Source organism: Rhinolophus hipposideros (assembly GCF_964194185.1).
Source record: "Rhinolophus hipposideros genome assembly, chromosome: 7".
Lineage (NCBI taxonomy): Eukaryota > Metazoa > Chordata > Mammalia > Chiroptera > Rhinolophidae > Rhinolophus > Rhinolophus hipposideros.
The window spans coordinates 1,370,562-1,658,919 of NC_138053.1; the positions used below are offsets into that span (position 1 = coordinate 1,370,562).

Genomic DNA, 288,358 nt, shown 5'->3' on the forward strand with positions numbered 1-288,358 from the left:
GTTTTTGGCTATGCTGTCAACTGAGGCCAGCTGCCACTTGTGCTAGGCTTGGGACCCTTTGCTGGACACCATGATTTGAGTTGAGGCCAACTGCCACTTGTGCTGGACTTGTGGCTGCTTAGTTGAAGCTACATTCCAGGTCAAGACTAGCCTCCACCTATTTCAGGCTTGGGGCCACCTGATGGGAGTTACAGTGCAAGTTGAAACCGATTAGCAGTTATGCTGGGCTTCAGCGCTGCTTAGCAAGAGCTACAAAGCATGCTGAGTTCAGACACTGCTTGTTTGGGGGTTGTGCATCTTTGAGAGATTTTGGGAAAATCCACAGCATGAGCTAAGGCAGACCACTTGGTGGAGGAGTAGCTGGAGTGGGCTCAGGCTGAAGGGGCGAGCTGGGTGGGGTGGGGTCTCAAGGACTTACCAAGGCAGGGCTAATGGTGTTAGCCAGGTTAACGGAGAACTCAGATTTGGCACTTGCCTGCGCCTTCCAGCTGGGTAAAAGAAGCACCCAACAAAGGAGCAATGACAGCTGACAATGCTTCCATCCCTAGAGGTAGAATTTCCTCTACCCCTACGCCTCCAGCTGTCACCCTGAAGTTAGTCAATTTAGGTCCTCCCTGTTTATCTCTGGTGATTTTCAAGTTGCTGCCCCTGAACTAAAGCTCAGTGAGTGAATTTATGAGTGAGTGAGTATGTGCATAGTCCCCTCAAGAATGCCTGGGAATTGGAGCAGCCCTCCAACTCACTCCAATGCAATCTTGGCTGTTTTCACAGCCAGGTATTATGGGGACTCTTCTTCCTAGCACTTATTTTTAAAAAGTCCAGAGATACTTTTAAAAAAAGAAATTTGAAGAGTTTATTCAGACAATAATTTGCAAACCTGGAAACGTCGCCCTCATCATGAACCAACACTACGTTGTAAAGCGGAGGGGATTGGGCATGGTTTATAAAGGCAAAAGTTGCAAGGAGCTGTTGATCAAAGAGATGGGTTGCTAGGGGAAATAAGACCATAAAAGTACATCATTTGTTTTCTGATTGGTGGGTCAAATGGACTTTCAATGGTTGGCTGACTCAGTGATCAAGTAAGGGGTTGTGAGGTGAGTACAATGGGTAATGTATGATTACTCATTTATCAAGTCCTACTTTCAGCACAGGCCTATAAAACAAAAAGGCTGTCTTTGATCACAAAATCAAAATACAACAATGCAAGGAGTACAATTTATCAAACAGTATGATCAACACAGGGGTATTGTTGTCTCTGCAGGCAGTTCCTTGCCAAAGGGCAAGGTCATGCTCTGCAAGCAGCTTCGGAGCTCAAGCTATAAAAATCCAACTATTGGGCCATAAATTATGAAATTAAAATTCTTATAAGTCCTCACACTGATGCTCCTAGAGTTGGAGAGCCTGATTGGGGCTGGGACCACTTGCTCCTCAGGAGAGACCTCTGCAGCTGCAATATACACCCCCCCCCCCACTGATTCTTAATCACCACACCATGGGTGTAGGACTCGCTCATTTCATATCTCTGTTCCTCCTACCAGTCTCCATGTGGCTTCTTCTTTATATCCTTAGTTTTAGGACTTTGGTTCAGCTAGACATCAGGCTATTCTCAGTGATGATTGTTTTGTTGTTTAGTTGTAATTTTGATGTGGTCATGGGAGGAATCAAGCATATAGTTTACTCCACCATCTTGACTGGAAGTCCGGATAAGTATTTATTGATTCTAATATTTCATTGAGTGTAAGACATTCATTGATTCAATAACAGATTTTCTGAAAAAATTAGTGTTTATGAAAATACTGGAGTCAAAAATTATTTTTGTTTGGACTCTAAAGCACAGAATTGACAAAACTTATTTTTAACTTATGACATCATATATTTATCCTGACAGAATGACTCACATGTTGCTCTTAATCATCACAAACCATCATAAACTTAATCCATATTCACCAAACTGTAAATGTGCATTTAAATTTCCATTAGGTACTGGCAGTTGTTCACTATTTGCATTGGCATGCTTGTCAAAGCCTCCACGTATAATTTGAATTTTTTTTTAACAACTTTAACGTTTTGAGTATGATCTTGATGACAGTTTTATTTTCAGTTTAATTACTTTCTACTGGAAATTAAGCAGCTTCTTTTGAAAATTAGCTGAACGCTATTGTTATCTTTGTCAAAAGGTTTATCTTTGGGGTCTACCATCGTTCTCCTTCATGACTCATGAATGACTCACATCAACATCTCCTAGATTTGACCTATTTTAGATACTTAGCAACTTTCACTGCCTTTTCCATATGATAGGCCATCTCTGCACACTCAACAACTTCCTAGTTCAATGGTGAACCATAGTGTATTTTTATTAACTATTTAGTAGACTAAACATTATTTGTAAGTTGTGTATAAAATATAAGCAATAATAATTTAGTAACTGTGTACCCATCACCCTTTTTAAGATAAAGAACATTTAAATGACATTTGAAGTACCCTGTGGTTCCTCCCCAATTCCATCCTTTTAACACTTAACGTGAAGTTTGTGTATTTTTTCTCGTGCTTTTTGTTAAGAGTTCTTTATCAGTTTTTTGCGTATCTCTAAAAAATGTGTTAGCATGTTTTGGAATTTTATGTATGAGATTATGCTGCAATGTATCATTTTGCGATTTGCATCCCCAGCACATTGTCTTGAGGTTGATCCCCATTGTTGTGTCAGTGGTTTCAGTAATTTTCACTGCTCTTTTCTATTTGATTACATGTGAATATACTAAAGTCTATTTTTACATTTGACTACGGTATATATGGGCGTTTTTTCCCACTCAGTTCTTAGTGTTCACAAATAGTGTTGCTATAAACAGTAGCTCTACCTGTGCAGATGTGCAAGTGGTTCTCCAGGGTGACATATCCCCCAGAGAGAATGTGTATCTTCAAGTTTACTGGATAATGCCATGTTATTTCACAAAGCGTTGTAACCTGCAGTGATTAAGACACGGCGCAGAAACACAGACAGGCATGCACACACCTCGACTCCCACCCGTCACGCACCACACACAAGCACCTGCACAGACCCGCACCCACACCCACAGCCGTGCCCCACGCACGCACACTCATCCAGGCCTCGTCTCACAATCCCCCCCCCGCGCACACGTCACACGTATGCGCACAGCCCACGTACGCACACCCCGCCCCACGTGACACAATCAGCCGGCAGCGTTCCCGCGGCCCTCAGCCGAGGAAGCTTGTCCCGGCTGCGCCGCCGTCGGACGCCGGTGTCGGAGGTCACGGCAGAGCTGGCGGTGGCGTTTTCATCCTACCCGGAAAGCCCGGCTGCGGGAGCCGGACTGTCCCGCGTCTCGGCGGCGTGAACCGTTCTGGCCTCTGGTCCTCGCGCGGGCCCCGCGGAGCCGGACGCTGCTCCCGGCGCGGCGGGGAGGATGGTGCCGAGCGGCCCCGGGCCCGCTGCTCGCCGCCGCCAGTGAGCTCGCAGCGGCCCCGGGCGTCCGCCGAGCAGCTGGCCGCGCTGGGCCCGGGCTGCGCCGCTGCCCGCCGGGCGGGTGAGCCGGGCGTGGGCCATGCCGGGCTGACGGCGGGGCGGGAGGGCTGCGCGCTGGGCCCGGCCGCTTCTTCTCCCCTCGGGGCTGCAGCGCCCGCCGCGGCCTCCGTGGGGCCGCCCCACGTTAGCCCGGGTGGCCTGCCCTGGTGGCCTTGGCCTCAGCACCCGGCACCGGGCTTTGTCCACCCCCGTCCCGGAGCAAGGGCCCCCGCTTGCCCCCGAAATGGCTGGACTTGCACGTGTGGAGTTGAGGCTTGGCTTTTGTGCATTTGGCCCGCGGAACGTTCCGGTAGTTTGTCGTTTTTGAGTTTGGGTAGTGTTTGCGTTACTTCGATGTTTCCAAGTTATATGCATCTCAGAAAGAAGATGGGAGGGAAGGACCACGTATGTGCAGAAACTTAAAATGAAATCGTGGTATTTTATGTATCAAGCTTGGTGAATATCCGGAAATGAGCGGATTGGAATCTTCTCTCTCACGTTTATAAATTGAGTGGTTCCAAGGTAATGTCGAGGCGTTTAGTTCTGGTTCCCTGGCCGGGCACCGTCAGGAATAAAATTAGGCCCGTTGTGTGTTTTACGTTGTGTGAGCCCCAGAAGCGGTGGACGGCCGGCGAGGGGCCTTTGCTGCAGAATCCGGTGTCTGTGGTTCGGTGGTCACGAGCGGGTGCAGCGTCACCGAGGGCCGAGTGGTGAGCTGTGCAGCCTGCTCTGGCCGGAAGGACTCGGCTCCCGGCGTAGGGGGCCTCTGTGGGGCGGCGGGCTCCACGCCTGGCGATGAATGCTTGAGAAAACGGTTGGTCCTTCTAGTAATCTCTCTGGTCAGCGTAGGCTCTGAGCATTTGGAGCCTCTCTGTGGACGAAAGGCCCAGGAGTGCTGGAACTGTGAGAGCGCCTCCTTGCTTCCTCATTTCATCCAAGGATTCTGAAAGGAAATAGACCTGTTGTGAAGCTAAGATATGCTTCTTGACCCCAGTGTGTTTACTGTCCAGGCGCAAGGACTTCCTAGTCAAGTTGCGGGAAGAATGTCGAGGCCTGATTGAGAAGGGCTGGAAGCCTCTGCCCCGGCCTCCGAGCTCTGAGATCACCAAATGGGACCGAGCACACCTTTTCTATTTGGGCCCTGGCTGCAGCTGCTGCGGGGAAGAGAGACAGGCCTAAGTACAAAAGTAGTTTCTGTGGGCAAAGAACTTACCTAGAGAAAGAAATAGGCTATAGAATGTGGCAGGACCCGATTGTACGTGGCGTTACCAGCTATTAGGGACGTTGTTATGGCTTGGATCAGAAAAGGCCTCATAAAGGAAGTGACATTTGAGGTGGACCTTGAAGGGTCAGGAGGTTTTGGATCATTCAGAATAGCTGGGAAATGAAAAAGCCAGGGCCAGTTGGTGGAACAGCACAGCACCCAGATTAGGGAGCTGGGCAGGAAGTGTCTAGAAATTTTGACACAGGCAGCCAGCTAAGGGATAAATGCTTTTCTGAGACAGAAAAACTTGTGCGACCCAGTCGGGCTTTTGGTAGATTTTAGGTTCTAAAGAACTGTTTTCATTTGATGAGTTTGTCTCGTTCTTTTAGGCAGCCAGTGACATAAATTAGTGCCGAACTTATTTTAAGGACAATGAAAAAGGTGCTGATTTTAATTCCTGTTTGGTATTAACAATCAGGAAATTAAATTTGGTGTCTAGGAGTTGTTTCAGTGCCTGTGTTTAGTTTTAAGGAGCACAGCTCTGTCACTGCAGCTACAGCCAGCCAAGTGATAAATGGCAAGCTCTTTAGCCATTTTCTGAGTGTTTTTAATGACATCGACGTAGTTCACTTCACAGAAATGATATTTGTTTCTCTTAACCTAATATTGTTGAAGAAACCTTTAAAGGAAAGAGGAAATGGAGGAAAGAAGGTTTTTAGCAAACTGAAGCTCCACTTAGGATTTATTTTGATAAACATAGAAATCCTTAACTGATTTGTCCCAGGTACATACGGAATAAATTAGCAAGAGTAGTCTATAGCTCTCTTTCTGTGTATAATTACTTTGTATACCTAAGTATAGTCCTGGGGACTACATCACAAGTTTTGGTGATGATAGTCTGGTAAGTGCTATCATTTGCCCATTGGACTTTGGTGCTATTCAGTTAGAGGTACTATTAAAAAAAAAGTCTCCCCAATCTTAGTATACTGAGTTTGGATGTTATATGATTTCATAATGTCGTCCCACTCATTTATTTTTTTGCTTTTACTTTCCTTGCCTTTGGGCTCAAATTCATAAAATCCTCTCTTCTATGTATTTTATTGTTTTGGGTCTTGATCTTTGATCTATTTTGGGTTAATTTTTGTGTATGGTGTCAAATAGCAGTCTAGTTTCATTCTTTTGCATGTGGATTTCCAGTTTTTCCAGCACTATGTATTGAAGAGGTTTTCTTTTCTTCATTGTATGTTTTTGGCTCCTTTGTTGAAAATCAGTTGCCCATATACATGTGGGTCTATTTCTGAGCTCACAGTTCTGTTCCATTGGACTGTATGTCTGTTTTTCTGACAATACCAGGCTGTTTTGATTATTGTAGCTTTGTAGTATAATTTGAAGTCAGGGAGTGTGATAGGAGAGTTTTCTATAGCCATTTTATATTTTGTTTTCTGGTAGCTCTGTGTCTCCATTGTTTCTTTTCGCAGTGTTTCTGTCTGTTATTTTAGTTTGGTGGTATTTTAGGAGTTTTTTCCCTCTTTATTTCTTTCTTTCAAATGTTATGTGTCTTAGTTCTGGAATTTTTTTCGTGTATACAGTTGTACCTTATTTCCTGATTGCATCTTATCTCCATTCTCCTGTGCAGGTTCAGTCCCTTGCCGCCTCCCCTTTTATGTTTTTGTCGTCACAGATTATCCCTTTTAATTCTGTGAGTTCATTCCTAAATTGCAGTAGCTATTTTTTTAAAAAACATTTTTACCTCCTTTAGCCTTTATGTTATATTTAAGTATTTAATACCCTATTCTGAACAAGTGTTGCAATTTCCTGCCTGTCTGTCTGTTAGTCATTTTAATCACAGTTTTGTATCCTTTTGTCTTTTTGTTTCAGGTAGAAGAGCACCCTTTAGTCTTTCTTGTAATGCAAGTCTTGTAAATTCCCTTAGCTTTTGTATGTGTGGAAAAGCCTTTATTTTATCCTTCATATCTAAAGGGTAACTTTGTTTTTTATTATTCTTCACAGGTGATTTCTCTCTTTCGATAATTTGAAAATTTGATTCCATTCTCTCTTAGCTTATAGGGTTTCTGTTGAAAAATCCAGTGATAATCTAATGGGGTTTCTTTCTTTTCCCTGCTGGCTTGAGAATTCTTTGTCGTTAATTTTTGACAGTTTTGATGTAATGTGGCTTGGAGAAAGCCTTTTGGATTGAGGTAATTAAGTATTCTGTTAGCTTCTTGGATCGGAGGATCCAGTTCTTTCCATAGGTTTGGGAAATTCTTGTTGATTATTTGTTTAAATAGGCTCTCTGTTCCCTTCTCCCTCTCTTCTTTTTCTGGTATACCCATTATTCTTATGTTGCTCTTTCTGATGGAGTCAGAAAGTTCTTGTAGAGTTCTTCCATTTCTTTTAATTCTCAAGTCTCTCTCTTACATCTGTGTCATTTTCAGATTTCTATCTTTGGTATCACTTCTTTCCTCCTCCATCTGGTCAGCTGTATTTCCTAATCTTTCAACTTCATTCTTCGTCTCTTTCATTGAGTGCCTCAGTTCCAGAATTTCTTTTTGGTTCTTTTTCATAGTTTCAATCTCTTTGGTAAAGTACTGCTTTTGTTCATTGATTTTATTTCTGAGTTCGTTGAATTGCTTTTCTGAGTCTTTTGTCTCACTGAGTTTTTTCAGAACTGCTGTCTTGAATTCTGTCATTTAAATCACAGTCTTTCATGTCTTTTAAGTTTATTTTCTGGAGATTTTTCCATTTCTTTCTAAATTCCCTTGTTACCTTGGTTATTCATTTAGCAGGTTGATAAGTAGGGGTCTTTTCTAGTACGTGGCACAGAAACACAAGTTTTTATTTTCTCTTACCTGCGCTGCTGGGGTTTCTGGGATCTCTGTGGGGTGGTGTCACCTCCACTGTGGAAAATACCTCATATTTCCTGATGAGGTGGGCCTCCTCTTCATGACCAGACTGCCTCGGTCTCGGGGTACCACTCCTGTGGATTGGAAGTGGGGGATTATCAGTCTGCTGTCCAGTGCATTCCTGGCGCCAGCTTCCTATAGCCAGAAGCTGCTGGCAGAGTTGCTGTGTCTGATGAGTTGACCCAGCTGCCTCTCGCAGGCTGTGGCTGCAATGAGTAGGGAATGGGTGGGCGGTAGGGGCTGGGGGGAGTGGGTTTGCTCATCCATGGTTCGAATCTTCCTTGTGAGTTTAGCTAGTGAGTACAGACCACTTAGGCTGGAATGATTTTTCAGCCCTCTGCCATCTGCTGAGTGAGGATTTTACTGACAGGCGAGCCACAGAGGGATCGGGTAGGTGGGTTCCATGTCTGTGGAATCCTTTATTGGTGCTGGCAGGCTGTGGAGTGCTGTGACTTTTTGAACTGCTATTCTTCCCCTGACCTTGGGCCCAGACTCAATGTGTGCCAGCCACCTAGGCCCTCTGGTTTGCCCAGGGTGGGTTGTACCCCTCCCCTTCACTGCTATCACGTCTACCTGTCACGTCACGGCCACCTTCTGCGCGGCACTACACACGGCTGCTGTCTCTGTCCTTCCCCCTCCTCATGCCGTCTGTGCTATTTGCTCTGATAATGCCCACCTTCAGATGTCTCAGTGTGGGTCTCAGACGTGTTTGTGTGTTGAGCTGGGAATCCTTTGTTGAATTGTAGCTGTCCAACTTGTTGTAACTTCAAGGGGAGGGAGCTGGGCGTCCTCTCATTCTGCCATGCTGCTTATGTGCCCAGTTTTTTTTTCTTGTGGTGATAACTTTTAAGATCTACTCTCATTAAAGATCTGTTAATTAAATCCCAAAGTATTAAATTTTGATATGGACTTTAAGATGGTCAGCAATTAAAAAGAAAACGAGAGAACAAAGATAAATTATTTTCAATATCAGGACTGTGGTAAACTTATTTTTTAAAAAAGAGAGTGGGCACATTGGAAGTTACCATGGTTTTATATCATGACTTTGAAAAGAGCAGTGCATTCATTAATCATAAGTGAGTACAAATACAGCTAAAATCTGAATTTTGGAAATAAGTCTGGTTGCAGACATGAATAATATCAGCTCATGTTTCTTTCCATTTTATCTTCATTTGAGTACGATGCTGCTTAAAGGTCATGTTTAGCAACTAAAACTGTGCTTTCTGTTGAAATTTCTTTTGAGCATTAACTTGTTATTGAGTTATTGTGAACGTCTCTCTTCACTAAGAATTGCATTAGATTAAGAAACAGCATTGGCAGATGATTCTACTCTGCTTTATACTGTAATTGATGCGATGTTGAGGTAGGAATTGTCTTGGTAAAGAGATGGAAAAGAAGTTAACCATTTTAAATTTCAAAGAGGTCAATATTGTGCCTTTATTGGAGTCAGTGGCTGAAATACACTTTATGTATCTGTGACATGTGACTTTGTGTATTTGTTTTCAACTTGACTGACTTCAAACCTACTTATCAATCCTCACATTGTGATTGATGGCACAGCTTTTGCGGTCACATGAGTTAAGTCAGTCTGTCTCTGTTTACTTAGCCTCTTTTGACTCAATTTCTTCTTCTGTAAAACGAGGACAGTAATATCTAACTAGCAGTTTTGTGAAGATTGAAACATATTTTGTACATAAAGCACTTGGCATGGTGCCAGGCACTTGGCGCATTTTAAGTGGTAGCTGTTAAAAATGATACTCTCTGCTTAGCTCTTTGTAATCTGGTTTCTGCCTTCATCACAGCACCCTAGTGAAAGGGGTTTCTCTTATATCACTATTGATGTCTGAATTGCAAAAAAACTGTAAGGATGCTTTTCAGTTTTTATCTCATTCGACGGGACTGAGTCCTTTACTGGGAGGCAGTAGAGCACTTAATGGTTAATGCGTGGGCTCTGGAGGCTACCAGGGTTTGAATCCAGTTAGCTGGCATCCTTATGCCTTAATTTCCTTAGCTGTAAAATACAGATGCTGTGAGGATCATGTAAAACGTGTAAAACTCTTAGAACAGTGTGCCTGTCTCACGAAAAGTGGGAAATAATGCTAGGTGTTATTATTGAGTACCGTCTCAGCTCCCGGCGCTGCCTGAGATAGGGAGTGCACAGACAACAGTGCGGCAGAGAGATACAACTGGAGCTGGCTGCACTGGGAGTTCATTCTGGCTGGAGGACGCAGTGGCAGTGGGCATGGAGCAGAGGGAGACATTGAAGAGATGGAAACCACAGGACTGGTAACTTAGGTCGTAGGAGAGTGAGAGTCAAGAATGGCTGGCAGGGGTCACATCACATGGCTGTCTTTCGTTATAAAGACGAGCTCATTTGGCAGCTTGGATAAGTTTTGGCCTTGTTGGCTTAAGGTACAGTGGGTCATCTAAGCAGAGAGTTCCAGTGGGTGGTGGTTAGCATGTTGAGTTAGAGGAAAATTGCCAGGAAGCTGTGAATGAGTGTGTCTGCCTTGAGCAGAGGCTCAGACACCACCAACTTCTGAAGAAGAGTGAGGAGGATGAGGTGGCTGGATAAATGACGTGAGAGGAGAGCCAAGAGAGTGAGTCCTAGAAGCCGAGAGAAGTGGGCCCTCGGATGCTGAATGAGAGGTGTTAAAGGTAGGGTAAGGACGGAAATGCAGACTCCAGCTCTAGACTCCAAGCCCTCACTGGAGACTGAAGTTTTCCTTGCTACTTATTTGCCCCTCTGAGGGTCTGTTGTGTGTACACTCGCTGCTTGGTGGTGGGGTGGGAAGGTGGTTTCTGTCAGTGCTCTCGGTAGCTGGGTGCTTGTGCAGGTTCCTTGATACCAGCACGCGTGCTCATCTCGCTAAGTCTTGGGTAATCTGGCATCTCATTCATGAGTGTTCTTTATTCGGCTCAGGGTTTGCAACCCTTGGCCTTATAGCTCTTCAAATATTTCAAACATTGCAGAATATTTAAGAAATGCTACTTTAGGCCTCTGTTCCACAGCAAGGTGAGTCCCTGCCATTCTCGAAGCACAAGACAGGTGTGTTTCCTGAGGTGGGATACAGAGCAGGTTTGGCTCTCTCCTCCTTTCTCTCTCATCCTCTCTGTGCCACCCCCACCTTCAAATCCCAGCCTCTCCAAAACTTTGAAAAAGACATGACTTTATAGGATAGCTTTTGAGGGATTTCCCATTTAGTCTATGGTAGAAAATCTAGTTTAAGGTGAATGGTGATTTTGTTGTTCGTGTGAAGTGAACTTTTTGGTCTGGGTCACAGGCAGTGGTGTCGTGTATCATAAATGAAAGTAAGTTAGGGACTGTTCAGGAAATAGCATCTGGGAATATCGAATCCCTATCCAGTCCAAAGGTGGTTCATTTTAAACTTGGACAAATAGCCATATGATATACTTTGAAGTATGTGGGATTTGGAGAGAGGGAGAGAGAGACCAAAAGGACTCGTATATCTGGCATAATGAATGTGAATTTCCTTTCTAAGAAAATATTATAATCAAATTTCTGCCCTCACTGGTCCCTTGTGAAGCTTTTCTCCTTACTATGTAGCTCCTTTCTCTGTTTACAGATGTGTTTGTTTCCTCACTTCGCTTAATTCCACTGTCCCTTGTCCCTTTCATTTGAACTAGTTGTGACCACCTGTTGCCTCAGTTTACCTTCTTACCATTTGATCTCTCTCCTACCAGAGTATGGTTTCCGAGGTCACCAGTGATCTTGCCCGTTGGAGAATTATGCAGAGCTATTTCACCTGAGTAATTTTTGAAGAACAGAAAGCCTTGGATTTTCTTACTCTTAGTGTTTGTTCACTTCTCAGCAATGCTTGGCTGACCTCTTCCTTCATGAAACTCCTTTCCCCTGCCCAGCAGGACAGCTCACCCTCCTGGACACCCTTTTGGCACATGGTCACCCTCCCCTGGGTGCTCTCCCCTGGCCTCTCAGCCTGTGCGCACGCTTGTCTGCAGAACTCCTGTGGTCACCTGCCCCGGAGCACACAGCACTGCGGACGGTCCCCAGTCTAAGTGTTCGTTGTCATTTTGCCCTTGCTTTCTCCCAGACTCCCCAGTAAAAATCACTGCAAGCTTCCCTTCCTTTAGTGCAGGATGTATGAGAGGATTGTCTTGGTTTTTTGTCTGTTTTGTTTTTAGAAATTGCTTTTAAGTTCTGTTTTTTCCTGTTTATCACCTTTGCTAATGAAGAACGTGAATGGAATGAAAATTTAATGAAGTTTTATTTTGGCCACAACCCCAGTAAAAATTGAAGAATATTTACATTTATAAGTTTTATTGTTAGAAATTATTACAAAGGTAATACATATTCATGATAGAAGGTTAAAAACAACAACAAAGAAATTGGTTGTGTTTTTATACACCACTAACAAATTACCAGAAAGAGAAATTAAAAATACAATCCCATTTACAATTGCATTAAAAAGAATAAAATGCCTAGGAATAAATTTAACCAAGGAGGTAAAAGGCCTGTACTCAGAAGGTTATAAGACACTGAAGAAAGATGCTGAAGAAGATACAAATAAAGAAAAGGATATACTGTGCTGATGGATAGGCACAATTAACATCGTTAAAATATCCATTCTACCCAAAGCAATATACAGATTCAATGCAATCCTTTCAAAATATCAATGGTATTCTTCACAGAACTAAGACAGATAATCCTAAAAATTTTATGGAGCCACAAAAGACTTCAAATAGCCAAAACAATCGTGACAAAGAACAAAGTTGGAGGTATCATGCTATGTGATACCAGACTGTACTACACGGCTACAGTAATAAAAACGGCGTGGTACTGGCATGAAAACAGACATGCAGATCAATGGAACAGAATGGAGAACTCAGAAATGGGCATAAACCCATGCCTATATGGTCAATTAATCTATGACAAAGGAGGCAAGAATATACAATGGGGTAAGGATAGGCTCTTCGATAAATAGTGTTGGGAAAACTGGACAGGTACATGCAAAAGAATAAAACTGCTTCACTTTCTTGCATCATATACAAGAGCAAACTCAAAATGGATGAAAGACTTTAAGACCCCAAACTGTAAAACTCCTAGAAGAAAACATAGGCAGTAAAGTCATACTTATTTTAGTAATGTTTTTCCTGATCTATCTCCTTGGGTAAAGGAAACAAAAGAAAATTAAACTAATGGGACTATATCAAACAAAGGAGTTTTTGCACAGCAAAGGAAACCATAAAAAAAACGAAAAGACAACCTACTGAATGGGAGAAAATATTCGCTAATGGTACATCTGATAAGGAAGGGGCTAACTTCCAAAATATATAAAGAACTCATATAACACACACACACACACACACACACAAATCCGATTAAAAAATGGATAGGGGACCTGAATAGACATTTCTCCAAAGAGTACATACAGATGGCCAATATACATATGAAAAGATGTTTAATGTCACTAATCATCAGGCAAATGCAAATAAAAAACAATGAGATATCACCTCACACCTGTTAGGATGGCTATTATCGATAAATCAACAAACAATTGTTGGCAAGCATGTGGAGAAATGGGACCCTCTTGCCCTGTTGTTGGGATTGTAAATTGGTGCAGCCACTATGGAAAACAGTATTGAGGTCCCTCAAAAAATTAAAAATAGAACTACCGTATGACTGAGTATTTATCTGAAAAAATCCAGAACACTAATTCAAACAGACATGTGCGCTGCTATGTTCACTGCAGTCTTATTACAATGGCCATGATATGAAAGCAACCCAAGTATCCATGATTATATGACTGGATAAAGAAGATGTGGTACATTTATACCATGGAATATTACTTGGCCATAATAAGAATGAAATCTTGCCATTTATGACAACATGGATGGACCTAGAGGGTATTATGCTAAGTGAAATAAGTCAGAGAAAGACAAATACATATGATCTCACTCATGTGGAATCTAAAAAACAAAATAACGAAGTAGACAAAACAGAAACTAACTTATAGCTACAGAGAACATGTTGATGTTTGCCAGATGGGAGGGGGGTTGGAGATTGATTCCTTTATCATCATGAAATGCCCTTCTTTGTCTCCTGTTGCAGCCCTTGCTTTAAAGTCTATTTATCTGATATAAGTATTGCTACCCCACCTTGTTTTCATTTCCATTTACAAGAAATATCTTTCTATTCCTTTAGTTCCTATCTGTGTGTGTCTTTCTATCTGATGTGGATCTCTTACAGACAGCATATCTGTACAGGTCTTGGTTTTTTATCCATTCAGCTACCCTATGTCTTTTGATTGGAGCTTTTATTCCATTTGCTTTTAAAGTTATTATTAATAGGTGTGTAGTTATTGCCATTTTATTAATGATTTTCTGGTTGTTTCTTTGTTCCTTGTTGCTTTCTTATTCTCTAGCTCTCTTCTCTTGTATGTATGCGTGATTTTCTATAGTGTTGAATGTTAATTTTGTATCCTGGTACTTTACTGAATTCATTTATCAGTTCTAATAGTTTTTTGGTGGAATCTTTGGGATTCTCTATAGTATCGTCATTTGCAAATAATAACAGTTTTGTGCCATTTTGGATATGCCATTTTGGAAATTTATTGCCAATTTGGTTGCCTTTCCTCCCCTCCTCCCCTCCTCCCCTCCTCCCCTCCTCCCCTCCTCCCTTCCTCCCCTTCTCCCCGCCTCCCCGTCTCTCTCTCTCTCTCTCTCTCTCTCTCTCTCTCTCTCTCTCTCTCTCCCTCTCTCTCTCTCTCTCTCTCTTTCTTTTTTTCTCTGATTGCTGTGGCTAGGATTTCCAATATTATGTTGAATAAAAGTGGTGAAAGTGGAATCCTTGTCTTGTCCCTGATCTTAAAGAAACACTTTCAACTTTTTACCCTTGAGTATGATGTTAGCTATTGTGTTTGGATTAATTAATTTCTTATATATCTCTGGTAGATTTTTGGTTTGTGGTGACCATGTGCTTTCTATATACCAAACTATTTATAACGGTCTATTTTAAGTTGATGTTCATTTAAGTTTGAACACATACTAAAATCACTACAGTTTTTATTCAACCCCTCCACGTTTATGTTTTTGTCATTATTATTTACTTCTTGTGTGTATGTGTTTGTGTCCTTTAATTTGTTGTAATTACCATGATCTTCTTACTTTTGCCTTTTAACCTTTGTACTAGGTTTATAGTTGGTTTATCCACTGCTTTTACTGTTTTCCTTTATCAATGAGCATTTTTAAAAATTTTTGTTTTTGATCTTTTTTTCTTAAAGAAGTCCCTTCAACATTTCTTGTAATACTGGTTTATGGTGATGAATTCCTTTAGCTTTTTCTTGTTTAGGAAACTTTATCTCTCCTTCTATTCTAAATGATAGCTTTGCTGGGTAGAATAATCTTGGTTGTATGTCCTTACTTTTCATCACTTTGAATATTTCATGTCAGTTCATTCTGGCCTGCAGCTTGCATTTAGAAATCAGCTTATAGTCTTATAGGAACTCCCGTGTACGTAACTAACTGCTTTTTCTCTTGTTTCTTTTAGTTTCTCACTGTGTCTTCCAACTTTAGCATTTTAATTATGATGTGTCTTGCTGTGGGCCTCTTTGAGTTCATTTTGTTTGAACTTCAGCACTTCCTGGACTTCTATGTCAGATTCGGAAAGTTTTCCATTCTATTTCTTCAAATAGAGTTTCAAATCCCTTGCTCTCTCTCTTCTCATTCTGGCACCCCCATGATGCTAATGCTGGTATGTTCGATTTGTCCCTAAAACCCCTTAAACTATCCTCATTTTAAAAATTCTTTTCTCTTTTTGCTGTTTTGGTTGGGTGTTTTCCACTACCTTATCTTCCAGATTTCTGGCTCTAACTTCTGTTTCATCTAATCTACTGTTGATTCCTTATATTGTATTCTTCGTTTCAGTTATTGTAGTCTTCATTTCTGACTAGTTCTTTTTCATGTTTTCTGTCTTCAGTTTTAAGTTTCCTGTCTCTTTATTGAAATTCTCTCTGAGATCATTGAGCATCCTTAAAACCAGTGTTTTCAACTATGCATCTGGTAGATAGATGGCTTGTCTCCATTTTGTTTAGTTCTTTTCTGGAGACTTGTTTTGTACTTTTATTTGAGACATGTTTATTTGTCTCCCCATTATGGCTTTCTCCCTGTGTTTGTTTCTGTGTATTAGGTAGAGCTGTTATGTCTCCAGCCTTCATACAGTGACCTTATGTAACAGATGTCCTGTGGGGCCCAGTGGCACAGTCTTCCTGTTTATCTGAGCCAGGTGCTCCAGGTGTGTTGCTTGTGGCTTTTGTGTGTACACTCTTGTTGTAGTTGAGCCTTGGTTGCTATATGCATATCAATGGGAGGGATTGACCCTCAGGCTATTTGTTGTGAGGATTGGCCGTGACTACAGTGGAGGAGCTGTTGTGCAGGGTATGACCCTATAGAGCAGGATTCTCTTTAGCAGGGCTCTGGTGCCTGCCCAGTCTGCCTTTTGGGAGTGTCGTCTGTGGAGGTAACCTGGTGGTGCTCTGTCATGGTCTGAAGCCAGCCACCAGGTGTGCCAGCCCTGGGGTCTCCTGGAAGGGGCCCTGCTGCAGACCAAGTTCAGCCTCTGCCTGTGCCCTACCTGAGGTCACCTTACATGAGCCACAAAACAATCTGCAGATGTCTTTTACCCACACTAGGCATGTCTGAGAGACGCTAAGCTGTGAACCAAGGTTGTCTGCCACTAGTGCTGGTCTTGGGGCCAATTAGCCAGAGGTATGGGACACGCTGAGGGCAGATGCTGTTTGGGGTTTGTGAACCTCTAAGAGATTTTAGGGAAGTCCACAATGTGAGCCAAGGCAAGCCGTTTATGTTGAAAAGACACTGGAAGCTGCATAGGTGTGCCCGCAATTGGGTGAGGTGGGGGTCTCAGGGAATCACTAGAGAGGCAGAGTAAAGGACTAAGAATAGCCAAGACGTTTTCGAATAATAACAGTAAACTGTAATAACAGTGGAACACTTCTTGTAGTAGATAGCAAGATTTAAAACAGCATGATACTGAGGTAGGGGGAGACACACATAGCGATGAAACACAAGAAAAAGCCGAGATACGAACCTACATATATATGGGAATTTAGTATATGTGACAGGTGGCATTATAAATCCATGATCAATAAAAAAACCAAGTTCAACAAATGGCATTAAACAATCAGACACCTATATAAAAATAGATTAAACTGGAAACCTACCTGATTCTGGACTTACAAATCAATTTCCAAGTAGGTAAGAAACTAAAAGTAAAAAAGTAAAACTATAAAACTTGTAGAGAGGAAAATAATGAAGAAAAACTTTATGACATACAAAGATGGGAAGGAATTCTTAAATAGTATGTATATACATAATCAAAGGAAAAGATTGATACATTTAAATATATTAAGGTCAAGGAATTTTCAAGGAAATACAAATCAAATTACCATGAGATACGATGTCATGCCCACTAGGGTGGCTATAATAAAAAAGATCACAAGTGTTGGTAAGGTTATGAAGAAATTGGAATACTCGTTACACTGCTGGTGAGAATGCAAAATTGGGCAGTCACTTTGGGAAATAGTCTGGCAGATCCTGAAAAGGTTAAACATAGTTACCATATGGCCCATCAGTGACACTCCTTGGTGTATAACTAAGACAAATGAAAGCACACGTCTGCACCAAAACTCACATGCACATGGTCACAGTAGCTAAAATGTGGAAACCAAAATGTTCTTCGACTGATGAATATATAAACAAAATGTTTATGAATAAATGAAATACTGTATACAATGGAATATTTTTGGCAATGTAAAGGAATGATGTACTGGTACGTGCTACGACATGGATGAACCTTGAAGACAATGCTCAGTGAAAGAAGTCAGTCACAAAAGATTACATTATATGATTTCATTTAAATGTCAAGAATAGGCAAATCTGTAGAGACAGAAAGTACAGTAGTGGTTGTTGAAAGCTGGGGGAAACAAGCGCTTACTTGCCACATAGTGTGGGTTTTTTTTTTAATGAAATGATAAAAAATGTGTGAAAATTGATTATAGTGATGTTGGCTCAATTCTGTACATTGAATTGTATACTTTAAATGGATGAGTTGTGTGGTAAGTGAATTAGATCTTGGTAGAATTGTTTAAAAAAACATGAAGACCCTTTCATACGGCAAAAGATACCATAAATGTTATTAGAGAAAATCCACACATGTGAAGTAGTTATACATGTATATAACGTGAAATTGGTAAAGGCTCAGTATCCTGAATATAAAAAGAACTCCTAAATAGTAATAAGAAGTACAAAAATATCCTGCTAGTATTGGTCAAAGATTCAGGCAGTTCACCCAGGAAGAAATCTGAATGGCTCGTAAAGAAATTTGGTTTCAGGGAGATGGCAATTTAAAAGAGTGGTGAGATACCATTTCATGTCTATCTTGGTCCAAGTCTACATGCCTTAGAATATCAAGTGTTGGCACAAATTGTAGGCAATGAACGAATGAATGGTAGGCATCTCTGCCATCACAGCGAGCCCCTTCATGGCTGGGGAAGTGCAAACTGGTGCAGCTTCTTGGGAGAGCGGTTTGACAGCATGAAGTCAGATGAGCCTGCCCTGTGGACTCGTGGGGCTGGAGCCACTCTTGAGCTTGCTTCGGTGCCCATGGTCAGTGGAATGGTGGGAAGAACCTAGCTGGGCTCCTTAGTCCAAGAAACTCAATGGTAATACAATTGCACAAAGTACAGTGGGTAAATTCAATGGACTAGATCTACACAGATCAGAGTTAAATCGTAGGAACGGAACGTTGAGTGAAAACAGCACAAGGATATATGCAATACCATTTTTTTCCCCAAGTTTTCAAATGCAACATCAGTAATTGTATCTGTTTATATGTACACGTGCTAAAAGCATGCAAGGCATACCTGGATTGCCAGCTTAAGACCTGGGGTTGCGTCTGGGTAGAGCAGAAAGGCCATTTTCCCTTCTTCAAGGACTCTCGTGACGACAGATGAGTAAAAGCCTGGCTTATTGTAAGTGGTTGCTGCTAGTTCTTAAGGGCTGTTGATGCATCTTTTTCTTCACATTTAAAAGCTGGCACAGATTTTTGAGTTGCTTTTTCAGTTGGTGTAGTCTGCTCACTGTTTTGGGGGCTGGGGCCAGCACTGGGCAACATCTCTGCTGTCACAGAGCTCGCAAATGAAGGGTGACAGACAACAAACAAGTGGAAAACCAATTATGCTCTTTCTTGTCTGGCACTAAACTGTGAAGCATCCAAAGCGGGGTATTGGGAGGCCAGAGGCTGAGGGTGGTCAGGGAAAGCCTCTGACGAGCTGGGAGTGGAGACCTGTGTTTTAAGAAGGAACAAGAGTGTGAAAGTTCTGGGGGAAAGTACTCCAGGCAGAGGTAAACACCTTCCGATAGGACATGTTCAGTTATTCCAAGAAGAAAAAAATAGATTTAACAAAAAAAAAGTGCGAACTTAGACTTTGAAAACTACAAAACACTGTTAAAATGAATTCAAGAAAGCCTAAATAAATGGAAAGATACTCCAAGTTCATGAACTGGAAGACAGTCTTGTTAAAATGGCAGTGCTGCCCAAGTTATTCCACACATTCACTGTCACCCCTCACAAAGGCTCAGCTGACCTGGCGGAAATTGAAAAGCTGATCCTGAAAAGTAGCGAGACCAGTGTGTCAGCCCAGGAGGGACAGGGGAGTTGTTTGTTGGAGATTCATCGTTGACGTGGCGGCGCGTCCAGATCGTGAAGCCCTGTGGGCCATGACGGGTACTATCACTGACCTCCCAGCCCAGTGAGAAGCCTTTGTGGGGAGTGAGAAAAACCAGTTTTGGCTGCGTGCCTCTGTGCCTGGTGCTGGGATGGGTATGAGTAGGGCAGTGAACAACATGTTGAGTGGATAGAAGTCAGCTTTTCAGTGGTAGGAAGTGAGCATCCTCAGTTTATTTTTGTCCCTGTTGGCGTGTATTTGTGTCATATTACTGACTTATATAAACATTTCCTTAAGTAACGTGGAAGTAGAATGTGTAATAGAATAATTAGAAGATTAAACCGAAAGGGAATGCATATCTTTCAAGATCTTACCAGTTGGAAATAATGACAGTTGTTTTTCTTGTTAGTCTTTTGAAGATTTATGATCATGTATTTCTCAAGTTCATTAATAAGTGACCAACTCACCCTGCAACTCCGTGAAAGGAAACAAAAGAGCGAAGCATAGGTTTCTTTGGCTGGTCAGTCCCTGAGTCTTCTGGTTCTTTCCTTTCAGGTGGAGCGGATGAGAATAATGCTCACCATTAACCCCCTGGATAACCTGAAGCTGTACGTCAGCAGCCGGCCCCCCCTGGTGGTGTTTATGATCAGTGTCAGCGCCATGGCCATAGCTTTCCTGACCTTGGGCTATTTCTTCAAAATCAAGGAGATTAAGTCACCGGAAATGGCAGAGGTATAGTATATTCTAAGTTTTCCCCTCAGGCTGGCTGCACTTTATACAGTGGGGGGAAAAAGACCTCTGGGCCCTCACATGCTTTTCTTTGGTTGTGACTTTTTTGTCCCTGTGAGAAAGCTCATGCTTAATCAGAATTTTGTTTTTCATCTCCCTGTGACTCACTTTCTTAGGAAATATCTAGTCAGATAGTTACTGATTTAAGTGATGCTACCAGTTTCAGTTAGACTATTTCAGCAATGAAGCAGGTATTTTGGACAGTATATTTGTAAAATTCTTGCGTCAAAAACGGTCAGGCAAGTTAACGTTTTTACTGTAAAAGAGAAAAAAGTATCGGGCTGAGCAAAAGATGGCTACAGCCCGGGCTGTATGTCTAAAGGAGACTTGCAGCCCGGAGGGAGGATGTGAGGAAGGTTTTATAGGGGCTGTGCTGACAGGGTAGCATTGTTTGAACAGAAAATGCTGACTGCCTGTAAGGCAGTAGCTGTTTTGTGGCGTTTTCTGTTATCACTAGTTTGGCCCTGTCTGCAGGCGCAGGCCAACAGACATTTTGTTGTTTCCTTGCAGACATGGCTCTGTCTGTAAGTCAAGGTCTCTGAGACCTGACATTCAGAGACCTAACATTGAGTCAAGGTCTCTAACATTCAGAGACCTAACACATATGAAATCAGCTCATTGCTATTTTTAAAAACTAAACATTTGTTAAAGTCACATATCATCATGGGGTTTTACCAGCTATACGGACAGCTTTTTCATTGGGTAAGAGGGATCCTAAAGAAATTAGAAAGCAGGGTCTTATTTCCAAATATACACAGGGTGCCAAAAAAATGTATACACATTTTAAAAAAGGAAAACTATTAAAATTGTAATAATTTATACTGGTAACAAAAATGAATACAAGTCACGTTTGATGGTTACAAGTGGTTACCATCAATGTCCAGACACTTCTGATTACAGCAAACTACTGCTTGAGCAACGTTGACCAAAGTGTCTACTTGTATACATTTTTTTTGGCACCCCCCAGTATTTGTCTTTTTTATTAAGGAAAACTGCAGTTATCTACAAACTTGCTTTCCAGATTTTATGTTTTGGTCACTTTAAATTATTAGGGCATTGCTCTTTAATCCTTAATCTAGACATATAATGGTTGAACACTCATAATGCAGATTTAAAATCGTGTAATTTTTGCATCTCAAAACAATAAAAAGTTAGTAATTCTTGTTTAATAGAGGTGAGTGACAATATTACCTATTATAAATTTGTTGTACCCGTTGGAAGTTATGCTGAAATAAAGATAATGATGAATGTACTGATGGATGAGGTTTCTTTTAGGACAGAGGAGTTCCTGTCTCTGTAGATTAGTGGGGAGCCCTCTGTTCACTTATCCTTTTCCGTGTGGGAATGGGGGAGTGGAGACTGCAGTCGTGGTGTTGCTGCGCAGTGTGCCTTGTGAAGGAGAGGAGAGTTGTGAGTGAACGGGGTTTGTGGCTTTGTGTTAGGCTCAGTGGCATTGCAGATCATAGGTTGGCGAGAGGGACCGCCATCCCACGTGAGCTCCCTGAAACAGTTAAAGCTACTTCTTCCATGAGACCCTTTCAGAGAGTTTCTTACCAGGAGGCATTCTGACTGGCTTAATTTTCCCTCTTTTCTGACCCTGCCTGAATCTTTAAAGGTTGTGCAAACAGGCTGCACCCACATTAGGGCTGAAACGAACATTCTAGTCACAACCAAAGCTCTGCAGCAGCCTGGCATTGCCTTCCCTCAGCGCTTGAGTCCATGCTGAACGCTCATCCAAGACCAATGGTTAAGATGTAGCCAGTCCTTATATCAGGGTGGGGCCTGCCGTTGACTTTGGCAGACTGGAAGTGGCCAGGGGCCTACAGGAAGCAGTGCCCTGGTGCCTGGAGCTGCAGGAGTTTGCTGTGGACTGCTGAGTGATTAAACAAGGAACCTCGACTTGCGGGGAGCTGGGGGCTGTGAATCAGAAAATGTATTCCTGGTTCTGCTTTCAACTACAGAACTGGGGAGTCTGTAATTTGGTCTGGGCCCCAGTTTCCTTGTGTCTGGAATATGAAGGGATGAGACTATTTTCCTGACCCTTATTTTCAGCCTTAATGTTCTTGAATGGTCTGCTGAGGTTATAGGTGTTGGAAAATGTAATGTGATAATGTCTAGCTGCAGTCTTACTGTGCCGTATCTGATGGACTGACTCTGGAGAAGCAGGCCTGCTTGGCTGAGAGGGGGTTGCTCAGATGGTATTAAAAGAATGCCAGTGGAAGTGTAACTAGAAGTGTGACTTACACTGTTTTCACATTTGTCACCTTTTTGTAGAGGAATGTTGCTTGGGAGAAAGAAGGTGTATGTAACAGCCTAGGTTAGGTTTTGTTGTTGCTCTTTCAGCATGAATTCATCTTTGGGTTTCTGCTAAAATTAAAGTAAACGCTGGTGGGTACTTTACTATATTTTATCAGCTTAACCCATGACATAATAAGCTGTGTGTGTCTTTTTAAAACTGCTTATGATTTAAACTATCCCTTCAGGGTGTAGATATTAAGAGAAGTCTGAAAACATCCTTTCTCCCTTTTGAAATTGTTCCTGTTCTGGGTGGCATCCAAGTCCACAAGAGGGGAGGCAGTCCCATGAGTATTGGTACTTACTCTAGTGAGAAAGCAGGGTGCATGGAATTGACCTTTTGAGGAATTATTTCGAGGTAGCCTTATTTTAAGAAAATAATCGCAACTGCTAAATGAATTTGGATTAATGCTTTTAATGTTTTACTACTTTTGTTCAAGCTTTCTTTTCAAGTTTGAGTCTGAGCCTAAGTCATTTTCTATAAGTAAAATAATGCTGTTTTGTATTTTTTCGTATTTTCTTGAATAGGTTGGTTTAATCCCACAGCTTATTTAATATCTCACACCAGTGAAGAGTTTGTATTTTATGAGTATGAGAGTGCTTGGAAAACTACACTATTATGCTACTGCAAGAGACTGATGGCTGCATTGTCATTGTTGTTCTAAATGACTGACTCTCAGTGTGGTGTCTCCTCGATGGCGAGATGCCACCTGGAGGGTCATGGCCGTGGACCGCCAGTAGCATGCTTTCATACTGCTCACACTTGTTTCTCTCTGTTTCATGTTCCTGAAGGATTGGAATACTTTCCTGCTGCGGTTTAATGACTTGGACTTGTGTGTGTCAGAGAATGAAACGCTAAAGCACCTCACAAATGACACCACGTCTCCAGAAAGCACAATGACCAGTGGGCAGACCAGAGTGTCCACCCAGTCCCCACAGGTCCTGGAGGAGTCAGGCCCCGTTAATATCTCAGTCGCAATCACCCTGACCCTGGACCCACTCAGACCCTTTGGAGGCTACTCTCGCAACGTCACGCATCTGTACTCGACCATCTTAGGGCATCAGATTGGACTTTCAGGTATGTGAGTGTTAGCCATTTTCCTTTCAGACTTTCTCAGGCAACAACTGTTACAAGAGAGAATATTATCAGTGTGCGGTTTTATTCATCAGACTTTTTATTTTTGCATGTGTCTCCTCTTTTGTTGAGTTAGAACTAGAGGAAATCAAGAAGGAACTATTTATACTACACATTTAAGAAAGTGCTTGGTACACAGTCGTCTTTCAATAAAAAGCCTGTGAGAATGAGAAGTGGAAGAAACTATAAGGCCTATTTCTGGTCTTAATATTTATGAGCACATAGACAAATCTATTCCGGTTTATCATGTTGGAGATTGAAAGACATACCACAAATACTGCTATTAGTCCACAAATGTTTGAATGTCTGCCATTAGCCCAGCTCTGTGCTAGCTGCTGGAATGAAGTAGAAAAAGCCTAAGATTTGATCTCTTCCCTTTGGCATTTTGGGATTATAGAAGGCACAGGATAACACGAGTGAGCACTTACAGTAGTTGGCATAAGGCAAATGCTATATAAGTGCTTGTTAAATAGTAATAAAAACGAATACTGTAAAACGCTGAGCACAGTCCTCTGAGCAGTGCTCCACCCATGACAGACCTGTGATTCAGGACAAAGCAGAGGAAGTGGATGCTAGGCTAATCAGGGAAGGCTTCACTCTGGAGGCCCGGCCTTGGAAGAGTAGTCTTTGGTTCTTTGGTTACCAAGAGTCTTTAACGTTCTTAAAGAACATGGGAGCGCCTGCCAACATCCTCCCTGCTGTTACAGGTGAGTGCTGTTCCCATGGAACTAAGATAGGGCGATGTCTGGATTTTCCGTGTTGTGAGTGGACCTTCTCTTCTGCTGTGGTGTTGGAATACCATGGTTTTCATTTAAGCTTCCTCGCTTACTGGTCCCATGACCTTTCTTAAGTCTATTATATGTCAGAGGGAGCAGAAACACCTCTTTGGTCATGTCCGTGGGGCCCTGGTACATTTATTTAAGCGAAGGGATAAATATACAAGCAGTTTGGAAACGGGAAGAGTGCTGTGCAGATGCTGAACAGTGGTGAGAATAACTTGCCTGGCCCCCCACTTCCCGACTGGGGCACTGCCTCGCTTGCTTGGCGTCCCCAGCCCTGGCTGGAAGTGGTCTGTCTCCATTTGCCGTCGGGAGGCTCTGCCAGCTGAGCAGGCCTCACAGTCCAGCTCCAAACACTGTTGTTCCTGAAATCCCACCTTGGCAGGAGTCCTGCTTATGTGGGCTAATATGGGACTTCAGGATTCATTCAAATCCCAAAGAATAATAAACACGTGGATTCTTGTCTTTCTTTACCACAAAAACCGTTTCTGTTCCACAGGCAGGGAAGCCCACGAGGAGGTAAACATCACCTTCACCCTGCCCACAGCTTGGAGCGCGGACGACTGTGCCCTTCATGGTCACTGTGAGCAGGTGGTGTTCACAGCCTGCATGACCCTCACAGCCAACCCTGGCGTGTTCCCCGTCACCGTGTAAGTGCTGTCCCGAGCGTGGGGGCATGTGCAAAGCCCTGCTGCCCATGACTATGCCTGGGCTGCTTCAGGCAATTCTTGGGGTGGCCTGCATGGCATTCCCTGCCCCGACACTAAGGGATGCTGTAGGTTTAATTTGGAAGTCTGAGGTAGAGCTCCTGCGTGTAATAACAGAGAGGAGTTCCTCAGAGGCTGGTTGTGTTGCCTGTGTAGGCTGCCTCCCCTGCTGTAGAAGAAGCGCGTCACAGAGAAGGTAAGGAGCAGCAGCGCCTGTGACCATGAGCTGGAATTAAGGCTCCCGAAAGAGAAAGGTTTTGGTTCATCTCCATTATTCAGAGTTGGTTTTTAAATTGAGAGCATAAATCAAATCTCATTTTCCGTGAAACGGTCGCTATTTCTGAAACTTTTGCTTCGTATTTTCTGAGCAACCGTCAATGCTACTGCTTTGCCTTCAAGGGTTTTTTTTTGCCTCTCCTTTTTCTGTAAAGGAGATAATGATCTATAAACACAAAATACACACGATGTAGCCTATTTTAAAAATCCCATGGTGAATCCTTTTTTAGTAAGAACAATGATGCTGGTATTATCTATTTTAGACATTAAGAGGTTTGTAGGACAAGGTCAGATAAGTTAAACATTATTTGCTGCTGGTTGTAATATCCGATGGGGAAGTTTGTATGTCAAACTTCTGTGTGACTAAGAATTTAGACAATTTGAGGAAATGGGCTGAAAGGAGCAGGTTCCTCTCTCTCGGGCCCTATCATATGCTAGAGGGACCATGGTTTGAATTCTGAAGCCAAAAGTCTTAACGCCCAATCTCCTAAATGTTGAATGCTTACTTCTTATTCTGTTATATGTTTGTTAAATTTAAAAAAAGATGCCTGAACTAAAAACATAATGGTATTTATCTCAAAGTAACATGTATGTTTTTCCTTTCTACACGTGTGGCTGTGGTCAGTGTTGGGCCAGGGGCTGTGGGGAAGACCGTAAGTGTCTCAGGCCATCGTGCATGTCTTTTCCCTTCCCCTGCAGACAGCCACCACACTGTGTTCCTGACACGTACAGCAATGCCACGCTCTGGTACAAGATCTTCACGACTGCCCGAGATGCCAACACAAAATACGCTCAAGATTACAACCCTTTCTGGTGTTACAAAGGGGCCATTGGAAAAGTCTATCATGCTTTAAATCCCAAGCTCACAGTTATTGTTCCAGATGTAAGTGAGAAAAATTGTCTCTGTGTGTGTCTGTGTCTGTGTGTCTGTCTGTCTATGTGTCCAGGAGCTGCTGGACTAGGTCCTGCCGACACGCTTGGCTTAGCTTGCCCTGCCATCCTAGATTTCCAGCTGAGTTGGGAGATTGGGTGGACTGGTGCCAATTTGGGAAACTCTGCTTGTCCTTTGTTTCCTGCTTTGAGCCAGTGTTGTGTGCCTGACCCACAGGGGTTACGGGAGACGCTATACAGGCTCATCCCTGCACACAGCCACTCAGAAGGATAGCTGGGTAGTGTTGGTGTGAGCGGTAAGCGGTTTGGAATTTGGGAAGGTAGAAGGAATCAGGAAGAGCTGGATCTCTGGATGGATACTGAGCCCTGAATAGGATTTTACTTCAGGAAGAAAGGGGAGGAAGCCATCATCTAGACTTCTGGGGACCTGCTTACACGTTTATAGACCACACTGAGTTTTTATAAATGCCCTTTTCCTCCTGTCAGTATATGTTAGGTGGATTTCTTTTCTTTGTGCCTGGTCCTTTTCTCTTTCCTTATGTCTCAGTTTTACCAGTTTGTAGAAGTTGGTAGGCCAGGAGCCTGCAGTGGCGATCAGGTTGGATGGTGGGCAGGGGCTAGATTCTAGGAAGTCCTGTGTCCTTCGCTGAGGCACCTAGACCTTGTCCTCAGAGGAGGCAGCTACTGCCTGCATGGGCCTGTGGGGGATTTGTAAGGCACTGTTAGTAAGACTGGCGTGCCCATCAGAGGCATCTAAGTGGGAGGGCCTGGAAGTATGGAAAGGAGAAGGAGGGGGAGCAGGGTCAGGATCTAGCAGGTCGCAGGGCCTGGCAGTGGATCGCAGGTGCGAGGTCAAGGACGTGGTGAGCCAGGGGCTTGCGTACGGGGAAGGGCAGAGGGAGGAAGCCTCTCGGGAGAGAGGTGACAGACACAGGCCCTCCTGGAGCAGCAAGGGCTTAGGAACGCAGGCCGTCAGCCATGCACCCTGAGGACAGTCAGAGCAGGAGGGCAGAGGAAAGGGGGGGTCAAAGGCTCTGGGTCTCTGGGGCTTTCTCAGGAGGAGACTGGGGTGGTTGGTGGGGTATTCCGGCATGTGGGGTGCAGGAGCCAGGGCGAGGACTGCTCTCGGAAGGCTCTGGTCTCAGGAACACAACCTCCTCACTTAATGACATCCAGCGTTAGTAGTTTGGAAGACAGTAGGAGAAACCTGTTCCAGTGTAGTAATTAAAGTTGAGGTAAGTTGGGGGTTGTGAGCCCTGTTTCCAGAAACCCAGCATAAAATCTTTCAGTAACTCAGTACAGATGTTTCTGGTTTATTCTCTTTATTTAGGATGATCGTTCATTAATAAATTTGCATCTCATGCACACCAGTTACTTCCTCTTCGTGATGGTGATAACAATGTTTTGCTACGCGGTTATCAAGGGCAGACCCAGCAAACTGCGTCAGAACAGTCCTGAATTTTGTCCGGAGAAGGTGAGCAGTGGTGGCGTCTGGCCCCGCGTTTGGCTGTGGTCCGTGTGTGACCATCTCCATTATTCCTCATTGCCTCGCCCGTGGGTGGCAGCTTTCCTCCAGAGAAACTGGTTCTTGTCTTTTTGCTACAAGTAGTCTACCCTCAGCCTAAATTATGGTGTTGGGTTTTCAACCATATATCCAAGCCTTAGCTGTGAGCGGTACTGACTGGGAATTGCTCCCAACCCGCAAACCCCCAACCTCCAGAAAGCAGAGCAGCTGCCCTGGATGGCTGCGTCCCCTCCTCTTCCATCCGCTTGAGAAGTTAGAACACTGATCCGTTAGGATATCCAAACAGTTAACTCTTTGAGCTCAGCATAGAGACTCTACTAGATCTTCTACTAGATTGGCTGCTTCCGGCAGGAGACGTACTAGATTTCTCTTCATTCCCTCCTCGGTGGGATTTTGTTCTCGGGGTTTTCATTCCCCTGCTGGACAGATGCATGTGTGGCTCCTGGTCTTGGGTGGGGCCGGCGGGGCTGAGCTCCCGAGCTGTGCTGTGTGACTAGATGCTTGTCCTGCTCTCTTCTAGGTGGCTTTGGCTGATACCTAATCCCACAACTGCCCGTTTTCTGAGAGACTGAGCAAGCCGTAATCATCGCCTGCTGACGCCAGCCTGGGCCTGGACACTCTGTGAATACATTATCTTGCAATGTTGGGTTATTCCAGCCAAAGACATTTCAAGTGCCTGTAACTGATTTGTATATATTTATAAAAACCTGTTCAGAAATCGATCCAGTGATGCATGTGCTTCGCCCTGGGTGCAGCCCGAGCCTGCAGCCTCCTGTGGACCTGGCGACATGACTCCAATGACCCCTCGTCTCCCTGCGTTGCAGTGGGCCATGCTGTTTACCACGGTCACGGGCGTCTCGTTGCTGCTAGGGTGAGGTTTGCTTTGGTTCGAGACAGTCTGCATCTTTGACATGACAGTGCATTCGTTTCCCAAGCCACCAGTTCCTCTTGTGGATTTTGTGTGTCTGGCTTAATAATCATAGTAACAACAATAATACCTTTTCTCTGTTTTGCTTGCAAGGAAACATACCTATCTAAGTTTTCTTTATTTTCCTTTGGAAAAAAATAGTCACATTTTAATACTACTCTGGTTAGGACAGGCTTGTGCTTTCACCTTGTGTAAAAAGTGAAATATTTAAGATTCACCTACATGGTCAAAGATCTAAGTTCCATTTTCCATGTGGATGGAGAGGAGCATGATCTTGTGGAGCTGAGTTGGCACAGAAAGTTCCATCTTTTTCTCCTCTGTTGTCACTTCCCTCTATACTAAAAGTTAAAGCACCTTCCTCACTCACAAGGGCTTAAAAAGTAAGTAAATGTCTCTAGAGTAAAAATTAGCTGTTTCATTTTCTGGAATGCAAATGACAATGTGGAAAGAGAATGATGATTTTTGATCTAAGAGTTACGAAAGGATTTCATGTTTCCCTTGAAGAGGGAGTAGTTTTTCTTCCTTTTTTCTTGCCTTTATTTCTATGCAGTTAACATGTCTTCAGAAGGAAAATGGCAACTCGTAGATCAGTAATGTTATAAAAACGATGCCTGTGAAATCTGAATGAAAGCAATTCTGATTTGCCATGTATAAGGGAAACCCAGAGCATCTCTTTCCTGTGACATTTTGGTGATCTAGTTCTATTACCCCATTTTCCTCCTAATCCATCGTCATTAAAAAAAAGACAATTGTGCGTTATCTTTTATAGTCCTTTCTTGTTACTTGTATTCCTGCTGATTTTCTTACTAGCTCTTTGCCTTAAAGCTCATATCATTAATGACTTCTGTGGTCTTACAAGCAGTGGTATAGCTGAAGGGCAAGTGAAGCCTTAGACACGACTGTCGGCGCTCCTTTCCTTAGCTCCAGGTCTGGGCAGTCTGTTCTAAGCGAGAGGCAGTCCTGCAGTCTGAAATACAGACCGGCCTAGAACATTTCATCCCAGGCATTCTTGAATGGAAAACAATTGTAGGCTTTTACTGAAGATTGTTAAAGTAACTGCCGTAGTAACTTGATATGTTAATGTATATCTTTTCCTTTCAGTACGTTTCAGGCGCAGTAATCATAATGTCTGTCCAGTTATGTGTATGCCATGAGTTGCTTACATGATGCATGGCTAGCTTGGTAATTTAGTTTTTTCTTTGGAGACTGCGAGACTCTTATGAGATGAGATTGAAAAAGCTGCTTGGCTTGGCCTTTAGAAACATCAGTATCATTAAGACCAACAGACTGTAGGTTAAGCTGCTACTCAATAATGAATTAAAAAATCCTGATGAGTGGAGTGTAGGGAGAGATTTGTAACTGGCAGAGTAAGGAGAAAGACAGGTTGAAAAAGTCACGTTCACTGGTTTGTTTAATCCAGCTTGTTGCTAATAGTAATTACCCTTGTTTTAATTATAGGGAATGGCTAGAACTATAGCCAGGGGAGGAAGGATACCATTAGGCATGAGGAAAGGAAGTGCCAAAAATGCCTGGCCAGTAGGACTTGTCCTAAGGCCAGGACACACACTTTAAAACCCAGCATTTACCCTAGCAGGTCATTCTCAGAGGTGGAAACGTGGGTCACTCAGGTGTGTGAAGGAAGGCCGGGCAGAGGGGATGCCATGGACTGGGCAAAGATGTCTAGTGACGGCAGACACTCCCCTGGCTTTCAGGAAGTCCAAGGACCTGCTGCTGCGGGGGCGCTACAGACAAAGGCTGGTCCTCTGCAGTGTCACAGATGGGGTCCGTGTGCCATGGAGGGGCGGCCCCTCGTAGGAGCACTGCTCGCCTTCAGGCATCGTGGCCTGGGGGTCCAACAAAGGCCAGCACCTTGCTGTTGAAGTGTTGTTTCAGATCATATTGATCTCTTTCCCTTTTCCTTTTGTGCTGTCACTGTGTCACTTGAATCAGTTGTGATTCTCTTCGTAAGTTTTTCTCACCATTAGGAATCTGCTGTTTCTGTTGCGTCATCTTTGGCAGTCTGTCGGGAATCAGGTCCCGGTTTGCAGCCCTGCTGCAGGCACCGTGGGTTACGAGGCCAGTGGGTCCCTTTCACCTACCTTGCTGCATGATGGTCAGTAGCTGATCTGTTACGGCATTCACTCCCAGGTTAATTTTCCGTGTTTGAAGTATGTGTATATGTGCTTTACAGAATAAAACATCTGAATTTATTTGCTGTGTCTCTTTGCTCCCGTCCGATGGGCGTTTTCTAAGGGAAGACCAAGTGTGATAAGTAATTGGGGTTATTTTGCAAGCTGCCCTTTCACAGTGTTACCTGTTATCAGGGTGAGGGCTGGCCTCACCAAGCACGTGGGTCTTCTCCCTGAGAGCACGAAACCTCTTTCAGTATATTAGACCAACAAGGGCTCAAGGACCTGACCCACATACTGCCCAGAAGAGGTAAGTGATACAGGCCAGCAGACACATCTGAGTAGGTATGGAAGTGTGAGAATGCCCTTCTCCATTACGCACACCCTCCGTGTGCACCCGGCCTGACTTAGCAGGAGCAGACTCCGCGCTGGCTCTGCCATGAGCCCCTGCATGTGTTGGGCTTGCTTTGCCTGACACTGCATCCTCTACAGTTACTGGTAAAGGAAAGTTACGTGCACTAACGTGAATTCTTCCCTTTTCCAATGGGCAGAGACTCTGTAGACCTCCCCTCACTTCCCAGCAGGTGACAGGGTCGTAGAGGTCCGTCTTGGTATTCTGAGGGACAGGCCAGTGTTGAACGGGACACTTCCACAGGCCCCCGTTTTCTATCTGTGTCTCCTTTTGCTGCCTTCTCTCTAAGGGGCCGAACACTGTACCGCAGCACTTGCTGCCATCACCGCTGTCTCCTGGTGCTCAGACGGGTGGCGTCTCATCTCCTGCACAGTGTAGGAGTCCTGCAGAGCAAGAGCTCACATCTCTGCACAGTAACCCCGACACGCACCAAGTCCTTAGGTAAGGCAGACGTGGTGCTTTTAAATGGTGGAATTCTCCTAGTGGGCGCACTGTGCGTGGAGTTCCTCAGACGCAGACCAGCGAGCACAGAAAAGGCGGGAGGAATGCACAGACCCGGCACACGGGTCCAGCCAGGGGCATCATGGACTTACTTGCCATCTCGAATCCACTTTTCTCTGCCCACTTGTGAGAGCCCTTTCTTTTCACCTCTGAAGACCCCAGACTCCTTATACCACGCTGGTTGATGATGGGAGAACTACAGTGGTTTGACATTGCAAGACTATGTGGCAGGTCAGTGGTGCTATGTCCAAGGCAACGAAGGGGGTTGAATTTTGCCTTTGATAGTATTCAGCCCCTTTCCTGTCAACCCTGGCTCACTCAGTAATAGATATTTCTGGGGCTCCTCCGGTGCCATCCGTTTTGAGCTAGGAGCACAGCAGTGCTCAAAAATGCTTGCCCTCGTGGCACTTCTATTCAGGGAGACAGGCCATGAACACATAAATTATTTATGATCTGTTGACAGATAGTGACGAGATGAGGAGGGTTTACCAGGAGAGAGAACGATGGTGGTGATGGCTCAGTCGGGTACCTGCAGAAGGCATCTTAGAAGAGCTGCGACGTGAAGGCGCACACAGCAGGCGGTGTCCGGGACCGGTCATGGCACACAGGGAGGGCTGTGGCCCTGACTGCACTCGGCCCTGCGTAGTGCTGGCTGGAGGTGGCCATCCTGCAGGGACTTGTCTCCCCAGCTGAGGACAAGACTTCTCCAGACTGCGGTTACAGTGGCCCCATGGGTGGCCTGTGGAGGCTGTGTGGGGGACGCACCACTACCCGATCCAGGAAGGGGGTTCTCAGCACTGAGGCAGCTCAGCCCCTGCGAGCCCCACATCAACTCCTACAGGTCAGAACCCTGGGGGGCTCACCCTCTATGTCTCAGTCCTCATCTGTAAAACAGTGGGTGAGAATGCAGCTAGTTAATTAATACCAAGTGCTTAGAACAGTGGCACTCTAATGTTGAATTACAATGCAGTGGTGAGGGGAGGTGTCCGAGAGGCTAAAAGATCGTGCTGGTTCCCTTCTGTTGAATGAGAAGTAAGGCAGTCCCCTTCAACTTTAGTCTGTTAGCGGTGGTGTTTCCTCTGCCAAGGGGTCATGCTGTTCGCTGAGTGTATGAGAGCTGGTGCTTGAAAGAATGTGTACGGAACAAATTTCAGGAGATGGTAATTGCCCTCACTGCACATGATGTACACTGAGAGTTTAAAATTCTAGTCTCCTGTTAAACTGTTCTGTTGACCTCTAAATTGATTGCATGGTCAACTAATGGCAGGCAGCCTGCAATTTAAAAAAAAACTCAATAGATCATTCATCAGAACCCTTACAGCTGAGAGATTTCTAAGTCTAAGCTCCAGGATTCTTGCTATCAAGAGTTAGTTTTGTCATTTTGAGGAAGTTACAATATCTCCAGTTCTAGACATCTAGAGGCTAGACATCTTGAAATCACCTTCATTTTAAAGATGAAGGACCCTTTAATCTAAAAAAACCAAAAAACAAAAACCAGATACTCCTGGTTAAAACCTTTGTCTTTGAATGCATCCTCGGTTCGACAGTCCGTCATGCTCCTGCCCCTTCAGCGGCTTGGCTCTCAGATCACATCTTGGATCTGGAAATCCCTCTCAAAGGTGCCTGACTCTTGATCCTTCTGTCCCTCTTCTTCAACCGAACCTGGCATCTACCTTGCCCCACGTCCATGACCTCGTGACTGGTTCACATACCTCATCTATGTGATGAGAAGCTGGATAATCCATCTGCCTCTCCTTGGCCCAGGGTTTTCTGCTTGGGCACACGTGATGGACACTGTGGTGGTCTGCTACCTGGATGGGACCCTCCGTTTCTCTCTGATCCAGGGCACCCCTTCCAGGCTCCAGCTGTTTTCCTGCTCCAGCACTGCCCAGGGGCTGCTGCTGTGGGGCAGCACCAGTGGGCACACTGAAGAGCAGAATCAAGGTCACACTCATTGTCAGGGTCCCTTTGGCCTTCTCTAGCTTGGACTCAATCTTGTCAGTCCCACCATCCTCTTTTTATCAATTTTACTATTCTGAAAAGAGAGGTAACATCATCTACCAAGGCATAATTTTAAAAAATACAGGACTGACTAAAATACAAAGAACGAAGGGAAAGCAACATAATAAACCCGTGTATTTCAATAAGTAAAGGCCTGGGCATGGCTGCCTGGAAGTGGTGACGATGGGATTTGAGGCTTGGAGCAGCGGGAGGATTGCGGTGAGTGGGACAGCTCTACAAGCAGTGTGACAGGTGAGGTGTTGAATGGGCCACTTAGACTCCTGCCACAGCGCTACTGGAGGTGATGTTTTTGTTAAGTTTCCCAACTCTTCTTGCCTCAGTTTAGTTGTGTTCCTAGAAAATAGTGTTTGTGTAATAAATATTTGTGAAAAGGAACGTTAGGTTCTAGGCTCAAATGATAAAGATTTGCCACCTCTGTGAATGTTGGATAACACACTGGGAACCATATGAAATGTGACAAGTCTGTGGCTGTTTGGCATCTGCATCCACGGAGTGTCTCTCATTATTGTGATGACAAAAAACATCTACATTTCCAGTGTCCCCTAGGGGGGTGGCATCACCTTGTTGAAAACTGGGGCTTCAGCATAATCACCTCATGCATTCTGTCCCAGGTTGAAAGGTTCCAGATGCCTCAGTTTTGGCTTCCAAGCAACCCTGAGCACTTAGAGCAGCTGTCACAGATCCCAGCAGGCAGGTCCACGAGCCTGGGATCTGTGCCCTTCCTCTCCGGGTGGCCTGACTGGGCCACAGGTCAAAGTGTTGCTGGTGCTGGAGAGGTAGGGCTGTGCCCCTAGCACTGCAGGAGGAAGGGGACTGGTCCAGGAAGACCATCCTTGATTTGCTTCCTGCCCTAAAGATGTGCAGCATTTGGCATTTGTGGAAGCCCAGGTTCCACCCAGGCAGGTACTGGGGCTGGAGACAAGTGGTGCATTTCCCGTCCCCATCCCTTTTGCCACACACAGCCCCTCCACCCAGCCACCCTGATGCGCAGAATGCCATGGGAGCCAGAAAAGGGAGTAACTGATCTTCCCCAGTCATGTGTGTCTTTGCTATACCCAGTACAAAAATGAGAGCCTGCACCTCTGGGGTGTCAGCAATTCACCCACAAAGTTGCTGGCACAACAGAAACATGCTGTGTATTGGACGGGGTGGGTGGCCTGTGTTGGGTGCCTCATGAGGTAGGAGTGGTATGAGCTGGGAACAGGCCAAAAACACACGGTGGAAAACCAAGTTTGGCCACATGAGCACAGCAACTGAAGAATGGGCTGTGCAACTTTTCGGAAGAGTGATGGTAGAGATGTCGGCCTGGGTTGGACTCTGAAAAAGTGAGAGATGTCAACAACTTAAGCCAGGCTAGCAAAGCAAAGCAAATACTTAAGGTGGTCTGCCCAGAATCTGCAAGTATTGGCAACCAATGGATGAAGCAACAAGCTTGTGTGGGGGTGGTTTTTAGATGACCACCCTTCAGAACACATCTGTGTGTATCTTTCGCCTCAGCTCTGTAAGCTGGCAGCACGCATACTTTATTTAAAACAAATCATGGTGCTTTCCCCTTTGGCAACTAGTTCTAGTGACTAGTGACCAGGTTGGGGACAGATAGCAGCATATGGGGAAGCAGAGAGTGTAAGAGGTTAGGACGTTGGTTTAGGATTAAGAGCCAAAGTGTATGGGTTTAAAGCTCTGGCACTGCCACTTCTCTTTTGGGTAACCTTGGGCAAATTCCATTGATATTCTCTGCCTCCATCTGGGTGTGGGACAGCTCTTGGGGGTCACTTGGTGGACATAGAACCAGAGATGAACCCACAAGGCTTGTCTATTGTCCTATGCGTGCCCTCCCTACTTTGGTTCCTAAAAAATTAAAGGTTAATGGTACAGTTTTAGCAGTGGTCTGCTCCACTGTACAGATCAAACTGCATGAAAGATGCGATTTCTCGTATCTTCTCTAATGGGACACATAGAAGGCCTCCCTCATCTGCAGTCCATGAATCACCAATGATAAAGTGGGTGCCTTGGGTTGGGGGAGAGGAGTGATGTCAGAAGCTGCAGGGAGCAGCCTTCTGGTCCTGCAAATTGAGCCGTGAAGCTGCACACTTGACGGGAGCCCGAAGTGGAGAGTTTGGGACTTGCCAGCCCTGTGGCAGAGTCCTGGCTAGCACAGCAGCCTGGGTACTGACATGGAATCCCAACAAAAGAGTACCGCAGAGACCAGCAAAATTTCATCACACCTTTAGTGGTAATGAATTGTAGTGGATGTAAATTTGCTTAGAATATGATGTACATGCCCTATTATATTACTCTATTATGTACCGAATACATTTACATAAAAATAGAAACATGAAAGTTTCTACAAGTTTAAAATATCTTGGTAATCGTGATGGCATCATAGTATCATTAGCCAATTTCTCAAGCCACGTAAAGGGATATGGCGAGGTTCATCAACAGAATTTGTCCATTTACATTTCAAACCATGGTCTTGTTAATTTGGCATTACTTTATAGATGACTTATTGTCAGATCTGATTGAAGCATCATTGTATTTACCTCCTAATGGGACTGAAGAAGAACTAGTAGGGAAGGGACTGACTCTGCCATTATCTTGTCCTTTGCTTGTACTTTATTATTTCCAGTTAGTGATTTATTTGAAGGAATCTTTTTTTTTTTAACCCATTTGTCCATGTTGTGGGGGTTAGTTTAAAACTAGTTAAGTCCTGACTTCCCTTAATAGTGTCCACCCAGTGCAGTACCTCTTGATTGGCTGAAAGTGGATGACAGCATGAGGGTGCTCCCTCAAGGTGACTTGTATGTTGTCCATTTAAGTGTTAACACTACAATAATTAAATCCAATTGCATCTCAAATAATAGCAGCTAAGATGTATCAGGTGTCTATCAGAACAGGCCCTGTTCTAAGCACTGCTCAGACTGACTTATTTAATCCTGCTAACAGCTCTGCAACCCTACCAGGTAGGAGGCAGAGGAGGGAAAAAGGGAGTAGGAAAACAGTCTAGAAACACAAGCCATAGTTTAAAAAAAATAGAGTGGTTTTATTGGTTACATATAATTTCAGCTATATTAGTATATGTCAAACTTTAAGAATTAGAAATAAATGACTTTTTGTTTATCCGGAATAATGTAGTTTAGGCAGCATGTTCAGTGAAAATTATTTAAGTCCTGCACGGTCATCATATCTATTTTTCAGATAATCAGGAAGTCATCATCCAAACTGTATATTAGGCCATGATAGTTACACATTACATGCATTTAATTAAATGGAAATAAGACATTATGTTTTCTTTTTCAGCATATACTCCCTCTTTGTCATACAGACATATCCTCCCCAAATTAACATTATAATGTACAAAATTTAACTTTTTATCCACAAGAGCTGCCTCAAATAACTTTCACCTTAGAAAACTACAAAGGCATGAGACAGGAGCAAAATGCAACTCTGGACTTGTATATTGAATTTTTCATTTTTACCTGAAACACCAATTTGTAAGTAAAACTAAATTAACTCCACATTATAATACTCTTTAGGAAAATCTTTTGTGTACACGTTTAACACAAACATGGAAAACATCAAACAGTCTGAGCAAGTATTTGGCAGACCGCAGAAAGAACACAGGACTGCAAGAAATGAAAATGTTTTAGTGTTTTAAAGCTGAAGAGACTGATGAATGTCATTCCAATTTCTCATCTCCTTCTTCCACATCTTTCAAATTGAGTACTTCCAAAGAACCTTTGCCTTTTGTCTCCTTTTTTATTAGCTCATCAATTTCTCTGAAGCAGCCTGGGTCAATCAGACACACCTGAAACATGTAACACAGCTGTTTACCATACGAAGATGAGCAGTATAATAGAATGAACACAGCTTTAACCTTCCTCTAAGACAAACACAATACTTCCCAGCTATCACTACTATGTACTACAGTTCTCAGCACAATAGAGCAGACGATCGATGTACAGGGCAGCAGACAGGGTTCTAGTCTGGCCTCTGCCCTGAAGGATGCATTAGGTTCCTGTGAGAAAACATTAACTTCCTTGTGTACAGACTTATCCAGATTCCTCAGCTGTAAGACCAAGTGGTTGGATTAGAAGACTGTGATCCTTTTCATACAAAAACTTAGCATTAGATTTTATAGTTCAACGAAATCACCTCTTTTTATACACATCTGAGGGAAAGAAAGAGGCTTGAAGGCCTATATAGAAACCATGCATAAGTTGTAAAAAGATTTTAGACCTTCAAAGAGTGTTAGATGTGTTGTTTCATATCTAGAGTGGATGCTCAACAATCCTCTAGACCTCATTTATTTCTAAAGAAGATGCACAGCGTAGAGATAAATTTGCAGAAAGCTGAGTTTACACTATGTCTCCAGCTATGGGGTGAGGACTCAAAGTCACGATGTTTTTGCTGCTGCTTTAAAATGTCCTGTGGTACATGAGGCTGACCAACTTTTAGTCTAGTATTTCCAATTTCCTGATAATATAAGACTCCTGCAAAATATATTCTTTCATTTAAAATCTGGATAAGTCTTTAAACAAGGAGGTTAATGATCTGTCATATGACCAACATGATATTATCATGAATAATTTAACTAGAAAAAAAAATCCTAAGTGTGCTTAACTATAATTTAATTCTACTTGGATCTTAACATTTTTACCGAATTCTAGGTGAGATGTTTCTTACTGTTTATGCCTTCTAAATGTTTGTTACACATTTATGATTAGAGAATAAACTATTTTGGTAATATGTAGGTAAAGAAATAAGAATATTTTAATCTTACAATTTCTAATTGTTGACTGTAGTCCTCACTTTCTATAACCTTGATCAGTGGCTTGAGCTTTTCTTTCAGCTTTTTTCCTTCATTCACTGGAAGGATGAACCGAAGTCTCATGTGGGCACGCTCTATCTTCATTTTCTCTTTTAGCTGCTTTATCACTTCCAAAGCCTATCAAGACAAAATTGAAAATGTTTGCCATTTCTTTGCTGCTTTTCCTGCTTTATTTCATAAAGTATTCACAATGAATCAGTTTCCATCTAGCTAGATTAGGCAATGGTTTCTTAGATATGACACGAACATAAGCAACCCCATAAAAAAGTGAGTAACTTGGACTTCAAGATTAAAAACTTTTGTGCTTCAAAAAAAAAAACTACCAAGAAACTGAAAATGGGAAAAGCTAGCAAATTAGTAAAAGGGAAAATATTAGCAAATAGTACATTTGATAAGTTACTAGTATCCAGAATATATAAAGAACTCTTACAACTTAATAATGAAGAGACAAATATTGAATTAAAAAGTGGTGAAAGGATCTGAATAGTGATTTTCTCCAGAGACAAAGAGTCAGTAAGCACATGAAAATATGCTCAAATCATTAGTCATTAGGGAAATGCAAATTAAACCCAGAATGATAAACATACGATGGCTATAATAAAAAAGGCAGGCAATAACAAATATTGTGAGGATGTGGAGAAAATGGAACCCTTGAACACTGATTGTGGGAATGTAAAATGGTGCAGCTCTTTTGGAAAATGATTTGGCAGTTCCTCCAAAGGTTAAATATGGAGTTATGCTATGACCTAGCAATTCCGTTCTTGGGTATAGAGAAATGAAAATTTGTCCACACAAAAACTTGGAATGAATTTCATAGTAGCAGTCATTATTCACAATAGTTAAAAAGTGGAAACAACCCCAAATGTCCATCAACTGATGAATGAATAAAATGTGGTATTTCCATACAATGGGCTATTATTCAGTGATAAAAACATTAATATTTGCAAAAACAATACAAATAGCAAGAATGAAGTACTGATACATGTTATAACATGAATAAACCTTGAAAAGGCCACGTTATATGATTCCATTTATATGAAATGTCCAGAATAGACAAGTCCACAGAGACAGAAATTTATTGTTGCCAAGGGCTTGTGTAGGGGGTAAGGAGGAGAGACTGGTAATGGGTACAGGGTTTCTTTTTGGGGTAATGAAAATGTTCTCAAATTAGGTAGTAGGAAAGGATGCAAAACTTTATTAACATGCCAATGAAATGTATACTTTACATGGGTGACTTATGGTATGTGAATTATACGTAAAAATTTAAAAATCTAAAAAGCAGAATTACAATGACTTTAAAACTCCAAGTTTTATATTTAAAGGTTTGATCTGGATAAGAAGAGAGTCCTACGTATATGTTTTTTTAGTTAAGAAAACTTCCATTACTCCTCTCTATAATACATGTCCTTTCCCTCCCTTCTCCCCAAAATCTACCTATTTGCTTCCAAGTAGTATCATTTTATTATTATAGACCAATTATTTTAGTGATTTCTTCAGAGAAAACTTTCATACGTTTTTACATTAAAAACCACTACTAACCTGTTGTTTTGTGCTCTTGTTGGTTTTGACTGAATAGTGGATGTCCTTCATTGCTCTCTCGATAAGGATAACAGTGTATGGTCTCTTTGTTTCAGGGTTCACACATTTGTCGGCCACAATAGTTGCAATGTCCCTAAACATCTGCTCCAGCTGCGTGTGCCGTTCTTTATCTGATACTTGAACCTCTCCTTTAGTCAAAATCTAAAAATTCCCAACAAATTTAAGAAAGCAATGTCTTTATTACACACTATTTGTGAACTAACCACAAGAATAACTGAGGAGAAAATTGAATTTCATCCTTTGTAGCAACTGAAATGCAGGTAATGATTTGAACTTTGTCTGAAGAATGCACTGGATTATCTTGTGTTCTAAAATCTCACTTGTTTAGGATTAGAATGGGCGGGGGCAGAAGGGTCTAAATGATGAAATACTTGAAAAGAGATGAACTTTTCAGGTAATATTACATGAAAAATACACAAATGGACAAAATAAGGCAATTTAGTAGAAAACTTAATTTCTGGAGGCTTTGGCAAAAAATATCTACGTCCTAACTATGTATGGTGACAGATGGTTACTAGATTTATTGTGGTGATCATTTTGTAAGGTATATAAATGTTGAATCACTATGTTGCACAGCTGAAACTAACATAATATTGTATGTCAACTATACTTCAATTAAAAAAATTCTTGTCCTAAATTATGAAAAGTGATGTTGTGCAGATCAAGTTATGGTGTGGTAACCATTCACTCCAAAATAGGAGGACTTAAAAGTTTAACACATCTCTAAACACTTACACTACAAATGGATATTGGGGTCAGTTGTGCTGCAGCTGTTAAAACGCACCTGCTTACAGATTTCAGTCTGGTCATCTGTTCCAAATGCACTGATGAGATCTTCCTTCTTTGCAACCTGCCCTTTAGAAACATTTACGAACACCGAGTGGGTCTGTAGAACTTCATCAAGGTCTTTTTCCCTTGTGAGAACAGGAGAGAGTCCTAAGTGAATACACTTGAAACTTGGAAATCCATTCACGTTTAATACAAGATGGCAGCGATATGAACAGCGAGAAACAACAGCTACTGCTAAATGACCTCAGTGCCGCGGAAACATTTTCAAAAACGCAGAAGCACGTTTGTATTGGTCTCCACTCCCGGGAGAAGACGGTGGAGGGCGGACGGACGCAGCCCGGCGACGGGAGGCCGGTCTGGCGGCCGCCGCACAGCAGCGACCCCTGGAGGGCAGCAGCGAGCCCTGCGCACTCGGGGACACTACGCCGCCGACCCTGCGACGTCACAGGCGCTGTAACCACGGGGGCGTTTCTGGACAACTCGGCTTTTTGCCTTCATCACTATTCTGGGGAAAGGACCATACTCATGGCGGTTTCGTGGCTGTCGCCTTTGTGACAGCGTCAGAGCAAAGCAAAAGCAACCCCCAAACCAAAGGAAAAGGAACCCTGGTTTAGGTGCTAGGCTCGGGAAGGACAGCGGTTTGTCACGCGCACAGCACTAACAAGCTTTCAATGTGCTTCCTCGACAAGACCGCGGCTCGGTCCATTCACTCGACCGCGAGAGGCGGGCCGCCTCAGGGGCCGCCAACTCCGGCCAGGGCCCGGGGAAAGGGGGTCACTCACACGCCGCTCCGCCAGCCGACGACTTTGTTTTTGTAGCAGGCGATTTCGAAGCGCTTCCCGGCGCGCTTCATGCGCACGACAGCCACGTTGGTTAGGCGGATCTGGTTGGTCGGTGTGAAGATCGACATGTCTGCCGCTCACAGGTCCTGGATCCGGCGAGCCCACACAGACGCGCGTCGCCGGCCCGAGGGCCACCTGCGCCTTGCTGTAACGAAGCGGAGGCGCGCGGCACAGAAACGCCTGCAGACTGCGCGGCGCCGCGACTAACTCTGCTCGACCGGCCGCCACAACACACCCGGCTGACTTATTGCGCAGGCGTCAGGTGACACGAAGGGCGGACCAGGAAAAGCGAGGAACAACGCCTGCGCGTTGTGGCCTTTACGACAGCGTTCCGTGCCCGAGAGAGGCGGTCTACCTGACGTAATTTAATTTCGTTAATGAGCTAAAGAGCTCTGATTGGCTGGTGGAGCTGATGTTTGCAGACCGGGTGGAAACAGAGTCGGCGTTTCATAGTTCCGCAGGGTTGAGGTCCCCACCTATCTTAACCTTTCTGATGGAAAAATTTTAACATAGAGAACAGACAAAAAGGTGTAATGAACGCCCGTGTACCAATCAACCTGCTCCAAAAATTACTAACATTTTGCCATTCTTGTTTCATTCTCCTTCCCTCATTTTTTGTGGGGGAGTATTGTAAAGCAAATCATCCTAAGGTTTTGGCTTTAAATTCTTCAGTCTGTCCTAAAACACAGCCAGCGTGCTTAACATCATGTAACCGTCAGCCTATGATCAAATCTCCTCTACAGAGGGCCCTTTTACGTCGGCTGTTTCAGCGGATCCCACGGGCCGCAGACTGCATTCGGCCGGCGAGGGCCTCACCTGCTTTCAGGCCGCCTCTGCCCCTGTGCCCATCCTCCCCTCCGCCATTGCCGTTTCGCCCCGGCTTCTGTGCGGACCCGCCCTTCCTCCGAGGCGCCGGCGGAGGACGGCCGGGCGCGCTCCCGCTGCCCCGCCCCGAGCCCCGGGGGCTCCGCTCTGGGCCCGCCCCGGCCCCTGGGAGGCGACCCCCTGGAGCCTGCGTCTCGGGGTCCACAGCCGCGGCCGCGAGGCCCTCCTGACGCTCTCCGGGACCGAGGCCGGGCCGGGCTCTGAGGAGAATGGGTGAGGGCCCGGCGGGGAGATCCGCGGCGCGGCGCGGGGGGCGGGGGGCGGGGGGCGTGCGGGGGCGGGGGGCGGCTTCCTGAGACCCTCTCCGGGCGGGGGCCGCCCGTCCCTTCCGAGCCTCGAGGCTCTACCCTCCAGGGAGAGGCCGGGAAAACGGGTCCCCGGGGCCACCCACGTGCCCTGAGGCCCTGGCCGGGGCGGCAGCACCTGTGAGCCCCGTTGTAGGCTTCGCCTTTTGAAACTGGGCCCTGGGGTCAGTCTAAGGACCCTTTACAAGTCACCATTGGTCTTTAAAAATGAAATTAGGAAAAAGGGAATGCTTTAAGTAGGATTTTAAGCTTTCTTATGGAGCAAGCCTACCAAAGCAAAATTAACTCGTAATTACACATAAAGTGTTTTGACTGTGTTCCCTACTCTTCCAAATGCTATATCCAAATAAAGGTATATGTTTGTATGTAAATTGTATATATATGTATATATGTATACATACTATATATACTATACATACACATAATTTATCACATTACTACCCAGTGTATTCTTTTTATTAGAGTCGATTTTCTGTAGTTTTCTTAGCCTTAATGAATACAGAGGTTGGTTTTATTTTTTTATTCGTAAAATAAGAATGGACATCTTTGTATATGTAGCTTTAAATAAAATTCCATATCTGTGTGATTTACATTTAGCTCCTTCTTTGGATACGTGGGACTTCTCACCTTTACTATCATTATGGATAAACAGATTTTACATATATTTGGCCTTTGCCTTTGGCATTACCCTTTGGATTTGTCTCCAGATTGTCATCAGGAAGCAGGTAAGTGGAGTTATTTTTTATAGGAGAGTGTTAAGCTGTCAATTTAATATAGAATTTAGACTGCAGATTTTCTAAGGCTTTCAGAAAAAATCCAGGAAAGTTAAAAGGAACTTTAAACCACTTTTATGTTTGGTCTCTAGACATTTTTTTTTAATGCCTAAAAATTTTATTCTCAGTTTTTATAGGCTAAGTTACTATGGACTAAGTTGTTTACCGTTTCTTTGATGGGCTGTGGATGTCTCATTCTGAAGATACAGAAAGATTTTGTAATGAAAAATTAAACTTTGTAAAAAACTAATCTGTTAGGCACCTTCAAGGGGTAGTAGTTTTCTCTTTTCTTTCCACTAATTAAGGATCAGAAAATACGTTTCTGCTCTTATTCCACTCAAACACATTATGGATGAAAGTATGTATAATTTTTATCTTTGAGTACACACATTTTCATCATTTAATGGGAATCATTATGGTCTTAAGAAACGTGGGTTCTGCCTTTAAAGAACCTAATTATACCAAGGGGTTTGTATTTGAAGAGTACAACCAGGACGATTAAGGGAATAATAAAATGGGTTACTAGCTGTGCTAATTTTCATCCCTACTGAAGTTGAGGAAAGATTCAAACTTGATGGATTTGTGCAGTCGTTTATCTTCAAGGACCAGAACTCACAGGATAAATCTGTTCCAAAAGCAACTCTGGATTTGATGACAAATGGTTCCATCTCTCTTGAAAAGAAGGAAGTCTTTGTGTCTGGAGTGAAGATTTTCTATGGTTCCCAGACTGGTACAGCAAAGGTAAGAACGTTTTATAATACTTTTCTTTGGGTTTCCTGATCTTTTAAGAAAATCCCTGAAAAGTCGCCTTTAGCAGTGAACTGAATTGGTCTTGCAGTCTTCTTTTGTCTTCTTTTTTCTCTTTTTCATCCATTTTTCCTTTCTGGGATGGTGCGTGGGTTTTAACTCTTGTGCCCAATTCCAGCTGGTTGGTGGTGTCTGGTAGACCCTGTCATGAGAGTTTTTGTTGTGAACCTTGCTTCTATCTCCGCAGAATGGGGAGTGTTCCAAGTCCATTATTTATGCCCGTGGCTATAGAGGTAGGGGATAGTGAGAAGAGAATGGCAGCAGTAGTGTCCAGTATGGGCCCCGACTTTCAGAACTTCACACATCTATTAATGAAATGTTTTTTGATTTCTAATAGTGTTAAAAGTGTTAAGGATAGACATTGAATACTATTTAAAGTACAAGGTGTGATCAAACAATACGGTGATGTTTAAATAAAATATTATTACAGTAAAAGACACATTGCCATTACTCCCCCTCAAAATACTCCCCCTCGCTTTGAACACACTTATCCCATCGTTCTTGCCATTTTCTGAAGCAGTTCTGGAAGTCCTCTTTCGTGAGTGTCTTCAGTTGCCCTGTCATGGCTGTCTCGATGTCGTGAATCATTCTGACTGGAGAAGAGCCAGAAGTCACACAGTGCCAGATCTGGTGAATAAGGTGGATGAGGATGATAATGTTTTTATTTGACAGAAATTGCCATATACCAGAAGTGATGTGTGACATGGAGCACTGTCATGATGGAGGATGATTTACGGCACACTTTAAAACACACCTTCTCACAACCATAGCTCACACCCCACTGACTGCACTGAACAAGTTGAAATTTGTCACACACTGTTACTAAGGTTTGATGTGCGGCTTCCTGTATTGAAGATCCCTGTCTTTCCGTTGGATGGCACTTGGGAGCAGCATTCACCATATTTGTTGATCACAACGGAAAGGCACACATTGATTCTGGTACAGCAATTTCTGTCAAATAAAAACATTACGGTGTGTCCTCATCCACCTATTCACCGGATCTGGCCTCGTGTGACTTCTGGCTCTTCCCCAAATCAAAATCACCATGAAAGGTAAACATTTTGAATTGATTCAGGACATTGAGGCAGTACAACTAAAGACACTCATGAGAGAGGACTTCCAGAACTGCTTAGGAAAGTAGCAAGAATGATGGGATAAGTGTGTTCAAAGCGAGGGGGAGTACTTTGAGCGAGTTTAATGGCATTGTGTCTTTTTACTGTAATAATTTTTTTTTAAACATTCACTGTATTGTTTGATCACACCTCGTAGCTGAAAGATGCCTTCCATTCTTTAACTGTCTAGATGCTGCTGCTTCTTTGTTATGAAGGTCACAACTCTAGTGCTTCCTAGGAAAAGATTGTCAGGCTGTCATGAAAATGAATTTTAAAAATTCAACGTGTTATATTTTTGTATAGTACTGTACAAAAGAGGGTTCTGCTGCCCTCTTGTGAGTACTTTGTTGAATAATACTGTTTAGTTTTTCAGTACTACAGTGCAGGTATAGTACTTTTGCTCCACTTCATGGTTAAAGGTCACTTATTAAGTTCAACTTTAAGCAGCAGAGGCGGGAAACTGGAAGAAACATAAAAAAAGCATCTGAGCAGCTAAAACAAAGTCTTTTTATGTTACTTGTAAAGTATCTTCATAGCCTCTTTTATGAATGTTTTAAAATTTTTTTAAAGATCAAATTAATCCCTACAGGTGGTAACAAATCCAGTGGTTCAGAGGATTCATAATGAAAAGTCTCCAGAGAGCCTTTTGTACTTATTTCTGTTTTAGTTCCTCTGATGCTTATTTTGTTAACCTAGCGCTGTTTTTAGATTTATTAATGTTAGATAAAAGTTATTAATTCCTTATAGTATTCAGTTACCACAGACATGCCTCAGATCTCAGTGGGTTAATGTTGCCCACATCCTAGCTGGGAGGGATCCATGGCCCCTCTTCAAGCTGTGCACCTGGATTTCTTTGTTCTGCTTTCACATTTCATTGGTTCATATTTGGCTAGGTATTGACGACTAGGCCAAAAAAATTTTCCTTCCAACTTGGAAGGCTTCATGGTCTTTTAGGAGACAGTTTTGCTGACGAGAAGGCTGGTTTCCTCATTCCTTTGTCGATGACTTGATTGTCTTTCTTGTTTCTGGAATCTTTTAGAATCAGTTCTTCATCCTTATTATTCTTTTGTGAGATGTTGTCTTTTTTTAAGCCATTGTGCTAGACATTTGGGCTCTTTTGTTTTGAAGATTTGTGTGCATTAATTCTGCTAATATTTCATGGGTAAATTTTCCCCCCACCATTCTCTCAGTTCTTTCTTTCTGGGACTCCTGTTAGCTGGATATTGCAGCTTTTGGATGGTCTTCTTTGGCGCAAACCTTTCCTCTCATACTTTTTTGTAACTTTTTTCTTTCCATTCTGAGTTCTTGGATTTTAATTCCAAACTTTTTTCTGAATGTTTTCTGTCATCTATTATGTTTTTAATTACAAAAATGCCATTTTGATCCATTTTTATATAACACCTTGTTCATAATTTAAGAATGTATCTTAATGAGTTTCCTTTCTGTTTCCTTAGTTATCTCCTTTCTCAGTTTTTCTGCTGCCAATATTTCTGTTTTCTTGCTGCTTATTCTCATCATGTTCTTGGTGATCCATGGTTTTTGTTCATACTTAGGACAGGATGATGGGGTAGCTGGTGTGGCTTTTCCCTGTTACTGTGTGAACAGGTTTGTTTTCTCTGATTATAAATTCTCACCGATTCTCTTCGCAGGGTGGTCAAGGCATGCCGGGTGACCTATTGGCCCCACAGCTCCCTCTAACTACCACCTCATTGTTTTTATAATAAAACTCCTTGACAGTGTTGTCTGGGTTTGCTGTCTTCAATTTGTCTTCTCCTGTTTTTCTTCAACCAGTTCAGTTAGAGTTGCATGCACCCACATGCTCCCAGCGACTTCCATTTTGTCAATTCTGTCTTCGTTTTACGTGGCATCTTAGCTGCATGACCACTCCTTCTTGAAATACTGTCTTCAATCAGCTTTCAGGACATTGTTCTCTAGGTTCTCCTCCTACTTTGCTGAGTCTGATCTTCCTCAGTATCATTTGCTGATTTCTTCCCCATCTTCTCGATCTTTAAAGAGAAGTGTGTCCCGGTCCTTGAGACTGTCTTTCTCTGTCTGCACTCACTTACTCTCTAAGGGATCTTGTTATCTGGAGGTTTAAATTCTATCTCTTAGATAGAATTTGGCAAACTTTTTCTGTAAAGGGTTAAATTTTTTATTTTACATGTGTTTATTAGGTGTGTGGGTTTCGCGAGCCGTATGGTCTTTGTTGCAGCTACGCCACTCTGCTGATGCAGTGTGGAAGCAGCCGTAGACAGCATGTAACTAAATGTGCACGACTGTGTTCTAGGAACCTTTACTTTAGAAAGCAAAGAGGGGACCAGGTTTGGCCTGGAGCCCTAGTTTGCCGACCCCTATGTTGGATGATGGCCTCTAAATTTATGTTTCTAATCTGAACCATTGCTCAACTCCAGACTCTCATCTCCAGTTGCCTGCTAGACCTTCGTGTGGAGGTCTGGTAAGGGTCTCAAAATTAATGTGCTCAAAACTGAACTCCTGATTTTCTGCCCAAACTTGTTCCGCTTATAATCTTAATCATTTCAGTAATGGCACCTTCATTCTCCCAAATGCCTAGGTTAAAAAAAAAACCCGTTGAATTCTTTTTCTTACTACCCATATCCAGTTCAGCAAATACTGTTTGTTCTACTTTCACAAGAGATCCAAAGTGCAGTCACTTGCCGGCATCCTGGTCCAAGCATCTGTCGTATTTTGTCTGGGGTACTGCTGCTGTCTTTTTCCTCCTGGTCTCCTTTAATCGGTACTGCTTGGCCCCTTCCCTGACTTCAGTGTACTCTGCACTCAGCAGCTACAGGGACTCTGAAAACTTCAGTAAAATCATACTCTCCTCAGCGGAAAAGCCAGCAGTGAGTCCCTCACTCACGTACAGTGAATGCTAAGTCCTCACTGTGGCCGAGAGGCCCTCACTCCTGCTTCTCCATTAACTCTGACCTCATGTGCTTGGTCCTCACTTCTCCGGGCTTATTAACCTCCTTGGGCCTTATACTCACCACTTATTTTTTATTATATGCACCTGTCCCCCTGCTTGGGCTAGCCTCATGGTCTGCTCTCATTTCCTTCAGGTTTGGCTCAAATGTTTACCTTTGAGGCCTACCGCAGTGTTTTCTGACACCAAATATTTGTCATTTCCCACACTAGCTCACTAGATCTGATACTGACTATCCAGCGTTATCGTCAGACTTCACAGGGTTACAGGCTCAGGTCTCAGTTCCGGTGCTAGCCACCAGTCCCAGGCGCCACCTGCACTTCTGACAGATCAGCTATAAATTGGAGCCTTCCCACAAACCTCTCCTTAGGTTTGTTCATTTTTAAAGGGACTCATAGAGCTCAGGAAATTGCTTTACTTACATTTACTGGTTCATTATAAAGGATGCAGCTCAGAAACAGACAAATGGAAGTTACGCATGGGGCAAGGTCTGGGGCGGGAGGGTGTGGGTACCTGGGTGTGCCACCTCCTCAGCATATCACTGTGGTCACCTACCCCTCTCTTAGGGATTTTTATAGTGGCTCATTATGTAGGCATGATTAATTGAATCATTGGCCGTTGATGATTGAACCCACAGGGAGAAACGGTGCCGAACTTTAGAACTTTAAACTAAAGTTCTAAACCTGTGATTACCTGGTTGGTTTTCTGGCAACCAGTCCCCATTCTAAAGCTACCTAGGGCCTACACCCACCGTGAGTCATTTCATTAACACAGCAAAGACAGTGAGTTCCAAGGGTCTTAGGTCTAAGTACTGGAAACAAAGACCAAATGTTTATTTTTTATTATATGTACCTGTCCTGACCTTCTCTATGTAAAATGACAACTCTCCTCCATACCTCCAGTACTGTGTTCTTGCTGTTACCCTGATTTCCTGGGTAGCACTACTCACCATCTGATGTACTGTATGTTTTCTCATTTCTGTGTTTATTTTCTCTTTGTCCATTCGAACGTAAACTCCTTGCGGGCAGGGACTGTGTGTGTCTTGTTCACTGGAGTGTAAAATTGCCCAGAACTGAGACTGGCATAGTAGCTGCCCAGTAAGTAAATACATGGCTTGGCAGGCTTAGCTAAGCAAAAAAGTGGAGGGTGTTTTCCTGGGGTGCCAACGCTTGGCTAGAAGTTGTAGCTTTCCCCAGACAGTTGGTCCTTTTGTGTGGCGATGTGGAGGTGTACTGCCTGGGGTTAGAGGTACATGTTTTCTAAGCTGTGTGTACACTTGTCCCGTGTACACTTTGCCTGCCTGTTGGCTCTTCTCTGCCCCATGTGCCCTCCCATCTCTGCTGTCATGGTTAACTGAGCTCAGGGCCTCTGGGGTTTTGTCAGGCCTAGCATGTCTCTCTGGGACTTTCTTCTGCCTGGCACCTGCTCCTGTTTGCTCTCTCTTTTCCAGAATGTTAACAAGTCTCCTATTTCCCATTCTCTTCACTCTTCAGTATGTTTTGGTGTGCCTGTGTTTTATTCTTAGTGGGGGCAAAGCAGCTGGAATTAGCAAAAAACTAATTTAGATTTAGTCCCATAGATACTTAGAGAAAAACATGGTGGAATGAATTATCTCTAAAGATACTTGAGAAAATGGTAAAAGTGAGAACAGTATTTGTGTTTATGATGACAGATGTCAGTCCCTGGGAAAGTTTTTCATGATAAATGCCCCATGCCCTTGCCAACAAAGGTGCATGAAGACAGCACTTTGCTTATTTAGACCGTGACTTTTCCCCCATTAGGGATTCGCAGAAGCTCTTGCTGAAGCCATCTCCTCCCTAGACCTGCCAGTGGCAGTTATTGATCTGAAAGAATATGATCCAGACGATCATCTCCTAGAAGAGGTTGGTAATTGTCTTCTTTTTGCTTCAGTCAGACCTCAGATATGGACCCGCTGTGTTCTGGGATAAGTAGAATCTTCAGTGATGTGAATCGTCGTGCTGAGGGGTTCAGTTGGCTGAGTTCCCATCGTCAGTCAGCGGCATTGGAAGGCGGTTTGGTGCACTGACTCTGAAGTGCTGTGCAGCCTGTCTCTCGTGTCAGGCACTCCTGGGCTGGGGGTCACGTGGAAAAACTTGGGTGGTTTGAGGGTCCCTTTGCCCTTCAGCTTCGGATTGCATAATCCAGGAGGGTTGTTACTGATGGCAGTTACTGTACTTGTGAAGCCTGTATACCTACTGGAAGGTTAGGAGCCAAGTGGGGAGCAGAAGGAATATGGATTTTCGAGTTAGACAAATCCCTTGCTAGTTGTGTGGCGACCTTCCTGATTACTTAATATCTCTGTGGGTTTATTGTTCACCTGAGAAATGCCCTTCCCTCTCCTCTAGCCCTACCCCATTTAGGGAAGCTTGCCTTATAATAGTGCTTCTTGGAGTGTGGCTCTTGCATAGCCACATCAGTGTCACCTGGGGACTTTTTAGAAATGCAGGCTCTTAGGTCCTAGCCCAGCCCTGTTGAACCAAAGTCTGGACATGGGACTGTGTTTTAACAAATTCCCAGACGATTTGGAAGCAGCCAGAGTGGGAGAGGCACTTAACGCATGGGCAGACCAACTTCTGTAAAGAGACAGATAGTATCTGCAGCTTTGTGGGCCATGCAGCTACCGTTCTGCCTTTGAGGCACCAAACAGCTATAGACAGTATGTAAATGAATGAGTGTGGGTGTGTTCCAGTAAAACTTTATTGACGGAAACAGGTGGTGAGCCGGATTGGGCCTGTAAGTGGTAGTTTGCCAGCCCCTTCTTGGTGGATAAACTTCTAGCTGGCCGTTTCTCTCTCTCAGGAAAACATTGGAGTGCAAGTGAGTGAGCTTGAATCTGCTCTCAATTATTTGTGAAAAATTGTTAGCAAACTTTGACACTTAATAATTAGTAAGGGATTACTTAAAACTTACTTCATGACTTGGAACTGTTAAGATACATTCAAGCAGATGAAATACTGTGACTAGCAGTACTGAAGATGTATTTTGTTTCCCCATGTAGATGATGGTGCCAAGTTGTTACTTTACTTTTAAAAAGTTTTATTGCTTTAATATTTTAGGTAATTTTTAAAAAGATCTTTCTGTATTTTTTCCTGACTAATTTGAATGTTGTTTCCAATATGACAAACTGCAGATGATAGGAATTTATAGTCTGAGAAATGGTATGCAATGTATGGTGCAGGGCATCAGGAGGTATATTGGCAAGGGACCGGTTCTCTCCCCTGGGTGAGGTGTGCTTTCTGAAAGCACCTTTAGTCTTTTTTTTTCTTTTTTCTTTTTTTTTGAAAGCACCTTTTGTCCTTAGAGATTAGTATGATAGGAATGTCAGCATTTACAAAACAATTGTATTCTTGAATATTCTTCTGAAATAATTATTTTCTTGCTTAGGTTACTAGTAAAAATGTTTGTGTCTTCCTGGTTACCACATATACTGATGGTCGACCAACTGAGAACGCAGAGTGGTTCTGTAAGTGGTTAGAGGAAGCATCCAATGATTTTCGATTTGGCAAAACTTACCTGAAGGGTATGAGATATGCGGTATTTGGTCTGGGAAATTCTGCCTATGCAAGCCACTTCAACAAGGTAGGTACAAGGTATATGTTTGAATTGTAGGGATAAGTTCTCTTAATTAAAAATAAAAATTAACACACGTATAGATGTGTATATGAAGTAATCCACACACTTTGGTACTTAATAAACTTATTGTTTAATTTTTATAGCTGGGAATTGCTGCACATATTCAGCTTGATGTATAGTAGGCTCTCAGTAAAGTTTTATTGAATAAAATGAATGAATATGCTTCCTATTGTCTAGTGTCTTAGGCGCCTGGATTCATGGGCTTGGAGTCCAGCCAGCCATCTGTCCCCAGGCAGGACGTGGTGGATGGAAGATCACTGATTCTTTGAACTTTCTCAACTGCTTGTCCTGTTGTTGAATAACCTTTACTATACAAGCTAACTCTTTTTTTTTTAATCATGTTTATTACTCTCATCAAAAATTACTCATATAATACAGCATGGTTTTACAGTATGAATGATATTTTATTTCACATGGTTATGAAGTCTGAGTGACTAGCTCATAATTTGAGGCAGTTTTGTAAGTTTTGTTCTTAACACTGGTGTTAGTGTTGTTGGACAAAACACCTCGCTGACAAAGAAACAATGTGCTGGTACCACAGGTTACAGAGTAGCTGCAAGCAGCAAGCAAGCCATTCCCCACCTGTCACAGCAAAGGGGATCAAGAGCTAAAAATACCTTATAAAAATCAAATGGCACCTATAACACTCTTATGTAAAGGTCATGCTTGTAGATTACTAATCCATGGTGCTCAAAAGTGAGGGAATTAAATACAAGGCTAAAACCTTGTGAATCATCGCACTTCCTCTTCTCTGTGGAGTGTAGTTTATCTTCAACTGGGTCGGGGACAGTCCCTTCACACTCCTTTACTTTCTGGATCAGAGGGAGTTCCATAGTGTTGGGTCTAATCACATAAATGTCTCAAGATCAGTGCTCCAATATGCTTTCAACAGTGGGTGTTGGTGCATAAATATCCACCAAGAAACACTCTCCTCTGTCTCCGCTGACTGTGGGACACCTTAGAAGGAGGAGCTTGTTCACCCCAGTTTTACAGGTTCTTCACGGTCTGCCTGCTGCCCTTCAGGACTTCTGTCCTACCTTCCATTGCTGCAGCAGTCTCTGGCCACTGCATGGCTTTCAGGATTAAAGCCAGCCCATAGTGGGGCATGCCCAGATGCTAGGCGTTAGGCTCCAGAGCAGCCAGCTCCCGGGACGCTGGAGATGCGGGGACAGCGGGCAGCTAACCAGCAGCTGGGCTTGAGGCTCCCGGGTGGCGAAAGCCCCAAGCTAACTCTTAATGCAGTTGAACTCATATTGCCTCTAAGGTATGACTTTTTTTTATTAGTTCAGATGTACAAAACAACATAATGATTAGACATTTACACCCCTCACAAAGTGATAAACCCCTCCCCCAATCTACTACCCCTCTGACATCATATATAGCTGTTATAGTACCATTGACTATATTCCTTATGCTGTGCCTTACATCCCGTGACCACATATATATATATATTTAATCATAGTTGATATTCAGTATTATTCTATATTATTTTCAGGTGTACAGTTAGGCATTTATATAATCTAGGTAATGATCCCCCCAATAAGTCTGGTACTTACCTGACCCCCTACATAGTCTTTACATTATTGATTATATTCCCCATACTATATTTCACATCCCTGTGACTACTTTGTAACTACCAATTTGTACTTCCTAATCCCTTTGCCTTCTCTCACCCATCCCCCAACCCCCCTCCTATCAGTTTGTTCTCTGTATCTATGAGTCTGTTTCTGTTTTGTTTGCTTATTCTGATCATTGGATTCCACATACAAGTGAGATCAGACAGTATTTGTCTTTTTCAGTCTGCCTTATTTCACTTAACATCATGTTCTCTAGTCCATTCATGTTGTTGCAAATGGTAGGATTTCATTCTTTTATATGGCAGAGTAATACTCCATTGTAAAATGTACCACAATTTCTTTATCCAATCATTTATTGATAGGAATTTCAATTGTTTCGTACCTTTGGCTCTGCAATAAACATAGGGGTGCGTATATTTCGAAATAGTGTTTTGGATTTCTTTGGATAAATACCCAGGAATGGAATTGCTGGGTTGTAAGGTAGTTCCATTTTTAATTTTTTGAGGACCCTCCATACTGTTTTCCATAGTGGATGCACCAATTTGCAATTCCACCAACAGTGCATGGTTCTCTTTTCTCAAAAACATCTTCACCAATAGTTGTCTTTTATTTCATTGATGATAGCCATTCTGACCAGAGTGAGGTGATACCTCATTGTGGTTTTTATTTGCATTTCTCTGATGATTAATGACATTGAACATTTTTTCATTTGTCTGTTCACCGTCTGTATGTCCTCTTTGGAGAAATGTCTCTTCATATCCTCTGCCTATTTTTTAATTGGATTGTTTTTTTGGTATTCAATTGTATGAGTTTTTTAAATAAATTTTGGATATTAACCCCTTATCACATATATCATTGGCAAATATATTTTGCCATTCAGTAGGGTGCCTTTTTGTTTTATTGATGGTTTCCTTTGCTGTGAAAAATCTTTTTAGTTTGATGTAATCCCACATGTTTATATTTTCTTTTGCTTACCTTGCCCGAGGGGATATATCAGTAAAAATATTACTAAGGATAATGTCTGCAAATTTAGTTCCTTTATGTTCTTCTAGGAGTTTTGTGGTTTTGGGTCTTACATTAAATGTTCAATCCATTTTGAATTTATTCTTGTATGTGGTGTAAGAGGGTGGTACAGCTTCATTTTTTCACATGGTCCAGTTTTCCTAGCACTATTTATTAAATAGACTGTCTTTACCCCAATGTAAATTCTTGCTTCCATTGTCGCAGATTAAATGACCATACAGGCATGGATTTATTTCTGGGCTCTCTATTCTGCTCCATTGATCGATGTGTCTGTTTTTATGCCAGTACCATTCTGTTTTGATTACTATAGCCTTGTAGTATGATTTGATGTCAGGTTGTGTGATATCTCCCACTTTGTTCTTATTTCTCAAGATTACCATGGCTATTCGGGGTATTTTATGGTTCCATATAAATTTTAGGATTATGTCTCCTATTTCTGTGAAAAATGTCATTGGTAATTTGATAGGGATTGCGTTGAATCTATATATTGTCTTGGATAGCATAGACATTTTAACAATATTAATTCTTCCCATTCATGAGTATGGTATATGTTTTCATTTATTTGTATCTTCTTTGATTTCTCTGTTCAGTGTTTTACAGTTTTCTGAGTACAGGTCTTTTACTCCCTTGGTTAAATTTGTTTCTAAGTTTTGTATTATATTTGATGCAATTGTAATGGGTTGTTTTCTTAATTTCTTTTTTTGATAGTTTGTTATTAGTATATAAAAATACAACTGATTTCTGAATATTAGTTTTGTATCCTGCCACTTTACTCAATTTATTTATGAGTTCTAATAGGTTGGACTCTTTGGGGTTCTCTATGTATACTACCATGTCATCTGCAAATAATGACAGTTGTACTTCTTCCTTTCCTACCTGGATGCCTTTTACGAGGTCTGACAATCAAGTTTGCAAATTTGTTGCAACGATACTGCTAATCTTTTTGATATCAGAGGCATTATTCATTATTAATTTGTACCAACTGCACAAGTTTACTATTTGGAAGTGCTGAAAAGGCTGTGTGAAAAAATTTAGACAACCTGAGCTTTTTGCCAACAATTCATGGCTCTTGCATCACGACAATGCAGCAGCTCACACGGCACTGTCTTTGAGGGAGTTTTTAGTCAGTAAACAAATAACTGTATTGGAACACCCTCCCTACTCACCTGATCTGGCCCCCAATGACTTCTTTCTTTCTTTACCCGAAGATAAAGGAAATATTGAAAGGAAGACATTTTGATGACATTCAGGCTGTCAAGGGTAATACGATGACAGCTCTGATGGCCATTCCAGAAAAAGAGTTCTAAAATTGCTTTGAAGGGTGGACCAGGCACTGGCGTTGGTGCATAGCTTCCCAAGGGGAGTACTTCGAAGGTGACCATAGTGATAATTCAGCGTGAGGTATATTCACTTTTTCTAGGATGAGTTCATGAACTTAATTGTCTGACCTCGTATTTCTTTTTCTTGTCTGATTGCTTTGGCTAGGACTTCCAGTACTATATTGAGTGGAAGTGGTGATAATGAATTCCTTTAGCTTTTTTTTTGAAAGTGGACATCCTTGTCTTGTTCCTGATTTTAAGGGGAATGCTTTTAGCTTTCCCCATTGAATAGAATATTAGCTGTAGGTTTTTCACATATGATCTTTACTATTCAGATATTTTCCCTCTGTTCCCACTTTGCTGAGTGTTTTTATCATAAATGGATGCTGGATTTTATGAAATGCTTTTTCTGCATTTATTGGTAAGACCATATAATTTTTATTTTTTATTTTGTTTATGTGGTGTATCACATCAATTGATTTGCAGATGTTGAACCAACCTTGTATACCAGGAATGAATCCCACTTGATAGTGGTGTATAATCTTTTTAATGTATTGCTGAATTTGGTGTACTAATATTTTGTTGAGGAGTTTTGCATGTATGTTGATTAGGGATGTTGGCCTACAGAGTTCTTTTTTTGTAATGTCTTTGTCTGGTTTTGGAATCAGGGGAGTGTTGGCCTCGTAAAATGAGCTTGGGAGCCTTTCCTTCTCTTGAATTTTTTGGAATAATTTGAGGAAATAGGTTTTAATTCTTTTTTGAATGTTAGGTAAAATTCACCTGTGAAGCTATCTGGTCCATATCTTTTGTTTGTTGGGAGCTTGTTGATTACTGAGTTGATTTTGTTCGTAGTAATTGGTCTGTTCAGATTTTGTGTTTCTCTTTCATTCAGCTTTGGAACATTGTATGCTTTTAGGAATTTATGCATTTCTTCCGGATTGTCTCATTTGTTGGTGTATAGTTGCTCGTAATATTTTCTTAAGTTTTTTTGTATTTCTGTGTTGTCAGTTGTTACTTCTCCTTTTTCATTCCTGTTTTATTTATTTGTGTCCTCCTCTTTTTTTCTTGATGATTTTGGTTAAAGGTTTGTCAATTTTGTTTATATTTTCAAAAAACCAGCTCTTGGTTTCATTGATCTTTTGTATTGTTTTTTAGTCTCTATTTTGTTTATTTCCACTGTGATCTTTATTATTTCCTTCCTTGTACTCATTTTGCACTTTGTTTGCTGTTTGTTTTTTTTCAGTTCCCCTAGGTTAGACTGTTTATTTGAGATTTTTGTTGTTTCTTAAGGTAGGCCTGCATTACGGTGGTACCTCAGTTTTTTGAATGTAATGTGTTCCGGAAGATCGTTCAAGTTCTTAAACATTCGAAAACAGCCGACAGCTAGGCCTCAGAATCTTGCACTCAGCGGAAGCTGTGGGACGTGTTTGAAAACCGAAGCCTTTACTTCCGGTTTACGGCGTTCGTAAACTGAAGTGTTCCTTACCGGACACGTTCGAAAACCGAGGTACCTCCATACTATGAACTTCCCTCTTAGGACTACTTTTGCTGTTGCACAGGTTTTTGCACATCATTGTGTTAACCATTTTTGTTTGTCTCAAGGTATGTTTTGGTTTTTTCCTTGATCTCATCTTTGACCTATTCATTGTTTAGTAGCATGTTATGTAGCCTCCATGTATTTGTGTGGTTTTCAGTTCTTGTAATTGATTTCTAATTTCCTAGCACTGTGGTCAGGGAAGATGCTTGATATATGATTTTAGTTTTCTTAAATTTATTGAGATTTGTTTTGTGGCCTTACATGTGGTCCATCTTGGAAAATGTTCCATGTGCACTTGAAAAGAATGTATATCCTACTGCTTTGGGATGAAATGCTCTAAAAATATAAATTACGTCTATCTCATCTAGTGTGTCATTTAAAGCCACTGTTTCCAGGATGATTTTTCTGTCTGAAGGATTTGTCCGTTGGTGTCAGTGGGGTGTTAGAAGTCCCCTACTATGACTGTGTTATTGTCTGCCTTACATCAATATTTGTTATATTTATTTAGATGCTCCTATATTGGGTGCATAGTTGTTTACTAGCATTATGTCCTCTTGTTGGACTGATCGTTTTATTGTAGTCTGTTTTGACGTTCGTTTTGTCAGATACAAATTCTGCTACCCCAGCTGTTCTCTCGTTTCTATCTGCATGAAATGTCTTTTTCTATCCATTTACTTTCAGCCTGTGTGTGTCTTTTGATCTGAGGTGGGTCTTTTGTAGAGAGCATGTGCATGGGTTTTGTTTTCTTATCTATTCATCTACCCTGTGTATTTGATTAGAGCATTTAAACATTTACATTTAAAGTGATTATTTATAGGTACATAGTTATTCCCTATTATTCAGATTTTGGTCTTCATTTGTTTTCTCCTTTCTTCTGCTTAAAAATGTCTTTTTAACATTTCTTGTAATTCTGGCTTGATGATAATGAATTCTTTTAGCTTTTTTTGTCTGGAAAGTTCTTTATCTCTCCTTCAGTTTTAAATGATAGACTTGCTGGGTAGAGTAGTCTTGGTTGTAAGCCCTTGTTTTTCGTTACTTTGAAAATTTCGTATCTCTTCCTTCTGTACTGCAACGTTGCTGTTGAGAAATCTGCTGATAGGAGAAATCAGTCTTATAGGAGCTCCCTTGTGAATAACTAGTTGTCTTTCTCTTTTTTCTGTCTAACCTTTGGCATTTTAATCATGATGTATCTGGTGTGGGCCTGTTTGGGTTCATCCTGTTTGGGACTCTGCACTTCCTGGGCTTGTGTGTCTATTTACTTCACCAGGATAGGGAAGTTGTCAGTCATCATTTCTTCAAATAGGTTCTCAATTCCTTGCTTCCTCTCCTCTCCCTCTGGTACTCCTATAATGCAAATGATGTTGTCCCAAAAGTCCCTTAAACTATCTTTTTTTTTTTCTTTTCTTGCTGTTCTGATTGGGTATTTTCTGCTACCTTGTCTTCAAAATTACTGATTCGATCCTGTGCTTCCTCTACTCTTCTATTGATTCCTTCTAGTGTGTTCTTTATTTTAGTTATTGAATTCTTTATTTCTGAGTGGTTCTTTTTTATGGTTTCTATGTCATTCTTTATGCTTGCTATCTCTTTGTTGAAGTTCTCACTAAATTCCTTTATCATTCTTATAACCAGTGTTTTTTTTTCTTCTTTATTTAAATCTATTTATTGGGGTGACAATTGTTAATGAAATTACATAATTTCAGGTGTACAATTCTGTATTACATCAACTATAAATCCCATTGTGTATAACCAGTGTTTTAAACTCTGTCTCTGGTTGCCTCCATTTCATTTAGTTCTATTTCTGGAGGTTTCTCCTGTTCTTGTATTCGGGACATGTTTCTTTGTTTCCTCATTCTGGCTGCCTCCCTGTGCTTCCTTCTGTGTATTGGGTGGATCTCCTATGTCTGTCAGTCTTTCGCTTTATGTAGTATATGCCTGTGTGTTCCAATGGCACAGTCTTCCTAGTCTCCTGTCGTGTGTTCTAGAAGTTTCCCTTGAGTGTGTTGTGTATGTTCTGTTGTAGTTGAGCCTTGATTGCTTTTGGTGTGTCAGTGGGTAGGATTGACTCTCAGGCTAATTGACTGTGAGGACTGGCTATCCCCACTGGGTGAGCTGCTATGTTTGGGCTGACTGCACAGAGGTGGCTTCGCCCATGCCGCCTCTCATGCCTTTGCGACCTCCCCTCCCCTTTGGGTATGCTGCTTGTGCAGCTAACCAGGTAGCGCTCTGGTGTCATCTGAAGCTAGCCTCTGGGTGTGTTGCTTCTGGTTGTCTCTTGGGAGGGGATCCTGTGCAGGGTAATTTCAGCCTTGCCTGTTATAGGCCCGGGACTACATGATAGGAGCTACAAAGCTATTATGTAGTTGGCTGCTGCCTGTGCTGGACCTGGAGGCATGTGGGGGTGGCCTCACTGTGAACTGAGGCCAGCTGTTACCAGTACTGGGCCTGAGGCAGCTTAGCAAAAGGCCCAGGGCACCCTAGGCTGTAGCTGGCACCTGTTGGCACCTGCTGGCACCTGTTGCTACTTGCCAGCTTCCCGTAAGGCCCAGCCGTTGACAGAAGCTCCTTAGGTGCATGAGCCGGGCTGGTTGACCCGGTGATGAGAGTGCCCTCGGGGATGCAGCACTAGGTGGGCGAGGCTCTAGGGCATCATGAAACATGGCCGGCAGTTTTTACAAAGTTAATGTAGATTCAGTTCTTGTGCCAACACCTGGCCTGTGACCACTTTGCAAGGCACCCTTAGTACACCGCAGCCAGCCGTCACTCGCCTGGGGCTTTCAAATATCTGAAAGCTTCCCAAAAGAAGCTGTGGTGCAGGTTTTGGGTCACTGCCCCCTACCGAAAGCCCCCCGGGCAGCCATGTGCTGTCTGCTGCTGTTAAAGGCTTCCACAGCTTGTGAGGCAGGTCCGGCCACCCAGGCGCTGAGAGTGTCCCTGGAAATGCAGCTCTACGTGGGCCGGCTGGGTTCCAGGGAGCTACAGGGTGTGAGTGGTGGCTTTTGCAGTTAATGCAGTTTTCGTTCTTGCACTGGTGCTGGCTCCATGACCACTTTGCAAAATTGTCCTGAATACTGAGGCCAGCCACCGCTCACCTCAGGCCTGCATGTCCCCAAGGTCTGCCCCAGACGGGCTGTGGTGCATGTTTTATTTAGGTCACTGCCTACCACCAAAACTTCTTCAGACTGCCGCTGGCCATTCACTGCTATAAAAGGCTCTGCAGCTTGTGGGGCAGGCGAGAGCACACTGGGTGATGCAGTGGTAGCTGTGTGGAGCAAGGACCACGGCGTCACCACGGTGGTGCACGTGCGCACATTTCACCAGGCCAGTGCCGTCTCAGATTTGGCCCTTTGGGGGAGGGTTCAGCATAGACAATATGGTGCCCCCTGTAGGCTACATGGAGTCAGACTCCTCACAAGGATAATGGCTCCTATCCCTGTGTTTCTTTGCTCCAAAGAAACACAACTCAGTCTTGCCCCTTATGTCTGTGGTGCCTCTTGAGTTGCCACCTCTCCACCAGAGGCCAGATGAGTGTTTGCAAGTGCGTGTCCGTGTGTAGGCCCTTTAAGAGGACGTCTGGGTTTCCAGCCACCTTCCATCTCACCAGGATGGGCAGAGTCCTTGCTGATTTTCACTGCCAGATGTTGTGGGGACTCCTCTTCCTGGCACAGGACCCCTGAGCTGGGGAGCCTCGTGTGGGGCTGGGACCTCTCCCTTTTCAGAGGCGACCTGCACCACCAAGCTGTCGCTCCCATTGTTCAACCTCTACCTGTGGGTTTGGGGCCAGCCTGTTTCGCATCTCTGCCCTCCCACCAGTCTCAATGTGGCCTCTTCTTTATATCCTTAGTTATTGGGGTTTTGTTCAGCTATTCTTCAGATGATTCTTGGGGTTGATTGTTCTATAATCTATTTGTAATTTTGTTGTGATCCTAGGTTGCAGTAGGCATAGCGTTTACCTAATCTGCCATCTTGGACTTGCCCTAAACACATTGTCTTTTAATCATTAATTTTTAAAGGGAACTAGAAAGAAAACATTTACTGCCCTTTATGTAATAAAATATTCTTTTGTTTTCCGTGATATTTTTCTAAATGAAATTAAGTTGGCTCTTTTTTTTTGCATTCTATTCTCTGTACTTTAAAAAATGAAAATTTGGAGGCTCTCAGTTTCTTAGTGGTTCTGGAAAGTTAGTAAAATTTTTTTTGTATGTGTACCTTTACTCAGATATGGGCCCAGTCTGGCTCACCTGTCTGGTAGAATATGAGTAAAGGTGAAAGAGATCTTTCTTTAAACTTGTTTACATTCAATTGTTACCTCAACATGTGTATTTCTTACTGTATTTTCAAAAGACTTAGACAAAAAATGGTAAAATTCAGATATATACATATTTTGTTTAATGACTTGCCACTCAGGAAGTCTGTTAAGCTTTTTAACTCCTAGCTGTGCTTCTTGATGCCCCCTATGTCCCGTATGGCAATAAAATACATTCTACGTTTATGAAATTGTGAGTCTTGCCAAATGGACTCCATGTGCATTTTGTTATTAAATGGGCTTTGGCCCCATAGGCTTTGTTACATTTTGGAACAAATTTATTTTTCTAATGAGTTATTTTATTCTGACATTGTTTTGATTGTGGTTTTCAAATTCTTTCTTTAGGCATTAACCCTTGGTTAAATAAAAGGTTTGTTTGTCCCTTCATTAAAGGGTATCTTTTGCAGAATCTTACCAGAATGTCTGGACTGCAGTCCTGGGGGTTGTGGCTGGGGCTGGAGGGTCTGCTTCCATTTGGATAAGCAGTTCCCTGTTCCTGGAAGCAGCAGGGCGCACAGGCACTCCAGGCTTTTGCAGAGTAGTCTACAAACCTCTGATTTAGATTGTGTGGAAACACAAAACGCTCCTCTATCCGTTCTTCTTGTAGGTTGGCAAGAATGTTGACAAGTGGCTGTGGATGCTTGGTGCGCAGCGGGTGATGACCCGAGGGGAGGGTGACTGCCATGTGGTGAGAAGCAAGCATGGCAGCATCGAGGACGACTTCAGAGCTTGGAAGGCCAAGTTCATCTTGCAGCTCCAGGTTCTTCGTAAAGGAGAGAAGAAACCCTGTGATGGCAACTGCAAGAAAGGCAAATGTGAGTCTCGTCAGCCTGGATCAGAGGAAGTGGAGCCAGGGTCTCCTGCTTGGGACAGACTGCAGCAGAGAGACCATGCGGTGTGTAGCCTGTGTGTCCGTCCATGTCCCTGCTTTCCTCCTGCATTCAGACATGCTGAACCTTACCTCTGCCCCGAGAAACTATTTCATTGGCTTCTGCTTAGAAGGAAGATTTGAAGCTCCTATGGGGCTGTTTTAGTGAGAGTGCAGTCTTAGGAATTAAGCCATGTTGTGCTGGATGCTTTTCTGCATTTCTCCTTTAATCGTTGCATTGCTAGAGTCAAGTAGATTTCTGCCACAATTTGCATGTAGAAAACTGGTCCAGAGAAGTTACGTATGTCCCGGGCTGAACTCAGCGCTTTTTGTCCGCAAACCACATGTTCCTCCTTACCTGTCTAAAGTGGCTCTATTAATCACTCAGACTTAAAGGCAGCAAGTCATCCTAGACTCATCTTTCCATCCATCACATTCTAAACATTTCCCTTTCTTCCTTCTTCGGATACCCCAGTTCTTTTGAAGCTCTTGTCATTAGGCTGTATCACAGCTGTTGTCATTTGGCCACCTGCTCACTTGCTTCATTTAAGAACAGCTTTACATTCTGACTCACTGGCTTTCTCTGCACGTCGTTCCTGTCATCACTCCTGTGGCTAAGTCATCCATGTAGATGATTTGTCTCACACCCTGGCCAGCTTTTTGGCCTTCACACCTCCTGTAACCATTTTCATCACTGATGGCCTCTCACCTCCATGGTCACCTGAAATTTCATGTTCCTGTGACCCAAACTCTGGCTTCTTTCCAGTGCACCTACTTTAAAACTCTTGATCCCATATCTTTTTCATTGGATAGTGAGAATTGCTCATTTCACTTCCTGTCTTTACCCAGTCTAGATTTTATGATCGTTTTTTATAAACACCTTCAGTTGCCTGGCCTTCCGCTCCGTTGCACAGCCCAGCTGGCTGAACTCCACACTACGCTGAGACGCGCTGTCTGCCTCCCCCATTGCCTGCTGCTTGCTGTTAGACCAAACTCGAGTATGAGTTCAGAACTGCTCGACAGTCTCTGACATTCTCCTGCTAATGCTCTTCCTCCCTTTCCGAGATGACTGTTTAGTACTCTTTCTCTCCACCCCTTCCTCCAGCTCTCCTGTGAAGCCACCGGAGAAGAATGTTCTTATTGTCCCTGTGCTATTTACAAATCTTCACCATCTTTTCTGTCCCAGAAGACCAAGTGTCTGGTTCTGTTGAAGAACACTTTCTGTGCATGCTCTGCAGTCAAGGACTTTGTTCCTTTGTTCATTGCCTCTTTCTCTCCTGCATTGTTGATCTTTCCATCTCTACTAGCTAGTTCCCATAAGCATATAAACATGCTCTGGAGTCATCTGTGTTTAGACAAGCACAAAAGCAAATAAAAAGCAAATCTTTCCTTTGTTCTGTGTCTTTCTGCTGCTGTTCTCTTTTTCTAGCCAGTCTGTTTGCTTGTATTTGCTTATTTTCTCTCCACTTGGCTTTCAACATTTTTAAAAACTTTTCAAAGTGCTGAGGTAAAATTCACGTAACAAAATTAACATTTTAAAGTGTATAATCCAGTGGTATTTAGTATATTCACAATTTTGTGCACCCACTACCAATACCTGTCCATCATCTCAAAAAAAAACCACCCTTCACCCATTAAGCAGTCACTCTTCATCGCCTTTCCCTCACCTTGATGACCTCCTGTTTGCTTTCTGTCCCTTTGGACTTACTTATTCTGGATATTGTAGACAAATGGAATCATGGAACATGTGACCTTTTTTTATCTGGCTTCTTTTACTTTATGTTTTGGACATTCATCCATATTGTGTCATGTGTCATTTCTTTATTCCTTTTTATGGCTCAATTGTATGAATATATCCGTTTTGTTGATCCATTTATCTGTTGGTGGACATTTTTGTTATTTATACCTTTTGGCTCCCGTGAATAGTGCTACTCTGACATTCATGTACAAGTATTTGAGTAACTTTTCAGTTCTTTTGGGTATAAACCTAGGAGTGGAATTGCTGGGTCATGTGGTAATTCTGTGTTTAGCTTTTTGAGGAACCACCAGTTATCTGCAGTGGCTGCTACATTTTACATTCCCACCATTAATGTACAGGCTTTGAATTTCTCTGCTTCCTTGCCAACAGTTCTTGTTTTCTGTTTTAGATTATAGCCTTCCCAGTGAGTGTGGAGTGGTGTCTCCTTATGGTTTTTATTTGCACTTACCTCTGATGCCTAATGATGTTGAGCATCTTTTTGTATGTTTATTGCCATCTGTATATCTTCTTTGGAGAAATGTCTATTCAGGTTCTTTGCCCAATTTTTAATTGGGTGGTTTGTCTTACCACTTGTTGAGTGCTAAGAGTTCTTTATTATATCCTAGATGGTAAACCCTTATCAGAGACACAATTTGCAAATATTTTCCCTATGTAGGTTTTCTTTTCACTTTCTTGATCATGTCCTTTGATTCACTAAAGTTTTTGATTTCCATGAAATCCAATTATCTGTTTTCTTTTGCTGCTCATGCTGTTGGGATCATACATATGAATTCTTCGCTAAATCCAAGGTAATGAAGATTTAATCCTATGTTTTCTTCTGAGAATTTTATAGTTTTAGTTCTTATAATTAGGTCTTTGATCCATTGTGAGTAAACTTTTGTGTGTGGTATGAGGTAAGGGTCCAGTTTCATTGTTTAGCATGTGTATGTCCAGTGTCTCAGCACCATTTGTTGAAGAGACTGTTCTTTCCCCATTGAGTAGATTTATCACCCATGTCAAAAGTCCATTGTTCGTAGATGTGTGGGTTTTCTTTCTTTCAATGTAATTAATTTCATTGATCTATCAGTCTATCCTTGTGCCAGTACCTCTCTGTAGACTTGTACTTAAGTTTTGAAATCAGGAGTTCTCCAACTTTGTTCTTTTCCAGTGTATGTTTTGGCTATTTGGGGTCCCCTGCAATTCCATGTGAATTTGAGGAGCAGTTTCTCCATTTCTGCAAAACACATTGTTGGGTTTTGAGAGGGACTGCATTGAGTCTGTAGATCACTTTAGATAGTATTGTCATCTTAGTAATATAAATCTTCCAATCCATCAACATGGGATGTCTGTTTAGGTGGTCTTTAATTTCTTTCTTCAATATTACGAGTTTTCAGTGTCCAAGTGTTTCACTTTGGTTAAAATGTTTTCTTAAAATGTTTTATTTCTTTAAATGCTATTGAATTTTACAGTGGTCAGAGAATATATTTTGGATGATTTTAATCTTAAAATTTACTGAGACTTGCGTAGGGCCTAACATGCCTTTCCTGGAGATTATTCCATATGCACTTGAGAAGAATATATAATCTCTTTTTTTGGGTGGAATAGTCTATGTAAGTTAGTTAGATCTAATTAGATTATAGTGTTAGCCCAGTCCTCTGCTTCCTTATTGATTTATCCAATTGTTCTATCCATTATTGAAAGTGGGGTATTGAAGTCTTCAACTATTAATGTGGAACTGTATTTTTCTTTCTTCAGCTCTATCAATTTTTGCTTCATATGTTTTGGGCACTGTTAGGTGCATATATATTTGTAATTAAATCTTCTTGATGTGTTAATGCTTTTATCAATATATACTATTCTTTACTCTTATAACAATTTTGACTTTAAGTTTATTTTGTCTGATATTAGTGAAGCTGTCCCCACTCTTTTTTGATTACTATTTGTATGAAATATCTTTTTCTGTTTTTTGACTCTTAATCTGTTTATATCTTTGGATCTAAATTGGGTCTCTTGTCTACAGCACAGAGCCGGTTCCTGTTTTTCCAATCCATTTACCTGTCTCTGCCTTTGAATTGGAGAGTTTAAACCATTTTTGTTAAAGTAATTACTGATAAGGGCTCACTTTTGTCGTTTCATTATGCTTTCTATGTATCGTATGTATTTTTATTCCTCAATTTCTACATTACTGCCGCCTTCTGTGTTTTATTGATTTTTGTTTTTGGTGGTATGCCCTTTTGATTTCTTTCTCATTTTTGTTTCTGTACATTTTAGTTGTTTTTTGGTACAGTTGTCCCTTGGTATCTGCAGGGAATTGGTTCCACGATCCCCTGCAGCTACCAGAATCTGTGGATGCTCCAGTCCCGTATATAAAATGGTGTAGTATTTGCATATAACCTATGCACATCCTCCTGTGCATCTCTAGGTTACTTATGATACCTAATACAATGTAAATGCTGTGTTAATAGTTGTTACATTTTAGGGAATAATGACCAAAAAAAGTCTGTGCATATTCAGTACAGAGGAAACATTATTGGCCTAAATACATGCCAGCAACAGTGTAACGCTTTTTCAAATATTTTTTGACTGTCCATGCAGAACCTGGGGACATGGAGAATTGACTAGTTATCCTGGGGATTGCAGTCAACCTCTTTGACTTATAAGACTCTATTTGAATTAATAAACTTCAGTATACAAAAACTGTGCTCCTATTCACCCCTCTCCCCTTCCCCTCTATGGTGTTGTTACAAATTACAACTTTATACATTGTGTTCCCATTAGCATGGATTCATAGTGCATTGTTTTATGCATTTGTCTTTTAATTCACATAGATTAAAAAAAAGAGTTACAAACCAAAAATGCAATAATACTGGCTTTTGTATTTACTTATGTAGTTCTCTTTACCACTGTTCTTTCTTCATATAGCTTTGGGTCTTTATCAGATGTCATTTTCATTTCTGCCTGAAGGACTCTTTTTAGCCTGTCTTGCAGGACAACTCTTCTGGTAATGAATTCCTTCAGTTTTTGTTTATTTGAGAATTCTCCATTTCTCTTTCAATTTTGAAGGATGGTTTTGCTGGATATATAATCCTTGGTTGACAGGTGTTTTTTTTTTTCTTTCAAGGGTTTAAATATGTCATCCCACTGCCTTCTGGCCTTTGAGGTGAGGTACCTGATGAAAAATTAGCCGTTAATCTTATCTTTTTGAAGATCCTTTGTATGTCAAGAGTTACTTTTCTCTTGCTGCTTTCAAGATTCTCTCGTTGTCACTGTCTTGACAGTTTGGTCATAATGTTTCTCAGTTTGGTTCTCTGAGTTTATCTTTCTTCAAGTTCATTGAGGTTCTTGGATTTGTAGATTCATGTATTTTATCACATTTGGGAAGTTTTCAGCCATTATTTCTCCCATTACTTTTGCTCTTTTTCTCCTTCTCCTTCTAAAACTTTCCTTTTGTATATGTTGGTATGGTTGATGGAGTCCTATAGGTTCTTTAGGCTCGGTTCATTTTTCAGAATGGTCAGTTTCAACTGATCTGTCTTCATGTTTGCTGACTCTTCTGCTTGCTCAAATCTGCTATTGAAAACCCCTAGTGAAATTTTCAGTTCAGTTATTACGCTTTTCAGCTCACGAATGTCTTGGTGTTTCCTTTTCATAATTTTTATCTGTGTTGATATTCTCTATTTATTGAGTTGTTGTTCTCCTGTTTCTTCAGCTTTTTTTCCATGGGTTTCTTTACGTCTTTGAGCATATTTAGTACAGTTGACTTAAAAGTTTTTATCCAGTAAGTCCAATGTGTGTGTTTCCTCAGGGACAGTTTATCTTTAATTTCTCCTGTGAATAGACCATACTATTTATTTCTCTGTATGCTTCATAATGTTTTGTTGAAAACTGTACATTTTGAATATTAGAATGTGAAAATCAGATTCTTTCCCCTCCTCAGAGTTTATTTTTATAGTTCGCTGTGGGTTGTAATTGTTTATTTAGGGACTTTTTAAAACTATTTTTGTAGACTGTGTCTGTTGTCATGTGTATTTCTGAAGTCTGTTTCTTTAGCTAGTGTTTTGACATTTTCCTAGAATGCTTTTTTGAACTTTCCTTTTTTTTTTTTAAAGTTAAACAGCAATTTTTTTTTTATTGGTGGAAAATAAGCAGGCTATAAGTGTCATGGACTAGGAAGTAAAGGTCTTAAATTTCTCTTCCCCTACATCCACTTAAAAGTATTTCCTTGCAAAGATATCTATTCTGTTTGTTATATATTGTTTCATTTATTTATTTATTTATATTAGTTTCAGGTGCACAAAACAAAGTAATACTTAGACGTTTATCATTTATATCCCTCACACTGTGTGAACCCCCACCCCCATCCACTACCCCTCTGACATCGCACAGAGCCATTACCTTTCCACTGTCTCTATTCCTAATGCTGTACTCTGCTTCTTGTAAGTATATACATGCATGCATACATACATACATATATATATATATTATATACATATAAACTTGTAGTTGGCATTCATTATTGTTCAGCTTCAGCTTCAGGTGTACAGTGCAGTGATCAGGCATCTACATCGTCCCTGAGGTGGTCTCCCTAATGAGACAAGTGTCCATCGGATACCCTACAAAAGCTTTACAACATTATTGATTACATTCTCCAAATTAACTTCCGTAACCCCGTGGCAATCTTGTGGTTACTGTGAAGTTTCCTTTTTCTGAATTCAGTGTTTACTTTGTTATAAACCTTTGACTAATTCCCAGAATTCTGACAAAGTTGGAATCTCTTAGTTTTTTGCTTAATTTTTAGGTCTTTCTGTGGGGGAATAGGCCCTTGGAATTACCTACTCTGCCATTGACACCACTATTCTGAACATTTAAAAAATTTAAATTAAGAATATTTTAAAAATTAAGAGTGACGCTTGTATATTTAAAACCTCAGATAGTATGTGTAGGCTTATAATTAAAAACTGACCTCCTTTGCTTAATTCTATCTAATTCTCAGTCTAGTTGTGTAGCACACAGCTCCCCGGCCCACGCTGGTATTAGGAGCCTTGAGCTCCCCCGGCTGAGGCGGTCAGTCAGTTGTCGATCTGCCGCTCACAGCGGTTCACGGCAGCTCTTACCTGCTGCCAGCCACTTACTCTGGCTGCTTGCTGCTCACGCTGACCATTGGCCACTCCTGGCAGCACACGGTAGCCCATGGCAGCACACAGCAGCCAGTGGCAGCTCACGCTGACCTCTGGCTGCTCACCCAGCTCCAGGGAGAGCTGTTGTTCACAATCTTAGATGTAGAGGGCACAGCTCCCTGGCCCCTGTGGGAATAGAACTGGTATCCTTGGGCGTGAGGAGCACGGCGCTCCAACCACCTGAGCCCCCAGGCTGGCCCTCATTTTCTTGTATAGTTGCATAATACTTTCTGATTAGACCAGTGTTCGTTGTTTCATTATTGTGATTGTGTACATGTTCACATCTGTCATGTATACTATATTGTCACATTTTCATTCTTATACATTTATTTACCTTAAGATAATTGCTACATTTGCTTTGATTTTTCTATAACCATTACTATTCATTCCAAAATGCTAAACAGAACTGAAAATTGTCTTCCAGTATTGTGTAGTTTTTATTGAATTCTTGGAGGCTTTCGTGAGTCATCTTCTGCTTCACATTGGCGTGTCCAAGCCTTTATGCAGTTGAACAAGTCTTGTGTCTTCATCTACTGTGATGCGCAGCTTTACCTTAGCTAGCTTCCTGGGTTGGATTCTCTGATTCTGGTGTCTCATATCTCCTTATTTCTTGGTTGACTCTTGTTTTTCGGAGTACATTCTTCAGTAGCATTATGAGAAAGGGTGTCTTGGATGTAAATGTTCAGATTTGTCATATCTGTATGTCTTTATCCTACTTTCACAGTTGATTAATGCTTTGCTTGAGTATAGAATTCTAGAGGGGAGTAATTTTCTTTCAGAAATTGAATGCATTGATCCACTGTCTTTTAGTTCAGAGTGTTGCTTTTGGGAACCCTACTTTACTTTGGTTTTGAATTTTTATTATATAATTATTCTCAGCCCCTCTCACAAACCTTTGAACCTCTGAATAAATTCCCTCTCACCATCTGTCCTTTGTTCTGTTCTTTCCCCCAATTTTTGTCCTCTTTTGCTCTTTCCTCTCTTGCAGAGAATATTTATTTCTAGTTTATCTTTACACCAGGGATGCAGCCTTGTGGGAGGTCCTCGCTCTGACTCTGGTCTTCTGTGTTAGATTCTCCTAGAACCACCTCCTCAGCTTTACCTGCTCTTCCCTTGTCCTGTACAGCTGCCAAAATAGATTCACTAGAGTTCAGCAGATACTTGTAAGCTCCATTTCTCACTCACCTCCTAAGATTCCCTTTTTAGTTCAAACTTGGATTCCGTACATTTTTGTCAACACAGTGATACATTTAAGATGATGCTTTTAAAATGTTATATTATTCAATTCTGGTTATATTTTACAGGAGAGTTTTTTAATGTAATCTCCCCTGCAGCTGGGAGCAGAAGTTCCAGTTAACTCTCACCTACTCTGTTTGGCTCTCTACCTCACTTTTATAGGTCCAAGAGACTTCATGTTGTCAAGCCTCATGGATATTTCTCTGTCTTCACTTTACTTGACCTCTGAACAGTGTTGGACATTACTGACTCCTTTGAATCATCTTCTTGTGACTTTCATGACATCATTCTTAGGGTTTTCTTCCTTTTTCACTTGGGATCGTCTCCCTTTATCTATCCTCTACATGTTGGAGTCATTTAAAGCTTGGTGCTAGGTTCTGTTGTTTGTTGATACTTTCTTCCTGGATGATCATACATAGTTTCATGGCTTTAATTCTGTCTGTATGCCATTTATTCTTAGGTTTGTATTTCTCTAACATCTATCCTGAATTTTGTTCTCATATATGCAATTGCCTCTTTAAAATTTCTGTGTGGATATCTAAAGCATTTCTTATTTCACAAATGCAGAATGGAGCTCTTCATTTCCACTCTCCCAGTCTGTTTCTCCCAAAGTCTTTCCCATCTTAGTAAACACCACCATCATCTCAGTTATTTAAAAAAGAAACCGAAGAGCCGTGCTTGATTCCTTTCTTTTCATCATTCCTGCATTAATTCCTCACCAAGTCTGGTTCGTCCTTTGTCTAAAACAGTTATCAGAAAACTTTCTGTAAAGGGCCAGCCTGTAAATATTTTCAGCTTTGTGGGCCATATGGTTTCTGTTGCAACTATCAGTTTTGCAACTATATCAAGAAAGTAGCCATAGACAATATGTAAATAATGGGCTTTGATTTGACCTTCAGATTTGACTCGAGGGTGGTTGGATTTCGCTTGTGGGCCATAGTTTGCTGACCTCTAGCTAAAAGTGTTTCATATCCAAATAGTACTTTCACAGTTGGGAGGGAGGGTGGTTTGTGCTTTGAACAATGTGTTTCTGAAGTACTGCTGTTCCAGCAGGAGGGACCCATTGAGAGCGCCAGTGCGGATGAGTCAGGTCCCGAGGACCAGCCGAGTGTCCCTTCTGTTGTCGACGTTGAGGACCTCGGCACAATTGTGAGTCGTGTGAGGAAAGAAAAGGTACTGTGAATATGGGGAATATGAACTTGAATCCTGCAGCTTGCTAATCTCTGTCACTCTGTAGTAGTGTGGAGACCATCTGAGCTCCTATTAGACAGTTTTATTTCCTCCTGCCTCCTGCCTTGATAGTTTTATACCTTCTTCCCATTTTTAACTGAGCTTTGTGAAAAATCTTCCCTTTCTGGTCCTGTGAAAATGGGATTATAGAATACTCAAGGAAGGCTGTATGGTAGGAGGAACTTCATTCATGGCTGTGGCTGAAGATGACAGGATGAAGAGAATGAGGTTGATTAGTGTGGAGATTCCACATGCAGTACTTGTGTAAAGCTGTGTCGCTGTCGCACAGATGGAGTGTGGCTTAGAGATGACGGCAGTTTGGCCTGCTGGTGTTGAGGACAGCGTGGCTGGAGGTCCTCAGTATGTAGGAAATGTTAGTCTGGGACGTCATGTCTCAGTGACTACATGAATGTGAGAATGCGCAGTACAGTAGATTTAACGCAAATTTCAGTGATCTAAAATACAAATAATATATATGGTTATTAAAAATATAAAGTCTTAATTTACGTGTGAGTTTTGAGAAATGAGAATATTCTTTTCTTTTTTTAATTTGGTGACAATTTAAATGGTGACAATTGTTAGTGAAATTACATAGATTTCAGGTGTACAATTCTGTATTACATCATCTATAAATCCCATTGTGTGTTCACCACCCAGGGTCAGTTTTTCTTCCATCACCATATATTTGATCCCCCTTACCCTCATCTCCCTCCCCCCACCCCCCTTACCTTCTGGTAACCACTAAACTATTGTCTGTATCTATGAGTTCTTGTTTCTCATTTGTTTGTTGTTTTTGGTTTATATACCACATATCAGTGAAATCATAGGGTTCTCTGCTTTTTCTGTCTGATTTATTTCGCTTAGAATTATACTCTCAAGATCCATCCGTGTTGTCACAAATGTCCTATATCTTCTAACCGCCGAATAGTATTCCATTGTGTATATATACCACAACTTCTTTATCCATTTATCTATCGAAGGACATTTTGGTTGTTTCCATGTCTTGGCCACCGTAAACAAAGCTTCAATGAACATTGGAGCACACGTGTCTTTATGTATAAATGTTTTCAAATTTTTTGGGTAGATACCCAGGAGAGCGATTGCTGGGTCATATGGTAATTCTATTCGTAATTTTTTGAGGAACATCCACACTGCCTTCCATAATGGCTGCAGCAGTCGCATTCCCACCAACAGTGTATGAGGGTTCCTGTTTCTCCACAGCCTCTCCAACACTTGTTACTATTTGTCTTGTTGATGATAGCCATTCTGACTGGGGTGAGGTGATAACTCATTGTGGTTTTTATTTGCATTTCTCTGATGATTAGTGATGTTGAGCATTTTTTCATATGTGTATTTGCCATTTGTATGTCCTCTTTGGAGAAATGTCTCTTCAGATCCTCTGCCCATTTTTCAATTGGGTTGTTTGTTTTTTGTTGTTGAGTTTCATGAATTCCTTGTACATTTTGGATATTAGCCCCTTATTGGAGGCACTGTTTGCAAAAATCTTTTCCCATTCAGTCAGTTGCCTCTTTATTTTGTCGATGGTTTCTTTTGCTGTGCAGAAGCTTTTAAGTTTCATATAGTCCCATTTGTTTATTTTAGCTTTTACTTCCGTTGCCTTTGGAGTCAAATTCATACAATGCTCTTTGAACACAAGGTTCATAAGTTTAGTACCTATGTTTTCTTCTATGTAGTTTATTGTGTCAGGTCTTATGCTTAAGTCTTTGATCCATTTTGAATTAATTTTGATACATAGTGACAGATAGCAGTCCAATTTCATTCTTTTGCAGGTGGCTATCCAATTCTCCCAGCACCATTTATTGAAGAGGCTGTCTTTCCTCCATTTTATGTTTTTAGATTCTTTGTCAAAAATTATCTGTCCGTATTTATGTGGTTTTATTTCTCGGTTCTCTATTCCATTGGTCTATGTGTCTGTTTTTCTGCCAATACCATGCTGTTTTGATTATTGTAGCCCTGTATTACAAGCTAAAGACAGGGAGTGCCATACCTTCAGTATTGTTCTTTTTTCTTAAGATTGCTTTGGCTGTTCGGGGTCTTTTGTGGTTCCAAACAAATCTGATAATTTTTTGTTCTATTTCTTTAAAAAATGTCATTAGGATTTTGATGGGGATTGCATTAAATCTGTAGATTGCTTTGGGTAGTATGGCCATTTTAACTGTATTGATTCTTCCAATCCATGAGCATGGAATGTCTTTCTATTTCTTTGTGTCTTCTTCAATTTCTTTCAAAAATGTCCTATAGTTTTCAGCATATAGGTCCTTCGCATCCTTGGTTAAGTTTATTCCTAGGTATTTTATTCTTTTTGCTGCAATTGCAAAGGGAGTTGTTTTTTGTATTTCTTTTTTTGAGATTTCATTGTTAGTATATAGGAATGCAACGGACTTTTGTACGTTGATTTTTGTAGCCAGCAACTTTACTGTATTCCTTGTGTCTAACAGCTTTTTGGTGGAGTCTTGAGGGTTTTCTATAGATAGCATCATGTCATCTGCAAAGAGTGATAGTTTAACTTCCTCATTCCCAATTTGGATGCCTTTTATGTCTTTCAATTGCCTGATTGCTCTGGCAAGGACTTTCAACACGTAGAGCAAAGGGCTTCAGTTTTTCACAATTAATTATGAGATTAGCTGAGGGCTTGTCACCTATGGCCTTTATTATGTTAAGGTATTTTCCTTCTATACCTGTTTTATTAAGTGTTTTAATCATAAATGGATGTTGTATCTTGCCAAATGCTTTTTCTGCATCAATTGATATAATCATATGATTTTTGTCCTTTATTTTGTTTATGTGATGAATCACATTGATGGATTTGCGGATGTTGAACCATTCTAGTGTCCCGGGGATGAACACCAATTGGTCGTGATGAATAATCTTTTTAATGCATTGTTGTATTCGATTTGCTAGAATTTTGTTCAGGATTTTTGCATCAGTATTCATCAGAGATATAGGTCTGTAGATTTCTTTTTTTGTGTTGTCCTTACCAGGTTTTGGTATCAGGGTAATGTTGGCCTCATAAAATGAGTTAGGGAGTACTGTCTCTTCTTCAGTTTTTTGGAAGAGTTTGAGCAGGATTGGTATTAGATCCTCTTTGAAGGTTTGGCAGAATTCACTAGTGAAGCCATCTGGTTCCGGACTTTTGCTTTTGGGAAGGTTTTGGATGATGATTCAGTTTCGTTACTGGTGATCGGTCTGTTTAGATTTTCCAGTTCTTCATGGTTCAGCCTTGGAAGGCTATATGTTTCTAAGAACTTTTCCATTTCTTCTAGGTTATTGAATTTGGTGGCATATAGTCCTTCAGAGTATTCTTGGGTGATCTTTTGTATTTCTGTGGTGTCCATGATAACTTCCCCTTTTTCATTTCTGATTTTGTTAATTAGTGTCTTTTCTCTTTTTATCTTAGTGAGTCTAGCCAAGGGTTTGTCAATTTGTTAATCTTTTCAAAGAACCAGCTCTTTGTCACATTAATTTTTTCTATTGTCTTTTTGTTCTCTGTGTCATTTAGTTCTGCTCTGATTTTCATTATTTCCTTTCTTCTGCTGACCTTGGGTTTCACTTGTTCTTCTTTTTCTAGTTCTTTATGGTGTAACATGAGGTTATTTATTTGGGATTTTTCTTGTTTCTTGAGATATAAATTTCTCAATAATGATTATAATGTAATGATATAAATTTCCCTCTTAAAACTGCTTTCATTGCATCCCAAAAATTTTGGTAGGATGTATTTTCATTGTCATTTGTTTCTATGTATTTTTTTTTTTTTCTTTTATTAATTAATTTATTTATTAGTTTCAGGTGTACAAAACAAGGTAATACTTAGACGTTCATCATTTATATCCCTCATACTGTGAACCCCCTTCCCCCCATCCACTATCCCTCCGACCTCACACTGAACCATCACATTATATATATAAAATTATAGTTGGCATTCATTAATGTTTAGCTTCTGATGTACAATGCCATGATCAGGTATCCACAGTATCCCTGAGGTGGTCTCCCAAATAGGACGCATGTCCATCGGATACCCAACAAAGTCTTTACAACATTATAGAATACCTTCCCCAAATTAATTTTCAAAAGAAAAACCCTGAAGCCATCTTGTGGTTACCAGCTGCTTCCAAATCCCTTCACCTTTCCCCTTATCCCCAACCCCCTCCCACACACCCATCTAACCACTCTCGGTTTTTTCTCTGCGTCCCCAAAACTGACTCTGATTAGTTCATTCACATAGTCTTTTCTTTAGATTCCATATATAAGTGAGATCATATGGTACTTGTCTTTCTCTTTCTGACTTATTTCACTTAACATAATGTTCTCTAGATCCATCCATGTTGCTGCAAATGATAAGATTTCTTTCTTCTTTATGGCTGCGTAATACTCCATTGTATAAATGTACCACAGCTTCTTAATCCAGTCATCTACCGATGGGCATTTTGGTTGTTTCCATATCTTGGCTATTGTGTAAAGTGCTGCAATAAACATAGGAGTGCATACAGATTTTTGAATTGGAGTTTTGGATTTCTCCGGGTAGATGCCTAGGAGTGGAATTACTGGATCATAGGGTAGTTCCATTTTCAGATTCCTGAGATACCTCCATACTGTTTTCCATAGTGGCTGCACTAATCTGCAGTCCCACCAACAGTGCACTAGCGTTCTTTTTTCTCCACATCCGCGCCAGCATTTGTTGTTTGTTGAAGTTTCTATGTATTTTTTGATCTCTCCTCTAATTTCTTCTTTGACCCAGTCGTTCTTTAAAAGTATTTTGTTTAATCTCCATGTATTTGTGTTTTTCCTGCTTTCTTTTTGCAGTTGATATCCAATTTCAAACCTTGTGATCAGAGAATATGCCTGGTATGATTTCAGTCTTCTTAAATTTGCTGATTTTATGTCCCAATATATGGTCTATCCTTGAGAATGTTCCATGTACACTTGAAAAGAATGTACAGTCTGATGTTTTAGGATGAAGTGCTCTGTATATGTAAATTTTATCCATTTCATCTAATGTGTCATTTAGAGCTGCTGTTTCGTGATTTATTTTCTGTTTGGATCATCTATCCATAGCTGTCAATGATGTATTTAAGTCCCCTAGTGCAATTGTGTTTTGGTCAATTTCTCCATTTAGTTCTTTTAGTAGTTGCTTGGTATATTTCAGTGCTCCCTGATTTGAGGCATAAATGTTGATGACTGTTATGTCTTCTTGTTGTGTATTCCCCTTTACCATTATGAAATGTCCATCTTTATCTCTTGTTACCTTTTTCACTCTGAAGTGTGTTTCATCTGATATCATTATGGCTACACCTGATTTTCTCTGGGTACCATTTGCTTGGAGTGTCAATTTCCACCCTTTCACTTTGAGTCTATGCTTGTCCTTGTAGCTGAGATGTGTCTCTTGGAGACAGCATGCGGTTGGGTTTAGTTTTTTGATCCAATCTGCTACTCTGTGCCTTTTTATTGGTGAGTTCAGTCCATTTACCTTTAGGGTGATTATTGATACGTGAGGATTTCCTGTCATTCTATCTGTAGTTTTCTGGTAAGGTTTTGTTTCCATTGTTTCTTTGCCTTTTTGTTGTTGTCCCTTATTTCTGTGTGGTGGTATTCTATGATGTTTCCCTCTGGTTTTTCTTTTATTACAGTACATATTTCAGTTCTGGATTTTTTTTGAGTGGTTACCATTAAGTTTATGTAAAAGAAAGTTTGATATTTAGAGTATTCCATTTTCTTCAGCACGCTTACTTTCTTCATTCCCATATTCCGGTTTAGGCCTTTACTCTCCCCCTTTTTATGTTTTGGTTGCCACAAATTGTCCCTGTTGATGGTGGTCGGATAGCCTCCTTTAGTATTTCTTGTAGTGCAGGTCGTGTATTAGAAAATTCCCTCAGCTTCTGTATGTCTGGAAAGGGCTTTATTCCTTCTTGATATCTAAAGGATATCTTTGCTGGGTATATTATTCTTGGCTGATAATTTCTCAAGAAATGAGAATATTCTAAACTGAAAATGCATTAAGTACATAGTTTTAGAAATAGAAGAAGTAAAACTATGGAAAAATCCAAGAAAATCAATGAGAGAATTGCTACAAACTCAAATGAAAGGATTGAGTGAGGTAGCAGTATAGAGTAAGATAAAAAGTCAAAAAGCCTTTATAGTTTTAATCAGTAACCTACTAGAGGCTGTAGTGGAAGACTTCATTTACACCAGCCAAGTGAGTGACCAAGAGGAACCTAGGAGTGCGTTTAGAAAGAAATACACCATGTGAGGAAAAGTTTGGAACATTTTTTGAAGCTGTAAAAGTCTCTTGTACAAATGGAAAGACATTCCTGGTTTTAGATCTGGCTACTCAGTATTGCAAAGATGTCAGTTTTTTTAAGTTAATACATAAATTTGATGCAGTTCATTAAAAATTCCAGTGAATTTTTTTCTGGTGGTAGACTGGTTGATTTATGTGGAAAAATAACATGCTACAATAGTTAAGAAAACCTTGGCAAAAATAGTGATGAGAATAATTAGCTCTATCAGATATTGAAACTTACTAAAAGATATCTACAATTAAAACTGTAATAGTTCCTGATGAGACAGATCAATGTAACAATACAAATTCAGGAATAGACTCAGAACTATATGGGAATTTCATATATGATTAAAGGTGGCATCTCTTTTCCCCAGGGGGAAAATACACTTTTAAGGCAAATGATGTTAACAACTGGATAGCTACTTGTGAAAAGATGAAATTAGCTCTGTACTTCACACATATATCAAACTCTAAATGGGTCAGAAATCTAAATGTTTTAAAAAATGTAAATAATGTAATTAAATGCATTATTTTATAACTTGGAAAAAGGTTTTCTATATGATTCACAATCTAGAAGTAATAAAAGATTGAATTTATCAGTGATTTTAGAAAGATTTGCATGGCTATAAGCAAAATCAAAAGACAAATGATAAAGTGAGGGAAATATCTGCCCCTTATAAAGAAGGGGTTAACTTTTCTACTCCACAAAGACATCTTAAAAATTGAATGAAAAAAAAATAGACCTAAAACCTAACAGGAAAAAAAATGGCAAAACACACGAATAGGCAAATCTCATAGAAAGCTCTACAAATAATATTTTAAATGTATGAAAAAAACGCTCAAATTAAAACTGCAGTGACATACACATCTCACCTATCAAAGTAGCAAAAAATTCAAAACTTGGGCAGCATGCACACTTGCTGAGGCCCTGGGGAACCAGGCACTCACACCTTACTGTTAGGAGTCCAGAGTGATGCCCCCCGGTGGAAGGGCCATTAGCAGTCTGCCACCTTCACATGTATTTACCCAGCAGGCCCGTTTGATGGATTTGCTGAGAAGATAATCTTCACATATGCAAGACAGCGTCTGCACGAGGTTATGCCTCGCAGCATAGGTAGCCAACAATGTACAGAGAAGCATATAGCCACAGGATCTAATGTTGTGCAGTGTGAAAAATAATAAGGTGTATTCATATGCATTAATGTGATTTCCACGTGGTGTTGGATTTGATTTGGAGGCTGATGTGAACTCAAGATTTAAAAAAAATATGTTTATTGTCATTATATTTACAAATTTATGATTCAAGTGTATGTGTGTGTAAACAATATTTTGTAGCTGTCTTCATAGGAAGGACCTTTCACGTTCTGACACCAACTAACATCTAGTTCAATTCAAATGAGCTGCAGTTCAATTCAGTTCTGACAGGTTTAGGGCATAGTCCTGCATGAGACTGTCCCCTCTTCAGATGGCAGCTGTAAGCTTTGCGGGCCCCCCTGCATTTCTGATCAACTGGTTATAAATTTGGGGATTCTCATGGTTCCCTCAGGTTTGATAATTTGATAGAATGACTCAGAACTCACTGAAAGCACTATGCTTATGATTACAGTTTTATTACAGAGGATACAAATGATAAACAACCAAATCGAGAAAACAGGGCACGTTCTGGGAGTGAAGGGATAAGGAAGAGACCCAGAATTTCTGTGCCCTTTCCTCATGGAATCTGGGCCTTTCCATATCAGTGTGTTCATGGCTGGGAAGCTCTACTGAGCATGAGCATTCAGAATTTTCATCCAGAGGTTTCATTATGTAGGCAGGTTGATTATGTCATTGGTCATTTGATTGAATTCAGTCTCTAGCCACATGCCCTGTAGATAGATCCCACTGGCCCAAAGTTGCATTTTTGTGGTTGGTCTTTCTGGTAACCAGCCCCCATCCTGAAGCTATCTGGCCCCCCTATGAATCACCTCATTAGTATAACACTTAGGAAATGCCTAGGGGTTTTTTTTGTTTTTTTGTTTTTGTTTGTTTTTTGTTTTTGTTTTAATGCCTAGGTTTTTTGAAGCTCTGTGCCAGAAACTTGGGGCAAAGGCCAGATACCGTCTTAACTATGCCACAGACCTAGAAACAAACAAGCACTCATATCTTGTTTTCTAAATATCATTTCCCTCTGAAAGGAACCCAGGCTACTTGAAGAAATGGCTGATGCCTGGGTTGTGGAAAGTAGAGGAACATATGGGCCTGGACATCTTGTTGAGCAAGTAGGTCCTCAGTGACTGATGGAGATAGGTCAAAAGGACAGAGGAATCCCCTGGAAGGGTTTCCCACAGGCCAAATTTGGGACAATTTGAGTATTAAAAATGACCCCAATGATTATATGATGAACATAATGGATTGTGTTACATTGAATTAAAAAAAAAATCAATCCTTGTGCTACACAGAGGAGAAGCACAGAAGCAAGTCTGCAGAAAGTTTCAAGGCAATTAACATAGAAGGTGTGATAGAATTAGAAGATCATCTGTTTATAATTCTCCTGGTGTAATTGATTTAAGCAAGGATTGAGTGAAATGCCTTTGGGGAACAGACTCACATAGTCGCAAAATATCATCCCAGAAACAAAACAACTTAGACATGCCAAAAAAAAATCAGTGGGGAAAAATACCCCACAGATTATTTACTAATTACAAAGGGAAAAATGTACCTTAATAAATGGAGGGATTAGATGACTCCCATCTATACCAAAGAATCAAATTTAGCATCATCATTTGTATTACTACTTAACCTTATGTGCCTCCTGATATGGTGTATAGCAAGAGGCATACAACATCATTTATGTAGTTTTGTGTCAAAAAGTCTAGCCTGAATCTAATCATGGGGAAACAATCAGATAAATCCAGAATGTGGGACAGTCCATGAGACAACTGACCAGGCTCTTTAAACAGTCGATATCGTTAACGATAACGATAAAACAAGGGGTGGGACTGTTCTAAGATTAAAAACGACTATGAAACATAATCAAATGCATTGTGTAAACTTTGATCTTGAATCTAAGAGAAAAGGCCGTTGTCTGGACATTTGATGATATTTGAAATGGATTTTTCATTAGATAATATTGGATTTAAAAATTTTTTCTTCATTGTAGGATTATGTCCTTTTTTAGGAGATGATTTCTGCAATATTTTAAGGGTGAATTGTCATGGTGTTTGCAACATAACTTTCAAGTGGTTTAACAAAATTGTATATACAGACATACATACACATATACACACATACATACATACATGCATGCATGTGTATTATATAAGTGTGTGTGTGCATGGATGGATGATGGATAATGATCATGTAAAAGTTGTGAATCTAGGTAAAGGTAATATGGGTCTTCATTGTACCTTTCAACATTTTTGAGGGGTTGAAATAAAAAATATGAGGGGAACTACTCCCCATGCACCCGAAACAAAACAAAAACTAGTGTCAACTGAATTATAAACTATTTATGATATTGCCATTTGAGAATATCTCCTATTTTTTGATAGGACTACTTGGTGAATGACTAGTTTTGAATTATATAAGGTCTTAAGAATGTATTCCTTGCATAAAATGTGAGGACCCTCTAATTTTACTCTGGGTAGTCCCCTACCATAACAAATGGTAATTTAAGGAAATAAATTTAACATTAATTTTGCCTAGTTAAAATTTTTTCACAAATAAACACAGCTATAATAATGAAAATTTAGAAAGTAGAGAAAAGGCAAAAACCTACCAATAATTCCATCTCCCTAGAAAAATCACAATTAGTATTTGGAATATTTAAATTTTGTTTCATATGCACCTAAATCTCTTACTATAAAAATGTTTGTTATAGTCTCAGATAGTCTTTATAATCTCATTTAAAATTTTTAGAGAAAAATCTTTAAAAGTAATAAATAATGAGACAGTCTGTGTTACAGCAAGGATTACTTTTGGGAAGTTATCATAAAAAGCTGGTTTTTTTAAGTTTTGCTACCCTTTTCAACCTGCAGAAGAAGGGGACTACTTCTCCTGTCTTGGGATGAAGACTCTGGCAGGCTCCATGACTTTTCTGGGCATCTGTGTAAGAAAGCATTCTAGGCACTTTCAACGTAGAGTCTTAATCGGGCAGTAGGATGTGCAGTCCCGTGAAGTACTGAGGAGTACTAAATACACTAAATGAGCGCTTCCAATTTAATTCTGAGGTGAAACTTCTTCTTTATGGTCTGCTTTCTGGCCTGTCTGCTAGCTTCTACTTGGATCACCTTAGGATTTGGGGAGTGGGTGGGCGTGGGCAGGAGAGAGAGAAGCAGGAAGTTCTTTCTTGGCACAGTCACAGGATGACTTTGTGCTCTCTCGTCAGGTGTTAAAATGGGCTCTTCCAGTCAACATTTTCAGTGCTTCTTTGGAGACATAGTCCATGGCTGTCCCCTGACCTGGTCCCTTGTATTCAGCAAGAGTACTCTGAGAAGTGTGCTTCAGGTGTTTGCTTACTCCTTCCTCTGAGCCCTGTATCGCTGGCTTCCTCTCTTTTGAGGTCTGTCATCTGCTCTCTAGTTGCCCATTGGTCAGGTTCTGGGGTCTCTCCCAGCTCCACCCTGCTCCCAAGGGAACACTCCAGAGTTCTTTTTTTTCCAGTTTCAGATATACAAAACAATGTACTAATTAGACATTTGCACCCCTCACAAAGTGACAACTCCCGTCCCCCAATCTACTATCTCTCTGACATCGTACATAGCTGTTACCATTCCATTGCTCTATTCCCTATGCTGTACACCATATTCCAGAGTTCTTCATTCGGGGAGGACAGGCTGTTTCCTGCCCAGCAGTAGTGCTTACTTGCTAAAGCCACTAATCACTCCTTTTGCCATCTGGATTTTGTGGGCAGGAGTCCTGCACCAATCTGTGATGCCCTCTGAGTGCAGGGAAAGACATAGCAGCTTCTTCGAGAGGCCCTGTTGGAGCCATTCTCCTGGGGCCTGAGGTAAGAGGCAGGTACCCACCCCCACATACTCGCTCCATTTGAGGCAGGGGGCAACTCATCATTCTCCAAAGGAATCTGTAAGAATCCTCTCTCGTTACCTCCATAGTCTGTACGCTTTCATATCCTTGGTGTGAGGGAGGCATTTTTAAAGTTGTTAAATTGGTTCTCAGATATTTTCTTTGAAAATTTATAACTTGATCTGGCCCCCTCTTTGGAGTTTCATTTAATTTAAAACCCCTGTTTACACACGTTTAAAAAATTCAAAGAATACAGACCCCTATCCTTATTCTTTCTCAGTTACTTTTCACAAGTAACCACGGTTTACATTTTCGCAATATTCTTCCATGTACTTTACTGACTTTATAAACACACGTGTATTTTAGTATAACTTCGTTGTTCGACAGATGGGATCATTTTGTACTCCAAGTCTACAGACCGCTTTTTTTCGACAGTCCTGTCATATACATTTTAATGTCTATGTAGCAATCCATAATTTGTTTGACTCTTGTTGATTAACATGTTGTTTTCTAATTTCCATAATGAACACTCTTGCTCTTATATATTTTGTGGCTGGTATAAATTTATCTCAAGAAAAAAATTGTAAAATTGAAATTTTCTAGACCAAAGGTAATTTTATAGTTTGATAAGTATTCCCAAATTGCCCTGTAAAAAGTTGAAAAGATTTTTATTTCTTCTTACAGTATAGGAGAGAGAAGAGAATTCCTTTTTCCCTTGCCAACCCCAGGTATTAACCAAACTTTTAAATCTTGCCAACCTGACAGGTGAAAAATAATAGCCTGATTTTAGTTTGCATTTTATATTGAGTGAGCTTGAACTTTTTTTTCCTGTCAGCCATTTCTTTCTGTCTACCTGGAGTTAGACATACTAGAGGGTCTGAGGCCACAGTCCCCAAGACTGCTTTCACTTCCGACACCAATTTTAGGAGATTCCTAAACACCACCCACAGGTTTGATAATTTGCTAGAACTTCCTGAATGCTATTATCCTCAGGTTACAGTTTGCTGCTGGGAAAGGGTACAGAAAATTAGCCAAAGGAACTGATACATAGAGCAGAGTCTAAGAAGCATTTGTTTGTTGTCCTCAGGATGTGTTATCCTCCCAGCATGGGTTTGTAACAATACACATGGGGTATTGCCAATCCTGGAAGCTCATGTGAGCTTCAGTGTTCACAGGTTTTATTGGGGCTTCATTGTGTAGGCATGACTGACTGATTGCCCGTGTGGTTGCACTAAGTTTCCAGTCCTTCACTCCCACTGTGGCATGAGTCACCTCATTAGCATAAATTGTCAAGTTCAGTCTGAGGGGCCCACCATGAATATCAGAGTAAATACTCCTACCACTTGGAAGTTCCAAGGGTGTAGGTGTTACTTTCCAGGAACTGGGGACAAAGGCCAGACTTCTCTTTGTGTAAGACCAAATTCTTTACTACACGCTGTCTTTTTTTATATTGGGTTGTTTGGCTTCTTTTGTAAAGCTCATAATCAAAAAATATTCTGATGAATGTAAAACTGTAATATCTAAAATTGTTTTCTGAATTTGGATATCCATCTATCTTTTCTGTTGTTGCAGCATTTTGTTACTTATTTCCCAATACTTCCCTGTATTGGTGTGTCTCTGTCATTTTTAGTAGCTGTTGTATTTTAGGAGCCGTGGCAGAGTTGCTGTTAAGAATGACAAGTATGTGGAATGTAGGTTCTGGGCCTAATCCCGCCAGGTTGTCACTTGGTGATCTACGGGCACAGTTTATCCTTCCCTAGCCTCCATCCCCCTTGTCTGAGAAACACGGACTGCAACCTCTGCTTTCCTTACAGAGTTTTTCTGAGTCAGATGAGATCATGTATGTGAAAATGCATTATAGTCTCTACAAGCCTGACAGATATAAAAACGAGAAGTTTGTTTAAACATTTTACATTTGCTTATACATTTTCCTAGAGTTGGTCATTTAGTCTGTTTCAGGTTTTCTGCTGTTAAAATTAGTGCTGGTCTGAGACCTTTTTTACTTTTTAAAGGTATGTTAATATTTTCCTAGGTTATATTTTCCCCAAATTGATCTACTGGATCAAAACAAATGTATAATTTTATGGCTCTTAATTAAAAATGTGAGTAATTTTCAGTGGTGAAACTATATTAAAAAAGGATAGATTTCAGTACATGCGATAACTGATTTAGAGAGATTTTGGATTTTTCCACCAGAATATGAGAAGATATTTAAACCTTTATTTGTAGTGGGTAAAGAGTTCAGGATAATTTTTTCCCCCAACTCTGTTGAGGTATGATTGACAAATGACGTTGTACAATGTGATGTTTTTTAAAGTTATAATTTGATGATTTCATACATGTATGTGCACTGAAATAATCAAGTTAACACATCCATTACCTCACATAGTTACCTTTCGTGTATGTGTGTGTCTTGAGAACACTTGATATCTAATCTCAGCAAATTTCAAGTATACAATAAAAGTTTGGAATAATTTGTGGGTGTATTTTTTCTTTGCCTTTTTATCTTATATCCATTAGAGGGCACTGGAGAAAAGCACAAATGAAAAATTTGGACAGCTATGTAAAGTAGTTTTTGAAACGAAATGATTTTGGACTTTATGAGCTTTAAGCACAGAGTTTATGATAAGTCAGTTTTCTGATGAAAAAAATCTCTCATAAAACCACTAAATCTGGGATAAAGATATACGAGATCTGACAGTTACGTTTGTGAACTTGCCAACATGCACTTACATTGTACCCTGTTTGCCTGAAAAAAAGACCTAGCTAGACAATCAGTTCTAATGCATCTTTTGGAGCAAAAATTAATATAAGACCCAGTATTATATTATATTATACCCAGTCTTATAGTAAAATTATTAATTTTTTACTATAGTGAAATAAATTAATTTTTGTTCCAAAAGACGCATTTGAGCTGATTGTTCAGTTAGGTCTTATTTTTAGGAAAACATGGTACAAACAACTTGCTAAGGTTTCATAACCTTGGTATATCAGTGTCTCACAGCTGTGTTTGTGTTGACGTGTGGCAGTGTCTTGCTGAGTGGTATTCATTATTATTGTTGCGTATTTTTGTGTGCTGTTGCGAGAATGTCTGAGCTTGAATTATAGTAACGAACAAACATTAAATTTCTTGTTAAATTTGGCAAGAGTGGATGTGAAATCAGGGACATGTTAGTCCAAGTTTATGGGGATAATGCCATGAAGAAAATGGCAGTGTACAAAAGGATTAAGCGTTTTTCTGAGGGGAGAGAACATGTCACTGATGAAGAGAGGTCAAGGTGGCCAGTAATGAGCAGAATTGACGAGAACATTGCAAAAATTCATCGAATTGTGCATCAAAATCGGTTAACTCTGAGAAGCATAGCAGACCAAGTAAACAACAATAGAGAAACAGTGAAGAAAATCTTCACTGAAAATCTTGGCATGAGAAAGGTGTGTACAAAAGTGGTCCTGAAGGAGCTCACCAATGATCAAAAGCAAAAGAGAGTCAAAGTTTGCGAAGACTTTTTGGAGAGGCAAGATGATGTTTTAGGCTGTGTTATCATTGGTGATGAAACATGAGTGTACCAATACCACCCTGAAACAAAGCATCAAAGTGCACAATGGAAATCAGCCAATTCTCCATGACCACAAAAGTCCCATCCGTCCAAATCAAGAGTCAAAACGATGTTGCTAACCTTTTTTGATATCAGAGGGATTATTCATTATGAATTTGTACCAACTGGACAAATAGTTAACCAAGTTTACTATTTGGAGGTTCTGAAAAGACTGCATAAAAAAGTTAGATGACCTGAACTTTTCGCCAATAGTTCATGGCTCTTGCATCACGACAATGCACCAGCTCACACAGAACTGTCTGTGAGGGAGTTTTTAGCCAGTAAACAAATAACTATGTTGAAACACCCTCCCTACTCACCTGATCTGGCCCCCAATGACTTCTTTCTTTACCTGAAGATAAAAGAAGTGTTGAAAGGAAGACATTTTGGTGACATTCAGGACATCAAGGGTAATGCGATGATAGCTCTGATGGTCTTTCCAGAAAAGGAGTTTTAAAATTGCTTTGAAGGGTGGACTAGGTGCTGGCGTCAGTGCATAGCTTTCCAAGGGGAATTCTTCGAAGGGGACCGTAGTGATATTCAGCAATGAGGTGTGCAGCACTTTTTCTAGGATGAGTTCGTGAACGTAATTGTCAGACTTTGTATATTTTTTTCTATTACAGTGTGAAATAAAAATAAACCACCAGTTTTTGTTTTTCATTATTGTTAGGTTACCGCAGTTTTCGAATATGTCTTGAGTTTTAATTTTATACTGGATGTAGTATTCTAAAGTCAGTGATGGATGTTATTACTCCTTGGCTCTTCTTTTTCGTGTTTTTTGGCATTTTCTTTGAGGTTCCTTCAAACATATTCTTGAGCTGCTTTCTGCCTGATCATTGTTATGCATCACGCAAAATTGCCTGAGTTGTTCACTGTGGAGGAGGCTGTGGAACTTAAGAACATCAGTTCTAGGGTTGTGCCAAAGTCCTCCGATTGTAGGACGACCTCTTTGTGAATAACACTAACTTTTCATGGACTCATAGTGTCTCAACTATGAATTATGTATGTATTGTGTAATTATGTATGTATTATGTAATTATGTATGTATGTCTGTGGGCAAGTTATCTCACTCCCTGTGCTTCAGTTTTCTCATCTCTAAAGTAGGAGATAATAACAGCAACTGCTTTCTATAGTTGTTATGAAGACTGTTGACCATTGGTCATTGGTGCCAATTCATTGCCAACAGGAATCCCCAGTTTGGTGTGTGGTAAAGAAGGAAACTTTATTCAGTGCAGACAGCTCAGTCATGATACAGTACCACTGTGGAACAGCTCAAGAGTGTTACAGTTCACTTATGCATTGGCATGGCTGTGAGGCGGCCCTCAGGCCAGGGCCCTCTGGCTAGAGAGCTCTGCCTGCTCTGTTCTTGGCAAGACCTCTGTGGTGTTTCAGCTCCATCAGGGAAATGCAGTCTTCAGTCTTCCGTGGAAAGGATGATCTCGCTCCCCCAGCCAGTGGGAAGCTGACTTATACAGAGAGAAGTCCCCGCCTCTGGTCCCTGGTCGATGTGTCCTCATGCAAATCCTCGCCATTTGATTTGTCGCCAGAGGCTCATGGGGATGTCCAAGAGAGGACTCGCCCCGGAGCATTGGTGACTGGGTTCTTATCCTTGGCAGGGAAAATTTCAAGAGCGAAACAGATGCAGGAAAACAAAAGTGATTTATTGAAAATGAAAGTATACACTTGAGAGGAAAATGAGGGCAAACTTGAACGAGTCATGCCAAGGAAGTCACAGTCAGCGGTTTTTAATCCCTTCCGGGCAGAATTGTTGATGTGCCATTGACATGGGCATTCATCTCCTCCCCTCAGATGGGACACTCCGTTTCCTGCTTTTTCTTCCTTATTTTTGTTTGCCTGGAACTGTCATGGAGTCAGGTACATGATGGGAATGTAGTAACCACAATGCAAATGAGATTATAAAGACATTAAAATAAGCTAAAAGTCAGGTCTCGGTGATAGGGATGAGTTTGCTGGATGAAACTTGCTCTTGTTTCTCTCCAGCTGCAGGTGCTGGGTATAGTCACTTGTTACTTGTGTAACCAGTGAGGCCCCTCACGTTGTACCCTGGAGGGGGTTGTCAATTTCCTGGGCTATCTGTCCTGCCTCAGATTGGTCCATTAAGCCCTGTCCTGATTGGTCAGAATGGAGCCGCTCTTGTTGGTTGGTGAAGATGCTAATGAGGATATAGCTGTGTGGCTCCAGATGGACGGAGAAAGTCTCAATCCTATTTGTTGAACAATCCCAGGTACTTCTTTATAAGGGTTGACTCGGACGGCAAGAACACTGCAGGCAGGCAGCTCAGTGCAGCTTCTCCCTGAAGTGAGGGCTTGCGTGTTTAGAAACGGCTGCTGGGCTCTGCTTTTAAACTTGAGCCCACTTAGCCACCAGGAGCCCTTCTTGATGGGTATCTTGTTTCTTGGGATCTATAAGATTCAATAAGTTCATCCATCTAAAGCCTTTATTTTCTTGTCTGCCATATAGTATATACTTGATAACTATCATTGTATAAGAAGATGTCTTCAAATGGTCTAGGTTTTGTCTGACTAGTAAACCACTATGATATTCTACCTCCCTCCCTCAGTAGCAAGGTCTAAGACAGTAATTCTAGGGCTGAACAGAATTTGAAGGTTGGAGTGATGTCTAAGAATAAGAGAGCTAGAGTTTGAAACATTGGAAAATTAGGAAGATAGATGTAGGTGCAGAGGGGATGGGGTGCTGTGGACTAAACAGTTTGGCATGTCTAGAGTTGAGTGGGGGTGGGGGTGTGTGGAGAGGGGAAATAGAGAAGGAAGGCACGGGCAGTGTCCGGGAGGCCTTCGCATGCTTTGTCCCGGGGCTGTGAGCTTCATCCTAAAGGCAGTGGGGAGCAGTGTGTGGCATCTAATTCAATGGTGAGCGGGCTGGGGGTCTGGGGAGAGAGGGTGTCCCAGTGTATGAGGAGAAGTCACAGTACACACGGTATTATGTCACTCAACCCTCAGAATGACCTGATAGTTGTACCATTATCATCTCCCCTTTCCCATCTTACAGGGTAAGAAACAGGTATAGAGCAGTGTAGCAATTTGTCCAAAGTCAGATGGCTGTCTGGTAAGTGGAGGTGGGGGGGGGGGGTCAAGCCTAGACTCCATCTCTTGGTTTCACACCCCTTTGCTGCCTCCTCTGAGGAGAAGTGATTCCCAGAAGGGAAGTTGAAGAGTTTGAGTACAGAACAAGGAGTCAGGAAGTGCCTGACGATTCTTAGGCTGTTTATTTTCTGTTTCTCTCATGTTATGATTTGTAAATGTAAAGGGGATTGCTACTTTTTTTTTCTGCAGTAAATAAACGTTGCTAAATACTCCCCACAGCATGTTTTAGTTAAGCAGACAAACAGCGATATCAGTATCATTAGTATTGGAAATAAATGGTGAATGCTTGGTAATTAATTACTCACCAGAGAAACATATCAGTTTACAAAAGGATTTCAGTGTGTCCAATTCCGATTAGAAAGTTGCATAGTACTGCAGTGGAATAACTTGAAGCTAGTTCTCCTTTCAGAATTATTTTAATGCTTCCAGTGTTTAATTCACCCAGAAACAAAAGATGACATGCCTTCAGTCAACCCCAGGACACTGCCTTTAAATCAGCCTACTCATCCCTTGCCCATGCAGCCAGGAGCATTTGATAGTGAATTCTGGAATACTTCCTTAAGTCAGGGTATCCAAAATAGGATCACTGGGTCAGAAGAAAACCACTTAGAAGCTCTTGACACACCTGGTGAAACTGCTTTTCAAAAAGTTCAAAAAGCATCCTTAAAACCTAGTGTACACAAAAAGCTTTGTATCCTGTTGAAAACTCCTCATTTAAAAACTGAGCTCTGACAAGTGAGTGTAAATAGGTGATTCCTGTATTAGAGAAATAGGAACCTGCAGAAGTGGGGTGAAATTGCAGCAGAAGGAGTTTTAATTAGACCTGGAGAAGACTTTAATATTGAAAGTTGCCAGACCTAGAATCAGTTACTGAAAGAAGTGAGATCTGCTTTTCTAGAGCTAGAAACAGCTGTGTAATGGTTCTGAGGCATTTATTCATTTATTTGGCCATTTACTGCCTGCCTGCCCTGTGCTGGCACGGGTCCAGGTGTACACAGGCTGACTGTTAGAAATGACCTCTAGAGAACCTAGAGATTATGTATCCAAAGTTTTCTGCATGAATTGATTAAGAATCATCTGAAAAAAAAAAAAAAAAGAATCATCTGATGGTAAACAAGGATCAATAAAATAAACAAGGAAACACTTAAACAGACAATGAGAAACACTGTTTTTTTTCCCAGAAGAAATGTGTGCTGTGGTAATGAAAAGCTTGTTTGAACACCTGTTTGGTACTTACCCAACTAGGTGGCATTTTACCTTAAGATCTTGGACAAATCACTTTTTTGCCTTGTTTTTATCCTAGGCAATTTTGGTGTGGTACTGTGGTTTGTGGGATGATGGTGTGAAATGAGTTAGGTAATATTGTATAATGTCTTTTTTTAGTATCACTTTTTGCTCCCATTATTACAGAAGATTCATATAGTCCTGTTTATTTATAAAGAACTTTTTACTTCTATATAGTCATTTTCCCACATGCCTAGGAAGTTAGGTTATAATCGGCTTTTCTTTTTGCGTGAGGGGAAACAGCAGCTAGGAGAGGGTAAGCGTTTTCTTTCAAGGCAAGTGTTTTGGGTTTGGGAGTTGGGAAGGGGTGGAAGGAAGCACAGGTTGGAGACAGGCTATTGTACATGTCCCTTAGGAGAAACCAGAGCTTTGGGCAAAAGTAGCCATGTTGCAGATGGAGAGAACCAGTAGTTGGGAATTAAAGCTTTAGAACTTGGTTACCCATTGTCGAATGGGGCTTACAGGAGAGGGAGGAATAAAGGTTGACCAATTCTGGGATCTTCATTTGTTTCTTCTTAGGCTATAAAAGAGCAATAAGAACATAAAAATCGGTAGGTCTTGTGTAGTTGTTATATTGTTATATTCCAGGCAAATAGTAAACAATGTCTGCAGCTAGGAGATTAGAATTAGAATTTGAATGGTGCTTTGCACTTCTTCAGGGAGTGCTAGGGACCAATGTATTTCTTTTCAGAAATGAAGTTGCTGCTGCACATGGAAGATAGGACTAAACTGCCACAGAGGCAAAGAATGATATAATAAATGTTTGTCCTGAATGCTCAAAACTTAATCATAGCCTCTGATCTCTTTCCATAGAGACGTTGTGTCTAAATGATTGAATCTGAAGTAGCTGCACTCATACTTTGTAACAATAACTTCTCTGATGATGGGACATGGACAGTGTTCCATGGCCAGCCTTTAAGAGTATGTGCATTTCACAGTGGTCAGAAGGTTTTTTTTTGTTGTTGTTGTTTAAACCACATGAGGGTGTCTGTGGATCTCTTATCTCAGTGGTTAGAGACCAGTGTCATGGGCTGGGTCCAGTTTTGGATTGTGTGGCTTTTGGGGAAGCATATAAGCTGGTGATGTTTTGTGGTGACGGTGATTTTCGAGAATAAATATTGCCACCTCCTATCAATTTTTGCATCGTTATAGTAGGGAATTACAGCAACTTGCTGTGGAATTACTTCAGAGATGTTTAAATGCTCTCAAGGTCAAGGTTAGTTTATTCTGCTCCATCACAAGACTTCCTTTTCAAGCTTACTTCTTTGATTTTAGGTCTGAAATAGACTTTAAAAAAAGCCAAAGGATTCTTTTATTTTTAAATATCTTAAAATAATAACTGGAACCTTTTAATGTTTTTATAAAATGCCTAATTCAAACTAATTACTTTTATAATAGATAAGAACAAATGATTGATGTTTATCAAACAAACATCTTAAAATGTGTAGCTGAAAACTGTTAATAGAGGCAAAATTGTTCATTAACTTTGTATTTTGATTATGTTCAGTAATTTGCAATGCTAACTTCTAGGACAGGTAGAACTAACTGGGTTTGTGTTTCTCATCTGGTCCATTTGACTCTGAAGTGCTTTTTCACTGACTTCCTATTTCAGAGCAAGTCCTAAAGTTGCAGAGAAGGTAGAGAAGTTAACTCCAAATTCCAACGGTTTCTCATTTTTATCAAAAAAAAATTTTTTAAATCTGTTTTTGTGGCGACAGAGCCCCAAAAAGCAGTTTGCAGGCTCTCAGCCTCATATAGAAAGGTGCTGGCTCAGGTAGTAAATGGCCATCAACTGTGATTGGATGGCCATCAGCTGTGGCTAGTTGGAGTCGGCTGTAACCAGTGAGTCATTGGCCACTGATATAACTGCCGCGGCTACGGAGGGGAGCCGAGGAGAGTGAAGGAGGAGACTGAAGTAGAGTGAAGGAGAGTCGAGGAGAGTCAGTCCGTTGGCAGCAAAGCGGACAGCAGGTTGCAAGTCGTGTAAACCCAGCCTCCAGTGAGACCATAGTGGTATGACTTCCCTACCTATGGCTCCGTGGGTGTTCCTTTTTGGCCTAGCCACACCCTGCATTCTTGTGTGGGGAGCTGGAGCAGAGACCCCGCAGCAGACCCTGCACGACAGTTTTGCATTTAATGTGGAGAGAACTTTGAATGTTCACAGAAGTAGCCGGAATGATACAGTGATCGATCCGTGTCACCTAGTACCCAGGTTCTAGGTGGGTAGAACAGGCCTCCTTCTGCATTCATGTGATGCAGATCTCAGACATGATCTCATCTGTGAGGTGTGTTCATGTTTAGGTAGGAAGGATATTACTGAGTCTGCTCACTGATTCACTGGGGGCTGGACTCTGAAAATGGTCAGGCCCTACGGGCAGTCTGTCTTGGTGGGAGGGCTGCTGCCAAGGTGTGTTGTTCTGAATTTCTGCAGCTGATGAGTGTTTCTTCTACAGTGTAACGCAGATTTTGTATGTTGTTTCAAAAATATTAATTAGCGGGCCGGCCCTGTGGCTCAGGCGGTTGGAGCTCCATGCTCCTAACTCCGAAGGCTATCGGTTTGATTCCCACATGGGCCAGTGGGCTCTCAACCACAAGGTTGCCGGTTCAACTCCTCGAGTCCTGCAAAAGATGGTGGGCTCCGCTCCCTGCAACTAAGATTGAACACGGCACCTTGAGCTGAGCTGCTGCTGAGCTCCCAGATGGCTCAGTTGGTTGGAGCACGTCCTCTCAACTACAAGGTTGTCGGTTCGATTCCCACAAGGGATGGTGGGCTACGCCCCCTGCAACTAGCAACAGCAACTGGACCTGGAGCTGAGCTGCGCCCTCGACAACTAAGACTGAAAGGACAACAACTTGAAGTTGAATGGCACCCTCCACAGCTAAGATTGAAAGGACAACAACTTGACTTGGGGAAAAAAAAAATCTTGGTAGTACACACTGTTCCCCGATAAAGTCCTGTTCCCCTTCCCCAATAAAATCTTTAAAAAAATATTAATTAGACCTCTACCGTCTTCCAAAAAAGACGTTGAGATAACTTAAAATACATACATACATACATGTATATATATATACATATATATATAAATAATAAGGTTAAAAAAGAGGAAGAAATCAGTGCAAAATGTGAATGATGGCCGTCGTATAATATGAAACCATATACCAGAAGTATCAGACAGGCGTGATGCAAGACCTTATGCAATGATCAGAGGTGTGCTGCAGAATTTTCTAGCAGTCAAAGTCAAAAGGAAACAGTTTTATCCTTCAGATTTTTTTCTATTGCTGAAGACAGGTTTCCCCCATGGATCTTCCAAAAGGAGGCACTGGGGCAGCAGGTGGGGTAGTGTCCATCTGGGGCAGCCCAGAGCACTTTCTTGACTTGTTTGGGGTTTGCAGATGTAATAACTAGCGGTAGCCATAACCTTTTGAACTCCTATTATGTATCAGGCATTGTGCCAGGCTGTTTTTCTTTCATTTCATCTTCAGCACATCCCTGCTCCACAGATAATTACTTTCCCCCTGTTTCAGATGAAGAACTTGAAGTTCAGAGGAGTAGCTTGCTGAAGTTGTGCAGCTTTTTGTACTCAGGGTGCTAAAATATTTCACGTCTAGATCAGTGATGCTGATTTATGCTTTGTGGGTGTATGTGTTTGAGTATGTACTTATTTTCTTTGACAAAATAAAAAAGACTGGCTTGCCTTTCGGTCACTGTCTGACTGGAGCTGTGATCGCTTTAGCGAGAACAGGGTGTGGGTCGTGATCCGTGATGAGCCTTTGTGTCCATGCTACGTGTTCATCATTATGCTGTTATTTTCATTGCACTTTGGCATTTTTTCCAGGAATTTCCAGGAATTTGGGAATAAAGGGAACTGTGTAATTGCAATTAAATGGATAACAAAAATCACAATTACTTACTTTTTGGTGTTTTCATTAAGACTTCAGATAATAGTACCTTCCTTACTAATTATAATATCGTCTGATTGATTTGATTGCCATACCTCTATGATCCACAAAGATTAAATCAAAATGGCAAAAATTAGTGATATTTTTGTTTATTTCATTTAACATGAGAATTTTTGCATAATTTAATATACATTACATGGTTTCATAGAGCAGATACTTTTTAATATAGATTATTTTCACAATTTCTTTAATTAGAGATTTTACTGTTTAAGTGGGTTATGAGTTTTGTTGCCTTTAATCTCATTGAAATGTAAATCCCTATGTCTGTAGTATATTATGTGTGGTAATATTTTCATGATTGCTGCATGTTGCCATTTTTGGATCTCATTCTTTTTATTTTAATACAGAGAGCAAAGATGCAGCAGGAAGAAAAAACTGGTTTGTTCGGGAACACAATGACAAATGAAGCCAGGGAAAGAAGAGCTATGATAACTCCCGCTCTCCGAGAGGCCCTTACTAAGCAAGGTGAGAATCTCAGGAATTGCTGTTATAACCTGTACTCTTCAGCATTCTAGGTGAAGCCTACGGCAGGAAGCATGAACTCGGGCTTGCCAAGAGGAAAGTGGGTGATGCAGTCCTTTTCCAGTTGGCCCAGCAGCCACATTTAGGAAGTCACGTTTAGCCAGCAAAGGTGTCACTGCCTCATTCCTGTGCCTGGGCCAGCACGGTCCTCTTTGCTTGGTTTCTAGGCTCTTAGCCTCAGTGTGGCTCAGAGATGCAAACAGAAAGTGCCATCACTGGCTTCTTTACAAATCACTGTTTATTAAGGGAAAATTATTAAATGCGGAAAAAACTTACACTGATATTACGCTGGATTAATTAGAAGTATTTTATGTTCAAGTATATCTGGATTTTTTGTGGTCATACCTTATTAAGGAGGCTGTAGTTGAATGTACAAATAATATTGGTTTTCTGTAGAAGAAAGAGGTGAATTAGGAGTCAATAGATTGACTTCTCTCCCTCTCTATTTATTGAGAACCTTTTATGTGACAGTTATGACAATGCTGAGAAATACAAGACACAGTAGCTCCTTCAAGGAACCGTCAGCCTGTTAGAGAAGACAGATACTATATACAGATATAATATATTTAAGTTTATAAATATTATATATAAATACTGTTACATACATAAAATCTGTCTTTTTATTAGGCTATATAGACTATTTAAAGTGATTTTATGGTAGGTTTAAACTTGTCATCTTGCTATTTGTTTTCTGCTTGTTTTGTGTCCTTTGATTTTCCTTTTCCAGTTTTTCTGCCTTCTTTTAGATTATTATTTTTTTTTGCAGTTTGGATGTGGCCTCTTCTTTATATCCTTAGTTATAGGGGTTCTGTTCAGCTAGTCTTTAGATGATTCTTGAGGTCGATTGTTGTATAATTTATTTGTTATTTTGGTGTGATCCTGGGAGGCAGCAGCAAAGGAACAAACCAAAGATGATCACAGAGTTCTCATCAGAAGTAAAGCAAATAAACAGTGGAACAATGTGACTGAAAAAAGCTGTCAATCTACAATTCATCCATCAAAAAATATCCTTCAAAAATGAAGATGAAATAAAGCTTTTTTCAGATATACGAAAGCTAACATAATTTATCACCAACTAACCCACCATCTTGGACCTTCACCTCTAGATTAATTTTTTTATAATTCTACTTTATATCCTTTGTTGGCTTATTAACTATTGTACTATTTTGTTATTTAGCACTTGCTCAAGGTTTTAGTAATTTAGTATATCTCTTTATCATGTCACAGTAAGTCTTTGAGTGGTGTTATACCACCTCATGTATAGAACCTTCTACAGTGTACTTCTATTTTCTCCTCCTCCACCTATCTGCAATTGCTTACTTTTTATATATGTTATAAACCCTATACTACATTGTTATTATTTACTTTGGTTTATTCCATTATCTGTTAAACATTTAAATAATTAGAAAAAATTTTTTATATATTCACTCATGTAGTTATCAGTTTGGTGCTTTTCATTCCTTTGTGTTCTTGCGTTCTCTCTTGGTAGGCAGCCTTTTCCTTCTGCCTGAGGGACTTTAGCATTTCTTGTAGTGTGGATTAGTTGGTGATAAATTATGTTAGCTTTTGTATATTTGAAAAAGGCTTTATTTTACCTTCATTTTTGAAGGATATTTTTTGATGGATGAATTGTAGATTGACAGCTTTTTTCAGTCACATTGTTCCACTGTTTGTTTGCTTTACTTCTGATGAGAACTCTGTGATCATCTTTGGTTTGTTACTTTGAATGTAATGTTTTTCACCCCCAGCTGCTTTTAAGATTTTCTCTTAATTACTGATTTTGAACAATTTAATTATAATGCATCTGAATGTAGTTTTCTTTATGTTTCTTTTACTCTGGGTTTGTTGAACTTCTTTGGTTCTGGGATTTACAGTTTTAATCAAATTTGGACACACTTTGGCCATTATTCTTCAAATATTTTTTTGTCAACCCTTCTCTGCTTTTTTTTAGGGATTCCTATTGTATGTATAATAGTCCACTTGAATGCTCTTTTAAGTTTTCAAATTATTTTTTTTGGTCCTGCTTTTCATTTTAGATTCGTCTTTATTGCATTTTCTCCAAGTTTAATTTAGTAATCGTTTCTTCTCTAATGTGTAATCTTCTGTTAATTCTCTCCAGTGCATTTTTTGGCTTAGACATTGTAGTTTTCATCTCTAGAAGTTCAGTTTGGGTCATTTTATATCTTCCATGTCTCTTAACTTTTTGAGCCTGAACACAATTATAAGTGTTTTAATGTGCTGATCTGCTAACCTATGGGTCATTTCTGGTTCAGTGTTGGTTGCTGGATTATTTTCCTTATTTTTGGTCATATTTTGCTATCTATGTACATACATGCTAGGTAATCTGATTGAATGCTAGATCTAATTTTACTTTATTGGGTGCTAGATATTTTTGTATTCCTATGATATTCTTGAGCCTTGTTCTGGGACTAAGAGAAGTTACTTGGAAACAGTTTTGAGCCTCTTAATCTTTTATGACTTTTTAGGTGAGACTAGAGCCAGCTGAGTATATAGCTAATTATTTCCCACTATTGATGCAAAACACTTCTACACAGGAGTGCCTTGTGAATCTTTTCCTGTCTGATTGGCAGGAACAGACAGTTCCCAGCTGCCTGTGAGTGCCAAGCATACCTCTGATCCTTTCAGATTGTTCTTTCCCATTCGTGGGTAGTTTTCTCTCACATGCACACTAACCAGTACTCAAGGAAATACTTATAGAAACCATCTGCAGACTCTTGAGTTCAATCTCTGTGTAGCGTTGGTCTCCCTGGTACTTAGTCCTGCTAGCTCTTGCCACAGGGGCTCCTCAGACCCCTGCTTTCATGTCCTCCACTCAGCCAGAACGCCAGGCTTTATGCGGGCTGCCTCTCCCAGCTGCAGAGCCTGGAAACTTTCCAGACAGTGAGTGCAGGTAACAGGAGGGCTCACCTCGTTTGGTTACCATCTCTCTTGGATCACCATCCTTTGTTTCCTGATGCTTCATTTCTTGAAAACTGTTGTTCAATATATTTTGTCCAATTTTTGGTTTTTCAGGTGGGAGAGTAAACCATCTATTACTCCATCTTGGTTAGAGGCAGAATTCTGCACTATTATTTTCAGCAACTGCATACTGTTGGCTTATCTTGGCATTGTGGTCAGCGACAGGCCTCTCCTCCCTATACTGTGCAGTTTTTTTCATTCCTACCTAAATGCAAAATTTTGTAGAACCCTGCGTATATTGGGACAGAACGACATAAAGAACTAACATAATTGAATGTGATTTCTGTGATAGTGATATGAACAACACACACAATGTAAGAATCCAAAAGAAGAACTGGAATTTTCTCTGGGAATTTTTTAAATGTTTCTTCTGTATCTGAGATTAGCTATTCAGTTGGACTCAGTTCATCTTCAGCTAGATAAGCAGTGCTTTGTTTATTTATATGCAGGGTATTTACATAAATGTGGAAGAGGATAAAAGACAAAGCCCTATAATGTTGCCACTAGAGTCTTGTAATCCAAATTGACATTGTTCCATTAATCATCACACTGAATGTGGATGTTTCACCAGCCCCTGATCCACTTATGCCATCCAGACTATATTTCTCCTTTTGCATCATTTGTTTGCAAGTGAAGAGTCTTTCTGTGCAAGGGACTCAAGATAATTATGACTTATTACTTGAAGCCTCTTGAGAACTTTATTAATGCTTCCTGAAATCAGAATATTCTACTTGTTTGCTCTACAAGTTTGTTTTAAAAAAAAGGAAATATGATTGCTCTGGCATGGCTTTTCCATGCTTTTCATGTCTTATGTGGCAAAAATTTTAAATGGTAGGTTGTGGAGGGGTGCTGAGATTCATGTTAGGTTGTAGTTCCTAGAATTTGACTTTCCCGCCTTTTTTTTTTTTTTTTTGGCAATATTTCTTTATTTTAATCTGTTGCTCTGATTCTTCTATCTTCTTTCGAAGATTACTGATGAGAGTTCCCCAGTTATCCATTTGAAACATACTGTTACTTGCTTTTGCATTATGGCCCAGCATATGGCTCATTTTTATAAATGTTCCTGCCTCTTTGAAGAACATATGCGTTCTGTAGTTGCTGAGTCAGTGCTGTGTGTCCTTGATCAAGTTTCCAGTTTTACTCAGATGTGAGGTTCTACTGAGTTTTGGTCTATGTTAGATGCTGAGAGGTGCTGAAATCTCTCTATGATTTTAGATTAGCCTCTTGTTTCTTTATGTATTTTCAATGTGTGTTAATTAGATGCACATACATTTTAAATTGTTTTATCGTTCTGGCGAATTAAATGTGTAATATTTTTCCACTGGGTTGCCTACCATTATTTAAGCAAAAAAAATAAAATAAAAATGATTTTGCTAGTTTTATAAGCACCTTTTGATCTGAGGCTTTGAATCAATTCTATTTTGTGTTCCCTGTTTTTCCATTCAGGTTATCAGTTGATTGGGAGCCACTCTGGGGTAAAGCTTTGCAGGTGGACAAAGGTATTTGTTTTTATGCAATTTTCGTGTGGCTATTCTATACAGTCAATGAATTTTACCATTTTAAATGTATAATTTACATTTAATAAAATGTAGTGATTTTGAATGTATTTGTTAAATGAGTTCAGCAAATTTTGATGGATGTAAAAACCCTTATCTACCACTTGAATTAAGATACAGACTATTTTCCTCACCTCATAAGTTGACTTGTGCCTATTTCTAGTCAGTACCCCTCCCCCCACAGCCAAGCAGCAGTTGTTCCGGTTGCTCAGTGTCATTTATTGTTACCTGTTCTAGAACTTCATATGAATGGAATCACATAATGCGTAGTTTTTCACAAGGGACTTCTTAAACTCAACATAATGTTTCTGAGATGTGTCAGTAAGTCATTCCTTTTTATTGCTGAGTGCTATTCAATAGTATGAACATATCACAGTTTTTAATCTGTTGATAGACATTTGGGTTGCTTTTCAGGTTTTGACTATTATGAGTAAAACTGCTATGAACATTCTTGTATTATACAGTGCTTTTTTGTGAACATGTTTTAATTTCCTTGGGTCCATACCTAGGAGTGGAATCACTAGATATATGTTTAGTTTTATAAGAAACTCCCAATCTCCTTTCAGTGTGGTACTGTTTTATACTTACATCAACAATTTATAAAAGTTCCAGGCGCTGCAAGTCTTTTTAGTTTTAGCCATTCAGGTCAGCATGAAGTAGTAGCATTGTGGTTTTAATGGGCATTTTGCTGATGACTGGGTGATGAGCAGTACCTTTTCATGTGCATGTTGTTCATTCATATTTATAAAGTCTCTATTCAAATTTTTTGCCCAAATTCTGTTGTTTGACTTTACCTTATTGATTTATATAGCTCATTATAGATTGTGGATATGAGTTGTTTGCCTGATGTGAACATTTTTTCCTAGTCTATGGCTTTCTTTTTTATTTTTCTAATGGTATCTTTAAAGTTTTTAATTTGATTAAAGTTCAGTTTATCAGTTTTTTTCTTTTATGGTTAGTGTTTTTTGTATATTGTCGACATAAGAACGTCCAAACCTTTAGAGAATTTTTCTAAAAATTTATTTGAGCCAAACAGGATATTCCTGGAAGCGAGACTGAAAAAATGCTTCCCAGAATGGCAGTTTGCAGTTTCTTTGATGCATTTAGAATTAAGGAGGGAAATTAAGGAAGATTACATGAAAATGGAGAAAGCAAGGTGGGGATTGGATTACAGGACGACAAGATTGTGTGCTCATTTGAAGGTGGTTACACTTATTTCAGAGGTGTGTTAAACTAGATGCACAGAAACGATGGACAGGGCTTCTTATGGCAAAACAGTAACTTTTACTGAAGCATTTACGTGCCTGGGGCATGACTACCCACCATAACCTGCCCAGTTAGGGATTTATGATCAGATTGCCCTGTGTGGTCACTTTCTGTAGAACCCCCTTTTCGTCCACAATATTAAGAACTCTTTGCCACCTTCAAGTTCACAAAGATATTCTGTGTATCCTTCTGGAATCTTCACATATAGTTTTAACTTTATGTTTAAGTCTTTGATTCATCTTGGATTAATATTTATGAATGCTGGGAGGTAAAGATTTGTTCTTTCTTGCCCTTTGCCCCCACATATGGATATTCAGGAGTTTTAGCACCAGTTGTTGTAAAAGACTGTTCTTTCACCAGTGAATTACTTTCAGGCCTTTGTAGAAAATCGGTCAACTGTTTATTGGTAGGCTGACGTCTGGACTCCTGTTTTTTTGTCTGTTGTTGTGTTTGTCTATCCTTAAGGCAATACCACTGTGTTGTCTTGGTTACTGAAGCTTTGTAATAAGTCTGGAATCATTCAGTATAAGTTCTCTGTCTTGTTTCTCTTTATTTCCAAGATTGTTTTCACTCTTCTGGGTCCTTTGTATTTCCATATAAATTTTAGAATCACCCTGTGGATTTCTATTGTATGTATTTGTTCTGCTTTCTTAGATTCTTGGTCTGTTTGGCATCCATTCATTATAGGGCCAGTTCTATAAACTGTATTTCTTATTTTCTGTATTCTTGATGGTCTGGCATTTGGGGGCCTTACAGACCTGGGGAGAAACTGCCCCTGCCAGGGCTCTCTAATTCCTAAAGATAACCACATCTTGCCCAGAGCTCGCCTTTCATATGTAAACTAACTAATTCTGAATCTATAGCCTGCAGCTACCTCCTATCTAACTCTCTGAAGCCTGTCGTGGCTCTGTTACTTCTGACTGGGCACATCAGTTTGGACGTGTGATAGGTGTGTTGTAAGAGGCATCTTGATCTTAACATGCCAAAACCTGAATTCCCTTTTTCCTCTCCTAAATCTTTTCTCCTCAGTCTTTATCAGTTAATGGCAGCTCTATCCTTTCCGTTGCTCAGGCCAAAAACTTGGGAGTCATATTTACTCTTCTGCTTTTTTTTACCCTCCCATATCTATTTCATGAGCAAGTCTTTTCAAACTGTACCCAGAATGCAACTGCTTTTCACCAATTATACCGCTATACCTTGGTCCAATAACTGTCATGTCACTTTTATTATTTCAGTGATCTCCTAACTGCTTTTCTGGTTCCCACTCTTGTCATCCTCTACTGAATCCTACACAGCAGCCGAAGACATCAGGTCGTGTCACTGTCTTACTCAGAGCCTGCCAGGTGGGGTTCCCGTCTCACTCAGCATGAAAGCCTCTAGTTCTTACAGTGGCCTCCGAGGCCCCACGTGACCTGGTCTTCCTGCCTCAGTTCAGCCATCCATCTTTGTTTATTCTTTATCTCCTCCCAGATCCTACTTAGTATAGTTCTGATCCACTTGTTCAACTATGTTTTCCATTCTAACCTTCATACACTGTGTCCTGCTTCTCTTTCCTACTCTAGTCTCCACTGGATGAAATCCTACCCGTCTGTATCCGTCAGGAAAACAAACCACCCAGGATATTTTAGCCAGAACAGATTTAATAAAGTAAATCAACTAAAATGCTTACAAAGCCGTTGGAAGGCTTGGGGTAGTGAAGGTCGGAGAGAGCTGCTTCTGACTTTGAGAAAGTCACAAAGTGCTCCATGTACAGGACAGCACTTCAGGTGACCTCAGCTGCTGGCAGCCTTAAAGCGAGTGTCCCCAGGAGCCTCTGGGAAGCTGCTGTAGACTCGCCGTCTGCTGCACACCCTGGTCTGCCAGCTGCTGCTGGACACCATCATTGTTTCTCCTTTCTGCCTCTAAATCTAGCGTAAGTGCCTCTCACTGGTGGAGTCTAAATCAGAAGCCTTCCGATAAAGGAATCTGAGGAATACGGGGTTAGGGTTCTAGCCCCTGCTTGGAAGGGCAGGCCTGAGGCTGGGCAGTAAACGCAGTCACCTTGGTGGGGACTCAGCATCTATACACATCCTTCTACCTGTGTGTACATTGGTAAACAGTAATCTAAACAAAGATATTTGCTTCTGCTGAGCCTGTTGCAACTATTAATGCATATAAGGGAAGATGTTATTCACTCTCCCTTTTAAAAAGTAGAGGACTCTTGAGATCCTGTACCTAAAGGGTGAAATTATATGGTTAATTACCACCGATCCATCTTATATATACTAGAGGAGAAGGTAAATAGTTATATATATATATATCAAAGCACGGAAGACATATTATAAGATACAGCTCTCCTTGTGTTTGCACCTGGTCACTTGGTCACGGTTGGGTTTTATAACTTCTTTGTTCCACTCACTAGGCCATGTTTCCTTTGTGTTCCATCCATACCGCAATATGATGGCTCCTTACCAGGTGGGTGATCCAGTCTGTCGGTGAAGAGTTTGAGCCAGTAGCTGCTCCTCCTGCAATCTTCTCTGAACTTTTACTACTATACGTAAGAGCCCCAGAGATGCCCTTGGTTCCTGACAAAATGTTTGTTTCGATGACACGAGGAGCTCAAAGAAGCCAGGTGACAGGGTTAACTGTCAGGAACTGTGGAGGGTCTGCTGTTGTACCTTCCTTGCAAGCTAGCACGTTAGCCTGGCAGAGGACCCGGGATGCCTGCCTCAGAGGTAAAGCACAGCAGACATTCAGGCTCCATGTTCACGTGTACATGCTGAGAGGTGGACGTGACCAAGGGGAATGCTGGAAACACAGTGAATTTATGTACAGCTGAGGAACCTGAGCTCAGGAAACTCCCAGTCTTACAAGAGTGGTGCTCGCAAACCTGCCCCCACCCTTTCTCTGGGAGGGAGACGTTACCTTTATTATGCTGGTAACGTCTGCCCTCTCCACTGGAGGACATACTGTCTGTCTCCCAAGGCTGTGTGCTCTGCATACATCCTTGAAAGGATAGTTTGGAACTGAAGCTGACTGAAGAGGTGCAGACCCACTGTGGAGAATTGCCTGTTGACACAGTTTCCCTGAATATGGCGAAAGCATTCTTCCCTGGGACCCGTAAACTGGAGTCAGTGTCTGGCATGGAAGGCAGTCACAGTGGAGTAAGTGGTGTGGTGGTGACAGCGAGAGGGGCCACACCGACACCCATCTCTGTCTCTCATCCAGTAGGACTTCGTAGGGATGGGAACGTTAACACCTAACCTAACACGTAACCACGCCCCTGCCTTACGTGGGACTCGTACAGCTACTAACCTTGTGTGGCTGTTGAACACTTGAAACGTAGCTGGTGTGATACAGGGATTGAATTTTAAATTTTATTCCATTTAAAATGTAAATTTGACTACTGTATTGGTTAGTGCAGTTCTGGACCTTTTGACTATCCTTCATAACTACCTAAAGCAGCATTCCTTGTTTCCTGTAACAGGGAGTAACTTCTGACTGCTTTTGGTTCCAAAGCTCTTTTTCTGTATCTCTCTGAAAGTAGTTATCATACTACAAATATTATGCATATAGCTTTTGCCCCATTGGAATATGTATTCAGATTCATTTAAAAATAACCTTTTATTATTGCAGAAATAATATCTGTGCATTTTAGAAAATGAGAAAATTTAGACAGATAAAATGTAGACAGATAAATTAAAAAATTATATTCCCACCATAGCAAAATCGGCACTAACACCAAAATAACACATGCTTTCTGTGTGTTTATGTGCATTTTAACCTGAGTGAGATCATACTGTATATACTGTTTTGTAATCTGTTTTTTTGAGATAGTGAATCTCCAGGTTACGTTTTAGTAAGTCACCTCACCTAATACCCAGGAACATAATTCAGATTTCCTGACTTGACTCCCAAATGACCAGTGTAACTGGTTCATCCTCACATTTCATCTGGTTATTTCTGTTAAGTCTCTTTTATAATCAAGCCTAATCTTTTTTAAAAACTCTTTATATATATATATATATATATATATATATATATATATATATATATATATATATATATATATATATAAATTTTATTGGACAATATTGGGGAACAGTTTCTCCAGGGCCCATCAACTCCTAGTCATTGTCCTTCAGTCTAGTTGTGGAGGGCGCAGCTCAGCTCCAAGTCTAATCGCCGTTTTTCAGTCTTTAGTTGCAGGGGGCGCAGCCCACCCTCCCATGTGGGAATTGAACAGGCAACCCTTTTGTTGAGAGCTAGAGCTCTAACCAACTGAGCCGTCCAGCCACCCTTCCAGAAGCTCAGCTGCAGCTCTTTGTTTTCAATCTAGTTGTGGAGGGCGCAGCTCACTGGCTCATGTGGGAATCGAAATGGTAACTCTGCCATTCAGAGCTCACGCTCTAACCAACTGAGCCATCTGGCCGCCCCTCGTTTTTTTTTTTTTTTTTAATGACACCCACTTCTTTAAGACACTAGGCCAGTTTTGTATATCCAACCTAGATTTCTCTGGTTTGGGGGCATTTTTTTTATGCCCAGTATTTCTTTTCTTTTTTTTAAATTAAATTTATTGGGGTGACCATTGTTAGTAAATTTACATAGATTTCAGGTATGCCCAGCATTTCTTATAAAGGAGAAGTTCCATTGAAAGTTTCCGTCGGCGTCTAACACTTGTGTTACCATATGACACCGTCATGTTGGTGGCATTCACGTGGCTGTTGTGTCACATCAGTAGATTCATATCTGGCTGACCCACCATTAATAATGCTAGTTGTGACCACTGCAACAGGACAATGACATTCTACTTCCTCCTCTGTTCCGTTATGTTTTTGTCCTCGTTGCTAGAACTTTACTTTGGCATTATTTAAAAATACAGCTTCCTGTCAGCCTTTAAGCTGTTTGCTTTTTAAAAAATGCCAATTGATAAGTATTGTCTGAGATTATACTTAATTAGTATTTGTAAAATCATATTTTAAGTCCTTTTACATTTATTAGTTATCTGAATTCTGAAAAGGAAAATTTGTATTTTTTAAATTAACGGGGAATGTGTGGTTACTCTGAAATACAGTTCTTACTGGCAAAGCCAGATATGTGCTTACTTTTTTGTCTTTAGTTAACCAGTTTTAAAAGTAGAAGTTTTAATACCACCTCAACCGATGACAGTGTTTTTTCTTTTCTGTTTGGAATATCATAATGTAGTGATGTATTTTGATCAATTCAGTCCATCACAGTTACTTTTTTTTTTGATCCTCAAATTTTCACACTTTGGTGGAATGATGGAAACTTTCCCCTCTGTCTCCCTGTGCCTTTATTTCTTTTTTAGTTAAAACTTTTTCAATTTTATTAAAGTAAAAGAAATTTTATATACTTAGAGTAGACAATTTGATGATTTTTGACATATGTGTATACTAGGGACACCATCACCCAAATCAGGATAACGAATACCTCCCAAATTTCCTTGTGTTTCTTTGTAATCCATCTTTCTCTTTTTCCTGTCCCCAAGAAACCACTGACGTGCTTTCTCTGTCTGTATATACATTTATATTTTCTAGAAATGAATATATTCATGCATTATTTTCTCTTTTTGATCTGGCTTTCTTCATTTGGCATAATTATTTTGAGATTCATCCATGTTTTCTGTGTATCAATACTTCATTCCTGGCTAAATGTATTCTATTATATGGACATGCCTTCAGTTTGTTTAATCATCTGTTAATGGACATGTAGTTTGTTTCTAGTTTTTTATAATTTCAGTGCTGTGAATATTTATGTACAAGTCTTTGGACATAACACTCATTTTTTTCTGGGTATACACCTCGGAGTGGAATTGCTTAAGCATATATTTAACTTTAGTAGATATTATGAACAGTTTTCCAAAGTGGTTGAACTGTTATTCCAATTTTAACATTATTTTTTAGTTAATTTCTTTGATTTTATAAATTGTACCACTTTTTCCCCCCCTGAACAAATTTCTTAATTTCTAACATTGACGTAATTACTTATTGCCATTAACTTACAATAGTGGTTCTTAAAGTGTGATCTGCAGACTCCTTTGGCGACCTGAAGGTCAAAACTATTTTTATAATAACACTGAAATGTTACTTGTCTTTTTTGCTGTGTAGACATTTGAACTGATAGTGCTAAAGCAGTGGTGGGTAAATATGCTGACTCTTCAGTGTGAATTAAGGCAATGTACCAAGTTGTCCTAGTGGTCAAGGTACATGTGCTCCCTGTTTTCATTTCTTTTTTTCCCCCCTTAATTTAAATGCTAGTTTCATTTAAGAATGACCTTGGTGAAGTAACAAAGATTATTAATTTTAAAAATCTCTATCTCTGAATATCTGTATTTTTAATGTTCTGTATGAAGAAATTGAAAATATCATAAGTACTTTTGTTGCATACCAAAGTATATAGTTGTCTTCAGGAAAAGCATTTGTGCACTTGTTTAAGTTATAAGTTGCTGTTTTCATGAAATATTTATTAATACATAAAAAAACAACTAACTATGGTTATTTAGGCTTAGTTATTTGGCAGATGTTTTTTTTTAAAAATAAACAAATTAAACCTGCCATTTCATAGAAACAACTGAAAGTATTTGTTGCTAGTAATAAAATTTGAACCTTAAAACGAAAATTAGAATTTTGGATTTGATATCCTCCCAATACTGATCTGATCAGTTGTGATATTAAAAAGGGTGATTTAAAAATATTATACAATGAAATGTATCAATATTTGGAACTTACTGAACCAGTATTTTCCGTGTGATCAATGCATTATGTTATAAAAATCAAATTCAAAGTACAAGATAGGCAAGTAGATTTTAGTGTGACAAACTTAGAAAAGTTCATTAGTATGGTTTCAGATTCCACAATGCATCTAATATTTATGAAACTTCCACTTGTCAAGCTTTGGTGCAGTATCAAAGTAGAACATTCACAGTTTTCGGAATAAACTATTAAAATACTCCTCCTTTTTTTCCAGCTGTGTATCTGTGTGAGGCCAGATTTTCTTCATACAGCTTAACCAAAACAACATATCACAACAGTTGGAATGCAGAAACTTACATAAGAATACAGCAGTTTTTACTTTTTTTATTTTTTAATTTATTGGGGACACAATTGTTAGTGAAATTACATAGATTTCAGGTATACAATTCTGTATTACATCATTCATAAATCCCATTGCGTGTTCACCACCCAGAGTCAGTTCTCCTTCCATTACCATATATTTGATCCCCCTTACCCTCATCTCCCACCGCCCACCCCCCTTACCTTCTGGTAACCACTAAACTATTGTCTGTGTCTATGAGTTCTTGTTTCTCATTTGTTTGTCTTGTTCTTTTGTTGTTTTTGGTTTATATACCACATATCAGTGAAATCATAGGGTTCTCTGCTTTTTCTGTCTGACTTATTTCGCTTAGCATTATACTCTCAAGATCCATCCAAGTTGTCACAAATGTTCCTATATCATCTTTTCTTACTGCCGAATAGTATTCCATTGTGTATATATACCACAACTTCTTTATCCATTCGTCTATCGAAAGACATTTTGGTTGTTTCCATGTCTTGGCCACCGTAAACAAAGCTGCAGTGAACATTGGAGCACATGTGTCTCTATGTATAAATGTTTTCAGATTTTTTGGGTAGATACCCAGGAGAGGGATTTCTGGGTCATATGGTAATTCTATTTGTAATTTTTTGAGGAACCTCCACACTGCCATCCATAATGGCTGCACCAGTCTGCATTCCCACCAACAGTGTATGAGGGTTCCTTTTTCTCCACAGCCTCTCCAACACTTGTTACTATTTGTCTTGTTGATGATAGCCATTCTGACTGGGGTGAGGTGATATCTCATCTCATTGTGGTTTTTATTTGCATTTCTCTGATGATTAGTGATGTTGAGCATTTTTTCATATGTGTATTTGCCATTTGTATGTCCTCTTTGGAGAAATGTCTCTTCAGATCCTCTGCCCATTTTTCAGTTGGGTTTTTTAGTTGTTGTTGAGCTTCATGAGTTCCTTGTATATTTTGGATATTAGCCCCTTATTGGAGGCACTGTTTGCAAAAATCTTCTCCCATTCAGTCAGTTGCCTCTTTATTTTGTCGATGGTTTGTTTTGCTGTGCAGAAGCTTTTAAGTTTGATATAGTCCCATTCGTTTATTTTAGCTTTTACTTCCATTGCCTTTGGAGTCAAATTCATACAATGCTCTTTGAACCCAAGATCCATAAGTTTAGTACCTATGTTTTCTTCTATGCAGTTTATTGTGTCAGGTCTTATGCTTAAGTCTTTGATCCATTTTGAATTAATTTTGGTACATGGTGACAGATAGCAGTCCAGTTTCATTCTTTTGCACGTGGCTATCCAATTCTCCCAGCACCATTTATTGAAGAGGCTGTCTTTCTTCCATTGTATGCTTTTAGCTTCTTTGTCAAAAATTATCTGTCCATGTTTATGTGGTTTTATTTCTGGGTTCTGAATTCTATCCCTTTGGTCTATGTGTCTGTTTTTCTGCCAATACCATGCTGTTTTGATTATTGTAGCCCTGTATTACAAGCTAAAGTCAGGGAGTGCGATACCTCCAGCATTGTTCTTTTTTGTTAAGATTGCTTTGGCTATTTGGGGTCTTTTGTGGTTCCAAACAAATCTGATGATTTTTTGTTCTATTTCTTTAAAAAATGCCATTGGGATTTTGATGTTGATTGCATTAAATCTGTATATTGCTTTGGGTAATATGGCCATTTTAACTATGTTGATTCTTCCAATCCATGTGCATGGAATGTCTTTCCATTTCTTTGTGTCTTCTTCAATTTCTTTCAAAAATGTCCTATAGCTATCAGCATATAGGTCCTTCACATCCTTGGTTAAGTTTATTCCTAGGTATTTTATTCTTTTTGCTGCAATTGCAAAGGGAATTGTTTTTTTATTTCTTTTCTGTGATTTCATTGTTAGTATATTGGAATGCAATGGACTTTTGTACATTGATTATGTAGCCAGCAACTTTACTGTATTCGTTGATTGTTTCTAACGGCTTTTTGGTGGAGTCTTTAGGGTTTTTTATATATAGCATCATGTCATCTGCAAGGAATGATAATTTCAGTTCTTCATTCCCAAGTTGGATGCCTTTTATTTCTTTCTCTTGCCTGATGACCCTGGCAAGGACTTCCAACATTATGTTGGAAAGCAGAGGTGATAGGGAACAGCCCTGTTCTGTTCCTGAACGTAGAGGAAAGGGCTTCAGTTTTTCACCATTAATTATGAGATTAGCTGAGGGCTTATCACATATGGCCTGTATTATGTTAAGGTATTTTCCTTCCATACCTGTTTTCTTACGTGTTTTAATCATAAATGGATGTTGTATCTTGTCAAATGCTTTTTCTGCATCAAATGATATACTCATATGATTTTTGTCCTTTATTTTGTTTATGTGATGTATCACATTGATGGATTTGCGGATGTTGAACCATCCTTGTGTCCCGGGGAGGAACCCCACTTGGTCGTCATGAATAATCTTTTTAATGCATTGTTGTATTCGATTTGCTAGAATTTTGTTCAGGATTTTTGCATCAGTATTCATCAGAGATATAGGTCTGTAGATTTCTTTTTTTGTGTTGTCCTTACCAGGTATTGGTATCAGGGTAATGTTGGCCTCATAAAATGAGTTAGGGAGTAATGTCTCTTCTTCAATTTTTTGGAAGAGTTTGAGCAGGATTGGTATTAGATCCTCTTTGAAGGTTTGGTAGAATTCACTAGTGAAGCCATCTGGTCCCGGACTTTTGCTTTTGGGAAGGTTTTGGATGACTGATTCAATTTTGTTACTGGTGATTTGTCTGTTTAGATTTTCCAGTTTTTACATGGTTCATCCTTGGAAGGCTATTTTGTTTCTAAGAAGTTGTCCATTTCTTTTAGGTTATTGAATTTGGTGGCATATAGTCCTTCATAGTGTTCTTGCATGATCCTTTGTATTTCTGTGGTGTCCGTGATAAATTCCCCTTTTTCATTTCTGATTTTGTTAATTAGAGTCTCCTCTCTTCTTATCTTAGTGAGTCTAGCCAAGGGTTTGTCGATTTTGTTAATCTTTTCAAAGAACCAACTGTTTGTGACATTAATTTTTTCTATTGTCTTTTGTTCTCTATTTCATTTAGTTCTGCTCTGAGTTTTGTTATTTCCTTTCATCTGCTGACCTTGGGTTTCACTTGTTCTTTTTCTAGTTCTTTAAGTTGTAACATGAGATTATTTATTTGGAATTTTTCTTGTTTTTTGAGATAGGTCTGTAATGATATAAGTTTCCCTCTTAAAACTGCTTTTGCTGCACCCCCAAAATTTTGGTAGGATGTGTTTTCATTGTTATTTGTTTTTATGTATCTTTTGATATGTCCTCTAATTTCTTCTTTTACAGTCATCCTCTAAAAGTATGTTGTTTAATCTGCATGTAGTTGTGTTTTTTCCTGCTTTCTTTTCACAGTTGATATCCAATTTTAAAGCCTTGTGATGAGAGAATATGCTTGGTATGATTTCAATCTTCTTAAATTTGCTGAAGCTGATTTTATGTCCCAATATATGGTCTGTTCTTGAGAATGTTCCATGTACACTCGAAAAGAATGTATAGTCTGATGTTTTAGCATGAAGTGCTCTATGTATGTCAATGATGTCCATTTCATCTAATGTGTCATTTAGGGCTGCTATTTTGTTATATATTTTCTGTTTGGCTGATCTATCCATAGCTGTCAATGATGTATTTAAGTCCCATAGTATAATTGTGTTTTGGTCAATTTCTCCCTTTAGTTCTGTTAGTAATTGCTTGGTATATTTCGGTGCTCCCTGATTGGGGCATAAATATTGACGACTGTTATGTCTTCTTGTTGTATAGTCCCCTTTACCATTGTGAAATGTCCATCTTTGTCTCTTGTTATCTTTTTCACCCTGAAGTCTGTTTCATCTGATATCATTATGGCTACACCTGATTTTTCTGGGTACCATTTGCTTGGAGTGTCAATTTCCACCCTTTCACTTTGAGTCTATGCTTATCCTTGTAGCTGAGATGTGTCTCTTGGAGACAGCATATGGTTGGGTTTAGTTTTTTGATCCAATCTGCTGCTCTGTGCCTTTTTATTGGTGAGTTCAGTCCATTTACATTTTGGGCGATTATTGATATGTGAGGATTTCCTGTCATTCTATCTTTAGTTTTCTGGTAAGGCTGTGTCTCCATTGTTTCTCTGCCTTTCTGTTGTTGTGTATTATTTCTGTGTGGTGGTATTCTATGACTTGTCCTTCTGTTTCTTCTTTTTTTACAGTATATATTTCAGTTCTAGATTTTTTTTGATGGTTACCCTGAAGTTTATGTAAAAGAAAGTTTTATATTGAGAGTATTCCATTTTCTTCAGCACGCTTACTTTCTCCATTCCCATATTCCAGTTCAGGTCTTTACTGTCCCCCTTTTTATGATGCCACAAATTGTCCCTGTTGATGATGGTCGAATAGCCTCCTTTAGTATTTCTTGTAGTGTAGGTTGTGTATTAGAAAATTCCCTCAGCTTCTGTATATCTGGAAAGGTCTTTATTCCTCCTTCATATCTAAAGGATATCTTTGCTGGATATATTATTCTTGGCTCATAATTTCTCTCGTTCAATAGTTTGAATATATGGTTCCACTCCCTCCTGGCTTGTAGAGTTTCTGCTGAAAAATATGTTGATAATCTAATGAGCTTTCCTTTGTATGTTACTGTGTTCTTTTCCCTGGCTTCCTTGAGGATTCTTTTTTTGTCGTTGATTTTAGACAGCTTCAATACAATGTGCCTTCAAGAAGGCCTGTTGAAATTGAGGTAATTAGGTGTTCTATTTGCTTCTTTGATTCGAGGATCTAGTTATGTCCACAAGTTTGGGAAGTTCTCATCAACAATTTGTTTGAATATATTCTCTGTTCCCTTCTCTCTTTCTTCTCCTTCTGGTATGCCCATTATTCTTATATTGCTCTTTCTGATAGAGTCAGAAAGTTCTTGTAGAGTTCTTTCATTTCTTTTAAGGTTCAAGTCTCTGTCTTCTTCCATCTGTATAATTTCCAGATTTTTATCTTTGATATCACCGATTCTTTCCTCCATCTGGTAAACTCTACTACCTAAGCTGGTTATTTCATTCTTAATTTCTTCTATTGAGTTCGTAATCTCCAGAAATTCCTTTTGGTTCTTTTTTAAAATTTTAATCTCTTTCGTAAAATGCTTATGTTGTTCTTTGATTGCGTTTCTGAGTTTGTTAAATTGCCTTTCTGTGTTTTTTTGCATCTCATTGAGTTTTTTCAGAACTGCGATCTTGAATTCTCTGTCATTTAAGTCACACATTTCCATATCTTTAAGTTCCTTTTCTGGAAACTTCTCACTTTTTTTCTGAGCTGCCTTGTCGCCTTGGTTATTCATGGCAATTACTGATTTATTATTTATATTCCTAGACATCTACAGGAGTGGCTTCTGCAATATGTTGATAGGAAGAGGTCTTTCCTTTGTTTTTCAATACTTGTTGGTAGAAGGTTTTATTTTCTCTCCGACTGCAGCCATTTTTTTCCCTCTCTCACACAGTAGTGCTATGTTTTCTTTGCACTATTCCAGCTTCTTACCCCACGGGGGGATTCCCTGGGAAACGGGCTTCTCCTCTGTTAACAGTTCTCCTAGGTCATAGGGCACCACGTCCCTGTGGGGATTCGCAGGGCTTTTGAAGTTCCAAATCTCTTTCTGCACCAGACTCAGAGCCCGTATGTTTCATGAGTTCTGTTTACTCCTGCAGGGATCCGCCCAGATAGGTGGGGCTAGGGGCGGGGTGAGTTGTGAGAGGTGGCCCAGAGCAATGGCGGCGACCACCACCACAGCCGGTCCTGCTTCCACAGCTTCCTCCCCTTTGCGGGAAGTAGTTGGGCTGCGAATTTGTGTCTGTGGTCCACAGTTCTCAGAACAGCAAATATTCTGTTCTTTTGATCTGACACTGCTACTGTTCCGCTTCTAGCATCGGGCAGGTGGGGGCAGGGCGAAGTCTAGGAAGGTAGGGAGGGGCGGCTAGTCTCAGTGCCTGAGGCTTCTGTTCTCTGCTAGGCAGTGAGGGCTTAAACCAAGGTTTTCATCCTTCTTCCCTCTGTCTTTTCTCCGAGGTCTGTGTCGTGAGCGTTGGGTCCATCCGTTTTATATTCTTCCCCCTCAGCCCTGTGGGCTGTAAGCGGAGCCCTAGCAGTCCGAGTTCTTCCCTCTCCCGCAGCAGGGATTCAGGGAGCTCGGAGCACTCAGCTAGGTCTGCGTCCTTTCCTGCCCGGCTTCATCTGCGCACTTCTCCCTTCCCTTCTCTCCCTCTCGTGCGATTCTCCCACATTTAGGTGGATTCAGTTGTGAGCCTTTTCATTTTTCCTGTCTGTTGTGCCGGGAGTCCTTTGTGGTGTTATTGTTGTTCGATTATTTGTAAATTCCACTCGAGTTTTACAGGGGCTCACTTCACGCTGCCATTTTGATTGCGTCTCTCTGAAAATATTTTATTATAAAACCACAGTATTGTAGTAATATGTAATGGACTTTCAATTATTAGGAATGAAATATTTTAAATTTTCTATGGTTCTAATATCTAATATGTAAATATTGATTGACACAAACCACATAAGTAAGTTACAGTTGTTTGGTCCTTGATAATTTGTGAGAGGGGAATGTGGTTCTTTATACCTGCTTTTGTCTGTAGAATGCATCTCATTAAGAGTTGTACATCAAAATATGTGTTCTAATGTTCTTTGGAATAAATTGTATATCTGTATGATTATGGTAGTAATTTGATATTTGGTTAATATATTTCATTTTGATTTCAGTTAAAGAATTTTAAAAAGTTAATTTTTTTTGACAAGCATTAGCTTTTGTTTTTCCAGGTAAAGACTATAGGTTTATATAAAAGTGTATACAGTGAAGTCAAAATCATTTTTTCCTGTGGACACTTAGCATAGAATATATGGTAAACATATATGCATTATCTAAAATTAACATATTTGCCAATCTACTCAGAGAACTGTAGTAATCACCAAATGTTAAAAGTATTTTGTTATAATCAAGCCAAAAATTTATCTAGAGCTATTAGCTGTTACATTGAGTGTAAAAGCTCTTTGAAACTAATGAATTATCACTAATAATGTGAGAAATTTTTGCCTTTCGGCTTGGAAGTGAATGTAATTAGTATAAATGATGCGGGAGTCTGCTCACTGGGTAGCCCTCTGTGAACCGTGGCTCTAGGCATGCACACGCTTGTTTATCCTCTCGGCGTGGTAGTGCCCTGCCCTGGCCAAAGGGGTATGAGCAGCACGATGACACAGAAGCTTGATAAGTGTTTGCATACTGACATTTGTTAGGAGCGTTTCCTCTGGGAACCCAGCTACCGTTCTGTAAGGAAGCTAGTTTAGACTACTGGAGTGAAGGAACATCAAGTGTCAGAAATTTGAGGTCTTGGATATGCACCCCCAGCCAAACTATTGATACAGCTGCGTGAGTGACCTCAGCACACACCACAGGTAGTGGGAAAACCACTCTGCTGACCCTCAGGATTAATAGAGAAAATAATACTGAATTTTGGGGCAGTGTGTTATGCCACAATAGGACCGGAACCAGATGATATTGGCTACTTATAAGGAAGTGGTCATGGTTTGTGGCTGATTTGGAAGATGTTGAATACATGTGGCAGGGAAAATAGTCATAGAGAAGAGGGACAAAGCTGGAACTGTCGAAAGCCCCGAGCTGAAGCAGCTCTCATGGTGTCGACAGTGAGTTAGGTGAGAGTGATGAGAGAAGCACAGGAAGTGGGCTTTTTTATTTTCTCAGTTCTGTGTCAAGGTCTATTTGCCTGAAAGATTGAGGTCCTGGCAAGCATTGTGCCAAGTGCTTTGTGGCTTTACTATCCTCATTTCCTAAACCTGTATCATGTGAATGGAATCCTGGAGAGTAGGAGATTCTTTGATCTATGAAAAGATAACTTTAAGGATACTGATGGAAGAGAACTTGCCTATTTGATGGTCACTTAATTTAATTGACAGTCTGTTTTCCATATTGCAGTGTCCTAGTCTGGAAAGTAAATGACATATTTATCATAAATATGTGTATATATGTGTGGCTCATATATAACATGTATATATATTTGCACAGGTACGTATATAGTATATATCATATGATACAGTGCTTTTACTTTTCATTGTGAATGTGGCTTTATTACTGTTGAGTAACAGTGGTGATACAGAAAAGTCACAAGGACTACCTAGGTCACATGTTACAGGGGCTAGGAGAAATGATAATGTGACACTGTTATGTCATTGTCAGTCACGCAGAAAATACTGAATGCATTTTATGAGCCTGGATAACGTGGAAGGTAATAGGGATAGGAGGGAGGCTGCTTTCATTGAATTTATAATTCAGCTTGGTGAAAAGGGTCCCTTTCCTATCCTTACGTTGTATGTCTTCCTGTTTCCCTCTTCCACCCACAATTAAAACTCCAGTAAACCCAAACTCAGATCAGAAGTTGATTTAATAATAGCTATTTTATATTCTTGCTGATTTTCTGTCCACTTGTTCTGTTACTTTAAAAAGGAGTGTTGAACTCCAACTCTAATTGTAAATTTGCCCGTTTCTCATTTCAGTTCCATCATTTTTTGCCTCATGTACTTTGAAGCTCCGATGTTAGGTTATATACATTTAGGGTTGTATGTCTTCTTGGTGAATCTACCCTTTCATCATTATGTAATATCCCTCTTTACCTGTGGTAAGAGTCCATGAAGTTTACATTGTCTGCTATTAATATAGCCATCCCAGCTTTCCTTTTTTAAAAAGATTTTTATTAAAATATAGCTAACATACAATATTCTATTAGTTTCATGTGTACACCATAGTTATTCAACATTTATATACCTGAAGCACTGATCGCCATAAATCCAGTAACCATCTGACACCGTACTGTGCTATCATAATATCATTGACTGTATTTTCTATGCTGTATATTACATCCCCAAGACTTACTTGTTTTATACCTGGAAATTTGAACCTCTTATTCCCTTTCATCTTTTTCCTTGTTTTTAATTTTTCAATTACAGTTGGCATTTAGTATTATTTTATATTAATATCAAGTGTACAGCATAGTGGTTAGACATTATATAATTTAAGAAGTGATCCCCTTACTAGTCTAGTACCCACCTGACACTATACATAGTTAATACATAGTTATTACAATATTATTGACTATATTCCTTATGTTTTACTTTATATCCCCATGACTGTTTTGTAACTACCAATTTGTACTTCTTAATCCTTTGACTTTTTTCACCCTGCCCTCCAAATCCCCTCCTATCTGACACCCCAATAAATCTAATACCCATCTCACACCCTACATACATATAGTTACTACAATATTATTGACTATATTCCTCATTCTATATCCTATATCCCCATGACTACTTTGAAAAAACCAATTTGTACTTCTTAATCCCTTCCCCCTTTTCACCCACCACCCCAACCCCCATTCCATCTGACAACTATCAAAATGTTCTCTGTATCTATGAGTTTGTTTCTGTTTTGTTTGTTTATTTTGTTCTTAGATTCCACATTTAAGCAAAATCTCATTGCATCTGTCTTTCTCTGTCTGACATACTCCACTCAGCACAATACCCTCCAGGTCCATCCATGCCTTGGTTACCTTGGTTATTTATGGCAAGTTAATGAATTATTTCTCTTCCTGGGCATCTACAGGAGTAGGTTCTGCAGCAGGTTGTTATAAAGAGGTCTTTCTTTTGCCGTCCAGTAAGTGCTGCTGGAATGTTTTATTTTCTCTCCCACTGCAGCCTTTTATTTTCTCTCACACTGTAGTGTTATATTTTCTCTTGCACTGTTCCAGCTTCTCACATGATGGGGGGTTCCCTGGAAAGTGGGCTCCTCTGTGAGCAGGTCACCTGGGTCTCAGGGCACTGCGTCCGTGAGAGGATGTAGAGGGTGATAGAGTTCTGAGTTTCTGAAATCCCATTGCTGTCCCTGCAGCCCGATGCAGAGCCTATGTGTCTCAGCCGCTCTGGTTGCCCAGAAAGATGGAGGTAGCATGGGCTGTGAATGGTGGCTGGTGCGTTTGTGACTTTAACCAGCCCAGAGTTCTTGTCGCTGGAGTGTGCATCTGCACCTGTGGGACCCTCTTTCCAGTTCTCAGGGCTGTAGATATTCTGTTCTTTAATCTGACACTGCTACCGTGTCTTCTGGAGCCTGCTTCTAACACTGGGAGGATGGGGGTGGTGTGAGCTCTAGAGGGGGGTTGGGAGGGTGGCGGCCAGGCTTCATGTTTTTGTTTTCTGTTTTCTGCCTGGCAGTGAGGGCTTAAACCACAGTTCTCACCTGACGCTGGGTTCAGCTTCCTTGTTTGCTAATCCGTCAGGCAGGACTGTCAGACACAAGGGGTGCGCCTGGAGTCTGAATTCATCCCTCCCCTGAGACCACAGTGAGCTCTGGTCTGTGGCCTGTGGCCTTCGGCCGCTGTGTCTGCACTTCCCGCTTCCCTCTTCCCCCACTGGCCTGATTTGCCCACCTTCAGGTGATTCAATGTGCGGGTTTGTCAGGTGTGCTTGTGTGTTGCACAGGGAATCCTTTGTTTAATTACAGCTGTTCAATTTGTTGTAACTTCCAGGAAAGATTTCAGGAAGCTCTCCTCATACCACCATTTCTGTGATGTCCTCAACATATGGTCTTATCCTGGAAAATTTCCCATGTGCACTTGAGAAAAATGTGTATGGTGCTGCTGTTGCGTGGAATGTTCTGTATATATCTGTTAGATTTAGTTGATTTGTTGTGCTTAAGTCATCTATTTCCTTACTTGTCTTCTGTTGTTTTTCCCTCCATTATTGTGAGTGGAATATTTGAGTCTCCTACTATTATTTTAGAGCTGTCTCTTTCTTCAGTTCTGTCCATTTTTGCTTCATGTATTTTGATGGTCTGTCATTAGGTGTGTAAATGTTTATAATTGTTGTATCTTCTTGCTTTATTGAAATTTGTTATTAATATATAGTGTCCTTTTTTGTCTCTGAAAACCTTTTTTAGTTTAAAGTCTGTTTTATTTGATATTAATATAGCCACTTCTTGTCTCTTGTGGTTACTAATTGCATGAAATATCTTTTTCCATCTTTTAACTTTCAACCTGTGTGTATCTTTAGATGTAAAGTGAGTCTAGTTGATAGCATAGATTTGGATTGTGTGTTTTTATCCATCCTGTTAATCTTTTGATTGGAGAGTTTAATCCATTTAAAGTAATTATTGATAAGGAGGGACTTCTATTATTGTACTCTTTGTTTTCTCATATGCTGTATTGCTTTTTTGTCTTTTATTTCCTTTTGTGTTTTGCTGATTTTTTTTTTGTAGTGAAATTATAAAATTCCTCCTTAATTTCCTTTTGTGTATATTATAGCTATTTTCTTTGTGGTTGCCATGGGGATTACATTTGACATTCTAAAATTATAACATTTTAATTTGAATTTATAGCAGCTTAACTTCAATAACATATAAAAACTGCTCTTTGCAGCTCTGTCCCCACCCCTTTTGGTTGTTGATGTCACATATATTACATTTTCATACACTGTGAGCTCCACAACATAAACTAATAATTCCTTTAAATGCATTAATCTCTTAAATTATGTAGAAAACAAGATTTGGAGTTGCAAACCAAAATTATAATGATAATACTTACTAGCTTTTCACTAATAATTTTTTCTTTAAATGTGTTAGTCTCTCTTATTTATTAAAAGTATTTCTTTTTTTCCATTTACAATTGACATTCACTATTATTTTATATTAGTTTCAGGTGTACGGCACAGTGGTTAGACATTTATATAGTTTATTCAGTGATTTCTCCGGATTAGTCTAGTACCCACCTGGCACTATGCATAGTTTTTGCAACATTATTGACTATATTCTCTATCCTATATTTTACATCCCCATGACTATTTTGTAACTATTTTGTATTTCTTAATTTCTTCACCTTTTTTACCCTCCCCTCCCCTCTGGCATCCATCAGTTTGTTCTCTGTATCTGAGTCTGTTCCTGTTTTGTTTGTTCATTTCTTTTCTTCTTTAGATTCCACATATAAGTGAGATCATATGGCTTTTGTCTTTCTCAGTCTGATCTATTTCACTTAGCATAGTACCCTTTAGGTCCATCATGTTATTGCATATGTTAGTCTCTTAAATCATGTAGAAAACAAAAAGTACAGTTATAAACCAGTATTAAAATAACACCAGCTTTTATAACTGCCATGCATTTACCTTTTTTGAGATCTTCATTTCTCCATATGCTTTTGGGGTACTGTCTAGTGTTCATTTCTCCTTGAAGGACTGCCTTGAGCATTTCTTGCTGGGCAGGTCTAATAGTCAGAAATTGAGTCAGCTTTTGCTTACCTGGGAATGTCTAGCTTTCTCCCTCACTTTTGAAGAACAGTTTTAACAGACACATATTTCTTGGTTGACGGTGTTTTTTCTTTTAGCACTTTGAATATATCAGCTCACTGGGATCTGGCTTCCAAAGTTTCTGATGAGAAACCTGTAGATAATCTTACTGATGATTCCTTGTATGTGATGATTCTTGCCATTTAAAGATTAGCTCTTTGTCTTTTGAAAATTTAATTCTTTCTTAATTAAATTTAAATTTTGAGAATTTAATTCTTTTAATTTAATTATTTCTTCACATATTTTTTCTGCCCCTTTCCTTTTCTTCCAGGACACCATGATGTACTTGTTGTTTCACTGATGTCCCTTTTGTTGCATGGGCTCTTTTGCTCATCTTCATTCTTTTTTCTTTCTGCTCCTCATCCTCAATAATTTCCATGGTCTTATCTTCAAGTTCACTGATTCTTGTGCCAACTCCAATTTGTTTTTGAATCCTTCTAGTGAATTTTTCATTCAATTATTATACTTTTCAGCTCCAGAATTTCTTTTGGGTTTTTCTTAAGGCTTTTTATTTCTTTATTGATATTCCCGTTTTGTTCACACATCATTTTTTGACTTTCTCCACATCTTTCTTTAGTTCTTTGAACATCTTAAGGGCATTTTTTTTTTTGTTTTGTTATAAAGTCTGTCTAATATATCTGCCGTAAAGTATTTTTCAGGGACAGTAAGTTTTTTCTGTTGAATACTTTTTTTCCTTTGATGATCCGTACTTTTCTGTGTCTTGGTATGACTTGTGATTTTGTTTTTGTTATTGAACACTGACATTTGAATCTAGTAAATGTGGTAACTCTGGAAATCAGATTCACCAACTTCCCCAGAGTTTGTTGTTTTTTATTATTTTTTGTAGGCTGTCTCTGTACTGAGGATCAGGCTGAGTTGTAAATTTAATGCCTTCTTATGTCTTTACTGAGCCTTTCCTTGGACACAGTTACTTTTTATTTTTTTACCAAATTTGTAGTTATTTCTTATAGTCCTCATCTTAAAGTGAGGGTCCTGAAAGGAGAAAAGCAAAAAATGAAGGGCAATTAAAAAGAGGCAGTGGCCCTTTAAAGTCACTTGAGCTGGAGGGAGAGGGGCTGGCAAAAATGGGGGTGTCCAACAACATCTGCCCACCTCTTTGTCTGTACCTCTGTGATGAGAAGCAGTAATCATTAATCAGAGCACAGATCCCCCAATATTTGGAGGCCAGGGTCCTTTTTACCCACCCTGGTTCCCACAAGCTATGTGCAAGCAGCTCCAGGAAGAGGTTCATGGCTGCCTGCCGTGTGTGGTGGGAGGTAGAGCTATAACTGATGGAAATTAGCCACCCAGGCCTTTTCGTGGAAGTTGCAAGTCTTTAATAGGCTCCAAAGTTTTCAAACAGTGATATCAGACAGATTCTCCAGTGCTGCTGTTGTCCAGGGGGAGAAACAGATTCCTAGGGCTTCCTGCTTCTCCGTCTTCTCCAGGTCCTCCTCAAGTTTGTAGTTTTTTAAAGCTTGCTTAATCAGTTTGGTATTTATTTTGTTCTAGAGTATGAAAAAGGTAAGTCAGGGGTCAGCAAACTTTTTCTTAAAGGGCCAGATAGTGACTGTTTTAGGTTTGTGAGTTATATGGTCTGTGTTGCTAATTCTCAGCTCTGCCATTGTAGCACAAAAGCAGCCATAGACAATAAGTAAATAAGTATGAGTTAATCCATTCCAATGAAACTTTACTTACCGTAACAGACAGTACATTGGATTTGACCCATGGGCTGTAGTTTATCAGCCTCTGCATTGAGCTCCCCATCCCTATCCAAAAGTGAAGAGTCTGAAATTTTACCCTACTTGCAAGTTAAGAAGTTAGGCTGCTACAGTTTCATGGATGCTGGAAGAGGGTAAGGGCAGTTTATTATTCATAATAATAGCAGTAGCCAGAATATCATTATTTGCTCTGGTTCCTGAGCCCCAGTTCCAGTAAAGCGGCACGATGGGAGCCAGGTAACATCTGTACATATGCTACAGGAGAGGACCCCCAAGCTCAGGGAATATGAATCTTTTATAATTGGGAATAATTCTGCCTGATCTTTGCCCGTGAAGGACACATCTTTATTATATTGCACAGTAATCATAGCTATATTTGTTCCAGAAGGAGACTGTTTGAAAAGATAGTCTAGGATAGTCAGTGCCTCTTCTTATAAGACAGTCAGAAAGAGACCCATGGAGAATTGCACACCTCTATTCCTCTTCCCAGACCTCTGTCCCCAAATTGATGTGCACAGAGCCTGCCTAGTAGTAGTGGTGTCTTATCTTCATTCACTGTGGCTCTGCTGGGCTGCAGTTGTATTTTCTCAGGCTCTTGTTTACCTCAAGGACAAGAATTCATGGATTATTGAATCTCAGGCTATCTATAATTTTTCCCCCTAGATTCATAACATGAATTCTAAGCATGTGTTGCTCTCTGGTCTTTTCCATTTCCACCTTGGTCATCTACTAATTTTCAGATGGGGGAGCACTTCGTTTCGAAATGGAATGTCTGAGGACTTTTGATCTGGACAAGATGGCAAAACTCTTTTTGCCCTGCTCCTTCCTGCTGTATACAACTCTAAACCATGGGAAAACACAAGCGGCAACCAAACAAGAACTCTGAAAGGTGGTAAGAGGAAGGCTGGCTGGTTTGGGAGCCCAGGACAGTATGAACACCAGAGCAGCAGGATGTCTTGTGTCCCCCCACCTAAAGAAGAAGGCAGCTCTGATCCCATGTTTCCAGATCCTAATCTGGCAGCAGACAGCCACCAAGGGAAGCTCATTCTTCCCTACGATAGAATGGGAATCCCAATAAGACCCTGGCAACGGGGATCAATTGGGAGCCTCATTAACGATAAGCAGTTAGGCGAGTGCTCTCTCCTTCCCTGCTGGACCTGCAGTTTCCCTCTCCTGCCAAGCGATACCGGGGTAGCCAAGTGGAAGTGGAATGAGAGAGCTCCCTCCCTACCACTGTACCCCTATAACAAGTGACCTGGCCTATGAAATGCTCATCATTCCTGCTGGGTCTGAGACTTCCTTCCTTTACCAAGAGATATCATGATGGCTGGGTGGCAATGGCAAGAGCCAGCCCACCACAAAAAGTGACTCAGCCACGGAAGCCTCTTTGTTCTTGTGGCCTGAAACTCCCCTCTTCCACTCAGAGTTACTGGGGCCTCCAGGGTCCATTGGCCAGAGTGACTCTGACACACAAGTCGGCTGCCATGGGAAGCCTGCTGGCCTGAGGCTCCCCTCCTTCACTGAGAGACATCCCTGGGGGCCATCCTGGAAAAATCTCTTCCTCCCCTTCAGATGGCACCACCAGTGACCAGTAGGAGCCCAAGCAAAATTACACTGAAAACTTTCTGAAAATTTAAACCGCCATTGGAACTATAGCACTTAAAAGCACTTAAAAGTACGTTGCGACCTGCATGCTCAACCTAAACAAAATGTCTGCCTGCTGAAATATAAGAACTAAGTAGGATCTAGCATCTTTTACCATAATAGATAAAATGCTTGGGATGAATAAAAAATCACCTGCCATACCAAGAACCAAGAAAATCACAACTTGAGCAGGAAAACATACTGAACTGATACCAACACTAGATGAATCAGGTAGTGGAATAATCTGACAAGGGTTTTAAAGCAACTGTCATAAAACTGCATCAGCCATCAGTTATAAATTCTCTTGAAACAAATAAAAAAATAAAACCCAGCAAAGAAATGAAAGTTATGAAAGGAATCAAGAGGGAACTATAAAATTGGAAAATACAATTAACAGAAATAAGACACTCATTGAATGGGCTCATTAGTAGAGTGAAGATGACAGAGGATAGTCAGTGACCTTACCAGACCAGTGGAATGTTATGTGAACAGGACAGGTGAATAGAATTTGTCCAACCTGAATAACAGAAAGCAAACCCCAAACAGGATAAAACCAAAGAAATCTATACCAAGACACCTTAAAATTAATTATTTGGAAACTAAAAAAAGAAAAATACCTTGAAAGATGCTAGCGATAAACAATGTGTTGACATTAATTTGACATCAGATTTCTCATCTAAAATCATGAAGCCCAGAGGGAAGTGGCATACATTTTTCTAAGTATTAAAAGAACATAACTATCAGCCATGAATTCTGTATCTAGCAAACTATCCTTTGGGAATGAAGATTAACAAAGACATTATCAGGGGAAAAAAAATGAAAAGAATTTGTTGCTAGCAGATCTACTCTTAAAGACTGGCTAAAGGAAATTCTTCAAACCTAATGAAATGATAAAAGATTCTTGGAGCGGAAGGAAGGAAGGAAGGAAGGAAGGAAGGAAGGAAGGAGGGAGGGAGGGAGGGAGGGAGGGAGGGAGGAAGGGAGGGTAGGAAGGAAGGAAGTAAAGAAGGAAGGAAGGAAGGAAGATGGAAAGAGCAGAAGTATGGCTCATCCAGTAGATGATCATGTTCTTCATGGGTTTTATAAATCATATTTGATGATTGAAACAAAAATTATAACACCATGTGACACTCAAGACAACAATATTTAATTTAAAAGAGGGAAAGTTAAAGGGATCTGAATGGAAGTGATGTTTCCACACTTCACTTGAAGTGGTAAAATGTTGACATCAGTTGGTTGTGATAAGTAATGTATGTATATTGTAATATCCAGAACAACCACTAAAAAAACTATACAAAGAGAAAGAGTAAAAAACACAAGACGAATTAAGGAGTCCCAAAAATGTGTAAGTAACCTGCAGAAAATCAAAAAAAGAGTAATAGGAATGAGAACTAGAGGAAATGAGAGGGGCATTTCATAATGCCAAAGGAATCCATCCGCACTGAACAGCAGAGGCTCAAATTAATCAAGCAAAAATAAACATAGCCAAACGGAGAAGTTTCTTAAAAAATCCACATTTGTAGTTGGGGACTTCACAACCCTTTCTCAGAACTGCTTGAAACATTCACCAAGATAGACCATAACCTGGGCCAGAGAACAAACCTCAGATTTACAAGAATTGAAATCATATCGTGTTCTGTGACCATAATGGAATCAAAGTTGAAATCAATAATAGAAACAAAAGGAAAATCCCTAAATTTGTGGAAATTAAACAACACATTCTTAAATAAATCATGTGTCAAAGAGGAAGTTTCAAAGGAAATGAAAAAATACATAGAACTGAGTGATAATTAAGATGTGTGGGATGCAGCTCAAGCAGTACTCAGGTGGAAGTTTATAGCAATAAATGCTTACACTAGAAATGAGGAAAGATCTCAAATCAGAAATCAATGAAAATCTAAATAAATCTAAATAAATGCTCATGGATTCGAAGATTCAGTATAGGAAAATGTCAATTTTCCCCAGATGGATCATAAGTTTAATGCAAATCTGTTAAAATCCCAATAAGGTTTTCGCAGCAATAGACAAGCCTGTTCTAACTTTATAAGGAAAGGCACAGACCCTAAAATAGCTTTGTTGACAGAGAAGAATGAAATGGGAGGAATCATACACATTCATATTGTGGCTTACTGTGTGCCCTCAGTAATCAAGACAGTGTGGTATTGATGGAAGGATAGACACATAGATCGATATGAGGTGTGCTAAAAAAATATGGTGAATGTTTAAATTTTTAAAAATTATTATAGTAAAAGACACATTGCCATTAATCCGCCTCAAAATACCCCTCCCCTCCGCTTTGAACACACTTACCCATGGTTTTTGCCACTTTCTGAAGTGGTTCTGGAAGTCCTCTTTCGTGAGTTTCTTTACTTCATCCTCCATAATGACAATGTTCCGTGTCACACATCGCTTCTGGTACAGCAGTTTCTGTTAAATAAAAACATTATGGTGTATCCCATCCACTTTATTTACCGGATCTGTCACCATGTGACTTCTGGCTCTTCCCCAAAGTCAAAATGATTCAGGACATCGAGGCAGCAATGACAGCACAAACTAACGGCACGAAAGAGGACTTCCAGAACTGCTTCAGAAAGTGGCAAGAACGATGGGATAAGTGTGTTCGAAGCGGGGGGGTGGGGGGGTATTTTGAGCGGGATTAATGGCAATGTGTCTTTTACTGTAATAATTTTTTTTATTTACAAAAGAACTTGCTAATTAAACATCACTGTATTGTTTGATCACACCTCACAGAACAGAGATCCCAGACATAAACCCACAAACAGGCTTAACTGATTTTTTATAAAGTCAAAAGAAATTCCTTAGAGGAAGGATATAATCTTTCTAACAAATCCTGCTGGGGCAATTAAATATCCATAGGCAAAAACAAACAAATAACCCAATAACAACAATAAACACTAAAAGTACACACATATACAGAAGGGGCATCTTAAATTTTGCACCTTATATAAAAATTAACTCATAATGAATAGTGAACTTAAATCTAAACTGTAAAAGTATGAAACTTTTACGAAAAGCAGTTTTTTAAAGAAAAACATGCCATCCCTCTTCTTACATGCCAGAGGTCTCTGTCCCTTTATCCTTTGGCCCTTCATTATTCAGTTTGGACATGACACCTCTGGGAAGCTCCTCCTGGTACTGTCCCATTGGCTCCAGTAACCCATGACGGCTATTTGTTTTTCCTCTGCTTGCTCAGCTTGAGTGTCTACATTTGGAGAAGTCCCTGTTAAATTGGCTTTGTTTGGAGCCAGGGTCCACTTCACTGCCTGCTCCAGAAATCAAGGAGGACAGATACTGCTTCCTGGTGCCACGTCCTGGCAACCTGGGTGTCATCTAGGACAGTCACTCTCTTCAGCCTGAGAGTCTGGGTTGGGAGTGAGCAATGGAAGGACTGTGATGTGGAGAACTCCTTCATGTGCCCTTGGCAACAGCATCTGGTTTTCAGGAGTGGTGCAGGTTGTGATATCCGGGGAGTAGTGGTGTCTGTAGGGGATGGATTGATTCTAAGGGATTAAGTGGTGGTCCTTCGGTCAGTCTTCCTTCCTTTCTAGAGATTCCATGAGCTATGATAGCCTTTCACAAATTCCTTCTCTGTTTCGCTGGAGTCCGTTTCTTCTGCTTGCAGTAGAATCTTGCTTCAGTCACCCTATCGTACGCTGTCCTTCTGCCTGCCTGCCGTTTCTGTACACCACATTGTGGGTGGAGCTTTGTCTTACTCATCACATGCATACTGCACAGCGTGCTGGGGGTGTATGTACTAACTTCGCGGTACATGATGGATTCCTGCAGGTCTGCAACTTTCTCCATTGGTGTGACATTTCGTGGAAATTCCTCTCTGGCATTTGCTGGACTTTTAGTTTCCAATGCTATTTACAAGATTTGAATGTTTTCTTTGCTTTCTTGGATATTTTATTGGAAATTTGGAAAAGAGTTTGTAAGTACTGCTATCATGAACAACATTTTTCTTCTTTCATTTTTTTTTTTTTTGATGCAATTACATTTGACCCTTGAAGCATGCAGGGATTTGGACCGCCAACCTTGGAAGTAGAAAATCCACTTAATATAGCTTTTGATTCCCCCAAAGCTTAACTGATAACCTTCTGTTGACTGGAAGCCTTTCTAGTAACACAAATAGGTGATTAACACCTATTTTGTATGTTACATGTATTATATACTTTATTCTTATAACTAAGTAAGCTAGAGAAAACAAAATGTTAAGAAAATCTTAAGGAAAAGAAAACACATGTGCAGTATCTATTTTAAAAAGTCCTCGTATAAGTGGACCAGTGTATTTCAAACCCATTTTGTTCAAGGGTCAGCTGTACTGAGATGAATGGGAAACTCCTATCAGGACAAAAAAAATAAAACTTCCTAATCAACTGACATAGTAATCAAGCTGGTAGATTTTATACATAATTTTCTTTCATCATAGACAGCATTATAATATCAGTACACTGACGTGTACTGTATACATATATATTAATATGTATAAAGGCTCCCTAATTGTGTCTCCTTGTTTGTTGCTGTTGTTAATTCCATCAAATTTCAGTTACTTAGGCTTAAAATTTCCTATGTCTTGGACGACTTGCTCTTTTTTGCTACTCTGTTTGGGACCTGTTTAGTACCTTCCCCCTTTAATCCATCGAAACTATGAGCCGAGTAGGGTTTTCAGGTGGGAATTCCTGCCCATTCTCAGGAATTTTTTTCACTTTCCTGTTCCCGAATCACGAGAAAAGTTGGTTGGGAAATCGGGAAAATCAGCTCCTTGGAACTCAGGTGATTGGTAGTATCGGCCATCACATTGTGGAAACAATTCATTGTGGAAAACAGAAAACAGTTTATATCTTGGGATTCGAGAATGGGAAAGCGAAAATAATTCCTGAGAACAGGCAGGAATTCCTGCCTGGAAACCCTAGAGCCAAGTCATTGTGACTTCGTGTAACCTCCTCACAAGTTTCACTTATACTGAAATCAAGCCCATCTTACATGGAGCTTCTGGATGACTCTTTCTGATACCATATAAAAGTGGGTATTACCTTTTGACTCCAACCCTGGTGAATCTGCAGTATTTCTTCAAATTACCCATTCTTAGTGCTGTGGTTTTACCACTCACATGTTAAATAGTTTTTTTTGTTGTTTTTTTTTAAATAATCTGTTTCTTATATACACAATGCTTATCTCCTCAACAGTCTCAGTATGTTCAAATTCTGCTGCTCAGGTGACATAGTCTGTGCTCCACGATGCATTCCCTACCCATCCTCCCTATTCAAAGCAGAAATGTCCTTCCTTTCATGGGACTCTGAACTTTCTGGAGACTGTTGTCTATCTGTTGGCATTGTATATTGTTGAACTGATATTATTTGAGACAGTTGGAGGGATTTAAACATAAAAATATCGGTGGTCCTCCTGTAGGGCTTTCAGACTGAATGAATCTTAGGTTTATTTCATTGGGTTTTGGAAAATGCAAATCACTATGAAAACACTCTAATGCTGGTGTTGGTTTTCTGCATCGTGCAGACCCCAGTAGGGGTACTTATGGTTATGAAACACATGTTTTTTTCTTCAAAATGATGCCTTGGTGTTTTGTTCTGTACTTTGAGGATTTTATTCAAATTATCATTTGTTTTTTGCTTTCATAGTCGATGCTCCGAGGGAGAGGAGGTTGCTATAAACATACATTCTATGGTATCGAAAGCCATCGTTGCATGGAAACCACCCCAAGCTTAGCCTGTGCAAATAAATGTGTCTTCTGTTGGCGGTAAGTAAACATGAATGGCCATGGTGACCAAATACGTAATGATCTGTAATTATCAACTTCTGCTCAACACGATACTCAAATGTACCTAAAGCTTTGCTCTTCCTGTAATTAATATACCCTTTTCCATTCCTAATATTACATGTTTATGCCTTTGATTGTTTTTCTTGATCTGCTTTATCGGGGGCTTGTAAAGTTTCTTAGTCTTCTTGAACAACTTGATTTTAGCTTTGTAAATCCTGTCCATTGTACCTTTATTTTCTTGTTCAGTAATCTATTACTATTGTTTTTGTTTCTCTATTTTTTCTAACTTAAATTGGACCGTTATCTCATTAATATTCAATCTTCTATAAGTCTTTAATTGTAAATTTCCTTCTAAGTATTTCTTTAGCTACATTCTATAGATTTTGATTAGTTAATTATTCAATTGTAAATATTTTTTAGTTTCCAGTAGGAGTTATTTGTAACTCACGAGTCAAAGAAATATTTATTTCAAAAATTACACATACATTAGATTTTGGGAGTTATACTTTTGTTACTAACATTAAACTAAATTGTTTTATTGTTACATGGTTTGTACATGATTTCTATTACAAATTATTTACTGTTTATTGAGAAGTGCTATATGCTTAGTATATGGTCAGGTTTTAAAAACCTATTATATGCTCATGAAAAGAGTATGTTTTTTAAATTGTTGGGTGCTAAAACAGCAATAAAATCTGTTCTGTATTTCTGTCTATTTGTTTTATCATTATTTCATAGTCCTTATTTGGTAGTCCTCTTTATAATGTTTTCTGCCGTAAAGTGTAAGTTTTCTGATAGTAATATAACTACACCAGATTTCTTCTGGTTACTAACATTTGCCAGGTCTTTCTTTTTCCTTCCTTTATGTAACTTCAACCTTTATGAGTCATATTTTAAGTGTGTTTCTTACAAATAAATGTTTGGCTGGATAATTTTTTTAAAAATCAACTTTATTGGGGGGAGGGGGGTTCACAGTGTGAGGGATATGGATGATGAACGTCTAAGTATTACCTTGTTTTGTACACCTGAAACTAATAAATAAATAAATTTATGGAAAAAAAAATCAACTTTATTGAAGTTTTATTTACATACGATGAAATACACCTGTTAAATACACAATGAAATACACCTGCTAAAATGCACAACTCTGAGTTTTGGTAAATGTGTATACCTTACCACCATCAAGATGTAAAACTTTCATTTCATTGGAGGTGCCCTTGTGCCCCCCTCCCAGTCATCTTCTCTTATCTCACCCAGCCCCAGGCACACTGATTGCTTTTTGGCAGTATATATTAGTTTACTTTTTCTATACACTTGCATAAAAATGCATCATTAAAGTACACATTTTTATGTCTGGTTTCGTTTCCTCATTAAAATGTTTTTGACATTCATTCATGTGGTTAGGATGTCTGTAGTTAGTGCCTTTCTGTTGAATGGTTTTACGACCATTGGTTTATCCCTGCACCTCTAGTTGAGTATTTGAGTTGTTTCCAGGTTTTCACTGGAGTATGAATAAAGGCGCTGTGAACATTAAGTCTTTCATAGACAAATGTTTTCATTACTCTTGGATAAATACCTGTGCATAGAATTCCTGGATTTTTAAAAACCCATTTGGACAATCAGTCTTTTAACTGGGCAGTTTAGTTGATCTTATTTATAGTGATTATTGATATTAATAAATACTGATAAATTACCGATAAATATTTATTTTTATTCTCTGATTTGTACTTTCTGTTTACCTTGCTTTTCTACATTTATTCTTTACCTCTTTTTATTTTTATGTAAATTTATTGGGGTGACAATTGTTAGTGATTTTACATAGATTTCAGGTATACAATTCTGTATTATATCATCCATAAATCCCATTGTGTGTTCACCACCCAGTCAGTTCTCCTTCCATCACCATATATTTGATCCCCTTTATCCTCATTTCCCACGCTTCACCCCACTTACCCTCTGGTAACCACTAAACTATTGTCTATATCTATGAATTTTTCTTTCTCATTTGTTTGTCTTGTTCTTTTGTTAGTTTTGGTTTATGTACCACATATCAGTGAAATCATATGGTTCTCTGCTTTTTTTGTCTCGACTTATTTTGCTTAGCATAATACTCTCAAGATCCATCCATGTTGTCACAAATGTTCCTATATCATCTTTTCTTACCGCCAAATAGTATTCCATTGTGTATATATACCACAACTTCTTTATGCATTCATCTATCAAAGGACATTTTGGTTGTTTCCATGTCTTGGCCATCGTAAACAAAGCTTCAATGAACATTGGAGCACACGTGTCTTTATGGATAAATGTTTTCATTTTTTGGGTGGATACCCAGGAGAGGGATTGCTGGGTCATATGGTAATTCTATTTGTAATTTTTTGAGGAACCTCCACACTGCCTTCCATAGCAGCTGCACCAGTCTGCATTCCCACCAACAGTTTATGAGGGTTCCTTTTTCTCCACAGCCTCTCCAACACTTGTTACTATTTGTCTTGTTGATGATAGCCATTCTAACGGGATGAGGTGATATCACATTGTGGTTTTTATTTGCATTTCTCTGATGAATAGTGATGTTGAGCATTTTATCATATGTCTGTTTGCCATTTGTATGTCTTCTTTGGAGAAATGTCTCTTCAGGTCCTCTGCCCATTTTTCAGTTGGGTTCTTTGTTTTTTTTTTTGTTGAGCTTCATGAGTTCCTTGTATATTTTGGACATTACCCCTTATCGGAGGCACTGTTTGCAAAAATCTTCTCCCATTCAATTGGTTGCCTTTTATTATGTTGATGGTTTCTTTTGCTGTGGAGAAGCTTTTAAGTTTCATATAGTCCCATTCATTTACTTTAGTTTTTACTTCCATTGCCTTGGGAGTCAAATTCATAAAATGCTCTTTGAAACCAAGGTCCATAAGTTTAGTACGTATGTTTACTTCTATGCAGTTTATTGTGTCAGGTCTTATGCTTAAGTCTTTGATCCATTTTGAATTAATTTTGGTACATGGTGACAGATAGCAGTCCAGTTTCATTCTTTTGCACGTGGCTATCCAGTTCTCCCAGCACCATTTATTGAAGAGGCTGTCTTTCCTCCATTGTATGTTTTCAGCTTCTTTGTCAGAAATTATCTGACCATATTTATGTGGTTTTATTTCTGGGTTCTGAATTCTATTCCATTGGTCTATGTGTCTGTTATTCTGCCAAAACCATGCTGTTTTGATTATTGTAGCCCTGTAGTACAAGCTAAAGTCAGGGAGTGTGATACCTCCAGCTTTGTTCTTTATCTTAAGATTGTTTTGGCTATTCAGGGTCTTTTGTGGTTCCAATCAAATCTGATGATTTTTTGTTCTATTTTTTTAAAAAATGCCATTGGGATTTTGATGGGGATTGCATTAAATCTGTATATTGCTTTGGGTAATATGGCCATTTCAACTATGATTGAAAACCATGATTCTTCCAATCCATGTGCATGGAATGTCTTTCCATTTCTTTGTGTCTTCTTCAATTTCTTTCAAAAATGTCCTATAGCTTTCAGCATATAGGTCCTTCACATTCTTGGTTAAGGTTTTTCCTAGGTATTTTATTCTTTTTGCTGCAATTGCAAACGGAATTGTTTTTTGTATTTCTTTTTCTGAGATTTCATTGTTAGTATATAGGAATGCAGTGGACTTTTGTACGTTGATTTTGTAGCCAACAACTTTACTGTATTCGTTGATTGTTTCTAACAGCTTTTTGGTGGAGTCTTTAGGGTTTTCTATATATAGCATCATGTCATCTGCAAAGAGTGACAATTTAACTTCTTTATTCCCAATTTGGATGCCTTTTATTTCTTTCTCTTGCCTGATTGCTCTGCCGAGGATTTCCAACACTATGTTGAACAGCAGAGGTGATAGGGGACAGCCTTGTCGTGTTCCTGAATGTAGAGCAAAGGGCTTCAGCTTTTCACCATTAATTATGAGATTAGCTGAGTGCTTTTCGTATATGGCCTTTATTATGTTGAGGTATTTTCCTTCTATACCAATTTTAGTAAGTGTTTTAATCATAAATGGATGTTGTATCTTATCAAATGCTTTTTCTGCATCAATTGATAGAATCATATGATTTTTGTGCTTTATTTTGTTTATGTGATGTATCACATTTATGGATTTGCGGATGTTGAACCATCCTTGTGCCCCGGGGATGAACCCCACTTGGTCATGATGAATAATCTTTTTTTTTTTTTCCAAAGATTCAGTTTTTTTTTTAAATTAATTGAATTTATTGGGGTGACAATTGTTAGTAAATTTACATAGATTTCAGGTGTACAATTGTGTATTATATCATCTATAAATCCCATTGTGTGTTCACCACCCAGAGTCAGTTCTCCTTCCATCATCATATATTTGATCCCCCTTACCCTCATCACCCACCCTCCACCTCCTTACCCTTGGTAACCACTAAATTACTGTCTGTGTCTATGAGTTTTTGTTTCTCATTTGTTTGTCTTGTTCTTTTGTTGTTTTTGGTTTATATACCACATATCAGTGAAATCATAGGGGTCTCTGCTTTTTCTGTCTGACTTATTTCACTTAGCATTATACTCTCAAGATCCATCCATGTTGTCACAAATGCTCCTACATCATCTTTCCTTAACGCCGAATAGTATTCCATTGTGTATATGTACCACAACTTCTTTATCCATTCATCTATCGAAGGACATTTTGGTTGTTTCCATGTCTTGGCCACTGTAAACAAAGCTGCAATGAACATTGGAGTACACGTGTCTTTATAGAGAAATGTTTTCAGATTTTTTGGGTAGATACCCAGGAGAGCGACTGCTGGGTCGTATGGTAATTCTATTTGTAATTTCTTGAGAAACCTCCACACTGCCTTCCATAGCGGCTGCACCAGTCTGCATTCCCACCAACAGTGTATGAGAGTTCCTTTTTCTCCACAGCCTCTCCAACACTTGTTACTATTTGTCTTGTTGATGAAAGCCATTCTGACTCGGGTGAGGTGATATCTCATTGTGGTTTTCATTTGCATTTCTCTGATGATTAGCGATGTTGAGCATTTTTTCATATGTGTATTTGCCATTTGTATATTCTCTTTGGAGAAATGTCTCTTCATTTCAATTGGGTTGTTTGTTTTTTTGTTGTTGAGTTTCATGAGTTCCTTGCATATTTTGGATATTAGCCCCTTATCAGAGGCACTGTTTGCAAAAATCTTCTCCCATTCAGAATGTTGCCTCATTATTTTGTCAATAGTTTCTTTTGCTGTGCAGAAGCTTTTCAGTTTCATATAATCCCATTCATTTATTTTAGTTTTTACTTCCATTGCCTTTTGGAGTTAAATTCATAAAATGCTCTTTGAACCCAAGGTCCATAAGTTTAGTACCTATGTTTTCTTCAATGCAGTTTATTGTGTCAGGTCTTATGCTTAAGTCTTTGATCTATTTTGAATTAATTTTGGTACATAGTGACAGATAACATTCCAGTTTCATTCTTTTGCATGTAGCTATCCAATTCTGCCAGCACCATTTATCGAAGAGGCTGTCTTTCCTCCATTGTATGTTTTTAGCCTCTTTGTCGAAAATTGTCTGACCATATTTATGTGGTTTTATTTCTGGGTTCTCAATTCTATTCCATTGGTCTGTGTGTCTGTTTTTCCGCCAATACCAAGCTGTTTGATTATTGTAGCCCTGTAGTACAAGCAAAAATCAGGGAGTGTGATACCTCCAGTATTGTTCTTTTTTTTTTAATATTGCTTTGGGTATTCGGGATCTTTTGTGGTTCCAAACAAATCTGATGATTTTTTGTTCTATTTCTTTAAAAAATGCCATTGGGATTTTGATGGGGATTGCATTAAGTCTGTATATGGCTTTGGGTAATATGGCCATTTTAACTATGTTGATTCTTCCAATCCATGAGCACGGAATGTCTTTCCATTTCTTTGTGTCTTCTTCAATTTCTTTCAAAAATGTCTTATAGTTTTCAGCATATTAATCCTTCACATCCTTGGTTAAGTTTATTCCTAGGTATTTTATTCTTTTTGCTGCAATTGCAAAAGGAATTGTTTTTTCTATCTCTTTTTCTGAGATTTCATTGTTGGTATATAGGAAAGCAATGGACTTTTGTACGTTGATTTTGTAGCCATCAACTTTGCTGTATTCATTGATTGTTTCTAGTAGCTTTTTGGTGTAGTCTTCAGGGTTTTCTATATATAGCATCATGTCATCTGCAAAGAGTGACAATTTCACTTCTTCATTCCCAATTTGGATGCCTGTTAAAGGAAAATATGAAGCCTTGTCGTGTTCCTGAATGTAGAGCAAAGGGCTTCAGCTTTTCACCATTAATTATGAGATTAGCTGAGGGCTTTTCGTATATGGCCTTTATTATGTTGAGGTATTTTCCTTCTATACCAATTTTAGTAAGTGTTTTAATCATAAATGGATGTTGTATCTTATCAAATGCTTTTTCTGCATCAATTGATAGAATCATATGATTTTTGTCCTTTATTTTGTTTATGTGATGTATCACATTGATGGTTTTGCGAATGTTGAACCATCCTTGTGCCCTGGGGATGAACCCCACTTGGTCTTGATGAATAATCTTTTTAATGCATTGTTGTATTCGATTTGCTAGAATTTGTTTAGGATTTTAGCATCTGTATTCATCGGAGATATAGGTCTGTAGTTTTCTTTTTTTGTGTTGTCCTTACCATGTTTTGGTATCAGGGTAATGCTGACCTCATAAAATGAGTTAGGGAGTAATGTCTCTTCTTCAATTTTTTGGAAGAGTTTGAGCAGGATTGGTATTAGATCCTTTTTGAAGGTTTGGTAGAATTCACTAATGAAGGCATATGGTCCTGTACTTTTGCTTTTGGGAAGGTTTGGATGACTGATTCTATTTCGTTACTGGAGATCGGTCTGTTTAGATTTTCCAGTTCTTCATGGTTCAGCCTTGGCAGGTTATATGCTTCTAACTAGTTGTCTATTTCTTCTAGGTTATTGAATTTGTTGGCATATAGTCCTTCATAGTATTCTTGCATGATCCTTTGTATTTCTGTGGTGGCCGTGATATTTTCCCCTTTTTATTTCTGATTTTGTTAGTGTCTTCATTCTTTTTATCTTAGTTAGTCTAGCCAAGGGTTTGTCGATTTTGTTAATCTTTCCAAGGAACCAGCTCTTTGTCACATTAGTTTTTTCTGTTGTCTTTTGTTCTCTATTTCATTTAGTTCTGCTCTGAGTTTTGTTATTTCCTTTCTTCTGCTGACCTTAGGTTTCACTTATTCTTCTTTTTCTAGTTCTTTAAGGTGTAACATGAGGTTATTTATTTGGGGTTTTTCTTGTTTCTTGAGATAGACCTGTAATGATATAAATTTCTCTCTTAAAACTGCATTCGCTGCATCCCAAAAATTTTGGTAGGATGTATTTTCATTGTCATTTGTTTCAATGTATCTTTTGATCTCTCCTCTAATTTCTTCTTTGACCCAGTCGTTCTTTAAAAGTATGTTGTTTAATCTCCCTGTATTTGTGTTTTTTCCTTCTTTCTTTTTGCAGTTGACATCCAATTTCAAAGCTTTGTGATCAGAGAATATGCTTGGTATGATTTCAGTCTTCTTAAGTTTGCTGAGGCTGATTTTATGTCCGAATATGTGGTCTATCCTTGACAGTGTTCCATGTACACTAGAAAAGAATGTATTGTCTGATGTTTTAGGATGAAGTGCTCTATATATGTCAGTGATGTCCATTTCATGTAATGTGTCACTTAGGGGTGCTATTTAGTCATTTATTTACTGTTTGGCTGATCTATCCATAGCTGTCAATGATGTATTTAAGTCCCCTCATATAATTGTGTTTTGGTCAATTTCTCCCTTTAGTTCTGTTAGTAATTGCTTGGTATATTTCAGTGCTCCCTGATTGGGGGCATACATATTGATGACTGTTATGTCTTCTTGTTGTATAGTCCCCTTTACTATTATGAAATGTCCATCTTTGTCTCTTGTTACCTTTTTAACCCTGAAGTCTGTTTCATCTGATATCATTACGGCTACATCTGATTTTCTCTGGGTGCCATTTGTTTGGAGTGTCAATTTCCACCTTTTCACTTTGAGTCTATGCCTGTCCTTGTAGCTGAGATGTTTCTCTTGGTCTTGGAGATAGCATATGGTTGGGTTTAGTTTTCTGATCCAATCTGCTGCTCTGTGCCTTTTTATTGGTGAGTTCAGTCCATTTACATTTAGGGTGATTATTGATATGTGAGGATTTCCTGTCTTTCTATCTTTAGTTTTCTGGTAAGGCTGTGTCTCCGTTGTTTCTTTGCCTTTTTGTTGTTGTCTAATATTTCTGTGATGGTATTCTATGATGTTTCCCTGTGTTTCTTCTTTTATTACAGTATATATTTCATTTCTAGATTTTTTTTGATGGTTACCTTGAAGTTTATGTAAAACAAAGTTTGATATTTAGAGTATTCTATCTTTTTCAGCATGCTTACTTTCTCCATTCCCATATTCCAGTTCAGGCCTTTACTCTCCCCCTTTTTATGTTGCCACAAATTGTCCCTGTTGATGGTGGTCGAATAGCATCCTTTAGTATTTCTTGTAGCGCAGGTGGTGTATTAGAAAATTCCCTCAGCTTCTGTATGTCGGCAATGTCTTTATTCCTCCTTCATATCTAAAGGATATCTTTGCTGGATATATTATTCTTGGCTCATAATTTCTCTCTTTCAATAGTTTGAATATATGGTTGCACTCCCTCCTGGCTTGTAGAGTTTCTGCTGAAAAATCTGATGATAATCTAATGGGCTTTCCTTTGTAGGTTACTGTCTTCTTTTCCCTGGCTGCCTTGAGAATTCTTTCCTTGTCGTTGATTTTAGACAGCTTCAACACAATGTGCCTTCAAGAAGGCCTGTTGAAATTGAGGTTATTAGGTGTTCTATTTGCTTCTTTGATTCGAGGATCTAGTTATGTCCACAAGTTTGGGAAGTTCTCATGAACAATTTGTTTGAATATATTCTCTGTTCCCTTCTCTCTTTCTTCTCCTTCTGGTATGCCCATTATTTTTATATTGCTTTTTCTGATAGACTCAGAAAGTTCTTGTAGAATTTTTCCATTTCTTTTAAGTCTCAAGTCTGTTTCTTCTTCCATCTGTGTTTTTTGCAGATTTCTGTCTTCAAAGTTACTGATTCTGTCCCCCATCTGGTCAACTGTACTACCTAAGGTGGTTATCTTAGTCTTAATTTTTTCTATGGAGTTCTTAATTTACAGAAATTCTATTCGGTTATTTTTTAAAATTTCAATGTCTTTTGTAAAGTGCTCATGTTGTTCTTTGATTGCGCTTCTGAGTTCATTAAACTGCCTTTCTGTGTTTTCTTGCATCTCATTGGAGTTTTTTTTCAGACCTGCAATGTTGAATTGTCTGTCATTTAAGTCACATGTTTCCATATCTTTAAGTTCCTTTTCTGGAGACTTTTCGCTTTTTTTCTGAGCTCATTTGTTGCCTTGGTTATTCATGGGAATTACTTATTTATTATTTCTCTTCGTAGACATCTGCAGGAGTGGCTTCTGCAAGTGGTTAATAGGAAGAGGTCTTTATTTTGTTTTCCAATATTCGTTGGTAGAATGTTTTATTTTGTGACCTACTGCACCCTTTTTTTGGTCAGTCTCACACGGGAGTGCTGTGTTTTCTCTGCACTCTTCCAGCTTCTCACACAATGGGGGGATTCCCTGGGACACACGCTTCTCCTCTGTTAATAGTTCGTTTGGGTCACAGGGCACAGTGTCCACGTGGGTATGCAGAGAGCTTTTGAAGTTTCAAAGCTCTTCCTACACCAGATTCAGAGCCTGTATGTTTTAGCAGTTTTGTTTACTCCTGCAGGAATCCGCCCAGATGGGTGGGGCCAGGGGCCGGGTGAGTTGTGTGAGGTGGCCCAGAGCAATGGCAGGGACCACCACCTCAGCCGGTCCTGCTTCCACAGCTCCCTCCTCTTTGCTGGAACTAGTTGGGTTGTGAATCTGTGTCTGCGGTCCACAGTTCTCAGAACAGCAAATATTGTGTTCTTTTGATGTGGCACTGCTACTGTTCCGCTTCTAGCATCGGGCAGGTGGTGGCAGAGCAAGCTCTGGGAGGGTAGGGAGGGGGCGGCTAGTCTCCGTGCTGAGGCTTCAATTCTCTGCTCGGCCGTGAGGGCTTAAACCACTGTTTTCAGCCTTCTTCCCTCAGTCTTGGCTCCAAGGTCTCTGCTGGGAGAGTTAGGTTCAGCCGTGTTATATGCTGCCCCCTCAGCCCTGTGGGCCGTAAGCGGAGCCCTACCAGTCTGAGTTCTTCCCTCTCCCGAAGCTGTGGTAGTTCTGGGACGCAGCGAGCTCGGAGCACTGAGCTAGGTCTGCGTCCTGTGCCCGAGCAGCTTCGTCTCCGCACTTCTCCCTTCCCACCTTCCCAGCTCGTGCAATTCTCCAACCTTTAGGTGAATTCAGTAGTGGGCCACTTCGTCTTACCTGTCTTCTGTGCAGCTAGTCATTTGTGAAGTTATAGTTGAATTTGTTGTAAATTGCAGGGTAGATTTTCAGAGGCTCACCTCATGCCACCATTTTTATGTCGTGTGAGCGTCTTTTCTTATACTTGTTGATAATTGTATTTTCTATGTCTTAATTGCAGAAATATTCAGGTTCTATGGCTATTTATTTGTTAGTTATTTGTTTATTGCTACTGAGTTAATAATTCTGTATATACTCATATTAACCACTTATCTAACATTTGATTGGCAAATAATTTCTCTCATAGGTTGTTTTTTCACTGTGTTGATTCTTTCTTTCTTTCTTGTTTTTATTCTTGGGCTCGATATAATTTGTAGTTTGTTTTATGGCAAATGAACTTAAACTTCCCCCAGATATTTTCATGTGTTCTTGTTCTGGTAAGATAAATAGCAAATAAATAAATAAGTAAATAAACAAAACTTTAAACCTCCTGAATTAATGAACTTCCTGTATATACCTATGTATGGAGATAAAAGTAATCAAATATAATTGAAATTGGACGTTTTATTTAAAATTCTATTTGTCAGATCAAAAAGTAGAGAGAAAACAAATTATATTAACTACATTGACTATAGATGCTATAAAGATTAAAGAGTGTTGATGAATATTTGAAAATTTGGAAAAATAGTCATATTCTTTGTAACTTTAGATGATCAAACTTAATTCAAGAATGTCATTCTGAATAGTCCTATAACCACTACAGTATTGAATTAGTATTTACAAATCATATCAGAAAGAAACCAGGTCTAGATGGTTTTATAAGTTCTAGCAAACATTCAAGGAAAAGGAATTCTCCAGTTGATGAGGAAGAGAGAACACTTCCTAACTCATTTTAAGAAGCTAGTGTAACTTTGATACCAACCCAGGGAATAGCATGGAAAACACAAATTACATTGCATTTTCACTCATTAGCATGGATGTAAACTCCTGAACAATATATTAAAATATCGAGTCCAGCACTGGAAAACAATACTGAAAATCATAATTAAGATGGGTTTATTTTTTGCAAATATCATTTTAGTTGCTGCTATAGCTGGTTGCATAATTAATACTCTGTCATTTGTATTTTTTATTATATGTGTTATACACAGATTATATCAACTTATATCAGTATGTGAATACAAATACTTATTTCCTATGTTTCCAACAATGTTTATTGTTTTAAGGAAAGGAAGCCTTTTCTTATATGACAATTTTAAAGGTAGTATATTTACTTCCAATATGCCCTTCATCCATCTTCCCTCAATATTAATACCTTGCATTGCCATAAAAAAATTATCAAAACCAAGAAATTAACATTGATACAATACATTAATGAAACTGGAGACTATTTAGATTTTGCCAATTTTCACACTACTGTTATTTTTCTGTTCTAGCACCTTAGCCTTGGCACTTCTCTTTCCACCCCTCTCTGCTAGGTGTCATGACTTAATTAATTTCCAATTGAATCAGAAAATACAGCTATAAACAGCTAAACATTTAAGGGGAAATCAATTCTGATTTTATGATTTTATTGGGTACCTCATAATAGATGATTAGCTGAGTTCTTATTTCAGAGAGTACTTGAGAACTTTTGCCTCTTTTTCCTAGGCACCACACCAATCCGGTGGGCACTGAATGGCGGTGGAAAATGGACCAGCCTGAAATGATCTTAAAGGAAGCCATTGAAAACCATCAGAATATGATCAAGCAATTTAAAGGTATTTATTTTTTTTCTCTACAAAGGGATTCTAATAGCATGAATAAAATTGTCAGAGGAATTGCTCTTTGGCAGATTTTCATATAGGGAAGTGAAAACTTTGTAAAATACTGTATACATTTGGCCTTTTTAGCATTTACTGGGTGGCAGAATTTTACTACATCACTATGGAAAATGTGGAGGAAATTTTTATTAATATTATTGCTCTTTTTTTATAAGGCATTTATTCATGATGACTTTTATATGCCATATAATGGAAGAACTAAAAAACTTCATTCAAAGCATGGTAATTTAAAATATGATGCCTTAGTCTATAAGTTTTGCCTGGAAATGTATCATCCTTCCTAAAAACTTTTGCTTTGTTCTGTCTTGCTGAGCAGAAAGCAGCCTAATGAATGGAATTTTAGATCATGGGGAAATTCTTAAGTATTGTCAGTTAGATAGTATTGGGAAATAAATGCCTTATAAAAAAGGAGGGATAATATTAATAAAAATTCCTTCTGGGGCGGCCAGATGGCTCAGTTGGTTAGAGCGTGAGCTCTGAACAACAGGATTGCTGGTCCGATTCCCACATGGGCCAGCGAGCTATACTCTCCACAACTAGATTGAAGACGACTAGTTGCCACTGAAGTGCCGGAGGGTTGGCCGGGTGGCTCAGTTGGTTAGAGCATGAACTGTTAACAACAAGGGTGCCGGTTCGATCCCTGCATGGGATGATGGGCTGCGCGCCCGTGCAAATTAAGATTGCAAACGGCAACTGGACTTGGAGCTGAGCTGCACCCTCCACAACTAGATTGAAGGACAACGACTCGGAGCTAATGTCCCTGGAGAAACTAACTGTTCCCCAATATTCCCCCCCCCAAAATTTATTGTATATGCTCCATAGTGACATAGTAAAATTCTGCCACTCAGTTTCTAGAATTTCCTGATTTAGTTGTATCTCATACTTCAAGGTATTTGACTTTACTGGAGATTACTAGTTCGCAAGCTTTAGAATGAATCAGAACCATCCAGAGGGCTTGTTAAAATACAGATTCCTGGTCTCCTTCTCCAGACAATGATTTAGTAAGTCTGAGGTAGGGACCAGGAACATGCATTTCTAACAGATTTTTAGGTGGTGGTGTGTTGTTGAACTGGAGACCACAATTTGAGACCCACTACTGTACGTAGATATGGTAGGCCTTAAAGTGATGGCTTCGAAAAGACAGCTGCAGATAATGAAGTGAAAAAAAAATTGTTAGGTTCTCTGTTACATCTCTGTGCTTCTGTCTCCACCTACCACTCGTAAGGCCTGGTCTCCTATATTCTCCTTTCCTTTCATATGCAACAATCAAAAATGAATTCTGATCAAGGTGGTTTTGATATAGGCATTTTTGTGGTGCTGACATGTGGGTCCTTATAAACCCCAGTATTAGCCTTCTGTAGATCTGTGGATTTTTTTATGCAAAGAAATTTGTTGTGTCAGGTCGCTGCTGCTTGAAGTTATAGTGCTTCCGATGTGTGTTTTTTTCAACACCAGCAAGCAGTTCTCCAGTTCTAAGCAGACACTGACTGGGTGTCCCACAAACTTAATTCAATTCTGATACTCTCTAGAGATAGCATCAGACCGCACAGGTAGAAGGTTCTGTTGTACAAAACTGCCCCCCACTTCAGACACCATTCCCAAGTCCAGGTTGTTACCTGTGCTTCTGACAGACTGGCTATAAATGGAAGGTTCCCACAACCTCCTTCTCAGATTTGATTAATTTATTAGAGAAGCTCAAAGAAGAACTCAGAGACACATTTACAGGAAGTCCTCATTTAACTTTATCGATAGGTTCTTGGAAACTGACTTTGAGCGAAACAACATAGTATAACGAAACCAATTTTATCACAGACTAATAGATAGAAGCAAGAGTTAAATTCCTACAGTATATTTCTGGTCACAAAAACATGACCAAACTTCAATAAAAACCCCAAACACTTCTATTATTAAACATTGAAATAAATGTGAGCGATAGATACATTTAGGAAAGATTAATACAAACACGCAAGATAATGTGGAGGGTGCAGCTCAGCTCCAGGTCCAGTTGCCGTTGCTAGTTGCAGGGGGCACAGCCCACCATCCCTTGGGGGAGTCGAGGAATCGAACTGGCAACCTTGTGGTTAAGAGCCCACTGGCCCATGTGGGAATCGAACCGGCAGCCTTCGGAGTTAGGAGCGTGGAGCTCTAACTGCCTGAGCCACCAGGCCAGCCCGCAAGATAATTATTTTCTAACCCGCTTATTCCAGTTCAGAGTCGTGGGAGGCTGCAGCCTCTCCCTACAGCTCAGGACACAAGGTAGGAACCCTCCCTGGACAGGACACCCTTCCATTTTGGGTGCACTCACACGCACCCACACTCGCTAAGACTGGGACCTTTTAGACACGCCAATCCACCTAACGTGCACAGCTTTGGGATGTGGGAGGAAACCGGAGTCTCCAGAGGAAACTGGAGTCCCAGGGGAAGAGTCACACAGACATGGGGTACACATACAAACTGTACACACACAGTAGCACTAACTGGGAATTGATTTTTTTTCTCATCAATGTTATAACAATGACGTTGAATGATACTACGTTATCCAAGGACCTGCTATACTTACGTTTACCAGTTTGTTATAAAGGATTTTATAGAGAATATGGATGGATAGGCAGATGAAGAGTTCATAGGGGGAGGTCTCGGAGGTTTCTTAGCCCAGGAGCTTCTGTCCCCATGAAACGGGTGCACCACACTCCGACACGTGGATGTGTTCACCAACCTGGAAGCTCATCAAATCTTGTTCAAGAGTTTTTATAGAGCTTAATCTGTAGATTTGTAGCTCCCTCTTTCCCTTTTGGTGGGGCTGAAAATTCCAACCCTCTAATCATTTGGTCTTTCTGGTGACCAGCCCCATCCTGAGTCTATTTAGGAGTCCTACCCTAAGTCACCCTAGTAGCATAAACTTGGACATGCTCAAAAGGGGCTCCTTGTGAATGACAAAAGATGCTCCTATCACTTAAAATCACATGGGTTTTAGGAGCTTCGTGGCAGCAACCCAAAACAAAGACCAAATATACTTCTTATATCACATTACCTCTTATTACTGTTCTTGTTTCTTATGAGAAATTGAGGAAAGTAATGCAAATAATGATTCGAGATTAATAGTAATGTATCAGTAGTCAATAATTATATCTTTATTTTATTCTTTTTCAATTTTCTAAGGAGAGTTGACCTGTACATATTTGTGTGTGTCTATATGATGTATTTTTGTACATCTGCAAAGATGCTAATAAATATTTTAATATTTCATCTTGACTTTTAGCCTGAAATACATTTTTGTTTTTAACAAATTTTTTTCTCCTTAAAGGAGTTTCTCTTTTCAGTCTTTTGGAAAATTAAATGAAACTGTTTGGTGAAGAACTAGTAAGTCTACACATCCACTAGCTTTTCTTACTTATTGTTGACTTACTGAATATTACTGATCATTGATATTCAAATAAACTGTATGTCTTTTAAATAAATTTCAAGGCAAAGTCCTGTTTTCTTTTTGATAGTGTATTAGTCAGAGTTCTCCAGAGAAACAGAGTCAACAGGATGTTGTGTGGGTGGCTGTGTATGTATAGAGAGAGAGACAGGGAGAGAGAGAGATTGATTTAAGGAATTTACATGTGATAGTGCAGGCTTGGTGAGTCCAGGAAAATAAAAAGTGATGGGTTAGACCAGTAGGCTGGAGATCCAGAAAGAGTTGCAGTTTGAATCCAGAGGCTATCAGCTGGCAGAATTCCTTCTATCATGGACGAGGTTTTCAACTGATTGGATGAGGTTCATCTACATTCTGGGTAATCTGCTGTACTCAAAATCCACTGATTGAAATGTTAATCTCATCCAAAAGATACTTTCACAGAAACATCTTGAATAAATTTTGACCAAATATCTGGGTACCGTGGTCCAGCCAAGTTGATACTAAAAATTACTGTCTCAGAGGTAGTAATATCAGAAGCAGGCAAATGCCAGTAATTTTATCTTTATAGTTTAGTACTTACAGAGCCAATTAAACACTTACATAATGGGATGGTGACTGAGGATGTGTGTTTACTGAGAATCTCCCTGAATGAATTGTGCCCCAGGCATTATGTGTGGGAATAAGCAGCCATGAGCAGTAGGCATTCATTTTTTTCCATTCTGAGATGTCCTTGACACAGAGTGACAATCTGTTTTGATAGTAATTCTGACAGGAACATTTTTGCAAATGTACTTTAAATGAAAATAAGTAATGAATAAATCATGAGGCAGACTTTATTCACGTTAATAACATGTGTTAGGCGAGCTCAGTGTCTATATGTTCTTTGTTATGTCGACCCTGACAATGAATGTGCCTGGTGAGAAGGATTCTTGGTGGCTAATTGGATTCAAACTTATAAACAGAGTTTAGTAGTCATTGCTAAACAAAGGCCTCTCATATTCTCTGCACTTCTGGGAAAAGCTGCACTGAGCTGCCTGCCTCCTGCACTGTATTGCTGACCTCTCAGCGGACCATTGTAAAGGAGCTCCTGGATTCTTAAACCAACCAGTGGGCTGAAGACCTGCCCCAGCTAATTGGGGCTGTGCAATGATACCCTCTTTGCATTTTTACCAATCAGTCAGAGTGGCTGCATTCTGACCAATCTGAACAGTGCTATTTGGACCAATCAAACTGTACAGATTTGGAATCATTTGCATAGAAATGGACTAATCAGGGAATGGACTAATCAGCCACTCTTCTGTGCATAAGCCAACTTCACCTCTGCCTCAGTGGAGCACACTTTGTTTCCATCAAACACTGTGTCCCCAGCCAAAGGTGTAACACCAGGACCACCTCTACTATTTCGTGCTGTTCCTTAGTTGAGCTGTTATTACATTGAGCTGTTTCACAGTTGAGCTGTTTTCACTGAATAAAATTTCCCCTTTGCCGCACTCCAAATTGGGGACTTCTGTTGTCATTGAATTGGTGTGATGACCTTTGGCTGACACTTGTCTAACTTGTTGGAGGGGCTCCTTCTGTGCTTACTTTAAATAGCAGGCATCTCAAATGATTTGTCTTCAAGTTCCTATGATGTAAGAAACAAAAGTTTTTAAAAATATATTTTCTTGTAGGGGGATGATAGATACAGGATTATAGGGAGAAAGAATAGAGAGTTTATCTATGGACAAGTGAATACTGAGTAGGAGAATACCCAACGGGGAGGGAATGATGTCCAGAAATTCAACAACTACCATCAATTTCCTTCATAAAAATAGATTTTATAGAGTACAGTTATGCCACCATGTTCATAGGTTTCACATCCATGGATTCAGCAAACCATAGATCAAAAATATTTGGAAAAATAAAGTATGTTCTTTTTAGAAAAATGTCTCTTCATGTCCTCTGCCCATTTTTTAATTGGGTTGTTTGTTTTTGGAGTTGAGTTTTTTATAGATTTGTGATATTAACTCCTTATCAGATATATCATTGGCAAATATCTTTTACCATTCAGTAGGATCCCTTTTTGTTTTATTGATGGTTTCCTTTGCTGTGAAAAAACTTTTTAGTTTGATGTAATCCCACATGTTTGTTTTCTCTTACTTCCCTCGCGCAAGGGGATATATCAGTAAAAGTCTTACTCGGGTTAACGTCTGTGAAGTTTCTCCCTATATTTTCTTCTAGGTATTTTATGGTTTCAGATCTTACATTTAAGTCTTTAAGCCATTTTGATTTATTTTTGTATCTGGTGTAAGGAGGTGGTCCAGCTTCATTTTTTTGCATGTGTCTGTCCAGGTTTCCCAGCACCATTTATTGAATAGACTGTCTTTACCCCACCGTACATTCTTGCTTCCATTGTCATAGATTAAGTGGCCATATGGGCATGGATTTATTTCTGGACTCTCTATTCTGTTCCAGTGATCCATGTGTCTGTTTTTATGCCAGTACCATGCTGTTTTGATTACTGTAGCCTTGTAGTATAATTTGATGTCAGGTATTGCTATACCTCCCATTTTGTTCTTTTTTTTTTTTTGTACTGACAATCAAAATGTTTGTTTATTTATTTATTTTTGTGTTTGCATTTTTAATTCTCAAGATTTTAACTTTTTTCTTTATAATATTTATATATATATATATATATTTATTATTATTATTATTAGTTTCAGGTGCACAAGACAAGGTAATACTTAGACGTTCATCATTTATATCCCTCACACTGTGAACCCCCCTCCCCCCATCCACTATCCCTCCGACCTCACACTGAGCCATCACATTATATATATAAAATTATATTTGGCATTCATTATTGTTGAGCTTCAGGTGTACAGTACATTGATCAAGCATCTACATCTTCCCTGAGGTGGTCTCCCAAATGGGACCTGTGTCCATCAGATACCCTACAAAATCTTTACAACATTATTGATTATGTTCCCCAAATTATTTTTCAAAAACCCTGAGGCCATTTTGTGGTTACTAACCACAAACTAAAACTGACTGTTTTCTAATCCCTTCACCTTTCCCCTTATCCCCACCCCCCGCCCATCTAACAACCCTCAGTTTTTCCTCTTTGTCCCCAGAGCTGTTTCTGATTAGTTCATTCACTTATTCTTTTCTTTAGATTCCTCATATAAGTGAGATCATATGGTACTTGTCTTCCTCTTTCTGGCTTATTTCGCTTAACATAATGTTCTCTAGATCCATCCATGTTGTTGCAAATGGTAAGATTTCTTTTTTCTTTATGGCTGCGTAATACTTCATTGTATAAATGTACCACAGTTTCTTAATCCAGTCATCTAACGATGGGCATTTCGGTTGTTTCCATGTCTTGGCTATTGTGTATAGGGCTGCAATAAACATAGGAGTGCATACAGATTTTTGAATTGGAGTTTTGGATTTCTCCAGATAGATGCCTAGGAGTGGAATTACTGGATCATAGGGTAGTTCCATTTTCAGATTTCTGAGATACCTCCATACTGTTTACCATAGAGGCTGCACCAATCTGCAATCCCACCAACAGTGCACAAGGGTTCCCTTTTCTCCACATCCGTGCCAGCACTTGTTTGTTGATTTATTGATGGTAGCCATTTTGACTGGGGTGAGGTGGTATCTCACTGTGGTTTTTATTTGCATTTCTCTGATGGTTAGTGAGGTTGAGCATTTCTTCATATGTCTTCTTGCCTCTGTATGTCCTTTTTAGAAAAATGTCTCTTCATATCCTCTGCCCATTTTTTAATTGGGTTGTTTCTATTTTTGGAGTTGAGTTGAGTGAGTTTTTTATAGATTTGTGATATTAACCCCTTATCAGATATATCATTGGCAAATATCTTTTCCCATTCAGTAGGATCCCTTTTTGTTTTATTGATGGTTTCCTTTGCTGTGAAAAAACTTTTTAGTTTGATGTAATCCCACGTGTTTATTTTTCCTCTTACTTCCCTCGCACGAGGGGATATATCAGTAAAAATCTTACTCCGGGTAATGTCTGTGAAGTTTCTTCCTGTATTTTCTTCTAGGTATTTTATGGTTTCAGATCTTACATTTAAGTCTTTAAGCCATTTTGAATTTATTTTTGTATATGGTGTAAGGAGGTGGTCTAGCTTCATTTATTTATTTATTTATTTATTTATTTATTTTCAGCTTCATTTTTTTTGTGTGTATTATCCTTACCAGAGTAATGTTGGCCTCATAAAATGAGTTAGGGTGTATTTTCTTTTCAATTTTTTGCAAGAGTTTGAGTAGGACAGGTATTAGATCCTCTTTGAAGGTTTGGTATAATTCACTAGTGAAGCCATCTGGTCCGGACTTTTGCTTTTAGGAAGGTTTCAGACGACTGATTCAATTTCCTTACTGGTGATTGGTCTATTTAAATTTTCCACTTCTTCACGATTCAGCCTAGGAAGGCTATGTTTGTAAGAACTTGTCCATTTCTTCTAGGTTATTGAATTTGGTGCCATATAGTCCTCCATAGTATTCTTAGATGATCCTTTGTATTTCTATAACATCCGTGATAACGTCCCCTCTTTCATTTCTGATTTTGTTAATTAGTGTCTTTCTTTTTATCTTAGTGAGTCTAGCTAGGGGTTTGTCAATTTTATTAATCTTTTCAAAGAACCAACTTTTTGTCACTTTTTTTTTTATTCTTTTTGTTCTCTGTTTCATTTAGTTCTGCTCTGATTTTTATTATTTCCTTTCTTCTGCTGACCTTGGGTTTCTTTTGTTCTTCTTTTTCTAGTTCTTTAAGGTGTAATGTACGGTTATTTTGGGGGGATTTTTCTTGTTTTTTGAGATAGTCCTGTAATGATATAAATTTCCCTCTTAAAACTGCTTTCGCGGCATCCCAAAAATTTTGGTAGGATGTATTTTCATTCTCATTTTGTTTCTATGTATCTTTCGATCTCTCCTCTTATTTGTTCTTTGACCGGTTGTTCTTTAAAAGTATGTTGCTAAATCTCTACATATTTGTTATTTTCTCTTTTTTTATTTTTTTGTTGCAGTTGGTATCCATTTTCAAAGCCTTGTGATCAGAGAATGTGTTTGGTATGATTTCAGTCTTCTTAAATTTGCTGAGGCTAGTTCTATGTCCCAATATCTGGTCTATCCTTGAGAATGTTCCATGTCCACTAGAAAAAAATGTACAGTCTGATGTTTTAGGATGAAGTGCTCTATAAATGTCAATTATGTCCATTTCATCTAATGTGTCATTTAGGGCTCCTATTTCGTTATTTATTTTCTGTTTGTATAATCTATCCATAGCTGTCAATGATGTATTTAGGTCCCCTAGTACAATTATGTTTTGGTCAATTTTTCCGTTTAGTTCTGTTGGTAGTTGCTTGGTATATTTCGGTGCTCCCTGATTGGGGGCATAAATATTGATGACTGTTATGTCTTCTTGTTGTATAGTTCCCTTTACCATTATGAAATGTCCATGTTTGTCTCTTGTTACCTTTTTTATCCTGAAGTCTGTTTCATTGATATCAGTATGGATACACCTGATTTTCTCTGGATACCGTGCTTGGAATGTCAATTTCTACCGTTTCTCTTTGAGTCCTTGTAACTCAGATGTGTCTCTTGGAGGCACATTTAATTATTAAAGGATGAATACATAATCTGTAAGAATCCAGAATTTGTTTGAAAACTGGTGATGGTCTGCAATACTTAAAAGATCAAACTGTTATTTGTTTTCTTTTTAAAAATATAACTTGGAAAAAATGATAGAATTTTAGTATTTCAGAAAGTTGGTATGTTTCCCATCTTGGCTCTCTGTAGAAAGTAACTGTTGAAATTGATGGTTGTTTGTTTTATTGTAGACAATCACTAGGCAACATGATTTTATTACTCCACTCAGTCTTTATCAATGGTTATAGTCTGACGTTTTCTTTTTTATAAAGTCGAATTGGTCCTGTAGTCAGTGAAATCTCTGTGTTCTGTCTGTCATTGTTCTCTAGGTGATAGGGTATAAATAAAACAGGCCACTTTCATTTCTGGATTGTCTGACTAAGGATTATGAGGCTAACGATGTAGGAATGTTTCTCTGTAAGTCCACAAATGATGGAGGCGACTTTGAGTGAGGTCAGGATTGTTTCTGGTGAGACAGAAGAAGGAAACACAGACCCAGGAGAGGGAAAGAGTTTTAAAAAGACGATAATTCATTGAAAGCAAAGGGTCAGAGCTACCAAGCAGGAGGGGGTCCTAAATGGAAGTGCCCCGTAACTGAGGCAAAAGTTCTTGTTTTTATACCTTCCCTTGCCTGTTTGAGGAAGGGGGCTGGAGCCTTCTAATGGAATTCATCCATCAGGTTTATTCTGGAGTGAAGGAGACATTCCAGAACTTGGACTTTCGGGATATGGCTGCTTTTTTGTTTATTCCACTAGGGACCTTCCTGTCTACCTAGCAACATACTAACTAACCTGTCTCAATCCCTCCTCTCAAGACGTAACCCTAACTGCTGTTAAGGAATAGGGGCAACAACCGCTCTGGCTACTTCAGGCTGAGAAGGGGCATAGTTGGGAGAGACAGGCAGCTAGGGCTTGTCCAGAGGTCTATCTAAGGGTCCCAGGTAGATGAGCAGATGCAGATGAGGGTTTTGTTGCTTTGGAGGCTGCGTAGCCAGCTAGTGAGTGGTCCACAAGCAGAGATACACCGTAGGCAGCAGCAAGAGATGATTCCTATAATAATGAATAACAAATATGAGAAAGGCTTCTTTAGTCCCGTTGAGCTAGGAAGCGAGGAAGTAAGGAAGGAAAAATCTAGACCGAAGAATCTTGTTTTTAATTTAATAGTAGAAACTGTATTATGAATTTGTTGAACTTTACCTTTAATTAACTTTGAATTATTAGAGAGATTGAAACAGCATAACCCTTTAAACTTTTTACATCCTTGATTGTGTTTGAGAAGTAGATAATCTGTGGCAGCTCTGTTTTTGAGAACTGTTTTTCTCATCTGCTCTAACTCTTGTCTCATGGCATGGATAGCCTGTGAAGTACATTAAAGCACTGACTGAAGCAGCTAGTGAAATTAACACATGGATTAGCCGGAGTTACGGCCCTTTTTCCTTTACTCAGGTCTAGTATTTGGGTGAGAGCTTTTAGCCCAGCCTGTTGTGTGCTGGCCCCGGAGGGAAGGCTTATATTTTCTAAGATATTATATAGAGTGACTATAGTATATCCAGCCTTTTGTATGTCATTTTTTATAAAAGCTCTCAAGTGAAGAGCATTCAATCTGGGTTGTCTAGGGGGTGTTTCTTGTAAATGTGCTCTGGCAGCATAGGTTTGTATTAAAATTTGTTGGCAGTCATGAGTTAATTCTTCCTCTGTCTTGGGAGGAAGGTGGCAGGATTAAGGGTGGAGCAGGTCCGTATTTGGATTACAGGACTTTCTAATAAGAAGGCCTTATACCTCACGAGAAGGCTATCAGTGAACCAATGACTATTATTAGTATTTAAAAGTCCTCGAATGTGATGGGGGGCAAAGACGGTTAAGTCCTGTCACATAGTGAGCTTGGTGGCTTCTGGAACCAGGAGGGCAGCTATAGCTATGGCCCGGAGGCAAGCTGGCCAGGTGCGTGATATGAGGTCTAGTTCCTTATTTAAATAGTTCTAGAGTCATTTTTAAATTTAATTTGTTTATTTTGCGTTTTCTTTAAGGTATAGACCAATGATAAGAAACAGGCTGAGTAAAATGAGCCCAAACCTGGGGGCTGTCTTTATCTTTATAACCAAGCAGTTTTCAGAGGAAAAAGGTCCAGAGTGAGCAGTTGAGACAGAATAAATGGCTTCTATATTAATTAGGAAATTAATAGGCTTACCTGCCACATCAGGGTTACCCTCAGTTTTACCTCCTGTGATGAGAATAGCTTGGGAGCCACTGGGAACTTGCCCAACAGCGATGACAGCCATTTTGGGAGCAGGGAGTTGGTCCCTGTACAGGGAGCACAGCTGTTTTGGAGGTCTAGTGGTCTGGGCTTCCACATCCAAAGCAAGCTCCTTTATCTGACGCTTTCTCTCTGGGGCTTTTGGGGTGCCCTGAGGTGGCTTCAGCCCTGGGTTGTCTATAACTGTGGCCAAAAGTCTGGCCTGTCTCTGGTCTCATCCTCTGGTCTCACTGTTCCTTTATTCCTTGTTTTTCTGTCTTGGCTGTTAAAGACATTTAAACAAATTCCTGGCCTTCTCTAGGATCTTAGCCTCTTAATCAGTATGTAACAGTGGGTCAGAACCATTAGAATTCCTGTCAGTTAGGGGAAAACATCAGGCTAAGTTTCCTTATATTGGCTGATAGCTGATACCGAGGAAGGTACATGTGCTCTAGTAGTTCTAAAATATAGAAGTTTACTTAATTATTAGCAAAACTTAGTTTTTAGATTTGATTTTTGAGTAACCAAGGACCTGACTGAGAAAATATAAAATGCAGAAAATTATTTTGTGTCACCCCAATAAACTTGAATTAAAAAAAAAAAAAGAAAGAAAGAAAATTATTTTGGTAACATATGTAATCTTTGTTTTTTTAGGTAGAAAACATTTTCATAATGTCAGTAGCAGACCAGTAGTCTAACAAACTTTATCTTACTAGAGAGAGAAAACTTAACTTTTATTTTGTACCAGCTTACTTTTGAGATTTAAATTTACTTAGTTAATTGTATTTAGCTTAACCATATATAAAACTCTCAAAACTTCTCACAAACCTTCTACAACTTTCCCAGTCCCTCTTAGTTTGTCTCTTTTCACTCATTCAGAAATAACCATCTTTAGACAAACTGTTTTCTTTCACTACCTTGAAAAATGTATTTCTATATATATTTTTATATATATATGTGTGTGTATATATATATATATATTTCTATATATATGTATTTCTTATACCTTCCTTGAAAACACACCATTTTCTTCCATGTTAGAATCCATAACCTTCAGAACCTTAATTTTTACTGACAACCAAAAGCAAACAATTAGCACTTCCACTAGCAAATACAGGACTATAGTTGGCAACCTTTAAAAGCATAGGCTTTTGTAATAAAATATAAGATATATTTATTAACAGATCTTAATTTATCTCCTAACATTCCTGTGACAAGAAGCCAGAAATAGATGAGCTAGGACCTACCTACCTAATAATTAACAACTCAGTATTTTCTTATTTGAAATACCTAGATATTTAATAATTTTTATCATTTAACACAACTTAGTAAAACTGAAATTTTAAGTTACCGACAGATGGTGAGAAACCTTGTCTAAACATCCACACTATATTATTACTGAAAAGTTTTAACTGTATTGCTTCTCGACCTTTTGGCTAAGATCAAGTGAAAAGTTTTATCTGTTAACATTTTATTAGTTCCTAACTCTGTGAGATCCCAAAGTAAATAAGCTAAGCTATTTTCTTGACAAATTCTGCAACAGAGATAACATGATTTTAAACATAGGCTTATTTAGAATGTTAGTAGGCCATTTCCTTACAATGAATCCCATTGCAAGTGATCCCTGCAGGACTTAGAATTAGAGCAGTGGAGTAAGGGGGAGGGGTCTGGCTTGAGAATTAGCTGCTTGGTTTTTTAAAAATGCCACTTTTTTTCTTCAGTTACCTCAGCCTCAGGCATTCCTGTTTATAGGTAGATTTGGAGATGGGTGTGTGTTGAAGGGTCCTCCTCAGGAGAGGAGGATCCTGCTGGAGGTTCCTTTGGTGGAGTCCCTTAGGAGGGGTCTCCTTAGGGAGAGTCTCCTTAGGAGGAGTCCCCTTAGGAGGAGTCCCCCAGAAGGGGTCTCCTTAGGAGAAGGGAGGCAAGAGATCACAGCCAAAAGAGCCGGGTCAACTCTACATTTCTTACAGAGGTCTGGGTTGTTCCTCAAGGTGAAAAAAAGCCTGAACATATGGAACTTCTGACCATTTGCCCTCCTGTCTGCAAAACAGGACTAGCTGCATGATCGTATTGTAAGTAACACTTCCCTCAGAAGGCAAAGTCTCCCTGTCTTCCAACGTGTATTTAGGCCAAACCTCTGAACAAAAGAAAACCAGGCGCCACTTCTTCAAAGTCTGAGGGTCAAATTTGTCCCAATTTTTCAAGATGAAATTCAGGGGGGTGTAGGCGCGTGAGGGCTGATTGCCCATCTGAAAGGGAGAAAAAACAGAAAGGCATCCCTTTGCAATTCATCTCCCACAACTTGGTCTAGGACGTCTCCTAGAAATATGGGCCACAGACACTGCGCTATCGATTCCGAGGCAGGTGGGTAGACACAGCGCGCCAGGATTTATTCGGGCTTACCTGGGTGGCCCGGCCTGTGCCTCCAGTGAGTGCTGACCCAAATTTGTGTATATATGTCCCCGCCTGAATGTCTGGCGCTGGCCCACAGGCCAATTAAGGCTGTGGCCGGTAATGAGGTGCTTTAAAGTGGAGGGAGTATATACTTAAAGCTTATAGGGAAGGTATACGGCCTAGGCGAGAAGGAGTGGAAGGAGGCCCTGAAGCCCAATATGTGAGAGGGGACAAAAGGACATATCTGACCCCCCAAAAGGCCTTGGACAAGGCTGTTTCCTTAAGGAAAAATGAGACCAGAATATGTTGGTCCTCCTTAAAAAGTTTGCCAGGTGGTGGCTGAGGTGGCTTGGCAGGCGGTGCTCTGGAGGAGCTGCGCTCTTGTGGCCTCTCCCTCTCCGCTGTTGTTGCAGCCGCGCTGAACTGGGGGCAGAGCCAGGTAGCAGAGAAGTCCCGGAGTCCCCAGAGGAGTATAGCGATAGAACTGAAGAGATGAAAAATCAAGTCTCCAGAGAGACACTGTGCCGTACAAACATAGACCTCGCTGGTACTTGGATTTGTTGTGAACCCGGCAGGTCCTAAATGACCTGTTCCAAGACTGGATTATCCTGTCATGGGAGTTTTTAAGCGGCGGACACCCTAATTGCCATTTAACTGTCCAACCTGTGCCCGCAAAGGATGGCAAACAAAAGAGGTATAGGAAAATGAGTGAGAGGTTTTGGGGTCCCCTAAAAGGAGCTTACCTCCTGGCTGGCTTGTTAAAATATGTTACTGGAGAGTGTTGAGGAAGTCTCATAGGGAAGGGACCCTGGACCAACGTCTCAAGAGCTGAGGAGAGACAATGACAGGATGAAAGAACAGCAAAGTCAAAGGAGTCATCCTGGTGGCACCCTTACGGGCAATCGGGCTGGGAAGGGACCAGAGGGACCTTTGGGACCCACTGAAGAGTAGCGACAGCCAGGGTCCCTCAGTTGTCCGCAAAGGCCCACAGTCCTGGCCAAGTGCCAGTATTCATTCTCCTCGTGGAAGGGAAAAAGGCAGCAGAAGGATAGGAGAAAAGAGCAGAGAGGGTGAGGGAAGCCTTCGAATGGCACCCTGACGGGCAGTCGGGCTGGGGGAAGATCCAGGGAACCTTTGGGACACACTAGAGTAGCTACGGTCAGAGTCCTGCAATTGCTGCCAAAGGCCATTCACCTCAACCGCATGCCATCTTTGGGCTTTACTCCACCTGAGAGAGCAAGAGAAAAGGCAGTTGGACTGTGGCCGACATTCCTCAGGTTCAGCACCAGAGGGGATCAACCAGAGCCCTTCTTCAAGACCTGCCCTCTGAGACTTAAGGTCTGCAGCCACACTAGTCACTTTTAAATGGCTGATGGAGGCCTGATATTCATGCGACAAGAGAAAGAGACAAAAATAATGAAGGCCCACAGGGTGGGCAAGTAGAAAGGCACAGATAATATTTACCTCTCCTTCAGTCCTGGACACAAGCCCCCAAATGATGTAGGAATATTTCTCTGTGATCTGCAAGTGATGGAGGGGACTTTTGAATGAGTGCCAGGATCATGTCTCGTGAGACAGAAGAATGGAAACACAAATGTAGGAGAGGCAAAGAGTTTTAAAAAGAGGATAGTTTATTGAAAGCAAAGGGTCAGAGCTTCCGAGTGGAGGGAGTCCTGAATGGGGGTGCCCAGTGACTGAGGCAAAAGCTCTTTTATACCTTCCCTTGTCTGCTTGGGGCAGAGGGCTGGAGCCTTCTAATGGAATTCATCCATCAGGTTTGTCCTGTTTGCCCATCCTGAAGGGATTAACGAAATAACCCATTCCTACCTATCAGATCTGCTCCTTTGTCCAGCGCAAAGGGATTTGAGATAATTTATTAACCTCAAGGCGGGTTCTCATGTCTTTGTCCTGGAGTGAAGGAGACATTCCAGAACTTGGACTTTCAGGATATGGCTGTATTTTTGTTTATTCCATTAGGGACGTCCCTGTCTGCCTAGCAACATACTAACTAACTTGTCTCACTAAGGCAAGTCATGGCACCTCTTCTGAAACCAGTACCCCCGGGTGCAGCTCTGCAATGGATCCTACTTTTGAACTCTAAAGAAGCAGAAATGTAGCTCTAGATGTCATTTCAGCCCCTGGTGGAGAGTCTGTTCACTGTCTTCCCCAAATCTGAACTCTTCAAGAAATTGGCCTGGAGAAGTGGTTTATCTCATGGGCTATAGGGTTACTCATCATTCACAGATGCCCTCAGGAGGCTAGTTCTCTTTCTCCCACACCCATATTAGAATTTCTCTGTTAGAGTCCCAGTACTATCGCCCTTATTCCCTTGTGGCTTAAAAAGGTAAAATAAAAAAACCAAAAGGAAAAGTTTTCCTAGTTTCTCTGGTTGGGATACAAATGTATCTTGGGATACATTTTCCTGTGGGAAAAAAAATTGAATTTGATTAGGTACTGAATTTGAATTTGATATTAAAATAGATTTATTAGTACTATAGTTTAGGTATACTAGAGATTAATTTGATGTTTGGGGAGTTTGAATGGTAACTTAATCTTTATTTTAATAATATTGTATCTGGCAATATGAATTTCAGGTTTAAACAGAAATGCTTAGAACAGATTTCTATAAATTGGAAATTACAGGCAGTTTTCAAAGGTTTGAAGCTGTTTCCTTCCTAGTTTGTTATATTCTCGGTATCTCCACTTCAGCCTCTTTTTAGAGGTCCCCTCTTAACTTATTAACTTCCCTTACTCTGTCTTGGAGTCCTTTGTTTTACAGGGTGCTTTCTTGTGCCTGTGATGAAAACTTGCTCTCTCCCATGGATCTAGTTCAGTCCTTTTATGATTTTATTTTTGGGTAGGACGATAATTGTTACAAGTATTGTTGCCTCTGAGTTTCCCGCTTTAGCTGAGTGGCCAGCCTAGAACAGAACTTTGAAGATCTTTTGATTTTTTTAAATGCTGACCCTTTGTGCTTCTATTCTCAGTTCTGAGGGCAATTAGTCTTTTCAGTTATTTTGTTGAATTATTAAACCATCTTTCTTCTCATGACCTTTACTAGCTTTCCTTTTATACACATGCAAAATTAACTTTATATTGATTACAAGTGGGTCAGAATTTCAGTGCAACTCAGCATCTTTTTTATAATGCTGCCTGCACCCCTCTAAATATTTGAGGGGAGAAATAGTTCCCAAAGAATGGGGTTGAGATTTCTTTAGCTCAGTTTCCTATCAGTTCAGTAGATACCACGGAAGTGAACACTGTTTATTAGAATGTCATTGGTGCTGAAGGTGAAAAGATGAAAAAGACATTATGTATTGCTAGGTGTTATTATTATCTGTAGTTTAAGCTAGACGTGAAGTAATGAAAAACAAAAGGTCTCCAACAGATGGTTTTCACAAACGAGGTATGCTAAAGTACACATCGAAAAGAAATGCGCAGGTGGGGAAGAGAATACCATCTGCTAATTTTTTTCTGAAGCTTATTATGAAAAATCTTACAGTGGAAGTGGCTATATCAAAGATATATGTGACATTTATTCAGGAGGGATTCTTAGGAAATTTCTTGGCCAGGACCTGGATTGTTACAGATGAAAGGAGAGAATATTTTATTTCAGATTGGTACAGTCTTTAGAAATAGGAATACTCATATATATCAATCATACATAAAAAATAAGACACAAGGAAGTATTCAGAATAAAGGTTTATTATTAACCAACCCGCCTCTCCTACCACCAAAAAAGAAATAGGAATACGCTATGCTTAACAATATATTTATTTCTGTGTTATTTAGCTTATTACTACGATATAAGAATGAAGTATCTGGAATTTTAACTTTTTGCTTTGGTATCTTTCAATGAGATGAAGTATGCTTCCTAGTTAATCTAATGACTGTACTAATTGTTCAGGATAAGAAAAATGTCAGAAAACATGCTTCAGAAACAAACAAACATACAAAAACAGAATAACAAAGCAAAGCAGAGTTTACTTGTGAAAGGGATATGGTTTAGGGAAACCTGGAGAGAATAGATTGTGTGTGTGTATGTGTGTGTCAGACACAGTGGGAAATATTCCTATAGATTTGCTACTGAAATGTAGTGTCTGCTGTTCTTGCTTCACGACTTCTTTCCGTTAGAAATTTAGAGGATGTCTTATTTTCTGACACATTTCTTTAGGACAGTGAAGGAAGGTATGGGGACAGAACCCCAGAAAGCAGTTTCCAGGCTCTCGGCCTCACATAGAAAGGTGCTGGCTCAGGTAGTAAATGGCCATCAACTGTGATTGGATGGCCATCAGCTGTGGCTAGTTGGCTGTCAGCTGTAACCAGTGAGCCATTGGCCACTAATATAACTGCTGTGGCTACGCTAGCAGAAAAGAATGGGGGGCTAGCAAGAACATGGTGGCTGGCAAGCGCGGACTGCTGTTAGGCAGATTATGTAGATCCTGCTTCCTGTGTCTCCAGCCCAGCTGCCAGCGAGAATATATTGGTTTGACTCCCCTATCTATGGCTCCGTGGGTGTTCCTTTTTGGCCTCACCGTGTCCTGCTTTCTTATGTGGGGAGCAGAAGCTGAGACCCCACCGGAGACCCCGCATGGCACAGCGAGCAGGGTCCCCTGCATGACAGAAGGCATGAGGTTGAGACCCGAGGGCCTTGTTTAGGGAAGAATGCTGTAATAGCCTTTGGCATTTAACACAAAATAGAAATGTGCTTTTTGAATAAGAAAACCAAGATTTTATATAGTCTCAAGGCCTTACTTTGGAGAAAATTAGCCCCTTCCCCCTCTGTGAGTACTAAAACCTTTCAGGGAAAAAGAAAAGGATATTTTTTTAATCCTAGCATCATTAATCTAAAAAGTTTACCCACCAGGTTTTTTAAAAATGAAATTACCTATATTTTTATTTAATCCACTTAGTGTGTATATTTCATCGTTTCTTTTTTTATTAAATTTGTTGGGGGTAACATTGGTTAGTAACGTTTAAATTTCAAGTATACAATTCTGTATTATATCATCTATATATCACATTGTGTGCTCACCACCCAGAGTCAGTTTTCCTTCCATCACTATGGAGGTATTTGACCCCCTTTTCTGTCTGCAATCTCCTCCCACCTCCCTTCCCTTCTGGTAAACACCATACTGTTCTCTGTGTCTATGAGTTTGTTTGTTTTATTTGTTTGTTTATTGCTTTCTATTTTATATTCCACATATAAGTGGAGTCATGTGGTTCTTGACCTTTTCTATCTGACTTGTTTTGCTTAGCATGATGATCTCAGTATCCATTTATGTTGTTGCAAATGGCAGTATTTCATCTTTTCTTATGGAATAGGAAATAGGATTCCATTGTGTATATATACCACATCTTCTTTATCCATTCATCTATCCAAGGACACTTTGGTTGTTACCATGTCTTAGCTACTGTGAACAGTGCTGCAGTGAACATAAAGGGGCATACATACATGTATATCTTTATGTATAAATGTTTTCAGATTTTTTTGGTAGATACCTAGATCACGGATTGCTGGGTCATATGGTAATTCTATTCTTAATTTTTTTGAGGAACCTTCATACTGATTTCTGTAGTGGCTGTACCAATTTACATTCCCACCAACAGTGCACGAAGGTTCCTTTTTCTCCACAGCCTCCCCAACACTTGGCTTGTTGATGATAGCCATTCTAAGAGCTGTGAGGTAGAATCCCATTGTGGTTTTGATTTGCGTTTCCCTAATAGCTAGTGATGTTGAGCATCTTTTTATATACCTGTTGGCTGCTGATATGTCTTCTTGGGAAAAGTGTTCAGGTCCTCTGTCCATTTTTTAATTGGATTTTTAATTGGATTTTTTAATTGGATTGTTTGTAATTTATTGTTGAGTTGCATGCGTTCTTTATATATTTTTTATTAGCCCTTATCAAATATTTTGCAAATATTTGTTGTTTGCAAACATTTTCTCCCATTTTGTTGGTGGCCTTTTTGATTGTTTTGCAGAAGTGTTTTAGTTTTATGTAGTCTCATTCATTTGTTTTTGCTTTTACTTCCCTTGCCTTTGGTGTCAAATTAATAAAAATCCTCTCCAAGATCAAGTTTAGTACCTATGTTTTCTTCTATGTATTTTATTTTTGGGGGTCTTATGTCTTTGATCCATTTTGAGTTAATTTTGGTGCATGGCGTCAAATAGCAGTGTAGTTTCATTCCTTTGCACATGGTTTTCCAATTTTCCCAACACCATTCATTGTAGGGGCTTTCTTTTCTCCATTGTATGGTTTTTGCTCCTTTGTTGAAAAATTAGTTGCCCATACACATGTGGGTCTATTTCTGGGCTCTCAGTTCTTTTCCATTGGACTGTGTGTCTGTTTTTTTGACAATACCATGCTGTTTGATTATTGTAGTTTTATAGTATAATATGAGGTCAGGAAGTCTGATACATCCAGCTTTTATCCCCCCTCAGGATTGCTTTGGCTATTCAGTGTTCCATACAAATATGATGGATCTTTTTCTTCTACATCTTTGAAAAATGCCATTGGGATTTTGATGGGGATTACATGAAATCTGTATATTGCTTTAGGTAATATGGACATTTTGACTATGTGCATTCCTACAATTCGTGAATGCAGAATGTTTTTCCATTTCTTTGTGTCTTCTTTGACAAATGTATTGTAGTTTTTAGTGTATAGGTCCTTTACCATCCTTTAAAGTTTATTCCTAGGGTTTTTGTTGTTGTTGCAATTGGAAATGGAATTTTTTCTCTCATTTCTGTTTCTGAAATTTCATTGTTAGTATATAGGAATGCAACAGATTTTTCTACATTGATGTTATTTCCTGCAACTTTACTGTATTTTTTAAATGCTCTTACCTCCTTTAACCTTTATATTGAAATGTGTATTACCCTATTCTGAACAAGAGTTGCCATTTCCTGCTTCTGTCTATGTGTTAGTTATCTTACTCATAGTTTTGTGTCCTTTTGTCTCTTTGTTTCAGATAGAACAGCACCCTTCAGTATTTACTGAAATACAGTACTTGTGTGTTGGTAAATTCCCTTAGCTTTTGTACACCTGGAAAAGTCTTTATATCTCCTTCATATCTAAGGGATAACTTTGCTAGATGTATTATTTTTACCTCGTAATTTCTCTCTTTCAACAATTTGAACATTTGATTCTACTCTTTCCTAACTTGTAGAGTATCTGCTGAAAAAATCTGATGATAATTTAATTGACTTTCCTTTTTATGTTATTGTCTTTTTTTCCCTGGCTGCCTTGAGAATTCTTTCTTTGTCATTAATTTTTTTTTTTTTCTTATATCATTTAATATACTTGACATTCAGTGGGCCCTTTCTTTTAGAAAACTCATCTTTTAACTGTTCTGTATTTTTTTCTGCTATTTCTCTGTTTTCTCTGTTTTTTCTTCCTTAACCTCATTTCAGAATGACAGTGTATCTGCATGACTGATCCTTTTTTTTTTTTTCCAGTTTTTTTTATTTTTTTATTTTTTATTAATTAATTTATTTATTAGTTTCAGGTGTACAAAACAAGGTAATACTTAGACGTTCATCATTTATATCCCTCATACTGTGAACCCCCCTCCCCCCATCCCTCCGACCTCACACTGATGTCATTAATTTTTGATAGTTGCAATATAATGTGCTTTGGAGAAGGCCTTTTTGGATTGAGGTAATTAGGTGTTCTGTTTGCCTCTTGGATTTGAGGACCCAGGTCTTTTCATAGGTTTGGGAAGTTCTCGTTGATTATTTGTTTGAATAGGCTCTCTGTGCCCTTCTACCTCTCTTCTGTTTTTGGTGTACTCTGTATTCTTATATTACTCTTTCTGATGGAGTCAAATAGTTCTCATAGTGTTCTTTTTTGTTATTGTCACTCTCAAATCTCTCTCTTGTTCAATCTGTGTCATTTCTGGATTTCTATCTTCTATGTCACTAATTCATTCCTTCATCTGGTCAGCTCTATTTCCTAATCTTTCTAGTTCATTTTTTAATCTCTCTTTATTGAATACTTCAGCTCCAGAATTTCTTTTTTTAATTTTTATAGTTTTAATCTCTTTAGTGAAGTACTCCTTTTGTTCATTGATTTTATTTCTAAGTTCGTGTAGCCTTCATGTAGCCAGAAGCCTCTGGCAGAACTGCTGTATCTGAGTTGACCCTGCTGCCTCTACCTGGCTGAGCCATGATGGGGTGGGCAGGGGGATGTGAGTTTGCATGTCTGCTGTTCTGTTCTGTCCAGTGGGTTTAGCAACAGTGAGTATAGACCACTTATGCTGTAAAGTTTTTTTGACCCTTTTGCGATCTGCCGAGTGATGATTTTACTGCTAGGTAGACCACAGAGGGACAGGGTGGGAGGGTTCCTGTGATTGCAGAATCCTTTATCCATTGTTGGTGGGCTGTGTCACACTGCGACCCTTTGTACTGCTACTGTGCTCCTGACCCTGGGCCCAGCCTCAATGTGTTAGCTACCGACACGAGATTACTGTCTGTACCCCTCTGGTTTTCCCAGTGGGGTTGTACCCCGACCTTTCACTGGTGTCACATCTGATGGGTCTGTGGGAAGTGCTGAACGGTGCATGGCTTCCGTCTTTGCCCTTCCCGAACCCCCTCCACTGTTTGCTCAGATACACCCACTGAGCATAAGATACACCCACTGGGTATCTTATGTCTCAATGCACGGGTCTCTCAGACGTGTTTGTGTATTGAGCACAGAATCCTTTGTTGAATTATAGATGTCCAACTTGTAACTTCAAGGGGAGAGACTTGGAGGTCCTCTCACACTGCCATGCTGCTAATGCCACTCCCCACAGGGCCTGTTTTTGTCTTGGTTTTTGTTTATTTTTAAGTTGTCTAATTGGTTAGGTATGATGTTTTTAGTTGTAGTTCTCAGAAAATAAGATTACATTTTATTTATTTATTTTTTTTTAGTTTTTCTCCTTCTTCCCTGGCTTCTCTTTGGCAGTGTCCTTTGCTGGTCCCCCTTTCCTTTCCCTCGATGTGTGAGTATCCTTGAATGCTATACGTACTGCCTTGGTAATCTTACTCGGCCCCTTGGATGGAAATGCCTTCCATTTGCCAAAATGTTTATTGCCACCCAGTCCTCTCTCCCAGAATCCAAACTTGAATGTTGGACACATATTCAGATATCTAACAGAGATATCAAACTTCTCATGTCTAAAACTGAACTCATGGTATTTACTTCCTTGTCCCCATTACTTAACATCCCCAAGGCATTCCCCCCTTTTTTTTAAATCGGGAATATTGGAGAACAGTGTGCATTTCTAGGATGGCAAGTCGTTGTTTTCAATCTAGTTGTGGAGGGAGCAGCTCGCTGGCCCATGTGGGAATCGAAGCCGCGACCTTGTTAAGAGCTCGTGCCCTAACCAACTGAGCCATCCAGCTGCCCCCCTCCACCGCCAAGGCATTCTTTATTTCAGTTAATGGTGACTGTTGCTTAGGCCCAACACTGTGGAAATGGTGGACACGTCTCTCGCTCGTACTGTATGTTTAGTGCACGAGAGAAGCCTGCTGATCGGACCTTCAGAGTCGATCCAGCGGATGGTCCCTGCGTGCTGCCTCCAGTGTCACCACCTTGCTCCAAGATGCCATCATTTCTTGCTTGGATTATATAATAACTTTTGGCAGACAAGCCTCTCTCCTTACCCTTCTGTTTTCAGTATAGCACCCAGTGTGATCCATTTAAAACAGAAACTAGATTAGACCACCCTTCTCAGAACCCTGCACTGGCTGCCCATTTATGCACATTCCAACATGTCAGCATGCTCCCTCCTTGGGGTTTTTGCTCTTCTGCCTGCAGTCCTGCATGCTTTTTCTCTAGTTATCCTCTCAGCCCACTGCCTCATCTCCTTCAGATCAGCTCTCACCTTTCCTGTGAAGCTTGTCTGGACCACCCAATTCACAGGGCAGTCTGCCTCTCTTCTTGGGACTCCCACTCTTTACCCTGCTCTACCTTTTCTTTTCCATATGCCTATCACCTTCTCAGATGCCAAAGAAATGCATATTCTGTATGGTAGCCATTAGCCACATGGGGCCCTTTACATTTTAATTAATAAAAATTAAATAAAACAAAAAATTCAGTTCCTTAGTCACACTAGTCACATTTCAAGTGCCCAAGAGTCACATGTAGCTGGTGGCTCCTGTGTTATGGGGGTGGGGTGGGGTAAAATGGGTGAAGAGGGTCAAGAAATGAACTTCCACTTACAAATAAGTCCTGGGGGTGTAATGTACAGCATGGTGACTATAGTTAATAATACTTGATTGTATATTTGACAGTTACTAAGAGGATATATCTTAAAACTTCTCATTACAAGAAAAAAATTGTAATGTTGTGTAGTGATGGATGTTATTTAAGACGCTGTGGTGATCATTTCACTACATATACAAATATAGAATTATGTACACTTGAAATTAATATAATGTCATGAGTCAATTATATCTAAATAAAAAATGTAGTGACATAAATAAAATTTATTGAAAAAAATTTACTGATTTATTATGTTTACTGTTTATTCGCTGTCTCTCACATGCAAGAATGAAAACCTCACAATGGGAGAAGTTTTTCTCTTTTTATTTACTGGTAGAAAATTTGCCTAGAACACTGCTTCTAGGCAAAACACGGCACATAGTAGGTGATCAGTAAATATATGTTGAATTGAATGGAATTAACATTTTACTTAAAATAATTGAATTCCTGTTTCATTTCACTAAAATATATTATTACTACCATTATAAAAATATTTACAGCTAAAGTTTTTTGAATGCTTATGTGCTGGGCCTGCCACCACACTAGGTGTTTCATGTGACTTATTTCACTACATTCTTATAATAGCTGTGTGTGTGTGTGTGTGTGTGTGTGTGTGTGTGTGTGTGTTCCTCATTTTACAGATCAGAGAATGGGCACAGAGCAGGCGAGTAGCTTGGACACAAACCATGTTACTGGAGCACCTGTACCAGCGGTTAGAGCCCAGCCAGTGCTCGGTTACTCTGCTTTCTGAGTTTTTGGTTAATCCTGCAGTTCAGGTTAAATCTGCTTTTCTACTCATCTGCTCATGGGGTTTAAAGTTAATGATTTTTTTTTTCCACAAAAAGGAAATTTTATGCTTAATTCTTAGGTGTCTTGTCAACACAGAATGAGATAAGAATCATGTTTTATTTCAAACTTTTATTCACTTAAGATCTTAGATTTCACTCTTAAAAAATTATACATTCCAAAATACATCCTTAGAATTGTAGTTTGTCAGGCATAAAAGAAGATAATCACTTGCCACTTTTCGATTGCTCTCATGTTAGCCTGTGTTATGCTGGTTGGGTGTTGCACTTGCTTATTTCCAAGTAGGTTTTGTGTGTGTGTGTGTGTGTGTGTGTGTGTGTGTGTGCATGCGTGGGTGTGTAAAATCCCTTCCTGGAAACTAAGACACAAGCAAGCAGTGAAACTCACTTTGTTTTCTGTAGGTTTGTTGTTGTTGTTAAGGTGATAGTGATTGGGATTTAATCATTTTAAGAAGCCAGAATAAAGGTGATGATAAGAATAAATCCTTAATGACTGTATTTTGTGTGTCAGGCAGTGGGCCTTTACGCTCTATCTCATTTAATCCTAACAAAAATTCTTTGAGGTAGGTACTTTTTACTGTTAACAAAACCCAAAAAAACGATGGCTAATAAGTGCCTGAGAGGGACTATGAGCATGCCTCCCCACCCATCTCTATGAGGAATCTGCAGTATTTAGGGAAAATATGTTCCGCAAGAAGAACCTAGAGATCCTTGATAGATGTAGCTGAAATAAAGGAGGTATATTTTTACTTGCCTTTTTACACCCTTTGCAAATCTTTCATATTTTGTGCTAGGTTGAGGGACTTTCATGAATGCCTTCTACACTGAGTCAAGAGCGGTGCTTCTCAAGCCATTGTACACTGGGATCACTTATAAAAATGCTGCTGTCTGAATCCCGTCCCCACAGATTACGATGTAATCAGCTTGGGATACCGCCTGGACAGTGGAGATTTTAAAAGTCCTGGGGTAACTCCAGTGTCTAAATAGGTTACAAACCAGTGGTGTGTGCTGTTGGCCCCCATGCTTGTCTGCATGTTGGAATCACCTGGGGACCTTCAAAAACTCCTGAGGCCTGAGCTCCTCCACAGCAATTGTGATTTAATCGGTCTGCTCTGTGGCCTGGGGTTCGAAAGGTTTAACAGTCTCCAGCAATTCCCTTGTGCAGACAAGCGTGGACCTTCGGTGTATGCGTAGCTCTCCACCCAGGCGCCACATTAGACTCACCCTAGGAACTTTTCAAACTCCCATCACCCTGGCTTGACCCACTCCAAATAAACAGACCCATTGGCTGTGGGCCTAGGTGGCAGCAGTTTTTGGTGCTCTCCAAACGATTCCAGTATGAAGCCCAAACTGAGAACTGCAGCTCTCTCTCTCTCCTCTGCACTTTTGGACCAACTGTGTTTACTCTCAGTACAGAACAGTACTTGAGAAATGAAGGGGAAATGATCCGTCTGGAAGAGTCTTTTCCTTATGTAGGTATACTGAGTTCATTTCCTTAGACCAACATGAAAGAATGCAGAGCAAAGCAAATTAAGAAAAGTAATATGTTCTGTTTCAGATAACACAGAACTAACAAAGTTAGTTTTGCCTGTTGTATTGATGTAGTTTAATTAGTAGTAAAATCAAGGATGGGATTGCTGACTGATTTTTCTGTTTCGGTAACTCCAGTTTTTCTTTTCCCCCTGGATCCTCGTTTCGTATTATTTGACTGGTATCAAAAATAAATTTGCCCTCTAAAGTCAAAGAGCCATTAAGAAAAATATAAAATATTTTAATGAAGAAATGTAAGAGTGATTCTCCTCTGTCTATGCCTTACTGAGCTTGTTCCTTTTCACTGTGTTGTTCAGGAGTCCCAGGCGTCAGAGAACAACGCTTTACAGAAGGAATGACGGTAAAGCACTGTGCATTGTCCCTGGTGGGAGAACCTATCATGTACCCGGAAATCAACAGGTTTTTGAAGCTGCTCCACGAGTGTAAAATCTCCAGTTTCCTGGTCACAAACGCACAATTCCCTGTGGAAATCAGGTGAGTGGTCCAGCTCATTAACATGCTGCTTGAGTCTGCGTTCACTGAAAAGCAAAACTAAGATGCAGGATTTATTGATTACCAAGCACATGCAGTGCTGGCATTTGGGGGCCTAGATGGTTCTGCTCTTAAAAGTCTTCTGATTAGGGGAGACAGCATTAGTAAAAGCCAAAGAGGCACAAATAAATTGCTGGGGAATTCAAAAGAGAATGAAATTTTTCCCTGATTGGAAGAAGCAGGGTAAAACTTAGAGAAGCCATAATGTAATTTGTATCTTAAAATATGTCTGGAGTTGCTACTTGGGGAGGTAGGAAACTAGTTTTTTAATAAGAACCCCTGGAGAAAGAGATGGAATTAGGGTATTTGTGATACGGTTATGTAAATAGAGTTCATCTGGACCGTAAGGTGTGCAGGAAAGAGACTGGCAGCAGGAAACCAAGTTGGAAAGGTTGGGAATAGATTGTAGAGGACTTCAAATGCTCCCCTTTAGAAAGCTCTTGCTTTCCGCAGGGCTGTCTGCTAGCATGGTATAAAATGGGAGAGCCAAGAAGCAGGAAGCTGGATAGGAGATTATATGTTTCTTTAGGTAAGATACAAGATTGAAAGTAAGACAGTGAGAATGAGGAGTCTTGAAAAAGATATTATTGAGGCATAATAGATATAAGCTTGGCAAACTATTTGCATGGCTCTGAGAGCCCTGTATAGAACAGGACTAAATAATGACACCGAGGGTTCCAGCCATATTGGATGATAGTGTTCAGGGCCTCATAACCGTAGAGGGACCATGTAAGGGAGGGTCAGGCTTAGGAGGTAAGATGATGAGGCTGGTTTGGATGACATAGAGACAGGGTTCTCCTGATGGAGGTGACTTTCTCCTAGGGCCTGGAAATGACCTATTTTTTGCATTATTCTTGAACTATGCACATGTGATAGCACTGAAAACATTAAATTTTTATCTACCTGTGCTTTCTCCATTGGACTGTGAATTCCTTGAGACAAGTGATCCCTGCTATGTATCTTCATGCCACTCATATATCCTAGTACACTATAGATGCTCATTAGGTGGCTGGTGAAATATTGGGGAAATTCCCATTTAGGAATAAAAGCCAATGATCTTTTTAATTCTTTTTTTTGGTAAATACTAGCCAATAATGTATAACATGAAAAAAGGAGAAAACATTTGTTAGGATAAATGACTGTTATTTGCAGAACAATGATCACACATGTGTGCACGTTCATGCACAAAGTTTAAAACAGCATTATAGGCAGTCAAGGAGGTTGATTAAAATTATTGGCTGCCAAGCAATAATATGAAAACCAGTGACATTGTCACAAAGACAGCTAATATATTACTTTTTGAAGTTGTATAAAAAGATAAAGTGAAAAGGGAAAAGTTTTCAAAAAGTGTGTAAATTTTGCATAGGATCAGCATTCCTGTTTTTAAACTTTAGTTAGGTTTAAAACCTTGGTTTTTCAAATGGCTCTTGAGGGAGAAGTTGGGAAATACAGTCATGCGCTGCTTACCGACAGGGCTGTGTTCTGAGAAATGCATCGTTAGGTGATTTCGTCCTTGTGGGAACATCCTGGAGTGCACTTACACAAACCTGAATGGTACAGCCCACTACACACCTAGGCTGTAGGGTATACCACCTTCATATTTGCGGTCTATTGTTGGCCAAAATGTCATTAGGTAGCACGTGACTGTATGTGTGTGTGTGTATATGTACATATATGAGTATATACATACACATATACATAAAAAGAGAGTCTATTCCAAATGTAAGACAAATATACCTAAAAAGAATTGAATCTGCTAGGGATAGGATGTAAAACAATAACCAGAGAAGATGATTCATTGTTTGATCACACATGGTATTCCTTGTGAATGCCATCGTGGATTGAAGGAAGTTAACAGAGAATAAATCAGGCATGTACTTGAAAGTGACCAGCAAAATGCTTGGCGCATAGTGAACAGTGGGTAAGTGGGGTCTCTCTTTCCCGCTCTTGCTGGTGAGCTTTCTCTTGTCAGCAAGAGGTTCATGATAATCTTGACTACCATCAGTAAACAAATGGGATATGATGGGCTGTGGTTACAAAGAAACAGATCTTGATTGACTAACCAATCTTTTAGTAGTGGCGGGGTGGTGAAATAGGAAATTAGCAAATTTCTCTATTCCTAAACAAAAATGTTTGTAAACATGCACCCTATGAGGAACACTCAAGAAAGAAAGAATACTCAGAAAAGGGAGGTTTTTTTTAAAAAAAAATTTTTTAAACTGCCTTCTAACTACTAATATTAAGAGTTTAGGGAATTTCATTACTTTTTTAGTTATGTCCTTTCCTTGGCATAGGAGAGAAAATGTAGAAAATAGCCATTTTACCTTTGGACCTCAAAGAGTTAGCACTTCTTGTTACCCATTGAAATACCTATCTAGACACAGAGAAAAAGAAAAAGCTGAGATCGACAGGTTAGTGCTAGGATCTGGGAAGAATTTCTGTAATTGAGACACTGATAGAGATGGATTGAAGAGCATAATCTAGAGGTGTACCTTTCTCTGAAGAGCAATCATGGGAATAATGTGTGTGCCCCAGTATAAGGCAACCCTCCTACCCCCACATTTCCTCAATGAAAGATGTGAATAGTTCAGAAAAAATAAAAAGAGCAATAACAGTTGGCATACAGAATACTAAAATGTGTCATAAAACTACACGTTTCAAATACTGTAGGCCATAGAGTAGTCAAACAAAATAGTCTCCTGAGATTGGCCCTACTTTCAAAATACCTCCATGGCCCAAGAGAAAATGGAGAACTAAAATGCTTCTCTAAGTTCAGATAATATTTTTTTGTATTTCTGTGGCTTAGGTGGGTTTTAAATACCAATTGTCTCTTGTGTCTTAGTTTCTTTCAGAAAAACAAGGCTATATAGATTTACGCATAAAGCACAGAGGTAATGAATTTTAGACGTTACCCCTAATGTTTATAGTGCTAATTCTACGCAGCAGGTCAGCTCGTTCAGCTCAGTTATTAGGTGAACCTTTTGCAACCATTTTATCTTTGAGAATACACTATGAAATAATGTTTTTGGGGGTTGGGTTTACTTTTTTTTAAAAAAAAAATAATTTTTTCACTAAATTAGTGCGATACCTAACTCATACTCTGGTATCTTTTGAGGAGAATCTTGACTTTATCAGTTGTCTTCCTTTGACCCTCATGCAAGCATTTCCATTCAGGCTAGTTGCCCTCTTAGGATACTTAACTTTTCCATAAGGAGATTGCAGTCTCCCTTCAAGCTCTGAAGCATATGGCTCTTTGCTGACAGTTCTGCCACTGAGGGGAATGACTGCAGTGCGTGGTCCTCGAGAATTTATGGAATATAGGAGCAAACGCCTTAGACAAACGAGTAAGCTGTTCCACTCTTAGTAGCTTTATGTTTTTGTTTGTCCACCCAGGGGCTAATGAAAGCCACAAGGATGTGTATGATACTTATCGTTAATAATAGGGCTGATGGTGATTGGACAATCAAAGCCCTTTCTTTTAAGGAAAAGCCCTCTGAATTCCACCAAAACAAATGCTTTCGTAATGGTATGTTTGATAGGCATATAACCGATGTACTATAGCATGTATCAGTTATCTTTTGCTGTAACCACTCACCTCAAAACTGAATCACTCAAACTAACAACCATTTACTTAGCTCATAATTCGGGATCGGCTGGGAGGTCTCTGGGTCCTGGCTGGCTTTGCTGATCTCAGTGTTGTTCCTATGGCTAGTCAGTTGGTGGATCTGCTAGGTCGACTGGTGGTGATGGCCTTGGCTGGGACAATTGGGGCCTCTATTCATGTAGCCTCTTGTCCTCCAGCAGGCTACTCTGGACATCACATATTGGCAAGGGTAATGTGAGATACATGCTTTTGTTATCCATAATAAGCCCCGTTCAACCGTACCAGAACTGACACTAATGAGGTGACTCTTAGGGGCCTCTGAAAAGCCTCTGGATGGGGTGATCAGAGGGCTGGAACTTTCAGCCCCACCCCGCAGCCTCCAGGAGGGGACAGGGGCTGGAGATGGAGCTAATCACTAGTGGACAGTGATTTAATGAGTATTACCTGTGTAATGAAGTCTCCACAGAACACCCCCAGTGATGGAGTTCAGAGCGGTTCAGGTTGGTGAAAACATGGAGGTGCCGGGAGGGTGGTGCGTCCAGAGGGAGCGGGAGTGCAGCACCTCGTGGTGTAAGTTCTGCTGTGGTTGGCGGGGGCTCATGATGGGTGATAGAAGCTGTGTCTCACCTCTTGTCACTCAGGAAATGCCAAGGGTTTCAGGAACTCTGTGCCAGGAATTAGGCACAAAGACCAAATACCTATTTTTTATTATAGCACATCAAGTGAAAGTTATCTTTTTGATGAAGCTTGTGCTTTTCAGTTTGCCACACTCCACCATTTTATCATTTCCTCAGTCCTGAGGCTGAGTGTCATCTGCCACTTGTCAGAGGTATTGATTGCACTGTTGGTTCTCTCACAGCAGAGAAATTTCTGTCATCATTTCTAACGCGAAACAGCAAAAGGTATAAGAGTACTAGATAGTCCAAGATAAATGCAAGCATATTGCTTTGAATAAAGAAAGAATATTCTTGTCTGTTTCATATGGGATCTGTGTTTTAGTGTCCAAAGTACTTCTTTTTCCTCTAAAATGGTTTGCTTGACGCACATTATCTTTGGTCCCTGCAGACATGAGTCTAGGACCCTTGTTCTAGATGATGTGCTGGCATTCAGCCCTGCAACAAGAAAGGCCCAAACACTGGGTGTCATTGTTCTGGTAGAGCATCCCACGTCGTTACTGATAAATTGCTCTGTGCTGTGATAGCAGAGACCCGCAGTAAGACACCTTGTTAAAAGCAGATCTCTGCAAGTCATCATGTTGTGGGTAAGGAAGTGGTTGAGGATCATGTTCCACACTGAACATTTCCTTTTCTCTGAGAACCCGTGGAGAGCTCATTTGTTCTTACTTGATGGACATTTAAATCCTGTACTGTGTCTCCTTTATGCATGTACTAGGGAGGCTAGAGTCCTCTGTTGACTGAGTCACTCTTCATCTTTGTCAACCTTTACTTTTATCATAATTCTTACCTATTTATATTATATTATTTTTTAAGTTTACATTTTAAATCTTTTTCTTTCTTTTTCTTTTTGGTAAATACTATTTATTTACAGCTCCCTGTCTGCTAACAGGCTTATTACAAGAAGACAGAGCTGTGTTGCATATTTTAACTATGACAAGATTAATATTTAACTTCCCAGACCTGTCTCCACCACCAGATTTGTCCCTGTGTACATTTGAGCACCTTCTTCATCAAAACTATGTGTGAACTTCATTTTCTCTTTTTTTTTTCTTTTAGGCTGTATGCGATGTCAGAAAGGTAGTAGATTGGGAGAGGGGGGTTATCATTTCATTCTCTTTTTTTTGCTTCTTTCATCTGTCTGTAAAATTTCACAATTTTCTTCAGTTATTGCTAAGACATTCACCATGTGTTAGAGAACCTCTATAAATTGGATAGCTTTTCACATGTTAGTTGCTTAATAAATGTTTGAAGAAATGCATTAATTTTATAAGAGTAAAGTTAGCTGGTATTTGTTATCTCAGAGTGGTTATAGAAAACAGCTACAAAAAAATGAAGATTGATTATAAATACCATCTGATCCTTTCAGTAAAAGGTTTTATTTTGTTTGTAATAAATATATTAACAGCTGATGTGTTTAGAAGAGATGTGGGTTTGAATCTTTTTTAAAAAAGATTATTTATTTATTTATTTATTTATTTATTTATTTATTTATTTATTTATATTGGGGAACAGTAGTGTGTTTTTCCCAGGACTCATCAGCTCCATCCAAGTCAAGTTGTTGTCCTTTCAATTTTAGTTGTGGAGGGCGCAGCTCCAGGTCCAGTCTCCGTTGTTAGTTGTAGGGGGCACAGCCCACCATTCCTTGTGGGAATTGAACTGGCAACTTTGTGGTTGAGAACCCGTGCTCCAACCAGCTGAGCCATCTGGTCACCCTGGAGCTCAGTGGCGGCTCATTGACTTCATTCTGGTTGCGGAGGGCACAGCTTGCTGGCCCATGTGGGAATCGAACTGGCAGCCCCATTGCCCAGAGCTCATGCTCTAACCAGATGAGCCACCCGTCCACCCCTGGGTTTGAATCTTGACTGGATCTCCCGCTGTTTTTCTGACACACGGAAGATAACTTCCCAGTGTCTAGTTTCCTCACCTGTAGAATGATGACAATAACATTGACTGTTTTATAGTAGCATTGTGAGTATATGAGATAACGCATGAAAAAAGAAGTTTCAGCTTCGAAAAAGGAAGCTGGTAAAAATATACTTTAAGGCATGAACCATGACTTCAGGTAAGATGGGACGTTTCTTGATAATAAAATATTAAACATACCAGAAATATAAAATGATATAACAGTTTCAAAATTTATAAACACTCAATTACATAATCTCAAAATTGACAGAACTATAAAGATAAATAGTAGGTTTTTAATATACTTCTGTCAAACTGATAAAAAAAGCAAATCAAAATCAGTAGCAGTAGTGAAGATTTGATTGAACAACCAAATTTAGCTTATATTACAGAAATAGAACATGGAAACCAGAAACTTTAGAATATAAAATTCTTTTCAAGAGCACAAAACTTGCTCACAGAACAATTACGAAGTGACCATATGCTGGACGTTATAACAAGTTGCAACAAAGTATAGAAATCATGTAGAGCATGATATTGGAATACAGTAGAATTAAACTATAAATCAATATGAAACGATGACTAGAGTTTTCCAATATGTTTGTAATATAAGCAGTGTGCTTCTTACTTGCTATGGTCAAAGAAGAAATCACAGTGGACACAGAAAATATTGTGATGAATAATGATGGAAATAAAAACAAAACTTGTGTGTTTGATGACAGCAGGAATAGCAGAGTATAGACCTTGAAAAGATTAAGATTATTAAATATAAGATGATCCACGTTTCCTTTGTGCATCCTTGAACAAGCTACTTAACCTCTTTGAACCTCAGTTTAATCATTTCTAAAATGGGCATAAGTAGCAACTACCTTGTTTTATTTGAGGATTCAGTGAACTGAACAAGAAGGGTGTAAACCACATAGCACAGTACAGTCGGCACATGAGAGGACTCAGTTGTAAGTTCCTTCTCCTTCATTCTTTCTCCTTCTAAATTATTTGGCCTGATGTGACAACCCCGGATTGTCTTAGAGATTTTGGGTTTAATAGTATTGGATGTTAGAGCCACTTTGGTTATGTTTTTGTCCAATAAGAGCATCAAACATACTATTTAATCCACTTGATTTTTTTACAAACATAAATCTCTGTCCGTTTTTTCCTTTCTGTAGAAATTAGTAGGCCTACAGAAAGGAAAAAGGAGAGAGGGATTTTTATGTTCAATAACACTGCATTTCTATACATGATCACTCTTAACTCAGAGATTTAAAATGAACAAGACATCACAACGATCACATCCCAACTCACTGGCACTTTCTCTGGGGATTGGGCTGAGAGCTCTGTACCCTTCACGGGTTGTCCTGTGAACAGTTCTCGGCAGCGGTGAGAGGTCCTCAGTCACGGGGGGGGGGGGGGCCGCGAGGGCTGTAGGACTTGAAGGACACGACCTTCTCTGCGTGGGGGGGACTAAACTGATGCCCTCTCTTTATGGGACAGATGGACCACTTTGCTGGGCCTTACTGCCCATCCTGGGGAGTACAGGCCAGTGCCAGGCAGATGGAAGATCCCTGAGCTCCGAAAATGTCCCCCACGTTCTCTCACTGCTTCTGAGCCCCTTAGGAATGAATCAGCTCTATAATTACCAGGGAGTTTTCCTCATTTCCATCCTTTCTCTGCTCCCTGACAAGAGATCTATAAACTTCCTTGATTTTAGCGCCTCAGACATTTAGTATTGACAAAAATTTCTTATTGGGGGTGGCCGGATGGCTCAGTTGGTTAGAGTGTAAGCTCTGAACAACAGGGTTGCTGGTTCGATTCCCATACAGGCCGGTGAGCTGCGCCCTCCACAGCTAGATTGAAGACAACGAGCTGCTGCTGAGCTTCCAGAGGGGCAGCCGGATGGTTCAGTAGGTTAGAGCACGAGCTCCCCACCACAAGGTTGCCGAATCAATTCTTGCATGAGATGGTGGGCTGCACCCCCGGTAACTAAAGATTGAAAACGGCAACTGGACTTGCAGCTGAGCTGCGCCCTCCACAACTAGACTGAAGAACAATGACTTGATTTGGAGCTGATGGGCCCTGGAGAAACACACTATTTCCCAATATTCCCCAATAAAATAAAATAAATTCCTTATTGGTACCGTCAGTGTCCAGGACTTCCTTTTTTGCAAATGACTAATATTTATAACATAACTATAGCCTTGGGAATTTGCTGTCTGTCCATCCTCTTAAGTAGCTACGGGGTCACACTGAAAAGGTCAGTCCTGTTACCATTTTGCATTGGGCACCTTTATGACAAAGTCCCTAACTATCAAGTGACGATAGCCAGCAGTATACATCAAGACAAGTTTTTTTCTTTTTTTTCTTTTTTTTCAAATTAAAGTTTATTGGGGTGACAATTGTTAGTAAAGTTACATAGATTTCAGGTATACAATTCTGTATTACATCATCTATGAATCTCCTTGTGTACTCACCACCCAGAGTCAGTTCTCCTTCCATCACCATATATTTGATCCCCTTTACCCTCACCTACCACACCCCTCTGTGTCTATGAGTCTCTGTTTCTCATTTCTTTTTCTTGTTTTTTGTTTCTTTTGGTTTATATACCACATATCAGTGAAATCATATGGTTCTCTGCTTTTTCTGTCTGACTTATTTTGCTTAGCATTATAATCTCAAGATCCATCCATGTTGTCACAAATGGTCCTATTTCATCTTTTCTTACTGCCGAATAGTATTCCATTGTGTATATATACCACAACTTCTTTATCCATTCATCTATCGAAGGACATTTTGGTTGTTTCCGGACATTTTGGTTGTTTCCATGTCTTGGCCACCCTAAATAAACCTGCAATGAACATTGGAGCATACGTGTCTTTATGGATAAATGTTTTCAGATTTTTTGGGTAGATACTCAGGAGAGGGATTGCTGGGTCATATGGTAATTCTATTTGTAATTTCTTGAGGACCCTCCACACTGCCTTCCATAACGGCTGCACCAGTCTGCATTCCCACCAACAGTGTATGAGGGTTCCTGTTTCTCCACAGCCTCTCCAACACTTGTTACTATTTGTCTTGTTGATGATAGCCATTCTGACTGGGGTGAGGTGAGATCTCATTGTGGTTTTTATTTGCATTTCTCTGATGATTAGTGATGTTGAGCATTTTTTCATATGTGTATTTGCCATTTGTATGTCCTCTTTGGAGAAATGTCTCTTCAGGTCCTCTGCCCATTTTTCAATTGGGTTGTTTGTTTGTTTGGTTGTTGAGTTTCATGAGTTCCTTGTATATTTTGGATATTAGCCCCTTATCGAAGGCACTGTTTGCAAAAATCTTCTCACACTCAGTTCGTTGCCTCTTTATTTTGTCGATAGTTTCTTTTGCTGTACAGAAGCTTTCAAGTTTGATATAGTCCTATTCATTTATTTTAGCTTTTACTTCCCTTGACTTTGGAGTCAAATTCATAAAACACTCTTTGAACCCAAGGTCCATAAGTTTAGTACCTATGTTTTATTCTGTGCAGTTTATTGTTTCATGTCGTATGCTTAAGTCTTTCATCCATTTTGAATTAATTTTGGTACATGGTGACAGATAGCGGTCCAGTTTCATTCTTTTGCATGTGGCTTTGCAATTCTGCCAGCACCACATATTGAAGAGGCTGTCTTTTCTCCATTGTATGTTTTCTGCTTCTTTGTCACAAATTGTCTGTCCATATTTGTGTGGTTTTATTTCTGGGTTCTCAATTCTATTCCATCGGTCTATGTGTCTGTTTTTCTGCCAATACCATGCTGTTTTGATTATTGTAGCCCTGTAGTACAAGCTAAAGTCAGGGAGTGTGATGCCTTCAACATTGTTCTTTTTTCTTAAGATTGCTTTGGCTATTCAGGGTCTTTTGTGGTTCCAAACAAATCTGATGATTTTTTTGTTCTGTTTCTTTTAAAAATGCCATTGGGATTTTGATGGGGATTGTATTAAATCTGTATATTGCTTTGGGTAATATGGCCATTTTAACTATGTTGATTCTTCCAATCCATGAGCAAGGAATGTCTTTCCATTTCTTTGTGTCTTCTTCCAATTTCTTTTAAAAATGTTTTATAGTTTTTAGCATATAGGTCTTTCACATCCTTGGTTAAGGTTATTCCTAGGTATTCTTATTGCTGCAATTGCAAGGGGAATTATTTTTTGTATTTCTTTTTCTGAGATTTCATTGTTAGTATATACGAAAGCAGTGGACTTTTGTACGTTGATTTTGTAGCCAGCACCTTTACTGTATTTGTTGATTGTTCCTAATAGCTTTTTGGTGGAGTCTTTAGGGTTTTCTATATATAGCATCATGCCATCTGCAAAGCGTGACATTTAATTCCTTCATTCCCAATTTGGATGCCTTTTATTTCTTTCTCTTGCCTGATGGCTCTGGCAAGGACTTCCAACACTATGTTGAAAAGCAGAGTTGACAGGGCACAGCCCTGTCGTGTTCATGAATGTAGAGCAAAGGGCTTCAGTTTTTCCGCATTAATTATGAGATTAGCTGAGGGTTTGTCATATGTGGCCTTTTTATGTTAAGGTATTTTCTTTCTGTACCCATTTTGTTAAGTGTTTTAGTGATAAATGGATGTTGTATCTTATCAAATGCTTTTTCTGCATCAGTTGTTATAATCATATGATTTTTGTCCTTTATTTTGTTTATGTGATGTATCACATTGATGGATTTGCATATGTTGAACCATCCTTGTGCCCCTGGGATGAACTCCACTTTGTCGTGATGAACAATCTTTCTAATACATTTTTGTATTCGATTTGCTAGAATTTTGTTTAGGATTTTTGCATCTGTATTCATCAGAGATATTGGTCTGTAGGTTCTCTTTTTTTGTGTTGTCCTTACCAGGTTATGGTATCAGGGTAATGTTGGCCTCATAAAATGAGTTAGGGAGTACTGTCTCTTCTTCAATGTTTTGGAAGAGTTTGACCAGGATTGGTATTAAATCCTCTTTGAGGGTTTGGTAGGATTGACTAGTGAAGCCATCTGGTCCCAGACTTTTGCTTTTGGGAAGGTTTTGGATGACTGATTCAATTTCGTTACTGGTGATCGGTCTGTTTAGAGTTTCAGTTTTTCCTGATTCAGCCTAGGAAGGCTATATGTTTCTAAGAACTTGTCCATTTCTTCTAGGTTATTGAATTTGGTGGCATATAATCCTTAATAGTATTCTTGGATGATCCTTTGTATTTCTGTGGTGTCCGTGATAACTTCCCCTTTTTCATTTCTGATTTTGTTAATTACTTCTTCTCTCTTTTTATCTTAGGGAGGCTAGCCAAGGAGTTGTCAATTTTGTTAATCTTTGCAAAGAACTCTTTGTCACATTATTTTTTTCTATTGTCCTTTTGTTCTCTATTTCATTTAGTTCTACTCTGATTTTTGTTATTTCCTTTCTTCTGCTGACCTTGGGTTTCACTTGTTCTTCTTTTTCTAGTTCTTTAAGGTGTAACATGAGGTTATTTATTTGGGATTTTTCTTGTTTCTTGAGATAGGCCTGTAATGATATAAATTTCCCTCTTAAAACTGCTTTCGCTGCATTCCAAAACTTTTGGTAGGATGTATTTTCATTGTCATTTGTTTCTATGTATCTTTTGATTTCTCCTCTAATTTCTTCTTTGACCCGGTCATTCTTTAGAAGTATGTTGTTTAATCTCCATGTATTTGTGTTTCTTCCTGCCTTCTTGTTGCAGTTGATATCCAATTTCAAAGACTTGTGATCAGAGAACATGCTTGGTATGATTTCAGTCTTCTTAGATTTGCTGAGGTTAGCTTTGTGTCCCAATATATGGTCTATCCTCGAGAATGTTCCATGCACACTAGGAAAAAATGTACAGTCTGATGTTTTAGGATGAAGTTCTTTATAAATGTCAATTATGTCCATTTCATCTAATGTATCATTTAGGGCTGCTATTCCATTATTTATCTCCTGTTTGGATGATCTATGCATAGCTGTCAATGATATATTTAGGTCCCTTAGTATAATTGTGTTTTGGTCAATTTCTCCCTTTAGTTCAGTTTGTAGTTGCTTGGTATATTTCGGTGCTCCCAATATTTGTGGAGACATAAATATTAATGACTGTCATGTCTTCTTGTTGTATAGTCCCCTTTACCATTATGAAATGTCCATCTTTGTCTCTTGTTACCCTTTTCACCCTGAATTCTGTTTCATCTGATATCATTATGGCTACACCTGATTTTCTCTGGGTACCATTTGCTTCGAGTATCAATTTCCACCCTTTCACTTTGAGTCTATGCTTATCCTTGTAGCTGAGATTTGTCTCTTGGAGACAGCATATGGTTGGGTTTAGTTTTTTGATCCAATCTGCTACTCTGTGCCTTTTTATTGGTGAGTTCAGTCCATTTACATATAGGGTGATTATTGATATGTGAGGATTTCCTGTCATTCTATCTTTAGTTTTCTGGTAAGACTGTGTCTCCATTGCTTCTTTGCCTTTTTGTTGTTTTTTTTTTTCAAGTGTGGTGGTATTCTATGATTTTCTCTCTCTGTTTTCTTTTATTACAGTATGTATTTCAGTTCTGGATTTTTTGTGAGTGGTTACCCATAATTTATGTAAAAGAAAGTTTGATATTTAGAGTATTCCATTTTCTTCAGCTTGCCTACTTTCTCCATTCCCATATTCCCGTTCAGAAATTTAGTCTCCCCCTTTTTATGTGGCCACAAATTGTCCCTGTTGATGGTGGTCGAATAGCCTCCTTTAGTATTTCTTGTAGTGCAGGTCGTGTATTAGAAAATTCCCTGCTTCTCTATGTCTGGAAAGGTCTTTATTGCTCCTTCATGTCTAAAGGATATCTTTTGCTGGGTATATTATTCTTGGCTCATAATTTTTCTCTTTCAATAGTTTGAATATTTGGTTCCACTCCTTCCTGGCATTTGGTTCCACTCCTTCCTGGCTTGTAGAGTTTCTGCCGAGAAATCTCATGATAATCTAATGGGCTTTCCTTTGTAGGTTACAGTCTTGTTTTCCCTGGCTGCCTTAAGGATTCTTTCTTTGTTGTTGATTTTTGACAGCTTCAAAGCAGTGTGCCTTGGAGAAGGCCTGTTGGGGTTGAGGTAATTAGGTGTTATGTTTGCCTGTTGGACTCGAGGATCCAGTTCTTTCCACAAGTTTGGGAAGTTCGCATTGACTATTTGTTTGAATATAGTCAAACATATCTCTCTTTCTTCCCCTTCTGGTATGGCCATTATTCTTATATTGCTGTTTCTGATGGAGTCAGATATATCTTCTATATTTCTTTCATTTCTTTAAAGTCTCAAGTCATTTCCAGGTTTCTATCTTTGATGTCACTGATTCTTTCCTCCATGTGGTCAATTCTGCTACCTAAGCCATTTCATTCTTCATTTCTTCTATTGAGTTCTTAATCTCCAGAAATTCTATTTGGTTGTTTTGTAAAATTTCAATCTCTTTGGTAAAATGTTCATGTTGTTTTTTGATTCTGTTTCTGAGTTCATTGAAATGCTTTTCTGTGTTTTCTTGCATCTCGTTGAGTTTTTTCAGAAGTGCAATCTTGAATTCTCTGTCATTTAAGTCACATATTGCCATACTTTTAAGTTCATTTTCTGGAGACTTTTCACTTTCTATCTGAGCTGTCTTTTTACCTTGGTTGTTCATGGCAATTAATAATTTATTATTTCTCTTCATAGACATCTACAGGAGTGAGTTCTGCAACAGGTTGATAGGAAGAGGTCTTTGTTTTGTTTTCCAGTACGTGATGGTAGAATGTTTTATTTTTTCTCTGACTGCAGCCTTTTTATCTCTCGCACACTGTTGTGTTATGTTTTCTCTGGACTATTCCAGCTTCTCACACAACGTGGGGATTCCTTGGAAGACAGGCTTTTCCAATGTTAACAGTTCCCTTGGGTCATAGTGGGGATGTGGATAACTTTTGAAGTTCCAAAGGTCTTCTTGCACCAGATTCACTGCTCCTGTGTTTCAGCAGTTGTTTTTTCCTCCAGGCATCCTCCCAGATAGGTGGGGAGAGTTGCGGGGTGGGTTGTGAGAGGTGGCCCAGAGCAATGGCGGTGACCACCACCACAGCCAGTGCTGCTTCCACAGCTCCTCCCCTTTGCCGGAATTATTTGGGCTGCAAATGTGTGTCTGTGGATCACAGTTCCCAGAACTGCAAATATGCTCTTCTTTTGATCTGACACTGCTACTGTTCTGCTTCTAGCACCGGGCAGCTGGGGGCAGGGTGAGCTCAGGGAGGGTTGGGAGGGTGTGGCCAGTCTCAGTGCCTAAGGCTTCCATTCTCTATGGCAGTGTGGGCTTAGACCACCGTTTTCAGCCTTCTTCCCTCAGTCTTTTCTCCGAGGTCTCTGCCGTGAATGTGTGAATGTTGGGTTCAGCCGTGTTATATGCTGTCCCCTCAGCCCTGTGGGCCATAAGCGGAGCCCTATCATTCTGAGTCCTTCCCTCTCCCGCAGCTGCGGTAGTTCCGGGATGCAGCGAGCTCGGAGCACTGAGCTAGGTCTGCGTCCTGCACCCGCGGCTCTGTCTCCACACTTCTCCCTTCCCTCATACCCTGGTCGCACGATTTGCCCACCTTTAGGTGAATTCAGTAGTGGGCCTCTTCGTCTTGCCTGTCTGCTGTGCAGGGAGACCTTTGTGGAGTTATAGTTGTTGAATTTGTTGTAAATTCTAGGGGAGATTTACAGAGGCTCACCTCATGCTGCCATTTTGATGATGTCTGGTTCTTATTTTTATTTTTTGTGAAACATAAGATCTGTTAAGGTAGCATAGCCTCTTTGTTGTTAAAGAGGCACCCAGCAAAGTGGTGATAAGACAGCATGCTGCCATTACTGTGCTGCTGGTCTGCAGTTTTAGTAACTGATATCTTGTGCTCAATAGTGACACAGCAGTGAACTTTTAAGGGTTCCCTTTGTATCTCAGTGCTGGAGAAGGATTAAAGCAGTGAGTGTCTGCCAGCATTTTAACCACTTCTTTCATAACGTTTGTCAAAGCTCTCCACTTTTAATAACTTTGGTTTAGACCCTTTTGATTTTTCCATATGTCACTAAGCCAGATCATTCCAATCCTTTGTTTGGTCTACATGCCCTTAAAAGTTCTGTCAGTTGAACTCAACATTACCGAGTAAACAGTAGCTTTAAGTGTGTGTATGGCTGGATGAAAAGAAAAATACGGTTCCTGTCTTTCAAAGTCTTACACACAAAGTTTGATAAGGCTGATCCTGATATACAAAGCACATAAATTATTTTAATGGTGCCTTTTATGGCATGTGAATTCTATCTCAGTTTTTAAAAGTGCATAGACTTTGAAACAACTGCATAGATAACATTCTAAGGGTAAATACAAATGTGAAATATTTATAGAAAATAAATAGTGGGATAATTTGATCAGAGGATTATGTAGGGGAAATTTCCCTTTCTCTAGTTCTAAGTTTTTTGAAGGTAATGAATTATGAGACCAATTTGAATGGAGAACAGAGGCTTTGGTAAAAGTACAGTCTGAGTTTAAAAGTGGCAAGAAATCTAGTAGATAAGAATGACATTATAAAATGAGTCCGTGAACTTGAGAAAAGTGGAGAATGAGTGGTATTATTCCTGGGCGCTGATTAGGAAGGCAGAGAACATGAGAGCCTGCGGCCCAGTCTTTTCCTGGGCTGTGGGTGGCCCTTCATGGGCGCTGGGTTAGCCCACTGACTAAGTATGTGCCCACGCGGGCCTGACTTGAGCCCATGCCTGCTCCGGAGGCGTAGGTGAGGCCCGAGTGCAGCTTTGTGCCCTGCACAGGAGGCTTGCACTTTGGAGGTTGTTTCTTGTTCCTCAAGAAATCTTCCATCAGTGAACTGATGATGGGAGAGGACCCATCTGCACAGACCCCAATGGTTTCAGCTTTCAGCTGTGTGAGTCTTAAGTCAGCGTTTATGGGGCAACTTAGGTCTGAGTGCCCCTTCTCTCTAATTGTGCTGAGTCGATGGGTCAGACCTAAAGCTAGATCTTGTTTTGTTTATTGTCCACTAAAACCTAGTGTTTTAAGAGGGACCAGTACTAAGTAATTGAATGTTTTCAGTTTATTACGGATGGTGTCCAGTCATTTTTAAAAATAATCAACGGACATCCCACTCTGTCACATTAAAATCGTTATTTCAGTTTTCTCGGAGAAGCAGAGGGCCCTAGACCTGGTGAAATGTTTCATCACCTTGTTTATTACAGACTGTCATTTTTACATCATGAAAAGCCTGAGATCGACATAATTTTATTTTTCGTTCTTGTGTTGTTGTTTTTGTTTAAATTTTAAATTACCAAGGAAGCTCATGCCAGTTACCCAGTTGTATGTCAGTGTGGATGCAAGCACGGAGGGCAGCCTGAAGAAAATCGACCGCCCGCTCTTCAAGGACTTCTGGCAGAGGTTCCGCGACAGCTTAAAAGCCTTGGCAGCAAAGGTAAAAATCTTTAAAAGAAACATCTTAAAAGAAAAATAATAAGTGAAGTAGAGAGAGGTTTTTGTTTTTCCCTCCCCTTTAAAAAAAAAGGCTAAATAAAATCTTCAACTTTTATTATTTAATAAATATTGAGTTCCTAAGTTTGTAGCACTCTACCTTATACAGGTTGGACAATTAAGTTAGTGAACTTTCCACCATCTCAGCACACGGAATGTATATTTGCTGACATACATGTTATATACATGTTATTTGCCCCTCGTGTGCTTAGGGAGAGAGTAGTGGTACATAGCAACTCTGGAAAAGCTGTCAGCATAGTGTGTGTTTAAGCATGAAGTTAATTTTCCCAACTTTCTAGAACCAAATCTCCTACCTGATGAGGAGTGCCACCTGAGAATGCCCAGATTTACCGTCTTTCCCTGCACACCTTTGCCCCTCTGTGTGCTCCCTTCTGGCGCGCTGACCTTCCTGCTGTTTAGACCTGAGTCACCTCTGCCTCTTCTTTCCCTTTATCTTCACATCGCCGTAGTCGCCATTTTCTGTCAGTTCTACCTCTCTTCCTTCTTGTAGCCATTTCCCCCTTTCTCTTCTTTGCTCTGCAGTGCCGTTCTTCATGCTGTACCAAAATCTGACTGAAAAGGAGAATCACTGCAAGAGCTTAAAACATTACAATTTCCTGTTTTCAGTGGGATTGGAGAACCTGCATTTGAAATATCCCAGATGAGTTACTGTGCAGCCAGCGACAGGAGTCACTGGCCCAGGAAACCTCTCAGTACTTACTTTGGCCCGGTGCATGCTTCCAGAGCCACTACTGGCTGTAACCCCAGGGATGCTATTCTTCCCTGCTTACGTTGCCATTTCTGCATGGGTGCCCGCATTTCCTGAGCCTAGATCATCCTTTCTTTCCATATCCTTGACTTGTGGAAGTTCTGTGCAGCCATCAAGGTTCAGCTTCATCCCTGCATCTGCCCTGTTAGTAACTGCTCCTTTCTTCCTTTCTATGTTTTGTATCTACACAAACACTTTATTTCTTCTGGGGTTACCTAGCCTCTAGATTCCTTCCTCATGTCTGAGTTCCACATGATGTCTAGCTCAGAGCATTTTATGGTATTGAAAAATGTTTTCTAAAAGAATGAATGAGTGGAAACTCACCAGAGCTTTGTAGTGAGTGGTAAGATGTATTATGTACATTTTCTTGATTGTTTAGCTGATTAAATCTTTTTTCCCCTATTTCATACTTGAAAAGTTAAATCAATGTTCCTTTGGTAATTAACAGTGATGTTATTTAAGAAATACAAAATCGGCATTACTTCGGTTTCTGATCTCAGTTTATTTATAAAGCTAGCAGGTTCGGTGCTTGTTGGGTGTAGGGACAGAGTCCCAGAGAGCAGTTTCCAGGCTCTCGGCCTCACGTGGAAAGGTGCTGGCTCAGGTAGTAGATGGCCATCAACTGTGATTGGATGGCCATCAGCTGTAACCAGTTAGCCAATTAGCCACTGATACAACTGCCACGGCTGCGCTGGTTGGTGAGTCGAGAGTCGAGTAGGTGGGTTGTCAGGCAGAGAAGCGGACAGAAGGTTGCAGGTCATGCGACTCCAACCTCCAGTGAGACCATAGTGGTATTACTCCCCTACCTATGGCTCTGTGGGTGTTCCTTTTTGGCCTAGCCATAGCCTGCGTTCTTATGTGGGGAGCGGGAGCAGAGAACCCCGCAGGTCGCCTCACACGACAAATGGCGGAGCGAGCAGCGTCCCCCGCATGACATTGGGTTCCTAAAATCTCCTTGTGGACTTTAACTTCAGTCATATCCTCTTGATACTGAGACAAAAAGTACAAGATACATGGCATACAAATCAGAATGGATTTAGAGGGGAGTAAGCATCAGGAGCTGGCACTATCGGACCCATTAAGACTGTTAGCTTGACTGTGTTCTTAGTTACTGTGGAAGATGAGGAGTAGGCATTAGCAGCTGGCTTAATAGCTTGCCTTTTCTCTCTTGGCCAAATTTTCCACAAAGTAAATACCTGGAAGTTACAAGCCTTTCGATGTCCAATTCAATTGTAAGTACTCTGCGCTGACTCACTGATGGTATTGCAGCAATTTCAAGTTGTACAGTGTTTCCCCACCTGTGAGCTCCTACTCATGGCATCGTTACTGTGTCCACATTAACCAGCGGGGAAAATTCCCTCGGGCTGTTTAAACTGTGTGCCTGCAGACTGGGGCAAGTGCTTTCTAAGCACTTTTTAGCAATTAGAGTTTGTTTCTCATTCTTGTATTGTTGGTGTTGTCATTTTAGAGAGATTTGTGGCAGGAAGCTGCTGTTTAAATAAAAAGTTTTCTTTAAATTAACTCAAGCTATGTTATTTCCTTTTGAATATTTGATATTAGGATGATAGATAATAATACCAAGAAAGGTCTGTTTTACTGTTAACACTCAAAAATATAATGTGTATGTTGGAACTATATTAGCTATAATGTAGTTAATATATTGTAACTATAGTTAATATATTATAAGTATATTAACTACATTAAACATATTATTGTTATTATAATCTGATATCATTTGAGTTTTAAACAAAAACTTTTAAATAAAAAGCCATTTCAGGTATTTTAATTAGAATATCTATACTGTTATGTTCTGTTACTTGTTTAGTGTTTTAGTTTACCTGAGCAAGGAAAGGCCCTTGAAGAGAGTTTCTTGAACTTTATAAACAAAGAATTTTGATTTATATCACAAGTTTCAGCCTATTTATGAGGTATACAACCCAAAGTAGAGGAAGGTAGCATATCTTGGTTTTTATACACTTTGTAAATATGATGTTTATATTATCAGATCTTTATCTTTTGTCAAAATGTTTCTTTTCAAATATGAGGAAATAGATTGGTACTTGAATATGTGGGGCTAAAAAAGTGTTAGTTTCAATTTCTGTCCATGATAGCTAGCTGTTATACAGTCCTGTTTCTAAAAAAGCGAAATCGATCTTGTACAAGACAATACTGCCTACCTTTGGCAGTTGACTGTTAGCAGCAGTGTGATAGATGTGTTTGGCACATTATGCCAAATTGAAGGTCTAGTGGGAAGCTGAAGTAATCAGTCCTTTTCCATGTTGAAGCAATAGCGTTAATATGCTTGAGACCACATACTTGAAAATGCAAAAGCCAGGAATAATTCCCTGCATTACACATTCTTGGATATTAGAACTGAGCATTAGCAGTCTTTATACAGGTTTTTAGCACGTCTGACAGACACTGGAGTCATGTGGTGTAGTTTAAATGGGCCTGCTGTGCACTAATGAGATAGCTCTGTGTCTCACATTTAAGTAGACCCATGTGTCCATGTGCCCCACAATTTTCAGATTAAAAAGTAAACAATTTACTACTTGACCTTCTTATCTATGATTATAAACATATTACATATCAATTATAGAAACTTGGGGAAGTAAAGGGAAACACAAAGGAGCAAGGAAAGGAATTACCTGTAATTCAAGGACCTTCAGATACCACTGTTGACATTTTAAAGTACTTCTATTTGATCTTTTTGGTGGGGGTTGAGGGGAGTGTTTTTTTACATATGATTCAATTGTACGTATATACTTGCTGTTGTTACAACACTGAATCATAAGCGTTTGTCTGTGCTGCTAACATCTCTGTTACCTTCATGTTAAAGACAGCTTAGTCTTTCATCTCACTCAATGTGAGGTGTTCTATATATACAGAGGACCAAAAAAAGTATACACATTTTAAGAAAGGAAAAAACTGTATGAAAATTGCGCTGGTGGTAACTACTTTGAGCACCTCTTCTTGTAATTGCAGAAGTCAAACGTGACTTGTGTTCATCTTTTGTTCTCAGTATATATTGAGTATTACAATTTTAATACAGTTTTTTCCTTGCTTAAAATGTGTACGAGGTCATACAATTGAGTTCGCAAACTCATCCTAGAAAAAGTGCTACATACCTCATTGCTGACTATCACCATGGTCACCTTCGAAGTACTCCCCTTGGGAAGCTATGCACTGATGCCAGCCCCTGGTCCACCCTTCAAAGCAGTTTTGGAACTCTTTTTTTTGGAATGGCCATCAGAGCTGTTGTCATTATTAACTTTTATGTCTTGAATGTCATCAAAATGTCCTCCTTTCAATATTATCTTTATCTTCGGGTAAAGAAAGAAGTCACTGGGGGCCAGATCAGGTGAGTAGGGAGGGTGTTCCAATACAGTTATTTGTTTACTGGCTAAAAACTCCCTCACAGACAGTGCCGTGTGAGCTGGTGCATTGTCGTGATGCAAGAGCCATGAATTATTGTTGGTGAAAAGTTCAGATCGTTTTCGTCTTTTTCATGCAGCCTTTGCAGCACTTCCAAATAGTCAATTTGGTTAACTGTGTGTCCAGTTGGTACAAATGCATAATGAATAATCCCTCTGATACCAAAAAATGGTTAGCAACATCGTTGCAACAAGTTCCGGAACTTCGTTGTCTGACCTCGTACACATTTTTTGGCATCCTCTTTAATGTGTATATTGGTCTCTGGCCCTGGTTCCTGGCGCAGAGCAGCTAAGTGATAACAGCAGTAGAAGCATCTTTTGTTCTGATGATATGACTCTGGGTGGGCTCTTAGATGGGGCCTATCAACAGAAAGACCAAGCCATAATTAGAAGCTTGAAATTTTCAGCCTGCTTCCCCCCACTTGCCCCCAGTTTTCTAGAGAGGAGAGTGGCTGGAAATTGAGTTAATGATCAATCATGCCTACATGGTAAAGCCTCCATAAAAATTTCAAAGGTGCGGGGGGGGGGGTGCTCAGGGAGCTTCTGAGGTGCTGTACACACGGAGGTGCTGGGAGAGAGCATGGAAGCTCCTCATTCCTTCCCACACCTGGCCCTACACTTGCCATTCATTTGGATGTTAATCAGTACCCTTTAGCATATCCTTTTGTAGTAAACTGGTAAGCAGTAAGTAAACGGTTCCCTGAGTTCTGTGAGCCACTCTAGCAAATTAATGGAACCAAGGAGGAGGTCGTGGGGACCTCTGATTTATAGCTGATCAGTCAGAAGCACAGGTGGCGACCTGGACTTGAGATTGGCATCTAAAGTGGGGGCCAGTCTTGTGGGACTGAGCCCTTAATCTGTGGGATTGGACACTAGCTCCAGGTAGATAGTGTCACAATGAGTTCAGCTGGTGTCACACAATTGCTTGTTGTGAGAAATGCCTCCACACATCTGGGTTCAGAAGTGTTATGATTGTGGTATAGTGTGAGAATAAAAGAAAAACACAGGAGAGAAAGTGAGTTTTTCTGACTCAGGGGCTTCACAGTGTCATCAGAGACCCAGGTTCCTGTCTTACCCTTGACATTCAACATAATGGCTTCCATTCTGAAGTTTACTTCATGGTTCAAAATGTTTGCTAGAGCTCCGGGCGTTATGTTGGCATTCCAGCCTTCGCTTTGAGCAAGTGGTACAAAGATGGATACAAAAAGGCACATCTTGCTTTTAAGATGATTTTCACAACTCTTCCATTTCCATGTTGTTGGCCAGAACTTAGTCCCTTAATCACAGCCTGCTGAGGAAGGCTGGGAACTGTAATCTGTTTGCTGAGTGTACTGTTGTCCCTACATAGTTCAGGCACTCTGCATATGAGGAAGAAGGGGAGGATGGGTAGGTATTGGTAGGCGATAAGCGATCTACCATTAATAAGATCAGCATTAAATTCAAATGTTAGACAAGTACAGCATAATAAGCCTGTTAGGAAGAAGGAAATAATCAAGATAAAAGAAGAAATTAGTTAATTTTGGGGGAACCCCAAATATTGGACATACAGAGGTTATTGATGCTCATTACCGAAGTAATCTCAGCGGTTTGGTGGAGATGGAAGGCAGATTGTGTAATGTTTATAAGGACAGAAAACAAATGGCATCTTGGGTGGGAGACAGAAGACTTTGGGTTTGTTTGGGGGATATTAGTTGCTTTATTTGAAGTGGAGGACGGTCTGAACATGAACATATAGGAGAGAGGAAGATGTAAGAGATGGTTGATCTTTTTATATCTCAGAGGTATGTTCTATTTCTAGAATAATCGTTTCATCAGTACCTCTGGATTCTTTAGTTATTATGATGTATGTGTTATTAAAATAAATATCCTTTACATTCATTCAGCACAGTGTTTTAGTGAGAGTTTTTAAAATATCAGTGACTGTCCTGTACCCAAGTTGGAATTACAGCCCCTTACAAAGGCTTATTTGAGAGGTAGAGTTATTTGTCCTCGTGTGCAGAGATCATGGGTTTTCATCTGGCAAATGGCTGGCGAGGGAGGCTCCAAGCTACTCAGGTGGCTTAACAGACATTTTAAAGAATGACCATCACCTTCTATTTGTTTTTAGTGCTGTTTACTTTTAAATTTCAAATGGCATTAAAGGAAAAAAATTATGTTTATTAAAAGTGGTTTGGGATTAAAAATGATGATCAAGTCATCAGTCCCCCATCACTAAGAGACCATGGGACATTTTTTTCCTGCTACTTCATAGATTTCATCCTCTTTAATTTCTTCCAAATGGAATCAATCATTCAAGGCCATTCATCTTAAGGCTTATTTTTTACATTTTAGCTTAGGTATTGCCATTTGGGGTATTGGAATTGAACCTTTTTATGAAAACCATTGTGTTTGATTTATGGAAAGAGTAGAGGAAAGGGAAATTAAAAAGAACGGTCAGAAGTCAATTTCTTTTGCTTATTGAAACCAGAAAGAAGGAAGCACTTTCTCAAATTGACATTTGAAGACCCTTATTAGTGCATTAGGGAAATGAGATAGTGGAAACTGTGTGTTCTATTTGATTTATGGCAATGTGAAGATAACTTGCTCCTCTGACCTGGCCCGTAAGAAGATAGCGTATGTGGCAAACATTCATAGGAATAAAAAAACATTCTGCCATCAGTTCCTTGAGATATTGGATTGAAATAAATACTATTTATATCCAGTCATTTGCACTTTCACTTCATCCAGCCACACAGTGGGAAAAAAAGGTATTTCACCTGTGACAAGTTAGAAATGTTAAAAATCATGTAAATAGCATTTGAGTAACCTTTGGAGTTTATTAGCTTTATCTCTAACAGTTTTAGAGTTTTCTGATGAGATATCCTCTAGCTTTGGAGTTTATTTGTTAAAACAAACTGAAAGAAAAACCACCCCTCCCAACCCCACAAACAACAACAACCAAAAAAGAAAACCTTTCTGCCTGTATTAAAAATGCAAAGGGGATATGTCAGTCATCTTCCTCCGAATTCCTGAACCACATCTCAAGACATTGGGAGACCCCGAGTTCGGTGACGGAAGGAAACCTTCATTTTATATTACCATAAAGAGTATTTCTATTTTTTTCGTATTCCTGGCTCATGATAGAAAATTATCTTGTTAGCTTTGGACTCCTGGTTGCCAGTTTTTGGGGGTGGTAGGATGTAGGTGGTAGGGACTGAGCATGGGCGGGAGAAAGGCTAGAGACCACCTTATTTTCCAGAGCTTGCTCCTTACCATCTTTAAAAGGGAAGTAGAGAAATACAGCCCACAAACTCACCTCCTGCTCATCTTTTTAGGTGGTCCCATTCAGTGGAATTGCATTGTTGTTTTTTTTTAATACAGTGGTTTCTTTACCAAAAGTAAAGATTATACTCTAAAAAAATCCATGTAGAGCCAGCCCGGTGGCTCAGGCAGTTGGAGCTCCATGCTCCTAACGCCGAAGGCTACCGGTTCGATTCCCACATGGGCCAGTGGGCTCTCAACCACAAGGTTGCCTGTTGGACTCCTCAACTCCCGTGAAGGATGGTGGGCTCTGCCCCCTGCAACTAAGATTGAACACGGCACCTTGAGCTGAGCTGCTGCTGAGCTTCTGGATGGCTCAGTTGGTTGGAGCGTGTCCTCTCCGCCACAGGATTGCCGGTTAGACTCCCTCAAGGGATGGGGGGGCTGCGCCCCCTGCAACTAGCAACGGCAACTGGACCTGGAGCTGAACTGTGCCCTCCACAACTAAGACTGAAAGGACAACAACTTGACTTGGAAAAAGTCCTGGAAGTACATACTGTTCCCCAGTAAAGTCCTGTTCCCCTTCCCCAATAAAATCGTTAAAAAAATAATAAAAAATAAAAATAAAAAAATAAAGAGAAAGCAAACAGAAGAGTATAAAAAATATCACCTCTAAAAAAAAAATCCACGTAGTAGGAAAATTCAAGTTTGAAGAATTTTGCACTTAAAGGAAAATTTAGATTGAAGTTGGGAATTATAGTGAATCAGTGAAAGCCCTTCTAAATACTATATTCATTAAATAAAAGAACGAGGGAAATCATGTTGCATACAGAGAATTCTAGCATAAATCCTTCATTCAGAATGGTACTATCAATGTCTGCTACTCTGTCTTTTGCTTGCGGTAACATTTGCAGACTCCCCTATGGTAACCACTCCGTAATTTGCAAATATGTTTTGTTCTGTGTTGGTGCAGAAGTAAAGCCTTTGCTTTTTTATTTATTTAGTTTTTTCCTGTCTGACCCATGACTAAATTGTTGATTTGTGGGTTCCACTATGGTTCAAGAAACCCAAAGAAACTGATGCATGAAATTAAAAGCCATGCGATAAATTTTACTTAATTCCCTTAGTTTACTGTATTTTGAAATGTGCTTAACACAGTTAGCTACTTGTACAGCCACCCACAGTAACTTTATACGAGACCTCCCAGAATTTAGTAAAATTAGAAATTTCTTGTCTCCCAATGAATTCTAAAGTGAATTTTTAAGGCCTGGGTTTCTTTTGTCCTTTGACTATGATCCAAAACCTCCACTGCTTGAGTCTTTATTTCCTAAAGACATAGGTATGTAATCTATGTCTTGTTTTTCTAACCTCTCCAATAGTAGTGATTCAAAATCCCTGTACTTTCTCATTTAAATGTTCACAGTTAAAGAAAATAGATACAGGAGCAAATCTATAAGTGGTAGGATTTGACACATGAGGAAGTGGTGATGAAGTTTGACCGTGTCTGGTGGCAGAATCTGAAAGCAGTTACCTCCCAGCAGGAACAGGAGACTGCTGTGTGTTGGGGGTTGGGAAACTACAGCTGAAATCTGGCTTGCACCTGTTTTTGTAAATACCTACAGTTTTATTCCAACACAGCATTGCTTCTTGTTTACATTTTGTCTATGGCCGATTTCTTGCTGTTCTGCCAGAGTGGGATGGTTGTCACAGGGACCATTTAGCTCTCACAGCCTAAAACATTGATTGTGTAGCTCTTCCCAGAACAAGCCACCACTGGCTTAGCCTCCCGGGTAGGATGTTTGGAAACTGCTGGCCGCCGACCGACACCTCTGCACCTACTTCCCTGCTGGTCCTCCTGGACTCAGCGCTGCTGGTTAACCTGCCTTGCCACCACGTGCTTCCTGAAACTCGCTCCCTGCTTAGTTTCTGTCTTTCACTCGTCTCCTGTTACTTCTTTGCCTACTTCTCCCCCTTCAGGCTTCTCCTTCCACCCTGTCAGTGGAGGTGTTCCCAGACCTTTGGTCCTCAGGTTTCCTCTTGGTCTTTCAATGATCTGGTCTGGGCGCATTCTGCTCTCAAACCCGGTTGTCCCCAGCCTGCCCTTTCCCCTCCTCAGTTGTTTTCTGTTCTCTAACCAAACACGCCTCCTCGACACACTCACCGGCTGCTTTGCGGGCACCTTGGAGTCTCACTGAGAGACACCTGTAACCGGGCCCAGGGCTAGCTGCCCCACGTGCATAGGAGCCAACACTGTGGAGACGGCTTTTGTAAAAAGCAAAACCTTTTATTGCGAGGTCCACCTGCATGAAGACAGTAGCAAGGCTCAAAAATGTCTCCGTGACCGCTGGTTTTGGAGTTCCATTTAAAGGAAGAAGAGGGGCGAGGCAGGGTGGGGTGTAGTTGTGCAGATTCTATGGAGTGCGGCATTTCAGCATAATGAGAGCTTAGCGCGGTGCTGGTGGATCGATCTTGGGGTCTCCGGCACCGCAGGTTTGAATGGAGGGGCGGGGGCCTATGTAGTCCACAGTGGAGATCCACGCGGTGACACTGACGCGGTGACACTGACGTGTTACTCTAGGTGAATTATATCTCCAGTGCGCATGTCTGACTGCCTGATTTGTGGCCTTTTTATGTTATCTCTGCAAAACCAGGCAGTGTCCCCTTAGGAACAGGACAAGGCCGGTTTAGACTGGCTCTGTGGTTGCACAGTGAGCTGTCTCTTCTCAAGCCCGCTTTCCTCCTCATCCCCGGTCCTATTAGCGCCGCCACTCTCCAGTCACTCTGCATCAGGAAGAATTCATTTTTTCTCTGAGTTCGCACTTTTCATACTTGCTAGATATTTGTCTTATGTTTCTTGGTCTTTCCCTTTAATTACCAAAGCAATATATGCTGAGTGTATGCATGTTTTTTTAATCTTATGTGTGTGTATGTATGTATACATATATATTTTTATTGGGGAAGGGGAACAGGACTTTATTGGGGAACAGTGTGTACTTCCAGGACTTTTTTCCAAGTCAAGTTGTCCTTTCAATCTTAGTTGTGGAGGGCGCAGCTCCTCTCCAGGTCCAGTTGTTGCTAGTTGCAGGGGGCGGAGCCCACCATCCCTTGTGGGACTCAAGGAATCTAAATGGCAACCTTGTGGTTGAGAGCCCACTGGCCCATGTGGGAATCCAACCGGCAGCCTTCAGAGTTAGGAGGATGGAGCTCTAACTGCCTGAGCCACCAGGTCAGCCCGAATCCTGTATATATTTTTTTTTTTATAGGTATCATACTGTATGTGTTGTTTTGTAGTCGATCATTTTAAGAAAAAAAATTACTTTATCAAATTTGCCCTCATATAAAGTACAGAAGTATAAAAACTAAAACTGCCTTGTTTGAGCTCCTACCCCTCACCCCTTAAATCTCACTTCCCAAGGGGATCTCTGTTTACTTTAGAAATTATTTTCACTGATATGTTTAGTTGATATAAACTAGACTTGGATTTTTAAAAATACAAATTAGATCCATTTTGCATATTGCCTACAGGTTGCAATATATTTTTTAAATCAATATATTTTGTACAGATTAAATACAAATAATTTTACCTCTTTCTTTTAAATAGCTGTACCTTATTTCATGGACATATCATCATTTATTTAACCATTAATTGATTGATGGTTATTTCCATTTGTTTATTACGAACAGTGAAGCATGTTTTTATTTTTTTAATGAACTTGTATTTTAGAGTTTTGGATTTACAGAAAAATTACAAAGACAGTACAGACTTCCCATGCACCCCCACTCACCCATTTTCCTCTGTTATTAACATTTTACATTCCTATGGTATATTTGTTATAATTAGTGAACTGGTATTGATACATTACATTCACACTTTATTCAGATTTCCTTTTCCTGTTCTTGGATCCCATCCAGGGTCCCACATTACATTTAATAGTCTCATCTCCTTAGGCTTCTCTTGGTGGTTCTTTTTTCTGACTTTTCCTTGTTTTTGATTCCTTGACAGTTTTGAGGAATACTGGTCAGGTATTTTGTAGAACTTCCATCGGCTGGAATTTGTCTGATGCTTTTCTCATGATTTGACTGCTGTTACGGGGTTGGGGGGAAAGACCGCAGAGTTAAAACCTGTGTACAGTAAGGTTCTCACTGTGCTGTGAAGTTCTGTGGTGTCCACTGATGTGGAGTGTTTCGTATCCACTATTACAGTATCACAGAAACAGTTTCACTGCCCAAAATGTCCCCTGGGTGTCACCCGTTCAGTCCTCCACACCTCCACCCAAATCCCTGGCAACCACTGATCTTTTTACTCTCCATATTTTTTTATTTTCTAGTACGTCATATAATTACAATCATATAGTATGTAGCCTTTTAGACTGGCCTTTTTTAACTTACACATATGCACTTAAGTTTCCTCCATATCTTTTCACTTGATAGCTCATTTCTTTTTTCACTAATATTTTTTCACTAATGTTTTCACTAATTTTCACTAATATTTTCACTAATTTTCACTAATATTTCTCGCTAAAATTTTTCACTAATTTTCACTAATAATTTTCACTAATTTTCACTATTTTTCACTAATATTCACTAATATTTTTTCACTAATTTTCACTAATATTTTTTCACTAATTTTTTTCACTAATATTTTTGATGGGTATAGCACAGATTAGCTATTTGAAGAACATCTTGGTTGCTTCCAGTTTGGGGTAATTATTAGTAAAGCTGCTGTAAACATTTGTGTGCAGGCTTTTGGGTGAACACAACTTTTAAATCAGTTGAGTAAATATTAGGTTGGTGCAAAAGTAATTGCGGTTTTTGCAGTTATTTTTCACCTTTTAAACTGCAATCACTTTTGCACCAACCAAATACCTAGGGGTGCCATTGCTGGGTTGATGGTAAGTCTATGTTTAACTTTATAACAAACTGCTGTTTTTTAGAAGTGGATATAACATTTTGCCTTTTCCCCTAGCAGTGGAGAGCCCCTCATCAGCATTTGGTGTTGTGAGTTATTTAGTTTTAGACATTCTAATAGACACATATCTCGTGCTACGTATCTCATTTTAATGTGCAGTTCTCTAACGATAAATGATATTGGGCATCTTTTAATAAGTGTATTTGCCATCTGTATATCTTTTTCCTTGAGTTGTGTGTTCAGATCTTTTGCCCATTTCTTAATTGGTTTCTTTTTTTATTATTGACTTCCAAGAGTTCTTGGTGTCTTTTGGATATAAAATCTTTTTCAGATGTGTATTTTGAAAATATTTTCTCCCAGTCTGATTTTTCTTATCTTCTATTAACAGCATCTTTCTCAGACCAGAAGTTTTTAGTATTAATAAAGTCAAACTTACCAGTTTTTTTCTTTTGTGAATTGTGGTTTGTTATTGGATCTATTAACTCATTACCAAACTCAAGGTTACACAGATTTTCTTTTGTGTTTCCTTCTAGAAGTTTTATAGTTTTGCATTTTACATTTCATTTTATGATTCCCATTTAGTTAACTTTTGTAAAAGATATAAGGTCTGTGTCTGGATTCATTCATTTATTTAATATGGATGTCTAAATATACTAGCACTGTTTTGTTGAAAAGACTTATCTTTTCTCTACTGAATATCCTTTGCTCTTTTGTCAAAGATCAATTGACTATATTTTTATGGGTCCGTTTCTTTTTTTTTTTGTTCTCCAAACTGTATCCAGCTTTATTAAAGATACTTTTCATAAACAACCATGGTATTTCAGGCAGGACATGGGCAGACAATCGTTAACAGTATACAACTTTCACACTCCCTTCTTCAATGAACTACCAAAATCAGAAAGCCACTATAAAAACCCAATGAAGTCTTCATTTGATGCTCTGAACAGGTAAAGTTTAGACTGAGGGCTAACATTTCACATTAAGCATGTTGTTTAACAACTTTTCACAAGCCGACTCTGACTTTCAGGAAATGAAATGAAAACGGCAGAATTATCAATCTGTAGGTCCACAATCTAAAAATGGAACTGCTGCTCTTTTGAGGGATGCCATCTCAATGGTGACACTAGAAAGTCCAGATTGCCTGACATACTCATATCCAATTTTTCTGGGTCAGGTCCCAACAGGTCTCTGGGTTTAAGGAAGTCTATGCTTAAGGTGGAGAGGAAAAGAGAGATAAGGACATAAAAATGAATTTGAGTTTTTCCACACAAGGTGTTTGTGCCAAGATGGCTAATGTGTGTCAACATCAAGGGATGCCTCCTCCTAAGAACCAAGAGGAAGTCTCTCAAAACTAGAAGGGAAAGGTGTTTTTCCCCATGACAATCCAGCTTTGGAGACATTCTATTAGTAATATATGTCCTTCCCCAAAAAACAACAATGAAGTGTTCTGTGTGCTAACAACATAGCTTAAAAAAAAGTAAAACAAACTCTGCATTTTTATAAAACTTGATAAAAAATAGTATTTCAAACTGTACGGTCACCAGAAGTACACAGTTATCAAAAATGCACACGCTTCACTTGGCATCTCCAGCACGTTTAGCTTTCTGTGCCTGGTCTGTTTTGGCATCTCCCATTTTCTGCAGGGTTATTCCCATCCTTGCCAGCATCAGCTTTCCCCTTTTTCCCTTTGGGTACCTTCACTCCCTTCTTTGCAGGGGCCTTTTTAGGCTTGGGCTCTGGCTTTGGAGGAGCAGGTTTAGCAGATAACCTTGCGGATCTTCTCTGTGGTTCGTCCTTCACCTTGGCTTTATCTCCTTGAGCATCCCCGTCAGCCTTTCTCTGGGGCATGATGGCGACGGCGGCGGAACGTAAACACTGGACGCGGGGATGCAGCAGCGAGCGAGCTTTAGTCGGTCCGGGGGTCGTTCTCACCTCTTCTTCACGCTGCTCCTACGGGTCCGTTTCTTGACTATCCCGTTGATCTATGCATCTTCTTTTGCCGATACCATACTGTCTTAATTACTGTAGTTTTGTAATAAGTCTTGAGAATGGTTAGTGTGAGTCCTCCAACTTTGTTCTTCTTTAGTGTAGTGTTGACTATTGTAAGTCTGTAATCCGTTCTGTATAAACCTTACAATCAGTTTGTCAGTATCTACAAACTAGCTTGCAGAGATTTTGATTGAGATTGTGTTGAATCGGTAGATCAATTTGGGAAGTGACATCTTAATAATATTGAGTCTTCCAATTCATGAACACAGAATATCCCTCCAGTATTTAGATTTTCTTTAATTGGAGTTTTATAGTTTTTCTGCATAAAGATCTTGCACATAGTTTTGTTAGATTTAAATATAAGTATTTCATTCTTTGGTGCTATTGTAAATGGTATTTTTAAAATTTCTAATTCCAGTTCATTGCTGGTATATAGGCAAGCAGTTAAATTTTGTTTGTTAGTCTTGTAGTCTTGCTATACTCACTTAATAATTCTAGAATTTTTGTCAATTTTTTAATGATTTCTTATATGACAGTCATGTTATTTGCAAAGAAAAACAATTTTGTTTCTTCCTTTCTGATTTTTATACTTTTTCTTTTCTTGTCTTATTGCACCATGTTCCATAGGAGTGGCAAGAGGGACCATCCTTGCCTTATTTTCAGTCTTAGGGGGAAAGGAAGTGTCCAGTTTCTCACAATTAAGTGTGATATTATTACCAGCAGGTTTTCTGTAGATATTCTTTATTATGTTGGGGAAATTCCCCTGTATTCCTAGTTTGCTGAGAATTTTATCATGAATAACTATTGGCATTTGTCAATGCTTTTCTATATTAAGTCATATGATATGAGTTTTCTACACTAACCTGTTATGTGATGCTGAGTGACTTTTTGAATATTGAACTAGCTTTGGATACTTGGAATAAATCCTGCTGGTCAGCTGGTATGTAAACATTGTTGGATTCAATTTGATAATAATTTGAACTTTTTAAAAATCTATGCTCATGAAAGATATTGACATCAATTTTTCTTTTTTAAATGCTTTTATCTACTTTTGGCATTAGGGTAATGCTGGCCTTGTAGAATGCGTTGGAAAGTATTCTCTCTGCTTCTGTTTTCTGGAAGAGATTGTGAATTGATATAATTTCTTTCTTACATGTTTGGTAGAACCCATCTGGGTCTGCTACTTTTTGTTTTGGAAGGTTATTAATTATTTATTCAATTTCTTAAATATATATAGTCCTAGTCAAATGATCTATTTCTTCTTATGTACATTTTGTTTTCAAGGAATTTGTCCTTTTGGTCTATATTATCAAATTTGTGGGCAGAGTGTTGATTTTAGTATTCCTTTATTATCAGTTTATTGTCCACAGGTCAGAAGTGATGATCCCTCTTTTTATTTTTGATAGTGATAAATTATGTTTTCTCTCCTTTTTTCTTGGTTAGCCTGTTTTTTTCTTCAAAGAATGAGATTTTATTTTGTTGATTTTTCTCCATTGGCTTTCTGTTACTTTCAGCTCTAATTTTTATTATTTTTTTACTTGGTTTAGGCTTAAATTGCTCGTTTCTCCTCTTTCCTAAAGTGGAGGCTGAGATTATTGATTTTTTTCATATTAGAACTATATTATGGTCCTTTGTGTAAGTATTCTTTTACGTGAAGCTTAATTGCCACATAGCCATTCATAAGGTCGGTTTGCCATTATTTTCTTAACTCACCTACTGTTAAATACCACTGTGAAAACCTTTGCACATCTTTGTTCACATTTCTGATTAATTACTTAGAATTAATTCTAGGTGGGAAATTCTTGAGGCAAGAGATTACAATTATAAAGGTTTTTAATAGGCATTGCCAAGTTTACCCTTTAATACATTTGTATCATATAGTCTTGTTATTTCTGCACATTCTTACCAACCTCAGACATTAATATTCCATCATTACTCAGCTTTATAAACAATAAAGTATCTTATTTTAGATAAATTTTTATCATATGTCCTATTTTCAATGTTAATTTTTTGACTGCAGTGTAATACACATCACTGAAATGTAGGAATCCTAAGTCTACAGCTTGATGCATTTTTATAAAGCCAATTCACCTGTATAACTATCACCCTAAAGGTCTCTTTCATGTACCTTCCCCAGCATGGAGGCTCCAGCCCCAAAAGTAACCACTCTTCTCAGTCATTCACTGTGTGCTCTTTTACTTGGTCTAGCTTCTTCAGTAGCATTATATCTATCAAATTTATCCATGTTATTGTATGTAGCAGTAGTTAATTTATTTCATTGCTGTGTAGAATTCCATTGTGAATATATTACAAAAATGTTTAAATTCATTCAGTTGTTAATGAACATTGAGGTTGTTTCCAATTTGTGTCTATTATGAACATTGTGCTCTGAACATTTTTATACAGGCCCATTGTTTTAATGTGTATTTAATTATTTGTTATATTAAAACAATTTGTGATATTTTTGTTGACCATATATATGTGTTCTTTTGTGAGATACCTGTTTTGGTTCTTTACCTTTTTTTTCTTTTGAGATATTTGTGATTTTCATTGACTTGGAAGTAATTTTTATTAAGGACTTAAGATCTCTTTCTATAAATATACATATACACACATACACATATATATGTGTGCACATCTAGCTATTTTTTCGTAAGTATGGTATGAGACATGGATTTTTTTCTCTCCTATGTGGAAATTCATTAAATCAGCATCAAATGTTGAACAATTCATTCTCTACTCCATGATTTGTAATGGCTCTCTGTTACAATCAAGTTTTCATAAATTCATAGATGTTTCTAAACTTTCTACTGTGTTATATTGGAAGGTTTTACTATCTTGTCACATTGCCACACTAAGTTGCTATAGCTTTATAATAAGACTTGATATTTAGTACAAAAGACCTCTTTCGTCTTTAAAATTGTTTTTCTTCAAAATTGTCTTGCTTATTCTTAGCCCCTTAATACATTTTCATATTTATTTTAGAATCAATTTAGAGTCTCTCTCTCTCTCTCTCTCTCTCTCTGTCCCTCCCTCCTTCCCTCCCTCCCTCCTCTCTCTCTCCTCTCTCTCTCTCTCTCTCTGTCCCTCCCTCCTTCCCTTCCTCCCTCCTCTCTCTCTCCTCTCTCTCTCTCTCTCTCTCTCTCTCTCTCTCTCTCTCTCTCTCTCACACACACACACACACACACACACACTCACAGTCACACAACTTTGAGATACTAATTGGAATTGCATTGAATTTGTAGTTTAATTTGGGGTAGTTGCCGTCTTTATGAAGTCATGTCTTCCATTTGTTTCTTATTTTAAAGTTGCCTGTCCTATCACTTTAATTTTCTTTGACTGACATTTATCTTCTATTTGTAGATTATGTTGGCTGTCTTTGTGAAATGTTAAATTTCCACACATCTTTTGGCATTGTTGTTTGCAGGCTATTCTTAAGTTGGTGGTTATTTTTGCTCATGTGTGTGCTCCAGCAGGCAGCTGGGTCCAATTCTTAGTCATGAGGCTGTTTCATTATTTTTTTAACCTCCATTATCTATTTAATTTTCACTTTTCATTTCATCTATGTTGCAGTGGCGATGGCTCAAGAGAAGAACTTAAAATACCCTTTTGACTATATATTCATGGGATGTATTATTTGGTAAATAATATAAATTAGGTACGTAAGGATTTTGGATGAAAGACTTTTTTGGCATTTTAGTGTTTGTATAGCAAATGCTATCTTCCCTTCTTCTGCTAGGCTCCTTTGCTGTCATTCCAGGTTCGCATTTGTGTGAGTCAGGACATGTGGTAGAGTCCTGGATGTACAGGCGTCTCTGTCACTAATAAGCTTTCTGGGGGAAATCTTAATGAGTTCACTTGCCAGGCTGAGTCACTTTCTAATGGGTCTGGGGTTTTCTTACAGTCCAGTGTAGGCACAGGGCAGTTCATTGCTGAGTTAAAAACAGTCTGAATATTCTTTGACTGCAAAGTGTTTACATTTGGACAGTTAATTCCCCAGGAAGGGAGACTTTAGTATATAGTATTTTGGACTTGACCTTGTGAATTCTTACAAGTAATATTTCTTAATAAGAAATCGAGCTATAAGATTTACTGGTTTTAGGGATGTATGAGGTGTGACAATTAAGTTCGCGAACTCATTCTAGGAAAAAGTGCTACACACCTCATTGCTGAATATCACTATGGTCACCTTTGAAGTACTCCCCTTGGGAAGCTATGCAAAGCAATTTTGGAACTCATTTTCTGGAATGGCCATCAGAGCTGTCGTCGTATTACCCTTGATGTCCTGAATGTCACCAAAATGTCTTCCTTTTAGTATTTCCTTTATTTTCAGGTAAAGAAAGAAATCATGGGGGCCAGGTCAGGTGAGTAGGGAGGGTGTTCCAATACAGTTATTTGTTTACTGGCTGAAAACTCCCTCAGACAGTGCCCTGTGAGCTGGTGCATTGTCGTGATGCAAGAGCTCCTTCGGGACCATTTTTGCACACCTTTCTCATGCCAAGATTTTCAATAATGAACGCCACTCAGCAAGACACAGCCACACATGTGTAGTCACACAACAGCCTAGCCAACTGTCCCTTCATGTCTTTCCTTAAGGAAAGAAGAGTTTGTGAGATTGTGCCTTTCTGGGACTCTGTTCCATCCTTGTGTTTACACTTTATGTCTCTCTGTCTGATCCCCAAAAGATGGTTTGCAGCCAAAAATGGGTAAGATATCTCACGAGAGATACAACCTAAGCCAGGCGGAACCGAGTGGGAACCCCCAATGAGCTGCCTTGGACAGGTATGGAAAGGGGCCTTGCCTCCCCTTCCCCCTGCTTGGGAAAGTCTGTTGCCGGCTCTGGCTTTCCCCTTGCACCTGTTTCCACTTCTCTCAACGGAGTTGTTACAATGTGAAAGACATGATCCTGAAAAGGTACATGCTTTAAGGAAAAACATCCTGGGACCTTGTGCTTCTGTTGTTTAAAGACAAAGGGTGATTGGAATAAACATTTTCTGTTATGAGGTCTGAGCCTCACAGACCATGGGAGAGTAACTTTGGTTACACTTTTTTTCATCATTCTACAAAATACACCTTCAGTGTGTAGAAGTTCATGCTGGATTTCATCTTACCTGGGTTCTCTCTGGTTTGAAGAAATTTGAAAGTCTTCCTAATGTGTGACTTCTACCAGGATAACAAAGCTGGCTTTTCCTTTGTTTTAGCAACAGCGTACTGTCTACAGACTGACTCTAGTGAAAGCGTGGAATGTGGATGAACTCCAAGCCTATGCTGAATTGGTGTGCCTAGGAAGCCCTGACTTCATCGAAGTGAAGGTAGGCCCCAGCGGCCACTGCTGTGCACATTTCCCATGGTGCTTCGTGGGAAATTAAAAACGGTGAAGTTACAAATCTTTAAAACTCTACAGGAGGTCCCAGATGTTTCATTTATTCGTTTAGAAATATCAATCAAGAAACTGTCATTGTTCTAGGCATTGGGGATATTAGCAGTAAAGACTGAGCATTTGTTCTCACAAAGCTTATAGTTTAGTGAGAGGTAGACAATCAACAGAAAATGAATCATTAAAAACTATATACAGTTGACCCTTGAATAATGAGGGGTTAGGAGCGCCAACCCCCTGTGCAGTTGAAAATCTGTGTATAACTTTTGACTTCCCAAAAGTTTAATTAACTACTAATAACTTACTGTTGACCTTACTGATAACCTAAGTTACTATTGGCCTTACCAATAACATAGAAACAGTTGATTACCACACATTTTGTATGTTTTATTACATATTGTAGTCTTATATCATGTAATGTATTCTTACAATAAAGCAAGCTAGGGAAAACAAAATGTTATTAAGAAAATCATAAGGAAGAGAAAATACATTTACAGTATTTACTGAAAAAAATCCACCTATCAGTGGACCCGTGCAGTTCAAACCTGTATTGTTCGAGGGTTAACTGTAGTAACATTAATATGCTCAGAAATAAAATAGTGTTACAGTGAATAATTGATTGGCTTTTAAGTAAACTTTTATTATGGAAAACTTCAAACATCTACAGAAGCAGAGAGACTGGTCTCATGAACCGCATTCATTCATCACCAGGTTTCAAAAATTACCAACTCATATTTCGGCTATATCCCTACCCATTTCTCTGCTGTTACCCAATTATTTTGAAGCAAACCCCCATATTATATCATTTCTCCATAACTGTTGCAATATATATCTCTAAAAGATATGCACTCATTTTAAACACTTATTCAGAATACCAGTCTCATAACTTAACAACTTTAACAGTAATCTTTAAGTACTAGAACATAAAAGGTTTCAAACTTGACCAGTTATTTCAACAGTATTTTTGAAACTAGATCCAAATAAGGACGATTCATTGTAGTTTGATTATTTTTCCCTTAAATTTCTTTTAGCTTATTAGTTCCTCTTCTGTATGTTTTCCCCCTTATCATTTATTTTGTTGAAGAAAGTGGATTATTTATCCTGGCTAGTTCCCCATGTTTCTTTTTTAAGATTTTGCTGATTGCGTTTTCCTCTACCCCCTGTATTTCCTATGGATTGGGAGTTATTAATAGATAAAGAGATAGATCAGTCGTGTGTGTGTGTGTGTGTGTGTGTGTGTGTGTGTGTGTGCATTTCAAGATTATTTCATTGGTGGTATTGTATACTTCCAGCAGGAGGCATGCAATGTATGGTTGTCGGTCATTTTTGCCAGTGTTTTTTTGGGGTGGATTTCTATAAGTGGATTGATGTTTCGAAGGGTAAATCCATGTATTGTTTTGCTAGATATTGTGGTTGGCTATTCTAGATTTCATAAGCAAGAAGGCTTTTCCTAGGAGATGGCTTTTTCAAAACTGATCGTAAATACTAAGAAGCGACACCACATGCAAAGGCTTGGGGTCAGAGCATCCTGGCAGTCGGCACAGCTAGTGTACGGAGGTCCTACGGGATCTCTGTGGGGAGGTTGGAGTTGGCAGTGACACCAGATGAATCAGAGAGGTGGGCTGGGGCCAGATTTTGTTAGGCTTTTCAAGCAAGGATAAGAAAATTGGATTTTATACTGAGTTTCTTGGTAAGCTTTTCTCTATACTGTATGTCCTATTAAAGGACTTGAAGTGGAGAGTCATGTGATCTGATTTCTGATTTTAAAATATCACCTTGCTGCTGTCATGAATGAATTTTAGAGGGTAGTAGTAGAAGTAGATAGACCAGTTACAAAGCAGTGACTTAACCCAAGTAAGAGAAGTGATGGCTTGGGAGAAGTCATTGGTAGTACAGTCAGAGAAGAGTGGCTGCATTTGGAATGTTGGAAGTAGAACCAGCAGAATTTGTTGCTAGATGACATGTAGGGAGTGAAACAACAAAAGGAATCGAGAATAGCACTGGCTTTTTGGCTTAAACAGTTGTGTGGATGTGAAACAGTTACTGAGATGGAAAGACCAGTGTGGGAGGGAGCTAAGTTTGGGGAGTAATTTCATGAGTTCTATGTTGGCCTCATTAAATTTGAGGTATTTTTTAAAATATCCAAGTAGTTTCTAATAGGCCATAGGTTATATAAGCCTGGAGGTCAGAGATACTACAAAGCTGGCAGCAATGATTTGGAAGTCATCAGCGCGAGACGCAAGTTAAAGCTATGGAGTGGTAAGAGGCAAATGGCTTTCTCAAACAACGAAGAGTCCACAAAATGAGAGAAAATGACCAGAAAATTCACCCAGTCTCTGAAAATTCGTCTCTTCAGTTTCTGTTTAGGAAGTTGAACGCAGTCTCTGTCATTGGAGGATGTTTCAGAGTTTTATAGCTGTCTTTTAGTAAGTTTGGCGTTCTGTATTCCTCTGGAGGGGTGAGAGGTAGGAACAGATGAAATAATGCAGTCTGAGTGTGTGATATTTTATCTTTAGTCAGGTCAAAGACACTCTTTTCTTTGAAATTGCTCTTAATAACTCTAATGATGCAAAGATACAAACTACATCTGAAATATATGTGTTGACTTAAGAAAACCTTGCCAATATCAGGGATTAGTGTGTTTTAATTTATGATTTAGCTCTTAAAGAATCCTGCCTCAAATTATGTTGTAGTAAAACCTCTATTATAAAGCAGCTTGGTTGGATCACACAGTCACCTTTTTCATTTTCCTTTCTTTTCCTTTCTTTTCTTTTCCTCTCTCTTCCCTCCTTCCCTCGTTCCCTCTCTTCCCTCCTTTCCTCCCTTTTGCCTTCCTTCTTCCTTCCCTCTCTCCCTCTCTTCCTTCTTTTTTTCCCCCCTTTACAGTCACGTTTTCTATAATGAATGAGATATTTCACAATCTGAAAAGAATCGACCGATATTCTTTTTTAAAGAAAGATGGCTACTGTGTAAACAGTGTAATTTTCTGATGGGTATTTTTTAGTTGAGCAAACTAGTAACATAACTAGGAAGTGGATAAAACCTTCTGTCTATATCTGAAATGAAATAATGACATAATTTCTTTCAAACAGTATTTCCATTTTACTGTTTTATCTCTGGATTCAACAGATATTTTTAAGTTCTCTCCATGTGGTGCGTCTTGTCAAAGCACGAAGATATGAAATTTGATACTATGCTATTTGGCAAATGGATGTCTTATTGAACAAGGCAAAGTCTACAAAAGTAATGAAGCTACATTGAGGGTTTTATTTTAAAATTCTTGGAGAAATATGTGTTCTAATCACAAGATAAATGTCTTATTTAAATGATAAAATATGTTGTAGTAGATAACAGCTTGTGTTGTATCAGAGGCAAGCATGGGGATGATCAGCTTTGTCTCTTACAGAAAACCTGCAGTATCGCCATAGGAAGGACCTGGGCCACTGGGGATTGGGTCACGTACGGAGTAAAATTCAACTCTCCTTTGTCGAACGAGTTAATGATCTTCCTTTTAAACTGAAGTAAGAAAAGGGGTGTTTATAGAATATAGTATGCTACTGAGGAACAGAACAAGTTAATAAACTAACATTTATTATTTGATTACATTTTTAACTACATGTTTAGATATATTTATATAAGAAGTATGGAAGGATATAGATCAGATTGGTAACAGTGTTCTATTAATATTTGGTAGAAAGGGAAGGAAAGGTTTATTAATTTTACTTTTTTTATACTCTTGTGTTGTGTGAATTATTTCAATGAGCATGAGTTGCTTTTGTAATTCAAATGATTGAAATGAAATTAGTAAGTGGAGAGGCATGCTTTCCAGTTCAATAGGGCTAAACTCTTTAATGTCTGAAAAGGCAACTTTTTGTTGTGGTTCTTATTAATTAAAGTTAAATTTTTCTAAAATGGAGGAGTTTTAAAAGTAATCATAATAAACCCTTTCCAAAAATCATTTGATGAGAGCTAGCAATATGGCAGGCTAAGATAACCTCAAATTCCTCCAAAAACAAACACACGTGTTATGATAAACATATTTGTGATAGCAGAGCGGGTATGTTGGGTCTGTAAGCAGATTCCTTAGGGGTTTGAAGAAAAGCGACCACCCTGGTGGTACTGCACAGCCCTGGCTGAGACAGGACTTGTGTTTAAAGAATAGAAGACTAGGCCCTACCATGAAAGGGTGAATTAGGACAAAATTTACCCACTGACACAGAATGGCACTTGGAGGCTTGTCCCTTACCTATGCTTTTGATGAAAAGAAAGGTCTCCCAAAAAGGAGAGACTGTCCCTCAACTCCTGTCCCTCAAAAGGAGTTGGCTTTAAAATATAATAGTATCTCAAGGTTACATGAATGTTCTACAGATGTGAAATAGCTGGTTCAGATTGATCCTCTGCAAGTGATACTCCTGGGGCTCTCCGCACCAGCGAACACCATACGGTTCATACCCTTTGTCTGTATTTCCTGCGTGTGTGTGTGTGTGGGTGGGGTGGGCTGGGTGCCGGAATCTCATAGTGCGCACGCACTGGCGTCTCAAGGGGAAGAGGGAAGAGCACAGCTTTGATACATTCCTGGAAGGTACCGATGGAGCCTGGGACAGGTTACTTATCTTCCTTGAGCCGAAATTTCCTCATGATTAAAATTAGAATAATAACAACAATTTAATAGCTTTGTTTTGGTAATTCAGTGGTGTAATATGTATGCCTGGATTCAGTAAACGTTTAGCTCTCTTTCCATTAAGCACATTTATTTAAATCAATAGAAGCATTTCTTTATTATCTTGATTTCCTCTTTTCTTTCATTGCTGGTCTTGTAAAATATTTTTCTGTTGTAATCTCTGTAAATTAACACATATTTTAGCTTCATGACGCTCAAATTGGCGTTTATCTGCTAGCCTGAGAATCTTAACTACCACTGTTGGCTTGCTTGTTTGTGAAAATATGTTTTATGTTACAAACATCTGCCTCATTGAAAAATTTTCATAGCACAATCTATTTATAGTGAAATACTGTCTTTGTAGTCTCTGCCCAGCATCACACCTTAAGAATAGTTACTGCTCAGTAATTATTTGTTGTCAGATGATTTAAGACTCTCTTACCCTTAGCAGTGTACGAGGTCTGACAATTTAGTTCACGAACTTGCCACCGTACACTTACATTGGCAGCACTGTACAAACAGCTCAGTAAGGTTTCATAACCTTGGCATATCAGTGTCTCACAGCTGTGTTCATGTTGCCATGTGGCGGTGTCTTGCTGAGTGGCATTCATTCTTGTTGTGTGTTTTGTGTGCCGTCGCGAGAATGTCTGAGCTTAAATTGGAACAACGAATGAACAAACATTAAATTTCTTGTTAAGCTTGGCAAGAGTGGAAGTGAAATCAGGGACATGTTAGTCCAAGTTTATGGGGATAATGCCATGAAGAAAATGGCAGTGTACAAATGGATTAAATGTTTTTCTGAGAGGAGAGAATACGTCACTGATGAAGAGAGGTCAGGACGACCAGTAACAAGCAGAACTGATGAAAGCATTGCAAACATTTGTCGAATTGTACATCAAAATCATTGGCTGACTGTGAGAAGCATAGCAGATGAAGAGAAACAATTAGGAAAATCTTCACTGAAAATCTTGGCATGAGAAAGGTATGTGCAAAAATAGTTCCGAAGGAGCTCACCGATGAACAAAAGCAAAGGAGAGTCGAAGTTTGCCAAGACCTTTTGGGAGAGGCAAGACGATGTTTTGGGCTGTGTTATCACTGGTGAGGAAACATGAGTGTGTCAAAATGACCCTGAAACAAGTGTCAAAATGCACAATGGAAGTCAGCCAATTCTCCACGACCACAAAAGTTTCGTCAGTCCAAATGAGGAGTCAAAATGATGTCGCTAACCTTTTTGGATATCAGAGGGATTATTCATTATGAATTTGTACCAACTGGAGAAACAGTTAACCAAGTTTACTATTTGAAAGTACTGAAAAGGCTGCGTGGCAAAGTTAGATGACCTGAATAATTCATGGCTCTTGCATGACGGCAATGTGCCAGCTCACATGGCACTGTCTGTGAGGGGGTTTTTAGCCAGTAAACAAATAACAATTGGAACACTCTCCCTACTCACCTGATCTGGCCCCCAATGACTTCTTTCTTTACCCAAAGATAAAGAAATATTGAAAGGAAGACATTCAGGACCTCAAGGGTAATACGACGACAGCTCTGATGGCCACTCCAGAAAAATAGTTCCAAAATTGCGTTGAAGGGTAGACTAGGCGCTGGTGCCAGTGCATAGCTTCCCAAGAGGAGTACTTCAAAGGTGACCATAATGATATTCAGTGATGAGGTATGTAGCACTTATTCTAGGACGAATTTGCGAACTTAATTGTCCAACCTTGTAACTTTCACAGAGCTCAGTCCTTGCAGAATGCATCTTGTAAAACAAATGTTTTAGCAATGCCTCACTCTCTACACAAAAGTAAGGAATAGTATCCATTGTTTGTGTAGATAGCACTACCTAACCAGTGTTTATCAGGTGGTTCATGATCATTAGAGAGTAGAAAAATCCCGAATAATATGAATGAAAATTTTTTTTATTCTTTTATTTTTTTTTATTAGTTTCAGGTATACAAAACAATGTAATTGTTAGACATTTATCATTTATATCCCTCACACAGTGATAATTCTCCTCCCTTCATTTACTACCCCTCTGACATTGCATACAGCAATTACGTTTCCACTGTCTCTATTCCTAATGCTGGACTACACTTCTTGTAAGTATATACACACACACACACACACACACACACATATATATATATATATATATATAAAACTATAGTTGACACTCATTGTTCAGCTTCAGGTGTACAGTGCAGTGATCAGGCATCTACATCGTCCCTGAGGTGGTCTCCCTAATGAGACAAGTGTCCATCGGATACCCTACAAAATCTTTACAACATTATTGATTACATTCCCCAAATTGACTTTTGTATCCCCGTGACAATCTAGTGGTTACCGATTGTGCTTTCTAATCCCCTCACCTTCCCTTTTATCCCCACCACCCTCCCATCTAGCAACCCTCAGTTTTTCCTCTATGTCTCTGAGACTGTTTATGATTAGTTCATTCACTTATTCTTTTCTTTAGAATCCACATATAAGTGAGATCATATGGTATTGTCTTTCTCTGACATTTCACTTAGCATAATGTTCTCTATGTCCATCCATATTGTTGCAAATGGTAAGATTTCTTTCTTCTTTATGGCTGCGTAATACTCCATTGTATAAATGTACCACAATTTCTTAATCCAGTCATTTACCGATGGGCATTTCGGTTGTTTCCACGTCTTGGCTATTGTGTATAGTGCCTCAGTAAACATAGGGGTGCATAAATATTTTCAAATTAGAGTTTTGGATTTCTCCAGGTAAATACCTGGGAGTGGAATTGCTGGGTCATAAGTTAGTTCCATTTTCAGATTTTTGAAGATACCTCCATAACTGTTTTCCATAGTGGCTGCACCAATCTGCAATCCCACCAACAGTGCACAAGCATTCCCTTTTCTCCACATCTGCGCCAGCATTTGTTGTTTGTTGATTTATTGATGATAGCCATTCTGACTGGGGTGAGGTGGTATCTCATTGTGGTTTTTATTTGCATTTCTCTGATGGTTAGTGAGGTTGAGCATTTCTTCATATGTCTGTTTGCTATCTGTATGTCCTCTTTAGAAAAATGTCTCTTCATATCCTCTGCACGTTTTTTAATTGGGTTGTTTGTTTTTTTGGAGTTGAGTTGAGTGAGTTTTTTATAAATTTTGGATATTAACCCCTTATCGGATAGATCATTGGCAAATGTCTTCTCCTATTCACTATGATCCCTTTTTGTTTTATTGATGGTTTCCTTTGCTGTGGAAATTTTTTATTAGATCAGAAACGAGTTCTGGGTTTATCATCATAGAAGAATTTGCTACTTGATCTTTAGGTTACTCGGCATAGATTGGTTGGGGGTACAGAGAGGAACAGGTGCACCCCCGGCCCTTCAAGAGCTCAGAATTTTCACACATTAATCAGTTACCTGGTAGGAGATTCGCACAAGACATGATGATGATATTGGGGTCAGATGTGGTGGGAGTTCCTGACAAGAGATTAAAGAGACAATGGGCACATTGGCCAGGTAAAGACTGGATGCTGAGTGGGGCGGTCCAGTAAGAAGGCCTCGAAGCCTTGCTGAGATTGAGCTGGTTGGTTTTTTTTTGCTGGAGAGTGGGTCTGGAAGCATTTTTAGGATATAGGAGAGATATGTTTTGAACGTATCGCTGCAAAAAGTCGTAAAGGCATTTCTTTTGTCATCAAACTACAGGGGACAAAAACAGTATCAGAAGTCTTTTGACACGTAGTCCGTATAATTAGAATATCAAGCTGCCAAAATCCTGCTCTGCTCAAAGACCTCGAAGTCCCAGGTAAACTTTCCAAACAGCCAGTAAAAAGAGACCTTATGGCCCTGTCATCTATAACAGAGAGCTGTCAACAAGGCACCAGGGTAATGGTGTAGGGTATGCTTTTCACTGCCAACCCGATGGTCTGTTCTTCTGGAACTTTCTTTGGGTCTGCTTGTCATTTCTCAACCTGTAGATTCTAGATTGAGTGGCTGCTTTTCAGTTGCCACATTATCGCCATCTGTTTTCTTGAGGTTGTGCTTTTTTCAAAGTTGTGAGGGAAGAACTTGGTGCAGGTGATAAATTGGGCAGGTGTGGGGATGGTGGTGGGATGAGACCGTGTCAGACAGCCCCGATGTGAGGGAAAAGGAAGTGTTTTTAAACAATGCAAGGTCAAGTGTGCTCAGGAATGAAGCAGGTGGTCATCAGTAGAGTGATTGCAGGGTGAAGTGAAACAACCGCAGCAGAGAAGACAGCTCCAGTGAGGCACTAGAGGCAAGCGGGGGGAGGGCTCAGGGGTTCTCCAAAGAGTCTCCTTTCCGGAATGTATTCACTGCAACTGGTTTTGCCCCCAGCATCCTGTCATGGTGAAGGCCTGGGCTCTGGCTGGCCCACCTCGGAGGATTTTGTTTGGCTAAAATGAGAACTCTGATGTGAAAGTGCATCACCGTGACAGAATGCTGGGGGCAAAACCAGTTGCAGTGAATACATTCCGGAAAGGAGACTCTTTGGAGAACCCCTGACCCCTCCCCCAGCTTGCCTCTGATGTGTAAAGTCCTGTAAAGCATCGTGCAAATGCATGGACAAGTATTATGTGAAGGCACAGTGATAAACTGTGGCATTCATTCTTTAATTTCACTTCTAAACCAAATTTCTCCTTATGATTAATGATTTATTATTGCTGAATAAGAAATACTAAAATATTTTCCAAAGCCATTGTCATAAATATAAGATCTTGTCTAAAATCTCTGTTTCTGTAAACTTTTTAAATATTAAAAATAAATTCCTTTGAATTAGCTACTATAGTGTGGCTGTTCATATAATTCATACATTATAAACAGTATTTAAATTGAAACAAAGTTCATTTTTGTGACTAATTTGACCTACCAGTAAATAATTTTCGTGGTTTTTATTCATGTAGATACATTTAGCACAATTTTACAGCCATGCCTTCTTTAAGATTTTTTAACTATTGTATTGTTTGCTTTTTTAATTCACTTAAAACTCAGACTCAGTTTAATGAATTCTATAAATCATTGGGCTAGTAAAGAAGATTCTCTTGTTTATTGTAATTAAGCTAGGTTGCGTATGGTTTATGTCAGCAAAGGTCTTCTCAGTTTGGGATACCAGCAGTGTTTGTTTTATTTATTTATTCGTGTCAAGTGTAAAAGAAAAGAATAAATGAATGAACTAATCAGAAACAGTCTCAGAGACAGAGAGGAAAAACTGAGGGTTGCTAGACAGGAGGGGGAGGGGAGAAGGTGAGGGGGTTAGAAAGCACAACCAGCAATGTTTTTGAACCAGCAATGTTTTTGAACAGCCGTCTGGACTAGAGCGTTTCGCAGAGCTCGCGAGTTTTCGGCCAAGTCCCAGCTCTGCCATCTGCCATCTGTAGGGTCAGGGGTCCCTCTGCAGTGCTCATTTGTGGGTTTTTTATTTAATGTCATTCTGCTCCCTTTAATAATGTGTATGCATATGTGTGTCTGTGTGTGAGAGAGGATGAGAGAGAGACAGTGTGTGACTGGTGCACGTTTTTTATTTCAGTTATTCCCTACTTAGTAGCAACATGTCTAGAATATTCAAACCATTTGCCAATAAAGTTTGATTCTGGGGTATTTGAAGAGCCTACACATTTAAGACATACCTTATTATTAGAAAATTAATAATTTATCATTATGCACCCTACCAAATAGAGAACTTAGTTATGAAACCTTTGGGGTTTATATGCCTGGGCTGTCAGGCAGAGTTCAAAACAGAAGCACAGTTATCTCACGGCATTCGTAGTGAACGGGTATTTCTGTGGAGGTGAAATACATGTATGTACATGTAGGTGTGTTGAAATGTATATATGTATATCCACAAATGTATTTCCTGTCTGGCATGATTCTTTGTGTGTGTATGTATATATATATATCCATATACAAAATAATTACAAACTGAAATCCTTAAGGAATAAAGAACAACAACAGGATTCCTCCCCAGCCCTTCATAGAAAGTTGACCAACCTCAAGTCTAAACTGTACTAGAAAAGGGGAGCTTGCCTTATTTTCCCAGTGAAGAAATTGTTCAGTGAATTTTTGTGGGGTGTCAACTATACCTGCATTCTTATACCAGGGGATTATAATCCCTTGAAAATTAATTTATACTGCTCAAATGAATCTGAATGGAAAGATGTTATTTGTTCACATATATCACTGTGACAGGACAGCATAGATTGTGACATAACACAAAACACAGGTGCCCAGGCACCTGTGTTGGCGTGAGAAGAACGCTGGCCGGGGGGCTCCATTGCTTTTTTTTACTAACTACTCATATTAGCAAGTTTTATCATCTTTATTTCACTTTCTCCACTGTAAAATGCAGGTTGAATTGGATCGGAATACCTGTGGGAGCCTTTCTGGCTTTGAAACGCTTACTCTACAACATTAAGTAGGTCTGTAACTGTCTTTAACTGTTGTAATGTCTGCGCAGGGTGTTACTTATTGTGGAGAGAGCTCGGCCAGCAGCCTTACCATGGCCAACGTGCCCTGGTACGAGGAGGTGGTACGCTTCGTCCGCGAGCTGGTGGCGCTGATCCCCGACTATGAAATTGCTTGTGAACACGAACATTCTAATTGCCTCCTGATAGCTCACAAAAAGGTAAGAGTAACTCGAATAAGTCTTCTGCCACCCTTATGCTTTCTTCTCTTTTCTCTCTGTTGTCCCCTCGCCTTATTATAGTGAATATCTGCTTGTTTGCTACCTTTTCTAAAACAAACATTAAGAAAACCCTAAATTCTGTCGGTTGGGCTCATAAATTCTCTTTGGTTTTAGTCTTCACCAGGCACTTGAGGTGCTTTCTAATTTGTAATTGGTGCATGCTAAAAACACAGAGGCAAAACACCTTTGTAATAAGTTCTAGTCCTTTCCTGGATGACATTGGAAAGCTAAAATAGTAACCAGCCCCCATGTGAGTGTTTCTGACTGTCAGAAGAAATGTTGAGGTATTTATCAAATTTTAGATCACTTTGAATCTTGGCCTCTGAAGAAGTTTTTCTGAGATTTTGGTTCATGACTCTATTTTCATTTTTCCCATGTAGGGCTTTTATTAGGCAGAGCAAGTACATGAACCCAGTGAATTTCTTAAGTAAATAATGCCTAGCAAAGGAAAAATTCAATTCTTGGTAGAGATGGGCCATTAAAATAAGAAGGAAAACTCTAATTAGGAAGCCAGTGTTAGAGTAGCTATTATAATGTCCTATGGAAATATTTATACAGAAATAATGTAGCATCTGGGCTTTCATTTCAACTAATACAAAATGAAGTACATGATGAGTGGATGGGCTGGGGTTGTTGAGGCTAGATGATGGATACATAGAGGTTCATAGTACTCTGCCTAGTTTTCTGCTCAACTTAAAAACATGGAAATGGGTGAACCTTGAAAACATTATTCTAGGTGAAAAAAGCCAGACAAAAGGCCACACATTGTATGATTCCATTTACATGAAACGTCCAGAATAAGTAAACTCATAGAGACAGGAAGTAGATCAGTGGTTGCCGGGGCTCGGGGAAGAACAGATTGGGAAGTGACTGCTAATAGCTATGGGATTTCTTTTTTGAGGTGATGAAAATATTGTGGTGTTGTTTGCACAACTTTGTGACTATACTAAAAACCACTGAATTGTACACTTCAAAAGGCTCAATTTCATGGTATGTGAATTGTATCACAATAAGGTAGATTAATAATAAAAAGGTCGTCAAGATCAAGGGTAGGCTACCTCTTCTTATGTAAATGATTTTGATACAGTAAAGTCAGGCTTAATTTGCACATGAAAGGTTCACTTTTTCTTCCCTCAAAACCAAAGTGGCTTCCTGAACAGCTTCTGAAGTTAATGACATTTAATAATATGAGAATCGTTCAATTAAAATTTCACATGTTCGAATCTCAAAACAATGTGAGTTTAAAGGTCCTCATACTTGGGTTGTAGTTAGATGGTATGTAGCTGACTTGTGGTCTTCCGGGCTTAAGGATTTAGAAGAATATGTTGTGCGAGCATTAAGAAAAAAGGAAATAAAGGCCGCCTGGTATATGAAATGTTTATCAAAATGTGTCCAAACATAACTAGCTTACTAAAATGAATCATAGTTGACATATATAATGTTATATTAGTTGTGTACAACATAGTGATTAGACATTTATGTAACTTATAAAGTGATCACCCATATAAGTCTAGACACCATACACAGTTGTTAAACAGTATTATTGACTATATTTCCTAGGCTGCACTTTATATCCCTGTGACTTTTATAACTACTAATGTGTACATCTTAATCCCATCCCCCTTTTGATGCCATTTTTTTATAACTACTTTGATGCCATTTTTTATAACTACTAATGTGTACATCTTAATCCCATCCCCCTTTTGATGCCATTTTGATGGCAACCATCAAAATGTTCTCTGTATCTGGGACTTTATATCTGTTTTGTTTGTTCATTTATTTTGTTGTTTAGATTCCACATATAAGTGAAATCATATGGCATTTGTCTTTCTTAGTCCTACTTCCTTCACATAACAATACTCTCTAGGTCCATCCATATTGTCACAAATGGCAAGATTGCATTGATTTTTATGAGTGAATAATAGTCTGTTGTATATTTGTACCACATTTCCTTCATCCATCCATCTATCAATGGACACCTAGGGTGCTTCCGTATCTTGGCTATTGTAAATAGTGTTGCAATGAACATAGGGGTGAATATACCTTTTTTTTTTTATGTTATTGTATTTTTTATTAAAATTTATTGGAGTGACAATGGTTAGTAAAATTACATAGGTTTCACGTGTACAATAATATATCTTTTCAAAGTAGTGTTTTGTGTTTCTTCAGATAAATACCCAAAGTGGAATTGCTGGGTCATATGCTAAATCTATTTTTAATTTTTTGAGGAACCTCCATACTGTTTTCCATTGTGGCTGCACCGATTTACAATCCCACCAACAGTACACAAGTTTCACTTTTCTCTTCATCCTCGCCAACACTTATTGTTGATATGTTGATGATAGCCATCCTGACAGGTGTGAGGTGGTATCTCACTGTTGTTTCAATTTACAATTCCCTGATGATTAGTGATGTTGAGCATCTTTTCATGTCTATTGGCCATCTGCATGTCCTGTTTGGAGAAATGTCTACTCAGGTCCTCTGCCCATTTTTTTAATCAGATTGATTTTGTTGGTGTTAAGTTGGGTGAGTTCCTTATTGTAATGATGAGCAGAGGAAAAGAAAGAGGAGGTACACACACACTAGATTGGGGCTAATTAATTTATTTAGCAATATCTAATCAATTTATGTAGCAATATGCAATAGCAAAAGACAAGGTCAATTAATAGAATGTGCTAATGACAGAAAGTAAAGGTGGTTAAGACTAAACTACATACATTGATACCAATGTCATGTCAAAGGAGTACGTATACATATAAGTTTACAAGATCCCAACATGTTTACTATTGATCAAAAATCACTTGGCTAAAGACACAACTAACATCAGTAAGGAGTATCCAAAAGCAGCAATAAGCTCTATAGGATAGTAACTATTACAGTAGATGTCAAAAGCTCACCAAACTGGGGGAGAACAGTACTGGAAAATTCATAAATCAAACCCTTCCAGGTCTGTAGCTGAGAGAAACTCAGGCGTTTCCCACACCGCTGCCTGTTAGTTCCCAAGAATGCTGCTGTTGTTGTCGTTGTTAGAAGTCCAGACGTCTTCTGATGCTGCAAGCTGCAAGCTGCATATAAATTTTCAAGGTGTTAGCAATCTGAAGATTGTTGCTGTTGTTGCGTTGTTGTTAGAAGTTAGGACGTCTTCTGATACTGCAAGCTGCATACAGGTTCCCAAAGATGCTAGAATGATGACAATTTACCAACAAAAGAAGTCTCTCTACTGTTCATTGAGGCAAGTTCCGATCTCTTACTCTGAAACAATCCAATCCTGAAAAGCAGTCCTGAAACAGCAGATCTTCTGAATAGTAATTTCTTGAAACAGCAATCAATCAGTCATTCCACCTGAGGTCTGTTTTATATATCTGTTTAGATGCACCCCCGAGTCAACTTTCTTGTTCCTGCCTATCCCTCCAGGAATGGCCAGTTCCGGGAGGGTCCCGCAGTTACTGATATGAATGCTGCCCATCCAGCCAAAGGGCCAATTCATCTGGACAAGCAATATCTACTGTTCTTGCTTGGGACCATCAGCCCAAGGTCTTCCAAAACCTGGCAACGTGCCTGTCACGTTGTCCTGATATAATTTAGCTACTTCTTTACTTCCTCTGCTGATGTGGGTGAAACAGACAGAAGAACAAAGAGGGAATTCTCTCAACCCCTGATCAAGAATTTCTTTAACCCTAAGCTAACCATCACCTCACAACACGGATAGAACAGCAAACATTATCTCATATCTCCCCTACTCAAAAGTATGAGACCAAATAGAAAACCTTATCTCATGTCTCCCTGGCTCAGGAGAATGAGACCAAAGGGGGAATTTACTCAACCCCTGATCACAGTACAGAAATCACCTCACATACAGGAACAGATAAAAGCTAATAGACAAAAGCTCACATCAACCAACGAAGACAAATTTTCTTCAACATCTTTCCTACACTTATATAATATTAATTTTATATCATGGTACTTTACTGAACTCATTTATCAGTTCTAATAGGTTTTTTTAGTGGATTCTTTAGGATTCTCTATATTTAGTATCATGTCATCTGCAAATAATGACAATTTTACTTCTTTCTTTCCAATTTGGAAGGCTTTTATTTCTTTTTCTTGTGATTGCTGTGGCTAGGACTTTTAATATGATGTTAAATGAAAATGGTGATTGTGGACATCCTTATTTAGTCCCTGGTCTTAAGGAAAATGCTTTTAGCTTTTCACCAATGAGTATGATGTTAGCTGTGGCTCTGTCATATATGGCCTTTAATATGCTGACGTATGTATGTTCCCTCTGTTCCCATTTTGCAGATATTTTTATCATAAATGGATGCTGGATTTTGTCAACTGCTTTTTCTGCATCTATTGATATGACCATATGATTTTTATTTTTCATTTTGTTAACATGGTGTATCAGGTTAATTGATTTGCAGGTATTGAACCAGTGTTGCATCCCAGGAATAAATCCCACTATATCATAGTCATAATCTTTTTACTGTATTGCTGAATTTGGTTTACTAATATTTTGTTGTTGATATTTGCATCCATGTTCATCAGGGATATTGACCTATTGTTTTCTTTCTTTCTTTTTTTTTTTGGTATTGTCTTTGTCTGGTTTTAGAATCAAGGTAATGCTGGCCTGGTAAAATGAGTATAGCAGCCTTTTCTCCTCTTCATTTTATTTTTATTTGTTTTGGAATAATTGGAAATGATAGATGTTAATTCTTCTTTGAATGTTTGGTAAAATTTACCTGTATAGCTATCTGACCCAGGACTTTTATTTGTTGGGAGATTTTTGATCACTGGTTTAATTTAGTAGTTATCAGTATGTTCAGATTTTCTTTTTCTTCTTGATTCCATCTTGGAAGATTGTATGTTTCTAGGAATTTATCCATTTCTTCCAGGTTATCCAATGTGTTGGCATATAATTGTTCATATTATTTTCTTATAATCCTTTATATTTCTGTGATATCAGTTGTTACTTCTCTTTCATTTCCACTTTTATGTTTTTTGGGGGGGCCCTCTCTCTTGATGAGTCTGGCTAAAGGTTTATTAATTTTCTTTAAGTTTTCAAAGAACTAGCTCTCGGTTTCATTGATGTTTTGTATTTTTTTTTACTCTATTTTGTTTATTTTCCCTCTGATATTTATTATTGACTTCTTTCTACTCTATTTGGTCTTTGTTTTTCTTTTTCTATTTCCTTTAGGTGTAAGGTTAGATTGTTTATTTGAGATCATTCTTTTTGAGGTAGGCCTGTATTGCTGTGAATTTCCCTCTTAGCACTGCTTTGGCTGTGCCCCCTAGATTTAGGATCATTGTATTTTTATCATTTGTCTCAATGTATCTTTTGATTTCTTCCTTGATCTCCTTGATAATCCATTCATTGTTTATTGAGCATGTTATTTAGTATCCACGTGTTTGTGTGTTTTTTAGGTTTCTTTTTGTAATTGTTTTCAGTTTCATACCATTGTGATCGGAGAAGATGCTTGATATAATTTCAATGTTCTTAAATTTATTGAGATTTGTTAGTGATCCAACATATTATCTGTCCTGGAAAATGTTCCATGTGTGCTTGAAAAGAACGTATATTCTGCTGCTTTAGGGTGAAATGTTCTAAAAATATCAATTAAATTCATCTGCTCTAGTGTGTCATTTAGGGCCACTGTTTCCTTGTTGATATTCTTTCTGGAAGATCTGTCTGGTGTCAATGTGGTGTTAGAGTCCCCCACTACTACTATTACTGTGTTACTCTCAAATATCTGTCAATATTTGTTTTACATATTTAGGTACTCCTACATTGGGTGCATGAATAAATGTTTACAAGGGTATGTGGTCTCTTTGGATTTATCCCTTTATCATCATGAAATATCCTTTGTCTCTTGTTATAGCTTTTGTTTTAAAGTCTATTTTGTCTGATATAAATATTGCTGCTACAGCCTTTTTGTTGGTTTGTTTCTATTTGCATAAAATATCTTTTTCCCATCTCTTTTAGTCTATGTGTGTCTTTCGATCTGAAGTGGTTCTGTTGTAGGCAGCCATATGCATGGGTCGTGTCATATATTCTTATCCATTCAACCACTGTCGGTCTTTTGATTGGAGTATTTAATCCATTTATATTGAAAGTAATGATTGATAGGTATGTAGTTATTGCCATTTTATTATTCATGTTTCCAATGATATTTTTTCTTTTTCTTCTTAAAGAAGTTTCTTTAACATTTCTTTTAATGCTGGTCTAATGGTGATGAACTCCTTTGATTTTTTTCATGTTTGGGAAACTCTTTATGTCTTTCTCAGTTCTAACTGATAGCCTTGCTGTGTAGAATAATCTTGGTTGTAGTTCCTTGCTTTTCATCACTTTGAATATCTCCTGCCAATTCCTTCTGCCTGCAAAGGTTCTGTTGAAAAACAAGCTGACACTTTATGGCGCTCCCTTGTACATAGCTACTGTGTTTCCCCGAAAATAAGACTGGGTCTTATATTAAGGTTTGCCCAAAAGACGCATTAGGGCTTATGTTCAGGGGATGTCATCCTGAAAAATCATGCGAGGGCTTATTTTCTGGTTAGGTCTTATTTTGGGGGAAACACGGTAACATTTTCTGTTGCTACTTTTAAGATTATGTCTTTGTCTTTAACTTTTGGCATTTTAATTCTAATGTGTTTTGGTGTGGGCCTCTTTAGATTCATCTTGTTTGGGACTCTGTGCTTTCTGGACTTGCATACCGTGTTTCCCCAAAAATAAGACCAAGCCGAACAATCAGCTCTAATGCATCTTTTGGAGCAAAAATTAATATAAGATGGTCTTATTTTACTATAATATAAGACCAGGTCTTATGTAACATAATATAATATAAGCCCAGGTCTTACATTGATTTTTGCTCCAAAAGACGCATTAGAGCTCATTGTCCGGCTAGGTCCCTTATTTTCAGGGAAACATGGTATCTATTTCCTTCCCCAGTTTAGGGAAGTTTTCAGTCATTATTTCTTCAATTAGGTTCTCATTCTTTTGCTTTCTCTCTCTCCTTCTGGTACCCTGTGATGGGGACATTGTTACACTTGATGTTGTCCCAGAGGTCTCTTAAACTATCCTCATTTTTTCTGGATTCTTTTTTCTTTTTGCTGTTCCAATTGGGTGTTTAATGCTACCTTGTTGTCCACATCGCTAATTCGATTCTCTGCTTTATCTAGTTTGCTGGTGATTCCTTCCAGTGCATTCTTCATTTCCGTTATTGTATTCTTCACTTCTGACTGGTTCTGACTGGACATGGTATCTATGTCCTATTATATGCTTACTATCTCTTTGTTGAGGTTTTCACTAAGTTCCTTGGCTTAAAATCATTGTTTTGAATTCTGTTTCTGGTAAGTTGCTGCCTCCATTTCATTTAGTTCTTTTTCTGAACCTTTCTCCGGTTCTTTCATTGGGGACATATTTCTTTGTTTCCTCATTGGCTACCTCTCTGTGTTTGTTTCTGTGTGTTAAGTAGGGCTGCTATGTTTCCCAGTCTTGCCAGGTGGCCTTATGTAGTAGGTACTCTGTAGGGCCCAGTGGCACAGTCTCCCTGGTCCCCTGAACTGGGTGCTCCAGGAGTGTCCCCTGTGTGGGTTGTGTGAGCCCTCCTGTTATAGTTGAGCCTTGACTGCTGTTGGCATATCAGTGGGTGGTATTGACCCTCAGGCTGACTGGCTGTGGTGTTTGGCCATATCCACAGCTTATGGGCTGCTGTACGGGGGGCTTACTCCACTGAGTAGGATTCGCCTCAGCAGGGTCTGGTGCCTGTTGAGACTGCCCTTTGTATGTGCCACTTGTGGGGCTAATTGGGAAGTGCTCTGCTGTGATATAAAGCCAACCTGCAAGTATGTTGGCTCTGCGTCCTCTTGGGAGGGGCTCCAGTACAGGCCCAGGTCAGCCACTGCCTCTGACCAGCTGGGGGCTACCTGGTAGGAGCTACAGAGCAATCCTCAGTTAGTTGCTGCCTGTTCTGTTCCTGGAGGTGCGAGGGAGACTCCACATTACAAACTGAGGACTGCCACCAGTACGGGACTGGGGCAGCTCCACAAAAAGCCAGGGCACCCTGAGGCGTGCTGCCACCTGCCAGCTCCCGTAAGGTTCACTGCTGATAAAGCCTCCTGTGGTATGCAAGTTGGGGCAGGGTCTCAGTGAGTCAGCAGGGTGGAGCAGCAGAGCTCACAGGCCTTTCAGGTTTAGATTTGGCCTGTAGAGGCAGGCTCAACATGGGAAAGATCGTGCCCGCCTGCTAGTTGCAGGGGAGGAGGGCCCCCACACAGCACAAATGGGGACTGTCCCTCCAGTCCTCGCCTGGAAGTTACAGAGCTCAGTCTCTTACTGTATGTCTCCAATGCCCCCAGAGTCACCGTCTCTCTGCCAGAGCCCAGAGTGAGTGCCTACATAGCCTCTTTAAGAGGACATCTGGGTTTCCCACAGCCTTCTGTCCCATCCAGATGGCTGGAATCCCCACTGTTTTTCACAGTCTGAAATTGTGGGTGCTCCTCTTCCCAGCACCAGTACTCCAGGCTGGGAAGCCTGGTGTGGGGTCCTGGGTTCCCTCCCTCCTCCGTGGGGAACCTCTGTGACTGAGATATTTCTCCTGGTTCTCAACTAGCACATGTGGATGTGGGACCAGCCCATTTCGTGTCTGCGCCCCTCGTACCAGTCTTCACATGGCTTCTTTATATCCTTAGTTATAAAACTTCTGTTCAGCTAGATTTCAGATGGTTCTCAGAGCTTTTCTACAAAGCTCTGGGTTCGACAAGGGCCGTCATCTCTGACACTTCCTAGAGCACATATTGGATTCTCAGTGTTTGTTTAATGAATTAACAACCTCCACACCTTCATCTGCTTTCCTTTCTCATCGTCTTAACTTCTGTAATCAGACACTGTTCCATCTTGCTAATTTTGGTACTTACTTTCCTTCCTCATTCATTCATGCATTCATTAGTTCAACAAATATATATTTTTTTAATTTATTGGAGTGACAATTGTTAGTGAAATTACATAGATTTCAGGTGTACAATTCGGTATTACATCATCTATAAATCCCATTGTGTGTTCACCACCCAGAGTCATTTCTCCTTCCATCACCCTATATTTGATCCCCCTTAACCCTCATCACCCACCCCCCCATCCCCCTTACCCTCTGGTAACCACTCAACTATTGTCTGTGTCTACCAGTTTTTGTTTCTCATTTGTTTCACCATTTATTGAAGAGGCTCTCTTTCCTCCATTGTAACTTTTTAGCTTCTTTGTCAAAAATTATCTGTCCATATTTATGTGGTTTTATTTCTGGGTTCTCAATTCTATTCCATTGGTCTATGTGTCTGTTTTTCTGCCAATACCGTGCTGTTTTGATTATTGTAGTCCTGTAGTACAAGCTAAAGTCAGGGAGTGCAATACCTCCAGTAGTGTTCTTTTTTCCTAAGATGCTTTCGCTATTCGGGGTCTTTTGTGGTTCCACACAAATCTGATGATTTCTATTTCTTTAAAAAATGCCATTGGGATTTTGATGGGGATTGCATTAAATCTGTATATTGCTTTGGGTAATATGGCTATTTTAACTATATTGATTCCAATCCATGTGCACAAAATGTCTTTTCATTTCTTTGTGTCTTCTTCAATTTCTTTTCAAAATGTCTTATAGTTTTCGGCATATAGGTCTTTCACATACTTGGTTAAGTTTATTCCTAGGTACTTTATTCCTTTTGCTGCAATTACAAAAGGATTTCTTTTTCGTATTTGTTTTTCTGAGATTTCATTGTTAGTATACAGGAATGCAATGGACTTTTGTACCTTGATTTTGTAGCCAGCAACTTTACTGTATTTGTTGATTGTTTCTAATAGCTTTTTGGTGGAGTCTTTAGGGTTTTCTATATGTAGCATCAAGTAATCTGCAAAGAGTGATAATTTAACTTCTTCATTCCCAATTTGGATGCATTTTATTACTTTCTCTTGCCTAATTGCTCTGGCAAGGACTTCCAACACTATGTTGAAAAGCATAGGTGACAGGGGACAGCCCTGTCGTGTTCCTGAATGTAGAGCAAAGGGCTTCAGTTTTTCACCATTAATTGTGAGATTAGCTGAGGGCTTGTCATATATGGCCTTTATAATGTTAAGGTATTTTTCTTCTCTACCTATTTTATTTTACCTATTTTACCTATTTTATTGTTTTAATCGTAAATGGATGTTGTATCTTGTCAAATGCTTTTTCTGCATCAATTAATATAATCATATGATTTTTGTCCTCTATTTTATTTATGTGATGTATTACATCGATAGATTTGCATATGTTGAACCATCCTTGTGCCCCAGGGATGAACCCCACTTGGTCATGATGAATAATTTTCTTAATGCATTGTTGTATTCGATTGGCTAGAATTTTGTTTAGGAGTTTTGCATCTGTATTTATCAGAGATATTGGTCTGTAGATTTCTTTTTTTGTGTTGTCCTTACCAAGTTTTGGTATCAGGGTAATATTAGCCTCATAAAAGGAGTCAGGGAGTACTGTCTCTTCTTCAACTTTTTGGAAGAGTTTGAGCAGGATTGGTATTAGATTCTCTTTGAAGGTTTAGTAGAATTCACTAGTGAAACCATCTGGTCCCGGACTTTTGCTTTAGGGAAGGTGTTGGATGACTGATTCAATTTCGTTACTGGTGATCGGTCTCTTTATATTTTCCAGTTCTTCATGGTTCAGCCTAGGAAGGCTATATGTTTCTAAGAACTTGTCCATTTCTTCTAGGTTATTGAATTTGGTGGCATACAATCCTTCAGAGTATTCTTGGATGATCCTTTGTATTTCTGTTGTGTCTGTGATAACTTCCCTTTTTTTATTTCTGATTTTGTTAATTAGTGTCTTCTCTCTTTTCATCTTAGTGAGTCTAGCCAAGGGTTTGTCGATTTTGTTACTCTTTTCAAAGAACCAGCTCTTTGTCACATTAATTTTTTCTATTGTTTTTTGTTCTCTATTTCATTTAGTTCTGCTCTGATTTTCGTTATTTCCTTTCTTCTGCTGACCTTGGGTTTCACTTGTTCTTCTTTTTCTAGTCTGTAAGGTGTAACATGAGGTTATTTATTTGGGATTATTCTTGTTTCTTGAGATAGGCCTGTAATGATATAAATTTCCCTCTTAAAACTGCTTTCGCGGCATCCAAAAATTTTGGTAGGATGTATTTTCATTGTCATTTGTTTCTATGTATCTTTTGATCTCTCCTCTAATTTCTTCCTTGACCCAGTCGTTCTTTAAAAGTATGTTGTTTAATCTCCATGTATTTGTGTTTTTTTCCTGCTTTCTTTTTGCAGTTGATATCCATTATCAAAGCCTTGTGATCAGAGAATATGCTTGGTATGATTTCAGTCTTCTTACATTTGCTGAGGCTGATTTTATGTCCCAATATATGGTCTATCGTTGAGAATGTTCCATGTACATTCGAAAAGATTGTATAGTCTGATGTTTTAGGATGAATTGCTCTACATATGTCAATAATGTCCATTTCATCTAGTGTGTCATTTAGGGCTGCTATTTTGTTATTTATTTTCTGTTTGGATGATCTGTCCATAGCTGTCAATGACGCATTTAAGTCCCCTAGTATAATTGTGTTTTCGTCAGTTTCTCCCTTTAGTTCTGTTAGTAGTTGCTTGGTATATTTTGGTGCTCTCTGATTGGGGGCATAAATATTGATGACTGTTACGTCTTCTTGTTGTATAGTCCCCTTTACCATTATGAAATGTCCATCTTTGTCTCTTGTTACCTTTTTCACCCTGAAGTCTGTTTCATCTGATATCATTATGGCTACACCTGATTTTCTCTGGGTACCATTTGCTTGTAGTGTCAATTTCCACCCTTTCACTTTGAGTCAGTGCGTGTCCTTGTCGCTGAGATGTGTCTCTTGGAGACAGCATATGGTTGGATTTAGTTTTCTGATCCAATCTGCTACTCTGTGCCTTTTTTATTAGTGAGTTCAGTCCATTTACCTTTAGGGTGATTATTGATACGTGGGGATTTCCTGTCATTCTATCTTTAGTTTTCTGGTAAGGCTGTGTCTCCATTGTTTCTTTGCCTTTTGTTGTTGTCTATTATTTCTGTGTGGTGGTATTCTATGATGTTTCCCTCCGTTTCTTCTTTTATTACGGTATATATTTCAGTTCTGGATTTTTTTTTTTTGAGTGGTTACCCTTAAGTTTATGTAAAAGAAAGTTTGATATTTAGAGTATTCCATTTTCTTCAGCACGCTTACTTTCTCCATTCCCATATTCCGGTTCAGGCCTTTATTTCAGTTGTAATTTTGATGTGGTCATGGAAAGAGGGAAACACAGGTTTATCTACTCCCCAGCTTGACCGAAAGTTTCTTTAATAGAATCTTTTTAAATTTTTAAAATAATAAAGAACCTATTTGTCATTATTCTGTTTAATGAAATTTTTCCTGTGTGAAAGACAAGAAAATAATGAGAACAAGACTCATTGTACAGCACTTTGCTTGTTTTAGATGGTAGGGGCCCATAGAACTGGCTCATCTAGCCAACAGGTTACTGATCCTTAGCAGCTGGCTTTGTTTAGTCAAGGTCGTACCTTTTTATGCTTTGGGTGTGTTTTTGAGATCATCTGTGACCTTTTAAGTTTATTGTAATATTGCATAGATTTGCCTCTTCCCTTACTGTTGGATTTGAGGAATTCTTGAAGCAGGGTGATTTCATGTCTGTACATATTTAACCTCACATTTTATGATTTGGGGTTTCATTCCTCTGGTTATGAAGCTCTGCCTTTCAGCATTATTTTTGTGCCAATCATACTAATATTTGCCCTCTTAGCTTCTGCGTTTTACATGAAACACTTTGACTTTTTCTGAGCTTTTATTCAATATTATTCTCAGATTGTCTTGAGAAGGAGCATATATAGATTCACTTTTGTCTTAGGGGTCTGATAGCTAAGAGTAGTCTAATGTCATAGAGTGAATGTTAATGTCCCCTCAAAATTCATGTGTCAAGTCCTATCCCCCATTGTGTGTATAGTTGAGACGGTGCCTCTAAGGAAGCAATTAAGGTTAAGGGAAGTCATAATGTTGAGGCTCTGATCTGCTAGAATTGGTGTTCTTATAAGAAGAGACACCAGAATATGCACTCCTCCCACAGCCACCCTTGTGTGCACACTAAAGCCATGTGAAGTCACAGTGAGAAGATGGCTATTGCTGGGACCTTTGTCTTTGAACTCTATCATCCAGAAATGTAAGACAATGAATTTTTGTTGTTTAAACTACCGAGTCAGTGGTATTTTATTATGGCAATCCAAACAAACTACTATACCTACCTTGTGTACATTTACTTGTTTTCTTAGACTTTGGAAGAGTTGCCATTTTTCAGATATTAGCTTACAGTTGTATCTGTGCAACTAATTTCTTCCATTTTAAGCCAGGTTAGAGTTTTATAGTTAGACCATATCTACTCAAACTGCATTAGAGTTAGGAAATTAATTTACTGTGTGGCAGCCAGCAATTTTTTAAATGAAATACGCTGCCTGTAGTTTTGTGAAAGTTGTGTTTTTAGACTATGTGTCTGTTTACTAGGTTGAGATATACGATGTATTTCTTAGTGTAGGTTGTGGCAAAAAATATTTTAAATCCATTGCTCTAGTCAAAAGCTAAACTTTTGTTTTTTTTTTTAATTAATTTATTTATTAGTTTCAGGTGTACAAAACAAGGTAATACTTAGACGTTCATCATTTATATTCCTCATACTGTGAACCCCCCTCCCCCCATCCACTATCCCTCCGACCTCACACTGAACCATCACATTATATATATAAAATTATAGTTGGCATTCATTAATGTTTAGCTTCTGATGTACAATGCCATGATCAGGTATCCACAGTATCCCTGAGGTGGTCTCCCAAATAGGACGCATGTCCATCGGATACCCAACAAAATCTTTACAACATTATAGAATACCTTCCCCAAATTAATTTTCAAAAAAACCCTGAGGCCATCTTGTGGTTACCAGCTGCTTCCAAATCCCTTCACAAAAGCTAAACTTTTAGTCTCTTAGAATATTCATGGCAAGTGATCATTGTTTGAGTTTGAGGGAAGATGACGACCAGGATGGTGGACCTTGAGGAGGGAAAAAAAAAAAGACATAGGGAAGAGGAGAAAATGGTTGTCTGCTTTACTGAACCAGCCAAGTGGGGAGCCCCCAAGAGGACTCTTCTAGCCGGCACAAGCTCGAGGGGCAGGGTGATTTATCACATTTTGCTCTGTACTCCCTGAGTGCCTTGTGCGTAACCTCATTCACTGCTCACACCATGTTATGTTATAATGTTTTTAATGTCTGTGACTGGGCCACATTTGTAGTTGGCACTCCATAAGTGTTAACAGGAGGGAGGAATAAAAGGTTGACATCATTATCAGCCTTATTTTACTGTCATACAACGTTAATGACGTGTTACTCTTGCATTAGTTGAGAAGCAATCCCACTTTCAGTTATATGTGAGGATCATGCCCACTATCGTGAATACACTGTGAATACAGTCCACTCAGTTCTGTGGAGCCAATAGCAGCAAAATTCCATCCTGTCTCTCAAGATGTTAATAGAACAGGTGGAAATTTTTTTGATCATGTAGTCTTCTAGCTTTAGTAAGAGGTAAGCAGGAAGAGGCGAGGCTCTTGTAAGTCCTAAGTGACAGCATAAATTATAATAGATCACATATATTCACAAAGCTAGCAGTCTTGGCAGGGTTGTGGGGGAATGGGAGAAGTAACTACGGAAGCAATTATAATATGCTCTTGTTTGGCAAGTTCAGAGTGCAGTGAGATCCTATGGCAGGGAGACTGTCATAGTCTAAAGTGATTCGGGAAGACTTCCCAGAGCAAAGGACATCGATGAGGAGACCTGAGGCTTCAATGGGTGTTAATCAGACAGAAAGAACAGCATGGGAGTCACATAAGGGGCTGTTCTGTTGTGATAAAAAACACGGTGAATGCCGCTGCTGAGTGCCATCCAACGGAAAGGCAGGGGTCTTCAATACGGGAAGTCGTGTGTAGAACCTTAGGAACAGTGAGTGACAAGTTTCAACTTTTCTCTTACCGTCAGTCGGGTGTGAGCTACGGTTGAGAGAAGGTGTGTTTTCAAGTGTGCCGTGAATCATCCTTCATCACGACAATGCCCTGTGTCATACATGGCTTCTGGTATATGGCAATTCCTGTCAAATGAAAACATTACAGTGTGTCCTCATCCACCTTACTCACCGGATCTGGTACTGTGCGACTTCTGGCTCTTCCCCAAAGTAAAAATGATGCAGGACATTGAGGCAGCCACGACAGCGCAACTAAAGACACGAAAGAGGACTTCCAGAACTGCTTCAGAAAGTGGCAAGAACGATGGGATAAGTGTGTTCAAAGTAAGGGGGAGTGTTTTGAGGGGGATTAATGGCAGTGTGTCTTTTACTCTAATATTAATAATTTTTTTTATTTAAACATTCACCGTACCTTTTGATCACACCCTGTAGTCCTAGAGGATGGGGCTCTGTTCTGCCAGCATAGTAATCCTAGGCAGCCTGCAGGATTTGGAAGCAGCCAAAACTGGAATTAGAAGACCACTCAGCTAGAAGAATCTTGTTGAGTCCCACAAGTGAGGGCCTGTGTTAGGGTGGCATTGGAGCATGGTGATAAAAATGCTGCTAAGGAAGAATCAGTGGGACTGGCTGGTTTTTCCATGTGAGGGGCTGGGGAGGGAAGGGGCACTTTTGACTCTAGTTTTGAGGCTCAGCACTTGGAGATGACAGTGATTGCTTTCACATTCAAGAGCAGTCAGTCTTGGGAGGGAAAATGTTGGGGAGATACGGATTTGATATCTTGAGTTGTAGAGTTCATAAGTGCCCTTGGGGCACCGTTTCAAAGAGTAGTCTTATTATTAGAAGAAAATTTTTGATGATTGATAGATTAAGCTTTCCATTTGTTCGGCATTTTTCACCCTAGAAAGCTCTTAGCTGTTGGGTGAAAAATCACATGTCATTACAGCACAGGGAATATAGTCAATAATATCGTAATAACTTTGCACAGTGACAGATGGTTACTAGACTTAGTGTGGTGATTACACGGTAAGGTATGTAAATGTTGAATCACTATGTTGTGTACCTGAAACTAATATATTGTATGTCAACTGTACTTTAATAAAAATTTTTAAAAATTAAATGTTATTTAAATTCAATATATTTTAATATTCTAAATCCAGGTACCCTGTTTCCCCGAAAATAAGACCTCGCCAGACAATCAGCTCTAATGCGTCTTTTGGAGCAAAAATTAATATAAGACCCGGTCTTATTTTACTATGATATTAGATTGGGTATAACATAATATTGTAATATAATATGTAATATAATATAATGTAATATAATATATACTGGGTCTTATATTAATTTTTGCTCCAAAAGACACATTAGAGCTGATTGTCTGGCGAGGTCTTATTTTCGGGGAAACACAGTACCTATATATTTTCAATGTGTTTCTCAGCTAGGATATGAAATTGTTAATTAATTTGGTTCATAATCAGGTTTTTTTTAAAAGACAGTGGCAAAACAGATTTCCCTGTTTATAAATCAAGTATCAATGTATTATACATTTACATGAATGAATGCCAAAGGAGGCATTGAATCAAAAGCCTCCAGTTAGATTAGTAGTTCCTTCAGAGCCTCATTAACTTACTTTTTTCACTTCTGGTCGTTACTCTACATTGACTCTTTAGAAGCAATTTTCTTAAGAGAGTACAAATTGGATTCTTTCCCTTTGTTTAATTGAAATTCCTAACAAGGCTTTCCACTAATGAGATATTGTGTCCGTGTTAGGCTAAAATGGTTAGTTTGAATCATTAAGTTAGCATTTCAAAATTAGAAGTTGTTGATTAAAGCTTCACTATTAACACCAGCAAAGGATTCTACTAGGTGCTACTAGCACAACCATGAAAATTCATACCAGATAAAAAGTAGCAATAAGAGAAATTAGCTTGACTGTTAACACATGATAATGCCAAAAAAATTAATTAACCCTCTTTCATTGATACTGCTCGAGATAAACTTGACTTGGAGTTCCAGGATGTATTCTTTATTCAGCAGTTGGGTCTTCCAGGTTCAGCATGGTGCAGTCCTAAAGGAAAACAAACTCTCTTTTGATTATAGTACATTCTGCTTTGGTATGGAACCATATCTGGAGGATGAAAGAATTTTCTTTAATGTGATAGGGGCAAAAGATCAGGCTCATTTTTTTGTTTTTATTTGATTTTTTGAATGGATGTTTTTACTTCTGACCTAACTACTTTTTTTTCCTTCTAGTTTAAGATTGATAGAGAATGGTGGACGTGGATTGATTACAACCGCTTCCAGGAGCTCATCCAGGAATATGAAGACAGCAGTGGATCAAAAACATTCAGCGCAAAGGATTATATGGCCAAAACTCCTCACTGGGCATTATTTGGTGCCAGTGAAAGAGGCTTTGATCCCAAGGACATAAGATATCAGAGAAAGAACAAATCAAAGGATATTTCTGGATGTTGAGATTATCTGAATTTAGGATACTGAAGGACAAAAACTGATGCCCCAGAAAGTTCTCAGATTCCACTATGATTTTTCCAAGGGCAAATCACACAAATTGTATTTCATACACAGGAGACTATAAGGCAGAACATGGGATGCAAATCCCATCTTGAGGTAGGGGAGACAACATCCACAATTTGAGGGCCTGGGACTCAGCCTCACCATTTCTTTCCAGAATTCAGTCCCTTTTCTGATTTTACTTCTGAGAAGAAAATCATTTGGGAAGAGAAGTCAATATTAGAATTTACCTGCCAGTTTTTGATTATAACTAGTAAGACTCCCTACAATGCTATTCATGCGAGTCTTGTGTGGAATGAGTATCTGTTCCTCCTCAGGGTCTGTTTGCCTTTGGGGATTATACTGCCCTGTGGTAAATATATCCACTCCCTTGAAGAGCTCCATCTCCTTCTTATATCTTAAGGTAACACCTCCTGGAAGTAATTTAAGTTGTTGTAATTCTCAATTATTTTCAAATACTGCATAGATTACTTCAAATTTTTGCTTAGTGCCAACCCTTTAGATATTGAATTTGTTGTAAAACTGTACTAGATCTCATTCCGTTCCCATACAGATTGCCATAGAAGGAAACGTATGGGCTGGATTTGAGTAAAAACTCTCCTCTGTAAGAATTGCTGTATGACGTCAGTGAATAATTAGTCTCACAACAAAACTTGAAACAATAAGTATAAGTTGTTTTTTGTTTAAAAGTTTAGCGTTTAAGTCCTTTATGAATACACGTATACCAGGTCTCCATTTTCTTTCCCTCTTGTAGCCCTGGCTACTTTATGCAATCTGTTCTTTAAGATTAAAGTTTTTTCTGATTGAAAACATCATTAAATACTCAGTAGTTTTTAAAAGTATCATAGGTATTTTAAAAATTATTTTATCCTAAAAATTTAATTAATAAAAAATCTTTTGTAGTAACTTAGAACACAGATTTTGAGTGTTTGTTTTAAAGATGCTTCTTGTCCTGTGGTTCTAAGCCTTTTCAGACCCACCTTCCTCTTACACATCAGCTATTTCATAACACCCTCCATTCTCTGCTGAAGTAAAATTCATAATAATATAATCTACCTACTCCTTTAGTTGAAAACTGGGCACTGTATTTCTAAGTGATAGAGTCATAACACTTCCCTCTGTTGTGATATGGGACAGGGACAAAGTATCGCAGAAATCACAGGTTCTTTCTAGAACCACCACATCTTCAAGCTTATGATCAGTCTCCTGTTGACTTGTAAGACATAAGAGACTGGAGTGGTCTAAGTCAGTGAGGCAAGATCTCATTGAGACTCAGATGTATTAGTGGTCATTGAATAGAGATGGAAAAACACTGTAAATTAGAACAAAGCATTACAAAAACAACCAAAACAAAAAAAACCCACAAGAGGTTATGCAGAGGAGCCCACACAGATGAATTCCTATTTGTGTCAGGTAACTGGGCATTCAGTTGTTGGAAAATACCTCAGAGGCTGCCATGAGCAGTGAGACAGGAGGCAGAGCCCATGAGGCTTTGGACCATCCCTCGACCTTTTTTTGAATCAGGCAACTCTGCTTTTATTTTTTTAATGAAGTTCTACTTAATATTTAACTTGGACAAAGATATGCATATTCTGTTGCTTCAAAGAAAAAAATAATAACAAACCTCTCAGCTCCAGAATGAGCCCCCCTAACTCCATTAAGTTTATGTATATAACTCAGTAGTTTTTCTTCCCCCCAGAAAAAATGTTTGCTTTATATTAAAAAATAAAAATAACATGGCATATTAATCGCAACAAAAAGATTTAAATGCCTAGGAAAAGTACAGTGGAATCCATGTGAAAAAATTCAGTAAGTTTGCTGAGCAGTATTAAATTAGAAGAGAAAGAGAAGCTTGAAAATTCTAAGAAGGTGAGCTATTTAAAAAATAGCATTCTAAATGACCAATGGAAGTTATAAATTGGAGCTTGAGCAAATGATTCTAACATTCACCTGAAAAATTAGCCAATCAGGTAAGAATAATTACAAAATCTAGAAAAATAAAGGAAAATTGCTTTATAAGATATTAAAATGTGTTATCTAAAAATAATTAAAACAATATGAAATAAAAGATCAGCTTCCAAAATTACGGGAAGGTCCTTAGTGAACTCAGTCTCCTTTTAAAACAATAAAAATATGGGTAAAACAACTAAAATCAATGAATTTTAGAATTCTGACATTTAACTTCAAAGCTACACAACAAACTGAAAATCATCTGTTAAGAGAAACTACTGCGGTAAAATTAACTGTTGGATTCTCGTCAGAAAACATGGAGGCCAGAAGATAGTGGGATGATATCTTCTAAGTGCTGAAAGAAAAGACTTTCAACCAAGAATTCTATAACTATTAAATCTTCCTTCAAAAATAAAGAAGAAATTAAGACATTTCCAGATTAAAAAAAATAAATAAATAAAGACAGTTCATCACTAGCAGACCTGCCCTACAAGAAACACTAAAGGGAGCTCTTCAGGCTTTAATGAAAGTGTATTATACACTAGACACTAACTCAAAGCCACGTGAAAGAAAAAGAGCACTGGTAAAAGTAACCACGTGAGTTTTATAAAAGACAGTATAAACTTAATTTTGTTTGTTAACTCTCCTATCTGTTTTAAGACAGCTGCCTCAAGCAATAATTATAAAACTGTGTTGGTGGATTTATAATGTATAAAGACATAATTGGTGTGACAATAGTATGAAGGAGTGTGGAGGGAATATAGGTATAATATTGGAGCAACTATTGACTACCACTATTAAAATTAAGTTAGGATGAATTCAAAGTAAATTGTTTTAAGTTAGGATGCTAATTGTAATCCCAAGAGCAACCAGGAAGAGAATTAATCAAAAAACATACAAAATGAATGTGATTCTGCTCCTAATTTCAATGTGTGTGCTTTTTTTCTCACAGCAAGCAAATCTCCAACATCAACTGGGTATCATCCTACAATTCAATTAAATTCTGACGCTGTCTGCCTGGAGAGAGGGGGAAATTCCACAAGTTACGCCTCAGTCCCACAAGGCTGCCCCCCAACCCCACTTCAAATTCTAGTCACAAGTTCAGGTTGTCACCTGTGCTTCTTTCTGACTGACTGGCTGTAGATTGGAGGTTCCCATCCTTGGGTTCAACTAATTTGCTAGAGCAGGTCATAGAATTCAGAGAAACATTTTACTTATTTGATTACTGGTTTATTATAAAAAGGATATAACTCAGGAACATCCAGATAGAAGATATGCACAGGGCCAGGTATGGGGAAAGGGCTCAAAGCTTCCATGTCCTCTCCAAGAGCTCCACTCTCCAAGTGCTCCACTCTCCAAGTAGCTCCACGTGTTCAGCAACCCAGAAACTCTCTGAACCCCATTTTTTGGGCTTTTATGGAGGCTTCATTACATAGGCATGGTTTGTTAAATCATTGACCATTGGTAATTAGGCTCAATATCCAGCCCCTCATCTCTCCCTAGAGGTCTGGAGTGGGACTGAAAGTTCCAACCCTCTGATCACATCGTTGGTTCCCCCTGGCAGGCAGCCCTTATCCTTAGGTTACCTAGAGATTTTCCAAAAGTCAGCTCATTAGCGTAACAAAAGACATCTTTTCACTCTCATCACTTAGGACGTTTTAAGAGTTTTAGGAGCTCTGTGCCAGGAATGAGGATGAAAACCAAATATATATATTTTTATTATAAATCACAATATCACAAAGAAACAATGGAATTTAAAAGATACACTAGAAGATACCTAACAAAAAATAAGGCAGTAATAGGAATAGAACAACACAGGTATAAGACATTAAAAAACAAATAGCAAAAATGTCAGGCATAAATCCTACTTTATGTATGTTATGTAAATGGACTCAATACCCTGATCAAAAGAGATGGCAGAATGTATTTTAATAGAAAATACAATTACATGCTATATGCAAGAGACTCACTTTAGATTCAAAGATGAAAAAGGTACACCATGGAAGCAGTAACCAAAAGAGAACTGGAGTGGCTACTCTAAAAAAAAAAAAAAAAAAAAAAAGGACAAAAGACATTTTTATAATAATAAATCATTTATAATCATATTTTACTAGAAAGATGTAATGATTATAAACACATATGTGCCTAACAAAAGAGCCCCTAAATATGAAGGAAAACCTGACAGAAATGAAGGGAGAAAGACAACTCAATAATAACGAGACATACAAAACCCACTTTCAATAAAGGATAGAACAACTAAGCAGATGATCAACAAGGAAATAGAAGATTTAAGCAACACTATAAACCAGCTACACCTAACAGACCTCCATAGTTCACCAAACAGCAACACTTTATTCTCAAGTGCACATGGAACATTCTCTAGTACATATCGTATGTTAGATCATAAAACAAGTCTCAATAAATTAAAAAGGATTAGAATTATACAAAGTATGTTCTGTGACCAATTGAATGAAATTAGAAATCAACAGTAGAAGAAACATTGGGAAATTTGCAAATATAGTAGGGATATGTTTTGAGAAATGCATCATTAGGTGATTTCATCCTTTTCCAAACATGATAGAGTGTACTTAACACAAACCGAGATGCTGTGGCCTACTACATACCTAGATAGCTTCTGACTCCGAGGCTACAAACCTGTACAGCATTACTGTCCTGAATACTGAAGGCACTTGTAACAATGATATTTGTGTGTGTAAATATACAGGGTGCCAAAAAAAAATGTGTACACATTTTAAGAAAGGAAAAACCAAAATTGTATTCAATATACACTGATAACAAAAGATGAATACAAGTCACGTTTGACTTCTTCAATTACAAGAGGTGCTCAGAGTGGTTACCATCAGCGTTCAGACACTTCTGATTACAGCAAATTACTGCTTGAGCAACGCTGACCAAAGTGTCCACTTGTATACATTTTTTGGGCACCCTTCGTATATAAACATAGAAAAGATACAGTAAAAATATGGTATAAAAGATAAAAATGGTACATGTTAGGTCAGCTGCGGGCATGGTCAAAGCGGCTGGGAGCCAAGTCATTCCCCTCTGCCAAGTCAGACCCCTCCTTGCATGACGGAAACTGGGGTGCCTGGCATTTCCTGGATGCTGTCGCTCGTGCCCTATCTGCGCTGGGGGCCTGCTCATCTGCCACCTCACTCAGCCAACCCCCTCCCCCAAATCGCATATATGCCTCCCTCCTCTGCCTTGGGCCTGACTTCACCGGCCCTGTCTGCGGACCTGTGAACCTCGCCCGGGAGCGCAGAGTAAAGCACTCACTTTTCTCAACCCGCCTGACTTAGCTTCATTTTCTCCCCGCAAGCCTTACAGTACAACTTTACAAGGCACTTACCCTGTACGGTGAATGGAGCCTGCAGGACTGGAAGTTGCTCTGGGTGAGTCAGTGAGTGCGTGGTGAGTGAGTGTGAAAGCCAAGGACATGGCAGTACACAACTGTAGACGTTACGAACACCGCACACTTAGGTTACACTAAATTTATAAAACAACATTATAATCAAGCACAAGAGAAAATGATGCAATCAAGAGGTGCAATAAACACGAAATGTATGAGGCTGCTGCTGGCGTAACATGGCATACTGGTTTACAATAAACTTTCTTTTTTATAAGTAGAAAGAGTACACTCTAAGGTTAAAAGTATAGTATAGTAAATGCATAAACCAGTGGCATAGGAGTTTATTATCAGGTATTACGTACTAATAATTGTAGCTGCTATACTTTTACACGACCAGCAGTGCAGTGTTTGTGTGCACAGCGTCGCCACAAACACGAGTGTTGCCTCGCGCTGTGACATTACGACAGCTACATGGTCACTAGGTGATAGGAATTTTTCAGCTCCATTACAATCTTACAATCATCGTGTGTGGTTCGTCATTGACCCAAATGTTATGTAGTGCATGACTGTATGTATTAATTAACCTGGATCCTAAACAACCAATGGGTCAAAGAGGAAATCACAGGGGAAATTAGAAAAGACTTTGAGATCATTGAAAATGAAAACACAATGTACCAAACTTATGGAATGCTGCTAATGTAGTGCTTAGAGGGAAATTTATAGCTGTAAATGTCTATATTAAAAAGATATATCTCAAATCAGTAGCCTAATCTTCCATCTTAAGACACTAGAAAAAGAACAGCTAAACCCAAAGTAAGCAAAAGGAAGAAAATGACAAATATTGGAGCAGAAATAATGAAATAAAGGAAAGAAAGCCTATAGAAGAAAACAGTGAAACCAAAAGTTGGTTCCAAACCAAAAGTTGGAAACCGAAAAAGCAGAATTGACGAACCTTTAGTTAGATTCACCAAGGAAAAAAAAGATATAAATAATTAAATCAGCTGTCAACGCACAACCTTGTGAATACACTGAGAACTATTCTATACACTTTAAATGGGTGAATTTTATGGTACGTGAAATATACCTCAAAGCTGTAAAAAAAAAAAACAACCTGGAGGCAAACCTGAATGTTTATAAAAACCAATATAGGACAAAGGAAGGATCATAAGTCAATGGGGATTGGGAAGAAAAAATAATCGAATTCTGTTCTTTATACTAAATACCAAAAAAAAGAGTCAAATTAAACCAAAAGTTCAAAGAAACCTTAGGTGAGGAAGGTCTTTCTTGACCAGAAGCTCCCAAACTTTCTCATGTCTCAGACTCACCTGGAGGGCTTGCTGAAACGGAGTTTGGGGCCCCACCCGAGAGTTTCTGATATTGTAGGTGTGAATGGAGAATTTGCTTTTCTAACAGGTGCTTGGGTTATGCAAATGCTAAGAGACCACACTTTCAGAACCACTTGTAGATATAAAAACAAGGTAAGAACTCATAAAGGAAACGTCAGACTCTTTATGGGATATGTCTAAGTATTTAATATCAAACATCAGATAAACTGAAAAGGCAAAAATTGGGAAAAATAATTTGTACAAAATATAATTGACAAATCTTTACTCTAAAAGCTCATATTGTTTAATGTAAAAACATTTAAGACTTGACTGGTTAAATAAATAGAAGCCATAGGACAAAGTTTTATCAATGAAGAAATATAGACGGCTATAAAAGATAAAGAACTGTTCACTTCCAGCAAAGAAATGCAAATTAAAGTATTTTTCAATTAGCATAGTTTTGACGTCATTATATTAAGGTAGAATACAGATATTTCAAAAGCAGTTTAACAATGTATACCAGGAGACTATTTTTAACAAATGACTGATTTAAAGAAAAAATAGTTTTGTGGGCGGAAAAGAAGCCACATGTTAAACCTGACAAACTTGGGAGACTGAAAATAACCACATAGGATGGCATGAACATAAAAATTCCTAACAAGGGTGGGCCATGGCCGAAGTCACATCCTTGGCCTGTAGCTTCCTTGACAAAGGTCAGTCTTTACCTTAAGTGAGCCTGTCTGTCATCTTTTTGCATCTAAGATAACATACCCTTGGAATGCAAGAATAATCCCTTTCCTGACCCTCCAGAGGGCACAACCCACCACACCAGATTAGATATTTATTATAGTATTTTATAGTAATGTCGATGAAAAATCATCCAGCCTAAGAGAAAGCTCATAAGAGTTTATTTGAGCCAAACTGATAATTGCCAGGAAGCAAAAATCTCAACGGATTGAGAAAATCGTCCAAGAAATGTTGGTTTTGCAATTTATTTTATACATTAGAATCAAAGGAAGAGGGTTACATGAAATCCATTGGTGGTAGATTAAGAGGGTGGGAGAAAGCAAAGCAGGGAAATCTTCAGGATTGGATAAAAGTGAATTGGAGAGACAGATAGCTCTTTTACAGTGGTGGGTACAGGATGGTTATTAGCATTTTACAGCACAGAGAGATGGTCATCAAGGGATAAAAATAACAATGAGGGGTTCTGTGGTCGGTGCTCTGGTGCAGTGAGCTGAGCCCTGAGGGGTCTGGAAAAAGGGATTACTCAGACATTCCAAGGATGTTATGTTAGATGCAAAAAAAGACAATAGCCAGGTTCCCTTAAGGTAAAGACTGACCTTTGTCAAGGAAGCTACAGGCCAAAGATGTGACTACCGGCCATGACCGTGTTTAGTTAGGAATTTTTATGTTGAGAACAGCCCATGTGGTTAATTTTGGTCTGGAAGTTTGCAGACCTACCTCTCCTAAGCTTGTCAGGTTTAGTATGTGGCCCTTTCTTTTTCATCCACAATAGCAAATACCAGAAAACCAAAATGGAGGCATTTAATATTTCTTGAAAGAATGGCAAAATTATATTACACTGTATTTTCTAGGTAATTCATTACTTCAACAAATGTTTATTGAACACCAGTTTTGTTCTAGTAGCTGAGGATTCGTTAGTAAGTAAAAGAAAAAGAGAGGAACATAATTCTTACCATTATGATGCTGACAGACATTCACCAAAAACAAAGATTCAAACACATAATTTAATCATCAAATACACAGTCATCATAAGTGGACAGTCTCCATGTGAATGTAATTGGAGATTTCCTAGTTGAAGGAAGTGTGCACTGACTGCTGAGAGCTGAGTGAAGAATCCTAATTCCAGAGGTGGGGGAGGGGAAGAGGAGAACTGCAGGTGGAGGACTGCATACTTCAGAGGCCATGGGGGAGTCATGGCACGTTGAATAGCTGTGGGAAGGCCACAGTGGCTGGAGGATGTTGGAAGAAGTTGGAAAGGCCAGGCCTTGCAGGGAAACGGGAATATATCGGGTGATGACTCAGGAAGATGTGGGCCAGACCAGGCCCTGAGAGTAATTATGCAAAGAACAGCATAATTAGATTTGCATTTTAATAAGATTACTCTAGATGTAGGTTGCAAATGGCCTGCAGAGACCTAACGGGAAGGAGATAAGTTGGTAAGAATTCTTGCCAAACAGGCAAGAGGCCTGGTGGTGGTGAATTAGGATCTTGATGTGTTTTCCCGGAAACATGATCCCGCCGTTATTGAAGAATGGAAACGCAGATCCAGAGAGGCAAGGTTTAAGCAGAAGCAGTTTTATTGCAAAAACATAAGACAAAAAGCACAAGAGGAAAGCTCTCCGCAGATCCGCAGAGAGGGGGGAGTTGAACAAAATGCCCTCCACGACCATCAGGTTGGTCAAAAGAAAGATAATGTAGAAGTGTAAGCTAGAAAAGTGGGTTTAGAGGAGGCTATGGGAATGTGGGTGTCGTTCGTGGAGGCCCGGCAGTGGCTGTGGTGGCCGGGCGGTGGCTGGGCTGTGGCCCGGTGCTCTGGAGCTGGGGGTAGGTGGGAAAGGGGTGGAGCCAGGTGGCAGAGAAGACACGGGCTATTCCTGGCTGGCTCACCAAAATGTTACCGGAGAGTAGGCCCTTCTTGGAGTGATATCCAGGTTCTTGGTGTCTCGAGCAAAGAATTGAACAAGATACCCAGGTAGAGCAGTGAAAAAGTTTATTAGAAGAAAAAGTTTATTAGAAAAAGTACACTTCAAGGAGCTAATAGTGGGCAGAAAGCAGTGGCTCAAGGTCATTATTAGACGAGAAAGTACACTCCAAAAGGTTTGCAGTGGGCATGACCAAAAGCAAAGCTCAAGAGAGGGCCTGGGAGTTTTATCTGGGATGGGCTGTTCCACTCCAGGTGTGGGACTACTTGATTGACATCTGTGATTGACAAGAGGGTATTACCTTATCTCTTCAGACAAATGTTCTCTGCTGTTTGAAATTGTTAACTACAAGCTGATTGGCTCCCTTCCCTATACCTGGGTTGATAGTTTTGGTGGGTTTTTCAGCTTGAATGGCTTTGTTACAAATTGTATAGCTCCTCCTCTACACCTGAGCCCATTACTCTGACTGGTCCTGCAGTTTGAATCTATTAGCTAGCTATTAAAGTTATTTCCTCTGGCTTTGTTATGGTCTCTGCCTTTATCCCCTCTACTGTGGCCATTTTTCTGACTGCCTGTAATTTTTCTATCTCAGTGGTATTGGTGCAGTGCACACCCCTACATGCACACCCTGGTGGTTGGGAAGGAGAGTGGTGGATGGATTTGAAAGAGACCTTAGAAGGTAGCACTTAGGGATTTGTTAACAAATTGGTTAGATTGGAGTGGGTGTGGAGAGGAGGGGTCCAATGTCCAGGATGACTCCTGGCCTTCTGGCTTGAGAGCAGGAAGGAGATAGTGCCATTCTCCAGGCTGGTGAGCCTGGCGGAGGCCCCGACTGGGGGAGATGCTGAGTTCATCTGCAGACACGTGGGCATTGACTTCTTAGGGGAAGCTTGAGACTGGTCAGGCATACAGGTCTGGGGTGGAAGGTGAAATGTGGCACTCCATCCGGAGTCATAATTAAAGCCTTGAGGAGCCTGAGGTCTCTGAGACAGTAAAAGGAGGGGAGGCCACGCCTCCAGGAGCCCCAGCACCAGGTGGTGGCGAGCAGAAAGAGATGGGTAAATTGAATGGGGAGGCAGACAGGAGAGAAACCAGGCCCGAAAGGCACAGAAACTCAGGGAAAAGGGCAGATCAAGAAAAGACTGGCCAAGTTGGTGCCAGAGGCTTGGGAAGTGAACTAGGGGGGATGACAGAAATCTCCTTTGGGTGGGGGCCACGGATGACCTAACCAGCACTTTAGTGGAATGCTCTCACCAGTGAGAGTTTTTGAAGGATTTTTAATAACACAAGTTTGTGATATAATGCTAAGTTTAAAGAATAGAATACAAAGTCACAATTATCTTAATTATCTAAAAATTATTTGTATGAAGACATGTACCTCTTAATATGTATTATTTAAATGAGAATAACACAATAGAGGTCTGAGGAAATGTGTTTTCTGCTTCTTTGTGGAGTAAGCCGCTAATCTTTTCCTTAAATAAGATCCTGAAATTGGAATTCAGCCTATAGTGGGAATTAAATATATTCAAAACAGCATATATTGCCAGCTGGAAGATTATTTAATCTTTTTTGTTGTTTCAATGTGCTGGGTTGTTTTTCTCGCTTTTTATTTAGTAAACACAAATTGATGAGCTCTTCCTGGGGCACCACTGCCAATGTACCCGGTAGTGACTCACCTTGTGGCTATTTGCCTGCTTAGAGCTTTTGTCCTTTACCAGTGTCTTTTCATTTAATATAATAAATCACGGTAACTTTGCGACTGGGTTTGGAAGATGTTTGGTACAACATTGTAAATTCATTGCATTTTCTGGAGGAAAAAGACCATCTCATTTGGAACAAACCCTAGTGTACATAGATTGCTACTCATTGATTTCAGGAGTTCTGACCTAGATGTCAGAGAAAGAGAAAAACTGAGAGTGACTACAGACCTCATTATAGGGCAAATATATCTCAACTGACTAGAGGGAGACTACTCACTTCTGATATTAATGCTTGTAGAAAATCTGAGCAGACGAACATTCTGCAATTTCTTCTCTGGTTTTTGCAAATTCTTACCAAGACACCGTGAAGCCCTAGATAATGCCTTCACCTTCCTCCTTGAGAAGACAATTGCATAGCTAATTATTTGGCTCTCTGAGAACTACGTACTAGAAATTTATACCCTGATTACTGGCTAAGGAGAAGTTGGATAAAATACTAGGACTGTTGAAAAATTGAAATGTTCTTTTAATGACTGGTCCTCATCTTCCGTCTCTTACAAGGAGCTTGCAGTTCCCGTGATCTGCCTGTCCCTGGGGCAGTTAGAGGGTCTGGGCTGCTCCCCTACATGGGAATCCCTATCCTCCCTGCTAGAGAAGGAGTAAGTGAGGGTAGAGAAGGGCCCAGGAGCGTCATCACAGTTCAGTTCACTTGGCAGCAACACGTCAGCAAAGGCTTCATGAAAACATGACAATAAGATAAGGCTAGACAGTTAAAATGGTGGGCTGAGCACTGTGTCAAGGGTATGGGCACATCTGGGTTCAGCCCCAGAGTGTGTGGTCAGGTTGCAGTGTCTGCAGAGGCAAAGAGGGGTCTTGAGCCTCTTGTCATTTATTTGCTGCACACAGAATAGGAACTCCTCGTGAAAGGCACTGGGCACCTAGGACACTGGGACTTCTCTCTGACCCGACACTTCCTCGGTGACCAGAAGTCAGTGCTTCCTCTGTAACAGTCACCTGCTGGTCCCCAGGGTCAGAGCTGGAGCTAGGGTTCAGTATGAAAAGCAAGGCCCTTGTGAGTCCGCTAAGACACGGAGGTGAGTCACAGGGAGGTTATACGTGGAAGGGAAGATGCTGCCGAGAGACCCAAGGCAGCAGGCTGCCGCAGTGTATGCCGTGTCTCTGGGCTTGGGGTGTCTGGTGTGGCTGACAGAAGCCTAGAGGCAGCCGCGCTCCTCTGGTTGGTGTCCTAAAGCCTGCAGGTGGTGCTGGTGGACTCATTATCATAGAAATAATAACAGTGGCCATTGATTGAGCCCTGCCTGTATACCAGGTACAGTGCATGGCCTACGCCCTCCACTTTCAAGGTTTAAATGGCAAGCACCAGTCAGAACTGTCACTCTATGCCACCCCAAATTCCGTCTTCCTGCTTCTGTCCAGCCACCAGACAGGCTGCCAGAGTGAGAATTCTAGAATGTGCATTTGACCATGCCCTTCCACCTGAGCCCTCCCATGTCTCCTTCGAGCCTGTAGGCAGGTGCAAACTGCTCAGCCTGACACTGAGGCTGCCCACACTGTGCCATCTGCCCCCTCTGCCACACCGCACTCCTGGCCTGTGGAACGGCTTGCTGTTCCGGGAGCAGGCGGGCTGTTCCCTTGGCTCCTGCTGCTGCTTCTGTCTGTAAGTCCCATCCTCACCTCCGTCCCCAACCAGCTCCTCCTCAGTTTCTAAACTCCGACTTCTGATGATATGATTAACCTTATTCAGATAATTTCATTGCCTTTTTGGTTAAAGTACACATTCGCCTTGATTTTTTCACCTCCGGCAACTTAGCACAGAGCTTTTCAACAATTTGCATGATTCGTAGCATTTGAGCATATTAATGAGTGAGCTGTTGCTCCAGTGGCAGCACGTCCTTCCTTGTTCCTGCTGTCCCGTCTTCCGGGCCAGAGGCTTGCCGAGAGAAGAGGAGCAAGGCTGCGCATGTCAAGTGGCTGACCCAGGAGTTTTGACCTCTGGGGTTAGGCTCCAGCCACAGATCATTATTATAAGATTAATCACATTATTAGAGTATTACTATCATAAGACTCAGTCCTGGCCTTTCCCAGGAGACAAGCAAGCCCCATGAGCCAGACATTAAAATTTAATGAGGTGAAAGCAAAACATTCTTGGAACCTACGAGCAGGACTTTGTAGTTAACCTGAAATATAGTTGGAAACAAAGCATGAACAGTATTTTAATAACTGTCAGTGTTGAGGTGGTTCTCGTTTTTCTAAACTGGTGCTAGATAGGAAAAGATACTGTTTACATTGTGGAGCACCTAACTGCCTTCGTGAGTGTGAGAACCACGTATCATCAGCCTGCTCTGCTACCAATCACAGGGTTACCCACTAAACCTGCTTTTACACACTAGGTGTCCCTATTGTCTCATATAAACAGTCTGGAAGTAGGTGGTTCCCAGTTTGGATCTAAGGATAAATAATCAAAGACCAGGCACATTCCAGTCTTTCCACTGCATCATTTTGAACATGTTGGCTTTTGTCTTCAGGCTGCTTGCCCCATGGTCTCAGGATGGCTGCCACAGCTCCAGGCATCACATTCTCATAGCTGTGTTCAAAGACAAGAAGGAAAAGAACAAGGAAAAGAGCTCTCCTCTCTCTAGATGCTCTATTTATCAAAGATGGGGGGAAATCCCTTTGGAGACTTCTCTTGTCTTATTAATCATGAATGGGTCAGTTGGCACCTACCTCCTCCCCCGGTGGCAAGGAAGGCTGAGAGCACAAATATCTGGCATTTTCAGCCTCTATCATGGGAGGTGCGTTGTGTTAGGAGAGAATGTATCTGCCGCAGAGAATACGTGCTTGCCTGTGTGGCTCACCCACCCACCAAGCAGGTACGAGCACCTGTGCTAAGTGCTAGACAAGGAGCTTCACACAGGAGAGGAGCAGGCACTGTGAACAGAGATTAACATTCAGTGAGATAAATGCAAATTACTCTTGGAACCCAGGAGCAGGACTGAGAAGTGACTTCCGTCTTGGAGAATTGAGAGCTTTGCAGAGGAGGTGACATGACCAGATGAAGAAGCAAAAAAAGGCCGTTTCTGGCCACGGGGCAGCAGGAGCATATCCACAGCTTTGCAAAAGCCTGTTTTTGTTTTTTTACGACCACCAATGCTCCTTCTTAATTTCAGCACCCTGACCCCACCCTTGGCTTTAAAGGAGCTCGACCTTTTCTCAGAGCTGAGCTCACAGCCCATTTTGGCTCTTCATAGAGGGTAGTGATGTTTTCTCATTCCCCTCAGGCTTTCTGCGTTAGCAGGGACGTCAAATCCCTCAGAGTGCAGTGGGTGGTACAGGCTGCTGTGTGGGCATTTGTTCTTTGTCAGCTCACTGTGACAACCCCGCCTATGGGGGATGCACACGCTCTCACCCAGTGTGTGTGTGTGTGTGGGGGGGGGGGGGAGACTGGCGGACACTGCTTCCCCTTCCCCACCCCAGCCCTGAGTTTGGCCATATGGCCACGGGTCAGTAGCGCTACCCACCCCCTGGATGTGGTGATGGTCCAGATGTGAGCAGGACACAGGCTGAACCAGTTGAAGGTCTTCCTTGGATTTCTTCAAATCTTTGGGCACAACCGGTTAGGATGAAAGTTCAGGAGATGTCATCAAAATGGCGGCGTGAGGTGAGCCTCTGTAAATCTCCCCTGGAATTTACAATTAATCAAACAACTATAACTCCACGAAGGACTCCCTGAACAGCAGACAGGCAAGATGAAGAGGCCCACTACTGAATTCACCTCCAGGTGGGTGAATCACGTGGGGGGGAGGAGAGTGAGGGGGAGAAGTGCGGAGAAGGAGCCGCGCGGGCGCAGGATGCAGACCTAGCTCAGAGCTCCAAGCTCGCTGCATCCCGGAACTACCGCAGCTGCGGGAGAGGGAAGGACTCGGACTGCTAGGGCTCCGCTTACGGCCCACAGGGCTGAGGGGGCAGCATATAACACGGCTGAACCCAACGCTCGCTCACGGCAGACCTCGGAGCAAAGACTGAGGGAAGAGGGCTGATATCAGTGGTTTAAGCCATCAATGCCTAGCGGAGAACCAACGCTCGCTCACGGCAGACCTCGGAGCAAAGACTGAGGGAAGAGGGCTGAAATCGGTGGTTTAAGCCCTCACTGCCAAGCGGAGAACGGAAGCCTTAGGCATGGAGACTAGCCGCCCCCTCCCTACCCTCCCAGAGCTCGCCCCGCCCCCACCTGCCCGGTGCTGGAAGTGGAACAGTAGCAGGGTCAGATCAAAAGAACAGAATATTTGCTGTTCTGAGAACTGTGGACCACAGACACAGATTCACAGCCCAACTAGTTCCGGCAAAGGGGAGGGAGCTGTGGAAGCAGGACCGGCTGTGGTGGTGATCGCTGCCATTGCTCTGGGCCATCTCTCACAACTCACCCCACCCCCGGCACCAGAGGTTAGGGGGAGGAGGGGTGGTAGGAGAGGTAAAGGGGGTCAAATATATGGTGATGAAGGGAGAACTGACTCTGGGGGGTGCACACACAATGTGATATATTGATGATGTATTATTAGAATTGTACACTTGAAACCTATGTAATTTTGTTGACCATTGTCACCCCAATAAATTTTAATAAAAAATGGCTACAAATAAGCAAAACAATATTGAAAAAGAAGAACAAAGTTAGAGAACTAACACATCACAATTTCAAAACTTATTATAAAGATGAAGTAATCAAAATATTGTGATATTGGAGTAAAGATAGACAAATAGATCCATGAAACTGAAAATAGTCCAGAAATAGATATAAGTGTGTGTGTGTATATATATGTGATTTTTTTTTTATAAAGATGCAAAAGCAATTCAGGGAACAAAAGATAATCTTTTCAACAAATGGTCCTGTAACAACTGGAAATCTATATGTTGGAAGTGTGGGAGAGAAAGAGAAGAAATTTGATCCATACCTTGCCCCATATGCAAAAATTAATTTAAAAAGAATCACAGACCTAAATGTGAAATCTAAAACTACAAATCTTCTAACAGAAAACATTTTACATCAGGCAAAGACTTCTTAAATACAACACCAAAATTATGATCTATAAAAGAACAAAACAATAAATTACACTATCAAAATTAAAAACTGCTCTACAAAAGATGCTACCAAGAGAATAAAAAGGAAAAATATTCACAAACTGGAAGAAAACATCACAGAGCATACATCTTATAAAGGACTTGTATCTAGAATATATAAAGAACTCTCAAAACTCAGTGATAAGCAAACAAACACCCTAACTTTTTAAAATGGGTGAAAGATTTTTATTTCATTAAAGATATATGGATGGCAAATAAGCAGATGAAACAATGCTCAACATCATTAGTCTTTATAGAAATTCAGATTAAAACTAAGTGAGATACCACTACATACCTATTAAAATGTCTAAGACCACGTTTGGTCTAGATGTGGAGGAACTGGAACACTCATATGCGAGTGGTGGAAATGTAAAATGGTACAAACTCTTTGGAAAGGAATTTGGCATTGTTCTTGAAAGTTAATATATACCCTCCTTACAACCCATTTATTCCAATTCTAGATATTTTCCTAAGAGAAAAGATAGCATGTGTCCATACAAATATTTGTACGTGAATGTTCATAACAGCTTTGTTTGTAGTAGTCTCAAACTGGAAACAACCCAAATATCCATTAACAAGTAAAAACAAATTGTGGTCTATCCCTACAATGGAACACTATTCAGCAATAAAAAAGAATAACTATTTGTCACCACGCAGCCGCTTAACCGTGTTTCCTTGAACCTGCCCCCAAAGAAAGGAGAGTCTGTAAGACGGATCCTTTCAGGAACTTTGCTAAACCTTTGTGTTTTCACCTTATGCCTCCCTGTTTGGTCCCAGAAAGATGACTGGACAGTCAATGACGAGTAAGATTCCTCACGGAAGGAACAACTCAAGCCAGACGCAGTCGTGAGGACCAACAGGAGAACCCACGGGATTCATGGAGGTGGGCACAGACCCCACCTTCCTCTCGCTAAGGAAAGCCTCAGCCTCTGTGGCTGCATTCCTTCCCAGAACCTGCAAGGGAAGTGATTCAATGAGGTGCTCTCCGTCTATTCATGTGCATATAGGTTTTGGCCCTTGGGGAAGTTGAAACTTAAGGTCCAGCTGCCTGCAGGCAAGGGTGATTGACTAGAATCAGTTTCCTATTATGATGTATAGAATTCACAGATCTTGAGATTGACAAGTTTTATCTCCTTTGCTTCCCCACCTAACTAATAAAAGTTATTGTGCAGGCCCGACTAGGTACCACAGCCCAGACCTTGAGGCTGCTGGTCCCTTGGCCTCCGCATTTAAACTCTATTCATGGCTGCTGTCTTTTCTTAACCTGTGCTGCCCTCCTTGCTTTCCACAACTCTTGTCATGCAGGATGCGACAACTACTTATATATACAACATGGATCCTAAAATAAATATGCTGAGTAAAAAAAGCCAAACAACAAAAAAGTACAAACCATATGATTCATTTATGTAAAACTCTACAAAATACAAACTAACCTTTAGTGACAGAAAGCAGAACAGCAGTAGCCTGGGAGAGAGCAGAGCGTTTATAAAGGGATACAAGGAAACTTGGGCGGGGGGCAGTCATAGATATGTCCAGAATCTTAAAGTGGTAGTTTTATGGATGTATACATACATCATATGTTTATCAAGTGTTACACTTTATGTGCAATTTATTGCAGGTCAATTACACCTTGAATAATTCATTAACAACAATTTTAAAACGGCTCTCAATTCAATGTCCAGGGTCCCTTTCCTGGAGTCTGAAGTCCTCAGCAGGCCCAGTGTGTACCACATGGCTCTCGGCTCTTGTTCACACACGTCCACATTGAGAGAATGGGAGGGCTGTTGCTCCAGAATGCAGGGCACTGTGATTTCTAAAGAGGCTGCCCTCAAGTTCTCAAAATGGAGGGAGTGGCCTCCCTATTCAGGAAACTGCAACTACTGTTTCTCCTTAGACAGAGACTGATGAGCAGAATGTGCCAGGAATACAAGGGGTTTCCAGCATGGAAAGTTATCAAAACATTTATTTCCAAAGTCCAGAGTTGACTCTTCTCTTTTAAAAAATCCAGGTGGAGGAAATCCACCATGGCAGAGTAGATAAACACTATGCCTGCTTCCTTCCATGAACAGATTAAAATTAGAATTAAATTATAGAACAGTTAACCTGGAAAACCATCTGAAGTCTGGCTGAACAGTTTTATAACTAAGGATATAAAGAAGAAGCCACATCAAGACTAGTAGGAGGGGCAGAGATGTGAAATGCGCTGGTCCCAAACCTCCGTGTGGTGGATGAAAATTCGAAGGGATACCTTGGCTGCAAAAGTTACCCCCTGGAGGAGCAAAGGACTCCAGCCCCACTCCAGGCTCCCCAGCCCAGAGCTCTGGTGCCAGGAATAGGAACCCCCACAACACTGGGCTGTGAAAAATGGGGTTCCAACCATCCCGGTGGGACAGAAGGCTGCAGGAAACCCAAACATCTTCTTAAAGGGCCTGCTCACAGAGTCACTCGCTCGCAGGTACTCACCTTGGGCTCCAGCGGAGAGACAGTGACTTGGGGCGGCGAAGTGGGGGAGTCAGAGGCATCTGGGAGTTCAGACTGAGGTGTGTGGCTTCAAGGGGAAAGCTGGAGGACAGTCGGCATTTTCCCTGTGTGAGGTCCTTCTCCTGTGCAGCCTGCGGGTGGGCGCCATCTTTCCTCTGTTGAGCCCACCCCTTAGGATTATGGCCAAATCTGAATCTGATTAGTCCGGTGAGCTCTGAGGCTCCACCCTGCTGATTCCCTGGGACCCACCCTACCCAACTCCCTCAACACAGGCGGTACTTTCTGGGCAAGCAGCCAGCCCCTCCTGCATTGTACTCTAGAAAAACTATCAGAGTCCACAGCCCCTGGTGTGTGATGACTGGCCTCGGCGTGCTCTGAGATTTTTGCTGAGTAGCTCCACGCTCAACACTGGCACCACACCAGAATATACATTAACCTGGTGATCACAACTCTTCTCATTCTTCCCAGGACTCCCTAGGACCCTGCCTCATCCAACTCGCATACCACATGACGCTTTATCAGCAGCTGAACCCTAAGGGAGCCGGCCGGTGGCAACAGGCCTCTGGGCATCCTGGCTTTTTGTGGAGCTACCTCAGGCCTGGTACTGGGGTAGATGTGTTTGTTCACAGCATGGCCTTTCCCACATGCCTCCAGGTTTAGTGCAGGCAGTGAAAAACTGTTTGTAGTTCCTACCAACTAGTTCCCAGCTGGTCACAGGCAGTTGGTAATCTGGGCCTGCACCAGAGCCCCTCCCAAGAAGTCCCAGAACTAACATACTTGGAGGTTGGCTTCAGAAAACAGTAGAGCACTGCCCATAACAAACAAACAGAAAAAGCTGGCGTAGCCATACTTATACCAGACAAAATAGACTTTAAAATAAAGGCTATAACAAGGGACAAAGAAGGACCCAGTAATCCCACTTCTGGGTATTTATCTGAAGACATCCAAAATGCTACTTTGAGGGGACTTGTGCATTCTTATGTTCATTGCAGCGTTGTTTACAATGACCATAGGTGGAGGCAGCCTGGGTGTCTGTTGACGGAAGGATGGAGAAAGAGAAGGTGATTAATATGTACAGTGGAATATTGCTTGGCCAGAGGAGGGGATGTGTACTTGCCATCCGTGGGTGGACCTGGAGAGTATTGTGCTGAGTGCAGTGTCAGATACAGAAAGACAGATGCGATGTGATTTCACTTAAATGTGGAATCTAAAGAACAAACAAATAACACAGAAACAAACTCATAGATACAGAGAACAATTTAATTTTGATGGTTGCCAGATGGGAGGGGGATTGGGAGTGTAGCTGAAAAAAGGGGAAGGGATTAAGAAATACAAATTGGTTGTTACAGAGTAGTCATGTAGATGTGAAATAAATAAATAAAAAGAAATTAAAAAATAAGAAATCCAGGTATATCTCTTTGTTGAAACAAATCAAAACAAAAACCAAGACTTCCAAGCAAGAAGGAAAATATGCACTTGCCAGATCCTGACAGAGATATAAGCTGTCTGAACTGGTTCAGATTCAACTTCAAAATATACATGATTCATCAGAACATCCAGGGATGCTGGTTGCGAGGTGTGGGCAATCCTCATGACACACAGGGCAGAACCCCTATCAAGTCACATGCCCAACAAAGTACCACCTGAGAGCTGCTACTGTGGATGTGGCTCCATTGAATTTGGGGGAGCTCTTCTGGAGCCTCACATATATGCGATCCCTTTGCAGTCCAACTTGCTCTGAGTAATCTTCCCTTCTCCTTCAGTGGCAGGCATTGTGGTAACATTTCCTCATACATAAGCAGACTCCTGATCTGTATTTGCTGTTGTTTTAGAACATTTTACCTTCTTTACCATAGTACATATGTACATTATTACATAATACATTATATGTATTATGTACATTAAGTATATACTCTATGCATATAAGCATATACATTAAATTATACATAAATACATTACATAATACATAAATGGTTCTCAAACATAACTGATTTACAACATGACTACTCTCTAGACAATCAAATGCTTGATATAACATAGTACATTAAATTACTAATCGTACATACCACATTAAGTCAAATCATAAAGCTCTGGGAGATAAGATGAAGTTTCAGAGGTCAGAAGAGGAAGTGAAAATTGTTCCCCCCATCCCTATCAAGGATATCCCCATTCCTGTCCCAGAATGTGTGTTGCTATGGTGATGGGAGGAATGGATGCTAAAATTGGGAGACAGTGACATGTTACAAAGGGAAATGGGGTTTGGGAAATTTAATGAGTCTACTTTGAAATGTACCTCTTTTTAGCAAGGTAGCAGTTGTCCCATGATCCAATGGGCTGGTAAGAAAACCTCATCAGTTTCCTCAAAAAATTAAGAATAGAATTACCACATGACCCAGCAATCCCTCCCCTGGGTATATATCCAAAAAATTTGAAAACATTTGTCTGTAAAGATATATGTGCTCCAATGTTCATTGCAACTTTATTTACAGTGGCCAAGACATGGAAACAACCAAAATGTCCTTTGATAGATGAATGGATAAAGAAGTTGTGGTATATATACACAATGGAATACTATTCGGTGGTTAGAAAAGATGATATAGGAACATTTGTGACAACATGGATGGAATTTGAGAGTAGAATGCTAAGCGAAATAAGTCAGACAGAAAAAGCAAAGACCCCTATGATTTCACTGATATGTGGTATATAAACTAAAAATAACAAAAGAACAAGACAAACAAATGAGAAAGAAAAACTCATAGACACAGACAATAATTTAGTGGTTACCAGAGGGTAAGGGGGTGGGGCGTGGGAGATGAGGGTAAAGGGGATCAAATATATGGTGATGGAAGGAGAACTGACTCTGGGTGGTGAACACACAGTGGGATTTATAGATGATGTAATACAGAATTGTACACCTGAAATCTATGTAACTTTACTAACCATTGTTACCCCAATAAACTTTAATTATTAAAAAGAACACAAAACACCTCCTTAGATTTTTCAAACACATAAATCTCTGTCTTCTCTGTGTGACCCTACGTATCTGTGTCAGTCGACTTTTGCCATGTTGTGATGCAGCAACAAACAATTCCAAAATCATAGGAGCTTATAACCACAAACCTTAGTTTCTTGCTCACGTTGGATGTTGCCTTGGCAGTGGGTCTGCTCCAAGTGTCTTCATCATTCTAGGGAGACAGACTGAAGGGGCACCTCTAACCTGCTGCTAGATAGGACAAGGGTCTCAAGGTCTGGGCTGTTCTTACTAAATGCTGTTCTTGCTAAGTGTTAAAATGTAGCACAGTATTTTGTAGGCACAGCTCTAAAGAGGATGAGCTAGTCAGGAACCCAGCTGGATAAGTGTAGCCAACTGCAAAGAAAAAAATTAACATATATTTAATCAAGTAGTGTGCATAAGCAATGGCTAAGCTTCTTTCTGGGGAGACAGAGCTTTGGATGTGAAGCCCGTTTCCTTTACAGGCAAGTAAATAAAACTGCCTAATGACAACCACATCTTGTTCTTAAATAGAACACCCCAAGTGGCAAAGCCCTTGAGTTTGTCCTTTTCTTGACAAAGGGGTCAAGGAAGAAACTCTGGTAGGAACACTCATTGGTGCTTTAAACTTCTGCTGGGTTGTGATTTATGTCACGTCTGCTCACATGCTATTGGCCAAAGTAAGTCAAATAGACAAACCCAAAGCCAGTGGAACAGGAGGGAAGTCTGCCCTCCTCTGGGGGAGGCACGGGGGTGGGGAGGGCGCAGAAGTGACAGGCCCAGAGAGGGGCAGTGAATATGTGGGATGAATAATATAAACTACTGCAGGCCCAGGGAGCTGTGGTCACTTAAAAGGGAGCCCTGGTCTGCTGTCATATCAGGACAAAAATATTATAGGTATTAAAATATTTGAATCTGCTGGAGGAAAGCTGTGATATTATGACTCGTTCAGAAATGTTCTTATTGTAGATTGGTATGCTTTAAAAGGAAAAACTGGTCCTGCTCAAACTCAGAAAACCACTTAGGGCCTTTCAAAATCAAAAGAGGTGCCAAGGCATTTTGAAAGAGGCCATTAGTAATATACGTGATATGTTACCCCTGACTTATTAAAAAAGAGAATGCTTTCATAAATAAGTCCATTAGAAAGTATTCATGAGATATTAGGGCTCCCAGAAATGGTTGAATTGGAGGGAAGGGAAGATAATTAGGGCAGTTAGAAATCTGTTATTTTGTGAGCTTGCCAAAGGAAATTATTCCTGTCCATTCTTTGGCACACAGTTAGAACGGCTTTGCAGCCTGCACGGAACTGGGCACTGCTGAGGAAGGCAATTCAGGCACAGTGTGCAACTCGAGGTCCCGTGTCTGGGTGGGGGTGGGAGGTAAATATTTAAACCAGTAAACTGCAACCTCACATGCAATGGACAATACTAGAAGTATGTACCAAAATGGGCAGTTTCCCTTAGTGCGGGCATGGACGGCCTCTCAGGGGCCATCGTGTCTTGACTGTGGATTGACAAGTGAACAGGCAAGCAAGAAAAGGGCACTCAAGGTGAGGGGAACAAACAGCAAGTGCCTCGGCAGGAGGGTGTGAAACTCCTCAGTGCACGTTAGCTGGGCAGCACACGTGTATGAATTAGAAAACTCATACAAGCAGTGTGGAGTTTTATTGTGTGCCCGCCTGCGTGGGCACCTGTGCAGGTTCGCACCGGAGCGCAGTTCCGATGGGCTGGCCTTTGCGCTCTCCGGTAAGTGATTGTGTGTCCGGGATGTGAACATTCTTCCCTGAGGCTCCCTTGTTCAGTTCAACACCTGAACAGCGGTGCGCGCAGGGCCTTGTTGCAGGACTGTTAGCATTTAGTGAGGCCAGAACATCAAGTATAAGCATGAGTGGCTGGGGCCCTGTGTGTTGGGGGTGGTGATGAAGGGAAGAGGCGCCAGTGTGGGGACAGGTGGTTAGAAAGGCAGGTAGAGCCAGGTTGTAAAGGGCCTGCTGGCTGTTGGTGATGGAAAGCCAGGCAGAGGTGTGTGCAGGCAGCAGCCCCAGGAGCTTACTCACACTAGCTTGGGTGGGGGCGGGGGGAGGGCAGCTGGGAGGCTGAATATGGACCCTAAATATCCATGTCCTAATCCCTGGAACCTGTGAATGTTACCTTATACAGCAAATGGGGCTTTGCAGGTGTGGTCGTTAAGGATGTTAAGATGGGGAAGGAAGCTGGACCATCTGGGTGGGCACCGAGTAATCACCAGGGTCCTTAGATGAGGGAGGTGGGGAGATTAGATGGCAGAAGGGGAAGAAGATGACATGTTGATGGAAACAGAGAGCAGTTTGAAGAGGCTATGCTGCTGGCTTTGAAGATGGAGAAAGGGGACATGTGCCAAGGAATGCAGCTCTAGAAACTGGAAAAGGCAAAGAGACCGCTCTCCCCTAGCAGCTCCAGAAGGAACACGGCTCTGCTGCACCTGGGTTTACACCCGTGAAACCATCTTGGACTTCTAACCTGCAGAGCTGTAGAATATGTTTGTGTTGCTTTAAGCCACTGAATCAGCAGCCTGCCATCGTCTGTTGCTGAGCCCTGACTTGGAGACTGGGGGGTGCTATTCAGGAAGGCTGCAAGAGCAGGTTGGTTCGGGGTGAGGAGCCGAGGGGCAGCTACGGCAGGTGGATAAACAGGCACGTGGTTCAGAGGAGAAACCAGGGTTGGGGTTGTCCATTGAGAATGACCAAGACCTGAGGGGCACAGGGAGGGAAGCTGAGATCCCAGCAGGTGGGAGGCGAGGGGGGGGCAGAAAGGGAGGAGTGAAGGGGTGCAGACAGGTCTCAGCAGGCCAGAGGAGCAGGCGGAGGGCTAAGGCACCAGGGAGGGAAAAGCTCCTGGTGTCAGATGCTCTGGGAAGCAAGCAAGGGGGGAGGCGGATGAAGGAGGGCCTGTTGGATGGAGGTCAGGGTGTCACCGGGGACTTGGCTGAGGCAGAGCCAGTGGCAGGGCTGGGAGTGAAGCCAGGTGGGAGTGGACTATGCAGAAAGGTGGTTTCCTCACCTTGCCTGATTTTCGGTTCATCAGAATGGAACAAACAAAGCCACTGTTTAGAGAAAAATGTCCAGTTATTTGGAGAAAACCTAAAATAGTGAGGGATGGGGTCACAGCTCATAAAACGGAGAACTTGTTTGAAAGCTTTTCACAATAGAGGGAGGTGGCAGGGTGGTGGCAACTCGCCTCCCCAAAGAGAAGGGGGCTTGCCTGAACCCACAGTTCTCAGCTGGCACACCACGCGCGCCTGCTGCCCCGCCCCCCCACAGGTGTGTGTCAGAGTCCCAGGCCTGGGAAGTGGTCCCTTCATGAGATAGTCTACAAGCATTATAAACATGCATTTGTGTGAGGCAGTGATTTTTTTTTTTGTATTTTCTTGTTTTCCAATGAAATTAAATAAATTCTCATTAGCTTTAGTAAACAGAGCACAGCAAGATGGGTGTGCAAGGATGAGGGGTTGTTGTGATTTCTCTTGGTTTTTAATGAAATAAGTTTTAGTCCTTCCTGTCACTGCCGGCCCTGCTGCCAACAGCACTGAAACTCCACCCCTGCAGTCCTGCCTGTGATATGATGCATTACCTCAGCACCGCCTCCTTCTGGAACAGCAAGCTGACTCTTGGAGGGGATGAGGGGTGCAGGATGCAGTGGCCAAAGACATGACCAATTTGAGATTCTGAGTCATGAATTGTCATAATTAGAAGGCAGACAGGGTGTGTTACTGTTGTTGTATTTGCTGCCTGTTCCCTGTAAAAGCTTTGGGACTTGAAATAATAGGCTTTTAAAGCAAGAGCTGGATAGCGCTCTACTTAATATCTTGTACCCAGTGCATGAGACCCAGACAGCCCTGCACCTCAGTGGTCCTGGAGAAGCCAGCAGCACCCTCTGCCCACACACCACCCAAAGGAGCAAGAAGAAACCCAAGAAGACAGAGTCCTCACTACTCCTTGAAACAGGCTAAGAAATGAGTCCAGGGACCCTGCCAGCAAGGGTTAGGGAATTGCGACATACTGGGAAGGACAATTTTGCAATTACACAGTAAATCACTCAAGGACCAACACTCAACTCTTGACCACCTTGTGAGAGAAGGGCCCTGTTGAGACGAGGTCTTGGTGAGGGTGGGGGAGGCCTGGGAAGAGGGGAGACAGACTGGAGGAAGGGAAGTTGGCTGCTCTGGAAACCAGACTACATGATATGGAGACATCCTTACGAGTCCCCAACATCAGCTTTCTCCACCAGCCACACCCTGCCCGCCAGGCCCAGCTTATCACATGGTGAGCACTTCACACTTACGGGACCTGAGAAGGGAAGGGAGGGCTGGGTGGAGGTGCCCAACCTGCCCACTATGTAGGCCTGTGTACAAGGCTCCCACCAACGACTGGAGTATTCATATCGGCCTGTGGATGGTCTCCAGGTTCTGGCTTTTGAAGGAGCTACGTAGGGTTCCCAGCTTTCTGACCCACCTCCTCTCGGCCACCCACAAGACTCGCCTCCTCCATTCCCCCAGGGCATTGAGAAGTGCATGGAGACCCCACAGTGACCTGCAGCGCACCCCCGCACACACATTCTGTGCATCTCACCTTCCAGTGCATCTTCTAGAGGGTGTGACTTGGCAGGCAGCCCTGGGAGTCCCTCCCCCAAGATGCCTCCCTGCCAACACAACCGTGATTTTGCTTGGGTTCCGGATGGAGTTCCTTGTTTCCCGGGAAGGCAGTCCTGGTCCCTGGCCTAACAGTGGGCATCTGAAACATGGCTGTGGCCAAGGACATGTGGGAAGTCTGCTTGGAGGCTTCTGGGAAAGTCATCACTCCCTGGCAGGGCAAGAGCTGAGCAGGCAAAAGTCTTTTGCTGCCCTGGCCCTCCTGCTTTTGAACATGGATGTCATGCCTGGAGTGCTGGTGGCCATATTGTGAGGACATGGACAGAGAGAGAGACTCCGGTCTTGCTGACGCCTGCTGAGTCAGTGAAGTACATGCGGAACACTCGCCTGCAGACTTCTTTCCACATGAGACGATTAACTGTCTTTTGTGCTCAAGCCACTACTGACGTGGGGCTCTCACTTGCTGCCATAGGGCACACTGACAGGCTTTGTGGTCTCCTCCACCCGTGGCCGTGTCCACCTGTCAGTGCTGTTTGCTCTCTTCCCCTCCCGTTTAGATGTTCTCCAGTACCCAGCTTGCGCGCTCTCTCTGTGCCTCTCGGGTCAGCTAGCCATGCGAGCAGGTGGTGACAGGCCTCAAGACTCCGAATGGGATATGGCAACCCTGCATCCTGACCAAGCCGGGTGAGCCTCAGACAAATGCAGCAGCTGGAGACTTGGGGTTCCAAACAGAAACTTAGTGGGGGGTTGCTATGGTGGCCTCAAAGACACCCTGGCCTGAGATCCCAGTCGGTTTCCTGAAACCTATGGCAAGGTAGAGACAACAACCGGCCCAGGAAGGGGTGAATTTTAGTCCTTCCTGTCACTGTCCTTTCTTTAGCCAGCCAGACCCCCAGAAGCACCCCTAAGCCAGCACAGGCGATGGAATGCTGTAGACGTGGCAGGCGCCCAGTGTCAGGCCTGGGGTCGGCATATGCTCCTGAAGCACCGCTGACATATGTCGTCCTTTGTAGTGTGTCAGAAGGCACTCCCTGCCCCCCATCCCTGGGAAGCCCCCTCAGATGTATGAAATGTCAGCACTGACTTCTCTGGTATCTGGCAGTGTCCTTTTTTGGTCCCCTGTAAACTCCAACTCCCCCTGCACAGTCAGCACACTGAGTGTTCCTTCCTTTGGGAGGTTTGGGGGCAATAGAATTCACCAGTAAGCCAAAGGGACATCACAGAACAGGGTCTGCCAACTTTTTCCGTTAATAGTAAACGTTTTGGCATTGAAAGGCAATATGGTCTCTGTAAAACTGTTCACCCTCAGCCACTGTGGTGTGAAAGCACCATAGACAACATGCAAACAGTGGGTGTGGCCGCATTGTAAATAAATCTTTACTTATAGACAAGGAAATTTGAATTTCATGTAATTTTCACGTCCCGATTTTTAAAAAATGTGAAAACTGTTCTTAGATTGCAGCCATACAAAACTAGGTCACAGGCTGGATTTCGCTCACGGGCTATGGTTTGCCCTCCCCTGGGATGTGAGAACTCAGGAGGGCATTTGTGGGGACAGAGCCCCAGAAAGCAGTTTCCAGGCTCTCGGCCTCATGTGGAGAGGTGCTGGCTCAGATAGTGGATGGCCGTCAGCTGTGGCTGGTTGGCCATCAGCTGTAGCCATTAAGCCATTGGCCACTGATATAACTGCCTTGGCTACGGAGGGGAGCCGAGGAGAGTGAAGGAGGAGACTGAAGGAGAGTAAGGAGAGTCAAGGAGAGTTGGTCGGTTGGCAGCAAAGTGGACAGCAGGTCTCACGTCGTGTAAACCCAGCCTCCAGTGAGACCATAGTGGTATGACTTCCCTACCTATGGCTCTTTGGGGGTTCCTTTTTGGCCTGGCCACATCCTGCATTCTTATGTGGGAGCGGGAGCAGAGACCCCGCAGGCCGCCCTGCCGGACACCAGATCAATGAGTTAATACCAGAAAACAGAATTATATAAATGCAAAGTGATATGTTTTATCTACAATTCTATTGCTTAAGGAAATCATGCATTTTTAATTCAAGTATTTTGAAGTTTATGACCTGGATATTTTCCTAAAATAATAATAGATATGGCTTCTCACATTAAAATGTATAAAACAAGAGAGTTCATGCAATAAAAAAAAAAGAAGTAATATCAGAAACTATTTTGAAGGAAGAGAGATACTTTTATCTGGAATCTGGGGTGAAATAGTTTTCATAATTTTGAATTTTGAAGTACTTTTTATAATTTCTCTAGATTTTAGCAGCCAGGACAAAATGGGGGCACTATGTATTGTAGTTCCCAACAGTGGATGAGAGAATCTAACAAGTTCACTTGGGAAAAACCAGAACAAACTGACAGTTTCCTCTGCTAGGTGCTCAAGCCAAGGATATGATGCCATCCTTCAAAACTGCATTTCCTGTTAAGATACATTCAACCACCAAGCTCCGTTGGTATTAACACTGTATCAAAACTCAGCTACTCATTTCATGGGCAGCTTGGATAAGTGCTCCACAGTCACCATCTCTGCACAGGGCCAGATGACGCATGCCTCTGATGGTTCCTCTGAATGATCAATTGTCCCATATTGAAACTGGAAGCAGCTAGAAGTGATTAACTGAGGACACACGGCTGAGTGTACGCAGCAGCGCTTCTCCTGCACAGCCAGCCTTCCTCCCACCCCTCAATTGAAAAATGGGCAGAGGACCTGAAGAGACATTTCTCCAAAGAGGACATACAAATGGCAAGTAGACATATGAAAAAATGCTCAACATCACTAATCATCAGAGAAATGCAAATAAAAACCACAATGAGAGATCACCTCACCCCAGTCAGAATGGCTGTCATCAACAAGACAAATAGTATCAAGTGTTGGAGAGGCTGTGGAGAAAAAGGAACCCTGATACACTGTTGGTGGGAATGCAGACTGGTGCAGCCGTTATGGAAGGCAGTGTGGAGGTTCCTCAAAAAATTACGAATAGAATTACCATATGACCCAGCAATTCCTCTCCTGGGTATCTACCCAAAAAATCTGAAAACATTTATCCATAAAGACACGTGTGCTCCAATGTTCATTACAGCTTTGTTTACGGTGGCCAAGATATGGAAACAACCAAAATATCCTTCAATAGATGAATGGGAAAGAAGTTGTGGTATATATACACAATGGAATACTATTCGGCGTTAAGGAAAGATGATATAGGAGCATTTGTGACAACATGGATGGATCTTGAGAGTATAATGCTAAGTGAAATAAGTCAGACAGAAAAAGCAGAGAACCCTATGATTTCATTGATATGTGGTATATAAACCAAAAACAACAAAATAACAAGACAAACAAATGAGAAAGAAAAACTCATAGACACAGACAATTTAGTGGTTACCAGAGGGTAAGGGGGTGGGGGGTGGGTGATGAGGGTAAGGGGGATCAAATATATGGTGATGGAAAGAGAACTGACTCTGGGTGGTGAACACACAATGGGATTTATAGATGATGTAATACAGAATTGTACACCTGGAGTCTATGTAAATTTACTAACAATTGTCACCCCAATAAAATTAATTAAAAAAAAATAAATAAATAAAAAATGAAAAAATAAAGAACTCAGGAATAGAAAAGTTAAAAAAGAAAGAAAATGGCAACTGGACTTGGAACTGAACTGTGCAACTCGATATAAAGACAACGACTTTGGATCTGATGGGCCCTGGAGAAACACACTGTTCCCCAATGTTCCCCAATAAAATTTAAAGAAGTCCTCCCCCCAAAGACACTGGAAACAGCTTCGGTGTGCTCGAATATTAGGTGGGGTGAAGTCCCAGAGTCACCAGGGCATGGCAAGTGGATGGTGTCAGCTAGCCTGATGGAGACTCAGATATGGTGGCTGCTGCATCTGCATGCCTGGAAGTATGAGGGCTCAACAAAGGAACAATGGCTTTCTCCAGCTTCTCCATCTGGGAGAAAGCTGCCCCTCCAGCCCTCATCCTGAAGCCAGGCAATGCAGTTCCCCTTTGTATGTCTGTGTCACCTCTTCAGCTACCGCCCCAGTGATGGAGCTCAGAGCCAGTGGTTTTGTCAGTGAGTAAGTCTGTGCATCATCCCTTTAAGAGGACTACCTGGGACTCCAGTCACACTCTACCACAATCTCCACTGCTTTTCACAAACATAAATTACGGGGACTTCACTTTTTGGCACTGGAATCCTGGGCTGGGAAGCCTTCTGTTGTGCTGGGACCCCTTGCTCCTCCAAGGGGATCTCTGCAGCTGGGATAGCCCTCCCAATTTTTAATGGTCATGTGCGGGTGTGGGACCAGCTTGTTTCATGTCTCTGCCTGTCCTACCTGTCTCAAGGTGTTTTCTTCTGTATGTCCTTAGTTTTAGGGCTTCTGTTCGGCAAGACTTCCAGTGATTCTCAATGATGGGTGTTGTGTAGTTTAGTTGTAATTTTGATGTGGTTATGAATGAAAGTAAGCACAGCCTTTATCTACTCTGCCATCTTAAAAAATCTATCTTTGCCTTTTATATAGGTTGTTTAGAGCAATTTAGATTTAATGTGATGTTTAGCAGTTAAGTTTAAATGTATCAACTTGCTGTTTGTTGTCTGATGTCCCATCTATTTTTGGTTCCCTTTTTCCTTTTCTTTCTGCCTTCTTTTGGTTTAATGAGTATTTTTTTATATCATTTTATCTCCTTTGTTGGCTCATTAACTCTTAACGTTTTTAAAAGATTTTAGTGGGTGCTTCAGGGTTTATTGAATACATCAAGTGACATTATACAACTTCACATTGAGGATAAGAATCTTTCAATAGTGTACTTCCATTTCTCCTCCATAACTTTTATGGTATTGCTGCCCTGCGCTTTACTTTTATATATGCTATAAGTTCCACAATATAGTGTTTTCATTTTGTATGCCCTATTAATTATCATTTAAAGAGATATATACTGCTACAAAAAATTATATTTACCATTTCTGGTTTCTTTAATCCTTTGTGTAGATCCATACGTTTTTTGTTTGTTTGTTTGTTTGTTTTTGATAACCAATAACTTCTATTTATTTCAGGATGTAGTATGTTTTTTAGACCCATGGATGATACTGAGCTATAGCCCTGTTTAAATATCCATAGGATATTTTGTTTTTGCAAATTAGATTCTAAAAATCATAAAACCAGATAAAGTAATAATACACATATCAAATTAGATTACAAATTTTGTCATGGCTCTCATTCACTCTTTCCTGGCATTAAAGATGTTATAAAGATACATAGAATATCAGCACATATCCCAACATTTATAGACATAGGTGATGTCAAAAAAGTCTTTCTCTGATTTTAGCAAAGAGAAACCATCCAAATTTTATTCTTTATACTACTGACATGATTTAACTTTGGTACATTATATTACTGTTTTATTATATTTCTCCTGCTGTAGCAAGTTCTAGTTTTTTCAGGCCTTTCCCCCAACTTTTCTGGAAGTAAAATATGTATTTCCAGCTTTCAAATTAAAATATTTTTCTCATAAATATATGTACCAGACTGGTATATTCACATATATCCTTTTTATTGACAGGCTAAGCAAATATATACATTTAGACCTATATTAACATTGCTAAAGCAAAAGACAATCCAACTTAAGGTCAAGAGAAAATGTGACCTTCTATTTGATATAGAAAATATTGATTTTGACATATTTTATTCAAATACCAGTCTGACCATACATAGTCCAAGAACATTCAAATAATAAACCCAAATGAAACAGATGTTAAAGATTGGTCTTCAAACATTTTAGCCAATGATGCCATGATTGCCTATGATCTTATCAACATAAAACCACATCCACACCTCAGTGGCCACCAAACCATTCAGCAGAGCATTTTCAACTGTGAGCTGTTTGAAGATACCAGTCTGAGCACTATTGACTATTTTTTCCCAGCTCTGAATAGCTGTAGCGTTCTCAGCAAGGGTTGGAGGAACCAGCTCAACCTTGGCATAGTGTCAAAATGTGGCCAATCCAGGTTTTGAGTAAGTCACCACAGCATTTACCAGCACCAGTGTCTTCTCTGCGAGGTTAAGGACAAACTGGACCATGGTTGTAGGAGGAAAAAGTCTAGATCCATACTTTCATTTGGTATCTTATTCCTTCTGCCTGAAGGGATTCCTTGAACAACATTTTTGTATTGGAATACTGCTAATAATTAATTGTTTTAGCTTTTCTATGTCTGAAGACCTCTTTCACCTTCATTTTTTGAAAGATATTTTCACTGAGTACAGAATTTTATGTTTCCAGGTTTTTTTTTCTTTTATCACTTTAAAGATATCGTTCTTTTGTTTTCTACTTGTTTTTTTTTTTTTTTTTCTGACAAGAAATCTGCTGTCATTTTTATCTTTGTCTCCGTGTATGTGACATGTCCTTTTTACTCTTCTGGTTGCTGCTTTTTAGTTTTTTGGTTTTCAATTCCTGATTTTGAACAACTTGATAATGATATGCTTGGGTACAGTGTTCTTTAGGTTTCTTGTTTATCATTTTCATCACAGTTGAAAAATTTTTAGCTATTATTTCTTCAAATATTTTTTCTGCCCCATCTCCTACAATTATATGTGTGTTAGTCACTTGAAATTGTCCCACAATTCACTGAGGCTCTTTTCTTTTTCTTTTTTTTTCCTAATTTATTTATGGGGGTGACAATTGTTAATGAAATTACATAATTTCAGGTGTACAACTCTGTATTACATCATCTATAAATCCCATTATGTGTTCACCACCCAGAGTCAGTTCTCCTTCCATCACCATATATTTGATCCCCCTCACCCTCATCTCCCTCCCCCCACCCCCTTACCCTCTGGTAACCACTAAACTATTGTCTGTGTCTATGACTTTTTGTTTCTCATTTGTTTGTCTTGTTTTGGTTTATATACCACATATCAGTGAAATCATAGGGTTCTCTGCTTTTTCTGTCTGACTTATTTCACTTAGCATTATACTCTCAAGATCCATCCATGTTGTCACAAATGTTCCTATATCATCTTTCCTTAACGCCGAATAGTATTCCATTGTGTATATGTACCACAACTTCTTTATCCATTCATCTATCGAAGGACATTTTGGTTGTTTCCATGTCTTGGCCACCGTAAACAAAGCTGCAATGAACATTGGCGTACACGTGTCTCTATAGAGAAATGCTTTCAGATTTTTTGGGTAGACACCCAGGAGAGCGATTGCTGGGTCATATGGTAATTCTATTTGTAATTTTTTGAGGAACCTCCACACTGCCTTCCATAGCGGCTGCACCAGTCTGCATTCCCACCAACAGTGTATGAGAGTTCCTTTTTCTCCACAGCCTCTCCAACACTTGTTACTACTTGTCTTGTTGATGATAGCCATTCTGACTGGGGTGAAGTGATATCTCATTGTGGTTTTTATTTTCATTTCTCTGATGATTAGCGATGTTGAGCATTTTTTCATCTATCTATTTGTACTGAGGCTCTTTTCAATTTTTAAAATTCTTTTTCTCTGTGTTTAATTTTGGGTAATTCCTCTTGCTAAATATTTGAGTTTTCTTTTCTTCTGTTAGGTCTAATCATCCATTAATCTTATCCACTGTGTTTTTCATCTTGGACATTGTATTTCTTATCTGTAGAATCTTCTTTTTAAACCCATCCCATGTCTCTACTTAACTTTTGGAATATACAGAATAAAACTATAATAACTGTTTTAATGTTCCTGTTTGATAATTCTAGTATATTTGTCAGTTCTGGGTCATTTTCAATTGATTGCTTTTTTTTTTCCTGATAGGTTTTATTTTTCAACTTCTTTGCACGCTTTGTAATCTATGATTGGATAAAGGGCATTGTAAATTTTACCTTATTGGGTGTTGGATATTTTTGTATTCCTATATTCTTGACTTTTGTTCTGGAATGCAGTTAAGTAACTTGGAAACCGTTTGATCCTTTAGGCTCTTGCATTTAAGATTTGTTTGGTGAAACCAGAGCAGTGTTTAGTCTAGAGTAATGAATTCCCACTATTGAGGCAAGACCTTTCTGAACACTTTACACAATGCCCTATGAGTTATGGATTTTTTTTCATCTAACTAGTGGAAGCAGGCATTATCCCTGTGCCTGTGTGAGCACCAGGTGTTGTTCACTCTAATTTTTTGGATGGTTCTTTCCAGAGCTTTAGGAAGTTTTCCTCACATGAATGTGCTGGTCAACATTTAGTTTAATTCTCCAGAGAAACTTTCTGAGGTTCTCTTTCTGTGTCGCTCCCTCCTTTCCTGTACTCTGTTCTACAAATTATGTCATCTACCGACACTATCAAGTTGAGGAATTTTTAAGCTACACAATTAGAAAAGCAGTAGACACAATACACACTTCACGTAATCAGAGACCAGGATAAAATAACTGTATGACATGACATGACAGAATCTTGAGGTCAGCCCCACCAGACCAGCCAATATCTGTGTTTGGAGGAATGGGCATCAGCCCCTCTTCTGGTAGGATCAGGAAGCTGGAATTAATCTTTGCAGTTGCCAGTGGCAGGGTTTGTCACACAAGAGTTCACAGTTGAAGAAGCACCCTCTTCCACTGCTGTATGATCAGGAGGCTGAGGTCCAAGCTTTTGTGGTTGAATGGGAGTGATTGCCGTAAGCACAGGGCTGTAGTGAGTTTCTGTGCAGTTTTGCAGGAGGATAAATCTTTTTCTTCTTTGGAGAGTTAATTCAATTCTTCTGGTTGATCTCTTAAGAACTTTTGAAAATATTTCCTTTTAATTCAAAAGAAAATCAATGCACTTCATCATTTGCACAATAAGAAGTATCCCTATAGAAAAGAACATTGGGATAAAAAAATATGATGTTGGAACAAGAAACACTTATTTTCAGTCCCATAAGCCTCATACAAGTTATGCAGAAATTAGAACTTTAAAAAATGGAATATTCAGTGTTATTTTTGATCATATTTGTTGTAAAATATTTAGGTAATATGTAAAAACAGAAAGAAGACAATAAATATCATTACTTATAGTTCAATAACCCAAATATAACCATGGTTAGAGTTCTATACTTACACAGACATAGACTTTTTAACTCTTAAAAAATTGGAATGATAGTTTTTAACCTATGTTTTCCATTAAATTTATTATGGACATTTTTATGCAATCAAAAGTTCTTTAAAAACCTATTTTTAGTGACTGTCTCTCTCTCGCTCTCTCTCTCTCTCACACACACACACACACACACACACACACACACACACACACACTCGAGTTCTGACAATTAAGTTCGTGAACTCACCCCAGAAAAAGTGCTACATACCTCATTGCTGAATGTCACAATGGTCACCTTTGAAGTACTCCCCTTGGGAAGCTATGCACTGATGCCTGCACCTAGTCCACCCTTCAAAGCAATTTTGGAACTCTTTTTTTGGAATGGCCATCAGAGCTGTTGTCATATTACCCTTGATGTCCTGAATGTCATCAAAATTTCTTCCTTTCCATATTTCCTTTATCTTTAGGTAAAGAAAGAAGTCATTGGTAGCCAGATCAAGTGAGTATGGAGGGTGTTTCAATACAGTTATTTGTTTACTGGCTAAAAACTCACTCACAGACAATGCCCTGTGAGCTAGTGCATTGTCGTAATGTAAGAACCATGAATTATTGGCAAAAAGTTCAGGTTGTTTTTGTTTAAGTTTTTCACGCAGCCTTTTCAGCACTTCCAAGTAGTCAACTTGGTTAACTGTTTGTCCAGCTGGTACAAATTCAGAATGAATAATCCCTCTGATATCGAAAAATGTTAGCAACATTTTTGCAATAAGTTTACAAACTTAGCTGTGAGACCTCGTGTGTGTGTGTGTGTGTGTGTGTGTGTGTGTGTGTTTGTGTGATAGATAGATATAAACTAACATCTGCCTGTTGCTGGATACCTAGACTGTTTCTCATTTTTCTCCATTAAATGTAAAAGCTATTTTTCATTTCCCCTTTTCTCTTTCTTTCTTATATTCTCGTTTCTTCCCTTGTTTCTTTTCCTTCTCCTTCCCTTATTGCTTCCCTTCCTAGTATGAGGATGTTATCATCCAGCAACCAGGGAAGCAGGCTGACCAGAGGGAGCGAGACCATGCAGAGGCCCTGGTGGGATGTTCCCAGTGGCTGTTGCAGCAGGCAAGAGAGTTGGGGTGCCAGATGGAGAGTTGGTGGTAGTGTACCTAGCGAATTTTGCCTACATTGCTGATTAATTCCCAGATATGGACTTAATGGATCTGAGAGGCTGCATTTTTAAGGCTTTCCAGAACAGTTGCGTGACATCATACTCTCCTTATCAGTGTATGGCATCTGACTAGTATTATTTTATCTATCATCTATCATTTATCTATCATCTACCATTTATCTATCCATCTATTATCTATCTGTCCATCTATCTATCATCTATCTATCGATAGAGATAAAGATATGTAGACATAGATATATAGATATAAAGACTGAGAGTACTCAGTCTTTAGTTGAGTTCGTTCAAAGTGTTCATGTGAGGAATTACCTGGTATTGGGAAAGTACACTTTGCAAAGATTAGCAGGAACAATTCTCAGAGTTCAGATGGAGCAGGAATAGTTTCTCTTTCCACCAGCCATGATAGCATCAGATAGAGTACTGAGAAGCATTTTAACATAGTGGTGAGGAAAACAGAATAAAGGAACAGGGATAAAGAGAAAACAAGTAGTAAATTGTAGAATTAAACGTTACCATATCATTAATCACATTAAACATAAATAATATAAGCAACTGTTTAATTAAAAAGCATATGTATATATATAAAACTAAAAAGCACCTTTTTAGTTAAGAGCCAGAGACTATAAGATTGGACAAAAATTATGACCTAATTGTATGCTGTCTTTAAGAAACCCACTTTAAATGTAAAGACACACATAGTTTAAAAGTAAAAAGAATGAAAGAAATATACCATGACAACTATCACTTTTTAAAAACTTTAAAGTAGCAATATTGATATCAAAGTGTATTTCAGAGCAAACATTGCCAGAGATAAAAAGGGTATTTTACAATGATTAAGAGCTCAGTAAATTAGGAGAACACAACAATCCTAAACATTTGTGCATCTGAAAAGAGAAATTTGAAATATATAATGCAGAAATCAATGCAGGCAGAAATGGCTATGAAAAAAATTATAGTTGAATATTTCAACAATCCTCTCAATAACTGATAAACAAGTAGACAGAAAATCAAAAAGAATGAAGAAGTTAAACAACAGTATCAATCAACTTGATTTAATTGATATTTATAGAACATGCTATCCAACAAGAGTGTAGGGGAAGAGAAACTTCTACTCACTTAGGTTCTGTGGTTAGCCTAAAAATTAAACTGACATAACAAAGATTAACAGGAGCAAAGCATACAGATTTATTTAATATTTTTATGTGTAGATGAGAGTTTTCAGAAGGACAATGAAGACCTGAAGAAACTGTTAGGCCCCAATGCTTATGTATCTTTTTACACAAATAGCAACAAATTGTGGGGATGTGAGAAGGGCTATGGGTAATAAATTGTGGGACAGTGACCAGGACATATATGGGGGAAACTAACAAAAGATAAGGGCTATTTTAGTAAGTTTGTTTGTACAGGCACATTTTGTCATTGACTCCAAGCCTCTAGTGATAAGAATATTCCTCTCTTCCTGGTACAGAAAGGCCACCTTTCTCACAGAAAAATTTATGACCTGCTTTTAGGTACAAAGAGGGAGGTAAGAAAGCTGTTGTCATATATTTTCCTCCAAGAACCTTCAATTCAAAATAATCAATATACCAAAGTGTCAGATTTTGGGATGGCATGTTCTGAGCATCTGCTACAGCAAAATACACATTCTTTTCAGCATAGACCATATTCTGGGCCAGAAGTCTTGATAAATTTTATTTAATTTTTTTTCAGTATTATATATTCACTTACAAATTTAATGTTAAAATTTTTTAAAATTACAATTGACATACAATATGATTTTAGTTTCAGGTGTACAACATATTGATTAGACATTTATATAACTTATGAAGTGATCACCCTGATAAGTCTAGTACCCCTCTGACACCATACTTCTTTATATCCTTACTTATAGGACTTCCGTTCAGCTAAACTTCAGGCAATTCTCAGTTACAGTTTTTCTATAGTTTAGTTGTAATTTTGATGTGTTCATGGGAGGATTTGAGCACAGTATTTACCTACTCTTCCATCTTCAGTCTTGATAAATTTTATAAGATGCAAGTTATACAAAACATAGTTTCTGATTGCAATGGAATTAAATTAGAAATTAATTACAGAAAGGTACCTCGAAAACCCCAAATATTTTGAAATTAAATTACACACTTATTTTATTTTTCAATTTTTCAGTTACAGGTGACACACAGTATTATATTAGTTTCAGGTATACAACATATTGATTTCATAACTGACAAAGTGATCACCCCAATAAGTCTAGTACCCATCTGACAGCATGCATAGTTGTTACAATATTATTGACTATATTCCCTATGCTGTATTTTACATCCCAGTGACATTTTTTATAATTAGCAAGTTGTACTTCTTAATTCCTTCCCCTTTTTCACCCATTCCACCAACACCCCTCCCATCTGGCAACCCTCAATTTTGTTCTCTTTATCTATGAGTTTGTTTCTATTTTGTTTGTTCACCTACTTTGTTGTTTAGATTCCACATAGAAGTGAAATCATATGGTATTTGTCTTTGTCTGTCTGACTTCTTTCTTTTTTTTTATTTATTAGATTTATTGGGGTGACAATTGTTAGTAAATTTACATAGATTTCAGGTGTACAATTCTGTATTACATCATCTATAAATCCCATGTGTGTTCACCACCCAGAGTCAGTTCTCCTTCCATCACCATATATTTGATCCCCCTTACCGTCATCACCCACCCCCCACCCCCTTACCCTCTGGTAACCACTAAATTACTGTCTGTGTCTATGAGTTTTTGTTTCTCATTTGTTTGTCTTGTTCTTTTGTTCTTTTTGGTTTATATACCACATATCAGTGAAATCATAGGGTTCTCTGCTTTTTCTGTCTGACTTATTTCACTTGGCATAATACCCTCTAGGTCCATCTATGTTGTTGCAAATGGCATGGTTTCATTCTTTTTTGTGGCAGAGTAATATTCCATTATATCTATCATATCTATCTATCATATCTATCTATCTATCATATCTATCTATGATAGATATGATAGATAAATGGATTAAGAAGATGTTTTACATAAAACAGGTATGAGGTGACATCTCAATGTAGTTTAAATTTGCATTTCTCTGATATTTAGTGATATTGAGCATTTTTTATATATCTATTGGTCATCTGTTTGTCATCTTTGGAGAAATGTCTATTCAGGTTCTCTGCCCATTTTTTGTCTGGATTTTGTTTCCTATAAATAACACACTTCTGAATAACCCATTGGTCAAAAAAGAAATCAGAAGAGAAATTAGAAAGTAGTTTTTAAATATTTTTATTTTTTTATTATTTTTTTGTCTGGAGTTTGTTTTGTGTAAATAACACACTTCTGAATAACCCATTAGTCAAAAAAAGAAATCAGAAGAGAAATTAGAAAGTAGTTTTTAAATTATTTTATTTTATTCTATTATTTATTATTATTATTATTATTATTTATTTTATTTTTTTATTTATTGGGGGAATATTAGGGAACAGTGTATTTCTCCCATCAGCTCCAAGTCATTGTCTAGATTGAAGAATCTAGTTGTGGAGGGTGCAACTCAGCTCCAAGTCCAGTCACAGTTTTCAATCTTTAGTTGCAGGGGGCACACCCTACTATCACATGTGGGAATTGAACTGGCACCCTTGTTGTTGAGACCACATGCTATAGCAAGACTGACAAAAATAATGAGAAAAGACACAAATGACCAATAGCAGGAATATAAGACATCACTACATACTCCACACAAACTTAAAAAAGGAAAAAAGGAAATGCCACAAAAATCTTTACACCCATAAATTTGATAACCTAGATGAATAGACCAATTCCTTAAAAAACTAAAAATTACTCAAGATAGAATACTCTGAATAGTTCTATAACTATTAAAGACATTAAATTTGTAGTTAAAAACCTTCCAAAAAATAAATCCCTAACCCTATTAATTTGCTAGTACTGCCATAACAAAGTACCATAGACTGGAAGGCTTAAATAACAGAAATATATTTTCTCTCAATTTTAGAGGCTAAAAAGCAAGATGTCCACAGGTGGTCACTTCTGAGGGCTAGCTCCTTGGCTTGCAGATGGTTGTTGTCTTCCTCTGTCTTCACATTGTCTTCCTTCTCTTTGTGTCTGTGTCCTAATCTCTTCATGTAAAGATACCAGTCATATTGAATTAGGGCCCCATCTAATGCCTCATGTTAACTTAATTAGCTCTTTAAAGATTCTATCCCCAAATAAAGTGACATTTTGAGGTACCATGTGTGAGATCTTCAGTGAATGAATTTTTGGGGACACAATTCATCCCATGATACCAGTCCATATAATTTCAGTTGTAAATTTTTCCAATCATTTAAAGAAGAAATAACACCAATTCTACATAATCCCATCAAAAATAGAGAGGAAACATTAACAAACCAATTTTATAAGGCGAGCATTATCCTTGTATCGAAACCAGAGAAAGACAATACAAAAAAGAAAAACGAGAGCAATATCCCTCATAAACACAGACATAAATACACTGAATAAAATACTAGTAAATCAATTTCAGTCATATATAAAAATAATAAGCTTTATTCCAGAGATGCAAGGTTGATTTAGCATTCAAAAACCAATCAAGGATTCACCATTAACAATCATGGAAGAAAAACTACATGACAATATCATTTGGTGTAGAAAAAGCATTAAACTAAATACAAAAGCCATGCATGAAAAACCTCAGTGAATTAGAAATAGAAGGGACGCAACTTCCTCAACGTGATAAAAAGCATCTACAAAATATCTACAGAAAATATCACAATTTACGTTGAAAAATTGAATGATTGTCCCCCAATATTAAGTACTAGGCAAAAATATCTGCTCTCATTTATTAAATGTACTACTGAAAACTTTAGCCAGTGCATGAGGAAAGAAAAAGCAATAAAACACATACATATTTGAAGGGAATAAAACTGTTCACATAATTGTCTATGTAGAAAATCCTGGACATCATCAAAATAGCGCAGTGAGGTGAGCGTATGGAAATCTCCCATGGAATTTACAACAAATTGAACAACTATAACTCCACAAAGGACTCCCTGCAGAGCAGACAGGCAAGACCACGAGGCTCATTACTGAATTCACCTAAAAATGGGCAAATTGGGCAAGCAGGGGAGGAGGGAAGGGAGACGTGTGGAGACCGAGCAGAACGGGCGCAGGACTCAGACCTAGCTCAGTGCTCAGAGCTCGCTGCTCCCGAACTGCCGCAGCTGAGGGAGAGGGAAGAACTCGGACTGCTAGGGCTCCGCTTACGGCCCACAGGGTTGAGGGGGCAGCATATAACACGGCTGAACCCAACGCTCACGGGAGAGACCACAGTGCAAAGACTGATGGAAATAGGCTGAAAACGGAGGTGTAAGCCCTCACTGCCACAGAGAACAGAAGCCTTAGCACTAAGCCTAGCCACCCTCTTCTTACCTTCCCAGAGCTTGTCCTGCCCACACCTGCCCAGTGCTAAATGTAGAACAGTAGCAGTGTCAGATCAAAGAACAGAATATTTGCAGTTCTGAGAACTGTGGTCCGCAGACACAGATCCACAGCCCAACTAACTCTGATAAAAGGGAGGGAGCTGTGGAAGAAGGACTGGCTGTGGTGGTGGTCACTGCCATTACTCTGGGCCACCTCTTACGACCCACCCAACCCCAAGAGCCACCTATCTGAGCGGATCCCTGCAATAGTAAAAAAAAACAAAAAACAAAAACTGCTGAAACGCTCGGGCTCTAAATCTTGTGCAGGAAGAGCTTTAGCATTTCAAAAGCACTCCGTATCCCCACACAGATGTGGCACCCTATGACACAGGCAAACTATTAACAGAGGAGAATCCTGCCTTCCAGAGAATCCCACTATTGTGTGAGAAGCTGGAACTGTGCAGAAAAAACAACACTACAGTGAGAGAGAGAAAAAAAGGCTTCAGTCAGAGACAAAATAAAACATTCTACCAACACGTACTGGAAAACAAAAGAAAAACCTCTTCCTATCAACCTGTTGCAGAACCTACTCTTGTAGATGTCTAGGAAGAGAAAATATGAATCATTAATTACCAAGAATAACCAAGGCAACAAGACAGCTCAGAAAGAAAATGAAAAGTATCCAGAAAATGAACAAAAAGATAAGGAAAAATGTGACTTAAATTACAGAGGATTCAAGATTGCAGTTCTGAAAAAACTCAACGAGATACAAGAAAACACAGGAAGGCAGTTTAATGAACTCAGAAACACAATCAAAGAACAAGAACATTTTACCAAAGAGATTGAAATTTTACAAAAGAACCAAAAATAGAATTTCTGGAGATTAAGAACTCAATAGAAGAAATGAAGAATGAAATAACCAGCTTAAGTAGTAGAGTTGACCAAATGGAGGAAAAATCAGTGACATCGAAGATAGAAACCTGAAAATGACACGGATGGAAGAAGAAAGAGACTTGAGACTTAAAAGACATGAAAGAACTCTACAAGAACTTTCTGACTCCATCAGAAAAAGCAATATAAGAACAATGAGCATACCAGAAGGAGAAGAAAGAGAGAAGGCACAAGAGAGTATATTGAAACAAATAGTCGATGAAAACTTCCCAAACTTGTGGAGAGAACTGGATCCTCAAATCCAAGAAGCAGATAGAACAACTAATTATCTCAACCCCAACAGGCCTTCTCCAAGGCACATTGTATTGAAGCTGTCAAAAAATCAACGACAAAGAAAGAATCGTCAAGGCAGCCAGGGAAAAGAAGACGGTAACCTACAAAGGAAACCCATTAGATTATCATCAGATTTCTCGGCAGAAACTCTACAAGCCAGGAGGGAGTGGAACCAAATATTCAAACTATTGAAAGAGAGAAATTATGAGCCAAGAATAATATACCCAGCAAAGATATCCTTTAGACATGAAGGAGGAATTAAGACCTTTCCAGACATACAGAAACTGAGGGAATTCTCTAATACACGACCTGCACTACAAGAAATACAAAAGGAGGCAATTTGACCACCATCAACAGGGACAATCTGGGGCAACCAAAACATAAAAAGGGGGAGAGTAAAGGCCTGAACCGGAATATGGGAATGGAGAAAGTAAGCATGCTGAAGAAAATAGAATACTCTAAATATCAAACTTTCTTTTACATAAACTTAATGGTAACCACTCAAAAAAATGCAGAACTGAAATATATACTGTAATAAGAGGAGAAATAAAGGGAAAAAATCATAAAATATCACCACACAGAAATAATACACAACAACAAAAAGGCAAAGAAACAATGGAGACACAGCCTTACCAGAAAACTAAGATAGAATGACAGGAAATTCTCACATATAAATAATCACCCTAAAGTAAATGGACTGAACTCATCAATAAAAAGGCACAGAGTAGCAGACTGGATCAAAAAACTAAACCTAATCATATGCTGTCTCCAAGAGACACATCTCAGCTACAAGGACAAGCATAGATTCAAAGTGAAAGGGTGGAAACTGACACTCCAAGCAAAAAGTATCCAGAGAAAAACAGGTGTAGCCATACTGATATCAGATGAAAGAGACTTCAAGGTGAAAAAGGTAATAAGAGACAAAGATGGACATTTCATAATGGTAAAGGGGACTATACAACAAGAAGACATAACAGTCATCAATATTTATTCCCCCAATCAGGAAGCACCGAAATATACCAAGCAACTACTAACAGAACTAAAGGGAGAAATTGACCAAAACACAATTATAGTAGGGAACCTAAATACATCATTGACAGCTATGGAGAGATCATCCAAACAGAAAATAAATAATGAAATAGCAGCCCTAAATGACACATTAGATGAAATGGACATAATTGACATTCATAGAGAAATTCATCCTAAAGCACCAGACTATACATTTTTTTTTTTAATGTACATGGAACATTCTCAAGGATAGACCATGTATTGGGACACAAAATAACCTCAGCAAATTTAAGGAGATTGAAATCATAGCAAGAATATTCTCTGATCACTAGGCTTTCAAATTGGATATCAACTGAAAAAGAAAACAGGAAAAACCACAAATACATGGAGATTAAACAACATACTTTTAAAGAACGACTGGGTCAAAGAAGGAAATAGAAGAGAGATCAAAAGATACAGAGAAACAAATGAGAATGAAAGTATACCCTACCAAAATTTTGGGGATGCAGCAAAAGCAGTTTTAAGAGAGAAATTTATATCATTACAGGCCTATCTCAAGAAACAAGAAAAATCCCAAGTAACCTCACATTACACCTTAAAGAACTAGAAAAAGAAGAACAAGTGAAACCCAAGGTCAGCAGAAGAAAGGAAATAATAAAAATCAGAGCAGAACTAAATGAAATAGAGAACAAACAGACAATAGAAAAAATCAAGGTGACAAAGAGCTGGTTCTTTGAAAAGATTAACAAAATTGACAAACCCTTGTGTAGACTCACTAAGAAAAAAGAGAGAAGACACTAACTAACAAAATCAGAAACGAAAAAGGGGAAGTTATCAAGTTATCACGTACACCACAGAAATACATGGGATCATCCAAGAATACTATGAAGGACTATATGCCACCAAATTCAATAACCTAGAAGTAACGGACAATTTCTTAGAAACATATAGCCTTCCTAGGCTGAACCATGAAGAATTGGAAAATCTAAACAGACCGATCATCTGTAACGAGATTGAATCTGTCATCTAAAACCGTTCCAAAAGCAAAAGTCCGGGACAAGATGGCTTCACTACTGAATTTTACCTAACCTTCAAACAGGATCTAATACCAATCCTACTCAAACTCTTTCAAAAAATCGAAAGAAACAGTACTCCCTAACTCATTTTATGAGGCCAACATTACCCTGATACCAAAACTTGGTAGGGACAACACAAAAAAGAGAACTACAGACCAATCTCTCTGATGAATACAGATGCAAAAATCCTAAACAAAATTCTAGACAATCGAATGCAATAATGCATTGAAAAGATTATTCATCACGACCAAGTGGGGTTCATCCCAGGGGCACAAGGATGGTTCAACATCCACAATTCCATCAATGTGATACATCACATAAACTAAATAAAGGACAAAAATCATACGATTACATTAATTGATTAAAAAAAAAGCATTTGACAAGATACAACATCCATTTATCATTAGAGCACTTAATAAAATAGGTATAGAAGGAAAATACCTTAACATAATAAAGGCCATATATGACAAACCCTCAGCTAATCTCATAATTAACAGGGAAAAACTGAAGCCCTTTGCTCTATGGTCAGGAACATGACAGGGCTGTCCCCTATCACCTCTGCTTTTCAACATAGTGTTGGAAGTCCTCGCCAGAGCAATCAGGGAAAAGAAAGAAATAAAAGGCATCTAAGTTGGGAATGAAGAAGTTAAATTGTCACTCTTTGCAGATGACTTGATGCTATATATATAAAACCCTAAAGACTCCACCAAAAAGCTCTTAGAAACAATAAACAAATACAGTAATATGGCCGGCTATAAAATCATCGTACAAAAGTCCATTGCATTCCTAAATACTAACAATGAAATCTCAGAAAAAGAAATTAAAAAAAGAAACAATTCCTTTTGCAATTGCAGCAAAAAAAAAATAAAATAAGTAGCAATAAACTTAACCAAGTATGTGAAAGACCTATATGCTGAAAACTAGAAGTTGAAGAAGACACAAAGAAATGGAAAGACATTCTGTCCTCATGGATTGAAAGAATCAACATAGTTGATTCTCCTGCCATATTACCCAAAGCAATATAGAGATTTAATGGAATCCCTATCAAAATCCCCATGGCATTTTTAAAAGAAATAAAACAAAAAAATCATCAGATTTGTTTGGAACTGCAAAAGACCCCAAATAGCCAAATAAATCTTAAGAAAAAAGATCTATACTGGAGGTATCATACTCCCTGACTTTAGCTTGTACTACAAGGCTACAATAATAAAAACATCATGGTATTGGCAGAAAAACAGACACAAAGATCAATGGAATAGAATTGAGAACCCAGAAATAAACCCACATATAAATGGACAGACAATTTTTGACAAAGAAACAAAAAACATACAATGGAGAACACAGCCTCATGAATAAATGGTCCCGGCAGAATTGGAAAGCCACGTGCAAAAGAATGAAACTGGACTTCTATCTGTCACCATGTACCAAAATTAATTCAAAATGGATCAAAGACTTAAGCATAATACCTCCCACAATAAACTGCATAGAAGAAAACATAGGTACTAAACCTATGGACCTTGGCTTCAAAGAGCATTTTATAAATTTGACTCCAAAGGCAATGGAAGTAAAAGCTAAAATAAATAAATGGGACTATATCAAACTGAAAAGCTTCTGCACAGCAAAAGAAACTATTGACAAAAGAAAGAGGCAACCAACTGAATGGGAAAAGGATTTTGCAAACAGTGTCTCCGATAAGGGGCTAATATCCAAAATATACAAGGAACTCATGAAACTCAACAACAAAAAAACATACAACCCAATTGAAAAATGGGCAGAGGACCTGAAGAGACATTTCTCCAAAGAGGACATACAAATGGTAAATAGACACATGAAAAAATGTTCAACATGATTAATCATCAGAGAAATACAAATAAAAACCACAATGAGATATCAACTCACCCCAGTTATAATGGCTATTATCACAAGACAAATAGTAACAAGTGTTGGAGAGGCTGTGGAGAAAAAGAAACCATCATACTTTGTTGGTGGGAATGCAGACTTGTGCAGCCGCTATGGAAGGCAGTGTGGAAGTTCCTCAAAAAATTACAAATAGAATTACCATATGACCCAGCAATCTCTCTCCTGGAAACATTTATCCATAAAGACACGTGTGCTCCAATGTTCATTGCAGCTTTGTTTATGGTGGCCAAGATATGGAAACAACCAAAATGTCCTTCGATAGATGAATGAATAAAGAAGTTGTGGTATGTATACACCATGGAATACTATTCAGCAGTAAGAAAAGATGATATAGGAACATTTGTGACAACATGGATGGATCTTGAGAGTATAATGCTAAGTGAAATAAGTCAGACAGAAAAAGCAGAGAACCATATGATTTCACTGATATATGGTATAAAAACCAAAAACAACAAAAGAACAAGACAAACAAATGAGAAACAAAAACTCATAGACACAGACAATAGTTTAGTGGTTACCATAGGGTAAGGGGGGTGGGGGGTGGGAAATGAGGGTAAGAGGGATCAAATGCATGGTGATGGAAGGAGAACTGACTCTGGGTGGTGAGCACACAAGTGATTTATAGATAATGTAATACAGAATTGTACACCTGAAATCTATGTAATTTTACTAACAATTGCTACCCCAATAAATTAAAAAATAAAAGATTGGCAGAGTAGTTAAGTGCTGTTCTCACCTCCTCCCATGACCACATCAAAATTATAACTGAATTACATAACAACCGTCATTGAGAAACATCTGAAGACTAGCTAAACAGAAGTTCTATGACTAGGGATATAAAGGAGAAGTCACATTGAGACTGAGTAATGGGGTGAATATGTGGAAGTAGGAGGCCCCAAACCCATAGTGTGACAGGTAAGAAATGAGACGGATATCTCAGCTGTGGAGGTACCCCTGAAGAGCAAGAAGTCCCAGCCTCACACTAAGCTGCCCAGCCAAGGGCTCCAGTGCTGGAAAGAGGCTTCCACATAACATCTGGCAGTGAAAACCAGTGCATATTGTAGCCAAGTGAGACAGAGAACTGCTAAAGACCTAGGCCCTGCCGGTCTGAAAGGGCCCACACACAGGCCTCCTTGCTCACAACTCACTCGTTCTGAGTTCCAGCACTGGGGAATCAGTTTGAAAAGCACCAGGGACATTCAGGGCGGGGATGAATTGACTAGCTTCAGGGCTAGAGCTGGAGGAATAGAGGTTGGGACAGCTCACTATGGGAACTGAAGTGCTAGTAGTTGCGATTATTCCTTTGTTGAGCCCTTCGCTAACCCAGCCTGCAGGTGCAGGTGGCCACCAATTCTGAGACCTCCATTAACTTGGCTGACAAATTTTACTCCACTCTGGTGATTTCCTGAACCCCACCCCACCGAGTTGCATGGCCAGCCTGAAATACTTCCACTAAATTTTCCAGAAGATATAGCCTGTTTCAGTTCATGCTGCAGACTTTCTTATAATTTCTCAAAGCTCCACACACCAGAAACAAGCAGCAGCTGTCCTTGGCATACTTTGTACCTCTTCCTAAGCAGCTCCAGCCTGGCACATGTGGCAGCCTGCCTTGATTCATAGCCTAAGCTCTCCTAGGTGCCTCCAAGCCCAGCTCAGGTGGCAACAAACAGCAGATCACTATGTAGCTTATATCAGGTGGCTCTGGTCAGGGCACACACAACAGCGGAACTTGGCCTGTACCAGACCCCCTCCCAAGAGATACCAGAACCAACAAAAGCAGTGGTGGAATTCAGGCCACAGCTCTACCCAATCAGACCTACGAATGATACACACAAAAGATGGATTCAGCAGGAATTAAAACCACACTAAAATGAATCCCATGGGGATGAGCCCCCACACATATCCAAACCACAATGAGATATCTGTCAGGATGGCTATTGTCAACAAGAAAAGCAATAACCAGTGTTGGAGAGATTGTGGAGAAAAAAGGAACCCTCATACACTGCTGGTGGGAATGTAAATTGGTACAACTATTATAGAAAACAGTATGGAAGTTTCTCAAAATATCAAGAAAAGAAATTACCATGTGACCTAGAAATCCCTCTGGGATAAAGAAGATGTGGTACATAAATTCAATGGAATATTACTAAGCCATAAGAAAAGATGAAGGGGCGATAGTAGAAGAGGGTAAATGGGGTCAAATATATAATGATGAAAGGAGAACTGACTCGGTTGTGAACATACAATGTATGTTCTGTATACATAGATGATGTATTACAGAATTGTACACTTCAAACCTGTGTAATTTTACTAACCATTATTACCCCAATAAATTTTAATTAGAAAAAGAAAGAAAAGATGAAATACTGTCATTTGCAACATGGGTGGATCTTGAGATTATCATGCTAAGTGAAACAAGTCAGACGGAAAAAGTTGAGCATCATGTGACTTCACTAATATGTGGGATATGAACAGAAAGTAACAAACGAACAAGACAAACAAACAAGCAAAAACTCATAGACACAGACAACAGTTTCGTAGTTACCACAGGGTAAAGGGAGGGAGGTGTGGTAGAAGTGGGTAAAGGGGGTCAAATGTATGGTGAGGGAAAGAGATTTGTCTTGGGGTGGTAAACACACAATGTAATATATAGATGATGTATTACAGAATTGTACTCTTGAAACCTATATAGTTTTACTAACTAATGTCAAATTTAATTAAAATTTAATTTTAATTAAGAATAAATTTAATTAAAAATAAATAAAAGCAAGCAACAATAAAAAACAAAAAAGTACATAATAACTGAAATGAAGAATACCTTAGAGGGAATCAACAATAGATTAGATGAAATAGAGGTTTGAATTAGCAATCTGGTAGACAAGGTAGCAGAAAATACCCAATCAGCAAATAGCAAAGAGAAAAACATTTTAAAAAATGAAGATAGTTTAAGAGACTTCTGAAACAACATCTAACATATCAGCACTTGCATCACAGGGGTACTAGAGTGATAAGAAAGAGAGCAAAGAATTGAAAACCTATCTGAAGAAATAATGAAGTAAAACTTCCCTAACATGGAGAAGGAAACAGACATACAAGTCTTATAAGTGCAGAGAGTCCCAAACAAGATAAACCTAAAGATACTCACACAAAGACACATCACCATTAAAATGTCAAAGGTTAAAGACAAGGAGAGAATTTTAAAAGTAGCAAGAAAAGAGCAATTATTTACCTACAAGACTGTCAGCAGAAACTTGTCAGGCCAGAAGGAATTGGCACAAAGTGTCACTTTGAAAATATTCAAAGTGATGAAAAGCAAAGACCCTCAACTAAGATTACTCTACCCATCAAGGCTATTATTTAGAATTGAAGCAGACATAAAGAGTTTCCCAGACACAAAAAAAACTAAAGGAGTTCATCACCACTGAATCAGTATTATAAGAATGATAAAGGCAGTTCTTTAGAAAAAGAGAACAGATCAAAATCATTAATATGAAAATATAGGGAAAATAAAATTCTCACTGACAAATGAAAACACATAATAAAAGCAGTGGATCAACCAACTATAGAGCTAGCACAAAGATTAAAAGACAAAAGTAGGAAGATCGTATGTAATTGTAATAATAAATTAATGCACACACACAAAAACACAACAAAAGAAGTAAAAAATGACAACAACATAAATGTGGAGGGGGGTGAGTAAAAATTGTTGAGATATTAGAATGTGTCCCAACTTAAGCAACCACTAATTTAAGATAGCTAAATATGTAGGAAGCACATGTTAACCACAAAGCAAAAATCTACCAGAGATATACAAGAAATTAAGAGATAGGAATCCAAATACAACACTGTAGAAAGTCATCAACATACAAGAAAAGAGAGTAAGAGGTTCAGAAAGGAATAGAGAAGTATGAAAACAGAGAACAAGTAATAAAAATGCAATGCTATTTAACTATCAACAATTACTTTAAATGTAAATGTACTAAATGCTCCAATCAAAAGATATAGTGTGGCTAAATAGATAAAAAAAGCAAAACTCATACATATGCTGCATACCAGAGACCGATTTTAGATCAAAAGACACACGCAGACTGAAAGTAAAGGGATGGAACAAGATGTTTCATAAGAATGGAAATGAAAAAAAAATAGCTGGGGTAGCAACACTTAGACAAAATAGACTTTAAAATAGGGCGATAACAAGAGATGAAGAAGGACACTATATAATAATAAAGGGATCAATCCAATAAGAGGACATAACTCTTGCATCATACATAAAGCAAACACTAAAGGAAATAAAGGTAGAGATAGACAGCAATGCTGTCAGAGTAGGGGACTTTAACACTCCATTGACTTCAATGTATAGATCATCCGGACCGAAAATCAAGGAAAGAGTGGCCTTTAAGGACACATTAGACCAGATGGACCTAATTGATATTTTTTAGGATAGTTCATCTCAGAACAGCAGAATATTCATTTTTCTCTAGTGCACATTGAACATTTCCCAGGATAGACCACATATTGGGCCACAAAAAACTTTCAATAAATTTAGAAGAAGATTGAAATCATATAGAACATCTTCTCTGATTACAATGGTATGAAACTAGAAATCAATTACAAGAAGAAAATGGAAAAACACACAAACACATGGAGGCTAAATAACATGCTACTAAACAATTAATGGGTTAATAATGAGATGAGGAAAGAAACCAAAAGATATCTTGAGACAAATGGAAATGAGAAAAAAATGACCCTAAATCTGTGGGATATTGCCAAAGCAGTTCTAAGCGAGAAATTTGTAGTAATACAGGCCAACCTCAAGAAACAAGAAAAATCTCAAATAAACAATCTAATGTTACACCTAAAGGATCTAGAAAAAGAAGAACAAACAAAGCCCAAAATGAGTAGAAAGAAGGAAATTATAAATATTGAGTGGAAATAAATGAAATAGAGTCTAAAAACAAATACAAAAGATCAATAAAACTGAGGACTGGTTCTTTGAAAAGATAAAGAAAGTTGATAAAGCTTTAGTCAAACTCATCAAGAAAAAAATCGAGAGGACCCAAATAAATAAAATCAGATATTAAAGAGAGGAAGTGACAACCAGCACCACAGAGTATTATAAGGAAATACTATGAGCAATTAAATGACAACAAATAGGAAAACCTGGAAGAAATTCCTAGAAACATACAATCTTTCAATACTGAATCAAGAAGAGGGCAGTCCGTTGAAAAGCTTAGAATGGCTAAAATGACCAAGAAACAACCACAGCCTAAGAGAGACATGGAACAATCAACCTCAAGTACCAAAAGAAAGAACATGAAGGCTCCCAATCCAGCCAGGACCAGAAGTGGTCGCAAGGTACAGATGACAACTCCAAACGTAAAAGGATCCCTTCAAATGAGTTCTACCAAAAAAGGCTCCAAAAAAACTACCAAACCTATAAGAAAGCCTAAGAAATCTAGAGGAACAACACTCTTCAGTCAGTATCACAGGCTGAACGAGACCCTGAATCGAAATAAGCCAGTGCAGAACAAAAAGAAGATGAAGAAGTCCGTGACTTCAAGGAACCTCCAGGGCATCCAGTAACTTCAGAGCAAGAACACAGACCTCAGAACACTCTGCAGTCCCCAAGGTCTGGTGGCTGAGCAATGGTCAACTGTGTAAACATTGAATTTTCGAACAGTGTACCCTGATGGTAATTAAAATCAAGCTGTTACGAAAAAAAAAAATACTGAATCAAGAAGAAACAGACAATATGGCAGACCAATAACTGCTTAAGAAATTGAAATAGTGATCAAAACCCAACAAACAAAAACCCTGGACCAGATGGCTTCACAAGTGAATTATTTTTTTGAAAGTGAAAAATGAAACTTTTAATCAAAATATCCAGATGACACATGTGTTCAGCAAATAAGATTTGTTTCTCAAAAGAAAAACCAAATACATATCACAAAGTCATGCGTATACACACGAGTGTGTACACGCATATAACAAGAAAAATCAGGCATGTGTCTGTGTTTAGCCCTAGCTGTGGACTCTGGACTTAGAAACTATTTATAGGACTAGTGTTTCTGTGATTGACTTTTTTGCTTAAGATTTTCATTACAATATAGCTAACCCTCAACATTATATTAGTTTCAGGTGTACATCATAGTTATTCAACAGTACCTGCCTGGCACTATATATAGTTATTTCCATATTACTGATTATATTACCTAAGCTAAAGAAGTGATCACCGTGATAAATCCAGCAACCATCAGATTCTGTACCAGGCTATCACAACATTATTGACTATATTCCCTGTGCTGTACATTACGTCCCCATCGTTTATTTCTTTTACACCTGGAGCTTTGAACCC

At 39.8% G+C, this 288,358-nt stretch overlaps 3 protein-coding genes and 2 pseudogenes across 13 annotated transcripts; 2 read left to right on the forward strand and 3 right to left on the reverse strand.

Annotated features, from left to right (window-relative positions):
• The first annotated feature begins 3,249 nt into the window (after positions 1-3,249).
• TMEM248 (transmembrane protein 248) lies at positions 3,250-30,885 on the forward strand. Its single transcript, XM_081054215.1, has 7 exons — positions 3,250-3,542; positions 19,906-20,082; positions 23,227-23,512; positions 24,848-24,998; positions 26,031-26,214; positions 27,553-27,696; positions 28,268-30,885. Exons 2-7 carry the CDS (start codon positions 19,915-19,917, stop codon positions 28,286-28,288), a joined length of 954 nt encoding a protein of 317 aa, XP_080910341.1. The 5' UTR covers positions 3,250-3,542; positions 19,906-19,914; the 3' UTR covers positions 28,289-30,885.
• A 5,868-nt stretch (positions 30,886-36,753) lies between these two features.
• SBDS (SBDS ribosome maturation factor) lies at positions 36,754-42,684 on the reverse strand. The gene is made up of 5 exons (XM_081053079.1): positions 41,738-42,684; positions 40,951-41,080; positions 40,107-40,307; positions 38,520-38,684; positions 36,754-37,544 (listed from the first exon to the last, which is right to left on the reverse strand). Exons 1-5 carry the CDS (start codon positions 41,863-41,865, stop codon positions 37,416-37,418), a joined length of 753 nt encoding a protein of 250 aa, XP_080909205.1. The 5' UTR covers positions 41,866-42,684; the 3' UTR covers positions 36,754-37,415.
• On the forward strand, positions 42,590-236,226 carry LOC308499520 (S-adenosyl-L-methionine-dependent tRNA 4-demethylwyosine synthase TYW1-like). Of its 9 annotated transcripts, none has more exons than XM_081053065.1 (16): positions 42,590-42,895; positions 43,585-43,712; positions 44,349-44,501; positions 50,402-50,503; positions 52,026-52,220; positions 62,641-62,928; positions 72,103-72,225; positions 95,897-96,014; positions 100,497-100,549; positions 130,340-130,458; positions 142,576-142,685; positions 169,327-169,504; positions 186,059-186,194; positions 205,793-205,903; positions 217,078-217,245; positions 234,612-236,226. In XM_081053065.1, the coding sequence occupies exons 1-16, from the start codon at positions 42,892-42,894 to the stop codon at positions 234,831-234,833; spliced, it is 2,208 nt and encodes a 735-aa protein (XP_080909191.1). In that variant the 5' UTR covers positions 42,590-42,891; the 3' UTR covers positions 234,834-236,226. The 9 variants fall into 9 exon arrangements, with proteins under 9 accessions (XP_080909191.1, XP_080909194.1, XP_080909192.1 ...); XM_081053068.1 differs by having other exon boundaries at positions 72,103-72,201; XM_081053066.1 differs by having other exon boundaries at positions 72,106-72,225.
• LOC308499928 (non-histone chromosomal protein HMG-17-like) lies at positions 200,177-200,535 on the reverse strand (annotated as a pseudogene). The gene has a single exon. The product of its transcript is annotated as a non-histone chromosomal protein HMG-17-like (transcript).
• A 30,689-nt stretch (positions 236,227-266,915) lies between the features above and the next one.
• On the reverse strand, positions 266,916-267,218 carry LOC308500023 (ATP synthase subunit g, mitochondrial-like; annotated as a pseudogene). Its single transcript has one exon. The product of its transcript is annotated as an ATP synthase subunit g, mitochondrial-like (transcript).
• Between the last annotated feature and the right edge of the window lie 21,140 nt (positions 267,219-288,358).

What these genes read in the sequence shown, in the direction of transcription:
- TMEM248 (XM_081054215.1), top strand. Translation starts at nt 19,915, where the DNA reads ATGAGAATAATGCTCACCATTAACCCCCTGGATAACCTGAAGCTGTAC. An exon ending in GCATCAGATTGGACTTTCAG is followed by an intron (nt 23,513 to 24,847) that starts GTATGTGAGTGT and finishes TCTGTTCCACAG; the next exon opens with GCAGGGAAGCCCACGAGGAG. An exon ending in CTGAATTTTGTCCGGAGAAG is followed by an intron (nt 27,697 to 28,267) that starts GTGAGCAGTGGT and finishes GCTCTCTTCTAG; the next exon opens with GTGGCTTTGGCTGATACCTA.
- SBDS (XM_081053079.1), bottom strand. Translation starts at nt 41,865, where the DNA reads ATGTCGATCTTCACACCGACCAACCAGATCCGCCTAACCAACGTGGCT. An exon ending in AGACTGAAATCTGTAAGCAG is followed by an intron (nt 40,308 to 40,950) that starts GTGCGTTTTAAC and finishes GGGAATTTTTAG; the next exon opens with ATTTTGACTAAAGGAGAGGT. An exon ending in ACAAGAGCACAAAACAACAG is followed by an intron (nt 38,685 to 40,106) that starts GTTAGTAGTGGT and finishes TTGTCTTGATAG; the next exon opens with GCTTTGGAAGTGATAAAGCA.
- LOC308499520 (XM_081053065.1), top strand. An exon ending in AGCTTTGCAGGTGGACAAAG is followed by an intron (nt 100,550 to 130,339) that starts GTATTTGTTTTT and finishes TTGCTTTCATAG; the next exon opens with TCGATGCTCCGAGGGAGAGG. An exon ending in AAATGTGTCTTCTGTTGGCG is followed by an intron (nt 130,459 to 142,575) that starts GTAAGTAAACAT and finishes TCTTTTTCCTAG; the next exon opens with GCACCACACCAATCCGGTGG.